This window comes from Cyprinodon tularosa, unplaced genomic scaffold, assembly GCF_016077235.1.
Source record: "Cyprinodon tularosa strain WSP-4 unplaced genomic scaffold, ASM1607723v1 ctg723, whole genome shotgun sequence".
NCBI lineage: Eukaryota > Metazoa > Chordata > Actinopteri > Cyprinodontiformes > Cyprinodontidae > Cyprinodon > Cyprinodon tularosa.
Window position 1 is genome coordinate 260,678 of NW_024039478.1, and position 252,064 is coordinate 512,741.

The 252,064-nt window shown below is 37.7% G+C and overlaps 10 protein-coding genes across 16 annotated transcripts; 8 read left to right on the forward strand and 2 right to left on the reverse strand.

The window, feature by feature from the left end:
* Nucleotides 1-43,581: 43,581 nt before the first annotated feature.
* nptx2a (neuronal pentraxin 2a) lies at nt 43,582-69,453 on the forward strand. Of its 2 annotated transcripts, none has more exons than XM_038269188.1 (5): nt 43,582-44,148; nt 51,447-51,693; nt 59,557-59,801; nt 65,922-66,101; nt 66,923-69,453. In XM_038269188.1, the coding sequence occupies exons 1-5, from the start codon at nt 43,699-43,701 to the stop codon at nt 67,148-67,150; spliced, it is 1,350 nt and encodes a 449-aa protein (XP_038125116.1). In that variant the 5' UTR covers nt 43,582-43,698; the 3' UTR covers nt 67,151-69,453. The 2 variants fall into 2 exon arrangements, with proteins under 2 accessions (XP_038125116.1, XP_038125117.1); XM_038269189.1 differs by having other exon boundaries at nt 51,450-51,693.
* Nucleotides 69,454-105,729: 36,276 nt separating this feature from the next.
* Nucleotides 105,730-148,874, forward strand: baiap2l1b (BAR/IMD domain containing adaptor protein 2 like 1b). Its single transcript, XM_038269201.1, has 14 exons — nt 105,730-106,066; nt 109,620-109,695; nt 109,879-109,965; nt 121,013-121,074; nt 124,130-124,201; nt 126,629-126,763; nt 131,051-131,203; nt 131,642-131,797; nt 133,021-133,138; nt 133,911-134,127; nt 140,325-140,387; nt 141,646-141,853; nt 147,902-147,948; nt 148,029-148,874. The coding sequence occupies exons 1-14, from the start codon at nt 106,016-106,018 to the stop codon at nt 148,099-148,101; spliced, it is 1,518 nt and encodes a 505-aa protein (XP_038125129.1). The 5' UTR covers nt 105,730-106,015; the 3' UTR covers nt 148,102-148,874.
* Nucleotides 148,875-151,143: 2,269 nt separating this feature from the next.
* On the reverse strand, nt 151,144-158,408 carry bri3 (brain protein I3). The gene is made up of 3 exons (XM_038269200.1): nt 157,829-158,408; nt 154,827-154,935; nt 151,144-152,230 (listed from the first exon to the last, which is right to left on the reverse strand). Exons 1-3 carry the CDS (start codon nt 157,977-157,979, stop codon nt 152,098-152,100), a joined length of 393 nt encoding a protein of 130 aa, XP_038125128.1. The 5' UTR covers nt 157,980-158,408; the 3' UTR covers nt 151,144-152,097.
* Nucleotides 158,409-160,304: 1,896 nt separating this feature from the next.
* On the forward strand, nt 160,305-177,996 carry tecpr1b (tectonin beta-propeller repeat containing 1b). 3 transcript variants are annotated; one of them, XM_038269197.1, is made up of 26 exons: nt 160,305-160,423; nt 160,665-160,764; nt 164,894-165,126; nt 165,226-165,405; nt 165,519-165,641; nt 166,464-166,586; nt 167,322-167,496; nt 167,686-167,786; nt 167,863-167,964; nt 170,025-170,152; nt 170,243-170,829; nt 173,098-173,210; nt 173,288-173,443; nt 173,547-173,696; nt 173,798-173,955; nt 174,086-174,213; nt 174,351-174,441; nt 174,553-174,649; nt 174,901-174,980; nt 175,077-175,133; nt 175,209-175,383; nt 175,494-175,629; nt 175,737-175,829; nt 175,906-176,012; nt 176,249-176,368; nt 177,089-177,996. In XM_038269197.1, exons 3-26 carry the CDS (start codon nt 164,902-164,904, stop codon nt 177,227-177,229), a joined length of 3,546 nt encoding a protein of 1,181 aa, XP_038125125.1. In that variant the 5' UTR covers nt 160,305-160,423; nt 160,665-160,764; nt 164,894-164,901; the 3' UTR covers nt 177,230-177,996. The 3 variants fall into 3 exon arrangements, with proteins under 3 accessions (XP_038125125.1, XP_038125127.1, XP_038125126.1); XM_038269198.1 differs by having other exon boundaries at nt 160,316-160,480; XM_038269199.1 differs by lacking the exons at nt 175,906-176,012; nt 176,249-176,368; nt 177,089-177,996 and having other exon boundaries at nt 175,717-175,829.
* Nucleotides 177,997-178,442: 446 nt separating this feature from the next.
* On the reverse strand, nt 178,443-206,437 carry lmtk2 (lemur tyrosine kinase 2). Its single transcript, XM_038269196.1, has 14 exons — nt 205,915-206,437; nt 198,056-198,189; nt 197,743-197,896; nt 197,429-197,505; nt 197,125-197,243; nt 194,828-194,915; nt 191,622-191,752; nt 189,072-189,156; nt 187,344-187,465; nt 184,879-185,028; nt 181,835-184,793; nt 181,208-181,340; nt 180,898-181,128; nt 178,443-180,257 (listed from the first exon to the last, which is right to left on the reverse strand). The coding sequence occupies exons 1-14, from the start codon at nt 206,018-206,020 to the stop codon at nt 180,229-180,231; spliced, it is 4,518 nt and encodes a 1,505-aa protein (XP_038125124.1). The 5' UTR covers nt 206,021-206,437; the 3' UTR covers nt 178,443-180,228.
* Nucleotides 206,438-208,778: 2,341 nt separating this feature from the next.
* Nucleotides 208,779-211,269, forward strand: pvalb5 (parvalbumin 5). Its single transcript, XM_038269205.1, has 5 exons — nt 208,779-208,936; nt 209,384-209,470; nt 210,417-210,549; nt 210,746-210,855; nt 211,005-211,269. The coding sequence occupies exons 2-5, from the start codon at nt 209,410-209,412 to the stop codon at nt 211,025-211,027; spliced, it is 327 nt and encodes a 108-aa protein (XP_038125133.1). The 5' UTR covers nt 208,779-208,936; nt 209,384-209,409; the 3' UTR covers nt 211,028-211,269.
* Nucleotides 211,270-214,684: 3,415 nt separating this feature from the next.
* Nucleotides 214,685-216,950, forward strand: LOC119772672 (parvalbumin beta-like). Its single transcript, XM_038269204.1, has 5 exons — nt 214,685-214,834; nt 215,529-215,595; nt 215,757-215,889; nt 216,131-216,240; nt 216,657-216,950. Exons 2-5 carry the CDS (start codon nt 215,538-215,540, stop codon nt 216,680-216,682), a joined length of 327 nt encoding a protein of 108 aa, XP_038125132.1. The 5' UTR covers nt 214,685-214,834; nt 215,529-215,537; the 3' UTR covers nt 216,683-216,950.
* A 1,503-nt stretch (nt 216,951-218,453) lies between these two features.
* LOC119772674 (parvalbumin beta-like) lies at nt 218,454-221,105 on the forward strand. Its single transcript, XM_038269207.1, has 5 exons — nt 218,454-218,611; nt 219,184-219,250; nt 219,371-219,497; nt 220,612-220,721; nt 220,819-221,105. Exons 2-5 carry the CDS (start codon nt 219,190-219,192, stop codon nt 220,842-220,844), a joined length of 324 nt encoding a protein of 107 aa, XP_038125135.1. The 5' UTR covers nt 218,454-218,611; nt 219,184-219,189; the 3' UTR covers nt 220,845-221,105.
* A 5,234-nt stretch (nt 221,106-226,339) lies between these two features.
* pvalb8 (parvalbumin 8) lies at nt 226,340-229,551 on the forward strand. Of its 2 annotated transcripts, none has more exons than XM_038269203.1 (5): nt 226,340-226,548; nt 226,826-226,911; nt 227,711-227,843; nt 228,255-228,364; nt 229,262-229,551. In XM_038269203.1, exons 2-5 carry the CDS (start codon nt 226,851-226,853, stop codon nt 229,285-229,287), a joined length of 330 nt encoding a protein of 109 aa, XP_038125131.1. In that variant the 5' UTR covers nt 226,340-226,548; nt 226,826-226,850; the 3' UTR covers nt 229,288-229,551. The 2 variants fall into 2 exon arrangements, with proteins under 2 accessions (XP_038125131.1, XP_038125130.1); XM_038269202.1 differs by having other exon boundaries at nt 226,360-226,548; nt 226,844-226,911.
* Nucleotides 229,552-241,327: 11,776 nt separating this feature from the next.
* Nucleotides 241,328-249,304, forward strand: aimp2 (aminoacyl tRNA synthetase complex interacting multifunctional protein 2). Of its 3 annotated transcripts, none has more exons than XM_038269190.1 (4): nt 241,328-241,580; nt 242,615-242,833; nt 243,041-243,275; nt 248,528-249,304. In XM_038269190.1, exons 1-4 carry the CDS (start codon nt 241,455-241,457, stop codon nt 248,914-248,916), a joined length of 969 nt encoding a protein of 322 aa, XP_038125118.1. In that variant the 5' UTR covers nt 241,328-241,454; the 3' UTR covers nt 248,917-249,304. The 3 variants fall into 3 exon arrangements, with proteins under 3 accessions (XP_038125118.1, XP_038125119.1, XP_038125120.1); XM_038269191.1 differs by having other exon boundaries at nt 241,328-241,574; nt 242,609-242,833; XM_038269192.1 differs by having other exon boundaries at nt 241,328-241,469.
* The last annotated feature ends 2,760 nt before the right edge of the window (nt 249,305-252,064 follow it).

The window sequence follows — 252,064 nt, forward strand, 5'->3', positions numbered from 1 at the left end:
CTGGACCTTCTCGTTAAGTTTTTATTTGCCTACAAAAATTAAAGGAGCAATAACTAAGAAAATTATTGTAACATTATCCAAAATCATTCTCATTTGGATGGAACTACCATTCCCTGTAAAAAAAAACTGGTCTTCTCCTTCATGTCAAGTCAAGTTTTTCTCCTTTCAAGCCAGAGGTTGATTAATATATGTAGGCCGGGACTGGTCATGGGGGAAAATAATGAGTTTGCAAGAAATACCTACTCTTTCCCATGAAATGCTAATTTGTGTTCACGGAATATTAATTTGTTCCCACTAAACATAAATTTGCGGGCAATGAGAACTTTTTTTTGCCATAATTGGATTGTATTGCTGTGTCAACTCCCAAATGTTTCACCAATAGAAACCAGCTAAGCCCAGAACTTTACGGGATGTAGGCCTGTAAGCTTCACCCTAACTGCCTATCGCTGGTGGGTTAAAGGCAGAGCAGAATGGAGTCTATATATGACTACAAAGCATCTGCTCACACAGAATGACTCTGCCTTTAGCATGCGTTTTGAGGCTTCCTGTGAAGTAACAGAGGCAAAATTATCTCTGGTCAGGGCAGAGCCAGAGATCGCTGACTGATGAAGATGAAAGTTATAAACTGTAACAGTACAGAGGAGTAAGAGAACAAAAACAAAATGATAAAAAACAGTAGCTGGATCAGTGTGATGAAGCAGCATAAAAAGCAGTGTGTGTGTAAAGTGCAGCTGCAGAAGGAAATAAACTCTGACCACTTGAGGTTTGATAAAACAGTTCCAGTTAATGATCTTGAAGTCATTTAGTGTTGTTTGAGTCTCCAAGTCATCTTAGGGGAAAGGTTATAGAGCAGCAGCCATTCAAAATGTTCCTTCCCAGTCAAACAACAGCTGAATGGCAGCCAATTTCCAGCCACTGCAGTGACCCCCTCTTGCATATTGTTGACATATTGTTGTCTCTGACTCCATCCTTTCACTAAATTACAGGGTCTGACCAGGAGATGCTGCTTCTCTTTAGCTCTTAATCCCCACATATCATGACAGAAAGAATATTTTAGTACAAACATTGATGTTTAAAAAAGGAATCTTAGGGGACCAGCCAAGGGCCCATCTAGGAAAGTTTGGAAATGTTGAATGGCTACTACTGTATAATTTTTCTGTCACTTTAAAGCTGTTCACTCTAAAATAGAAGACCTTTTTTCTTCTCTTTCTCCTCTGCCTGCATCTTTTTCACATACAGATCATATCTGCCACTGTTACAATTTGCTGCAACCTATAAGATGTGCATAATACTATGAGACTAGTATTTAATACACTCATTTGTTGCTTAATTGGATCACTCTGCACTTATAACATTAACATATTTACAACCTTTCCTCCTTCAAATAGACCTTGAGAGAAGGAATTTGTATTTCTTTCGCACAAAGAAGTACTTTGTGGTCACAAATGAATAGTGTCATGATGGGTGTCTCAGAGAGTAAGCCCAAGATGCAGAACACACACGGAGACTCGGGTAAAAGTCCAAAGAGTTTATTAAATGCACAAGCACAAGGGTAATAGTGGAAAACAGTTCAGGCAGGGTGCGGGTTCACAGGGGTCTGAGCAGGGAAAGGGAGATGGCTGGTAGCTGAGCTTCCAGCTAACAGCAGGGGGACAACAGGGGAAATCCTCATGGGAACCTCTTGGGAGAACTCCACAGTAGGTAGCATCCACGCAGGATTCTTGGGTTGGCTCACCAGGGCAGATTAGCTGGTTAGCTTTCCTAGGGCGTCAGGCTTGGAACTGGCTTCCTATGATGCAACTCTCCCAGAGCTGCAGGCCAGAGACAGGTTGCCAGAGAAACAGTCCTTCCAGAGCTTCACAGGGAAACAGGAGGTTAAGCTCATCCAGAGCTTTCACGAGGAGACAGGTGGTTAAGCTCATCCAGAGCTTTCACGAGGAGACAGGTGGTTAAGCTCATCCAGAGCCTTCACGAGGAGACAGGAGGTTAAGCTCATCCAGAGCCTTCACGAGGAGACAGGAGGTTAAGCTCATCCAGAGCTTTCACGAAGAGCCAGGAGGTTAAGCTCATCCAGAGCTTTCACGAGGACACAGGATTCCTGTGAGGCAGAGACAAGGAGGAATTAGAATCTGATCTCACAATTGAGATAACTAAGATTCATCTGTAACAGAGGTTCAGGAAGCTAACCAACTAAGTTCAACACTGCGGCGTGGGATCAAGGTCAGGCAGGAGCTTATAAAGGAGAGGTCTTCTAATGAGAGGATTAGGAACAGGTGTGCAGGAAAGTTCCAGCACCAGAAGACCCACAGCGCCTCCTGCTGGAGACAGAGGGTAATCTCCAGATCCCCACAGTAACTCCAAACCTAAGGGAAAAAACAAAGAGAGCAGAAGAGGATCCTCGGCGCCCTCTGGTGGGCAAGCCTGAGGATCCCAACAAATAGAGTATTTTGAGGGAACAAATAAAAATGTCATGCAAACGAATGGGAATATTTAGGACACATTTTATACATATATATATCCATAATTCCATAACTTCTTCTGTGAAGAATGCAGTCCATGTTAACTTCCTGGTCCTTGAGCAATGCAGCATTTGGTATTTTATTTTGGCGAAAAGAGCAGCAGTGTGTAAAACTTGGAAGTCAGCAACTGAAACAATCCAGAAATAATCTCAACTGCTGTGGCACTATAATGTATTGGCACAACAAATTACTGTGGCCTCTCACTGGTGGGGGCTGTCTGTTCTTTTTTTTTTTTTTTTTTTTTTGGTGCTTTGATTCTGTTAGGATGGTAAATAGCCAGGATTTGTATAGCCCATTTTCAAGTCAGAGGATTCAAAAGTGCTACATTTACACACTGATGGCGGTAAATTATATTGCATAGCCACAGCTGCCCTGGTAAATGACAGAAACAAGGCTTCTCTTTACACAAGCGCCCAAGGGCACTCTCAAGGACATGACAATTGAAACAAACAGAGCTTGGGTTTTGAACTAGCAAACTTGTGCCTCCTCACCCCATCATCTTAACAGCATTGTAGAAAAGTGATTTAAGCTGGTGAAAATTCTCAGTCATCCAGGTCATAGTCATTCCAAGAAGTAAAAAAAAACAATCCACTGGAGTGAATTCTTCAACCTTGGTAACAAATTTCAATGGACTGTTTTTTTTTACTTTTTTGAAAAGTTATTTAACTGAAAACATGATGTTTTGCTGATTTGTCTAATCACATTAATGGTTCTTTATGGATGGCTGGATGGTAAATGTTAGGAACAGTTTTATAATGTGACAAATCATTGTTCAATGTTGCATTCGCTGTGTATGCACTCAGAAAATCATGTTTAGTGCTACAGCTTCACATTCCTCAGCATTCCCTCCATCATTAGAAGTATTGGTAAAGTGAAAAAGCTTCGGGCAAAAGTCAATTAAAGCAATATTCTCAGTGAAACTTTCATGCACAAGACTGTGAAACTTTCCCTGCAGTTCGTCATTCACTGTTTATTCTCAATTTCTTCCGTTGCCATTCCTTCATCTAGCTGAATAAATGAAGCAAACATTTTTTAAGCCCCTTTTGATTAAAGTGTGGACATTACACATTACATTGCAGTGTTTTCCTATGCCCAGCCATTATATAACTAGTCAGATATTTTGCACCATTTCTTTTGAACCTTCTTATAAAAAAATCACTAAATCTAAAAAAAAATGTTTCACTGCTTTTTGCTAGAGTTTTAGATTGTTTCCTTCTGAAGAAAAGTTTATGAAGAGAGGTTAAAACATGCTTAACTCCTTCCTGTTGCGGTTTAGTTCTTTGTCTTTTTACACACTAATTTATCCTAGTTGGCATTCCCTGAATTGTTTAGATGAGTGGGAGTAAGTATCATATGAGTACCTTTTTATCTTGTCTTATTCCATATAGCAGTAGCAGTAGGGTGGCATGAATGCGGTAATTCATCCCTCCTTCACACTCTACAGTAAAATTTAAATGAGAGCTGCATGCTCAAATACATTTTATGGGACATTTTTGGATACAATGGAATCTATGAAAAAGATCTAAGTTACTCTGAACAGACACAATCCACAATAAGCCTTCTTGAAGACTTACTTGTGTTTGATGTCAGCATGCACACACACATAGAAACTTGGAAGAATAGACATCAGTGACCTGTCATACTGTAGTCCCTGCTGTCAGTCCACAGCAGAAGGGGATAAGTCTCTCTAGCAGCAGTCGAAGACAATGATACCTAGCCACCCTCTGAAAGAGCAAGAACATCAAATAAACATGTATGCATGCACACATGCTGAATACACACAAACAGAGCAAGTCATTGTGAAGTCAAAGGAGAACTTCTGTCTTTAAGTTCATTCGCCGCACTGCAAGATATACACATCGCTGCACCCAGATGGGAATACAGGAATAACACACACTGAAGACTACACAAGAGTTTGGCGAATAAGCTAAAAGTAAAGACAGCAACTGTGGCAGTGTTTTCCAACTTAATGATGAACTAAAGGAATAAAACTTTGTACAAAAGGGGTAAACTTTTGTTTTATGCAAAATAACCACCTTTTATTCACTTATATATATATATATATATATATATATATATATATATATATATATATATATATATATTTATAACCTAATTTATATATAAAACACATCCAGCAGATCCTTCTCTGTTACTGACTCATTATCTGCTGAATCATAACCCCCCAAAAATGAACTAATCCTCTCAATAATTTTTTTCGAGAGGATTAGTTGATGTAACCCCAACAGAGGATGTTTAAGTATGTGCTGTTAACCCTTTATAGGGCAAGTTAGCATTTCTGATCACTTGCATACCCCTTACAAATCGAGTCCCCCCATCCCCGAGTGAGGTTTAGAAGAACAAGCTCTATATCCAGCCATTCAGCAAAGATGCTGCTACATGGTTTTACATCTTATTTTGGCATTTGACCAATTATATTAGGCCTTGAAAGATATATTACCTACTGCAAATTAAGTTGGAAAAAAAGTTAAAAAGGCAAGAAAAAAAGGTAAAAAGCTCATTGAAAATTTAAAAGTAAAGTTAAAAAGTTAATCAGCCTAAAAATGTGCCAGTATCAGCATTAATGCCTCTAAGGTTTTGTACCCAAAAAAAAGTGTTTCTTTCACTCTCAGTGTGTTTTTAATGAATTTCTTATAGAAGCACTTTTGTTATTTTTCTAAATATAAGTTGGTGTTTCTTGTTATTACATTGACATACATTTTTGCCATTCAAAATATCCATTTTTTTTATGTTACAAAGTTAATAAGGTAGTGTCCTGGGTTCCAATAACACTATTCGCACGAAATTATGATTTTCAAAGTATTTCACTGAGTGCCCTCTAAAGGGTTACGTCTTTATTGTGTCTGTCTGCTTAGTTTGGAAGACACAGAGGCATAATGTGGGCGAGAAGAAGTGGATGATCAGCCAACAGTGGAGGTGGATCACAGAGCTGAATCAACTCTATCTGCACACACTTAATTTGCTGATACCAGCACTTAATAGGGGCAAACAGGGTGGTATTGCAAACACCTCAAAAGACCTTCACACTGTAAACACCACAGTTAAAGATAAAACTAATTTGTATCTTTTTATGAAAAATGATTCATGTCTACACAATAATTTGTTCACATATGTCAGGCATTGTGTCAATTTATTACAGTTTAGGAAAAAATGTCATAAGTGTGTTTTGTCCAATTTATTTGTTTTAGATCGCGAAACAGATGTTAAAATGGGACAAACATGATCTAATTAAATCTAAGTAAAGAAAAGCTTTTTTCTTGACATATGTAGTAGTCAAAGGGATTTAGTGATTGAAATGTAATATATTATACACAAATATGATAGTTATTATCATATATGAACTAAAAGTCTCAATCTTTATGTTAACTTATAGATTTGCTATTTAAAATTACAAAACAGTGGGTCTTGCATTTATGGAAGCAGAAATCTTTGCACCATAGTAGCCCAGAGCTGACAAACTAGTGACTGTAGAGATACCCAGTACGCTTGAATGTGACTACTTTATACTATAGCAGGTTATAGAGAAACACATAACTTAACTATATATATAGTGCTCAGAACTGTAAATGAAACATGTTGATTTAGGAATATTTCTCAGACCATGTAGATATACACCAAAACAGTTTTGTGGATACAATTCGGTTACTTCTGTCCGGCTCCATTGGAGATCTTCAGATCTTTCCTCCTCTGCCCCAGTTATCCCAGTAGCACCCCATCCCTCACCCTGTTCATCTCCCTAGTCCTCGTCCAATAATCCCTGTGCCACAGACTCAGTAAATGGGTAATTTATATGCTTCCAAACTACACGATTTTGCTATATAACTAAAGGACTACAATTACTTACTCTTCTTATATCACTATACTAAGGAGCTTATTAAAACATTATGCCAATATGAAACAAGTAATGGGTATATTCGCTATCTTGGGCCTTTAAAAACTAAATCTTTATCCTGCACAGACTAATAATATACTTTCAATGAAATTAACTATACAAACTTTGTCATTACTTGACAAGCTTGGTGATGTGAATGATGCGAAATGTTAGATGTTGCTGAAAATTACACACTGTACCTTTAATGTTCGTGTTAAAGTGCTAAAAAACAATATATATATATATATTTTTTTTAAATAAGACAAGAATTGGAATGAAAAAAAATACTATTTTGACCTATATGTGAAACACCTATTTTACCATGAACCTAATAATTCTACACCCTAATATGTGTCTAATACTGTAGGCATTATGTTTTGATGTCTGTCCCTTCCCATTTCTACCAGTCCTGTGTTTACCCATGCCTCGGTCTTCACGCTTTTGATTTTTATTAAACATTGTTGATTCACCTCCGTGTTTTCCTGCTATGATATCCTACTACAAACAAATCATGTTAACTTTATAAACCAACTACACTCACCGGCCACTTTATTAGGTACCCCATGCTAGTAACGGGTTGGACCCCCTTTTGCCTTCAGAACTGCCTCAATTCTTCGTGGCATGGATTCATCAAGGTGCTGGAAGCATTCCTCAGGGAGTTTGGTCCATATTGACATAATGGCATCACACAGTTGCCGCAGATTTGTCGGCTGCACATTTATGATGTGAATCTCCCGTTCCACCACATCCCAAAGATGCTCTATTGTATTGAGATCTGGTGACTGTGGAGGCCTTTTGAGTACAGTGAACTCATTGTCATGTTCAAGAAACCAGTCTGAGATGATTCCAGCTTTATGACATGGCACATTATCCTGCTGAAAGTAGCCATCAGAAGTTGGGTACATTGTGGTCATAAAGGGATGGACATGGTCAGCAACAATACTCAGGTAGGCTGTGGCGTTGCAACGATGCTCAATTGGTAACAAGGGGCCCAAAGAGTGCCAAGAAAATATTCCCCACACCATGACACCACCACCACCAGCCTGAACCATTAATACAAGGCAGGATGGATCCATGCTTTCATGTTGTAGACGCCAAATTCTGACCCTACCATCCGAATGTTGCAGCAGAAATCGAGACTCATCAGACCAGGCAACGTTTTTCCAATCTTCTATTGTCCAATTTCGATGAGCTTGTGCAAATTGTAGCCTCAGTTTCCTGTTCTTAGCTGAAAGGAGTGGCACCCGGTGTGGTCTTCTGCTGCTGTAGCCCATCTGCCTCAAAGTTCGACGTACTGTGTGTTCAGAGATGCTCTTCTGCCCACCTTGGTCGTAACGAGTGGTTATTTGAGTCACTGTTGCCCTTCTGTCAGCTCGAACCAGTCTGGCCATTCTCCTCTGACCACTGGCATCAACAAGGCATTTCCGCCCACAGAACTGCCGCTCACTGGATGTTTTTTCTTTTTCGGACCATTCTCTGTAAACCCTAGAGATGGCTGTGCGTGAAGTTCCCAGTAGATCAGCAGTTTCTGAAATACTCAGACCAGCCCTTCTGGCACCAACAATCATGCCACGTTCAAAGTCACTCAAATCACCTTTCTTCCCCATACTGATGCTCGGTTTGAACTGCAGGAGATTGTCTTGACCTAGTCTACATGCCTAAATGCACTGAGTTGCCGCCATGTGATTGGCTGCTTAGAAATTAAGTGTTAATGAGCAGTTGGACAGGTGTACCTAATAAAGTGGCCGGTGAGTGTATGCTCGTCAGCTACCTTTCTTCAAAGTTACAAGGTTCTTCTTCTTAAAATTGGTTATAATTGCTTTAATAGAGTTGACTGGGCTGCTTTTTTAGATCTATTTCATGTTGACAGACAGGTTCTGTTTAAGTAACTGATTTCATGTTATGATTATTGCAAGGATGGGGGGAGTGGTGACCTAGTGGTTAGGGTATAGAGCTAGGAATCCAAAGGTTCTGGGTCCGAGCCCCTCTCCCACAGACTGCCACTCTGGCTCCCTGAGCAAAGACCATTAACACCACACTGTTCCCCTTGCGCTCCATGTTGTCAGCCCACTGCTCCCCAAGGGGATGCAGAGTTAAATGCAGAGAATGAATTTCATTGCACTGTACTGGTGACAGTTTAATGACAATAAAAAATGCTGAAAAAAAAGAAATCTCAAACTATCTTTCACCTAAAGCTGGGTTGCCTTGGAGATACTTTTCCCTGAAATAAATGAAATCAGTATTTTTCACTTGTATTTTGTATGGTTTTCAAAATCAACTTGATAATTAAAAACACTTAAATAGAGTAATAAAAACAAAGAGAGGTATTTTTTCCACACTCCTTTGTGTTTGATTTTTATTTGAGCTTCATAATATGTGGAAGGAAATCCATTGAGATTGTTAATCTATTTTATGTGGATGTCCTGGCCAAGTAGTTTGCCAGGTGTAAACAAGCCAATGCATTTATAATAAAAAAAAAATATCAACAGTATTTCTAGAGCATTTATCAAAATAGCAAAAGCATAAAATACTAAAACAATGAAAATAAAACAGCAATAAGAAGCAATAAGTAATAATGACACCTAGAAATCCCACCTTCCTTTTCATAGAGTGTTGTGCAAGTTGCAGAAAAGAGAAATGAGGACATTGGGCAGCTAAATTAAAGATGAAGCGTGAAGACAAATCAGCACTAGTAAGTTTTATTGCAAATAATTTTAAAGGATAAAAAGGCTTCTTAGGTATTGTTGAGCTATCTCCGGTCCGCCTCTCTTTCTGGCTTCCTCGGAATTCTCATTCCCTCAGGGACCAGGAACTAAACAGGGGCAAGACACTAAAGTAGGTCTGCACTGTATGTGTACGGCTAAAAATACTGTAAATTGGTAGGAACACTTAAACCACTGTGGAAGGGTGTCACCGGTTGCCATAACACAGTTAGTACTGTCTGAATAGTGCTGAAAGAAAAAGCAATAGTCCTTTTAAATTTCAGTTTATTTAGCATCTGGACCTCCTGACATTTCCAGTGGCTAGATAAGATTTCCCACATTCTTTGTGTGACAGGACATATAGGCACAGCCCACCTCACAGAGTTTAACAAAAATATTTTTTTCTTCACTGTAGCTACTATGTTGGACAAAGGCAAGAGTGCACCTCATATGTTTTGGGCTTTATAATCAAGAGCTCCTGCGGTTTGACCAGCATTATTAATGTGCATGTCCATCACATTGTCATACAATGACATCCATAAGGATAAAGGATGAGAGGATTCAACACTGCAGCCCGGGGTTCCTTTTCTACCTTGGATACTGTTCTCACTGTGACCATGCAAAAGTTGAAGGGATAGGAGCTAGGAACAGGAGGTAGGAGCAACAATTTAAAGAGATCTGACTGAGCCTAGTTGACTAAGTTATTTTTTGATGGTTAGGATCAGTTGTTTAAAATGAGTGTTACGAACATTTGGAACATTTTTCAGGACATTTCTTACTTATTGCTCCTTTAAATGTTTATTTTTCTGTAAATAGATTATCAACAAAAACAACAAGGTATAAAAAGTAGAGATCATGTCAGTATTTTGGTTTCATGTCTTCACTTAAATACTGGCACAAGATTTAGCAAAAAATTAACTCTAGTATTCTTTTTTTTTAAACTGGTAAATGAAGAATAAGAGACTGCAAATAATTTAAAGATCATCCAAACCATGGGCAGAAATAAGACTTCCCGACTGTGTGCACAAAGTGTACCTGAAACCGCAGTCAGGTACTAGAACTGAAACTGTATGTGCAGCAAATTTATACCGAACAAGTGGGAGTAAACTTGAGTGCAATACTTGTGTAGCTCTTGTGAGCTCTACATTTTTCAGTGAATGAAGAAAACTGCTACCATAATACAAATAGGTTATAGCAAGAGGAAACACAATTTTTGCATTCATATTATAAATACAATGTAAAGTATATTTATAGAATTCAAAAGATTTCACCCTTGTTTCTATAAGCGGCCATACCAAAACAACCCCATGAATGCCCGAACAAACATTAATCAATCAGCAGCTATTCTAGCCAGAAGCTAGAACCATTACAAATCTAAAAAATGGTTTGTAATGGTGGACAGCAGTTTTAATGTTGCAGTATGAGGCTGCAAATTTGGAAAAAACTACATATGTCCCGCAGATGGGACATGAGAGCTAATAGGTTAAACTATTTTAGATCATGATGATCTTTCATGGGGTAGAGATGCAGTTAGGTCATGCTGGATGTCCCTTGTGTGCAAGGCAGGTTTTATTTTTTTAAATGAAATATTATACCTAAATTTGAAAGTCTGCTATGCTTGCTTTACAAGGATTCATAATGCTCCTGCCCTTGAAAAAGCAGGGATCTATTGGATAACTTTGGTGGCGTAGAAGAAACATCTGTTTTTTCACTATCAGGGATAGTTTGCATTGAAATCACCTGGAATGTTTTTTGGGTTTTTTTTTTATTGCCACGTCAATTGAAAGTATACAACATTTTGTTATTCAACAGCTGTAACAGCAACTAGCAAATTAATAAGTTTGAATTTTATTGGATCAATGATCCATTAAAATTTAAATCAGACATGCTGGGTCTATATAGCAGCAATGCTTTGGCATCTAGTTTCTCTATAATTTATTTATTCCACCCAAGGGTTTTGATAAAGTAATTACTTTACTAGAAAAAAGCTAAATAGGTAATTCTAATTCGGAAAATGTGCCCCAAAAGACTCAAGCACTTCAATAAATGAATGGTCTAAATTTCTGGCTGTTCAGAAATTCATTCCTGGGTTTTTAACCCAGATCTATCAGCTTTTATTGCACCAATTCACTCAATGTGCTTACTTGGTATTCACTTATTTTTCTGAAGATCATTATTGTTTAAACTTGAATCAGTCATTTTATTATCTGTTTTTTTTTTTTTTTCTGGGTATGTTCTGCATGCTCTGTTTCTTAGCTGGGACAGGTGGTTATTGGTTTCTGTCTGTAAAATTGCAGCAAATTATTCTTCAACTGGTTTTAGTGCAAAATAGAAAATAAAATATTGTAATTGATTTCCCTTGGTTAACTTGAATCGACATATCTTACATTATGTACAAACACAATATAAAGTATAGTATCTTTACCATTTTTTAGATATAATGGCAAACAAACATTCTAAGTGTCTTTTTTTTTTAAGACACACCGCTAGAGAGAGTGAGAGAGAGAGAGCAAGTTCAGGTAAGCATATGTAGAAGGTTTTGAAATGGTAAAATCATTCACTGCAGTAACTAAATATAGTGTCAGTAAAAACTTTTGGTAAATCTATTCAAATTTGAATTCCTGTAGGTAAGTCAAATGTTGTTTTTGAATTTCCTTTCACACAAAACTGGTAGTGAAAATAATTCCTTAATAAATGTACATGTGAAAGTATTTTTTACATGGCAATGACCATTGACACAGATGCCCATTCCTTTCAGCCACCAGCAGCAAACCTTGATAAAGAACTATTTTCCTCTTATTTGAGAGCAGTGGTTCCCAACCCTGATACTCAGGATTCTGCAGCACTTGATTGCAGAGGAGGAACCATAATGTGCATCAGGTGTGCTTGAACAGAGCTATATCTAAAACAGGTAGGGAAGGGGTCCCTGGGGACAAGGGTTGGGAACCACTGCTCTAGAGCACTGTGAACAGAATTGTAAGGGGAGCAAAACGTCCCTAAGCTCTCTGCTAAAGAACTTCAACAAGAAAATCGCAAAAGATTCTGTTTGTTTGGATTAATACCAGTAAAATGAAAAATAAGCCTCTATGATACTGTATAAAATGTAGCCTTAAATTCTACCCAGCTGGAACCTCAGATGACACTCAGATGCAGCCGTTCAGCAACCATTGCTACAGGTCTGTTTGATAACTAAGGATGAGTTTGTGGGAAAAAAACTTCAGTTAAGAATGAAGTCTATTGTCATTACTTAATCAGAACAGATTTTTTGAGACATTGGCTTAGAATGCACATATGATATGCAGACAAACATTAAAAACACTTAGAAAAACAACAAATATGTATTCCTAGGGGACACCCTTAAAAATATAAAATCAAAACCGAAAAATACCACAAAATATTATATTTCAAACACCCGTTTTAACTCTCTAGTGGAGAGTTAAAAAGTTTTCACCAAAATGAAAACTTTTGTTGACCGACTGTAGTCTGACAATAGTCTGACTGTTCTCAACCCCTCCACTGGGTGGCACAGCGAATCCTCCTCCTGAGATGAGCCACAGGCGTTCTTTATTCCAACTCTATAGGAGGGATTTAATAAAGAGGGTGCTTTCGTATTCATGGGCTGCATCCTCTGAAAGACAGAATCGTAGATCGATGACGTCATAGCGCAGCACCAAGGTCTAGTTGGATTCCAAGACTCCTCCTTATGCGGTATACAAATGCATCCTTCTTTTTGCCCGATTTTAAGGATGGGTCTGGTGTATCCTATCCATCCTTGGTTATCCCAGCATTCATTGCAAGACCAAGCAAGCCGGCTGCTCTGTGCTCAGAGGAAAAACGTATTTAGCACCGAAGAGTGGTGAATATTGGAAGTGCAGTTTAATATAATACAGGTATGTGAATAGTTCCATCTAAAATGAATGAAGATTGTTTTTAAATGGTTATTGAGTCAGATATTCTGCTTCATTCTATCTCTATTCTCCCACTCTGCACAATTTGTTAGTTTAATCCCTAACATATGCGCTAATGTATGCTCTGTCTGCTTTTTCTCATAATAGCTTCAACTGGTCTGTTCCTGTTTGACTAGGACACCATCCTGGAGAGAAATATTAGCTGTGCTGCTTCCATCAACACCCTTGTTTATAGATGCTGGAGGTCGGCCTGTTTTCCAGTGTAGTCCTGTTTCTCTGACTGGGACTGGCTGGATGTGCTCTCTTCATCCTCTGGCATGGGAGTTTGCTCGGACCTTGTCTGCCTGGCAGTGTGTTTGCTGGACGGGGACGCCTTTTACAGCTGCTTTTTGTATCTCTGCTTCTGTCTTCTTGAACCCCAGTCGGCCTCAGCAGATGGCCGCTCACACTGAGCCTGGTTTTGTTGGAGGTTTCTTCCTGTTAAAAGGGAGTTTTCCCTCTCCACTGTCTCTACAAGCATGCTTAGTGTGAGGGATTGCATTTGAGTCAATGAATCGATGCAATCAACTGGTTTTCCTTAGAGAGAAAACTTTGAATCAATTTGACTGTATGATTTGGTTGAATTGTAAAGTGCCTTGAGATGACATGTGTTGTGAATAGGCGCTATATAAATAAACTGAATTGAATTGAAATGAGATATGTGGCGGGTAATGTTTGATTTATCTAAAGGTTTCTATCTGTTACTGCGTAAATGGGTTTGGTTGTAATTAAAGGACAGAATCTAATATATCTGCAGTGTGAGGACTATAAATATGATATGATTTTTATCTTTTAATTGTTATTTTGCTCGCTTTGCTAAACTAAGTATTTTTTGTTGTTGAATATAAAAGATTTTGCAGATATATTTTCTATACATAGGCTAGACCTGTTTGAATTCACAGCCCAAACTCTTCCGATCTCCTTATTTTCACAGACTTTAAAGGACCACCCAGTCCAGGTAGACCGTGTGCTCGGAAAACGCATCCCAGGAATTCGAATGCACCCAGCACTAGCCAGTCCTTGTTTGCGCTTCCTATCTGAAAATGAATTCTGATGAGGAATTTCAGATCTCAATAATAGAATTGCCACTATTTATAATGAAAATTTCTGATATCCAAAATGAATATAACATTACAGATATCCAAAAATCAAATTCTTAACATCAGAAATATATTTCTGTTCGTAGAAATACAGACTACTTACTAACTAGTTAAATCTGAATTCCAGATATCTCAATTTTAATAATGCCTATCTAAAATGCAGTTTTAGATACTTGCAAAAGAATAACATTGGCAGGATGAATAGTCACATATTTGGTATATATTTTCAATTTCATATCCCCCACCCATTCATTTGGCTACCTGGGTCGTTAGAATATGACTTGTATATTGATGAAGGTACACATGCAAAAAAAGGTTTGAACCCACTGCCTGCTGAGTTGAATAAACACATCACTTTACACATTCTTTGAAAATCTGCTCTGCATGTGCAAACTAGTTTGGGTATGTTTTTATATGCACAACCCTTTTGAAGATCAGGGTCTAAGATGGCTTTAACATGGCAAGATGTATCTCTATCAGTGATGAAAATATCAACATGTCTTTCAATATAGCCTGCCCCGATGACTATACATTTATATTTCTTAGTTTTAAAAGAATAGATTAGATTTGATTCTTGTACTCAAATAGATGAAAGTCAAGGACAGATTGGTTTGTTCTGTGTTGTCTTTACATAAAAATCTGAATGTCACACAAACCATTACTCCTTGATCCAAACTACAGCTCAATTCTAGCAGATATAGCTTCAACAAATGGAAAGAATTTTATCTTTCTATTTGTGTCTGCCAAAAAATTAATGAGTTTAAAAATACATATATTTACGGGGCTGTCTCACATTGGAGTAATTAGCCGCCAGATGTGAGGTTAATTCTTCTTTTAAACCTATTAAGAAATCAATTTATTTTAGATTTCTTTAGGAAATCTAAAAGAAATTGTTCTAAAAATAATAATAATAATTAAGACAAGTATGAGGTATGTTGCCTTCCTGTGCCTCACCTATGTGTTTGCATAATTTGTGATGGATTGGAATGGAATGGACACCAGGAAAAATATGACTTACTTTTGGTAAAAAATTACAGGGATTATATGCATAAGTATGTATTTAAAATCATATTGCAGTTCATTTTTTGAAAGATAAGACATTTTGACAAACTTAAGCTAACAATGAGATGAAGCAGGAAAGACAGTCTACAGAATTGATGTTAAGCAGATGAATAAAAACTCATGTCCTGAGTTTGCAGCAGATGAGGTGAATTATGAGATATTTAGTATGATTGGCAATACCACTGCATAACCACTTGGCAAGCCATTTATAATAGATATATTACACGGACAGATACATTTTTTTTTTTTTGCAGGCCTTGAGCTTCTGGGCCTTGAGCTGGTGTGCCACGTGATTAGCCCGGGAAGTGATAATCCATCTATTGCTCTAGATACATTGATGATTCACACTCATTGGTAAAGTATATCTTAATTCCAGAGCTGTAGAAGCTATTACCAGTAGCACCTTCATAGAACCTTACTTTAAAAATCTAAGCTGCAGTACTCCTTTATGAGTTTAAAACATTTGGGTTCTAAGGACTAAAAAAAGGAGGCAGCTGTAAATATTTTTTCATGGTTTTATTGTGTCTTATTTCTCCAGGCATTGAGGCTGAATTAATAAAAAAAAAGAAGTACAAGGAAAGGAATCAATTTGCAGATGATAATCAGGCAGTTGGTCAAGGGCTGATTGATTGGGGCTCTGTGCAACATTATACATTCCTGGTTAGTGATGATCCAAATAATAAAATAAGACCCTAAGTGTATGCGGCTGAGTCAGGTAGGAAAAAATAATATTAACATAGAGAGGTTCAGACAGGTGAGAATGAAGCAGAAAAAGAAATTCAGCACAGTGGTGTATTGAAGTATGAATGCTGTGGTAAATGGAAAAAAACAAAGATTCAGAGGGCTTTGAGCTGCTCATGTGTGTGCTTTAGTCTCAGTGTGTGATGCTGTGGGTAAAATTAGGAATTAGAGCAGGGTGGAGAGGAGAGTTTCTATACACTCAGTGTGGGTCAGTACTCAGCACATAGCCTCCCTCCATTTTTCCCTCAGAGACCGCTGTAAAAGAATATCTGATGGTGATGCAGAGAGTGAGGGGTGAGGCTGAGAGGACAAAAGGAATGAGATATTACTGTGCCATTCAGAGCCAGTGGGTGTTATTTTATGCCAACAATCTCCACACTTTCTATTAAAGACATTTGGTTTAGTGCTGATGGGGGTAAAAGCAACAGAGTTAGAAAACGCAAGAAAGTATTTATGACTGAAATATAAAGATGGAAGTCTGTGATTTATGCAAAAATATATAGCAGTTTGTGCAGACAGGGGATACTTTGATTGTGAATATTCCAAGCTCTGCTTTCAGACTGGTAAACTTTCAATTTGATTAGTTTTGGCAAACAACATGACTACAGGTGTGCATTAACATATTAGTTTTGCTATGTGAAAGGGTAGTCTGACCTAAAATTGAAAGATAAATTGTTTTGAAAGATAAAATAGATAATTTGCATGGAAATGAGCATTAAGATAATTAAAAACGACAAAAACTAAAATTAACAGCATTTCTCATGATGGCAGTTTGCTTCCACTTTATTGGCAGGCTGTTACTTATCATTATTCAACCCTAAGGTGTAGCCAGAAGACAATCTCAAACTGTCTTCTGTCTCTTATGGGATTAAAATCCCATTAATATCTGCAAGCACAGGGTCTAGTTATGATTCAAAATGCATCATTTAGATGCTGAAATAAATTTCAGGGTAGACAGGCAACGTGTGGATGAGGGAAATCAGAAGTTTGATTAGTCACCCTATTTGGTGATGGCATTTAAGAGATTAAAAATGATAAGAGATGACAGGCATGGATTGATGGAGTTTTAATGCATTTTTGAAAGTTTGTACATATATAGTTCAATTATTAAACTGAAAGCTAAAATAAACCTCCAGTCAAAATGAGACAACAGTCAAAACAAAAAAGCTAAATTTCTTTGTTGTGTGAGAGGATTACAACTATGACTTGGGATTACCGAAACACTGAACATATAATGTAATGTAATAATAATGCATGTTTTTATGACATTTTATGTTTAAGACAACCACAATACTGTTTTAAGTTTAATTAAATTCTCCATGTAAATAATTTGCCTTGTTAATTGTTTTATGAAAGAACAATTTATAACTCATAATTTTCCCATAGCAAAACCACTTTTCAACTTTTGCTTCAAGGTGTTAAATGGACTTCATTTTATTTATCTCTTACCCCTAATAATTGTTGAGTTGTATTTGTTCTATCAAGTTTCATCAAAAGTTAATTACATTAAGAAATCCTTAGCATAAATGTAACTTGCTCTTTTTGAAAATTCACCTTTAAGTATTCTTAATAATTAGTGTTTCACTTATTCACTTTGCTACAGTAAGACCAACATAACTCAGTAGTAATCTAATTTTGTCATCTATGTGCAAAGGAAGGATTTGTCTAATCATGTGGGGTTTATCATAATCAAATATAAGCTTAAAAATCAGTCCCTTTACATGCCGTCAACAATATCATTCTAATGTAACAATCTGTACATTGTTTTCAGTTAAAAATGCTTCGAAACCCTCGGGCCCTATTTCTATTTTGATCGCCCCTGTGTGCACTCTGGAAACTGTGCTTCTCCTTCTGCCTCTCAGCGAAAACAAGCAGCTGTGTGTGTGTCAGGCATAATGTGTGTGTGTAGAAAATGTGTGTGTGTTGAGTTTCCGTTTGCCTCGGGACAGAACCCAGAACCATTTTGGACCTTACTGGGTGGGTGGAAGGAGGGAGGGGGGAGTTTACAGCACTTTTAGTACAAATTGATTTTTTAACCTTTAACATGTTAATTTCAAGACATAGTAAGATGTTAATGTATTAATCAATATATTTCTTATAAAATCGACCATAGTTTTTCACTTTTTATAAACATTTGAAAAAGAGGATCAACACTCTGCATAAATTTCAGCTCCTCTAACGGTTCAACTCCAGAAATCACAGCAACATCGATAGCATTTGCAAAACAACATAAACAAAATATAACTAAAACCAAACACTTTATAATAGAAAATGTCTAGACCAGATCCTATTTCTTGTGCTCATTATTTGTATTTTTTTTTTTTAGAAAGTTTTGTCATTGTTTGTATTGTAGTATTTTCTGATGACTTTGGTCCCACTCATTACTGAATTACTCAAAATGCATCCAAATAGAACGTGCAGAAATTCGACTTTTTTAGCAACAGGTTTCCTGCATACCTTTCTTATCATATGTCCGGACGTGGATGCATAGAGAGAATCCAGTTCTTCATGGGATTTTATGTTTATTGCCATATTAATCTATGTTTTAACATAACTGTAATCTAATTATCTGCTGTTTAATTATCCTATTGATCTGTTTATACTGAAACATAATAGAACTAATATTTTATACCCCAGACAGACATGTTGACATTGAACAAACAACATAGAACAGACAGACAGACAAAGAACATAAAGACAGACAGACAGACAGACACATGCCGGCTTCTAACATAGTTTCGTTTATAATAATATATATTCCTATTTAACAGATACAGAACGTCGTGGCGTTTTTAAGCTTCCAGCTTGGTGTGTGTGTGTGTCAGCGCACACACAGACAGGCTCATAGGAGGAGAGAGGAAAAGGGAGGGGGCTTGGAATGCAGGGGGGACTTTTGCTAAGAAAAACTTGTTTTGAAACTTTTAGATGTTGTCTTACAAATTTTTAAACTTTTCTTATATCCACTGTTTACGTAACATATTGTTCTGTAATAATTAACAACTTTTCGACCAAGTATGTTTAAACATTGGGCACAGTTAAGCCTTTTCTGTTAGAACAAACAACTGGACACCTATTTTTCATGCAGCTCAGTTATTAGAAAATGTGACGCAGTTACAATTAAAGTGAAAGCAGACGTCTTTTGCAGATATAAAGTGATCACTTTCTTTCTTTTGTTTAGTCTTTTATGCTTTTAGACTTATTTATGCAATTATTTTCACTTTTTATGTTTTGTTTCCCTTATTTAATGACTTTTATTTCCTCCTTTTGTTTTGACCTCTTATGTCCTCTGGGACACTTAGGAGAGGTTATTAAACATCTCTACATTTTGTAGGGACTAGATCTTACTTTACACTGTTTTCAGTCTGATTAAATTACAGTGATTAAGCTGATCTGATTACAGATTCTGGAAGGAGGTTTGAATTTAAACAGATGTTTTTAGTGTACACTTAGATTTCAAACACATACAGAATCACACAGAGTCACACGTTAATACAGAATCACACGGAGCTCCTTAGACATTCATACCATTAAATGCCATGGCAATAAATTATTTGTGCACATAATTCTTTAACTTCATAGACCCAAGCAGCCAATATAAACTAATTTGCATGCACTTTTAACTCTTTTTAACAACTTTTGGTCCAACATCATCAACACAGAGCTAAACTGCTCTCTGTTGCTTCTTTCTCCGGAGATAAACAACAGCAACATACGAGATCTCAATACAGTCCCTCTGGACTCAGGCCTATTTCAACAACAGCCCTTCAGGCTTCAGTCGAACTGCAACTCGGCGACATGTTCTAGGAAATAGAATTCCTCACTAGAATGAGATATACATATTAGTTGCATCATTCATAATGATACATCACTTATAATCCGTGACCGCCAGTTTCCACCAATTTCTATAAAGTTATGGTGCAATCTCGCTTCAGCAGATTACTATTAATCATCCGGAAAAAAAAAATCCGAGCCAGTTCTCGACAGCTACTATTTATCTCAAGATGCCAATTTATGCTGCAGCAAACATCCAGTGGCAAACAGATAATCGTCTGATACAGTTTAAATGTGTGTCCAGCTTCCAAACAGCTTAAGTGATCTGCTTTATATCAGTCATTAAAATAGGAGCAACTCACCGTTCTCCTCATAAAGTTTTTCTTCAGTGATTCTAAAGTTGTTCCCGGGTTCTTTTCTCAGCCAGGCCAATGCACCAAAATGTGGTGGTTTTCAATGGTCAAAAATCAGGACACCTTCAGTCGATCATCTGCTTGCCCCAGGACGGGAGAAGAAGCGTTTATTTTATAAATCAAATTGACATGCTGTCCTCAGTACACGTAACACAGCGCTGAACATTTCAACAGAACACATCTAGCTTTTCTCAACTCCTCATTCAAATCTGGGCGTTTATATAGTTTCAACATTGCACTGTGTGGATGTGTGTGCACGACTGGACGCTCTGATAACATTTCCTGGAAGTTCTTGGCTTGTGACCGGATTGCGTGCGAGTGGGCCTTTGAGTGGGCCTAATGATTTTGTTTTTCAAGACTTGTACTCGGCTTATCGCCTGTGAACACATTGTTACTGCCAAAACAATGTTACTGCCAAAATGTGTACGTGGCTCCCAGACTGCTTGCTCTGTGTTCTCAATTATTGTGAGCTTAAGGTCACGATGACCTGAGGCAACACAATTCGCTTCTACATTACTATATGTCATGATGGGTCTCTAGTGTTTAAACCCACATGCAGAACACCACAGGAAACGGAGTAAAAGTTTAACAGTTTATTATAAAGATGCACACAAGATAAATAATGAGCAGGTTCTGGTCCGGGACTGGAATCACTGAGTATCTGCAGAGATGGATAGTTTGGTTAGCCAGGCAGCGGTGATGACTTGTCAGGGGATTGATTCTGGTTTGTACCTTGATGAGGTTCAGACAGATCGATGAAGAGGGGGAACCGGTTGGGTCCAGAGAATGTGGGTTCAGCAGAGAGCTCAGCAGCAGCAGCGTCTAGCTTCAGGCTAATGAGGTTCAGACCTTGAGTTGATGTTCTAGCTCTCCCTTGAGAGCTGGCTGGGGAATTCAGACTGATTGTCTTCAGGTTTTGGCTTCCTTGGGCAGGCAGGCAGGTTTCCAAGCAAAGCTCCTCCAGAGCTACAGACTTCAGTCGGGCTTTCCTGTGAGCAGAGAAGACAGAGGCTGGTTAGAATCTAGTTACTCTCTAGAGCAGACAGAGATTCTCAAAGTAACAGAGGCTAACCAAAACTGGTCAACACTCCGGCGCCGAAGACAGGTCTGGCTGCTGCTTATGTAGGAGGTCTCCTGATGGGCTGATGATCCTCAGGTGTGCTGGAGGCTCCAGCCCAGGAGACCCACAGCGCTCTCTGCTGGAGACAGGTGGCAGATCTCCAGATCCCAACACTATAAAGATGACCCATTCCATGCATTGGACAGGACTCTCACCCTGTCCCTGGATCTGCTAGAGGCTTCTTCCTGTTAAAGGAATTCAAGTAAATATTTAGTTTCAGTGATTAGATTAGTTAATTTCCTACACGACCCTACTCAAGTAGGATAAAAATCCGACGTCCAAACTTTCACCCTTAATACACCCTTTAAAATAGTGCTATTTTTTACTTTTCTAGGCAGTTACATTATGCAGCAAACTTCTCAAAGTGATTTTTTAAATCACATTTCTCTTCTTTTCACTCTACCACAGTCTGGGAAAAAAAATTATTTTCCCTCAAAATCTAAGTGTTTTAGACCTTAATAATAACATCAATAGTGAAAGAAAGACTGTATTGGTTGCTGAAGTTTAATGTTTGCACCATGCAATCTGATCTGCAACTTAGAAGAGATTTAAAGCTATGTACATGATTAAATCGAGCTTTGAAATTTCATAAAAGCCAAATTATCCACAAGGCTAATCAAAACGGACAGTATCGATAATAGTACCTTTGTCCTTCAGCAAACTATTTAAAACACTTAGCAGGACCAATATTTTCTTTAGTGTTGATTGTGACTCTGTTTGCTGACTTATGGAGCCTAGGTGTAAGTTCAACTGAAGAAACTGATTTCTCTCCTACACCCACCTACAACACAGCCAATCAGCTTTGAACCAGCTTTGAACCACGAAAGCCAATCAGGATCCAAAGTTCATCTTATAAGGCCTCGGATCCGCAACTTGTCTGCTTCTGTGTGCAGGTGGTGGATGCGCTGTGTGACTTCATTCAGATGACCCCATTTCAACCCACCTCCCACCTCTCCTCCGCCATCGTAGCTAAAACTTCATCAGAGTGTCATTTCTCCCAGACTCTTCCTGCATTCCGTGTCTCATTTCAACTGGTCTGGCAGAAGACCACCATGATGGGCCTGGTTCTGCCAGAGATTACTTCCCAACAGGGAGTTTTTCCTCTCCATAGTAGCTTCATGCTTGCTCATCATGGATAGGCTCTCTCAACCTGTTGTGAATAAAGTTTTCTCTTTAAGGAGCATAGACTAATGCTGCCAAGGCTCAGAATAAGACGACCCACCCAGTTTTCGAGGAGACAGACAGTCAAAAACATTTATTTAGAAAACAGATCTTTACTGAACAGCGAGGGTGTCTAAGGCAGGAACATCTGCAGGTTAGGTGAGGACACAGGTTAGTGACCACGTCAGGCAGATGATGATAATGAACATGGGAGTCACTAAGCTGGTTCAGTCCGAGCCCAGGGAGTCATGTTTGTTCCAGCTGGTTGGGTGCCAACAAGACAAGGTGGGCACCAGCTAGAGAGTCCAAGACATTGAAGTCCCTGAGGTTGGAGAACAGGTCGGAGATCAAAACCGAGCAGATGAAAGTAGGCAGGATAATACAGAGGGTGAAGCCAAAGCCAGTGTCAAAGATGTGCTCGGTAGTTAGAGCCAGAGATAAGAGATCCAAAGAGGTGCCAATGGGAAATCCAGAGCGGACTCAGAAATCAGTTCCAGGTTCTGTACACAGGCAGAATCCAGCAGGAGTTGGAGGACAGGTCAGGCAATAAGATCACAGGTGGACTTAGAGGTACAGAGGCAGAACGGGACAGGATCAAGCAATCAAACCAAAGGCTTGAATAATCTGGCACTGATGAAGGCTGGATAATTATAGGCTGGAGCAGGTGGATCAGATTAACGGTAATGAGAAACTGGGCGGGGCTAGGCAGGTGAATGAAATGAGCAGTCAGGCAAATCATCAACACCAAGATCATGACAAATGCAGTAATGCATCTATTTCAACAGCTTTTGAGAGCTTTGAGACTTTAGATATTACCTATTTTTTTAATTTACTGTTTTCCATTTTTTGAGAAACAACTGAATCTGAAGGCTAAGCTGAGATTGTTATTAATTACCAGTTAATAAGAATTATTACACTTGTTTGTTCTTATATCAGTTTTTAGATTAGAAGATTTGCTTTAAAACAGTTTCTAAACATTTCAGTAATTGTTTTTAATTCAGTGCTGTGGAAATATTATTGTAATGAAAAGTGAAAAAATATGTTTCTAATTAGATTTCAAGGTTGTTGTTTTTTTATTCTCCCAAAGTGTAGAGCTGTATTAATGTAACCTTTATTTTTTTTTTTGTTATATAAAAGAAAGAAGATTGCATTAACCCGATTTAAAAGGACATTTACCTTTTTTCAAACCAACATACCTGAATCTCTCACTACAATTATTGGCTTAATTTAGTTATGTCTAAATAGAAGCTGTATCCATTTCTTCACATTTGAAATTTTAATTAACCAGTAACAAAAGTTCTGCAGAGGACCTTAGCAGAAACGTGCCCTGGCAAATTAGCAAGAGGTATCACATCTGTTTCACAGTGTTATCATAGAATTTCTGGGATAAATTCCGCTCTGTTTGGCTCACAGCTGTCTAAAATAACGTAGTTGCCAAAACCTTTGCCAGACAGCAAAACCCTGCATACACCGGATGGAGGGACAAACGTCTGTGCCTGTGTGAGGGCATGCATATAGTGAATGCGTGTGTGTGTGTGTGTGTGTGTGTGTGTGTGTGTGTGTGTGTGTGTGTGTGTGTGTGTGTGTGTGTGTGTGTGTGTGTGTGTGTGTGTGTGTGTGTGTGTGTGTGTGTGTGTGTGTGTGTGTGTGTGTGTGTGTGTGTGTGTGTGTGTGTGTGTGGGCAAAATAGCAGAGGAGCAGGAAGAAAAGAGGTTGAATCAGCAGCATGCAGGACACACAGAGGAGGTACACGGCCTTCTGGGAACGGAAGCATCTCTGACAACTTTCAGAGATGCTTCACACTAATGATGACCACAGAGTGAAATGTGAAGTACCAATTGTGGAAGAATGAAAGTAGAAGTCATGCTATGCTGCTTATTACATTTGTATTAGTTTTTATATATTTTTTTTTCTGTATTTATTTAGCTGCTGCCTCTAGTAGATTTGCACATTTCTTGTTTTTGGTCAAGTGTCCTCTTTTGAACTGTTTCTTACTGCCAAGTCTGAGCAGTCACCTACAGTACACAATGACAACTTCAGGAAATGCAGTCACAACAAAGGTGATATGAGCATCTGGAGAGGTGGGTATTCATCTGCAAAATGTTACAAAAGGGTCACAGTGAGATATCTCTGGTCAAACTTGCCATGAATTTCTTTTGTTTTGTTTATATGCAGTAAAATTTGTCATTAAAGAAAATCTGAGTACTTTCTATCATTGTAAATCTTTCAATTACTCTTGGTATAATAACACGTGTGCACAGACAATCTGGCCCACACATACAATTAAACATAAATAAACACCATACACACATCCACAGAAACAGATGCCATCCTCCTAAACACCAACCACAGAGGCTGCCAAGGAACACACAGGGCTTCAGGCCAGTGCACAGAGAAGGGCATCAATAATGTTAGCTCGATAAAATTCAAGCTGTTTATCAGTAAAAACACCACTTGCTCTTTCCACATCAGTGTGTTAACATTATAACTGTTAGTGAGTTTTAGCAAAGTAAATTAAAACCTCATGCCACCGTTTTTAAGCTCATCAGTCTACGTACCAACTTTGCTGACTTTGAGCAAAACCTGGCATGTTGCAATTGTAATACAAACATTTCTTTTTAGCAAAGCTCTGATCAGAGAAGCAAATACATCAGCTCCATTTGCATTTAGGATGTAGGGATATAAATTGGTTTTGAATTAGTTCTTGCAAAACAGCATTGATCACCTGATAAGCACAAGGTAGTTGTGAGATGAAACTCAAAAATAAAAATAATTGTTTTGATTGATCAGGAATAAAACATGATAGCAATCATTGGAAGACTTAGTTGCAGTTCAGCCCTTATGAAGTGATTGCTGACAGGAGTAAACCTCTCCTGGAACAGCTGATAGAAAAGTTCTTACATACAAAGGAGGTTAGCTAACAAACTCAATGAAAATGTGACACTAATGGACTTTCAGCAGCATTTATACAAAGTTAAAATCCAGTTTTATAGTAAGCAAATCTTAAAACTATGGGAAACCTAGAACTCTTGGATTTTGCAACAAATATTAAATGAATGATGTATAACATAAACTCTTAATTATTAAAAAGCATGCTGCTTACTCTACTTTAGAGAAATGTGACTTAATTTAAACAAGCATTAATTTAAGTAACTTAACTTGAAACATATATAGCTCTGCCTAGGATTACATGAAGATAAATATAACTTTATATTTCCTCAAATGTCCTTTCCTCAAAATTTAAAAGTGTAGGACCCACAATGCCGAATGCATCATAAAAAATGTGAGAAAAACGTACATACTTAATGTAACTATGCTTCTGATCTTAGCATGTGACAGCCACTAAATATTATGAAGTGTAGCATTTAGAATATCATATCCTGTCACACCTACAAAGGCTATGTCACTTTTAAACGTGCCATTGTTTTGTATAATATATGTCTTTAGATGTAAACCGTCAAAATCATAGTCTGCTTCTGTATTTGGAGAAATTATCTGACCAGCAGCACTTACAGTCTTTTCAGGAAAAGTATTACCCTGATTAATAGAATGAAAAGTTGGAGTGCAGAGCTGCTGGATTCATGTTAAACATTTGGAGTACAGAGGTGACAAAATCTCCATCAGTGTAGAGTATCTGCATGGCTTACAAAAAAAGTGAGTTGTTGTTTGCTTTGACCTTGGTGTGTGATTGTTTGACATTATCAGATGCATATTTACCAGAGCTGGACATAAAGATTAAATTATGTTTAGGCTACTCCACACTGAAAAAAAAAAAATTCAAGTGGATTAAAACTAAAAGAGCTAGAGTTCAGACATTTTGCAAACAACTTTTTTTTCCCACAATAAAAAATTGAGGCTGTATTTTGTCGCATATTAACTACCACAGGACATTATCATCATGTGCAGATTTAACAAGGATATTAAAGAGGGTTTTCTTTTCAGGTAAAAATATAGATGCAGGGTTAAAGGCAAATTGCTTCTTACATTAAAATCTACACTGAAAAATTAAATGCATTATTATTGCTGCAAAGGCACTTTGAATGCAATGATTTTCCTAATAAGGATGACTGGAGCTTTAGAAAGATTTAAAAATACTTCTAAATCCTAACCCGTTCTTGCTATTGGACCAAAAACGAATTAATTGATATTGTCTGTAAGGTCTGTAAATTTCCTGTAACAGTAAATAACCTGCAAAAAAGTTGCCACTAAGGTGCTTTAAATTTCCTGTCAATTACTGTAAAAAATAATTACAGGATATTATTGGATACTGTTTACATGTTCTGTCTGTAAATAAATTATGATGATGTATCATTAATCTATATTATAAAAAAGCATTAACTGTATTTTTACTTACAATATCATCTTGTATTCCATTCAGTTTACATTCATTACCTGTTAGTTCAATTTACCAGTCTATGGCTGTAAATGTGTTAAAGTTGAGGTGACCTCAATAAATGTACTATATTTTCCTTAGAAAACATTGAGTCTGAGTGACATGCACATATAGTATCTTTACCTATCTTTATCTTTACCTTCAGGGAAGTAGTAATGATTTTTGCAGTTGCACATATCCCTGCTTTTTAATGCAAGATCACACAGAATTGAATTTCTAGCTCCACTTTTTTCCTTTACTTTCAGCTTTTTTTTTTTTTTTTAGGATTAGCAACCTATGCACATCAGGTGGAAGTCTCTCTTGACAATACTACAGATTTCTTGAATGAAATCATTTGAACATATTTTTTTCTGAGAACATTTTACTTTTTTACTTATCTGTATTCTCATCACTTTCTCAAAACTGGCTTGTTACTTCTATACATATGAATAACCACATGATGAAAAAGGCCCAGGTTTTAAGTAGTAATTAATAGGACTGTATTACTCACAACTCCCACATCACTTAAGGTGGCAAAAAAGTAAAAAACAGCCAATTTTTTGTGGCGTTCTCTGTTTTCTTGTTATCAGTGATGTAATTTTTTTCTCCTTTTTTTATTCTGTTCTCTGAATGATTGAGACCAGCAGACTTAAAGGGTGGCCGCCATTCTACAGTTCCAATGATGCATTACATTTCCGTTTCCATTTTTTAAAACATGGAGTGTCTCAATCATGAAAAATTTGTTTTATTACAGTGATTTAACTGAGAATCTACTGGTTTTATTTATAAGTCACTCTGGAGTATAGTTGCACCCTCAGCCAAGAGAACTGCAAATTATTGTCTGAAAAATATGGTATGTTTTAAACAACCTCTAACAGGCAAAGACAGCAGAGAGATAAGACAGACTGCACAAAAACTACTTCAGCCAGTTATTGTACAGTAAATTATTCTACTGTAATGTGTAGTTACACAGTCAAATACCGTATGAGTAATGTACAAATCGTACTATATTTTAGAACTACTTCCGGTGATGAAATACATTGCCCTTTATTTTGCACAGGCTCAAAGACTTTTCATAGCCCATTGCTCTTCAAAGAAGTGCAGAAAAATGAGGGCTGGTCCTGCTGTTCTTCTTCTCATTTACCTTCTTGCTTCTTGATTGATCCACTTGATTGTTTCGGTGTCAGAGCTTTGGTTGATCCCAATAAAGCATCTGAGGTCACATGATTAGAGAAAATGACACTTAATGAAATACACTGTATTTGCCTGTAAGAGATAGTAGAAACCATCAAGTTGTGGAGACAAGCTCATCAGTTTTCCAAATACATAAAACTGCAAAATGATTTTTTTCTAAAAATGTAAAAAGAAAGATTTAAATCCCTTTTTGTTTTGTCTTTTTTCTGTCATGACACATTGATATGTAAACCCAATAGAGAATCATTGGAGGGGGCTCAAACTCCATGTTTCTCAGCGACAGCCCAGAAACCTGACTGATCTGAAGAAAATCTGAGTGGAGGAGTGGGTTAAAATCATATCCTGCAGTGTGAGCAAACAAGGTGGAAAACTACAAGAAACATTTGACCTCTGGAAATGCAAATTGCAGTTGTATTATACACATAAAAATTAAAAAATCATACATTTTGATTTCTGGATTTTTTTTAATTTTTTTTTTATTATGTCTCTCACAGTGGACATGCACCGCCAATGATAATTTCAGACCTCTCCATGATTTCTAAGTGGGATAACTTGCAAAATAGCAGGGTGTTCAAATATTTATTTCCCTGACTGTATATTTTTGTTTGTTTGTTCTTTAAGACTCTTTCAGTGTCTGAGGAGAAAATCAAAGAAATTTTACAGAAACTTACATCTATTATTCTCTTTGCAGTATGTGTAGTGTTAAACTCTCCATTGTTATGCCAGTGAGCACATTTGATAAAATCCCAAAAGACCTTCTCAAATCATCTTAATAAAGTGACCAATATTACAAAATTTCATGTGCCTCACATAGGAGAATAAAAATAACGATGCAAATTTGCACTCATACCAGACATCTTATATAAGTCTTCCCTGAAAGATGTCCTTTACCACTGAATTATCACATCAAAGTGAAATAATGTAGGCTAAATTGCTTTATTTTGCCCATGGCTTTACAATTTTTGGATTGGCTCTTTTAAAGTAATGTCTTCTGTAGTGATGACTAGTAGCAAATGACAAACTGAATCACTAACCTCAGTACAGATGTCACCGAAGCTCAGTTCGTGAGTGTGTTGAGTCTCCTCCCTTAAGGAGTGCTAAATGGTGAAAGCTCTGAAAAAAGCCCTTTGTTTGGATAAAGTATCTCCAGGCAAGGGCAATCCTAAGCAGATAATATGTCTCCTTATCTGGCCCATTCTTAAAGACAAAAAGAAAATCAAATCTGAATGATGAGATCATTAACCATAGTCAACAATAGGGCTAAAATACTAAAATAATGCCAGGACAGTAAAAGCCTTTAAAATAAACAAAAAAAAGTAATCTAATCTTAATGGAAGCATATTCCTATCCACTGTCTCCTGAGTACCCATCTGCAACCTCTCCCCTAACAATTGACGCAGAACTTGGTGCAGTTTGTGCACAAAGCACAAATCAAGCCAACTTATTAAAAGAACAGTGCAGCAAATTATAAAATATTTGTATAGCACCAATTCACAACACATCTCTTTAAGCACCTAACAGAGACAATTTAATCAGACCATACTGTCAGATTGGTCAAACGTTTTCTTTCTAGGGAAACCCTGCTGATTGCATTAGGTCATTGACTTTGCAGGATTAGTTCCTCCTAGATAAGCATATGGAAAAAGTAGATATTGGGCAGACATGGGCAATGTGGAGTCAACAAGTCATCTCCATGTCATGTATTTAATCTACCCAGCCAATTAACCAGGTGAGTCCAATCAGCACAGGTTAATTCACGGTGAAGATTGGACTCACCTGCTTCAGTGGCTGGGTAGAACAAATACATGACATGGAGATGACTTGTTGACTCCACATTGCCCATGTCTGATATTGGGTTTCATTGTATTGCTGTCTCTACATTTATCCTTCACGCCAAGAATGCATACTGCTACGGTGGAGAGGACAAACCCCCTTTGGACAGGGAGATACCTAGTAGAAAAAGGCCCAGATATGGATATACAAACACACATAAAAGCACAGATCTACAGATTTTGTCTGTCAAAATAGGTCACAGTTCACTAGCTCCACATATGGCTTTGTCTAGGGAAAGAACACAGTGACAGTGGAATTCTTTTTGATGAGCTCTGAGTCTTTTTTCATGCCAAAAGGAATAAAAGAATGGACATACAGTAAAGTTAGGCACAGTAAAAGCAGGCCCTATTGGTATGTCTTGGTGAGAAACATGACTAAGCACTGAAAAACAGACACAAACGTATGATCTATGATTGGAGGCGTTGATGGCAGCAGCCCAGCTGATTTTTTGTTGTCACAGCAAAACAGGACCGAACCAGATGAAACTGCTATGATGAGAAAAAGCAAAGAAAAAAAGTTTAGTGTTGAAGTAACAAATACTGCAGAATAAAAAAATAGAGACAGAATGAGGAAAAAAATTATACAAAAGTATTCCCTACATCATCCAGCAGCCTCTGCCTATACAGTAGCAGCATATCTCTAGAAATAATTCAGGATCACCTGAGCCTTTAACAATAAGCTTTATCAAAAAATAAGAAATGTTTCCTCACATCAGTTACTCAAACAGTGGCTTACGACAATCTGATGAGATATCTGTAGCTGAAAAGAACTTAAGTAGCAGCTGAAATAGTGAATGGCATGCATCTGATTGGCAGGTACAGGTGGGCTGAAGGAGTTTGACTGTCGATTGTGAATAATCATGAAAATGAGGGAGTTGAATGACAAATTCATTTAAATGTTTAGTTTTTTACACTGTTATACAAGCCGGAAAATTACTAAGTTATAATATATGAAAGTGCAATATCTTTAATGATGTCCTAATTGAACATGTAATAAAAGATGTATAAATATAAAACATGTGTATAAAGCTTTTTTAAATAAACTTACAGTATCATGAACAGCCTGATAATGTACAGCACACAAAAACACATCCATACATACAGTAAAGCTCCCCATAATAACTGCATTTTGTCAAGCATTTTCTGTCAGATGTTTATTTGGTTGAAACCATGAGTAAGTAAAACTCATATTAAAAAGCACAGAAATGCAAATTACAGAGAAGGAAGCTGATGAACTACAATAAAAAGATATGAACACAACAACAGAAGGTCTAAGTAAAGAATCTGCATGTCACATAAGCAGTATGATACGTTCTTTTCTCCACTGAGTGCAGGTACACCACATTGAACTCTATACAGTATGTACCTAAATAAAGAAGATTGTTACTTCTTGAAACTTCTTACCATAAAATGAACACATAGAAACTAAATGATGATATTCTTTGGTAAGATTGTGACCTTTTTCCCTGGGATCTGAGAACTCTGATCTAAGATCACAGACTCGCATCCTGTTTGACATGACGTGGCACTTACAGCCTCCTGTGACTACAAAGCTGTGAGGCAAGGATTGCACAATCTCTCGTCAGGCAAAGTTGAGAAGTCTTGCTTAGTTGTCACAGGATAAAACATTCTTCATGCATTCTTTGTAGTTTGTTGGGTTATACTGAACAGGATTAGCACCAAAAGTCAGTGAGCACAGCATGAAAAGTTAGTTCTGTGTAATTTGGGAAGGAAAAACTCAAATTTATTATGACTATAGTTGTTCATGCCGCAGCAATCCAAAGACTTAGAAATTGAGCAGCTGGTATTCCATGAATTGAAGCCTAATTGGAAGCTCAGACAAAGGAGAAGCTTCTGCCTTTCTCTCTCTCTCTCTCTCTCTCTCTCTTGCTCTTTTGATAAAGGGCTGCAACATCTCAGAGTCAGCCCATACAACATCTGGCAACCTCACACATCCAGAAGGCCCCATCTCAATCTCGTGTGTCCCCAAGGTGTGAACTCTGGCAGGGCCACTTCCGCTTCCATACGCCCTCTGTCCTGCGCATCCTACGCCCAGCTCCGACCTGCTGCTGCTGAACCTTGGCATGCTTGTTCCCCTGTGGCCATCTTCTAATCAAAAACAGCCCTGGCTGGCAGACAGCACCCGCAGTTAGGATTTTATGAGAACAGAAGCCGACCTTTTTGGATTCCCAAAAACATTATTTAGACTGGGCCTCAGAACTTTCCAGAGATAATTAAAGCATGAGTGAATCCTTTCACGGTCTCTAATGCCTTTTTACTTAAGGTTACTATAGATTGTTCTATCTCATTTAACTCATTTATAGTCAGCATGCACATGCATCTGCATTTACTAATCTCTATTGTTAATAAATCATAATGACATTTTTTTTTATTTTCGCAAAGGGCATAAGCAGTGGAAATGTAAGAGGACTTTCTACAGGTAAGAACCAAGGGAAGGACAAAGGGAGGAAAACACAAAATAGGATTCAGTGTGCAGTGACTTGAGACTAGGACTGCTGTGACAGTTCACCTTTCAGAACAACAGTTTCAAGCTGAGACTTAAACCCCAGGGAGAGTCTGGGGAGAGATCGGATGGACATGGCGCATGCCAGGCCTGACAGAAGCTGGGAGCATTAAGGGGAAAAGTTGGCTGGATCCCAGGGTGCAGAACTTGATGAGATTTACAGGGGGTCTTGATTTGACTTACATAAGTTTTTTTTTTTCTTTCTTTTTTACTTTAGCTATGTTTAAAAGTTTGCCTCTGGGTTTTATCTATTTTTCTTCATCAAAGAAGTCAAACAAAATATTTCATGTTAAGACAATGTAGATTCAGAAAACATAGAATATATATAATATTAAGTGCCTGGAAAATTTGAAATTTTATATATATATATATTTTTTGTACATATATATTTTTTAGAAAATAGGTCCTCCCATTAATGTATGCACACTTCTTAGATCCATGTCTAAGGCATGATAACTCCTGAAAGCATTTTGGAGTATGTCTCTCCCATCCTTACCTACTGTATATAGAGACTAAAAGCTCTGGAAAGTATCTGTGATGATGATGTTTCCATTCTTGAAACTCTTAAATAGCTTTAGTTCTGGGCTTTGACTAGGCCAGTTTAACACATGAACACAGTTTGATCTAAACAACTTTGTTGTGTAGGGTAGTTGCCCTCTAGAGAGTAAATGTCAACAATAGTCTCATGCTGTCTACAACTTTTCACAAATTTTTTTTTCTAGATTTCATCACCTCGTATTGGCTTCCCTGTCTCTGCTGACAAAATACCATCTAAAAACAAAGAAAAAAAATGCCATACCATGTTTTGTTGTTTCAATAGAGTGATGTACAGGACTGTGTTTATTTACCCCACAACCCAGCATTTTGCTTTTCAACAAAAAGGTGAATTTCTTTTATTTCATCTGACCAGATCCTCTTCTTCCACTTGATTGCTACATCCTTGGGCTTCTTCCTTCCAAACATGCTTTATAGACAGATTTTTGATTTTCATGTTTATCACTATCCTTTCAACTGCTTGTCCCACCTCAGCTATGGATGTCTGCTGCTCTTTCAACATTAATATAGGTCACTTGGCAAGTTTTAATTAATAATTATCTATTTAAGCCTGTGTGTTTTGATAAACAGCCATTTTTTGGTGGGCCTGCAGTTGTGCCATAGTCTATTTATTTTTAAGTTCTTTGATTGTTTTATAATCCACGTCTGCTCTAAACCTCTAGTTGTTTACATCACACCTGACTGGTCAAGTCCTTTGTCTTCATGATGCAGAGATTTATTTCTTAGTGGGGATTTTTTTTCGTAACACAGTGTTACATGCATGTAAAAGGAGCAAGTGTGCTTTTTCATATTCCAACTTCTTTATACCTGTATGAATGATATATCTATCATAATATATCTTACATCAAAAATTCTAATTATAGATACAGTAGATTCTCCTGTCAACATCCATATACTGCATCCCTTTAAGAAACTCAATTCTAAGCAGGTAGCTAGATCGTCATATAATATCCGACTTGTTTATTTGCGTGTCCTTCATCCTCCATATATTGGATACCTTTTTTTAAATACGTGTTTGTATTTTGATTAATCTCTTTATCATCTCTATACTGAGAATACATTGCATGCAAGTTATAAAAAATTACTAATGAGGTGAGCTGTGAAGGGATTTGATTTCACGTATTTTATTTAGAGGCATCTCAGTGCGTACTGCTGAATACCACCCTTTCCAGATTTGTATTTTTAAAACGCTTGGAACCTATTTGTGATTTTTTTCTCTATTTCTCGATCATGAGCTACATGACTTGCTTGTGAGATATAAATATGTGAAAAGGTCCAAGAAGTATGAATATATTAAGATTATAAATGTGTAAATCTCTAATTTTCCTGATTATTATCATAGTTTTACTTTGCAACATCCAAAATAAAGATAATTAAGAAAAAAAAATTAAAAAGAACATTTTAGGATTGCACCCTGACCTGGATACTGATTTGATTCACTACTAGAGTCTCTTTGAAGTACTTATCTGAGTTTATTTTAGGATCAGTCTTTCCACAATTTTGCAGCCACTGTCAGAAGTTTCTTCATTTAAAAGAAGAACATCTGATGATGTCATGTTGGACATAAGATAAAGAACATGACAACCTAAAATATTTACAAACAGCTCATTTCACATTTCTCTTTATCACCTTTGAATGAAAACTACCTTTATCCTGTTGCAGAAAAGAAGGTTTTTAGACTCCCGGGATGGACTGCTCTTGCTTTGAAGGTTAACTGATTTCCTGCAGACGGAGTTGTTTTTCTGATCATAAAGCTGCAAGACGAGGCCAACAGCTCTCCCAGGGTTGGGAAACAGATGCCTTGTGAATCCTTCTAAACTGTCCAGCTCAAAATAGATAGAGCTATGTTATTTTGCAGCTAACAATAATTATAGCTTGAAATATTGTGTTTTTTTATGCTTTAAAGATAAGCTGTAATCTTGATACAGGAGAGGCAGTCCATAGCAGAAAAAAAAATATAACATGTTTTTAAAAATCTTCAGAAAATGTGCAACAGACTCAAGGATACAGACAAAAGAGCATAAAGAAAACCACTGACTAAGGCTTATGACTTATTGGAAGGCGCCTATTTAGAAACACGTGGCATTTGTGGGCGGCCATTCCCTATGGTAGGATTCTGATTACATAATGGTAACCTGTGTGGGGCCTTAATAAACAGAGTCATTAGGAGCTGTCAAACTACAAATTATAACGGTTCCACAAGAGACAATGCCTAGAACTTTGACAGTGACACAGACTGTCGCTTAGTAAGAAGAGTTTATGCTTCTGATTAAACAAGTTAAATCAATGAACTATTTAAAAGCATCAACGTTTTTTTTTTGTTTTTTTTTACATAAAGCATGCAATGGTCTTATTTTTATGTAATGTGTTTCTGTCGTGAGCTCAAATAAGTTTATACACCTCAAATAACCTTCCCTGCTCTCCTTTTCCAAGGTAAGCACTTCAACAGTTTAATAGTATTCTCTAGACAGATAGGGATTAAGTTCTTTTCAATTTGAACTGGATGAATCTCTTCATCGCCTCTGTTCAATGCCACACTTCACATCAAAGGAAATGGCGGGCTCATGAGAAAGTCAATTAGTCCCTGCTACCTTTTTTTTTTCTAATTTTGAAGAAGAAATCTGCAACTCGTTCAGCAGCAGAACACAGAACAAAAGGCCAACAAAGATAAACATGAGCTGAAATAATTACCTGATTTCTCTTGGATGTTCTACACATGGCTGAATTAGCAGGGAGGAGAGATTAACGTGTTTGGGTTCCTTTTTTCTATGCCATATCCTCCTCCGCCATCTCCTTTAAAGAGCCTGTTCATGAGCTGGGTGCATGTCGGTGTTACAAAACCACATTTCAATAGAAAAAAAAAAACTGGATGTTGTAAGAGGTTTTCCCTTCTTTTGGTTTTTGCATTGGAAAAAAGAGGGATTGACTGCAAAATAGCAAACATATATTGTAGGTCAAATGTTTACATGCAGTCATCACCTACATGAACGCTATTATCTGATCACAACTCTGAAACACTTTCAATGAGAAATGCTAATTCTACTTCTTTTTTAAACAAAAAGGCAGATGTGGGACCTTACATTTACATGCTTTTTTAAATAAGCATAGGGTCAAAATAAAACATACATTTTTGGGTATAATCATATAAAGTTTTGTCTTTAATCCGCCAACAGAGAATCGTCCACAATATTCTTTCAAAAAAAAAAAGTATGCTTTTTTTTTATTTTCACAGAATAGCATGACCTCAATGGGACTTACAGTAATAGGACATTTATGCTGACATATTTCTATATATCCACTTAAAATCACCCTAAAATCATCAGGCAATAATTGTAAAGTATCAAACATGTAACATGCTTTAAGCAGAGATGGCAAAAGTACTCACTTTCCGTACTTGAGTAAAAGTACAGATACTTGTGTTAAAAAATACTCTGGTAAAAGTGGAAGTACTGATTAAACTTCTTTACTCAAGTAAAAGTAACAAAGTACAGGCTTGTAAATTTACTCAAAGTATAAAAGTAAAAGTAGAAACCACTTTTTTCATGCCGTTGCCTACATTTTAAATGGATGTCTGCCAATAGGACTAGATCTCCGTTTTGTTCATTTTCAATCATCTCGTCGTCCATGCTACTATGCTAACGCCACCGCCACCAAGCTGCAATGATTTGCCGCAAATGAAGACCGCCGAATCTGTCGATTCATCTTGTAGTGGTGCGTCAAATGCAACGTAGATTCCCATCCAATTAGATTGAATTTGGTATTGATGACGTGAAAAATAATAACGGTAACTCCATTGAAATGATTCAAAACTAAAGTAACGAGCCAATTTTTTAAAATGTAAGGAGTAGAAAGTACAGATATTTGTGTAAAAATGTAAGGAGTAGAAGTAAAAAGTCACCATAAAAATAAGTAGTAAAGTAAAGTAAAAAATTTCAGAAAAATCTACTTGAGTACAGTAATAAAGTATTTGTACTTCGTTACTTCCCATCTCTGGCTTTAAGCTACATTCAACTAGATCTGCTGCAACACATTGAAACAGCAACACATTGCAGAGTGTGAGTAAATATGATAAATCGGCCCACAATATCTTTGTTGAACTGGCATAAGCAAATGACAGCTGATGTATGTAATGAATGAAGTCATTAGATAAGTGAAGAGGCAGCAGGAAGCATGTGGGAAACATGATTATTCCCCTCCAAAGATATCCTCAAGCGACAATACTGTTGGCAGATGTGGCAGGTTATAAAATGCTACATAAGCTCTGGGAAATGTGCAAAGATTTAAAATTGGGTACTTACATTGTCACAGGTGCATTACCCTGATAAGTATAATGCATTATGTGTTTGCACTACAAGGTGTTATAATGTCAAGTTGTAATGCTGCTCCTCTGTTAACATATTATTACCTTATTTCCATATTAGCAAATTACAGTTCTCCATGTGACTTTATGTCTCAATTTGATTTATAACACAATAGATGAGGCTTGTTTCGCAAAATAATTTATAACCTCACTGATTATATTTTCCCTGTAGATTCCTCCTTTTTAATGTAAAGATCCTTGCTTGTGACCATGAATAAAGTAAGCGTCCTTGTTTGCTTAGGATCTCTAGAGGCAGCTGGCAGCTGTGATAGACTCTGATTCACATGAGTATTGGCTGCAGTCATGGTGCTGGAGGTAGCCAGCAGCAGGTGGCTCAGAATCAGGGAAAAGAGCTGGAAGGATGGAGGGAACAGAAGAAGAAAGGCTCATTGTTTTTGTTTTTTTTTCAACAATGTGATCGAATGATCCGACAGCCGTGGACTGTGTCATGCTGGATGAGTGTGACTCCCATGGGAGCCTCTACCTGCTCAGCATTCACTGCACTCTTGTCACACTCAACAGGTGCAACTAAAAGCAGCAAAGTATCACATGGTGAGCATGGAGCACACAGGATGAGTGAGGGGAATAAATAATGCTACTTTAAGTTTTTCAACAAGCAGGAAATGATGCTGGAAGCAACAAGTGGTGAGAGATGCATCTTGATGACAAAAACCTGCTTATGGTTGCACACCAGAGATCACATTTTACCAGGTATATTTGTTTAAGTGACAGAAATACCAGTTTAAAAGCATGCATGAAAAAAAATAAAAATGGTAAAACAAACCTTTTATTGAAAGAGTTTTGCACTACAAACAACATTGGTATATTTCAAGAGTGTAAAATATGAGAAGGCAGATGCACGGCTGTGTAAGAGAACATAAAGCATGTGTGTGGGTAGATTTTTGTGGGAAAGGCAGAATAACCAGCCAATGGAAATTTATAGCTTTATAAATAATCTATCTTTCTCAGACCTTGTACCAAACAGTCAAAGTCAAGCACATTCATTTCCATTGATCTTCATTCTCTCATGACACATGAATGATGGAAGGCAAGGGGAGGTCTAAAAGTCAGGGCACTCCTTTTAGGGAAATCTAACTGACTCACTAGAGCTTCAGGAAGGTTCAGCAGACTTTGAAATTAAGGTGCACTGTTGGAGATAAGGGATTTCATGGAAGAAATACTGCAAATCGTAAAATTGTAACCAGTGGCAAGGCAACTTTATGAAGTTAATGTAGCACATTTCAATAACAAGACTTGTTAAGGTGCCGTACAGAAAAAAAAGAAATGTAAGAAGGTATATTGATAACTGATTTCAGCTGTAAAAATGTTTTTGATATTAAAGAAAAGCTGGAAAAGTAGTTGTTATTCTAGGAAAATTGTAATTATAAGATATTACAATTCATTTGCATTGATCTTTTGTGCTTAAAAAACATAACCCTTTCATTTTATCAGATTCTTGGATTTTTTTTTATCTTTCTTTAGTCATTCCTTTTAATTCATGAAATTTTTCTTATGCTAAGTTGTCATGTTCTGAAAAAAATTAGACTTAGTTTTTTTGTTTTTGTTTTTTCATCTCTTTGTCAACAATGGGTGGTGAGGTTGCTTGAGGACCCAGATGCAGAGACGAGTGAAGCAGAGATGAGTTCTGAGAGGTTTAATGGCAGACCAGGCAGAAATCCAAAAATCCAACTTAAAATATCAAACAAACCAAAACCATGGAGACATCAGGGGAAAAACAAGTCTGAGGAGCCGGGGAGAGACGAGCAGAGTAGACAATACAGCAACGAGAAGGAACCAGCACTGAGTGACTGCAGAGGTGGAGTATTTAAGGAGAACCAAACAAAAGGATGGACTAACGAGCTGAATGGGGAGCAGGTGTGGACGGAACTGGCAAGAGGGAATCCAAGGGGAAAGAAAACAATCACAAGGGGGCAACAGAGAGTAACTAAAGAATGCTTGAAGATCATGGAAAATAAAAACAAAACAACTGATAACAGAAAACTGAAAACTCAGAGTCACAAAAAATAAGAACCATAACACTCTTACTCTTTTTTGGATTTATTTTTTATCCTTTACGGTTTGCAAACAACTCCAATTGGGACATGATCCACTGGTAAGCGTGTTGAACGTCCACTATTAGTGTGACTAATATTAAAATTGGAAAATCCTATAGAAAAAAATCTTCCCACATTTCTTTGTCTTTACTTCTGCCTGTGATGCAGACTAGTCAAAAGGTGTACACTGTAGCTCAATTCAAGCACCCCAACAGATGTTACTCGTTCAGGTAATGTCTCCACCTAGTATATATCATCTGGTTTCTTCTTTGTCATTTTCTCAGGGCTTTTAATTTGTCTGCAAGGTTAGGAGAAAAACAATTGACTATTTTTACGACAAAATATTGCCTATACGTCACAAGAAATGTTAGTGTGCAAATCTTGCAAGGTCCTTATAAGAATGCGACTCTGCAGCCAGCTTTACATTTTTGACCACTCACACACTGGCTGTAAGGATTATTACAAAATGATGTGTCTAGAAAAAGCTGCAGGATCTCCCAAACAAGGGCTGCAAAAGCAATTATTTGCCTGATTCCTTAAAAGAAAAAAAAAACTGACTGAGGAGAACAATATTTTCTATTCTTGCTGAAAATGTATTGACTGCTCCTGTTAATGTCCTCATGCCTCACTGGTTGCTCCTCATTGCCATTGTGCTTTAAGCATTTTTTCATTGTGCCTATAAATTTCTGTTTTCATTAAAAATCTGTTTATTATGCTCCTGCCTTTCTCCTTCCGGAGCCTGTGTTCCGCTTCACATCAAAACATGAAAAATAATTTCAAATGGACATTCTTCCTCCAATATTTTTTTAAAATCATGCTATTGAATCATTAAATTGAAAAAGTCCAAACAGCAATGAAACAGAGTGGAACGGTTAAATTGGATTTTAATGAAAAACTAACTTAAAGTTTTTCTGTTCGACAGTTGTGCAAGTAGTTAGAAAATGGATCACTTTCAGACCTCTTGGTAGAGCTGATTAAATTACAATACCTGAAATTTTGAATGCTTGTAGGTTCTAACCTTTCTCAACTTTTAGTAAATTTTGATGATGTTGTTGGAAATTAAAGATACAACATTTCATTTTGTTATAGTTTAATAAAATAGGTTTCATTTTTATGCACTGTGTAATATATAAATTGATATCTATTGAGTTCCACTATAATATTTCAGTTTTATTCTTATGAAAACTGTGGGAATCAAAACGAAAGCAGAAATCCTGATCACCTCGCGTAAAGCTGCAAGAAAACCAACCCCGTTTTGACACGTATTAATTTGGATGGTTGAAACTCAGCGTAGGATAAGAGTTCAATCCCTGCTGACATCCTAACCCTCCCCGAAGCGCTTAAGAAAGTAAAGTTCCTTCTCCCCACGCTCACCAGTTGCAACATGAAAGGAAATAACTTTATCCCATCAACTTTGAAGTGAAAGTTGTCATCTCTGCTCAGTCTTCAGCACGTCTCCTTTTTCACCTCTGCCAGTTACTTCCTCGCTGATGATGCTGGATTTAAGGGCAGCGGGAAAAGGGGGTGAGAGTGGGGTAAGGTTACCATGGTGAATATGTGCCCCCCATTCCCATGAGACCTGCCATATCCAAAGCTGCTTCCCTTCGTTGCGACTTCACTGGCCATTTCCTGTCTGGCTCTGTGTGCCCCATTGTACGCAGACTGTGTATTAATTCCAGTTGACATTTAGCTGTTAAGAATTTTTTAGGAGATTTTGAGGTGATGGGCCTTGATGGGCAGCGTGGTAATTCTTCAAAAAATGCCATGGGCTGTCAGAGTCCCATGGAGGAAGGTTTTAAGAGAATATACTGAGGAAATAAAGATTGATGAGGTAGTTATGGGAGGGAAAATCTCTCTAGATGACAGTCATGCTGAGTACAGATCCCTCACTGAATGAAGAGCAAGTCTTACTTTGAAGTTTTCCACATTCCACAGTTCTTGCAAGATTTCTGACAGACAGCTGCTGCCTTGTCTCAGTTTTAGGAAACATGACAGGAGTTCAAATCAAACGGTGCTGTGATGTGTCTCATTGTGAAAGAAGCTAATGGTTTCATCTGTCATTGTCAAATATTTTCTTACAGATTTATGAAATACATCATTAGGATGCCTTCTGATCATCATGTACATCGCATGCATTGTCACTACAGAGGGATTTCTCCTGGTGTGGAGAAAAAAATCCCAGTTTGAAAAGGATTTGAGACCTCGGTTTTCAGAGCGTCACACATTTACACATAAATGTAGCATATTGGAGAAAAAAAATGGATACAAAATGTCTGTAGCTGGCAGATTAAGCCACCTTTTTCACCACGATAAAGTTTACAGTTTGTGACAGAATAACAGATTAAAATAGACAAGAAAGGATTTTCCCAAATCTAGTTTCATCAAACTTTCAGATATTCTTCCTTTAGAAAAAAAATGACGTTTGCTGGTATTTCATTAAGAATAAATAGTTTTGAACCTACAATGGACTGGCAACCTGTCCAGGGTGTACCCCGCCTCTCATCCAATGACTGCTGGAGATAGGCACCAGCACCCCTCGAAACCTCACTCGAGATAAGCATGTTAGAAAATAGATGGATGGATAGTTTTGAACCTATTTTGGATCACTGCTGATCTTAAAAAAATGGCAAAAGGTAAGATAGAGTTTGTAAAAAAGGTAGGAGGTTTTTTGTATGTTTTTAGAAAAGAAAAGACCCCCTTTAACCCAAAATTGACACTAACAAAGAAATTAGGATTTGTGAACCTCTGTCTGAAAAAAATTAAGATTTAGCTTTAAATTGATAGCAGGATAAATCTCCTTCTCATTTTTAGTTCTTTTATGTTGGCAAAACAAGATCTTGGCTTAACTCACAGAATCAGCAGACTGAATCATGGGTTTGATAATGCACTGATCTATTCAGCAGCATTTTTCATATTGGGATTTAATGTAATAAACCAGCAGAAAGAAGCATATAACTGTGAAATTAAATAAAAGTATACGTAACTTTAATATCTTTCACAACCAAAAGTGGTAATTTGCATTCAACACCCAAAGTAATTACTTCGTAGGACCTCCTTTTAATGCAATCGGAACTGCAAATATTTTTCAGGCAGCCCGCCTACCAGTGTTGCAGTTCTAAGCAACCCTTCACATATACTGTAACTCAGGCTCAGACAGAATGTAGGGAGGAAGCTGTTCAGTTAAACCACCAAATGTTGTCAAAAAGGTTTTAAAATCTCTATACCGGGACTGAACATTGTAACACATGAATGCTATAAATCATTTCATTTCACCTCTGGCTGCATGTTTTGGGAGTCTTGCTGCTGGAATGTGATCCTCTCTCCCAGTCTTAAGTCTGTTCCCACCTCAAGCACCTTATCTCCCAATTTTACCAGATTCCTGTCTGAAATGAGAAAGGCCTCCCTGCAGGATGATGCTGCCATCACTAATGCATTTCCATCAGTGGGGATGCAAAAACGTGGTGAAGGGCACTGTTAGTTCTCCACAAACAGATGGAGGGAGGAAAAAGTGCTATAGCCTACTTGTATTTTGATAAATTATTCAAAAGGCTCTATGAAATGGTCAAACCCTATGGAATTGCTTTATAACCCATTACTAGGAAAGGTTGAAATACTAGCAATTAAAAGTGTAACATGCAAACTTAGCATTATTAAGGTGCTCAAAGAGAGAAAACAAAAAAATTTTCAGGGGCATGGCTGGAGGTGGGGTGGGGGGGGGGGGGGGGGGGGGGGTTATAGAGTCCTCTTTTTCTTTGACACTTGTCATTTCGGGATTCGGTGGATGACGCAGGCTGAGACTGAATAACCGGAGCGCACGAAGTGATGAGCGGAAGCGCCAGTGCGCACCTCCCCTATAATAATCTGCTGAGCGCCGTCGCTGTCTCTTCAGCACCGCTCACTGACAATCCAGCGAACCGGAGAGGAGAGGAGAGGAGAGGAGAGGAGAGACAGGCACAGCTGGGTTCTCTGTCAACCTTGGAGGATTGTATTGCTGGAGATAAAAAAAAAACACTGGCTTCAACTTTTCTTTTTCTTTTTTTTTTCCCACTTTAGAGAAATAAAATCAGGTTTATGTGAGATTTAAATGCTGGATGATTTGGTTGGGTTTTTTTTGTTTTTTTTTGTCTGGTGTCTATATTCTAAAGCGGACCGACCATGTGTTTGATGGACGACTAATACTATGGGTTTTTACTGCGGATTTTTTCTTCCATATCGTTTTTTACACTTAAGATTTTTTTTAACCCTCTAGCACTTGGATTTTTTTTTTTTTTTTTAACACACTTGTTCTGAAAGTTCATTACATAAATACTGGCGATTTCCAGTTAAGATTTTTGCTTTTCTATTTATAAAAGGATTAGTGATCAACCATTTTATCCAAGATGCTGGCTTTAGTTTTTGGACTTGTGTACCTGGTCAGTGGACGCACGGTGGGAAGCCAAGACGTAACAGGTAGCCGCTTTGTGTGTAACGCCCTCCCCCCGGGCGCAGAGCCCGGTTGCGGGTACGGCCCCGCAGGGAACCGCGTTCAGAGCAGTAGCCCAGTGGAGGACGAGCTGCGCAACACCATCATCCAACTTCGGGAGACTATCCTGCAGCAGAAGGAGACCATCGTGAGCCAACAGGGGACCATTAAAGAGCTCAACTCTAAGCTGGCGCGCTGCGAGGCAGCAGCCGATGAGATGTCTCAGAGTAAGCCTCGGGGTCAGGGCTCTAGACGCAAAGAGTACGGGAAGAACACCATGGGAGACCTGCCCCGGGACCCCAGTGACACTATAGACCAACTTGGCAAAACCATGCAGACCCTGAAGGGTCGGCTGGAAAATCTAGAGGTAAGATGGCACAGGCATGCAACAAGATGACATAAAAATCCACCATTTTATAAAAGAAATAAAAATTCTTAGGTTTGCCACAATAGATATCAATAAAATGTTGTTTTAGTACCCTAATCCTGTTTTTTTTTTATGAAATTAATACTTAATACCATGTATTTGGTGATTTTTTTTTTTTTTGCCCAAAAACCTTTTATTCAACAAAGTTAGGACAAGCGACCATTTTAATGCAGGATTTCGTTCATATGAATGTAATGGGCAGTCTGTGCCCTACATGACCGTGGGAAAGACTGGTGATTTGACAGTAGTCCAGCAGGCAGATAACAACCCCCAAAAAGAGGTAAGATATTAAAGATCCTTGCTTAAGAAGGTTTTTTTCTTTTCAAAGGATCAAGTATTATGACATATCAAATGGAAAGTTTAATGGAGGGAAAAAGTGTGTTAGAGGGTTGTGGAGTAAAGCTCACTGATACATTTAGAGGAGATTAAAAGCATGAATGAATGAATTAATTAATTAATGACATTGACGTTCAATTTTGGCCATTTCTGAACATCTTCGGTATCAAGCCTTGACTACAGAAAATAAAATTCTGCTCAGTGGCTCAAATTCATGCTTTTCTCTGGCTCCAACTGTGGATTTAAAGCTGATACAGCAGAAACAAGGGGTGTGGGATGGCCTGCAGATGGCCAGCATACAGCCTCTGCCTGTGTAGGATGTTTTGTCTATGGTACTTGGGGTTCAACACACCAAGAGGTGTGTTGAACTAGCTGGGGGCTACACTAAGGGATTACTGAAAAAAATAATGCAACCGTCCTTGGTGTCTACATAATCATATTTAGTTACTTTAACGCAATTGTTTTATGTCCTACCATGCTAATAGCAAAAACATGTGTTAATGGAATTGAATATGATTACAAAAAGGGTTGCATTGTTTTTTTCATTGAATGGGCATCTCTCCCTCATAAGCTCTCAGGAACTGGTCTCCCATGCTATTGAATATCATGATCTTTTCGAGTTTAGATAGCTGTGGCAAGCGTGTCTGGGGTTGTAAGGGGCAAACTACATTTTCTTGGTGTGTGGACTAGCTGCTGGGGTTCAGGACTGACCCTATGGCTGCCCTGAGGTAATGCTTTGGATCTGGCGGCCTTAGACTGCTGCTGTCTTCTACCTCCATGCTGCTGTAGGTGTTCCAGATGGCAGCCCCTTTACCTTTTCCCCACATTTGCAAACATATACCTCCAGGTTATAAAACTGCATTCACATCAACAAAAACACATGTATTTCTATACATATGTTCACCAATTCAGATACATATTCACACACATGCAACCTGACTCACAATCACTCCAACCTACATACAAAGATACTCTAACCTTGTTCTGCCTGGCCACTTCAATGTTGAATTGAATCTATTTTTTTATAAAGCTATCTAATTAGCATGCTTTCCTGAGATATCCTTTTTGTAGAGCAACTCTGCCCTGGCACATGTATAGGTAACCATCTGCCCCCTGTTGTGTACATAAAAAGCTATGACAGCATACAAAAAGATAACTTTTGCAAATAAAAATAAGTTCATATATTATTTAAAAATCAAGATCTCTGTGATCAGACCAAGGTTGCTAAGGTAAAGAGGCTAATTTGAAGAACTGTTTCATCTATTGGTCTTTTACACTGTGTTTTATCAAGTCTAGCACAGCCATCTATGTTGAGAGTTGGAAGAACTTCAAGCTTCCAACTATTAAGAAACATCATGTAGTTGGTGAATTTATTTTGTTTCTGCTATTTATGTAACTTATTGTTTCACAATACCTGCTTTCATAACCAAGGTATTGCTGTGCATAATTGACCAATAGGGGTAGGAACTTCTCACTGTTTCTTGATTAGATTAGATTCTGATTGCTGGGGCATTATCAGTCAGAATCATCAGTTCAGCAACAGTTATCTTCCATTCATCAGAAAAAAGCTGTAAAATAGCATTAATGTTTATGGTTGCATTGATTTCTGCATCATGTGAGATCCTAAAATACAGGATTCTGCCAGCCAGATATCAGTTATACAGGTAGCAGTGAATGTCTCAAAAGACTTGGTTGCTCTTGATGTCAGTGCTTCACATGTTCGTGAGGCTCTTGTCATTGGGGATAAGGATGGCCTGACAGACATTGGTTTCACTGTTACAGCAGACAGATTAGCCATTGCTCTTCAGCAAACTAAGTCTTTTGCGATGAAGCAGATACACCTGTTTTTTGCTTAGTTTTTTTGGTTTTGCCCAGAGTTATCAGAGAGTTTGTTGTAGGACTGTAATGTGTATTAGTTTTGTTCAAGTAGCTAACTTTGCTCCAAGTCCTTTAACTCTCTAAGCCTCTTTCCCACTGAAATTAGTGTGTTAACACAGATTTTTCAAACACCAGGTTGACCCACTAACAAGCGACACTTTGATCCCTTCCCATTGGCAAAAAAGGCTGGGTCTGGCCCCTGTTGGCAAGCTGCATGGCCTCTGTTCCCCCTCTGCTGGATTTCTGATGATGCCATCATTTGGGGTTAGTGTTGATGGTGTCACTAGTGTGACAGAAATTGGGAAAGTAAACATGGGAGAGCAACTTGGAAGGAAGCCAGGGCTCAGTAAATGTTCTTTGCTGTTTCTTTCTTTTGTCTGTCTGAATTCCTCTCACCAGTGCTCCCCCATGTTTATCGAATCTAAGCAGAGTAGTTTCCGCTTCTTAATCAGAGAGGGCTGGCACGGTGTGTTGACATCCAGATGTTGCGCTCAAATGTATCATGTAAATTAGTTGGTCAACCTGGGTCTGATGCTCCCACTGTATGCCAATCAGAGCCAAGCCATTTGAAGGCAATTTCAATCCAGGTTTCTTGCAGAGTCATATGACCCGGATCGATGCGGATTATTAAGCAGTTCCTGCTGTCACTAACAGCTGATGGTTCCTGGGTTAGAATAGGTTTTTCAACAGTACGAATGGACTATAAGTCAGTACTGTCCAACTCTAGGCATCGAGATCTACTACCCTGCAGGTACAGCTCTGCTTCAACAAACCTGAATCACATGAGTGTGTCATCATCAGGTCCTTAACAAACCTGATGCTATGCTGAGGAGATAATTAATAATTTTAATCAGTTGTGTTAAAGCAGGATCTTGAGGCCTGAGGCTCCTGCCACAAAGAGAGCTAAACCTAGTGGTTTCACTTCGAGTCTGTCAAGTAAAACCAATCACAATGGCAATCAGGATCAGTGGTACCACAAAGATTGTTATAGACTTGCTAACTCAATCCAGCTTTGACTGATAATGAATCTGTGGCATGCACGCATAAAGGAGTGGGGTTAAGGTAGCAGACTAATCACAATCATGAGTGCAGAAGGGAGAGTGTCGTATTTCTCCTGTGAGGACAAAAACTCATCTTACACAAATACAAAGAGGGAAAAACAAAGTCTAAATGAAAAGTCATACATGGTGGGGGAATAAAAAAAGATGCCAAATGACTAGACATCTAGGGCAAGTTACAGATCAGTGTCATTTAAAACAGTCATGCATCACAATGCCTGGACTGCACAGTAAAAGCATACCCCTCTGGAATGAAAAAAGATTTGGTAGCAGATTAAATTAAAACACTAACATAATTTAAACTGGTTAGTGGGACTTTTTAATTTAATAATACTCTATTTGAGCTACAATAAAGCTGGAAGCTGATGCCACGATTGCATCATATTAATACAGGAAGAGATCAGTCTGAGTGAAATAATCCTGATTTTTGAGCTTTTCAACGTTTTTCCACTTTTTTTTCAACTGCCGGTTTACCTTACCAGCAAACCAGACGATATACCCATCTCATTTTTCTATTACAGCAAACGAGAACAAGTATATATATGTATATATATGATTTTCGTAATGTAGTCAATATGAAATTTCACAGAAATCCTTGTTCAGCTAAAATCCTTGTTCAGCTTTTTAACTGCACTGGAAACTTGACTGACAGCCCAACAGACTGTCATTTTGTGATCTTCCCAGCATGCCCGGTGGTGTACATGAAGCTGCCTCTTGCGTAATATCGCATGGCCATACGTACAGTCTGTGATACAGTGAGGGCCACATTGCTGGGGGTCGCACAACCAACAAGCGGTTCCAGGACCTGGCATATATGCCAGTCAGGCCCATGGAAACCTGTGTCTCACATATAAGTAATTGTCATTGTGTACTTTCACTGTGATGTTGTGTTGTTTAAGTTCTTTTCCCCTCTTGAATTAAATCGAGTTTTCACTCAAAGAACACACCATTGTTTCTAAGCCAGCTTATTGGCTGCTGAGTCTAGCATTTTCTATTGTTCAGATCAATCTTGAAAGCTAGCCTGGAGCCCCGGAGCAGGTTTGCCGTTCAGGATAAGTTACTATGGTAACTACACTGGCAAGGATGAATCCAGCTTTGTGTTACCAGAAAGTCAGGGTTAGACCTGCAGTTGTGTCAGTTACCCAGTGATCCTGCTTCGTGGTACAGGCCGCTGGAGTTGGAGACCACTGCTCTACATTATGCTTGGTAATATGAGGCCTCACAGTTGTAGTTTTCCTGAAGTGCTTAATCTTCTTTCTGCAAACCTTGCAACATATTCTCATTATCAGTTCGTATGAAATCGTACAAAAAGTTATGCACACTATTTCGTACGTTTTGGACGTTTTTCCTCAAAAAAACAGATCAGTGGGCATGCGCAGGCAGACAGACACAAAAGCAGATCCGCGGACGGACGTAAAAATGGGAAAAACAGAGCAATAATTACTTCTTCATGTCTCTAAGTACGTTGCTTGCTGTTTTATACCTTAGGGTTAGGGTTAGGGTCAGCGTTAGGGTTAATTGTATGTTAAATTCGAAGTTATTAAATGGTGTGTAAGATGCGCATGCGCATATGACGAAAAAAACGTCCAAAACGTACGAAATTACGGTGCATAACTTTTCGTACGATTTCATATGAACTCATAATGAGAATACACTGAACCTTGCCGTGAAGCTAATGTCCAGTTTGGTCTTTTTTAGATAAGGATATTTGAAGTATCCTTATCTAGAATAGAGAAGTGTGACTGATCTAAGTTATTCAGTTAACTGGGTTGTCCTTGTTTAGCATGTTGAACTTTATCTTATTTTAGGTGTTAAATGTAAATTTCTTGTCTAATGAAAAAAAGTAAATACATGGACAAATGGATAACTTGTTTTGTCAAAGAACAAGCAAATAAGTATAAACCATAATATAACAATTGATGTTAAAAGCCCATAATGTAGTCTTTATTACTGTAATATAAGCTACTCAGTTTTGGCTCGTTCAACTTCTGATTCTAAGGCTCTTGGGGGCCCCTGTAGGTTTGGAAGTTCTAAGCAGCTACTTAAATTGGTCACATGCTATCACAGTGACAAGACTTTAGAGGATGCAGAAGGGTCAAGCAGATACATGTTGTGTGTGTTAGGTTACTATGCTTTTAGTAATCCAAAAACATTTCATACAAAAAATTAATCTGTGAGAAATTATTGAAAGAAAAAGAAATCTTGTCAAAGGTGAAATATTGCACACAGCGCAGGGATTTGCAGTGCAACCTTGAATAATGTATGACCCTTGCTTATATGGGATTCACACACTTATTATTTGCAGTTGTGTGACTAATTATTCATGGCAGATTATTAAATTAATGTCCCTAGATTTTAGTTGGTGTAGAGCAATAACATTTTTAAATCAAATAAAATCTTTGGTACTTTAGTTGCTGCACACCTGAGATTTTTGGACTGCTACCAGCTCTTTATTGCTTGTTTTACTGTTTCTAAATTTCTCCGGAAGGCTCAGGGATCACACTTAGCCACTAATGAGGCGACCTAGCATAGTATTTACACACAGGCGGAAGGCTTGTATGGGCTCTGAATTTATCATCATGAACAATATGTTCATCGTTGATGTGCCTCTCTGGTGCTTAAGCCCTTGTCTTTCTCAGTCATTTTCAGAATGTCTAATACCCTGCTAAAGTTAATGGTAAGCGTATACAGGGTGTGCATATTATGCATGTTTTGCATGAATACAACTCTTATAAACAGTCTTTGGATGAACTTTATTGTCACCATCCATGTGTAACTGGCACATGCTGGTTGCAGCACATCTGGAGATGGACATCTTTTGGAATTTATATAAAAAGAATTAACTTCAGCTCTAGGAAAATAGAGTGCATTTGTTCATTTTTTCAAGTCTTGCTACAAATTATCTTAGTTATCAACTGGTTTGGGTCTGGACATTGACATGGTCAGTAGTCATACTAACTTCTCATTTCAGATTTCCTTGTAATTAGTTCCCTACAACTTCCCATCAGCTCTAACCAGTTTACTTATGTTTCCAAAGACAGGTGGCACGTGCAGTGGATCCATTGGATTTTATGTAAAAAAAACAACAAAAAAAATGAGTGTATTTGTTGAGTTTTCTAGTATTGCTACAAATTATATTAGTTCCCACTGGTTTGGGTCTGGAGATTGACATGGACAGTCGTGTTACTGGCTTCTCATTTCCGATTTCCTTGCATTTAGTTTCCTACAACTTTCCATCACCTCTAACCAGTTTGCTTACCTTCTAAAGAAAGGTGGCACAGGCAGTGGATTCCATTGGATATTATGTAAATGCATTTCGAGTAAATGCACCAAACTTCTCAGATTGGTTTGGAAACATAAACTGTACAATTTCCTTTCACTTTGATAATGGGGTTTTGTTTGTTGATTGACTTTCATCTGTTTTTTTTTTATATCACAAATAAACCCAATAGTTTGATGAAAGTTGTGGATGTGACAAGATAAGGAAAAGTTCAAGGAATGCAGCATGTCTTTTTTTGCTGATTTTGTTTAGTTTTTCTTCAAGGCCCTATAAGACATCAACAGTTTCACAAAAATAGTTTCTGTAAAAACTAAGTCTGCAAATGACTGAGTGTTGCAGATTGAAAACAGGGTAATGTATGAAAGCACAGTTTTTAATAGCATGGACACATAAATTTTTTGTAAAATAAAAAAAAAAACTGGAAACAAAACATCAGTGTCAACTGAGGGAACATTTATCTTTTAATACCTTGGACACAGCCATGGGTGTTTGGCGGATCGTCTGTCTGAGTCTGCCACAGGGACATGCTGCATTTATTTAGAAATCAATGCATTAAAGACAATGCTGCCAAAAAAGATAGCAGCGCGGTCTGATAAATAATCTACTATGTTGATGGCTAACAGGATTTAATGTCTGTCTCTCTGTCTGTGTATCTCTAATCTCTCTGTCTGTTGTGTGCATCCCAGCAGCAAAGCCTGCGCCTCCCCAACACAAACTCATCAGCTGGGGCAGCCTCGGCCCTGACTCCCCTGCCACCGGAGCTGCGTGAGCTGCTGCGCCAGCGTCTGGGGGCGCTGGAAACCCAGCTCCTTCGGAAGGTGGCTGAGCTGGAGGAGGAGAAAAGCCAGCTCTACAATGAAACTGCTGCCCACCGCCAACGCACCGAGAGCGCACTCAACTCCCTCATGGAGAGGATCACGGAGCTTGAGAGAAGTAAGCGTGACGCATTTGGAGCTGTGAGATGTTGTAGAATTTTGAAGCCAAAGGGTTTTTATTTTTAAATTTTCCCTCATTAATTTATCAACAATATCTATGATAGTTCTGTTAACATAACATCTCAATAGGGCTAAGTGAGCAAAAGATTTCACAACAAGCTCTTCTGTTTTTTCTGTTGCTCTTAAAACAAAGATGCAGAAATATGAACAAACACATTTATAACTTGGGACATTTTAAGAGGTACAAACACACAGTTGTGAATTAGCATTTGGTAGTAAAATTATATGTTAATATGTTATAATATAAATTGCAACTACCATAACTGTGGGTACAATAGATTAGTTTTTTGTTCTTGAGGTCCTGTTCAATTATTTATACCATTATTATTATTAATGTTGATATTCAAGCTAAGCTGAGTAGAATTGGTATCACAGTAATTATTTTACTGCTATTGCTTTTTTGATATTTATTATGCCTTTCTACATGGAGTTTGCAGGTTCTCTCTGTGTATACATGGGTTATCTCTGGCTTCCTCACACGTTCCAAAAACAAAACTGTCCTTAGTTGTGGGTGTTTGTGTACATGGTTGTATGTCTCTGTACTGCCCTCAGATAGACTGGTCACTTATACTGGGTGAAGAATGCCTTTTGCTCATAAACGGCTGAGGATAGTCACAGTCTGTTTTACTCACAGATAAGCAAAAGAAAAAGGATAAATGGTTTTAATCTTTCCTTGGTTCTTCACCCCCTTCCATTTGCCTTTTAACATCTATTTACAGATGGATTACTATTATTATTACCTTATTATGACCTTTTGTTCTGTCATAAATTCAATTGCGTCAGTATGCACTATATGGAATTTTATTTCCCTATTTGTAGAATAAATCTGCAGCTTGGCACTACAATTAAACAAAATCCACCATTCTCCCCCAAGACAAGGCACAATTAAAAAGTAAAATGGAAGGTTGGAAAGCAGTGCAGAATAATCTTAATTAGAGTACAAAATATTAGGGTCCATCCTTCAGGGTTGTCTTTTATGGTGGATGTCAAAATAACAAAAATACCTACCTAAAGAAAAAAAAAGGCTTAAAAAGTGTATTTCAGCTATAACTGGACATTTCCTTTAGGTTAAACAGGGTTTACCAGAATCAGCTAGAGGCTGAAGTAAATTTTTTATCCCTGTCTCAGTTGCTCAGAATGTGCAATATCACGGTATCTTGATGCAAAAGCCTTTCATTAAAGAACCTATCTGTGCGTCTTATTTAGTTCATTTTTCAACCATCACATCCATGTCAGAGAGTTACAACAGGGGCATGGATTTGTTGGGTTGTCCTGACAGAAAGGTACGCATTTTCCCCACAAATAACACTGCTGCAATGGCTTTGTAGCTCAAATTTCTCTCCTCTCTGGACTTGCCCTGAGATGTGCAGAGATAGTGTATAGACTTTCCATCTGAAATATTGAGAGCAGCATTTTCAAAGAAGCTACATGATATGAATCTTGCACTCATTTTATATGCACATAATATTTCGGATTTTTTTTTTATTTGGTTGTGAGAAAATAATTGATCGACAAGCTGTAGTAAACAGAGTCAAAACCATGGTGTCTGGGTAGTTCACATTCATCCATTATGTACCTAAATATTTTAATATCTTTTAAATACTTTTGTTGATTTATTTAATATCTTCTATAATATGTAATACAACTTCAAGTGTCTCTAAATTTTAGAAACAGCGCTTTGGTCTCTGCTCATTGGGAGCTTTCACAAATCTACACAAAGTTAGAAGTATACAGGGAGGCAGAAATGGACCCACAGAATTATGTGATGAACGGTCAAATTCCCCTTTGCAAGTCAACATGGTGTCTGACAGCATTTCTTGAAAGAAGCTTGTTGTCAAGCTAAGAACAATAGGATCTGGTATTCGAGGCAGACAAACAGATTTCTCAAAACTTTATGGAGATATAGAGCCGCAGTAAGTAGCGCATGTGTCTAAGGCAGGACCCTCTGCAGCAGGAGACAACAGGTTTCTGACCACATCTTTCTGGAAGTGGACGATAACAAACGTGAGCCATTAATCTGGTCTTTCTTAATTCAGTCCGAGCCCAGAGGGTGATAATGGTTCCAAATGGTCGGCTGCCAATGCGATGCAGCGGTCGCTGCACAGAGAGTCCCAGACGCTGAAGTATTGGTGGTCGGAGGACAGGCAGGATAATCCAGAGGACATATTTGGTTTTCATAGCGAGGAGATCAGAGGTCCTAAGAGGTGCCAGAGGGGGAATCTACAGGTGCTGGTCATAAAATTAGAATATCATGAAAAAGTAGATTGATTTCAGTAATTCCATTTAAAAAGTGAAACTTGTATATTATATTCATACATTACATACAAACTCATATATTTCAGATGTTTATTTTGTTTAATTTTGATGATTACAAATGACAACAAATGAAAATCTCAAATTCATCATATCAGAAAATTAGAATATTGTGAAAAGGTTCAAAATTGATGGCCCCTGGTGCCACACTCTAATCAGCTAATTAACTCAAACCACCTGCAAAAGCCTTTAAATGGTCTTTCAGTCTAGTTCTATAGGCTACACAATCATGGGGAAGACTGCTGACTTGACAGTTGTCCAAAAGACGACCATCGACACCTTGCACAAGGAGGGCAAGACACAAAAGGTCATCGCTAAAGAGGCTGGCTGTTCACAGAGCTCAGTGTCCAAGCACATTAATAGAGAGGCGAAGGGAAGGAAAAGATGTGGTCGAAAAAAGTGTACAAGCAAGAGAGATAACCGCACCCTGGAGAGGATTGTGAAACAAAACCCATTCAAAAATGTGGGGGAGATTCACAAAGAGTGGACTGCAGCTGGAGTGAGTGCTTCAAGAACCACCACACACAGACGTATGAAAGACATGGGTTTCTGCTGTCGCATTCCTTGTGTCAAGCCACTCTTGAACCACAGACAGCGTCAGAAGCGTCTTTCCTGGGCTAAAGAGAAACAGGACTGGACTGCTGGTGAGTGGTCCAAAGTCATGTTCTCTGATGAAAGTAAATTTTGCATTTCCTTTGGAAATCAAGGTCCCAGAGTCTGGAGGAAAAGAAGAGAGGCACTTCATCCACGTTGCTTGAAGTCCAGTGTAAAGTTTCCACAGTCAGTGATGGTTTGGGGCGTCATGTCATCTGCTGGTGTTGGTCCATTGTGTTTTCTGAGGTCCAGGGTCAACGCAGCCACATACCAGGAAGTTTTAGAGCACTTCATGCTTCCTGCAGCTGACCAACTTTTTGGAGATGCAGATTTCATTTTCCAACAGGACTTGGCACCTGCACACAGTGCCAAAGCTACCAGTACCTGGTTGAAGGACCATGGTATCCCTGTTCTTAATTGGCCAGCAAACTCTCCTGACCTTAACCCCATAGAAAATCTATGGGGTATTGTGAAGAAGAATATGCAATACACCAGACCCAACAATTCAGAAGAGCTAAAAGCCACTATTAGAGCAACCTGGGCTATCATAACACCTGAGCAGTGCCACAGACTGATCGACTCCATGCCACGCCGCATTGCTGCAGTAATACAGGCCAAAGGAGGCCCAACTAAATACTGAGTGCTGTACATGCTCATACTTTTCATGTTCATACTTTTCAGTTGGCCAACATTTCTATAAATCCTTTGTTTTTATTGGTCTTCAGTAATATTCTAATTTTCTGATATGATGAATTTGAGATTTTCATTTGTTGTCATTTGTAATCATCAAAATTAAACAAAATAAACATCTGAAATATATGAGTTTGTATGTAATGTATGAATATAATATACAAGTTTCACTTTTTAAATGGAATTACTGAAATCAATCTACTTTTTCATGATATTCTAATTTTATGACCAGCACCTGTAGAATCAAGTAACAGTTCCAGGTTGGGTACACAAACAGGCAGAGAGTCCGAAGACAGAAAAGGCAAACGGATCAGAACGGGGACAGGCAGGCTCAGTTGTCGAGATTGCTCATATGCAGAACTTTGAATTGCCAAGCCCCTGTGAGGGGCTTTATAAATAAAAAAATAAAAAAAGTAACCTGCCGGCCTTAAGAGCTGGGGGTGTGTCCGGAGATCAACCAATTTAGAGAAACTTATTCATTTCTGATAATAAGAGTTTGCAAATACTGAGTCAGGATTATATCAGAAGCTGTTTTTTGGCCACAATTGTGAAATAGCTCTTAACACTTAATGATTTATTCTTAATTAAACTTGGACACCAACTCTTCTATAAAAGTGGATGTATGAAGAAGATATTTCAGATTTATCAAATCCTGCACACTCGTAAAAAAGATAATTTCCTTGATAATGCAGACCTGTGCACAAGTGTGCGCACAAGGCTCCATCTTATGTTTATCCCTCTACACTCACATTCAACCGTAAATAGTCAAACCAAAGCACTGCATGAAAATCAGTTTTGTATCTAAATGAGCCAGCTGATTAATCTAATTTTATGTTTACCAATGGCAATGTTTGGTAGCAACAGTAGTGGTGTAATAAATAAAGGAAAGTATTAAGAATGGAAACAGAGTTTGATAAGCTGGAGAAGCTGCTCACCGAGCTATATGATTTATTTATCATCATGTATTTATGATTTATTATGGACAAAAAACATCTGTTACATCAGCTTTTTTAATTTAGATGTTTCCTCAACTTTCTAGATATCTGTATTGTCTTGGTTCTTTACTAAACCACAATTTAATGCTACATCCATTCTTTTGTTTATCTTAAAAAATGTATCAATATAACTATAATTTTAAAATAAAGATAGATAAATATAATATATAGGAGAGTTAAATATATCATATAAATAAATATCTAATAACAATTATATAAAAATCTTATAAAATACAGGTTATCCATATGTATTTTTATTCCTTTAGAATCGTACATCCAGCTACCCTTCTGATTTTTCAGACATTAGATTTGTGTGCTGACCCTCTGATAAAAAGGGATGGCATAGGTCCAATGGGTCAGCCTCTTTAATACTGAATCCTGTTCAGCATATAGATCCAAGAGCAGTGCTTTAGGGAGTCTGACTGGCTGATAAACCAGCCATCATCATGGGTTTCCTCCAGCAAAGCACCATCTATCGTGCACATTTACTGTATGCACATGTGTCACAGAGGTATTACAATGTCTGCAGAAATCAGGGTAAAAGTCTAAAAACTTGGTAAATGTATGTAGTAATCTGTGGTACAACTCACCCGGTTGGGGAGAGGAATGTGATTGTTAGAACTCATTTACACATTACATGCACTTTGATTAAGAATTAGAGCTGCTCATCTACCATTTTTATTTGAATGGCCCTGGTGTAGATTTTACAAATGCAAGGTTGAGTTACACAATGATTATCATGTTCGATGCCTTATGATGACAACAATCTGTGATTAAGGTTTTGTGTGAAGTGATATTATACATTTGGAAGAACTTAAGCTAGCTTCAGTTCTGCATTTCACTTTCTGTGTGGCTGTTTTACTCCTTCCTCAAAATTGTGAACATGAGTCTAAGTTGACCTGAGGGACTGCACGTTTCCATGTCAAGTTTGTTTTAGATCACGACCTTTGCATTGAAAGTGACTGAGTTTAAGGCTTCACTTTCCACATAGACATGGTTTATTTATCTTACTGCTTTTCTTAAATCAATAGGTTGAAAGCACTGCTGATCCAAACCATACAAATGTTTTCTTTTTTTAGCCATAAAACATTGGTACGGTATGATCCCAAACGCTTTTAAAAACTACTGATACAAAAATCAGATCTTTATGTATCGTGCATATACAATTACTTCAGGCATAACCCCATTTCTGGTGCAGATATGATGTTATGCACAGAATTGGTGCAGGGGTAAATGTATGCAGCCCATGTACTATATGTAGGCCATGGTCCTCAATGCAGCCTTCATGATTGATAAGTCCTTGCTGGATGACCTCTGAGGCATATATTTTACCCTGTCTATCAATTCCATTTCCTATCAGAGGACTTTCAAATATAGACCAATACTGCACAAAAATCTAAAAAAAAATCAACACATCTGAGAAAAAAATCAAACAACTCATTCCTACAGCCAAATATGGTAGTTGTAGTGCAGCAGAGCAGCTCCATATTATCACCCTGCTCTGATTCTGTGGAGTCACCTTAAATAGACTGTTCATGGTTAAAAAAATCCTAACAGACTGACTGACTGCCAACACTCGATGGCAGTTGTTGCCAGCAAGGGGGGTTCAAACAGTTACTATGTTTAGAGTGCTAGTACTTTTTTACACAGAGCCATGTTGCCTTGGATAACTTTTCCCTTAATGAATAAAAGCATGATCTTTAAATAAAAGTACATTGTTTATTTCACATTGTTTATTTCACATTGTTTATTTCATCACGATTTTCATGAGAGTTTAAAAAAGCCGCAGCCAAAATTTATGAATAAGCAAGTACTTTTTCACAGTTGTGTAGGCATTGTAACACTGATATCAGAGGAGGACAAACCTGACGTGCATACACTGTGAAACTGATGCAGTGCTTTGAAAGACTTGCATTAATCTGTGTTTTAGTAATGGCAGGTTTTAAAACATAATGTTTAGGTTTGAAAAGGGGCTGAGAAAATAGTACTAACTTAATACATTATCATTTGAGTTGAAATACAAATACTGCATTGTTCAGGAATCAGAGGTTGAACTAAGTAGCCTATATTACAGTAATTAAATTATGGTCTTCCTTTTACAGTCAGTTGTTATACTATGGTTTATAATTTATTTGCTTGTTCTTTGACAAAACAAGCTTTCCATTTTTCCATGTATTTACTTTTTTCATCAGACAAGAAATTTACATTTAACAACACTTAAAATAAGTTCAAGTTAAAGATGCTAAACCCAGTTAAACAAATAACTTAGATGAGTCCTACTTCTCCATTTTAGATGAGAGTACTACAAGTACAATCATCTTATTTATATATCTTCACCTATTGGAATAGGATTCTGTGTTTCAAATATAGTATGACATAATCTAACAAATTGTGCGCTTTAAAATATACCTACTGCTTTGTCAAACAAGGTCTGTTTAGACCTCAGTTATTTATTTACTGAGGTGCGTTAATTGGGTTCAAAACTAACTTTGATTGGATGAGGTCACAGATTCACTGATACATCACATCCAAACATTTAAATCCCTCTATCATATTGGATATTGTTGATGAGTCTAACATCAGAAGGACACAAAAAGCAGAAGTGGACACAGCTGCAAAGAAAGAACAAAATGGTGTTGTCAGAAGAACCTTGCAGGCTGATTGCTGTCCACAGAAAAATCCTATTGACAACCCAGAGAGCAGAATTTTACTAATTTAGCCTAAAATAACTATTTGATTAAAAACAGACATAATATAGTTTCAGAAAACAAGTTACTGTATTGTGTAATGCAATGGTTGTACATCTAATAAAAAGGTGGTATTGGTAACAGCGTGGTTAAGGACTTTTTTTCCATTTAGGGATAATTATTTAACATATGAATTTCTTGAATAAGTCAAAATGTTTGATATTAGCAAATTAACAAATGATTCTGTACTAATAGATGAAAAATGCTCAATGAATTTGCATTGAGGATTTAAAGGGAGAAAAGTTAACAGATCACAAAGTTAAGGTTCTGTTCATAGTTATAATTTAACATTATTCTATTTTTTTATTATTCAGATACTGTTATTGGTGATTAAATTATGTTTCTAGAGGAACCACAGTCGGTTCTCCTTCGTGTAACCATCCATTGACATGTTGCATTTTAGTCTTCAGCATTAGGCACAGAATGTTTATGATTAATGGCATGATTTTCATCTGTCTACAGCGAATAACGCCTTCAAGTCTCCAGAGGACTTCAAGGTGTCTCTTCCTCTTCGAACCAACTATCTCTATGGACGCATCAAGAAGAGCCTCCCGGAGATGTATGCCTTCACTGTTTGCATGTGGCTCAAGTCAAGCGCCAGTCCAGGCATAGGAACCCCTTTCTCTTATGGTGTGCCAGGCCAAGCAAATGAGATAGTTCTCATTGAATGGGGGAACAACCCTATCGAGTTACTGGTCAATGACAAGGTAGGTCTATAAAATTACAAAAAAATCCCTACCTTTTTTCCATCCTTCCCTAAGTTTAACTGCAATAATGATCTATAAATGTAAATTGTCTTTTTCAATTGACAAAGTGTGTCACTTACCTCCTAAATTCAAGAACAAATGCATTTCTTTCAAGAAAAAGTGACTTATTAAGATTTCATTTTTTTTTTTTTTTTTTTTACGTTTTTCATATTAAGATAAATCCTGGAATTTTTATGTCCCGGAAAGGTTTAGATTTAAATTGCTTTCATTTCACAAATAAGTTTCTTTCCAAAATGAAATAGCACAAACATCTTCCCAAAAAAAAATCAAACAATGTAAGAGGATTGCTAATTTTGAAAAAAAAAAAGTTTTAGTTTTAGATAATTAAAAAAAAAAAATTGCAATAATATTAATACATATAATAATGCTATTTTTTCTTATCATTATTACTATTATTGATTTTATTCATTATGGGCATGATTTTAATTCCCCACTTTATCAAATAGCACCACTACATGTGGCTTCTGTCCTTTTTATCAGCCTTATTTAAACAGTCTGAATGTTTGGGAGTGGCTCAGTATTTAACCTGACCTGCTATTTGTAAAATATTTGAAATTTGTAATAAAACTATGTATAACCATTTAACTAACATAAGTTTGGTCACGCAAATTATTTCTAAGAAACATCTACCCTGCTTCAAGACAATCAAAAAATAATTAAGGTTGAATGGTCTCATCACTGACAAACATAAAATAGTTATAGTGGAAAAATCTTAAGGGGTAGTTTTTATCCTAAAATTTTATTTGACCAACTAACCTTAACACAAGAAAGAGGAATACAGAGGAGTCATTTCATTGATTTTAAACAAAGACAATGTTGAGCTTGTTAGTGACTCCTTAGGACCCAGAAGAACTGAGTCTCCCTAGTTTTTAACTTTATAATTTAAAATTAAACATGCTTAGGGAGAGTTCTTTTTTAGCTTTGATATGGCTATTTCTTTTTAAGAATTATTTTTTTTAAATATTCTCCAGGGGACACTGTAGGATAGGTAATACGTGGGAAGAATAATGCCAATATTGGAGTCTTTGCGATGTGAAACAAGCAGGTGGTTCATGACAGCTTAAATTGATAAGAAATCACTGACCATGAACTCTGAATATTACATTTTGTACCATATAAACATTTAATATGGCTGACCCACATTCCACACAAACCCACAGATAACTGTGTTCATTAGAGAATTAGAGCTGCTGTGCGTGCTCATTTGATGGCCTTATATTTGGATTTCATCCTCTACTCTAAGCTTACAGAGAGTGCAATTTCAATTAACACAGCACCAGCGACGGTTGAACAAAGGACATGCATAATTTCTGACATTTGGAGTTAAGTGCTTTCATTGTTTCAGTGATATAACTGCAACAATGAATTCAGTTGTATTCATGGTGGCTCAGTTGGAAACCCCAGACTCAGATTCATGGTTACATTTATACAAAATGGTGGTTTTCCTAACCTCTCTTGTTTACACTTGGTGTTATTGGCACAGGCAAGTCTCCCCACAGTTTTTTTCTCACTATGCATTATACATGCCTCCACGTCAGTTGGATCAGAGAGAGATGGTAGAAGGGATAAGCGTGTGATTGGAGAAAAGTAGAAAGGGATAAGAAACTGAGAAGCTGCAGTGCCTTGGAGGTTGATAGAGATGAAAAATATAAAATGAAATACAGACAAGAAGCTGCTGTATGTTAAAGCTTCATGTGGGTAAAAGGGGCAAAATAAGTTTTGTGCATATGATGACCGTATGAGCAGCAGCACGTCTATGCATTGAACTTACGCACTGTGGTAACATGGTCCAGCAGTGTGCATTGCTTATGCTGTTTGTGCAGCAGCATACTAAATAGGAAGAAGAAGTTGTCTTGTTAGATTTCCATCTGTTTCCTTTCAAGAAGGGAGACTGACTTTTTACACAGCCCCGTCTTTAAGTTTTTATTTCTCTTTGCAAAAAGGGATTGTTAATCTCCCTAATAATGCTTTTTACATACTTTAAATGTGCTGGGTTCCACCAGCCCTGCACGGAACAAACACTAACTTATTAACCCAAAACATGTTACACATTTTGCATGTCTAGACTGAAGCTAAAATCTCTATAATATATATATATATATATATGTGTGTGTGTGTGTTTTAATTGAACTGTATTGATGTTGATCCCATTGGGATGTAGTAGGGCTGCCATCATAGGGCGCCCAGGGAGCAATTGGGGTTAAAGGTCTGGAGTGGCAGTCCGTGGGAGTGGGATTCGAACTCAGAACCTCAGGATTCCACGCTCTATTCCATAACCACTAGTCCGCCACCTTGTTAAACTTGTATAACCTGTTTAACCTTGTTTTTTGTTTGTTTTTAGTTTTTTTTTTTCTGAAAATGTTTTCTAAAGTATAAAAATTAAAGAAAGCCTCCAGAAAATATAACGATTTTCAAAAATCTCTGTGGCTGATGCATACTGTTGACGTCACTGCTTGCAGTATATGACCTAGATTAAATCATTCTTCAACTTACTCAAAAATATTTTAAGATTGAGACAGAAATCGTTTGTTAATCAAACATCGAAACATTGAAACTCTGCTGCCTAACCCATTTTGTTATAGGGGTCTAACTTAATAGTCTTCTAAAACCTTTCATAAGATTGAAAGATCCAGAGAAAGGCATCTGTGGTCATGTCAATTTACTGGATTTTTCTATATTATCCAAATTGCTGTGGGTAGAGAGTCCAATATTCCAGATGCTCCGTGATACCACAATCCAAAATAAAAAACGGTTTCTGGGACTTTTAGAAGGGCCAAAACATTAAAGATCCTTCACTATGCATCAGAGAGGGCATGAGCTGTTTTTTTTTTGTTTTGTTTTTTTGCTTTAAGCTAAACCGACCCAGAGTGCCTGAAAACTCAACCTTATTTGACCAAATCACAAAGTTCATATTAAAGTCCAAGCAAACTGAACATTTTTATTGTCTCTGCAACAGAATTTACAGAAACATATTTACCAGGGGGGTTAAAAATTGTCTTGTCTTTATTTGTTTGTGCTACCCATCAGTCATATTCTAGCTCCGGTGTATGCAGTGGTTTTAGAAAGTAATGATTTGAAAACATTTTGCATCAGACCAAACAGTCATACTGACAGGATGACACAGAGTGGTAGGGTTTGTTCAATTTTACTATAAAACTGGCTGTCAGCTGTGGATCTTGGCCAAGTTACCATGTCTAGAAACTGCATGCCCATCATTGGTTTCTGTGTTGAGTTCCCCTGACCTGTTTTGCTTGTGAAAATTCAATTCAAAAATACTGTATTAATCCCAAAGGGAAAACAGAGAGACTCTCAAACTTCACTTTACATTGTCAAGCTTACCATGTATTTGTGTGGAAAGCGCTGAGTATCATTTGACTCTATTAACTTACCTGTCATACCCAGTTTGACCAATCTATGATTCACCAATGATTCCAATAGAAAATGTATCTTTTTTAACCTCCCATGCATTGGAGGGTGAGCATCACCAACAGAAATACCTAGTATATCCAGCGACATGTAAATGTTTTTGAAATGTACATTCAATAATCCCTTTGACAACAATTAGTTTCTTAAAAGTTGACCAAAATAAAAATGGTATTAATAACTTCAGAAATCATTTTATTTACTGAAGGCGGATTTTCTTTTTTTTTTTCTGTAAAGATGTAGCATTGTACAGATATTTTGTGCGATTTCCAGTAATATCTGCCATTTGGATAAAGAATAAATGTAACATTTTTTAGCAAAACCAACCAAAACAGGTGGGACACGACCCACAGCTGTTGGGAGCTGGATAAGTTCCACCTTTCTCCAGCAGAGTCCGCCGTGGATCCTTCTGAGTGAGCCTCCTGCACAGCTGCAGCCCATCAAGATCATCAGAGGATCCACTATATAAGCTGTCTTCAGACCTTGCCTCAACGCCGCAGTGTTGATCCAGTTGGTCAGCGCCTAAGCCTAGACTCTCAGTGTTACTTTGTGACTTTGAATCCAGCCAGGATTCTAACCGTTGTCTCTGTCTTCCAGGAAACCAGTGTCTCCTCTGTGAAGCTCAGGAAGAGCTAACCTGCCGAGCCGACCCTCTGAGCCAAACCCGAAGAACCATAGAGAACTTCCATGCAGCTCAGGACTAAGAGCTGGAGAACCCTAACCCAAGGTCTGTTCACAATTAGACGTGAGACGCTGAAGCAGCAAGCGGACTCTGCTGATCAACTCCTCTTCAGATCCAACAGTGACTCTCCCAAAGCTAACCTCAAGAACCCTCAAGGTACAATCTGTTATAATCTAGAAATCAAGCTCCTGCTTGCAACGCTAACTGAACTGTCTCTCACGCACACTCCGGTGAACCAGTATCCAGGCCCGAGCCAGAACCAGTACATTCAGTGTGCTTGTATCAAAATAAACTTGTTGAACTTTTATCCCTGTGTCCGTCAGTGGTGTTCTGCATACTTGGGTCGCTCTTTGAGAACCCATCATGACAACAGCTAAGACAAGAACATGATGTTTATAAGAAAACAATGGTCCCTTTGGTCACTTACACAACATTTTACGACAACGTCACACAATATTCACATGGAAAATATTAGCATGCAGGTCTTTACTGAGGATGAGGTCCCACCTGACTTTGTGGTCTCCCCTAGGGGTCTGATGCACTTCTTTAAAGCTAATTTGCAACTGCATTACATGCTAGCTTTGCAACTTGCGTTTCATAGGTGCAGCAGGTTTCATTTTGCCCCTGCTATTTTCTGTAAATGCAGTATTTTTATTTGTCAGTATTGTGTGTAGCATTAGATTTTAGAATAGAATAGAATATCAAATCCCTTAATTTTCCCACAATGGGTAAATTCTGGATTTTTTTGTGTATGTTAGGAGTGTACATCATTCGTGTTTTTCAATTGCGGCATTTTGCTTTTACATGTAGTTTTTGTGCTTTTCTGGCCATATGTGATGCTCTCAGTCATTTGCTGCAGTTTTTGCTCCAAACAGGCACAGTAGTGTTGTGCAAATGAAACAGAGTAAACAACATAAAAATACCTCAAAACTTAAAATGAGAATATAGAGGGACATAGAGGTTAAATGAACTTATAAGTTCCTCAAATATGGCAAATAGAGCTGATGCTAACTTCCCAAACATTCTCATTATTTAGATGTAGCCTATGGCCAATGTAATTGTTAAGGTTTCAACTACAAAATGTTGTAATAGAATGATAATATACAAATAGAAGTATTAACAAATTAATTCCCAAAAAATTATATATGTAGTATATCTTGAAAGTGCAACTACTTTTGCCACTTAACAAACATCAATGAGTCATAATATGTCCTTTGAAAGAAATGCATCATTGCAATGGTATTACAGTAATGTGAAATATTTGACTACAATTTATCTTCAAGTTTGGTATCCAAAATCTTAGCTTGTCTTGAACGACAGGCACTTTAAAACAACAATTTAAGAATTCCCCGTAGTCGCACTAACGAAAGAACACCACCTGGCGTCAATGTAATGAGGTCAGTTGGCTTTGTAATTGCAAGTGACTTGAATCCTATTTTCAATGGCTTCCATTTTCTCAGGCCTGTTTGCATTCAGAGCTACACATGCTGTGAGATATATGAGTGTGAATCAGTCCTTTAGGCCTATAATAAAAAAGCTAATGAGTTACAGTGCACACACACGATCTCGAGCTTGGTGCCGAATCCTCAAAGGAGAATGATGTCATTGGGAGGTAGAATAACAGGTTGTTTTTCTTTTATCTATGAACAAAGCAGAAACCCATAAGAGGACAGAGTTTTGCTGTTAGCAATCTGATTGCTTTGAAAGATGCTCTATCCCTTGATGTCACCTAGGTAATCTAAAATTTAAATATCTCTCTTGCTCAGAGAAGTCTCAGTAGAGAGCTGTCTCTTTGATGCTCTAACCCTTCTAATTGCTGTCCTTGTTTCTAACATGCCACGTTTTCACTACTGTCTTTTCTCGACCCATCCTGTTTCCTGTATCCTCCCCCAATCACCTTCTCTCTTTGACCTGTGATTTATCTCAGCCTTTATCTGCTTTTCACTTCCACACAGGTGGCCCAGCTCCCTCTCTCAGTGAGCGATGGGCGCTGGCACCACATCTGCATCACCTGGACAACCAGAGACGGCTTCTGGGAGGCTTATCAGGATGGCGAGCGACTCGGCACTGGAGACAACCTGGCCCCATGGCACCCAATTAAACCTGGTGGGGTAATCATCCTGGGCCAGGAACAGGTGAGGCTAAACGGATATACTGAAAATATCAAGTATATGTGTGTGAGTGTTGGGGGGGGTTTACCAGAGGCAAAGGGGAGGAGATACTGAGGCTCTTCTCACGCTATTGTGGCCTCAGAATAATATCATTCATCTACATGTAAGCTGCTCTTAAACCCATGGGAAATATCACAGCAAGCTGCCATTGAACTTCATGGACGCTCCATTCACGTCTTAAGGAAATTGAAAGAAATATGTCAATAAAGTCTATTAAGAGCTCTATATTTTATATAGCAACCATTTGAGAGAGTAAGGAGATGTATACTGCTTTCCTTTTTATAAACTCAATTGGGGTTTGCTGCAGATTGCTGAAGATTGGACATTTATCAACATTTAAAAATTTTATACCGAATACACTTCTTATGCAAACAAATTAGACTGACTTGAAAAAGTTCATTAAATATCATTGAAAATCATATTAGTTGTTTACTAAATCATGGTTAAAATCTACTCTTGAGCATAAAATATCTTTGCCTTTGGGGTCATCACATATGGCATAAGGAATTGGTCTGTGTTTTGTTTTTCTTTTTTATACCTCATTATTTATGTTGTTAATCAAATGTTAATCAACTCAAGGTGTTTCACCTGTACTCTGAATAGATCTAGCAGATATACTATACAGACCACACTGTAAAACAATTAATCACAGGGAGTTTGTCAAGAGAACTAGAAATGAAAAGATTTCACTAGAAAAGATATTCAATGGGGTTACAAATCTGAAGTTGTATGTAGGACATTTTCTTTTAAAAAGTAACAACATTATGTTCTGTCTTTCAAATAAGGACATCGTTGGAGGGCGTTTTGATGCAACCCAAGCCTTTGTGGGTGAGCTAAGCCAGTTTAACATGTGGGACAGAGTACTACGGCCTGTGGACATCATTGGTTTGGCTAATTGTTCTGCCTACATGCCCGGGAATGTGGTTCCTTGGATTGACGCCAATGTCGAAGTGTTTGGTGGAGCAAGTAAAGCAGCTCTCGAAATCTGTGAAGATCGGGCTTTTGATTCCTAAGGTACGCAATTTAAGGAGCCCTGCTTGGAAAAATATTTTTTTTGTCAAACCCTAAAGAAAAGGGTAGTATTGAAGTATCCACCATAGTCTATGAGGCTTGGTGTTTATTTGATTTAAAAGATTAAGTGTCTGTCAAGTTTGAACCCTGAATACATTCCAGGAGACTTCAATGGTTCTCTCTGAAGAGGAAGACACAATTTATTTAGTTTTTTTTTCAGCTTTGAAGGTATGACCTGCTGTATTCTTGTTTCTTTATTTTCCATTCACAAGCTTACTTGTCTTTTGACAAGTCTTTGAGGACATCTAATAGTGGTTCTATTTCTTATTTTTCCAACACTGCATTGTTTTCCTTGTTGAATTTGAGTTCAAAAACGCTTTGATGTGAGACAGAAAACTGTGGTTGAGCACCACATCCTCTGAGCTTTTTTAGCTGTTTGAGGAGCAACAAGACATGGAAGTAAGATGAGGTGGATGCTAATGAGTTTGAACGTGACAACTGTCCAAAATAATATGCATGAGTCTGAGCAGTGCATGCTTCCTGTCAACATGCACAGTGAGTAAGCTGCGTCAAAACAGGGCAATGCAGCGTGCTGCCAACATTATATAAGACCATGTGTTTGTATGTTCCTGTGCTTATGGCTTGTCTTGCGTGTAAAACAGACCAGAGGCTTATAAAAGAGAGAGGGAGGACATTTTCATTCTTGCAAATCTATGCTTAATACCTCATTGCCCTTTGAGCAGCTGCCATGCTCCCAAACAGCTTTCTGAAATGGCTGGTTCTGCCCAGGTTAACAGCAATGTTGGACAGCTGCCCAGTCCTGGCTAAACGACAGAGCTCTGGACCCCAGCTGAGTCCTCGGCGAGGGCAGGGACTTGGTCTGACCCTCAAGGACAATCCCTAACCCCTCATGTTGGATGTAATTATCCATGTTTATGAGTGAATGCAGCATTGAGTGTCCCTGATTTTCTGCTGTTTCTAAATGTGTTTCATTAATTAATTATAAAACACTGAAATGTAGAAGCAAAGTCATATGGGAACAGCCCTCTACAGACATTATGAATGTTATTAGAACATTGAGCCTGCTCCTAAATGTCTCACTCTGGACCGGTATAAAGTTTTTGATCCCTTATTATATATTTTTGAACAGTATGGAGTGTATTGGATGTATTTTGCCATTAATGATGATTAAAATGAATGGTTTTGCAGTCTAAAGTTTGTTAGTTTTCAAATGGACAGTCTTATAAGAACATTTTAATTCGTTTCCCAATGACTAACATCATCATAAAACTAGAGCTGCATCAGGCTTTTGACTGGGGTTTTGTTTGAGCTCTGACTCACCAATTTGATAAATCCTGGTTTTTATTTGAAGGATTTTAACAGAGAAGATTAAAAGGTGCCACATGTTTTTCTTTTCTTTTTTTTTTTTAAATCAAGGTTGTAGGTATAAATCAAATGAAAAATGAAGAAATTACTTGGATTGGTTTTGCAAAGAATATCAGAATAGACTGAATTTTTTAAAGTAAATCTAAAAAAGTGTCTTAAATGACACACTTCAACGTTTTATATAGGAAGATAATACTTAGAACTTAGTTTTGATGCATTCAACTAGGAGCAAAAGTTAATTTTATATACTGTAACACAAAGAAAATCAAATGTCCAGTTTCTGTAATGCTAAACACTAATTAAAGTTACAGAAAATAAGAATTAGCTCAATTTTGATCTCTGCCCAATAAATCAGTGCAGCTCCCAATGCAAACCAAAAAGAAAATTTTATTTTTATTTATGTTGGAGTTTACAGCTAAATATTAATTTAAAAGTTTTAGTCTGACTGTAAATTTCCAAAACGAAATGAAGCAGCAGTCAACTGGTTAGCACCAAACCCCAAATGTCTACTGCAATGATTCGACATTTTGTGAACACTGTCTTATGAATGTCTATGCTGGCAATGTTTTGTTGTAAAACTAAGAAATTTATGTCCTGTTTAAAAGTGTATTTTGTTGTTCTATCTCCACATAATTTTTAAGCTGCAAATTATACAAAGAAGCAAGAACACTCCAAAAGCTCTGTTTGACTGCCGAATGGCCTTTTGTGAGAACCATATGTGCTTTTTTTTTTGCAAGTGGACACTTCAGATTTTGTGTCAGCTTTTGTAGCACAACTTCTTGACAGTGGAGAAAAGCTCGAAATGTGTTTGTTTTCTGCAAACTTTACCCACTTTAAGTTTTGCAAATGTCTGTCATGAAAACTGATGTATTTTTGCACCCAATAAAAGAATCTGACAAGGCTTCAGAGTTGGATCTCAGATGCAGACTTGAGCTTTATTGCAGGAGCTTAAATGGGTTTCAAGAAAAGAATGGGCAGTGCTTCAGAAAGGGTTGTAAAAAACAAGGCAATGGTCCAAAATATATCAGATAACAAATCTCTGCGAGGCAGACAGAAGTTGAGATAAACTAGAAAGGATGGAGAGAATACCTGGGAAGAGCACAGACATGAGGGGGGAGCCAAAAGGAGTCTAAGATACAAGAAAAAAATGTATTTTTTTTTCTCCAGCATTCTATTGTAATTACACTGTCACAAGTACAGAGCAACGAAATTAACTCTCTGCATTTAACCCATCCCCTTGGGGAGCAGTGGGCTGCCATTGTGTGGTGCCCAGTGAGAAGTGTGTTGCTCAGGGACCCAGAGCGGCAGTCCGGCTTGAACGCGGAACCTCAGGAATTCCAAGCGCAATGTCCTAACCACTAGGCTGCCACTCCCCAAAGCAGGAATTAGTGTGAAGGATCTTGCCTAAGGTCCCACACTGGCAGCTCATTTGTCCCAGCTGGGATATGAACCCTGTTTGCAGGACGGGTGACTTACCACTTGAGCTAGCCAGCCACTAAATGATAAGTGATATGATATGAAAGAAGATAAAAAGATATGAAAGGATCAATACGTTCCAGGAAAGTTACATTTGGTATGGCAGCTTCAGAAAGAGACTTAATTACTTAACAGTGGAAAGTGTTCAAGCATCATTGACTATAGTTATGTCGGAGGGCTGGAGTTTGCAGGCTTTGGTTGGTACAGTGCCTGTTTTCAGTACTGATTGCATGAGAGGTGGAGTAAACCCTGGAAAGATCTCAGTCCATCACAGGAACTGAATCACTTAAACTAGTTTAATGAAATCATTTGTTCAAAAGATTTTTTCCCTTAATTATTCAGTTCATGCAATTACAGTTTGCTTTTAAAGGACAAATAGGCATAAAGTATGGCCTCACTCCCATTAAGATTCCAAATAAGTCAGTCAGTCAGGGACTGACCGACCTACCACTAATAGAACCCAGTACTAATCACTCACAGATTCATACAGAGAAGGTGGTTTAGTGCTGTTTCCTGTAGGCTTCATTTGGCGAATCACTCCACAGGAGCATTTCTCTGTACTTTCAGTATTCTAGCTTGGTAAAGCTAACACACAACATAAATACCATAGACATTATTGCATTAAATTGAAATTGAAAATATCACTACAATGGATGAAAACAGCTGTTGTGAAGTGCTCTGAAATAATAAAGGTTCACTACAAGATGACTGTTCTCGGTGAATTATAACTTTTTCCTCCTCACTGTCTGGCACTGTCAGTCATAAGTCCTTAAATATTTTTGCCAATCAGCATCTTGCAGCCAGTTTACAACCCATCCCTGATCCATAGACTACCTGGCTGTGTTCGTTTTTAGCTGCTGCATCTTTCATAGGACCCGCTTAACTGAATTTGGTCCTTCAAAGGACGTGACAATGAAGAGACAAGAGTTCAGCAATAGAATTGAACCTACCAGCCTTCTCCGGCTGTCCGACGGATCTGCGGCAGATCCAACACAGCCCCTAAGAGGTTGAGCCTCTCTGGGAGTGACGTTTTTTTGGTGTGTTATCCAATCAGGGCTCTACATTCTCGCTGCTTACCTAGACCGAGGTTCAAACCTAAACAAGGATTTCTTATAAAGGCTGACAGGCAACCTCCTGCTACTCCAGAATGGAGGGGAAATCAGAATAAATAGCTGAAATCCGGTGCATTTTACCCATATTTAATGCAGGTTAATGACTACATTTGTGAGGTTTGACAATGCACGATTTATCATATTTTTAGCCTCCCTTGTATTCAGTGAGAAATTTAATCTGATTGCAGTATATTTTGTTCTGTCGTATTTGTGTGTGTGTCTATACAGTGTATATATATATATATATATATATATATATATATATATATATATATATATATATAAAACTACAAGATAGAAATGTTGTAATTCCCCTGGAGAGAGTTTCAGTACAACACTCCCTGCACTTAAATTTATCACCACTAAGTCATACTCTACAGGCTTAGCACATACAGGGCATTCAGCTTTATTTTTTCTGTCTATATGAAAATAGCCCGGATTTTTTCATTATTTTACGATTTGAAACTTGCTTTCAAATCTGCTGTCTTAAGATAAAAAATCCTCTTGCAAAAGTTTGAACCATAACTTAGTTGTGTAAACATGGCATTTAAAATGCTCCCTTTTCACACTAGCGTTAGGAAGTAAAAAAGTTTACCTAAACTGTAAGGTTAGCTACTGTATATACCTTATCAGAGAATATGGCCTCTCTTCTGGACAATGTCATGTCAGTAGTGAAGAAATCCTTAGCACTGGCTGACGTCCAATTGGAAATGAAAAAAAAAATCTGCCCAGGCGGATAATGAAAGCTGCTGCAATATAGGACACCGTGAGCCTTCCCTCTTTATGATGTTGTGTGTTGAAGCTTTTACCAGAGAGTTGGTTTCGACTCACCAGGGGTTTCCTTCTTTCTCAGAACAATAATCTGAGACTTCAGAACAGACAACTTACAATGTGGAATGTGTTGATATACAATCCATGTTTTTTTTGTGTGTCTCCAGTTTATATTTTATAGCTGCTTCAGTCATGCAGACACTATTGTTCTAAAGTATTAAACACAACTTAATCACAAAAAACGTCAACTGGGTTTTTATCATGTAAAGACATAATAAAACACCCAAAGGACCTCAACAGTTACAGGCTAATAAGCACAAATATTTCAAGCTGGTCCTAAACTTTCTTAATCCCCTGGTTAGGTTATAATGCAGTTCTATAGGGGGGTATACTAGGGCCAAAGCTTGGACAGGGTGTAATTCCATCACAGGGCAACACTGAGGCAACCTGGAAAAACAATAGTGAAGCGCACAAATACAGCTAAAGGCAGTTTAGCTATGGTGTCATAGTGGACTATAATCTACTATTAATAGAAAATGATAACCATGTTGTGATTCATTTAGTTTGTAATTTGAAAAAAATAAAATAAACATCCTACTTATATAATACATAATACAGTTTTATGCCTTTCTTTCAATATTACATGCTATTATTCATTCCCATTATTTTCTTTTTTACTCCCTGTATAATCACTTTAAGGGTCATAGGTGGTGGAGGGTGGGTGGAGGAAGATACTGCTAGGGATGCTTATTATAGCTGGCTGCATGTCTGCCACAGAGCCAAGACAAAAAAAAAACATGGACAAATGTGTTTCATTTGGCTGAATGTTAACGAATGAGTCAGGTAAAGAACAAATGGAATTTGCCAATTTTTGGTCCAACAGTTAAACTTAAAATCATTCACACCCAATGTAGATTTAAATCAGAAATTACCTTCGCTCAGCTATAAAGTTGTTTGTAGAAATGTATTAGTAAATGAGACTGGTGTGCCTAAGTAGATAAAGAGTAGTAATCGGGGAAAAAAAAGATCTCTTTCTAATCCACAATTTATAAATAATTACCTGTAGGAAATTATCTGTATATTTCTCATTATTTTCATAAGCATTTTTTTCCTTTACAGCAATCAAAGCCTTTTTTACAGTTGTTGAGCAATTTGTAGCATGTTTTCACTTATATTTGAACAATTCATATTAGGTGATAAACTGCTACATACTGTAACTGTTAACCATGATGTCCCTCACACCAAGCATGCTTGTAGTGAAGTGGAGAGGAAAACTCCCTTTTAACAGGAAGAAACCTCCAGCAGAGCTAGACTCTGTGAGAGAGGCCATCTGCTGAGGCCAACTGGGGTTCAAGGAGACAAAAGCAGACATAGGAAAAGAAGCAGAGATGTAATCAGCTCCTCAGGCATACAACTTCTGAGCCAGCTCCTATGCCAGGGATTGAAAGAGAGCGTATATAGTTAGTCACCAGGGGCGTGCATACATAGACACTAGGTGGTGCTAAAGCACTAGGAAGTTTGCCCTTTATCAAAGAAAATGCCCTTTTGAAACTCGTTTTTTTTTATTTTTATTATTATTAATATTATTAAGATTTTACTGAGGTCGGTTTTGAAATGATCTTTTGAAAACCTGAGCCATTAAAAACGACTGAAACAATGCCCCGAAATGAGCCACCTCGTTACGCACACCCGACCAGCCTATCTCTCTTCCTTTGTCACGTGACCTCGCTCGGTCGCCCGCAGGGCATGCCAGATGCGCAGCATCATAGCAGTTCAGTAGCATCTTCAGATAGCAGGAGCGGTCGCTGACAGGCTGCTTCTCCCGTGCCCCATTAGCCAGGTAATATACAGATCAAGCAAATCATTTTGTTGTGCATTAAAATGTCTCACTCAGCAGCACCAAACAAGAATTTTTGCCGACTGGTCACCCGATAAACTAGTTGTCTCCTTGTAAGATGCTATTTTACTTTTTATATTTTATATCCATATTTTTATCTTAAGTGTATATATTAGTCTATTTTATTGCATGACGTATACCCACAGTTTTTAGATATTTTTATAATTTTATTTACCTATTCCATATTATATGTTTCATGTTGTACGATTGTACGATTGTACCACAAAAAATTCCTAGTTTGTGAACTCCTTCACTAACAATGGCAATAAACCTGATTCTGATTCTGAAAGTTTTATACTGTAGCCCAAGCCAATGACAGATAACGTGAGGACGACCACATAGGCTACAAATAATTTCGGTAGAGTTTGCAATTGCAAATCTACGGAAGAGGATTAGGGCCACTGAAAAAAAAAAAAAATAAGTTAACTGATTTTTAAATTTTATTTCAGTTTAGTATGGGAAAAAAGTCAGAATTCTGACTTTAATCTCAGAATTCTGACTTTTTTCTTATAATTCTGACTTTTTGCTGAGAATTCTGACTTTTTGCTCAGTATTCTGACTTTAATCTCAGAATTCTGACTGAATTCTGACAATAAAGTCAGAATTCTGAGAAAAAAGTCAGAATTCTGACTTTTTTCCCATGTTAAACTGAAATAAAATTTAAAAATCAGTTAACTTATTTTTTTTTTCAGTGGCCCTAATCCTCTTCCGTACAAATCTATGTGTTAAGACAAATGTTTTCTGTTGTATAGGTTTTGTTAGGCAACATAAATTAACACATTTTGGTCTCTTTATTGTCTTAATTGTATATTGATTTAGTAATTGCAGTACAATGCCAAGAAAGGAGGGTTAATCGTATTGAAAAATCTTAAAAGCTGTTCACATTTTATTTTTAAGTGGTTTGTGCAGCAGGTATTAAAATAGCTATTATTTTGTAGGCTACCATAAGTCATATCCACGTGACAAGACTTCCAGTCATGTTGCCCTAATAGCCCATTATTTAAACTAATGTGGCATATTTGTTAAAGCTATTATTATTATTATTATTATTATTATTATTATTATTGTTGTCATGATGGTTATTATTATATTGTAGCCAGTCACAGCAGGGAAGCTCTATACTATCAACATCTACCAGGACAGGAGATGAGGAAGAGTTCAGGGAAGACACAGAGACAGAAAAATACCAGGATGAGGGTGAACAGCAGGATGAGGGAGAGCAGATGGGTGAGGGAAAACAGGGAGATGAGCCAGATGAAAGAAGCATGCTTTAGTCTGTTATGTTGGTGATGTGACTTTTTTCCATTGAAAACTCACGTTTAGAGAACGTTACAAATAAAAGTCAAATTTCATTCAACATGCGTGTAAAAAGTGCCCTCCCCCCCTCCTGAGCACCTGCCCCCCAAAATGTCTGTGCACGCCTCTGTTAGTCACAGTCAGAGAAACAGGACTCCACTGAAAAACAGGCAAAATACCAACATCTATAAACAAAGGCGATGATGGCAGCAGCACAGCTGGTTTTCCTCTCCAGGATGATGTCACAGCCAAACAGGATCAGAGTAGATGAAGCTACCATGATCAGAAAAAGCAGCGAGACATAAAGTTAGAGATTGAACTAACAAATACTGCAGAATGACAGAATAGAGATAGAATGAAGCTTAGATGAGGATAATAGTTTTGCTACCTCTGAATGTTCAACTGGATCAAATCATTCTATACCAAGTTTAGATTCTATAGTTTCCTCAGATGCTGCCTCCCCTTTCAGAGATAAACCAATCATATTTAGAGGGATGCTAATTATCTTATTTTTAATACTGTAGAATCAATCTTGTTCACAAAAAATGATTATTGCTAAAAGCAGGGGCAATTTAACAGAGCTATGGCTATGGATGAGTTTGGCAACAGTATTATAAAGAAATCTAGGATTATTCTTATTCTCCTCTGTTAATGAGGAGAAATATGCTGCTCTTTACAAAGAGTTCTCTTGTAAAGAAGTAAACTGTTTTTCAAGACTAGGTAGAATTCCTTTATAGATATAGAGCGTCATTTTCTCTGCAGGTTCCTAGTATTTTACTTCAAAGTGTGCAGGTCTGCATTAAACCAGGGAGCCAGCTTTCTATTTTTAAAGGTTTTTTCAAGGGGGCTACTTTGTCTAAGGCAGTATGCAGAGAACTAGCAACCATATCAACAAAATAATCAACCTGTAAAGGGGAATAAACTAAACTTTTGCCCTCTGCAGCACTGCTTAGGGACACAGAGGAGAGAGAAGGTGAAACGATTCTTTAAAATGTATAACTGCACTATATGACAATGATCTGCTAAAGAAAAACTTTTGGAGGAGGAGAACTCTGTTAAAGTAATTCTGAAGGTAATCAAAAAGTGGTCAGAGAGGACAGGGTTGTGAGGAAATACCTTTATGTATTCACATTCAATGCCATATGTCAGCACAAGGTCCAAAGTATGAAGATGAGAATGTGAGGGACTAGTCACATTTTTAACAAAGTCTGTCAATTGTAAGACAACATTAACAGCTGCATTTAGGCTATCACCTTCAATGTCGGCATGGATGTTAAAATTCCCCACTATGATGACCCTGTCAGTATTCAAAACCAAATCAGATAGGAACTCTGAAAGCTCATCTAAAAAAATCAAAGTAAGGAGCAGGTGGACGATACAAAGTTACAAAAAGAAGACGTTTTCTTGCTTTGCAATTTGGATGAGTGAAATTATGGGTTAAATGTTCAAAAGAGTTGTAATTATTAACTGAATTTTGAGTAATCAGTAAATCATACTGAAAGAATATTGTTACTCCTTCTCCTCTTCTAGAGTTTCTTGGTATGTGAAAACTTAAATAACCAGAGGGAGTTGCCTCATTTATGCGCCCATAATCCTCTTTCTGCAGCTAAGTTTCTGTGAGGCAACATAAATTAATTTGATTACAAATTAACAAAGTTATTTTAATTTTAATTAGATGATTGTAATTTACTCCTTTATGATTCTTTTCTAATTTATTTGATTTTGGTCACAACCAAGACACTGTCTGGAAGGAGCAATGAATGGGTAACAGTAGAGAAAATGCAGAGAGGTTTGTTAAGCTACGACTCAGGTTTTTGGAGGACCAATCCAATTGGCCAGATTTCTAGAAAGAAGAGCTGCACCATCAAAAGTGGGTGCATGACATTTTTCTAATTCAGACCAGGTTTTCCCCGAAAGGTTTGTCAATTATTAGTGAAGACACAACCTAGAAGACCAGCAGATGAATGACGACATACGGCTAAACATGTCATCACTGGTCAGATCAAGAAGGGGGCCAGTGATGACATGAGAAGAACATGTAAGGAAAAACATGATTCCAAAACTATTTAAGAAAGTATTAAGATCTAAATCTGTTACAAAAATGCTAAAGAAAGGATAGAGTTGCATTTGTCTTTAAAAGCTTTTTTAGAAGATCTAAAACAAAATTTATTAGTCAATCGTTGGGTTTAGCTCAAAGATTGTTTAAACTTTCAAGCTTCACTTCACCTTTTTTGAGCTCCTGCCTGGTTGGAGACCTTTGACCTTGCCTTGCCCATATTCACCTATTAACGCACACATTCACGGTGGCAAGCTACATTGTAGCCACAGCTGCCCTTGGGCTCACTGATAGAAGCGAGGCTGCCGTACACTGGCGCCACCGGGCCCTCTGACCACCATCTGTAGACAATGCAGGTGAAGTGTCTTGCCCAAGGACACAACGACACTGAAAGTCGGAACCGGGGCTTGAACAGTTAATCCTTCGATTTCAGGGCAAACTCCTACATCCGACGCCGCTGTCGCACTATTGCACGTAATTTTAATCAGAGAAATTTGTCAGTCAACCTAACATTCTTTTTAACTGGAGGAGGCTGTCAGGCGACAACCAAACAAACTGAATACAAAAGAAACCCCAAAGATCCTACACAAAGACTTAAACTTATAACCCCAGTGCCGTGTTGCTAAACCCTTATACGGTGTCACGTCTCATTATTGTTCCTCTTCAAGTGTATTCAATTATTGTTGACCAGGCTATCAAACCAAAGTAAAATAATTTTTATTTTACCTCTTGCATATCTTTGAAAAGAAATAAACAATATTCTCAGATATGACTCTTGATGATTACAGTTACAGACATAGTTTTGTAACACAGAATTTCAGTGATAGAAGATATTAATACAGAAATATATTTAAAAACATCTTGCAGACACAAATTATTGTATGATAGAAAAGAAAAAATTAGTTTCGAAGATATAATCTGTGTCCCTAGCAGCAGGACAAACGTGTGTTTGTATGTCTGTGTATTCAGACTTGGTGCTGTAAGCTTTGTTTGTGTAGAGTCTAAGCAATGGAATTTGTTGTAGTTATTGAGTTTTCTCCCACTGTGGTGGCGTCTGAAAGGGAGATTTCTTTCTCTGCAAAATCCTTCAGGGTTTCTGAAGAAATGATCTTTACAGCTGCTGCAGATGTAATGATAACAGTACATCACCAGACACAAATTACCACGTTAGCAATGCTGCCAGCTTGTCCATTTATTTATTGCATTTGGCCAGATGGAGTGACAGTGAATAATTAGTTGACCTATTCCTCATTAGAGCTCTTCTTCACATCAATATGTTCTTTACTCACTGCTTTGGGTTGTCTAATTTCTGCAGAATTACCCAAGGTTGTTTGAGACTATGAGAACACAATTAAAATCAAATCAAACTGAGTGCATTTGATTGCCATTGTTTACATGAACATATCTGCAAGCTATGTGGGAGTTGAGTGAGGAATGGTACAGATTTAAAGTGTCTGTGTGCCCCAAGTGCTCTGCTTTTCACATACAACATTCCTTATGGACAGGGCCAACATAGATAACACTATAAGAAAAACTAGGTTTTTCTTTAATGAGTGTAGAGGAGAACTTTGACTTAGTAATTAAAGCTTGTGCAGAAAGCTGGGCTTTCTAAACCCTCTGGGATCTGCAGTTTTCTACAGTACGTTGTCACATATGACCCAGAAACACCCTTCAGCTTGTATCATTTTATTCAAGAAATATGTTACCAATCTTAAAGGTTTTACTCATCTATGGATTTGCTGGGCTTAAAAGCATTTTATGTGTTTGACTATTTAACCTTTCATAACTGATTTAATAACAGTATGTGGTAATGCATGGCAATAGTGAAACTGAAGATTTTTATTAAAGAACCATGAAAGCTTTGTTTGTGTGCTGAGTCTATGTGTATATATATATATATATATATATATATATATATATATATATATATATACATACCCATTTTGCAACCTACAATTCTAAGGTAAAATACTACAGATAGTGTTTGGACAACTTCATACCTCTTTATTAATTCGATTTTCTTAAATCGCTTTCCAGTCTTGCTTTAGAAACAGTCATAATCAAAAAGCCACACCAATTAGAATTCTTCATGATTTAGAAATTTCATTTTGACCACCATAAATTTTAGCTAGCTCCTTGATCTTAGTTCAAATTTTTATCACAGTTGACCATATAATGCTCCCCAAGCACCTTGACTATGTCTAAATGGTCATGTTTTAATTAAACTTTTTTTATTAAATAAAAATACAAATAAAATAATTTTGTCTTCCTATCTTATGGGCAAAATGCTCTGTTTTAGGGTAAATGTGGATAAGAGTGTTCCAAACAAAGCTTTTTGGGCCCCTTATATACACTAAGCAAGGCTCATTAACAGTTAATTACTCTGCAAATAAATCTAAACATTAATCTAATTATCTAAAATCCATCTGTAAAGGATTCTCATTTATATTATCAGTGAACATCATGGCATTTTGCTATTGTGGCAACACTAAGGTAGGAGTCTGATACCCTGCTGTGAGGAGCAGTGGAACTAGAAGTTGTCAACAACACCACCTTGGGAATTGCACCCAAAGAAATAGACTACCAGTAGGCTCGACGTTTGTGACCAAAGAGAACAAGACTTTTTCAAGAAAATTTGTTACATTTTATTGTTTTGTTTTTTTCTTTTAAAAACAGTTAAAACAAGGAAACACAATAGGAAGGGAGTGTACAGTACTGAGGCCTACCAGAAGGGGGAGGGCGGTCCAAATGGGAACTGGTTCCTAAAATAAATGTATAAATCCAAAATAAATCACCCCAAACACTTGTGGACAGGCATTAAATCGTGAATAAAACAAAATCCCAACAACGGCCCCTCGCACGACACACAGTTCCAGTCTCCCAGGAGGCCCCTCCCACTATTGTCAGCTCTCAGCCTGGAGACAAAAGGGTGTGGTTAAACAAGCAAACACAAAAAAACAAATAGTACCATTTAAACTTGGCCAAAGACTAAAATGAGGTTATCTCCAACATGACCAACTAAAATCATCAATGCTTTAATAGAATAGTCTAAAAGAACCCCTGGTTGCTACCTGCAACAAAGCTGGGGGCCAAACAAAACAATAGAATGTTCCAAAGGAAATATCAACCAATGAGCCAGATAAACTAAAAAAAAATGAAAGAAAACAGGGAGACAAAACAGTAGGGTCTCTAGTGAGCTGCAGCAGTGTCAGAGCTGGAATTTAATCAAAAGGTTAGTAGGTGATTTACAGAAGATGGAAGCCAGAGGAATCCATTGTCACCTACAAGAGCTGGATGACTTCATCTCAAATCAGAGGATCCTTTCTGGCCCACAGCAGGAGGATCAGCTTTCCAATATGTTCTATGTATAAATAACTTCTATTTTTATGGAGCTATGTGGGTGGAATAAAATAATACATACCCATTTTATGTGATCATTGCACTGGGGAGGGTGAATTGCAACCACACCCCGGTACAAAGCAGCAGACTTCCAGTGGTTTCTAGATTTAAATAAGTCAAATCAAACACTAAATTTATAGGTCTTATACAGAAGGAGAAACATTACTTATTGATGTTAGAGCTTAAGACCTGCATGCTTTCCAAGTGACCTTCTCAAAATGGTGACCAAATGCCAGTATTAGCAACCAGGTGAGAGAGTTTCCCTTTATACTCTCCAGCAATCATGAGGTAATTAGGGGGCCAGGTGTTCTGAATATTGGGGCAGGCTCCTTCCTGCTACAACCACCCCCCCACCCCCTAAAAGAATCGTCGCCCACACGACTAAGCCAAAAAACAGCTAACACCACGGTCTAAAATCAACTGTTACAGCATTTTACACTGGCTCAGGTAGGTTCCCTACCAGCTGTTCAGGACCCCCTACTGGTCTAGGGAGAGGATGCGCATTTGAGTGCTGCGCTGCAGTTGACCTCTGAGTTTGCTGCACACTTCCCATATCAGTGGCTGGTTGGGAGGATGATGGCAGCTCCATCTCCAAGGGGCCCTGCATCCTAGAAGGACCAGGCAGTTCTTGATCTTGTTGAACTGTAGCTAGTGGGTGAGGAGTTGGTTGGATCCCTGCAATATCCTGTACTGGGGGTGATGATAAAGGCCCTGCACTCACCCCCAAGAAATCATCCTCCTCTGACAGATCTTCCTATGATGGCGAGCGATCAGGTAAGGGCGAGCTAAGGACGTAACCAACTTGAGACCCAGTCCAAACCACTGGTTTCAACATGGTACGGTGAACATTTTTAACCTTTAACTCATCCTCTACTGGTGCAACAGTGTACACAGAGCCCCTTTCCTTAGGTGCCTTGAGAACCTTGTGCACTACAAAACCCCATATGTTGCGGATCTTGTGGCGCGCCCTTATGCTACGTTCAGACCGGATGCAGCAAAAGCAGCAAAATCGCGTCTGCTGCTTCCTTTTTGCTGCTTGTACCAGTTAGTTCTGACGCGCGGCTGAAGCAGCTTTGCTGCTCTGCCTGCGCTTTGCAAAAGTGGCTCTGACGCGCGTTGGGCGGAGCTACTCTATCCTTTCTCTGCCTTGCAGCTATATTTGCTGTGATCAGTGGGAATAAAGTAGTTTTAATATGTTTTTAAGTGAGAAAATACACCTGAAAACTTCATCAGTGCAGTCAGTTCATCCAGATTACAATCCTGCCTCCCAATGTTATTTCTGTCGGAGCCGCTCAGACCCCCACATACCAGCGGTGCACCGACAGAAGGAATCCCTTCAACAGCAGCCTCTGGCCGGGTTGCCTCCTCGCGGTTCACCACGGTGGCTGGTAGGTGTTTTTCATCTAAATAATCCGATCTGCAGGCACCAGAATAATAAAAGCGAACATATTCTGCCGGCAGATGTATGCATTTTAAGTTAGTTATGCGTTAATAAACTGTTTAAGAGGAGTGATCAGAGCGGTCTGTGTCATCAGCGCTGTGTCTCTCTCCCAGCCAGCTCCCAGATCAGCTTCTCTGATTGGCGCTGCTTCAGCTGCTCAGACGCGCTGCGCCTGCTGCTCAAAACGTGCCGCGGGACCTTTTACTGCGCCTTGAGGCGCGTCAACCATTGACTTTGCATGTAAACCCGCTGCTTCTTTCGCGCCAGCTGCGTGCGGTGTGAACGCAGCATTACACCAAGCTGTCGCAGTAATACTAACTGCCCCTCTCTCAATGGAGCATCTTTCACACACTGGTCATTCTTCTCCCTTCTACGCTCAGCAGTCTCCTTCACAAGTTCCCTAGCACCCTCAAAAGCAACCTGTAACCGGCTTTGGTGCTCCTGGATTCATTCATGGACACTGCAACCTACAGGATCCTGAACCCTCCCCAACAGGAAGTCAACTGGTAATCTCGGCTCCTGGCCAAACATCAAGAAAAATGGAGACTCTCCTGTGGCCTGATGAGGTGTGGTATTGTAAGAATATAAGAGTTGTGGTAAAAACAACACCAGTCCCATTTTCGGGACACCGGCAGGGTGTGCAACAAATTGTTTAGTGTTCGATTAAATCGTTCCCACTGCCTGTTACCGGCAGGATGGTATGGTGTGGTACGGGACTTCTCAATTCCATAGAGGCTACACAACTGTTGGATCAAGGTGCTCTCAAAGTTTCTTCCCTGATCTGAGTGAAAATGAGCTGGGACGCCAAACTTTGAGAACCACTCCATCACCAAAACATGTGCCACTGTGGATGCATGTTGGTCACGTGTGGGGACTGCTAATGTACACTCACCGGCCACTTTATTAGGTACACCTGTCCAATTGCTCGATAACACTTAATTATAAGCAGCCAATCACATGGCGGCAACTCAGTGCATTTAGGCATGTAGACATGGTCAAGACAATCTCCTGCAGTTCAAACCGAGATTCAGTATGGGGAAGAAAGGTGATTTGAGTTACTTTGAACGTGGCATGATTGTTGGTGCCAGAAGGGCTGGTCTAAGTATTTCAGAAACTGCTGATCTACTAGGATTTTCACGCACAACCATCTCTAGGGTTTACAGAGAATGGTCCGAAAAAGAAAAAACATCCAGTGAGCGGCAGTTCTGTGGGAGGAAATGCCTTGTTGATGCCAGAGGTCAGAGGAGAATGGCCAGACTGGTTCGAGCTGATAGAAGGGCAACAGTGACTCAAATAACCACCCGTTACAACCAAGGTGGGCAGAAGAGCATCTCTGAACGCACAGTACGTCGAACTTTGAGGCAGATGGGCTACAGCAGCAGAAGACCACACCGGGTGCCACTCCTTTCAGCTAAGAACAGGAAACTGAGGCTACAATTTGCACAAGCTCATCGAAATTGGACAATAGAAGATTGGAAAAACGTTGCCTGGTCTGATGGGTCTCGATTTCTGCTGCGACATTCGGATGGTAGGGTCAGAATTTGGCGTCTACAACATGAAAGCATGGATCCATCCTGACTTGTATCAACGGTTCAGGCTGGTGGTGGTGGTGTCATGGTGTGGGGAATATTTTCTTGGCACTCTTTGGGCCCCTTGGTACCAATTGAGTATCGTTGCAATGCCACAGCCTACCTGAGTATTGTTGCTGACCATGTCCATCCCTTTATGACCACAATGTACCCAACTTCTGATGGCTACTTTCAGCAGGATAATGCGCCATGTCATAAAGCTGGAATCATCTCAGACTGGTTTCTTGAACATGACAATGAGTTCACTGTACTCAAATGGCCTCCACAGTCACCAGATCTCAATCCAATAGAGCATCTTTGGGATGTGGTGGAACGGGAGATTCGCATCATGGATGTGCAGCCGACAAATCTGCGGCAACTGTGTGATGCCATCATGTCAATATGGACCAAACTCCCTGAGGAATGCTTCCAGCACCTTGTTGAATCTATGCCACGAAGAATGGAGGCAGTTCTGAAGGCAAAAGGGGGTCCAACCCGTTACTAGCATGGGGTACCTAATAAAGTGGCCGATGAGTGTATACTTGCTGAAAACATCTGTCATAACAAGAACATTCTCTAACTCAATTAAGGGGCCAGGTGTTCTGAATATTAAGGAAGGCTTCTTCCTGCTACACTATCATGCATATGCAGATGATACAGAGTTGTAAATATGTCTTTCCTGATAATAACAGGCTTTGTAAAAATGCCTATAAAGGTGTGATTGTTCAGCAACGTCTTAAGGCTCAAAAGTCAAAGCAACAACTTTTTCATCAAAACTTTATTTAAAGAAAACATACAGGGTGTCTGGAGTTGTACAGAATAAAAGTATTAATTTTAATAAAAAAGACTACATTCATTATCATTTTATAAATTTCAATGGGCCTAAAGCAGGGGTCTTCAATGTTTTCGAGGCCAAGGACCCCCAAACTGGTTGCGAGATGGAGCGGGGACCCCCTAATTATATATATTGTATGAAATTGTGTTATATCAAACTGGTCCTATAGTCACTCTATTACATATGGAGTCATGTAACGAAAATAATTTCTCCCTGGGATTATTAAAGTATTTCTGATTCTGATTCCTGGTTGATGGGACAGGTGTTGTGAGTGAAACGGTGCCCAGGTTTGAAAGAGCTCCTGTGTGTCGCTGAATGTGTGCATTGATGACTGAAAGACATCTTCTGCTTTCATTTATCTGTTTACTACATTGTGTTGAATTCATGTTAATGTGTATTTAAAGACATTTTAATTAGTGCAAAAAATTGCAGGAGGGAATATAAAAAAAAGTAATCAACCAAGACTTTCGCGACCCCCATGCAGTACCTCTGCGGACCCCCTAGGGGTCGCGGACCCCCTGTTGAAGACCTCTGGCCTAAAGCATATAAATCTCTATTTTAGTTGAGAATACCAACATTGCCAGGAAAGGACTACACCAGTAGGAATAGTGGGTTAAAGTCATATGAGATGGATCTCAGGCATTACCAGATCCAAGTAGCTCCATAATAGCGATGAGAAATGGTTTCTTCTAGATGTAAGATTTCTCAGATTCAAGCCAAAAAAAAAACAAGGGTGATATCAGTCAAAAGTGTAAAGAATTGGTGTCAGTTTAACGAAGTAACTGGACTCATAGGGCATGCATAAGTATTAACAGTATTGTCAATGTCTGGATTTTATCAAAGGAACAGGTCCCAATTTATAAATGTAATCCTTGTTAAAACCAGAGCTTGAAAAACTAAATCATAATTTTATATCTAGTGGGTTAGATGCTCTTTTTTTTAATGAAAAATCAAAACAATGTCTCAGTAAACTCCACCTGATCTAAAATGCTGGAACCAGGAAGCTCAAGCACATCACTCCTCTATTGAATTATCTTTACTGGTTTACCAATTAAAAAAACATGGTTTTAAAATTCTCTTCATTAAGTGGTTTGGCCCTTTCTTGTATTTTTACATGTTTATCAATTACATGCCAAAAAACGACATTATGGTATTTTACCAAGCATATTCTTGTTATAGCTAGGGTGTGTTATGGTTTAGGGGACATAATGTTGTAAAAGGGGTAGCTGTTAAAATTGCAAACAGAAAGAAATGTTTAACTTTTCAGTTCACATGAGGCAGTGAAGATTCAACATGGACTCAGCCTGAAACACCTGCTGACATGCACATCAATCAAGGTTCATCCAATCAACGAAGGACCGCATCCATGGCATGTATCTAGTAAATGTAGCTTTAAATTTGAATTTTCGCTGTTTTTCTTTCATTCTGTCATGTAAAAAATCAGTGTAAGATTAGCGTGTTTTGAATAGGCATTGCTCAGATTAAACACAGTACATTCTAGCTTTGAATGCTTGTTTTTCTTTTTTCCTCTGGAATGTAACATTTGATTTTCCTAACAAAATAAAGACGAACTGATGGCTGCATCCAGCATCAGTGAAGTCATTGGTTTGTTTTTGTTTTGTTTTTTTTAGATCAAAACATCATGCATCTTCTTTTTTTCCCCTATGTACTGATTCATTTGTATGTCCTTCCTAAATGTAATCCCTTCCTCTTCATTTTCCTCTAAAACCGTATTTCTGCCGTCAGAGCAGAAACTGAGGTAAAATAGATAAGAGTAAAGATCTAAAAATCTGGTGCTGTTTGTTCTCTCAGAATTAGAGTACAGAAAAAAATATGTCGAGTTGAAGCAGTCATGCTATCAATAAAAAGACACACAACCTTTTTATTCTCACTGTAAGACATGAAATGAAACTAAACATGTCCTGTTTTAGGCCAGAATAATAAAACCATTTTTGTTTCCTAAATGTCAGAGTAAAAAAAAGATTATGTTTGAGAGACATTTTTAGGAAAAACCTGTTTCTTTACACCGGAAATGTCACAATGTTTCCCCCTTAATGTTTTGATGAAATTCTGTTTCCTACAGTAGGTCTCTTTGAAATGACATTCTGAATCTTCCCACAAGCTTTTTCAGAACAGTTTGCTGGCATCTGTGGCCATTCCACTTGGGTCCATCTTGACTTCCAAAATATTTGTTTTTCTGTTGTTGTCATATTTTACTGGTCTTCTAATGCTACATACTGCAGAGCGACTCCTGAGTATAAGGTAGCTTTCCCTCAAAGATTTTTTCTCATGTTTTCAATGATTCAAAGAACTATTTTTTTCAGAGATGTTGTTTGAAAATGTAACAGCTCTCTGTAGAAATGACCAGGTTCAGATGGGGAAAACAGAGGGGGCTTGTCGATGTCTGCCGTTTCGGACCATGAGCTCCGCTCCCATCTGTCTAGCTGCTGGGGAAAAAAAGGAGCTGCTCAATCTCAGCATGTCAAACCAAACCTTCCATTGATTTGCAATACCCTGTTTCACTGGAAATTGTCTAAGTTAACACAAAGTGATCATGTCTTTTGAATAGCTGGTGTTAAAGCAACCAAAGGGCATCACAACCTCCTTGTTGGACCCTCTTCACTTTGCTCACCAACTATAAGCAGATTTGCAGATGATGCAGTTAGCTTAGGACAGCACTTCCTCCTGCATCATCTTGACTATCTATAAGAACAATCTGTTTTTGGAACTCAAACTTAAACCTTCACATCATCAATCCCTTTACTTGAAGCTCAACCATAGTGCCAGCCTATACCTAATAATCAGAGATGGCAAAAGTACTCACTTACCGTACTTGGGTAAAAGTACAGATACTTGTGTTAAAAAATACTCTGGGAAAAGTGGAAGTACTGATTAAACTTCTTTATTCAAGTAAAAGTAACAAAGTACAGGCTTGTAAATTGACTTCAAGTATAAAAGTAAAAGTAGAAACCACTTTTTTCATGCCGTTGCCTACATTTTAAATGGATGTCTGCCAATAGGTTAGATCTCCGTTGTGTTCATTTTCAATCATCTCGTCGTCCATACTACTATGCTAATGCCACCGCCACCAAGCTGCAATGATTTGCCGCCAATGAATACCGCCGAATCTGTCGATTCATCTTGTAGTGGTGCGTCAAATGCAACGTAGATTCCCATCCAATTAGATTGAATTTGGTATTGATGACATGAAAATTAAAAACGGTAACTCCATTGAAATGATTCAAAACTAAAGTAACGAGCCAATTTTTTTAAATGTAAGGAGTAGAAAGTACAGATATTTGTGTAAAAATGTAAGGAGTAGAAGTAAAAAGTCGCCATAAAAATAAGTAGTAAAGTAAAGTAAAAATATCAGAAAAATCTACTTGAGAACAGTAACGAAGTATTTGTACTTCGTTACTTCCCATCTCTGCTAATAATAACAGTATTCACAGTGTGATTTGTGTCACCCACAAGAAAGAAATCATGGAGAAATCAAAACTAATGGTTATAAATCTGAGGTCATGGGTCACACTGGGTTCCAGGACAGCTATTGCTAGCAGTGACCAAAAAGCAATGTGTGATAAAAACCTGAAGTATCAGATATCTACCTGTGTGACAACTGCTGCAACCTCTGTATACTAATCAGCAATTTATTATTATTTGTTCTATTTAACCAGATATAGAAATTCAGAAACCAGCAGTAACCAGAATAGACAGCTTATGGATGAGGGACGACTCCGAAATACTCTTCTTATATTACATTTCTCCTGACAAATTCTTATACTTCCCTCTGCAACAGTCCCATCAGACAAGGACGAAGAGCTAGTTTAGGCAAGAAGGCGAATACTTAGTGCAAACCTGAGTGCTTTGCACAGTGCATCAGGGAAACTCCATGTCCTACCAACTGGTTGGAGAGCAGTGTGTTTCTACCGGTGACACATATGGAGTGTTTTCATGTGAAGATATTTTGCTGCTTAGCAAAAAATTTGAGTCATTCATTTTACTGTGTGACACTGCTGTACATGTTCACAAAAATCAAGCTTTAACTGTAGACTTAGACTTAGATGTACAGTACTTCTCTATGTTGAGTCTACCACGACTATGTGAGAACATCTTCGGAGTCAAGTTCATCCTAATGAGCAGCACTCTGAGGTACTTTGTGACTTTAGTAAGGGGAAAAACACTTTGCCCCTACATGTCATCATTAGTCCGTTACATAACCAAGAAAAGCTATGTGTATACAGGGAACAGGAGCCATCTGAGCAGAAAGCGCTTGTCTTTGTAGCATGTGTTCATCCCTGTCACCTTCTCTTTTAGGGGCAGGACTCTTTTCTATGCCTTGAAATTTCAATACACAAATATCTGAAGCAGCTCTCATGAAATGTCTAGCAACTTGGAATTTCTAATCATTATTACAAATAACACTGTTGAGTTCAGATATCCTGATTTTTTTTTACTCTATTTTAGTTGTATCCATATTAACCAGACAAGGACATTTCATTTGATGCAGGAGGTTCTCTGTACAATGGGAATATTTTTTTCCAGGTGTGCGGTTCTAGGAAGGAACATGTTACATTTAAACAAATGTCTGCACTGAGGAGTTGGCTGCTACTTCCTGTCTACCTTCTCCTCCATCTTCTTTTATTCAGATCTGTTCTGTTGCACATCAGTTTTCCAAACACAAGGGCAGTTTTCGTCATTCTGTTTCTTAGTTTGACCTCACAGATAGAGTACCTGAATACATACAGCACATATTAATAAGTTGCTTCTTGCTATACTTCATAACCAATTTAGTAGCAAAAGCTAAATACACCATGTGTACATGTCAAACATTGTGTTTTGCCAAAATTATTATGTGGACTTTGACTGTGGACTTTGAGGAACATCTCGAAATGGCCTACCCTTACCATCATCAAAAGCATTGTTTCTAGTTTTTGATCACTTCTGGTTTGTAGAGACTACCCTTTTTGTGAGACCTGAGAGACTTTTTGCAGAAACTCACGATGAACAACCTTCTTGAGCTGTTAATCTGTACACTCGTTATATAGTCTGTCCTGTGCACCTCCATCTTTTTATGGTTTGGCTCATCTACAGTCAGATTACAGTAGTTTTAGTCCAAATGATGATGAAATCATATTCATCGTCATGTAGATTTTTTTTTTTGTTACATATATCTCCTGTTCAATATTTTTACATCATGGCTAAGTAATTTTAAGCAGTTTGGACATTGTCACTCCTGAATAAACACACAGAAAATAATTCATTTGTCATGCTGAAAGTTTATTATTATTTTTTTTTTATCTACAGCATTCAGCTGACATGCGAGAATGTTATTATATTTTTTGTGTTTTGATAAGACTCACTGATTACTAAGCAAATAATAGTTAATAAAATATTTGTTGTCCTGCTTCAGGCATGGGAATACATTGTTCTTACAGAGAGGATTTAAGAATAAATTTGATAGAAAATTGAACACTTAGGAATTCGGAACTACAACTACTTTACGTATGAAATGCATTTTAAAATTGAAACAATTTGTGACACATCAATTTATGTTTAACTTTTTCTGAAGAATTAAAATAAACTTAAGAACTGTATAGTTTAGTCTCTGATAAAATATTTTCTACTCCAGCCAACAACATCTTAGTGAGACTGATGCAGAATTAGTACTGCAAAGCTGAGTCACTTTAGAATATTAGCCAATAAACAAGTTTACAGTCAGATATCATTTTGTAAAGTAACCCATATGGGATGATTTTGTCAAAATCTTGGAACAATACAGAACAAAATGTATCCTACATTGCATACTGAGCTCCCCTCCAAGCTTCGCTCCAAAACCTCTAAGACTATAACCATAACTCTTGCACTATAAAGCACATATTCTGTTGTAATAGAGGAACACAGTGTAATCCAAGGAGCAGATGTGAAAATAGAAGTCATATTTTTTTAGCAGAAATGGAAACCAATTATCACTTTCTCAACTAGATATTTAGTACACTTAATACTATGTGATGTCCATTCATAAGATAAATTCCCACAGTTCGCCTAGTAATAAACTAGACATGTGACTCTTTATGATCCTTTTATCTGTGTGGAATCTAATCTCATGTTGGTGGCTTGCCTTCCCCCAGGAGGGTTGAGGATAAGTGCATTATCTAGATCATTCCACTGCTGCTAACAAAATCACCAGCAGCCAATGTTTCCTTACCCAAGAGATAAACCCATCCTGCCTGCAACTAGATGACAGAGTGTATGTGCGCATGCGTGTAGTCTCTCTGGTGAGATTAAAGCCTGCTTTCCTCTGACATTAGCAGATCATGTGGTTTTCATCAGGAAAAGGATTTTAGGACAAAAAAAAACGTAAACCTTTTTTTTCATGAGCATAAATCCGTGCAGCTTCTAAAAATAGAGCCTGGTTGTTTGCTTACTATTTTTGACTGTGATCTTTCTGCCCCTGCCGGCTAAACCTAAGCCCCTCCTGATTCTACACCAAACTCAAACTTTATTGCTTTACTTGGAGCAAAAAATACAGAATAGACACTGCAGGTTGGTAAGACAGATGGTAAACATGGCTGAGCATGATTCAGGGAGTAGTCAGAGGAAAAAAAAACACAATAGCTTGAGTTAGACGTATGAGCTTCTGGCAACCGAGGGAACCAGTGGGATCAGCAGATTCACCGTTAGCATGAAAAACACACCAGTGTTTCAGAGAGTTTTGTGAGGAGAATGTATATATTTCAATATATGTAAGTCAGGCTTGCTGTCTACATCCATCACATTCCCCACATGTCTCATGTGAGCTCTATAAGTTTTCAATGAGGAGATGAGAAATCGATTAAGGCATGAGTAAATCGTAAACTGTCAACAATCCTTAATGTATAAAAATGTTATTTACTGGCGACTAGTAAGGTAAATGTAATTTCCATAAGGCTATACTGTAGTTATACTGTGCCCCACATTACAGAACTAACACTGCCTGTGATATTAACAGAATTTGTCATGTAAGAACCTCAAATGTCTATAAACTGTTTGTATCATAACACAAAAGCCCAATAAAACAGAGAAATTGTATGACTGCTATTATCATTTCAAGGGGCATCAGTATGTACGTATTTGGATTTGTACTTTCTGCATTTTTTCCTCCTGAATGATAAAAACTGAAATAAAATCAGTAACTTAACAAATAATCAACTTCTTTATATATCCTGTTAGCAGAAAAATGAAATTCCATTGATATGCATAACAGGAGGATTCTTTGAGTTTGGCAGACACTTGGTGAAGGGTTGGTCTGCGCCCAAGAACCCATCCTTCACCTTAGTTACAGCAGCCATGACTGATTGCAGATAAAACCTTTGTGGGCGATTATGCTGATGTCCCACAAGAGTTTCAAGGTTGCTTACGTCTGGGGCCCTACATTTTGCATAATTAAGAACAATAAGTATAAACAAGCAGTTTCTCCAAAGGGTATGTCATCTACAACAACTTTCTTCCTATTACAATTTTCCTCAGTTGATGTATTTTATAAAGATATAAATATCAATATATATTTTAATCAACAGACAACATTACAAAAGGATTTTATGTACACTTCTCTGTTTTATCAGCGGAAGTTAAGCTGACTGATAATAATTTATTATTTTTTTTAATGGGATAATTTGACTTGGAAATTAATGACATGAATGATGCTGTAAATACTTATCAGGTAAAAAGTCTTTTCATCTCATATTAGGTAAATCAGTTCATTAGCATGCTGTTGTGTAGAGGGAAGATTAAAACAAGCAGTAGTTAAAATAATTTCAAAATAATCTGTGTTGGTTTAATTATATTAAATCAAACATCATAAGTTCTTATTATAAATTCCTAATCAATTACCTTACTAAGAGCAGTTCATTTTACAACTAAGTTCAAATAATTTCATTTATTAAATTACTGAAAAGGTAAGTCAGTCTACAGTATGAACTCATCTTATTGTGTGAAACATTATATAAACTGTTTACACATAGACTGATGCATTCAAGACCTTCATTTCTGTTAATTATATACATATTTTTCTTCTTACACCTAAAAGAAACTACATAAGCATTAGAATAGTACATCAGAAAAACTCTGTAATGTGGTCTTGAAAAAATTTTTGTTTTTCAAAATATACCTTTAATCTGACAAATAAGCCTCATTAGAAGGCATATTCAAATATTTTAAAAATAATTCATTAGAATTAACATTGTATGCCGTTTTACAAAACATGCAGATGAAACTCATCATTATCTAAAATCCAATTTTGCACAGATTCGGGTCTTATCGGTGCATTTCTTTTGAGCCCAGTCTAATCATGCAGCTGAATTCAAATCCAGTTACATAAACATGTTTTACTCCAAAAAATAAAATAAAATACCATGGAGTCAGATTCCAATGATCATAAAAAGAGGCCAGATGGTAAAGATCTAACTAAGGAACCCCAACTGACTACATCAAATTGCAGACTGCAGGAATGTCTTATTAAAAATAAGCAATTTGAGACAGTGGAAAGAAACCATTTTACTTTGACAGCAAAACTAGGATATTTACTGTATTTGGTGTGTGCCACAGCATACTGGGGTTAAAGAGAAAACAGGTAAAAATGAGTAAAAATAGCAACTTGAGGCAAAAATGTTATTAGTAGGTTCATCTAGAAGAGGGATGTGGTCTAAAATGGTGGTTCTCAAGTAGAAATACTTCTGACAGGAAATAAACAACAAGTAGAGTGAACACATGTAATGTTAGTGGTCTTATAAGTAAATAATCATAGGTAAAGACAGACATAAGGAGTATTTTCATTGAGGAAAACAAGGAACAGAGAATGGAGAGTTAATGTCAGCAGCAGCTTTTTCTATGGCTTATTGAAAAAAACAGATAAAACAAAAAGTCAAACATAAAAGGCAGCAATGAATGCTAAAACTTTAAAACTGGATGGGAAAAAAATCCAGCAAAGGTATTAGAAAGACACTTACCTTTGTAAACTAAAAATAAATGTTGTGCTGCCTTGAACATTGATGCCTTTTAGTGAAAGGGTTATAACCACAAAGCGTCAAGTTTGCCACTTCCTCACTTTTTTATTTCCTGATTAATTGATTTCTTTTTGTTAGCTTTTTTCTATGCTTTTTTTTTTTCGGTTTCTCCATGACAATTACATTTATTTTATAACCCATCCCATCACATGCAGCATCCCTCATGTAGTCTTATGGGATTTATGGATTATTGTCACATGGTTTCCAACTCAAAGGGCTCAAGCGCTTTGCGTTATCTCCTCTGCCTCTCACAGCGTTAAAGCATCGGTGAGAAAGATTTGTGTAAATATGTGCACATCCATTACAGGCCTCAGAAAATTCATAGTCATGCACAACCTTAAAAAATCCTTTACCTGGTAAACAAAACTCCTCACCATTCTTTATTCTGTTGTGGCTGATGTGGTTAAACATTAAATAAAAGAGGCTGACAAGACATAGCTTCACCTTTTTTGATTTCATCAAATTCTAGCAAATTATCAGGATGATTCCGTAACATCAAATATTAAAGGTTGCAGAGTGAATAACCTCTAACAACAGGAAGATTTATTTGAATTTAGCCACTGGTGTTGAGGTAACATTACAATAGTAGTTAAAATCTTCTCTCTTTTAGTGAAATGACAGATTCCAAATGAGCTGTGGATTCAGAGGGATTAGGAAGGTGTAATTAACCCAGACACAAACCTGGAGTATTTAGAGACGGCATCAATATAATACAGACAGCAATTAGCACAAGCGTGTGTATGTGTCAGTGCTGGGAGCTTGAAACACACTGAGCCAAAAGTCCCCCCTGTGAAGTGCTTTGTAGCTAAAAGTGACAGGTCTTGTCTCACTCAGACAAGAATCGTAGACGAGATGTCTCAGCTCCGCTTTACAAGCTTTCACAGCTTTGAGATGTTTGGTGCGATAAAAACTAAATTATACAAGGGGCTCTACATAAAAACAGTGATTACGGAATCAATGTGCATGCTAATGCCTGTTTGCCACAAGGCTTAGAGTTTCTAAAGGACAACTGTTTGTAACTTTGAATTATATCCCTGCTTTAGGCTGCAAGCAACTGTGAGGAGTGTGTCAAATTCTGGCACATCTTTTATTGTATGTGTGGCATTTTCTAAACTCAATTGATGTTTATACGGATTTGACAGAAGGTGATAAATTTGTCACTGGCACAATCAAGGTTACGTGGCCTGCTTACAGACATACTGTTTGGTATTAATCATTACTAATCAGGGCGTATCCTCTGTGACACTTACTGATTACATTTAGGGTCTGGATACAGAACTCTGATTCAAAGAAGCACCTAAATAAACCCACTGTACAAATGTAGAATCGTCTGAAATAAAGCAATTAAATCTGGCAAAACATAATTGATATTGCTGAGTATTTTTCCGTGCACTGAAGTAGAAAGTGCCCTGTATGACTGGGGTCTAAAGTTTCAAATAACTTGACATTTTTGCTGTTATTAAATTTTTACACACCGTTGATCACAATATTATCCACAGCATGAACCTGTTGCTATGTTACCCTCTGGATAAAAATCCTATTAAATCATGTTTTTGGTTTTTATATGCTTATTTCTGTGAAATCAACATTAGGCAGAGAAGCATAAACTTCAGGCTGTAATTTAGATACAAGTAATTTTTACAAGTGATTAAGTATTATTAAAAAAAATAGACAGTGGCATACCTTCTGGTACCCCAAAGATTAATTTAAAATAGTTTGACTAAAAGCATGTTTATGTTTTACATTTATAGGTTGATCAGACTTCCTGTTTGCTTGTGAAATAAATATGAGACAGAACACACATCATCAAGAAATATCTGTGTATCTACAGAAAGACAGATTTATAAAACTATTTCTTTATTCAACAGAGAATGTATCCCTGTTTTTTAAATTCTGGTGGTACTTGATTGATTGATTGATTGATTGATTGATTGATTGATTGATTGATTGATTCACTTTATTGATCTTACAGTGGAGAAATGTAGTCGTTATATCAGCTGAAATAGTCAAAAGAGAAGACAAAGGTGCCAAAGGAAGAAAAGAGGTGCGTAGGGTATACAGTATATATATATATATATATATATATATATATATATATATATATATATATATATATATATACATATATATATATATATATATGTATATATATATATATATATATATATATATATATATATACATATTTATAAAGTGCATATGACAGCTTTCTTTTTTATAGCAGGATTATAATATAGGGTTACATCGGTATTTATATAGATGAAACAGGTTATTCTCAACAGTTTGTCCAGTCTCTTTCTGTCCCGCTCTGTGCTGCCAGGGGCACAGCAGACAACAGTGTAGAGGAGGGCTGTTGCCAGCACAGGGTCGTAGAAGGTTTTAAGCAGGGGCCTTCTCACTCCAAAGGACCTCAGCCTCCTCAGGACGTGGAGGCGGCTATGGCGTTTCTTATACAAGGCGTCGGTGTTATGAGCCTAGTCCAGTTTTTTATTGACATGAACCCCCAGGTATTTGAAACTCTGCAGTTTCTATGTCCTGTCCCTGAATGACAAGGGGGAGTGAGGTGGGGGTCTTCTCTTGAAGTCGATCACCATCCCTTTGGTCTTACTGGTGTTAAGGCACAGGTGGTTCTTGGACCGATTGATATTCAAGCTTTTTCCCCTAAGAAACACAGCCTATAATGGCTGAGTTGTCTGAGATGCTTTTGCATAGTTTAGGGAATCATAAGAAAATATCTGATCATTTGCTGAAATCAGATCAACAGCAATATCTCCTTTAGCTATTCCCAAATTTCAGTCAGTATTTTTTAGAAAAATCTTCAAGTGTGACTGTTACTGCATCACTTGTGGGATTATTGCTTTCTTTTGCCAATTCATGATTGGCCATTAAGGTGATGAAGGCCAATGACTTATCTCCATTTTAGTTCAGCTTTAGATCTTAAGAGGGTAAACCAAACATGGCTAAAGAGGTGGTTGGTATTGATCCTATTCAAGTTCTTGAAAGAGCTTGAATTATAAAGTGGGGTACAATAGTATTGCATTTAGTCAGCCATTGATTGTGGAGGTTCCCCTACTCAGAAAGATGAGAGGGTTGTAAGCATCAAGTCTAACTGTGAGGGAGGACGCAACAAAATGCACTAATTTCTAAAAACCAAGTGAGCCAGACAGGAAGACAGGCACTGGGAGAGTAGAGCTGATCCACTGAACTTAAAACAAAACCTGATGCACTGACTGCTTTAGATTCCATACTCAACTATGGCAAAGACCAAAGATTTGTGGAAGGACACCAGGATACAGTAATAATCGTGGACCTGCACCTGCTTTGAAAGAGCGAAACTAGAGCATGTGGTTGTAAAAAAAAAAAAAATCAACTTTAGAAGCAGATGAAAGAAAATGAAGACATACAAGTTCATTGAACATCTCCCTTGACCAAAATACACAGTAAGAGTTAGGCAAACATGAAAGCAACCTTCCTCAATGTTGCAAGTTTGATATTCCTTTAGAAATTCAAAGCCAAAAAAGCTTGTGCAAAGCTATTGAAGTGGGTTATGAGTTAGTTATGTATTTACTGTCAGATAATTATAAAACTGATATTCAGGTTTTACATTTTTCACTTAATTTCCTCTGGTAGTCCGTGTCGATACCTCACGGAGCTAACAAAAAGTCATTAATTAACCTTGTTCATGTTGGTTTGGAAGAAGCTGAAAGAAACTGTGCATAAACAAATAAAATAGGCAAACTCTTCCCAGGATCTTTTTACTTTAAGAGAAGAGTGCCAACAGTGTAACCACCATGAAGCTCAGAAAGTATACCATGTAACAAAAAGCCCCAGTAACTAACTTGCTCCCTGAAGCATGCTCTGCATCAGATAATTTTCTGCAGCATCTATGTATAAAAGTGAAGGATACCTGGGCAGATGATTCAGCACTTTTGAGAAGCAGCGGCTTCTCATTGTGAGCATACAAATTTATACCTTACTTCCTGTCGGCTCAGAATAAAAATGAGTTCAGACACTTACCCCTGTCACAGCAGAATGAGGGAGTGAACATCCATTCTTTGTTGCCCTTTCATTTTGTACAGGCATTTTAAAAGTTTCATTTTAGTTTTAGATTGAATGATTTCAAGTTGTGGACCAAACTTTGGTTCCAGGTAACCTTTGAACAGTATACCTGAAGCAGGACTGACCATAACCTATATATATTTACTCATATGTATAAATATATGTCATATATTTATGTTTTCACCATCTGTATATTTTTTATTCTTTCTGTTCAGTTTCAAACTGCATACAAAGACTACAAGAAGTGTGTGCAAATATTGATGTAGAAAGCTTTAGTTGATTTAGCCTTGGGTTATTAAACCGTCACAGCTGACAGGGGCTAGACGTAGGATCTTACTTAAAAGAAAATGAGTTCCAACATGGCAACTCTTTGGAAACAGAAGTTATTTAGCACACCAGGTTCTGTTGTTGGTCATAACTGATCAGTATAATGAGTTTTTTTCTGCCTTTGTCCTTCACAGTTTCATTATGTCCTTATTCTATTTAAAGAACAGCATGACTGACGTCAATAACCCGAGAAAAATAGTTTCTGAGAATGAAGGCTGCAATAAAAACGTAGGTAGGGGTGATCACATTTGCTTTATTGTTATAGGTAAACTCATTTACCATCTTCAAGGGCAAAAAGCATTTTTTTATCATTCCCACTGTCTGTCTAACACTTCTCTGAGAGAGCTGCTGAGAATAATATGGCATGTGTGAAAAGAAGGTGGCCTTGCTGGCAGAGCATAAGCAGGCTCTGAATTGAATGTGTTCATGTACCTAGGTGCTCAGTCACAATAGATAGGGAGCTTTTCTTCAGAGCACATTCGCTATAGTGACTGTAAGTGATGGGTAGCATCAGAGGGGAGTACAGCATACAGACCGATACAAGTAAAAGCTGATAGAACATGACTGGAAAATGTATAGGAGCATTTTTAACAAAATTATCTTTAATAGTACACAAAGGAAGAAAAGAGATTGTCATCAACTGTTAAAAAGAACATACAAACAAGATACCAGCCAAAAAGATGCATTGTTCAAACCCATTTCTAGATAAAAACATTAAAAACAAGGGACAGGGAGGCTTATACTCGGCAGTTAAATACCAAAACGGACGACAATAACCTTGGAAAAGAGCTAGTAGGCAATTACTAACCTCTGGTGCTGCAAAATGGATCAGAGAATGACACCAAATTTACCTTAACTATATCCTAGACAAAGGGAAAAACTGGAATATGCTAATTGTGTGGTAGCCAACTAACTACTTTTGGTTATAAAAATCTACTTCTTTGTATTTTCTATATTCTTACAACAAAGCAGCATTATTATTTTGCATCTTTGCCTGTGTTTTAAACACAAAGAAGCCATGCTCAATATTAGGGATGGGAATGGTGAGAAACCTCTAATATTCCTACATGATATTTAAAACACTAAACTTTCACCACCATCACTCTGTCTGCAAAGTGTACAATGCATCTTTAACATTAAAGATAAGGTGGAGGATGTTCTTTTTCTGGGTGGATCATCAAAATAAGTGGTCCTTCTAATTGTCAGTCTTTCTGGTGATATGTTTAAATAAGGCAGTCCTCCTCGCCCCCATTTTCCCTTACCAGTGGTGACTCTGACATAGTGGAAAAATTGCAAATCTTCTTTTAGAAAGTAAGCTTGTATGAGCGATGCCAACAGCAACTTTAAAACAGAGGAGAGCATGAGGAGAAATGGGCTACGGAAGGCTTTTGCACACGTTTAATAAGCATTGCAGGGTTTTGAACGTGCATTTTATTCTTTTTAAAGTTGAGAGCACGGGTCTTTCAAAAAAATTTGCAAAAATCCTCCACTATACCTTAAATGACTCCATGAAAAAAGACTCAAAGAGGCATTACTATCAACAAGAAAACATAAAGTATACCTCTACAGAGAAAAAATATCATCATGGCTTATTGAAGATTGAGACATACATGTAATACCTTGAATATCTGGAATTTACAGCCAAGTGCTGGAAAGTATAGCCTTAGTGGTAGGTCAAGGGTTCTTCATCTCAAGGGAAAAAATAAGTGTACGATGCCTTATACAGTATCCATACCAATCCATCCATTGAACTAAAGCAAACATTTCATGGGTCTTGATTCTTTTTATGAAATATACCAACAAACAGCAATGTAAAGCCATTTTTTGTGGCTGTTTTTTTTACTGATTAAAGCCCCAATGAGTCATTAGTTTGTAGAACCACCTAATACTGCAATTACAGCTGCAAGGCTCGAGTGCTGTGCCATATTTTGCACATCTAGAGAAATACTTTTTGACCAATACTTCTTGCAAAACATCTCAAATCCAAATTGATTACATAAGGATCATCTGTGGACATCAATTTTTATGTCTTGCCGCATTATTGCAGTTCAGGAAAGGTCTGGACTTTGTCTTAACAATGACAGCATCTAAATATCTTTTTACCTAAATTACATCCTTGTCATCCTGACCCTATGCTTATGCTTCTATTCCCCTCTCACTGTTTCCCCCTACATGACTTTTGGCAAACTGTGAAAAGGACATCTTATGTTGTTTCCTCAACAATTACTTTCTTCCTGTCAATCTGTCAAACGCAACATATTTGGAGTTATTAGCCAGCTGTCTTTTTTGAAAACCAGTTCACAGTTGTGCACTGCTTTGTCACATGGGCGTAGGTTTGCATAGGGACCATAGGGACATGTCCCTACCAAAATTTTGAACCGACCTAATTGTCCCTACCAATAATTGGATGTGAGCAACATGTTTATAATTTACAGCAGTAGTTGTTGCAGCAGTGGCTTCTTTTCCTCTCGCAGCTCCTCTGCTTGCTCTCTCCTGTCCCTTTCATGTAGCAGCGCGTGGAACTGTGCTGCGCTGTTTAACTCAACTCTCATTGGTTGTTCTGCCTTAGGTTCCGCCTTCTCTCTCTCTGATTGGCTGTTTTCTTGTCTGCGTGTGCTTGGAGCACAAAATTGAACATTTATTCACACTAAAATGCCGTGGTTACTACAATTAATATTAGGCTACAAAACTAGTCCCAATAATAATAAAAAAAGGAATATTATGTACACTAAAAAACAAAAGCCTTTTTTTTTTCTGTTATAAAACGAAATATTCTGAGTCAGCCAGGAGTTCTGAAGACTGCTGGAAAAATGGGCAAATAAAGGCTGTAAGCCATCAACATTTCTGATTCTTAGCCACAGCCAACTAAAAAGGAAAATGTGAGGGTTTCCTTTTTGCCTATATCTAGTTGCTGTTACTGTTTTCATTTTTTGATGACTCTTTGAGGAAGTTCAGGTATAATTATTAGCAGGTGTTATTTCTCTTATAGAGTATAACAACAAGAAATGGTGCCTATACATCTGCTATTTTTGGTTTAAAAAGCATAATTAGGGTTCCACATAATAATAGTAATTTAATTGACTATTTATACTTCTAGAAATAGGATAAAGACAAGAACAAACAGAGGAAGAATATTAATATTGATTTTATCTTACATAGATTTCCACACATTCTATAAGTAAATTAGTACAAACATTAATGTCTGGTAAAAATGCTTGAATCTGACTGTTTATTTTGGATATTATTACATTCCAGATAAGATAGTGTTATAGTGTCTTTTATAATTGCTAAAAGTGATTTTATATTTGAATACACTCATTCTACGGCTAATTCTTAGTGTTGTGTTTGTAGACGATGCCACTAAAAAAGAAAATAGACATAAGGAGCTATTTAAACAGTCAGACAGTAAGCAATATAGGACAATGATAAAAGGTTGTGTTTCATTTAATGCTTTACTATTAAAAATGCACTTATACATTATATGATTATAGGAAACACAGATATCCAGTAATAATGATGCAGGGCAGCTTGTACAGTAGGTGAAGCAGCTGCCCTTCAGTGCTTTAGGTGATGTCTAAATAAACCAGGTGATACTAAAATATTTCCTCTTGGGGAATTCTGCATGGAGAATATTGACAGACAAAAATTTTTTTTTTTTTAAATCATATACACACATATATATATATATATACACATATATATATATATATATATATATATATATATATATATATATATATATATATATATATATATATATATATATATATATATATATATATATACAATATACAATACAATATATATATATATATATATATATATATAATATATATATATATATATATTTATTGTATTTTTACAATTTTGGTATAATTACTGATCTAAGTGGGTTGCTCTGTCGGGGAAAGGCACATTTTACATTTATATTACTGTATGTTTTAAAGTCTCTATACTCCAGTTAATGATAAATTACATACTAAATTAGTTGACAATTATTGAAATAATCAATTAATACATTTAATTTTTTTCAGCCCCAGATGAAATACATGAAATGGGCTATACAGAGTAACTACAGCCCAGATGTTCAACTTTTATAGTGAAGTTAATATTTTAATGAATGTATTATTTTGCTTGATACAGAGAGAGAATAGTAGGTACAAATATTAGAGTGGGGTTTAACTCTGCACTATTCTATATCTTCAAAAGAAAATCCTGTATTTACCTTCTCTCTTAGTCGTTCAAATGATTTTCAAAGTGGAAAAAAGTCCTAATTCATTAGAGCCGGTGATACCTCAAACATTGATAAACAGCATCTAAAGAGTGTAGTGCTTATACAATTTTTATTAATGTAGCAAAAGGATGCTTTTCTCTTTTAACAATGAATTCCTCTTATCAGTACGGATGCTCACATCGAGCTTAAAAAAGGGCATGAATATTGCATAGCACCAATGACACCAGACCAATAGTGTCCCCACCAAAGTTCAAATCAAACCTACGCCCTTGCTTTGTCATGATCTGTCACATAAAGTGAAGTGTAGGATTTCGTCAGAACTATGTGAAAAAGTCCAAAGGGTTGATAGTACTTTTCAAAGAAACCAAAACTAAATAACATTACCTCCAACTCTCATTATGTTTGGTAATAATTTTAGTGAGTTGCATCCCCTGGCATCTATTATACAGATGGAACAAATCAGGTTTAATGACAACATGGCTTGTAACACTGTGTAGATGTTTTTCTCTTTTTCACCTTGGGAGATGTAACTGGTTATAAATGACCCTTGTGTTGCTTTATTTAACTTTACATTCCTTTTGGATCGATTTACGCCCACCCACTGGGAGTTTGTCAAGACAGACATGTTGCAGAAGGTGCCAACTAGAGAGGAAGGAATACTTAGACCTAACACTCACAATGGAGCTTTAGAGACTAATTACTCTGTGTGTGCCACTTAACAGCATTTTGAAAGCTGGGAGAGCAGCACTAGACTTTCAGAGCCTTAGGGTAGAGTCTCATTTTGCATTCAGCTCCTTTAGCAACCCCCTCGATGGCAAGAGAGATTTTTTCCAAAGTTTTAAACAGAAATGACATTTACAAAGTAAGGCCTTGACATATTTGCTCTCACAGTTGCAGCACATGATATTTACAATGACTGCTGTTTGATTAGTTGGATGCTTGAATAGTCTGGGTGTATTTAGAATGGTCCAGCGAGGGATTAACTGAAACTGATGCCTTTATTGTGTCATAATGAGAAGTTTAACTGGATATTGGAAACAAATACAATATAAAACACGTGTTAGGTGTTGGTAAAAAGCAGAAGGTTATGAAACCTTTCTCGTCTTGCATGTGAGGGACATCTAGTGGTTGATAAGGATATTTAGATAGCAATTACACTGCAAAAACAACACACTTTGAATTTACATTGTAGAAAACACCTATTAATGATGCAGCTGGTAGTATATAAATGTAAATGTACCTCTGATATATTCACACAAATGTGTCAGATATCTGAGTATGAAGCACTGACAAGTCAATAAACATTACTGGGAAGACTGCAAAACTTGCTAGATAGGTCAAAGATAAGTAATGGAGAATTTGAAAGCCCAAGTTAATATTGACCTAGGAGCTAAACACACTCCATGACCAAAAACAGCTAATATTTAATTTGACCGATTTTCTTTTTAACTATGGCATGTATTAATCAAACCATTTTCTCAATAAGGTTCTGGAATGTCACACTTTTTTTTTGCTTGAATAATTTTTGCCAAGATCTTAAAGAGGTGAAGGGAGTGATAAACTGCTGAACATATTCTTTTCTAGCTCTTAAATCTGTAGTGGCCAATTTATAGTTAGAGTTTGAGCCCTCGGAATTCTGACAATTTAATTTAGGAATATCAGCCATTAGGAACATAGACGTTCCCTGATGGAATAGCCATGTCCCAACCCTTCAATCTCCCTTAGTATTATAAGAATGAACATGCTCTTACATTCACTACTGAGCACCATGACTTCTAATATTGTTTTATATGGTTTCATACATTCATTATTTAGGGTTAAAGTCTTAAAAGAAGTTGAGATTTTTATTATGACCACAGTTCCTCTGCAAAAAGGATGATTCCCCATAACGGTCCCAGTTTTAAATTATCTATTAGACAGTTTCACTTTTCAGAGACAACAGGATGTATATTTCAACACAGTTATTCCAGAAATTAGACACCACTCACTGTATCTAGGGACGACTTGGAATGAGCTTAAACCAATCATCCATGGGGTATTTATCCAATAATAGACTCATAACTAGTTTTGTTTTAAAATCAATGTGGTTCCTTTCCAAACATGCAATTTTGTTTGGCACAGTTTTTAGATTTGTACTTATAAAACAGTCTTTGTTGACTGGTGCCAGCAGAACCACTTCCTGATTACGCAGGGAAAATCAAGGAGCTGGTGGTGGACTTTCACAGAAGCAGATCCACTCTACTTACAGGGGGAAAATCCAGGGAACGGACATTGAGATGGTGGACTCTTATAAGTACCTGGATATACACCTGAACAATAAACTGGACAGCGCTCACAACTCTGAGGCTCTCTATAAGAAGGGTCAGAGCGGACTTTTCCTGAGTTCTTTTGCACTCTTAAAATCCTTCTGTGACTCTGTTATGGCATCAGCCATCTTTTGTGGAGCTGTCTGTTAGAGCAGTGGCTTATCTGTAGCTGAGAGAAAGCAGCTGGATAGGCTGATCAGGAAGGCCAGCTCTGTGATTGGATGCCCCCTGGACTAAGTGCAGGAGGTGGGAAAACAAAAGGAGCCTAACTAAATTAACATCTCTGTTGGATAAGTCTTCCACCCCATGCATGAAGCTGTTGCTGAACTAGATAGCTTCAGTGACAGACTGCTGCACTCTAAATGCACCAGGGAATGTTATCACAGATCCTTCCTCCCAGCAGCTGTAAGACTTTATACGCATCACTCTTCCCAACTACCTCAACAAGTTGTTACATTCATGCAGATTTTTGCACAGTTTCTCTCTTAGCCACTTAAATAACATGCTGCTGTCATTTTGCACATTTCTGGTGTTGCTGCTATTTTCACATATCAGTTACTGTAAAAATGTCCACAGCTGTATATTGATTATTTATCCTTCAGATGGCTGCATCATATTTATATTTGTAAAAACACTGTTCAGTACAGTATTTTTATTTATTTATTTATTTATTTATTTATTTATTTTTAGCTCTTCTTTTTTTAAGGTCAACATTTGTGTGACCAGTTTTTCCTGTAATGCTTTTATAACACCACAATTTCCCTATTGTGGGGAAATACAGGGATTTTCTATTCCAAATAATTTAAAGCATCAGACTTTACTTATTCTTTTAAGTTATGAGCTACTTTGGTATGGTATTTCACATAAAATTTTATTAGAGGCTGCAGGGGTTTGTACTTTTGAAGTCGTAAAATGTGAAAAGTTTTTAAATCAGATTATTCTAGTATCTACAAATTAACCTCTAGGGGGCACCCGTGTCCAGTAGTTTATTGTCTTTATTCAGTCTACCATATGGCTACAGGTGTATATCCAAATAATATAAACAAAAACATGATTTCTCATGAATCTAAGTATATTTAACATTAAAATCCTCCTCAAACACAGGAGTATGCAGTTTCTAGATGGAACAAAGGTATTGAAATCAAGGGAGATGCGTTCAAGTGTATGTTTCTTCAAGTTTACAATAAAATAAAAATAAAACAAACTCTTAAAGTGACATGTATGTTTGTCACATTAAAACAGGTAACTGTTTGTGATAATAAATAATCATTTTGAAGCTTCATCCGCCTTATAAGAACAGCTAAGGGTTAAAATAGGCTAATAATACCTCCCTCCACCGGTCTCCTCCCCTCCTGTGAACTAACCACCTACAACAAGTTTGACAGCTCAGGCTTTTAGTATCGAGCAACAGCGGCATCGATAGGAAAACACACTTTCTTTACTTCCAGTCGGATTTTGCCTTATTGTTGTCGCCATGTGTGCGTTTGGCGTTTCATGTTGGCTATGAGGGAATTTCTACATCTGTAGGTTTTTTTTACTTCTTCATCCTGGGATTCATACTTCCCTTTTTTCTAGCTTTCCTTGGCGTTGCGCCTGAGAAACTATTTCAAGGAAAACCTTTTTCCCCCCCATTTAATCGGGCTTTAAGAGGAGGATAAAGATGTCGAAAAAGGTGGAGGAGGCGAACAAGCTCGCCGAAAGTACATATAAGGTGGGTTTAGATGGGAAGACAACAGGTGCGACCATGAAGGTGGAGAAAATTCTCCCAATTCACGCGCAACAAAACTCAACAGGTGTTCTGATTAATTGCATGTTTTGTTATATATAAAAGTTCAATGGAGAGTTTTTTTGTTTTTTTTTTCCAACCCTGAATTTGACAGACCTGTAAAGTTATACAAGTGAAGATAAAGTACTTGGACTGTTAAGTACCAAAGTTGCAAACGTTTTTATATATTATTTTCTATTTCACTTGCCTGCTTTACCTGGCAATTTCAACCTGTCACTACTTAATACATCCCAGTTTTCCAGTTCAGAAAGCTGTTTTCTTTTTCTTGTTTTTTTTTTTCTTTTTTTTTTTTTTTTTTGAGAGTGAGAGAGAGATGTATTCCTGGTTTTGAGGAAAATAGCTCCACCCCAATTCTATTGTTTTCTTTAGGAAAGGCTGCTTATCTCAGGTAATGTATGGCAAAAAGAGTGGTTTATTTATATTTGATATAGACATTCATTGTAGTATCTATCTATCTATCTATCTATCTATCTATCTATCTATCTATCTATCTATCTATCTATCTATCTATCTATCTATCTATCTATCTATCTAAAGGGAGTTTTTCCTCCCCACTGTCACTACAAGCATGCTTAGTGTGAGGGATTGCATCCCAGTCAAAGAGTCAATGTAATCAACTGGTTTTCCTTGGATAGAAAACTTTGAATCAATTTGACTGGATGATTTGGTTGAACTGTAAAGTGCTTTGAGATGACAGGTGTTGTTAATTAGCGCTATAGAAATAAGCTGAATTGAATTGAACATATTGTTATGGCAAACATTCATGGAAAGGTTAAAAGTTTAGGGAAGATTCCTAAGGCTTGTGTTCTAGGTTGTGTTTCTACAGCTACCACACTATCCAGGATATTGGTTCTAAGGTTCATAATCAAAATTACCTGTGTAACATGTCTATATATATATATATATATATATATATATATATATATATATATATATATATATATATATTGTGTGTTTCAAAGTATGAAATTGGAGGTTTAATGAAAAAAAAAAAAACAACTCGTGACCTAAATGGGGTCCATACAGACCATAGATCTGTTGACAAAGTTACCAGTTTTAGACCTGGAAAACTGCTTCATAATGTGCCTAATTTCCTTTGTATTGTATTTTGTCAACACAGCTGAGTCATGTGAGGAACAGCCATTATGAACATAATCTATTGGACCCACCTTGGTTAAATGGGATTTAAGGTGCTTTGGTAGAAAAGGAATAAAAAATAAAAAAAATACTGAGAATTAGCTTTGCTACTATTAAGATTGACATTTCCAAAGTGAAATTTAATACTTTTACCATTTGCATTGTTACTACTGCATATTTTTGATTTTCCAAAGTAAAATATATGACAAAAGGTGTCTGATTGAAATCTCCTCAAAAAAACATTAGCGGTTGCCAAATCTTACACTCCTCCACAGGTAGCAGAGTGAAGGACTATAAAGTGTTAGAATGGGGGGGTGAAAAAAGAAGACTCAAGGCTTTTCTTTCAAGTCCCTTGTCTTTTTGAGCAGCTTTTATTTGCCTGGCCTCCTGTTAGGGCAGCCCCCGTAGCTCATTGAAGTGGTGAAATGCAGGAAAAAGACTCCAGGTTTAATAATTCAGGCGCCTGTGTGTTTTGTGCGGTAAGATTATACAGCGAGCTCCTCAGAAGCCGTCACCTAGTTCTAAAATTTAATGATAACAAAATGTTTGGAACAATCGTGGAAAGAGAATTGTTTTGCAGAGAAATTAAATGAAGTTTGGTACATGTCATAACATGTGTAGGTTTGATGGATTAACAGCTTTTGGCTATTGCAGGTGGATTAATAGATATTATGACATTGATAGCTGAGTTATATTGAGCTAATGCGTTATGAAGTAGTTTTTATTATTCGACACATCTTTCTTATCATTTGAGCTATTTAGCTTTAAATTTACTCACTGCCTTTTAAGGCATGAATACAAAATAGGTGATCATCACATGACTGATGGTGAAACATTGATTGCAATGGGTGACTTGGCTGTGCTTTACTGAGGTTTGATCATTTGCAGACATGGATGAACACCCAATCTTAAGGTTTTCCTTTGTAGTTACCCCACAGTTAGGCATTAGGTTGGATGCAGGCGCTTGTAGCTTTAAGTGACTGTCATTGGTACATGATTGTTCATAATTGTCCTTCCCTTTGCCAAGGAATGTTAGATATGAAAATTGCTTTTATTGTTTTTTTTTTTTCATTTACCTACTGTGGAAATAATATCTTAACACTCTTTGTGATTGTTTAATTGACCCTTTTAAGCTTTGTGCTCACTTGTCTTCAGCTGACTTGTATTTAATGGTAGGTCTAACTATTAGCAGTTTTGTGAAAATTTGTCTGTTATAATAAGTACCTTGACAAGGCATTTCACTCCTTAGAAATTCACTAAACTTTGCTGTGGAAAACTCTTTGCATCACTACATTGCAGAACAGTATATTTGCATATATTAGGGCTGCACAATACCAAGAAACATCTTATTGTTATTCTGTTGCTGATTATTGGAATGATTATGTAGGTTATGATTAACCTACAATGCTCTGGCTCTTTTCGTTATTTTTCTACATCACTATCTCCTGCCCACTGTGTAAGCTGTAGCTTTTCAGCTATGTATTATATAAATCTTTTTTTAGCATTGAGGAAATGTATAACTGGCAAGATGAATTTGCATTTCAATTATAATTGCATTCAAGCAGTCTGCTGTGTTTATAGCATAACGTGTATTGATTTGCAATGAGTGCTAAGCATTACACAGTACTGTGCACCTCTAATAAATGTAGATTAGTACATCCGTCAATAAATCTGTCCATCAATCTCTAAATAAATCTGTACTTTCTTTCATCCTTCCTCATGTCTGTCCACCCAGCCATAGATTCAGTCATCTGTCAGTCCATCCTTCAAGCTATAGATTTGTCCCCCCTTTCATTGGTTCAGCAATCTGTCCATGCAGCTTTAGATGCATGAATCCAATTTGATTCAATTTAGTTTATTTATATAGCGGCAATTCACAACACATGACTTTTCAAGACACTTTACAATTTAACCACATCATATGGTCAAATTGATTCAGTTTTCTATCCATCTATCCAAACTATTGTGAAAAACAGTTAATCCTACTGTCATATTGTACAGCTTGCATATTAATGAAGCTTCAAAAAATATGGTTTTAGTCTATATAAATTGTTCATACTTGTTAATTTAAAGAAAAGAAAAACTTGAATTTGGAACGCAATTAACGGACCAGGCCAGTGGAGTGAGTTGGGGTTATCCAAACCTCACTATGTTGAATACTGTTCGAAATTTGATGTAATCAGAAACAAAATAAAACTGCAAGAAATGATGATTTACTGCTTTGCCAAATAAAAACCTTGATCTGCTTTCAAAAACCCTTTTTTATTTCAACTGCTGCTGAACTTTTTATTTCCACACGTTATTCTTGTTTAATGAAACTTTTGCCTACTATCTTCTGCAGAATGTGATGGAACAGTTCAACCCAGGGCTTAGGAACCTGGTGAACCTTGGAAAGAGCTATGAGAAGTCCGTTAATGGTGAGCTGAGTATTTTAGTCTTTTTTTTTTTTTTTATTGATATAGTTTGTTTATTGCAATTCATGATGCACTTGTCAGTTTTAAGAAACGGACAGAATCTAAGACGGTATAGTTCACCTTAAGCTATTCTGTGGTCTTCGACCATTATGGACACCTCTCACAAACATTTTATCATTTTCCCAGCTATGTCCATGGCAGGAAAGTTGTATTTTGATGCACTGTCTAAGATTGGAGAGAATGCCGCTGGGTCTCCCGTCTCCAAAGAGTTGGGTAAGTTTCTATGCTCCTTTGTTCTCTGGCTCTCTCCTGGGATTAACAGGGAAAATCTGTAGACTATGAAGATGGCACTCTCTCTCCTGATGTAGGTCTGTTTTCCATGTATTTTAAGAGTCTTTGCAAGACTGTAGATCCAATGAAAGACATTGATTGACTTTTGTTTTGAAATGTTTTTTTTCCAAAGAACAAATCCCTTGGTTTTAACCAGCAACACTACTGATAGTGATTTTTGTTTTTGTTTTTTTGTTTAACGGAATGGTTTTAGACATGCTTGATGCAAGTGTTTCCGGTAGGTTAGTTGCAGCTATGCTTAATGTGGTGAAAGTGGCTGCATGAATGGCATCTTAGGTTTGGAACTGGTGTCGGTGTTCCTAAATCGCCCTTACCAAATATTCTCAAACATTTTCAGTTAAGATAGGCATAATTTTCATGTGGAAATGCCATGTAATCATTGCATAGGCAATGGCCCTTGTACAAGAAGCTGTGTGCTGCAACAGTTCATTTGGTCGCGGTTCGGTGGCCCTGCACAAACTGGGCTCAATTATTCAGTCGAAGGAAACAGCTGCCAAGGTCATGAGGGAGACTTGTCCGCTGTGTCCACAACATTGTCATGCTAAATCAGTTCTAGTGGATTTAAGATTTGTTGGGTGACAGTTTTTTCATGTTTGATCGGCTAATGAATAGCCTGTTTGTATTTTTTATTGAGTTACCAATACTTTAATTGATTTAGTTCATTTGCTGATAGTAAGCTTTTGATGAACAGTGTTCAAAATACATGCATATTATAATCTTAAATTTATCTAGCTGTTGAAGCTGGTAATAAATGAGAGTTTATAAGTAAACAGGCACAGAGTTTGTTTAGTCATCTGGTTGTTCCCGGCCAAATCCCCAAGCTGCACCTTCTTCCTGGCTAATATGCAGTCTGGAGATAACTGGGATCTGAGCTCTTTCTCAAGTGGCACACTTTGATTTAGCCACTGTTTGCCTCTCCTCTCCCCTGGGCATTGGGACCGAAAACGCTAATTAAATTCTGCAGCACATTTGAAAGGGCCACCTGTTGCTGTGCCGGCATCAGCTCACTTTGTACCACTTTCATTTGTTGACTGTTTTTTTCTGTAAAGTTATAACTTGTGCTAGCTTTATTAAAGATTTTTCATATAGTGTGGTAATATTTTTTGTATTTGCTTCTATTCTGATGCCTTTTGGACATATAATAGACTGTCTTGGATTAAATAGAAAAAATGTTAAAAAGGGATGCTAGTATCTGCAAGTAAAAAAACAGCAGAGGATTGCTTATATGGTTTGATGGAGTTAACACTGTTTGTGTATTTCGCATATTTTTATTTCCTTGGGTCGGCTTCTTTGGTTCGGCTGCTGTATTTTATCGGAAATGTCTAACTTCCCATAACAATTGTTGTCTCTAGCCGGTTAAGAAACAGATTTAATGTATCACCACGCCAGACTTTGGATTATCGTTGAACAAGCATTGCAGAGAAAGCTACAGTTAAAGATGGTGAAGGCTCCTTGCAGTGTTGTTCTCTACAGTTAGTCATTTCTACCAGAGTGCTATGCATTATGTGTGCCCTTTTTCTCAGCAGTAGCTAGTGTCACAAATGGATTTGGTAAAAATGGAGGCAGATCCATTTGAACACATAGATTTTATGCACCCATTCATTCAGATATTGGAGGGAGCAGCTGGAATGATTGTTCTTTAATTTTCAGCTCAATGGTTCTGATTAAAGGGACATAAAGTGCTCTATTTATTAATCAGATTTGCCATTTTATCATTTAAGTTTAGATTGAAAACCTCTGCGTAACGAAACCTCAGGACCTCTACTGCCCATCAGTGACAAGGATAAAGAAATATATATGATAGAATCATGATAAATCATTTCTGTCTGTGTCTTTATTTTCGATTGTTTAGAAAGATAGTAGATACATACGGAGTTGTACGTCTTCAATGATTGCTGACTGTAGAAACCTGGTGCTTTGTGATGTGGCTGTGACGTCTACACTCTCCCAAGACCAGTAATATATGTAAATAAGAGAGTGTCTACATTGTCATTAGGAACTTGCCTGTGGATGTAGAGCAGCTGCCCTGTCAGAAACCCGAGCTCCACTGACACATCGCCAGAAACCCAATACCCTGGAAAGAAATTGTAGGACCTCTGTACCTTATCCTTCTTTTTGCCTACTTATGATTCCTTTATCCTGAGGCCTCCCCAACCAGCCTCTAAAGATGTATCCAAATGCTCATGAAGCAGCAGAAAGTTGTCCTTTTTAATCCAGATGGAATGTAATTGAGAAATGGTTTCACCCAATCAATTTTTAGCAATTCACTATAAAAAAAAAATCCAGCACTTGTATGCAATTTGACTTTTCTGAAGTTTTAAAAGTCTTCCAGGAACCAACAACAACAAGAACAAAAAAATACTCCATTGAAGTTTTTGGTTCAATGTTTTCCATTCTTGTTATGCATGCAAAGCTGACATCAACACGCACTCCACTGCTCAGCTTCACTCCCTCATCTCTCATTTTATGCAAACATATTCTCCCTCGACAACTTATCATTTTTATATATATATATATATATATATATAAAATATAAAAAAAAAACAGGACACTTTGCAGTTTTAACACTTCTTCCCCTGAACACGCCATTTAAGGGTTGCAACAATTTTAATACTAGTGTAAATTTTTACGGTTTAATCTAGTAGAGCTTTCTGCTTTCACTGATGTTTTTAATACTTTCAGATCACCCCTTTAGCTTCTAAAATCAAACTTCATTTTAACACAATAGGTAGTTTCTAGTTTTATCTAGTGTTGATATGTTTGTTATAAGATCCTATATCTGTAGAAAAACGCACAGTGGACAATATCTAAATCGTATCTAGTACATTTGGAGCATTAATTGACTCTCACTGATGCAAGGATTATTTTATCTGCAGTCAAAAATCTATGAAACGGCTGGTTCCTTTGTTCAATCCTACTGGTCAAATGTAATTTAAATCTACTCAAATGAGTTTATTCACATCAAAAACTACTTAATTGCTAATTCTTTTTACCTTTAGGTGATTATCTGAGTTTTCACTTCTTTCTCTGAAAACCTTTTAAACAAATTTCAATCTTGCCATAGTCTGTTTTCTGGAGCGAGTTATATCAGTGTTGATCAATCAAGGACCATGGTGGCGTACGATATTCCTCGTCAGTGGAGGGGTTCACTTGGAATATAAATGTGTGTCTGTTCTAGCATGAAAAAAAGCAGGAAGAGAGGATGTGACGTACAACGAAAGTAAAGGAAAAGCAAATTAAGAGTGCAAATACAAAGATGAAAGGGTTTTAAAATGTCTCCTTGAGTTACTTGGTGTAATAAAATTGTGCAGGTCCACACCAAAGTAACAACAGAAACCCAGGGAGAAACACTTTATTCTTTGTTTTTCTCCCTCTCCATCAGTGCTGAACTGGAGAAATCCTGCACACAAAAAATCTACTTCTACAGCATGATGTTTGTTTTGGCCTAAAAAAATCTGTGTAAATGCAAAGTGGGCAAACTGAAGGTGTGAATTTTCTCACTTTACTATTCCAATGACCAGACCACCTGTATAAATGTGCTTTTAGATGGTGTCAAGTGTGCAATCAGTGAGGAGTACAAAGATAAATGTGTCTTGCCCACAGTCAAGTATGCTGGTTGGAGTATTATGGTTTAGGGCAGCATGTGTGCAGTTTGTTGTGGAGAGCTGCTGTTCACTGAGAGAACCATAGATATTGAAGTCTGCTGTGAAATACCAAAGATGAGCATGATCTTTGAAATTGGGCTGTATTTTTCAGACATAACGACCCCAAGCATACCTCTAAAGGCTGATTTAAACTCAGTAACCAGGTCGTCTGCATATGTGTCGCAGTGAATGCAAATGTGCCCCTGCCGCAGACTCTCTGCTGCACCTCTCCAAAATTGTCGGTGACCGCAGACAGGAGGCCTCTGATTGGTCAAATCTACATCCGCTCTACACTATGCGTATTTCCTGTTCGGTACCTTACCCGCTTGTTTTGATTGTTTGACCGCTATTGTGAAAAAAAGCACTCGTGAAGTTGGACCAGATAGAAGAGCGAGGTGTGCAAGAACGCTGGGACCATTTTTCCAACTGGATCGCCCTCATTGTCCCACCATTGTCACAAAAACTTGTCCCCTCTTCCTCTAATAAAAAAAGTTTTTGACTTCCTCTGAAACAAAACTCTCCTCCTCTTGCATGTTTCCACTGTCCATAGCGTTCCTTGACAGTGTCGTTGCTAAGTGCTACTTGGTCCCAACGTAATTTCCGGTTGCGAACCTACTAGTACTAAGTTGCTAACTTGTTAGCAAGATGCTTTCGAGACATACAACCAAACTTGCTTGCGAACCTTCCACCACAACAATCCAGCCCCCTTGATTATCGACCAATCACGTTCACTTTATTCATTTGTGTAAAGTTGGGCACCACTCCTGAGCCGTTTCCCTACGACTTTAAACTGTCTAGTTTAAAGTCGTAGGGAAACGGCTACTAGTTTACGTATCAAAGTGTTATACAGTTAGTGTTGTCTCATGATTGAATCTTTACAAAAATGTAAAGGATTTACTAAGGCTGGGCAATTAATTGCATTTGCAATATAATTTAAATTTAGAAAAATGCTATTTTACATTTTTTGTCACGACACATTTAACAAGACTAAGACACTGAATTTTTCCCTCCAGCCATTTAGGTGGCAATAATCCAATTAGAGTGGGTATGATATTGCACAGAAGGGAACAGAGAGTTGCAGCTACCATCTAGATCTATGCATTATAATAGAATATAGAACTTTTTCATGCAAATGTTACACTAAAGTCCTGCAACACTGGAATCTGGACAAACGGGCTTTCTAGGTCGTGAAAAACGAAAATCCTGGAGTAAAATATGGACATGATTGTGCTTAGTCCAAAAGAAAATTGCCATAAAATTGCAATTATAATATTGGTTGAAAATTATGGCAATTTGGATTTTTGGCAAAATCGTTCAGCCCTAGAATATTGTCACCTTTGTGAGATACTGTTGGTTTGAAGACGGACATGTGGGGATAGAGGAGAATTGGGCATTTAAGGTGGCATGTTGGTTGAACTACTCTCTCCATTTTGATTTTTGACACGTTTTTAGATCTTTATAAATTTTTTAGCACCAATGCATTTTCAGCTTCTTAGACAGTCTGTAAGGTTTTTAATGTCTACTGTTTCAAACTGTTTATGGTGCCAGTTACTCTTAACAAGGTAAAAGAAACGCTACAGTTACATTTATCATGTAGTTGTTTCTTTGGTTAGTGATAAGCTTGGTGCTGTTGGTTTAGCTGAAATAATTTATTCTTTCTTAGGGATTTTCCCTCTAGTAGAAAATTATAAATTTGCAACACTTTTGCAGCTTTATTTTGTTTTAAATAGCTCAGCTATTTTCATTTAACAAACCAGTCATTTAGTTCATTCATGAGCGGCTGCATTCTGTCATGTAGAGTCCAGCCCTGTTTTTACAGCCTGGGCAAACAACCGTTAAGGCACTCTGTCTGAGCTCTGTGGCTTTATCTCCCCCTGTTTTCCTATTTTCTGTTGGCTAATGGTGGTCGGTTTCTTTTGGCTTCTTATCATCATGACATGTTTGACTCTAGAAACTTGCTGACTTGTTCCCAATCCTTTTCCCTCAGTGGTTGGTGCCGATCAATGTTGAACAAATAAGTGGTAGACACTGGAATGAGTCTTTTGATGGCAGTGACATCACTGAACTAAGCCATTTTTCTATGCACTCAGTAATTTCAAACATCTTTCGACACATCATAACTCCCATTTACTGCTCATTACTTGGATAACACTCAATGTGCTGTACAAATAAACCTGTTTGTCTGGTATTTGACTCAAAACCACACCTGCTGACATTTTAGGAGTCTTCCTATGAAGATTATTTTAAGGTCAGGTGTATTAGCCATTAAGACCTTTAACTCCTGGTTTTACCGTGGGTTTTTTTTTTTTAGCCCTGCTTCATGTGGTATTATTGACCTTTGTGATTATTTGCAAACATTCAGCATGTTTTATTTCTGTAAAGTTTTTATTCACTACATTCAATGCTTAAACTCTGTTTTTGCTCCATTTCTCTCTGTCTTGGCCTTCCTATACACATTTTTTGGCATTATTCCTTTCACTCTCCTATGTTAACACAACACTTTGCATTCCTGTCAGCTCCTGTTCTTTTGAAGCCTTTTTTTCTAGCAGACTGTTTGAACTCTGACAGCAGTCTCACCGTAATGCAAGGTGGGGCAGGGGAGGCGTGGTGTGTCACCCAAGGGAAGGGTGCTGTTTACATACTGATGCATGTACAGCTCATAGTGACATATCCATCTGGCAGCACATTCAGTGCCTGTCAAGAATTGTGCAGTTGTTTCTGTTTGTGAGGGTAGGGGCTTTGCCCTTTGTCAGTTAAAATCAACATATCTTAATTATTTTACTGTCGATGTAATACCTTTTATCAAACCAAAAAAGCTGCCTTTGTGAGACGTTAACCTTACATTAGTTTGTATTCAGTTAACCTTTACTTCTATTTGCCTCATCAAAACTCAAGTTTTTTTTTTCCAACTCATTGATTTTTTTTTTTTTTGTTGTTGTAGGGGTGTCCTGATACAACTTGTTCACTTCCTATTCTATAGTAATATTGCAGCTTTGAGTACTGACCAATACCGATTTGGACCTAACACGATACCAGAATCAAGTAATGTTACTCAAACTGAAAGTAATATTCGGTAACAATGGGTATGAGAACAACTGACTTATTTGTTATCAACCAATGGGTTACATAAACTTTACAGAGAAGGCCAAGATTGTATCAGGCATTTTTCGACTGATATCAGACCAATTTTAGATATAAACATCTCTGTCTGCTTCTATTCATCCATCAATCCATTCTCCATCACTTTTATCACAAGCGGGGTCGCGAGGGGTGCTGGTGCCCATCTCCAGCTGTGGCGAGAGGCGGGGTACATCCTGGACAGGTCGCCTCTCCATTGCAATTAAGCCAATTAACATAACAATCATGTTTTTGGACTGTGGGAGGAAGCCGGAGTACCCGGAGAGAACCAATGCATGCTCAGGGAGAACTGAGCAGCATGCTACTATCAAGAAAGAGAAATTTCACTGGGTTGTGTTTCTTTTTCTTTTTTTTTTTTAGCTTTTTAAATCCCTTTTCTGACTTTTTTTTTGTGAACATGTGAACTTAGTTATTTAGTTGGAGGCATTATTTTGTTATTTGGTATAATCAATGATAGATTCGACTGAAGTTAATGTTATAAAAAAGCTGAAATGGAAACATGTATGTTCCACTTAAATGGCAGGTGATCCCTTTTTATTTTTCTCTGGAAAATCTGTCTTTCAGAAATGATGCTAAGGTCACAACCTCAACTGCAAATGCATACATTACAATAGACTTGTTGTTTCAAACTGCAAAGTAGTTGGTTTCCAAATGTGTTTGACAATGCTGAATTTCTCACATTTAGTTGTATTAGAACCACTCTTTTTTTATTTGTCCTTGCAAAACAACTCCAGCTCAGTCAGTTTGAAAGCGCTGCACCTTTCAACAGGATTTTTATGTCTTACACATACTCCCAGTTGGATTTCTAGATGATTATTTTAAAGGTTTTGTGAAGGATTTTTAAAAGACCGGCCCTCTCCACTTTAAAAAAAAAAATGCACATGCACAACCCTTTGCCCACTCCCAAGAGGGAACCCCTATTAAATCATGCGAGGGCATGCATGACCACATTTCTCCTCGTGCACGCTGTTTAAAAGTTGCTGTCCTCATAGCTCATACAAGCTTACTTTGTTCGAACATCCGCCCTAACCCCTAAATTCCTAAATCACTATATAGAGCGGGTACTATTTAGTGTACTTTACGGCGAACTCTGTTAACTGACTGTTTAGACAGATGATCACTACTTGTTGCTCCCCGTTGGTCACGTAACTCCTCCTCCACCGCACGGTGCCTGCGGCATCTTTGTTATTAGTCTGATGGGTAGCGACTGCCTATGGCAACAGCAGGCCTCTGTGACAGCAAATCCCAGAAGAGCTCTCTGCGCAAAGCATTCCGGGATGTACACTCACCAGCCACTTTATTAGGTACCCCATGCTAATAACAGGTTGGACCCCCTTTTGACTTCAGAACTGCCTCAATTCTTCGTGGCATAGATTCAACAAGGTGCTGGAAGCATTCCTCAGGGAGTTTGGTCCATATTGACATGATGGCATCATACAGTTGCCGCAGATTTGTCGGCTGCACATCCATGATGCAAATCTCCCGTTCCACCACATCCCAAAGATGCTCTATTGGATTGAGATCTGGTGACTGTGGAGGCCATTTGAGTACAGTGAACTCATTGTCATGTTCAAGAAACCAGTCTGAGATGATTCCAGCTTTATGACATGGCACATTATCCTGCTGAAAGTAGCCATCAGAAGTTGGGTACATTGTGGTCATAAAGGGATGGACAAGGTCAGCAACAATACTCAGGTAGGCTGTGGCGTTGCAACGATGCTTAATTGGTACCAAGGGGCCCAAAGAGTGCCAAGAAAATATTCCCCACACCATGACACCACCACCACCAGCCTGAACTGTTGATACAAGGCAGGATGGATCCATGCTTTCATGTTGTAGACGCCAAATTCTGACCCTACCATCCGAATGTCGCAGCAGAAATCGAGACTCATCAGACCAGGCAACGTTTTTCCAATCTTCTATTGTCCAATTTCTATGAGCTTGTGCAAATTGTAGCCTCAGTTTCCTGTTGTTAGCTGAAAGGAGTGGCACCCGGTGTGGTCTTCTGCTGCTGTAGCCCATCTGCCTCAAAGTTCGACTTACTGTGCGTTCAGAGATGCTCTTCTGCCCACCTTGGTTGTAACGGGTGGTTATTTGAGTCACTGTTGCCCTTCTATCAGCTCGAACCAGTCTGGCCATTCTCCTCTGACCTCTGGCATCAACAAGGCATTTCCGTCCACAGAACTGCCGCCTACTGGATGTTTTTTTCTTTTTCGGACCATTCTCTGTAAATCCTAGAGATGGTTGTGCGTGAAAATCCCAGTAGATCAGCAGTTTCTGAAATACTCAGACCAGCCCTTCTGGCACCAACAATCATGCCACGTTAAGTCACTCAAATCACCTTTCTTCCCTATACTGATGCTCGGTTTGAACTGCAGGAGATTGTCTTGACCAAGTCTACATGCCTAAATGCACTGAGTTGCCGCCATGTGATTGGCTGCTTAGAAATTAAATGTTAACGAGCAGTTGGACAGGTATACCTAATAAAGTGGCCGGTGAGTGTATCTGCCTTGTTTGAGGCTTATTTTTTGTCTTGTCATACACTTCATTGAAACTTTTTCTCTTACGAGCCTCTGCCATTTTCCAAGACAATAGTGAAAAATGTGAGCTTCAATGACTGTCTGAAACCATTGCTCACCACACATATACGCCTGAAAGTGCACATGTGCAGAAAAAGATAGCTAACTGGAGACAAGCTCGTAGGACGGCCTTATGTAAACATATCACCAGAATGGTTGACAATTAGGAGGACCACATATTTTGATGATCCACCAGGAAATAAAAGATCGTCCTCTATACCTTAAAGATACAGAATGACTGTGCTGTACATAGATCTATCCATCATCCGGTCAACTTTGATCAGCTTCCCTGTCCATCCTCACAGCATGATGCCCCAAAGTTAAGGGATGGTGTTTAGGCTGATGTGGAGTTCTAGTTTTACTCTGCATATAGAATTTTACATTTAGCACAGAAACCCCTGTTCATATGTTTTCTGTATCTCCAGCATGAAACTGACTCCGCTTTTAAGCCTTCCACCACTTTCCCGATCTTCTTGTTGTGTTCCTTGTTTTCTTTAGAATTATTATTTTTTTTTTTTTACACCAATATTCTCCTACCCACTTTAGAGGCATTCAGAAAACAGCTGTATTTATAGACGCAGACCCCTTTTTAAAATATGTTACTTGCAGGGAGTGCTATCAGAGTTAGGGAGGCTAGATACAAATGTATACTGCAGGTTAAGCCTTTTTTATGTTTAAAAATAAAAAAACTGTCTCACCATTATTATACATCTTTTGGGTGGCCTGTTGTATAAGAAAAAAAGATTGGAAAATTATGAAAAGCCCAAGGTGTGTGTATACCTCTTGGAAAAGCTACAAAATAGTCTTGTGGTAGCTCTCAATTTTATTCTGTATCTTTTAGACAGCAAGACCACAACCCGGACATGTACTTAAATCTACCAAAATAAGGAAACTCTGATGCTTTTCAGTCAGCAAGGATTATCTGCTTTAAAAGTATTGATTCAAAATTTGGCTTCAGCAACACGGAGATTCCTTGATTTGCAATACCAGCCGTTTAGATTAGGGGTAGCAAGCTCATGAAAAACACTCAAAGACATAGAATTTGAATTGGAGAAGAAAACAAATCCCAATGACTGAACTGTGAAAATCACAAACTTTACTAAATAGGCTAATTTTTTTTTTCTTCATATTTTTCTATTTACGATAAATGGTTCAGTGTGATCAATCAGAAGATTGATCTCCTGATTTCCCACGCTATCCTTTTTTAATTGCATTCCAAGTATACATGCAGCAATAGTTTGTAATTTGCTGCTACTTTTATTAAAGCTGTTTTTGATCACCTGAACAGCAGGTGGTTGAGTTTTTCCTGCTGAAGCCAATGTTTGCCTTTCCTTTGATGTCAAACATAAAGAACTTTATGACTTTAGTCTCATGAAAATGCTATTTTCACAACTACAGTGACTCATTTCATTGTTGTGCAGCTTATGCAGTACATACTGTGCATTGTACTATTTGCTAGGTACATTGTTCTGCTTGTATGGTGAGGTTAGAATTGCTTTCACTTATAGAGCTGGAAGGATTGAAGTAAAAAGCAAGCAGGAGGAAAGGTCTTCTCACATTAACCTGTGTATTTATTTCCCTCCCTTCTTTTTTCTTTCCATCTTCCAGGTGCAGTTCTGGTGGAAATCTCTGAGGTGCATAGGAGGGCTCATCTTGAGATGGAGGAAAATGTAAGTGCCACAGAGGTTTTTAGACTCTGTACAGATTGCCAGTTTAAATAGCTGTCGTCTGATCGCTCTGTGATTATGTTACCTAACCCTAATGCATTTTGTCAGACACATCCTCTCTGTAAACCTGTTGCTCAGTATATTTCCACAGCAACATGCTGTTTCTGACGCATTCAACTGGTAGGTCTTTCTTCTACACGCATAAATAGAAAACACCTCGCCTCCTTTCCCACCTACATGTACAGTAGCCACATGGGCAGCTGCAATGTAGAAGAGATTTAATGACAATGAAGGCTGTTTATTTTTCTTTTTTTTTTTTTTTTTTTTTCTATTTTACAAGGGCAAGTCTAAACAAGCCCTGGAAAAACATTGGCTGTAGCTGGTTAAGATTCATTAAACTTGCATCTGCACATGCACCGCTTCCCACTGCTTTATCTGAATGTGTCATGCTGGATTCTCCCCATGGGTTTTTTTCCCTAAGTTTTGTCTTCATTGTCATCCAGCTTGTTTGGACCTAGTAACACACATTGTTTTTTGAACACAATTAATCAGATTTGTTTGGCAATGTTTTTGTCCCTAGATCCATCACTCATCCATCTGCACACATTCTAGACTTTTTCATGACACAATATTTATTCAGGAAGGCCTAAGAAATAATAGGGAGGACTGCCGACTAGACAAAGTCGGGGTTCTTCCAGTTTTTTTTTATATCGGTGGGGGTTATTCTATGATACAGCCATATCAGCTTTCTGCTTTCCAACCATGTTGGATGTGAATGTTCATACCTCCCCTTTGTATGCAAACTACCAGATTATCCCAGATTTCACATTTCCACAGACCCTTTCCCACACATATTTGCAAATAAGTACCGTATGTAAATATAGCAAATATGTCTAAACACGCCATTAAGGCGTTAAGCTCATCAAAGGTCAGTGCATCGGCCTAATAACAGTGTCAGTTTGACAGCTTTCAGCATAACCAGGGTTTGTGATGTAATACTCTGGATGGGGGGGAAGCCAGATGTCTTTTAAAAGGTCTGATACACTCATAGAAACATGGGGTATTACCCTAATGTTTTGTGCTAAAATATCATTAATTAAGTTACCTATTTAGATTGCTGTACACAACCATGTTAATGGAAAGTTTAGTGCAAGAAAAAATAATGCTTTAGCAACAGTGTGAGAGGTGCGTTTAAGAGTTTTTGAAAGATTCACAAGGTGCTGAGTCTGGGTGGAATCGGAGCCTAAAGAAGCACCACACAAAGAGATACAGAACGCTGGACACATTAGTTTAGCCAAACACATAGGCCTTGAGTTATGTAGATGTTGATGATGCCAGAAGTGTCTTACACCCGTGCTGAGGGGAAAAGGGACTGGACTGGTACTGACCATAAACAGTCATTTTTAAACTTAAACTGGGTTCATAAATGGGGGGAAAAAAGGAAGAAAAAAGTGCTAACTAATATTAGCTAACACATTATGACAGAAAGGGAGAAATTGAAATTCAGTCGGCCCTTGTGAGGTGTTCGCGGGCAAATCCTGCTGTTGAAGCAGAGGTACCAACATCTACCAGCTTATTTACCAGAACCTCGAGCATTGCCCAAGTGCAAACAAGGGAGTTCTTCTTCGTCATCCTCTAGATTGACAAGTCCGACCAGCGCCATCTCTCGGTGCTGAGTCAGACATGTGGTTTTTGGATGTGCAGTGTGAGCAGGTAGATTGCATCACAGCGTCGGGCAGTACAGTGTGAGAACATGCATCGTGAGCTGCGGTTTTGTCATACGATTGAAAAAATCGCAAAGTGTATGCCCAGCTTAAGGAAATCATGACATAGTGAGGACATTTCTTATGCTTCTCGGGTCATTTTCTGCTGCATCTTGAACAAATACTTATAAACACCTTTGTGGCAGAATGTACATGCAAATAACTGTCGTAAATTCTAGGTCACTGCCTTTTTGTTTTTATAAATTCTCTTTAAGAAGAAATAAAGTTTCAGAATGGCTAAAAAAAAGGGAGAATTCAATCCCTATTGAAATTCTAAACTTATTGTGTATAGTTTCATTTAAAAACAAACAACAACAAACTACTAGATATTTAATAATTTTCTATCATGTTGTGTTTAGTATTGAGTATTCTTCAAAGATTTCCAATAGAACAGATGTGCATTAGTACTTTCTTAAGCAGTGACAGAAATTTCTTCTGGACTCCCTGGTGGCCAGGTTTTTAAGCTAGTGAGCTATTTTTTTTATTATATAATCTAAAGAATATGCTAAATTGAACTTTAAACCAGTTTAAAGATTCAATATATAGCCATGTGCTCTTTCTGCTGGAGACACTGTCCCAATGATGCTTTTGTTTGGGGAATTATTCTTTTCATTTTACCCTCTTTCAACTTATTTGGAGTTTAATGTGTTGGGACATTTATATTGTTGAAGAACTGTGGAAAAATTCATTAGAGGGAGACAATATTATTTTTATGTAATGACACATAATATTTTTTTCTGAAAAATGAACTGCACCAGTTTGAGAGTGTCTCATTAAAAATGAACTTGGAGGCAGAAGCGATGCGATGCAGTCCTCTGAGACAGTGTTGCCAGCAGAACCTGTGGGTGGGTTTTCTTCTTAATAAACTCCAGTTTGTGAGTTAAAGCCTCAGTTTAACTTGAGGAAAGCCTTTCTGGTGCTTTGATGCTCTGTGTTATGGTATATAAAGATAATCTTTCCCTGGGAGCTGTTGCTGCATCACAACAAGGCTTGGATGAACGCATTGACACCTACAGATAAATGAGAGCTGCAGAGGAGGGGAGGATGCGATGGAGGACCATGGGCATTCCCACGCTTTGTTTCTGACTCATTCATAAGCACAACCTTGGACTTAGCTCTCACCCCCGCAGACATTTGCCAATACCCTCTGTTATGATTACTTTCCTTTTTTTTTTATGAAATTTGACTAATTTTTCTTGTTGTTGTTGTCGGCAAAGCTAAAAAGCCAGTCCTTATGCCCCTATCATGTTTATAATCACCATTCTTTTTTTGTTCCTCCTCCTCTATATATGAAGTTTAAGAGGTTCCACAGGGAGGTAATAACCGAGCTCGAGAGGAAGACTGATATGGACGTCAAATACATGACAGTAAGTAGATTCTTTGTATGTCTAAAGCAGCTGCACCATAAGCCCTTCTTGCAACAAAACAGCCTTTCATTTAAATAGATTCTATTATGGTTTGCATATTGGCTCAGGGACTACAAGGAAGGATAGACGTGCATAAAATAGTGTGTGATGGAACAAAATTCTCATATATTTGATAATGGAGAACAAGGACAGGGTGAGCAGCTAAAGAGGATTAGTAAATGATGTGAAGCTTTTTTTTTTTTGTTTTTTGTATTTTCAACGCTGAAAAAGCCACTATAATCTGATCACATATTTCTGGCTATAATTATGACTGCAGGGATGATAATTAATTTAAAATGGGTTATCTCAGGCACACAACACTAAAGACAAATTAGGTTCCATTATCCAGCAGCCACAAACCCATGCAGTCTTTGCTGGATGATGTATTTGAGGCTTAATAAGAATAAGACATTTCTTGTCAAATTTACATTGCATGGCAGATGTAGAAAGCAAACATTAATTCTGCTACAGGATGTCAATTTTTGTTGAAATATTAGCAAGCTGTAATCATTTGAAATGTCTATGAGAATAAGCGTGATCAAAACCATAAACGAATGTGATCTATTTTATAAGGCAGGTTATTCTATGCTAGCGCTTGTAGCCATTTATAGATGTTTGGATGGGAGCAACTTTAAATTGCCCTTGATCTGCAGAAACCTCACATTATGTTTCTGGCATCTGATTAGTTATCTAAACCACAAATTTTCTAATTAAAAAATTTCGTTTTGAAACGTTGAAGTGTCTTGAAACAAGGGAAATGTTTTAGAAAGATATTGGAGATTTTTATTTTTTCATACATATCTGGAAGTCAAATGAATAACAGAAATTCCCCAAAAAAAGATATTATCTTTAATATTTGAAAGTTTGCCTAGGTCCGTTTTAATTCTGACATTTTATAATCCCCTAATCTGCAGAGTTTGGCTACAGTTGGCTGTTTATTCTCCTCTTAGACATGCTCGCTCTTGTAGATTGAATCAAACTTTTGTTTCAACACACAGGGATGGTTTCAGTGTTAATTCACTGATGTGTATTTCCCCCGTCATCTGAAGTACAGATTTTATTGATGGCTTGAACAGCATTTTTGGGAACTGACTCTAATTAAAACTGCCTTTAAACTACATTTAAAGTTTTGAAATCCATAGAAATTGTTTTAACCCAAGATTTTTTTAATATCCTGACAAACCTTGGTACTAACATAATGTTCTACATAATGAAAACAATTTATAGTTTTAAAAATTATTGAAGATAAACCTGTTCTCTTGATAAACTGGAAAAGTTCTGTAAAACAAAAAAAATTCAATAATTTTTAATACTTAATGTTCACCCAGTCTGACTTCTAAGTAAACATGATTGTGTCTGGCATTGGTAGATTAACAAGCATATATGTGTTAACTTGATTAATCACATGGATCATTTGGCTTCACAGCCAGCTTCCAGTTGGCTATTTGGTCTCCCAACAGAAATACTAGCGCTTGCAGATTTTCAAATGTTTAATTAAAAACAGTGCTACCTTAAAAGAGCAGCAGGTAAACCCCTGTGGAAATTTTGTAGGCAGTAAAAAACATGGCTGCCCTTTTAAAAGGGAGAAATCCTCCATGGTCCCTTCCTTACTTGGCTCATACAGAGTTCTAAGCTGTTTTTCTCTGAAAAAATAGTCCTGCAGCGACTTTTAGGGGTGCTAATAAAAACTCAGGGCTGCAGGTGAATAAGGCCTCTTAAACATTACCCAAATTAACAGAAATGGTTTGTTTAGTTTTGTTTTATTTATGACCCCTCCTTTTGGAGGTTTAAAAGTGAAAATGTCATGCAAATGTTAAAGCCTCCCGTGGTGATATCATACTTTTTTCCTTTTATATGAAATATTTAACATTTTGGCAGTAGAGGCAAAACCATTACATGCACTACCCATTGACACCATTTTTCAGTTGAATAATGTGAAGCAGCATGGTTGACCTTTTGTAGACCTACCTTTAAAATCTTTATATATTTGAAGTAATGGCTGCACACACATTTATTTGCTGCACAAAAGAGAACAAACTCAGTAAAAGTGTTTGATGCAGTTTTCTTAAATTTAAAGTGTGTGTAGGTGTTTACTAAGGCAAAAGAGACATAACAGCTTACACTAACACGTTGGGATAAAAGTGTTACCCTACATACTTACATTTGACCCAGAAATATCACTCATTCTTGCGTTTTAATAGAAATAAATCAAAGGATACAAACAAAAACTGAGGAAAAAAAAGTTTATGGATTTTGAAATACTTGTTAAGGTACTGTGCATCTTGAAACTGGCCTGTACCCATTTTAGAAGCAAAGCTTTCCTATTTTTGGTCAAATATCAACAGCTTGTTGTTCCAGTATTCACATGAGTCATTTCTCTGGTTTTAGGCCACATTTAAGAGGTACCAGATGGAGCACAAGATGAAGCAGGATTCTCTGGAGAGGTCCCAGGCAGACTTGAAAAAGCTGAGGAGGAAGAGCCAAGGCAAAAACGCCAACAAGTACGAACACAAGGAAAGCGAGGTGAGATGGACACAGAAACGCCCACACTCATGTCATACACAGAAAGTATTGTCAGGTACCGTATTACCTAGACTAAAAGCGGCTAATATTTTCCCCTCACTTTGAACCATGTGGCTTTTAAGAAGGTGCTTCTTCTCTGTGGATTTTTCCTAACTGCTAGAGGTTTGAAAGTTGAAAATGAAAGAATAAGCAGGTACGACAGAGAACAAATGTCCCGAATTCACACATTTTGCCATTTATTTGCCTAATTTAAGCTGCCAAACCTATAAAGAGACTGAGCTAAACTGCAGAGCTGAAATAAAGAGCTGATGAAGCCCTATCTTTCAGTAGAAGCTCTTATTGCTGCGAGCCAACAGGCTAACTGGAGCTAACATTATACTTTGTCCCTACTCTAGGGGTGATATGTAGACCTGCCCCTACAAGTTTGGTGGGAGACAGTTCAGTAGATATCAGCCATGGCCATGGCTTATAGTGAAGTGCACCTAGTAGTCCGGAAAATACGGTAATAAGGTTTGCAGGCTTTTTTATTTATTTTTTGCACAGCTCTGTGGAAATTCAGTTATAATCTGGTTAAGATCATGTCTTCTATTGAACCATTGGAATATCCAAATTCTTTTCCGTCTGTTGTAGATTTCATATTGTGTTTGAGATCCTTGTTTTGTGCCATGTTTTAGCTGATTGGCCCTTTATTTAAAGCCTTGCAAACTTTGAGTCCTGAAGCAGTCAACAGCAATAAAAACTTCTCTTTCAAAGAAATGAGACTCAGAAGCAACTACATGTTAATGTTTCTTTTTTCTAAGCCAAGCAAAGAAAGAGTTACAGACATCAGCGCTGAGGCTTTTTGCCCAATAACATAATGACAGAATGGGGGGGAAAAAGCGTTGAATCTTGAACACGTTAACCTTTTATATCTTGTATGAAAGATGCTTTTCATAGCAGCTGTGGCTCCTACCAGCCTGGTCTCAGATATTTTTATTCCTCTTATCAGGCCCAGTTAAAAACTGTCTCAGACATATTGTCTAAATTAACTGGTCAGTATCTCTTTATTCTAACCCTTTCCTTCAACACCTTTAACTAAACTTACCTAATACTAACCCTATGGAGGCAACAAAGTGAATGTTTTTCTTTTACTCTTTATTCTTTTTACTGTTCCTGTGGTGATTTGTAAAGAAAGATAAGCTTTGTTTTATCAGGATGATGATGGTTTGGAAAAATAAAATTCAGAATTGTACTATTTAACAGAAGCTTTGAAATTGACCCCCTATATACATTTTAGAGATACTCCTTTCTTATGTAGGTCATCTTTACATCCCTAAAAACAAAATAACTCCATTAAATGACTAGATCCCTCATGAATCTCAACATGGAACAACATTATCTTCTATTCGTCTTTACAGCACAACATGTTATAAAAGTAATTTGGAGAAAACTCTGGCTTCAAAAGGAATATAGAGGATGCATTGTGCGCTGTGCTAATATTAGTCTTGTTTTTAAAGATTTGCGTGTTTGCTGCTGATATTTGCCTCTGTTTGTTTGTTGGCGTGTTGCCTCAATCAGAAGTCTGTTCTCTCAGTGTTGGATTTCAACAGGGATATTGGCAGATCTAAACAGATGGATTCATGCAGGATTTTCTGGTACTGGACAGACTGATATTCACTGGAATAGGATGCTGTAGTCAAAGGTGTTATCCCCTGATCTAATACAGTGTGCTCTTTTTTTTTACTTCCTCTTATGAACAAAATTGGCACAAGTTTACCAGCAATATATGAATTATTGATCATCTACATTTTACAAATTATAATTTAATTATGTAATAATTAATATATTTTTTCTATTAGCATAGAACATACTAAAGTAGTCTTTTTTTGCACTCTATATAATTTTTCACATTTAATAGAAAACTGACATACATGTAAAAATACAAATTTGACTTTTCATTTTTGTTCATATTACTAAACGCTTTTTAGTAACCAGCACAAAATTGTGTGTAATTGTAATAAAATTATGCATATTTTATATTAAGTGACTAAAAATCTGAAAAGGGTGGCGACTATTTGTATTCAAACCGATCTTGTTAAGACCTCATTGAACTTTTGCTGTTCAAACAGCTGCAAGTCCATTGCATGCATCCATCTAATCTACAGATCTAGAAACTAGGATTGTTGCTCATCATTTGTCTTTTCAAAATATAGTCAAGCGCTGTCTGATTTGATGAAGTGTGTTTGTAAACTATAACAGATTTCTTATTGGATTTTAAGGTTTGGACTTAAATGGGCCATTGAAACACATACATTTTATCAGAACTTATCCACAGTAACTGAGGATGAATGTTTTGTTATTGTCTTGCTGAAATATGTGACACTTCTGCCTGTTTTGTCAGGTTATGCCTAACAATAACGAGTACTAAATTCAGTTGATAGACCTCTTTTCCCATGAAAACCCATTAAATTTGATGGTTTTAACACATTACAAGGTGAAAAGTCTTCCATAGGTATGGCTTTTTCCAAGTCTCAATTTTTCCATCAGCTGATTATTCCTGTTTAGGTTTCACACATTAGAAGCCGAAGAGGTCCTAACCCACCTCACCTTCCAAGTAAATGTCATCCCTTATCATTAAAGGAATTAGCAGAAGACTGCTGTTGTTCAACTGAACAGAACAGGGGTGTGTGTGCCTTAGCATTAGTAGTCGTTACAGGCGTGTCACCTGCAGCCAGTTGAATGAGATATGGATCTCCAAACTAACTATGTCAAGAAATCAGGGACAATCCTAACAGGCGGGTTCACTCAGAGTTCTATTTGACTGTGCTGTGGGACTCTTTTGCAGGAAAAACTGGTCAATTCTGTATAAGGTTATTTCTAAGGCTACAAATTCACTCTGGGTCTCCTTTAAATTATATGTTGTCATGAAAAAAACGATTCTCTATACTGTAAAAAAAATTGATTTAAGTAATTATAATCTAAAATGTAATATCATAGACTGAGACTGCAGGATTTGCTTTGACATGCATTTACACATTTAATCCTTTCAATGACCCCACCGACCTTTCATCAATCGCTGTCTGTCAGTGAAGATAACGCTGTCCCTCCGGTCATAGGTGCTGTTCTTTCTCCATGTTACTGCTGCTGTTCTTTTCTCTAAATATTACGCTCACAAGAGTCTGTCAATACAGGAAACTGTAAACTAACAATACCTGTTCCCCTGCATGGCAGAGATTAGGATTTTAAGAAAAGAGCCCTGCTGCTTTCATGTAATACACCCTTATTGGGCTTGTGTATGTATCAACAATGAAAAGGTTTTGGTGGCTGGAGACCATGTGCAATGCAAGATAAGAGAGTCCCCCTAAAGGAAACTATGTTTAACCCTTTGATGCAAAACCAGGTTCAAAAGTGACATGACTGTTTTTTTGTTCTGTATCTGTGCATTGAAATCATTTAATCTGTTGGTATTTCAGAAACCTTTTAAGTGTTTTCTTTCTTACATTATTAGCCAACCCAGGTTTTGTATTTTTTTTAAATAAGTTGACACCAATTGTTAAGAAGTGAGCCTCCTTCATTTACTGTTCCATGGAAGTGTCCTGCTATATTTTGCAATATGTGGACCAGAGGAAGGATGCCTAGAAGAAGAGATCCAGAGGAACCTTTGATAAAACATTGTAGTCCAGTTATACATTTGAATCAGAGTTGCTTTACTGAAGTTTCTTAGTGTTCATTTTATAAATCTTAACATTTTTCATGTATTACTTTTAATTCTTACTAGACTATTAGAATATAGCTGTTATAGTTTTAGACCCCTTGCTGTAAATATTTAGCAAGGGGTCAATAATGAGACTTTTAACATTTGGAATTAAAATTTTAGATCTACAGTTCTTTGAATTTTTTGGTCAAACTTGATCAGTTTAGCTACACCACTGATACACCACCTGGTTAACGGGCATGTTAACTTTGATTAGTCTTGTATTGGCGTAACAAAAGGACTAAATAAACAATTCTAAAATGGTCACTACTTAAGCTTTTCATTTACTTATTTGATCAGGTTACCTAATTTTGATATTTTATTATAAAAATAATAAGAGTCCAAAGGCTAAATGTAAATCTGTTTTTCCCATACTTGTATTCTAAAAGAGAGAGCCAAGAAACATAGAAATGATTATGGATGATTTCTGACCCATGTTGTAGATTATAAGGGAAGCTGATGTTTTGTGTATCAAAGGAAGCACTGAGCGTTAGTAAAATCATTCCACCTGGCATGCAGATTGAATCTCCTATGTTTTGTTTGCTTGTTATTAGATCCTGGAAGCTCTGACATCTCGACAGACAGAGATGCAGTTGTTCCTCGCAGATGGCTGCAAGGATGCTCTACTGGAGGAGAAGAGACGCTTCTGTTTTCTTGTTGACAAACACTGCATGCTAACCTATCAGTTTGCCTCTTACCATGACAAGGTAAAATACATGATTCAGGGTCTTTTTTTTTTTTTTTTTTTACATAAACCAGCTAGTTTGACACTACGTTGGTAAGCAGTCATTAGACGCCTTTAAAATCTACTGTTTGCAGGTATGTGTTTTACAGTAGATGTCTGAGAATTAGTTAAAGACACATGGCTTATGGACTCCATTTATTCTATGCCCACTTTTAAAACACTCTAAATTTGATGCACTTCTTTTACTATTTAAATTTGATGTACAAAAATTTCCTCACTCAGGTATTTAAAAACATAATCTTTATTGTTCTGAGGTAACTGATGCATGATAGAAGGTGCTGAAACAAATCCGCCTAGTGGTATATAATGTTACCATGGGGATGGAAATAGTTACGCTATTCCACTGCTTACTCATGATTTTTTTAAATGATCTTTTATCTTTTGCATGGCTGCTGGGTAGGCCAGAGACATACTGACAACCAAGCTAAGCAGCTGGCAGGACCAGTGCAACGACGCCACCAACATGCCTGACAGCGTTCTGTCCATGATTGACGAACTGCGCAAGCCAGTCACTATTACACCGATGCCTTCCCCCACCCCGTCACGACACAGCATGGTATGAAAGGAGGAACAAGACCACATCAAAGTGTTGAATTCCTGTGTGCAGTCTGAAGAAGAAGTAAAACAATAACTCATTAGTGCAGGATGAGAAAAAAATAATTACACCTCAGTGAGGTGATTGTAGCTTGTGTGGGTACATATCAGTGATAGAACAAGAGATATAAATAGCATTATGTATTGCATAAAACATGAATGACAAAACTTAATAATGGACTTTGCTCAGAGCAAGTTTCTCTAAAACAAAAATAAAAACTTGTTTAAAACGTATGCCGTTTAATTTAATGCAACTCATTTGATTGGATGAATCTTTATACTTGGGATAATTCAAATGAATTAGGAAAAAATAAAGTTTTAAAATTCTCAAAATATTCAAAAGTTTCAATGATATTAATGAAATTCATTTTGTGAAAATCATTTATTAAAGTTTCATCTTTTATCATAGTAATCTCTTATTTCAGTGTTTTACTTATTTTATGTTACTGTAGTTTCTGAAATAATTCAAATTCTGCATATAAACACAGCTGCAGCTCAAGGACATTGTCTAAGGCAGTGGTTCTTCTTTCTGTCCTACTTTGTGACTTTAAAGGGTTTTACTTTAACTAAATGCACAGAACTATTAAAATGTTTAATGAAATGATGACTGAACTATTTTACAACTTCATATATGTATGGATTAAATTTAAGTTACTGATTAAGGTAGATTAATCATTTACATTTCAAGATGTAGACAATTGAGATGTCTACAATTTTATTTATTTATTTATTTTAATTTGGGGAATTTGGGCTTCCATACAGTTTAGCTACATATTTGATTAATTTAACTTACTTTAAAGTGTGCATTTAGGGGATATTTTGCATTTCCTATTCACCAGACTTTTTCCCTGAACCTTTTTTTTTTATAAATCTCATAAATTGGGACAATGATCTTGGTATTTGGTAACCAGTGTAAAAGTTATACTGCATGTTCAAATGCCATAACCAGAATGTTAAACAATTATTCATAAAAATATTTAAGATCAATGATAAGTTTTACTTTCTTTACCTCTTAGTGGTCAAAATGATAAAGCTGAATGATGTACAGGTGTGTTTTGATTTGCCTCTTTTTAAAACCAATTTTATGATCAGTGTTTTACTTTTAACAAAGCTGTCTTTTCAATTTATTGTTGAGACAAATTTGCTGAAAGTAAGAATTGTTTGTTTCGCACTTTCCAATACCAGATTGCTCCCCCTGCTCCACCTATGAAATATAAATCCAGCCCTCTGGCTCACATTTTTGACCCCCAGGACAACGGCCCTAACAGTATGACTGCTCCTACTCCTACCAAAGAAAGCATAGGTAATACCACTTAACTTAAAACCGTTTAACATATATCTGTTCTTTGTTTTGTTTTTTTTATTCATAGTCCTTATCTTGCTCTGTAGCCCACAGCATGTGTTTTTCAGGGGGAGGTTTATAAGTGCTGCCGACTGCGATTTCAGTTTTTTGGTTTAGAGTGGGGGGTTGGGGGTTCTAGTATGCTTTCTCGTCTTTTTTTTTCAGTAATGGAAGCCTTGCACTTCAGGTTAAGGTTCCTTTATTAATACACCAATTACTTACTGGGCGATTAAAAATAAGGGACAGAATAACTCCTGTTTTAAACACACTATAAAAGCTAATGCATAGCAGACCACAGAAAAAATTTTCATGAAAAGTTCTCAGAGTACTCAAGCAAAGATGAATTAATTAGAATTACTACATCAGGGTAAGATAAATAAATGAAGATATGCTGCATTGTCCATAAAATGGGCAAAGTATCATATTCCTCAAGTCAATAATAGCTGCAGGGACAAAGCTGTTCTTGGAACATTGTGTTCTGCATTCTAAGACGAAGAATCTTTGTAGGATGCAGAGACTGAACTTTTACTGTTAAAATGATTGCCTGCAGGAAATTGTTTTTTTTTTGGGGGGGGTTGGGCACATTTACTATTTAAAGTAGATTCACAGCATCAGAGGATGAACTATGAGTTCTTTAATCAATAATAATAATTAGATACCTGCAAAATGTTTGTTTAATAACATTATTATATGCTCTCAATTTCCCACCGGTCACCCTCCTTTTCTCACATAGACCGTGAAAATGGTGAAGACAGTAATCTTGCCAGGTCTGTGTCCGTCGCCACCGGCCTCAACAGCATGGCGAGGAGGCCACGGGTGCGGACCATCTTCCCCCACAATGCTGGCAACAACAGCACCCTGCTCAGCTTTGATGAGGGGGACATCATCACCCTGCTCATCCCTGACGAGAGGGATGGCTGGATGTACGGGGAAATGGAAAAGAATGGAAAGTGAGTGTTCACTACATCTTGTCCTTTTGGCAGATATGAGTTCCCTAATGGAGTCAGTATAATTTAGAACAGTGTGTTGATTAAAAGAGTGTGACTGGACAGGGACACGCTGAACTGTTTTCAACAATTTTAAAGTGTCACTTTTCAAGTTATCTTTAAAGGTCTTTGCACCAGATATGGATACTGAACTTAAAGCATCTCTTTTTAAAAAATACCAACCAATAAGCTTTCCTTTCTTGACATTTTCCACTTCCAGCTTTTATATTTAGAGTAGTACCAATTCATAACACATGTAATCTCAAGGCAATTTCCTGACGGTTCAATCAATTCATACAAACTTATGAAGGTAAAAGTGTCTATCATAGGAAACCCAGAAGGTTGCATCGGGCCATTGGTTCGCAGCATTCACTGTTCCTGGATGAGCTTGCATTGCAGCTATCCCTCATTATGAACATGCATGTAGGGACAGTGGAGAGGAAAATTCACCTTTAACAAGAAGCCATCTTTTTTGTGTGAATCAGACACACAAAAACAACAGTCACTTATTAAGAGCTGAACGTAGAACTGAAAATTAATAGCAATGATAAGACAGCAAAACAGATGAGCTCTGAGCCAAGTGGGTAATCGATACAAGGAAAACATGGAGTTTCCACAAGCAGCAGTAGCTCACCTCATACCCCCCTTCCAGGATGGTATCACAGCTAAACCGAGCTCTAGGCAAGATGTAGCTACTATAAAGTAAAACAGAGCGAGAACATTAAAGTAAAAAAAAAAAGCTGAAATAACAACAGATAATGTAAAACTGGAGAGGAGAAGGGAAAAAAACATACAGAATATGGTTGTGGACTTCCTCCATATTAAGATCAAGGTTTCTTCATTTATAGCTGTGGCAAGGTTTGTTTTTCAGTGGTTTAAAACGCATACATACACACATGCTCTGTAAAAACGTCAAAATAACCCAGAATGATTGGCAGATGGGAAAGCTGAAGTGCTTGAAGCTAAACAAGTCAAAAAAAACAGCAGGGCACAGAAGAGGGAGAGACTTTTAAAATCAAAAGAAATGTTATTAAAAATGTACTGTAGAAATGGAAGAAAAAATGAAAACACGGCTGAAGAAAACATACTGGGCTGGGATTTCCACAAAAGAAATATAAAATCACTGAAAACCCATTCAGATCCTTTGAGAGTGTCTTTGTCATTTCAGCAATACCGGTAGGAATGAAGCTTTTAAAATGTCTTTGTCTACATTTAGGGGCTTAAGGCCTCAGTCAGGAGGGAACAAGCTTGAGCTGTTTGTGAAGTTGATAAAATTCATCTTTTAAAATAGAAGAGACTATCCGCTGTATCTGCCTGATGTAGAGGGATGCAGCCTAGAGTTGGCACTCTCCAATAAGTCTAGATGACAGTTTAACAATTTGCTGCAGGGAACACTTTTCTTTCAAGGTAGCTTTACAAAATCATTAAACTAAAGAAAAGTTAAAACCAACTCTATAAAAGCACAATAGAATAGTCATTAGGGTTTAGTCAAAGTAAAAAATGGCTGAGTATCCTTCAGTAGAGTTCTCCTCAAAGTGAAATTTTACATCTTAAATACTCCGAAGGTTACATATCTGCACACCCTCAATGGTTTGCCCTGTAATTAAAGGGACTTTGTGCACGTGAGCATATGTTTTATTTTACACGTGTTAAGGTGGAGGTAAAGGCTGATTTATACTTTGAAACTAGGTCGTCTGCGTAAGTGTCGCAGTGAACAAAAAGACGTCCCTGCCACCTTTCCCAAATTGTAGGTGACCGCAGACAGTGCCGCAGACAGGAGGCCTCTGATTGGTCAAATCTACATCCGCTTGCTGGCTTGTTTTGTTTTTATGATTGCAATTGCAGAAAACAACTTGTGAAGTTGGAGCAGCTTGAAGAGCGAGGTGCACGAGAACGCTGAGACCCTTTTTTTTCACCTGGATCCCTGCCGTTTTTCGCTCTCATGTCCCTCCATTGTCGGACAAACTCGCCCCCACTTCCTCACCACCTCGGCCGTATATAGACCCACAGCGTATAGCGTAGATCACGCTCAAAATTGAGCATAAATCAAAAATGTCTGCATCAAGCTCACTGCGACACACTGCTGCGGGGAGTATTACCAGCCCTTAAGACTCCTTACTCCATTGCACAAATTTGTTGGTCACCTGGCTGTGCTTGCTTAAAATCTCTTTAAGAAGGCTAACAATAACATAATCGTCTACATAATTTTAATGAACCTGATGTTATGTCTGCTCTGACAAGTCTATATGTATAGAATAAAAGTAGAGGTGACAGTACACAAGCTTGTAGAAGTATGTTTATATTCTGAGAGACTCTTTATTCTGTGTCCTGTTAGTTAAAAACATTAGAAAATCTAACCACCCAGATTGTCACTTAATATTAACTGTTTAATAGATTAATGGCAATGTTCCTGGTTAATTCTGTATAGTTGTGGTAATTTCAATTTGCTGTATTTTCCAGACTATAGGTGCACCTCACTATAAGCCACACCCACTAAGTTATATTTTTAAACTGGACATGGACGTTAACTTGAAATTTACTCATATGACCACCTGCCTCTTATAGATGTGTCAACATAAGCCGCCTCTCACCACCTGTCATCAATGAGGCACTCCTTTTCTTCTTCCACCCTTTTATGAGGAACATGTTCAGATCTAGTGCTAACCTGCATCCCAACTGATTTGGGTAAAAGGAAACTGAGTAAAGCCCAATGATTCACACCGAAAGTCAGAATTTTCCCTGAGTAATCAGATCTGTAACCTTCTTTATATGTTGAAATTACAAGTTGCCAAATCTCTCTGTTGCCAGTGCAGCTTAATTTTAATACAGTTAAATATTTATGTCAATTGGTCTTATATTTTGTTGCATGATCCGTTTATTTTTTTGTTTTTTGTTTTTTAGCTTATCAGAGGAGACTACGTTCAGTAAACACTAACTTATAAACAAGCCTCACAAAAAAGACATTTTTTTTTTATCCAGTTAACACCTCTATTGCTTGAAGGGGGATCAAATCCAGTCTGTGTGTGGTCTTTAAATGACAGATTGCATTAATCTTGCTAAACTAATGTAGATTAAAGGTGGTCTGAGAAGGAATCATCCTGAATGAGTCTACTCTCTTAGCTTAATTTCAAGCTGTCAGAGCAAGATCAGACCATTCAGGAGGAATCTTAGTGCCATTTTAACCTCATTTGCCCTCTTGTCTGATTATTATTTCAACCCAGGTTTATTTCCTCAAATGCTTGTTCTATGTTGGTGCTGACTGATCTGGAAGTTTGAAAGAAAAGGGAATAAGGTAAAGCTTGCTTTTAGGGTGGGATGACAGCAGGAGGCATGAGTGAGGCTGAGAAAGGAGTTCAGAACACCACCTGTTTTCCCACACAGAGTATAAACAACAAAAGCTTCTCTCCCTCTTTTCTGTGATGTCTGACGTTTAAACAAAGATTTGTTCTGAATCCCAGCAAAGTGGGCTTGAATTTTAATAATTCATTAGCTTTGATCCCTGGTGCTATCAAGGGAAATTACCTGACAATCCTTTCAGAGTTGCTCTCATATGTGAAGCTGCTGACTTTGTTCTGTTTGCTGTGAAGAGGCATACAGTAACCAAAACGCCCCAAGGCCTAAAAGTTGTTCCTTATTATCTTTATCAGAGCAATGTGTCGTAACGAGATGCATCATACCACACATGAGGTTTGATGGTGATATTTTTATTTTTTTGTGGTTGCTCTTATCCATTCAAAATAAATCAAAGCTTTAAAATGTTTCCTACCAGCTGTTCTGGAAAACCCTGAAACTACTCCGATAGAACAATGTTGCTGATGGACTCAAGAGTGTTGAATTCATTATAGAAACATTGCAGGTGACATGCATACATTTACATAGTTGTACAATCTGTATTATTGATGGACTAGTCATCCTTTTCTCAGTGTTTCCTTTCTTAGTTGCATTTATACTTGTAGCTCATAGTTCTTATTATTTTATATGCACAATCTAGATTCATATTTAAAAAAACATGAGAGAAAGGCAGGCATGATTGCAAACAAAAGTTTTCTTCAAAGTGGTGATGTGTGACATGTGGAACACCAATAATCTTGCACCAATAATTTATATAGTGCAAATAAAGCAGCGGAAAATCTCCTCTTTGTTAAACAGATCTTTCTGTACATTTTAAACTACTTCTAAAACAGAATTTCATGGACCGTATTTTCAAGTCCATCTCATTTGATTGATGGAATTACTAATACTTAGGATAAATGTGTTGATCATCATGTCTATGCCATGGAAATGTTTGCAGAGAACGATCACAGACTGGCCTAATAAAATGACCTTTTTCATTGATAAAGGACTCCTAAAAAACAAATTTTACATTTAAGAAACTTTATACCCACAAACAAACAAGTGTTTGATAGTCTGGTTTAGGGCTCCAACTAACAATAATTTTGCAAATTTATTAATCTGTTGATTATTTTTCAATTAATCGATTATTCATTTGAAAGCAAAAGGTTCTTTAAAGTAGACTTTTTACGAAATTAAACCAGGTGAAACTCAAGCTTTTCCACTTGAGCAAATTCTGCATAAAGCATATTGACAGACAAATGTGTTTGTTTGTTTTTTATCTTAAATGCAAAATGTTTGTGTATTTCTTTACAATCTTGGCATAATTACTGTAAGTGGGTCGCTCTGTCAGCTATAGGCATATTTTAGAGTCTCTAAGCTTCAGTTAACGATTGATTGATTACACAATTAGTTGACGATTATTTCAATAATCAATTAATCATGATTGATTGTTTCAGCCCAAAACTGGTTATTGACTGTGGAAGCTATGGGCTGTGATTGTCACATGAACCGTGTTGCGAACTCATCCAATGTCTGTGTTTTTCATCCATTCAGTCAATATTCTAACTAAAAGCAAAAGGTCTAAATAGCAGGAACTCACTGACTTTTATCAAGATCACCTACTTTTCTTACATAAAGCGAGTTTGCTTTATGCTTTATATATTTATATGTTATCAGCCTCTAAAATATGATTTAAAACAAACTTTGAATAAATTATATAATGTATTGGGTCTAATTATCCGAGCATTGTCAGTTTTATTGTAGTCATTTGTCCAGCATTAACCATTAGTTGGAACAGTGAGCTCTTTTCATTGAATTATGTAGTGGCAAATAGTAACAGATGTTTTGGAAGTGAATTTCTTTTCTTTGTTAACACTAGACCGTGAGTAAACATAAGCATTTATTCATGAGTCTGACTCAATTGACACTGAAAGAAAATGTCTGTTCTCCAGACCTCAAACTTAAATATTGACCTTCATCCACAGTTAGGGAGAGGCTCATTTACACACTGATCAAACACAATCTCGCACCATGGTAGCACAATCACAAACACACTTTAACTCTGACTGGCTTTGGGTCACTCATTCAAATACTTGAGTTGGTTCTGAGTTTTGTTTAATCTACACTCAGTTTCAACACTGCCACTTTATGGAGTTAGGAGCATTAATGTTTGGGGCTAAATAGGAGCTCTGATTTATATGCAGGTCCATGTTCTTAGTTCAGTTAAAAGAAAAAAGCTAAACATTAAAATGTTTTAGCTCCAGCTCTCTCTGTCTTTCCATCTGTGTTTACCTACCTGCCTGCTCCAAACTGATTGGATGACAGTGCTGTGGCTGCATTCAGTCTATAAACAGAAAACTGGAAGCACCCTACATCATTGGTATTTTGTCCCCTTTTTTACCTTTGAATGTCCATATTCAGATTTCCAAGCTCAAAGCTCACCATTCTGTCTTATTTTATTTACTTAATTACTTCAGTTGAAAAACTGAGGTTTATTTTGGTTTGTGTGAAGGAAGCAACAAATGGCTGCATAATTTTTCCAGAGGACACAGAAACTAGGCTAAGGAATTAACTCATTAGACCCACAGAGATTAAATCTACTTTCATACAAAGGAGTTTGAGTTTTAAAGGTTTATTTTTTCTCTATTTGAAATGAAACGGTCATATTTCTCTAGATCTTCTAATCTCTGGATATATATATTTTTTAACTGAGGACAATGGAGGAACCTCCTTAACAGTGATTCCGAGTAACATTTAGATGTAAACTGAGATGGGTATGACAAACATTGTTATCACTTTCTGAGTCGCCTTCCTTGTTTCTGTTTCAGGAGGGGCTGGTTCCCTTCGTCTTACTGCCGCGCTCTTACCGAGCAACTCGTGAATAACAACAGGTAAGGGGACTCTGCATTCCAGCTAGCACACATACCGGCAGGTTTCATGTTGCAGCCAGCTGTATTGTTGGCTGCGTTTCCTCTAGTTACTCCTATTGAGGTGATAACCTTTCTAATCCCACGGGCTCTCTCCTGTTGCTCAACTTTTGATTCCTGTTATCTTAAAGTCACATTCTGGGAAAAAGAATAAAAGAGAGCAAGAAAGAAAGTTGGTTTTAAGGAAGCTAATGCCTGACTGACTTGTTAGGCTCAAATTTCTTCTTAGTTAGCCAAACATTAGCGTTACAATATGAAGTTTTGGGTAGACACTTAATGTTGCTACAAAGACTTTGAGTTTCTAACCAACGTATATTTCAACATATTTCTTTTTCAGAATGAACTGTAAACACAACACTCAACTTTAATGAATTTGAAAAGCAGTAATTTAGTACACAACTTATAATCTAGTTGAATTCTGTCATATCCTTGCATCGTCAGAATCATATTTAGTGTGGAAAGTGAAATTTCTGTACATATACCCTCATATTATTTGAATAATTTTTCTTACTGGGTTACAGAATGTCATGTGTTTATTCTGTAACAATTTTATTTGGATTTTGGCCTTGTTGTGTTGAACTTTTAAATCTTTATCTTGTTGTTTTGGCGGTATACCACTGTGCTGATTGTTTTATATGCTTTGTGCATTTCACCGGTATGAATGTACCATAACCATATTTGAAAGAATAAAAGAGCACGAACCCATACAGTACCCCCTGACTCCACTAGAGGACGTTTCCCACTCTTTGCAGGCCTGTGGACTAGAGCATTGTTGGTTCCTGGGCTATTCCTGCTTACTGATATTAATATCCCTGCATCTATAGTGGACATTTTAGCTCAGGTTGTTGATAGCAGGCTAGAAATTAATGTTTTAACAGAACTAATAATCCCAACAGACATAAATACAGATTTGGGAATTAATATTGAGCTCCAACAATGATCTTCTGGAATTAACCTGACTTTATTCCTATTGGAAATTTTTGGGCTGTGCATAAATGTTTTTTTAATGCCAGGAAATCACCAAATTAGATTAAGTTTCTTATGCAAGATACTAAAGGCCGTATATCCAGCATTACAAGGGCTCCTCCCTATAATGATTGTATAGCTGCACCAGTCACCAGTCGTTATTCTGACCTGATCAGTTCAAAGGAAACCTACATATACTTCAACCCCTTGATAATAGAATTCTCCTCTCCTCCCCTTCCACCTTTTTCCTCCATAGTGAGACTGGCGGCCATCACCGCAGCAGAAGTGTAGTCAACCTGCACCATCAGGACTCAGAGACAGACGAAGCGACTATGGTGCTCCCACAGACGGACTACTTTGGCGTCAAGAGCAACGCGCTGTCGGCCGCAAGCGTCACTACAAATAACCACCAGCACTCCCCAACACCCTCAGCAGCGTCCTCCTTCTCCTCTGATCGGAACATGGTGAGTCAGCTGCAGGAGACTTGGTCATCCTGCCATTTCTTGGACATTTGCACAGGTTTTAAAGGAGTCCTTTCAAATGTCGACTACTAGAGTTTTGAGAATGTTACTGTGTACAGAACACTCTAATCTGCTGTGTTCTGACAAAGCTTTCTCCTGTTCTGGCCCAGTTGGCTTTGTAAAGTTTATGTCTCACTTGATATCCTCAGCACCGTGACTACAGTACCCTCAGCTGTACAGCCTTATCTTGACTGCTGATGAAGGTACATGTGTGTGTAGGTGGTGTCAGATGAGCTTTATGTGTCTGTCCAGGAAACCTGAACACAACATATTCTCAGTGTAGCATGACCATACACAGTCAGTTATTGGGATTCAGTTTGTTGCATACTGTATAGATACACTGTAACCCTGCAAATAGTGGATAATATCTATTTTTCTTTTTCTGTTTTTTTTAATTATTCTCACTTTATTTGTGTGATAAGACAACTTAACTGCTCATACTGTAGGTGTTAAACAATAAGAGGATAGAATCCAAATATATTTTGTCATACTTCAAGAAGTTCTCACCTTTTCTTTACAATAACACACAAGATGTGCAATACATATATTAAAAAAACTCTCACTTTCCTTAAATTGCATTAGTGTTGTGACTCATGTCAGTCTGTCGTACTTATTGTCATTGTGGTCATCAGTCTAGATTATTTACCAACAGTGCATTGCAAATTGATAATGCACCTGGAATTATTATTTTTGTCACATTACAACAACAAATACTATAAGTGATTTGGGGGAATTTCATGTTAGTAGACTAAGGCAAAGCATCTTCTTATGAAACAAAACAAAAACTTCAAATTAACATATAAATCATGAAGAAAAGCATTCCCTCAGACTGAGGCCGCCACTACCATGCATCAATATGGAAATTACATGATCATACATTGTTCATAAGCGAAAAACTTTAGTTTTTTTTAGAATCATTAGATTAGAGTACTTCCATCCATGTTTTCCTTGTGTCCACTTGATGCCTTGATGGAGAAAGAGCTTTGGGCTTATTAAGGCGGTCTTTTTGCCACTTTTCCATTAAGGCTAGATCTACAGACATCTTACCTCGTGACAGCTTCTCCTATCTGACCTGCGGGTCTTTTCAGTTCTTCCAGAATCTTCAGTTTAGGTTTCCCTAAAAAAAATAAAATAAAAACCAACAGGGAGCATGCTGCCTCTATTTTAAACAATTTACTTAAAATTCCTGTGTTTCATCAGTTCAAAAACTGAAAGAAGATTTACACTTTACATAAGTTGATTTACAAAATATTAAAGATTAATATTAATATATTATTTTCTAAAATAATTCAAATGCGTTTTTCTAAAAACATTTATTTAAAATACTGGAAACATCAGTGTCTCTTTCACAGCCATTTCCATTTCCATCACCTCCGTACAAATGACCTTTTATTTGCATGCAATGCAAAGTCTCAGGCAAAGCTGCGGTTTCTCGCTGCAGAAGCTTTATAGTTTTCATCAGCCAGATGAATGTAAATGTGTTTGCGGTACGGCGCTCCCAAATGACTTTTTATGATGTTTTACAAGCATGACATGGCATCATACAGACTGTTCAGACTACCTGTGGGACACTTTGTTTTTACATTCTGTGTCAATTACTCTATGCCCATAGAAGGCTCAGAAATGTGTAATATAAAACTTTTGATCATTATTTACCAGTCATCTGATTCACTACTATAGACAGACCTGCTGCAACGGGGACCAATGTTTTCAGAGCAGGTTCATTGGTCTATATCCGGCCCACGTATTTCTATCACTGGCTAGGATTTGTTTTGCACTTCCACTCAGATGAATCTGATACCCCTCTTCCATCTCTCTCCTTGTTCCTCTTTCAGTTTTTCTCACAGTCCTTTCAACATCTGACTCACTTGTTCATTCATCTTCATACTTCCATCCCTATTCAATCACAAACCTCACGCAGACTGATTGCAGAACAGACTCGTGTGGGAAAAGATCCCTTACAGTTGATTAGATTATAAAACCCTAATTTATGTTCCTCGTTCTCCTAGTGGGTGGCTGTTAAGTAGGTTGAAAACTAAATAAAGTTTCATCACTTTTATAAAGTATTGTTACTTTCAAACAATTCCGAATGTTTACATGTTTTTAACACCTGTAGGTGTTAAATAGCTTATTTTCTCTTAGTCAATAGACCAGTGTTTATTTCTACTGGGACAATAGATGAAAAACAGCCTCTTGGCTAATTCTGGTGCATTTGCAGCAATGCTAATTAATGCACACTGTCCCTGTTAACTAAATGAATAAAGATAAATTACTGAGGCATTAGAGGTGGAGAAGGTTTTTGTATATTTTTTATATGCCATAAAACATAAAACTGATTAAAAGCTGTATCAGTCGCTTTTTTTAACCTGATGATGCAGTTAATCCAGATGTGGTGAGAAGGGCGATAGGCCCAAGCAAAGTAGGTGTGGGGGTGGGGAGGTGGGGTTACCCTGGAATGCTCTTTCACCATGATAGAAAAATGCGCCCTCACTGGTTTTCATGTTTAGTGTGAAGGCAAAGATAACATCTAACAGGAATCAATAAACGGAGAGAGAAAGAGAAGTCCAAGCTAAGAAGGGAGAAAACTAGATGCAGATATTTGATAGTTAAACTAGAGAAATCGATGGAAACAAGCCTTTCTCTCTTACCTGCTAATAATAGATCTTCCATTATCTAGAGAAGAAATACTAAAATAGATTCCAGTGTCTAGAATTCAGATTTTCTCTAGATGTAGTGGATGAAAAATTGGGTTCTATAAATCTAGAGCAGCTGATGAACAGTCACAATCCTCAGCATAAAAATAAAAAAAAAACCCTCATTAATACTAACCTAAACAACCAGAGAACAAACTCTCTATTTACTCCTGCCATCTTGTGGACACTCATAGGTACTGCAGACTGGAAAGTTCTTGAAATAAAAAGCATTTTTTTAAGGGGAAAAGAGTGTTGATTTCACTTGCAGGTTATAGTTTCAAAATATTTTTGTAGAGAATTTTTTTTATCGGGAAAAAAAAGTGAAATTTTTTCTACTAAACAGACAAACTAAACATTAGAAGAGTATTATGTTTGCTATGAGCTGAAACAAAAACACTAACAATTTTACAGTTTCCAGAAGGGAAACATTTTGTTTAGCAGGATATCGGCTCAGTCATCCAGATGACAAAAACATGTGGAATTTTAACAGTCTTTAAACGTTGAAATTATATTATTTTTTTCTCAGGTAGAAAACATGTTTGTTTTGTTTTTTTTTTGTTTTTTTTAACTGGGGGCCCTGCCTCAGGAAAAAACAACAATCATCTTTCCACTTCAGATTTATCATTGACCAGACGAAACAGCTGGTCGGCTAACCTTGAACCTGCCTACACACTGTAAGAATAAATAACGTCATTTGTGTAGGCTGGAAAATAGAATGTAGTAGAAACAAGCAACATTTTATTTTCAGCTAACTTACAATGGTAATCACAAATGATGTAGGTGTTTTGGAGAGTCTGGTAAATATTAACATCTTTCTATCCCTTCTGATGGCTTCATTTATGGTTTTATTCTAACCTGCTGAAAATGATGATTATTTGGTTTCCCTTTTCTCTCTACACAAGTGCGTCACTGAGGCCAGCTAATAGAAATAAATACATGTTTTTAATAAAACAACCAAATGACTTGCTAAAACTGTAAAGGTTGTTTTTCCTGCTAATACCTTAAACTCTGACATGCTGACATCTTCTGTTAACTCCGCCTGTTCATGCAGACCGGCATAAATCCCAATTTATGACGGCTTGCGTGGCCCATTGTGGAACAGAGTTGAATTTCCAGAAGCTCCAGGTTACATGTGTCATCTCCTGATGACGCAAGTAAACGTGTTTTTGCACGCCAGCATCAAACCCATTCATCCATTATTCCATTCCTCTATAGTCCATGATTGTGTTTGCAATCAGAAACGTGTACAAGTAAAACGAAAGTTAATGACATCAGAGGTTTAGCAGTAAAGAAAGGTCTTCATAATCCACATAGATCTCCAGGCTTTAAAAGCTCAACATCCCAGGTGTTCATTCGTATTTTAGGTAATAGTCCAACACAAAGTAGCACATAATAGTCACATGGAAAGAAAGTGATGCATGGTGTTAAAATGTTCAAATAAAAATCAGAAAAGTAAGGTATTTATTTGTGTTTCACTTCCCAATTTAATGTGCTTTAGAACTTCATTTTATCTCTCTATTGGGTGTTTACCTCTATTGTTCCTTTAGTTCTGTCAGATTGAACATCTCTGAATGCAATTTTTTATGTTTTGCAACTGATTGAGTTGACCTGGACTTGGATTGGGCCACTTTATTGCCTTATATTTATTTTTGATGTAAAGTTATATCGTAGCTCTGGTTGTATATTTAAGGCTGTTAAATTCTGCCTCGGCTTCCAATCTTTTTCAACTTCTAACAGATTTCCTTCCTGGATTTCTCTTTATTTTGCTTCATTCATATTTGACCAGCTTCTGTATTCATAATGAAGCTGGCCACACTATGTGGCTTAAACCACTCTTTCTCAATGAGATGGTTTGTAGTGTTAGTTTTCCACCAACTAAAGCTGTTTGCATAATGCTGTTTGAACACTAATGTTCACAAACTAACCTCTGAGGCCTTCCAGAATGTCTCTACTCATGATAGCTCTATGTTGCAGTATCTCTGTGTTCATTTGGGCAAGACAGACAGCTCTTTGAGGATTATGTTCTCAGATTTCTCGAGTGTCAAATGTAATTTAGTCCCTGGATGCATCAAAGATGGACAAGAAGCTTCTGTAAGTACAGGGAGACGGTGAACCGCTTTGTGGCATGGTTTGGAAACAATGATCTGATCCTGAATGTGAACAAAAAAAGGGAGATGATTGTTGATTTAAAAACAAACAGGAACAAGTTAAATCCTTTTTACATCATGGGAAAAAAGAGGGGGCGGTGGAGGACTATAAATACCTCTTTGTTCACCTGGACAACAGACGATACTGGAGATCTCACTACCAGCAGGGACAGAGCAGATTGTACTTCCAGAGTTTAGGTCGTTTGGTATTTGCAGCAAGATGCTGCATATCTCATTGAAGTCTGTTTATGGAGAGTGTTGTCTCTTCTGACATCTTCTGGTGGGGTAATGACATCAAGCTGATAAGGAAGGCCGCTAAACCTGGAGGGGATTTTAACAAAGAAGAGTTCTTTATACAATGAAGAATATTATGGAAAAACTGTGAACATAACCTTAGTTAAACTGTTATACAACATAGTGTCTTCTGTCAGAGGCCTGTCTAGACCTTCTGTAACACAGGAGATCCTTCCTGCCTGCAGCCATCAGCATCTACAAACAACTGTTAAAGAAACTCTTAAGTTAAATAATTTGTTTTATTTTTAGGATCAATACAGTATTTTTGAACTCGATTGAATTCTTACGAATAGTTGCTTTTATCCTTGGGGTAGATTCCAAACTTTTTAGTTAAATTAGAGTAATTAATATATTGATCCACACTTTTTCATATTTTCATTTGAATTTCAAGTCATTTTATCATTTTCCCCTTCATCATTATGTTGCTCAGCATAAAATCTCATAAAAATACTCTGAAGCTTGAGGCTGTAATGTGATAGGAAGTTGGGAGGTTGTAGGTAGAAATACTTTTGCAGTGCACTGTTAAAACTTAACTAGTTACCAGAAACATTCGCATGGCTCATCTTGTAGCAGACTTGAATTTCTCGAAGTTCCAGGTTCCTCATGATTGCTTGTGACGTAGTAATGTTTTTTTCTTTGCACGCTGGTGTCAAACTCATTCATCCATTGTTCTGACCTGCTCAGTCTCTATCGATGTTTTGTATTGTAATCTTACACACGTTCGATCAGCAGTTATGGGTTGACCTGTGGATTTGTACCGTTTTTCATGGTTTTGTGACTCACTGTAACATTTTACATCAGCCTTGTCTGTAATGCAGATCTGACGAGTATTTTTATTTTTAATTTTTTCCCCACAGGCTGCACAGTCCAACGGCACCTCGAGACCTCCGCCTGCTTTCCTCGCGTAGGTTATCTAATATCAACATTTTGGCTTTTGTTACACTCAGACATGTGTTCATCACGCTTCTTGTCTGTTTTTCACAGCGGAGGGAATCCATTTGCAACAGTCAGGCTAAGACCAACTGTGACTAATGATCGCTCTGCACCCGTCATCTGATTTCCAACATTTCCATCCATCATCAGGCTCCTCAACTAATAGTTTGGCCTCTGCTCTCATGATCCAGCAGCCTTTTCTGGGTCAGGGCAGAGGAGAAAAAGGCCATTTAAATCTGCTACAAACTGATATAGTAAACTAAGTATTTTGGGACCATTTTAGTAACTAAAAGATGTTCATCTATTTATGATAGATATATATTTTCTATGTCTATATTTTAGTCGGTCTGTGTGTGGTGGTGAGATTTAAACGACCACATTCTCACTTGCACTTGAGACATGGACGAATTAAAAACTGGTCAAAGAGAATCTTGCATTGTATTTATGCTGTTGACGTTGCTTTGTCCGACTGTTAGAAATCATTCTGTGGTCCAAGGACAATAATGTGGAGGACTCCTACATTTCACCTTTAGGTCCTAATGTGTAGACTCGCTGTCGAAGGTCACAGAAATGTTATGAGGAGAAGGATGATGTAAAACAAGTCTGTCCTAAAAGGCACAAAGGGATTTTCTTTGCTTTTTTTGTATAGACATTTAATAGATTCTTTTTTGTCCATTGCCATCTAAATTAAGGGTTTGTTGTTTGTTTTTTTTGTAATGTGGACACTTGTGCCTTAATGCTCCATATATACTGTAAAGTATATTTACCTGTACTTTATCCCAGCTGTGCAATTCTGATATAACCATCTCAGATGGTGAAACCTTATGTATGCTTTTCCATCACTCATTACATCCTTCTTATAATTTGCTATGTAACAAATAAAGATTTATTTCTTCAGCTTGGTGTTTTAATGTATACATACAGAGGATTTCACCTTAATCTAAATCATTCCCAGTCCCTCCAAATTTAAAAATACTTAAGATTCTTCAATTCAGGGTCATTTTTTCTTTGTGGGTCATTTTCCTAGTTTGCCTTGTGGTCAAACCTTGGCCATCACTCAATGGGCTTAAAAATGATCATTGCTTGTTTCTGTTGAATTCACTGGAATTTTTTTTATTTTATTAACAAAAGATGAATTCTGAAATTCTAGGACAAGAGATGAAGCCAGACTCTTATCTACTGTGAGGAGAGCATCCTGGCTTCACCTGTTCCTTAAATGCTAAGCCAGACGATGCCAGACAGAATCAAGCTAAATGCAGGTCTGTAGTTTTCTTAAAGAAACCATGTTGTCGATCACAGATAAACTTACTACTAAGAAATAACCGAGTGACTAAATGCTTTAACATATTAAAATACACATCCCCTAACCACTTCTCTTAACTTATAAGGTCTTAATTTGAATAGTTATTTGGAATTTTCCTCAAATTAACAATTTCCTACTTTTTTTTTTCTTTCTTTCAGCACTTGGTTTATATGGTTTGTAGTGATTCAATGCTTTGCCTTCAAAGATGGTAACTGAGAATAGTGGGTACAGCATTAAAGTAATCTAGCTACAATTTTTTAATAAACATTGGATATAGTTTCTTTTTTACAATATTGTTATTCTGAGAATTCACATCAGAAAAAAATGAATGGAGAGCAATTTCAGAAGGGAGAATCAGGTTAGGAAGCAATAAGATTTTAGATAATGGAATTCACAATGTAGGTTTTTGGCAGTAAGCCTAACCATAACTCACCATTACCTGAATAAGGGGGAGTGTTGTCCTAGTGGTTAGAGCAGTGCGATTTTGCTCTGAGAAGGTTGCAAGTTCCCAGTTCAATCCCCACAACCTGCACTCTGGGTCCCTGAGCAAGAACCTTAACCCTGCTCCCCGGGCACCGCACAATGGCAGCCTACTGCTCCCCAAGGGGATGGGCTAAATGGACAGGTTTGATTATTATTATTATGACTCACTATTAACTGAACAGTGAGGATTTTCTGTTAAAAAAATGTGACCCAGAGAGGCCTTATATATTAAACTTATGCAGTCCATCGCAGCAGTAAAATTATAAATAATGACTGAGGTAGTTGAGTATCCAACTATATGTGCATATATATATATATATATATTTATTTATTTTTTTATGTTGGCTGATAAAATAGGGCTAAAACAATCATGATTAATCTATGGAAATAAACTAATTTAGTAATCAAATACTGATTAATTGTTAACTGGAGTATAGAAACTCTAAAACATTCCTTTAGCCTAAAGAGCAAGCTTTCCTTGAGCAGCAATTATAACCAAATTATGTAAATTAAATTATGTTAACAAAAATATGAAAACATTTTGCATTAAAATAAAAATCTTTCCCCTCTGTCCAGAACTCCTCAAATGGAAAAGTTTTAGTTTTACCAGCTTTCATTTTGCAAAAAGGCTTCTTTAAGGAACCTTTTGTTATTTGATTTTTAATCGAAAAAATAATTGACAGATTAATTGATTTGTTAGTTGCAGTCCTATGATAAACTATACAACCTACAGATGGGGTAATAGATTCACTGATAAAAATGTTGTTGGTTGTCGGTGGCATTGCTGATTGAGCAGATAAAACACCAGGATTAAATAAGTCTGGATGGAAGCCTGGTCAGGAGCAGACTAGCTACACAGAATACTCAAATTCACCATGGATACTGCTTTCACAAAGACAAGTTGAGGTTTAATTAGACCAGGATATACATAAAATCCTTAATCCTTAATAAAATCCCTTATCTTGGTTTTGTCCAAAAAGGCTCAGACTATGGAGTGCACAGCAGAGCATTTTTCTGTCAACTTCCACCTGTACTCTGATCAGCGCTCTCTTTTATGATCTGTTAATTAAGTGGGCACCCTCAATGTCTTGGTAGTTTTCATACTGAGCCATAACCTTCCATAGACCAATGCATATGTGCCATAAATTTCTTAAAAATGTTTAAAATTGCAAAACTATTTAGGAGACTTATGGAAAGCTGGTGGTTGCTCTGGATTTTATTCAGGGTAATTAAAGGAATAGACCTTAATTGTTTGCATCCAAATTAAACATTGAAGTTTCTGGTTCAGATGAAAAGAATTTCATCAGCTTAAGGGGTTTGAATAGTTTTGCAAAGTCATCCTGTTTTAGAAGCGGGAAAAAAAAAACCAAGAGACAGACATATGTTGCATTACTTTTTAATTACAGTAACTCATATAAAAAGTAAGAACCTCAATCATAAGAGCGTGCTTAGTGTGTTTCCTAACGCCAATTCTCTTTTACTCCCAACAATTAATTTCTTCTTCGTCATCAAATTGCTCACGATCCTGCAGTGGAGGAAGACGTAGACAGATACATCTGTCAATTGATTGTCAGGCTGGGAGGAAGGTGATTTGTCGCAGACAGAAACATGAAGGTTAAAATCTGAGGATATACCAGTTTTTAACTTTTATTCAGTCCTCCACGGGGTTAAAAGAGGAGGTTGCGCTTTAACAAAAACATTCCTCTCTAAGTAAATCCAATATGGTGAGGTTGTAAAAGTCGAGGGCATGTCAGATTGTGTGTACCTGAGATCTGCAGCGGCCCTGGAGAAGCACAACCCAGCAGATTCACCACTGGACAAACTGTCAGTGCAAAATATGGCCCCAAAAATGTATATCAACAAATAAAAATAAAAAATATCAGGCAAAATGCTTTATCAGGGATAAGTCCACTGTTCCGTCCGGAGCAGGATACATCTATAGATATTCCTTTTTACTATAATTCACAGCATTACTTCAATGCCTACGTGAACCACACATTTGACACAAAAAAGCTGAGTACAATGCTTACTAAAAGGTAGCGGCTGCAAGCAAATATAAAGAATTAAGACAAAAAAAAATAATTAATGGCCTCAGACTGTTAAAAAGAAAAAAATCTGCTCAGACCTGGGAAAATAAAAATGATGGAATCTGATCACCCGGCATGTAGCGAAGGCACTGACAACAGCTGGACTCTTGTGTGATAACATAGATACTAAACTTGCAGATGAAAAATAGATTTCATATACTGTAATTCACTTTGTAATCTTTATCATTTGTTATTTTGTATGCATGTGAATGAGAGAAGTGCATGAAAGGGCTGCGGTTTGGTCCCTCTAGCCGAAGGTGGCGCCACAGTTGGGACACCTTCTCTGACGCAGCGCGAAACAGAAGAGGATGCCCAAAGGGAAGAAGAAGATGGCGCACAGGATCCCCAGGCAGGTGAAGTCATCCTCGAGAACACCGACTCTGTGAAACAGAACAGAAAGATGGATTCTAGTTCTTTGAAAAGAAACTGTTTCACTGTTCTATGGAATCATCTGAAACAGGAAGTAGAAATATTCTGTTGGATATAAAGTTTCTCTAAAATGAACCAATAAAATATAATAAACTCTTATCAGTTTTGTTTTCTACTTTAATATTAATAAATTCACAAATTAAAAGTATTTTACAGTTCATTTTGACAAATAAAAAACAAAACAATTTCTGTCTATGTTTAGGGTTAAAAGGTTTCTTGACATTGATATTTATGGATATATATAGAAAAACAGCCCCATTTTCAACCAAAATGCAAAACAACAGCTATGCAACAACGAGCAAGAGTATCTTCAGTAATAAACAAAGCACTGACTGGGTCATATGACGGCAACATAACAACCAGTGTGGCCTGCAGCCTTTAGAAGATACAGGAAGTGAAAGGCTCTGCTTATAAACATCAGATTTAGAATTATTTTTAACATTATTATTAACAAGAACTTTAATTTGCTTCAAATTCATCTCGCTTTGCACATCTAAACTCAAAACATATGCTGATTCTAACTCAAGTTTATTCAGATTAGATAGAATAAGTGACAATCAAACTGAAACTCTTGCTACAGATTCTTAAATGGATTTATATCCAGGTTTTAACCAGCCCATTCCAAATTAACACATACATTTAAACCATCCCACAAAGGCTTTGATTGTATGTTTAGGCTACCTACAGGTTTTCCTCCCATTTACCCTCCTATCAGCTCATTAGTTTCCCCTTCTGTGCAGAAGAAGCATTTTCACAGCATCATTCTGCTAACACAATGTCTAACAGTGGCTATAGTATGTTAAGGCTTGTGTGCTGAGAAAGTTGTCATTTGGTCACAAGACTGCACCACAAGAAACCAGATGTCTTTGGAGAAAATCAACCCACAGCGAACAACAGAGGAAACTTCGATTTTAAAAAAAGTATAAATTTGAAACCTAATTTAAAGTAACACAGTAACTTTTCAACCAAGTTTCCACCTAATTTGTGATATTTTAACCGATTTTCAAAGTCAATATATGGTTCCTGCTGCAAATCGATGCTCTTTTCAAACACCAGCTATATGTAGCTTGAAAGGGTCCAATCCGTCACTGAATGGGTCAGACCCAGAACGCTGCTTTACATCAGGCGGAGCTTTGCTCAAAATCAGCAGCTAACTAAGCTAAAAGTTATTAGGTCACAAAACAGATATGATGCTTATTGGTTAGATGTATTTTTGGTTCTTTGATGTAGGATTTAATCCAGATGAGTGAATGTGGCCTTGTCTTTACAATGAGTTTTCAATCTGCTGGTCCGAAGTGAAGTGCTGTTTAATTTTGTGACAGTGCAGTGTTGCCAGTGGGGTTCAGGGGGGCTTAACATAAAGGTTAGAGGTCTAATGCTTCTAGAGGCTAAAACTTACACTGTGTCGCTTTAAGACTCTGCTTAAAGTCATTTAAAAAAAAAAAAAAGCATCCTACTTATGTTAGGATTTTAAAAAAAAGAGTGTAAGTTGGGTCCATCATTGCACCACTCTCGTTTCCTGCAATGCAATATTTTTAGGTGTTTGCAGATGATATCTGCAATGCTGATGGCAGGAAGAATTAAAAACATGCCCATGATGCAAGTGTGGACTAATAGTCTGCCAGCATTTCCACACACCACACATAAAAAAAAAAAAGGAATGCATTATCATTTATGCAGCTCCTCCAATATCAAAACGTTTAATTATCTTGAGTTTTTGGGTCATCTGAAATGTCATCAGCTACACTGTGTTCTGCCTTTTATTGATACAATGGTAAACTGCTGATAAGATTTTGCGCTGGCTTTATATATTTATATATTTATATAGTTTGACTACTTGCTCTTTCATAGTATCAGGGTTTCTGCTTACAAGAAGGGATGTTACTAAAGTGTTTTCTTCTTTTAGGGAAATGACAACATGTCGCCATGTTTAATCATGACAAATTTTCCTTCTTATTTTTGGTCATACTTTCACATAAAACTGTAGTTCTTCATTTTAAAAATATCAACTTGAGTCATTTGACTCATCTTACTGTAAATATGTGATTTCATGGGTTTCAAAGTCAGCCAGATAGGAGGTTATTGAGTAAAGTTCCTGTAAACGCTGCATGTTTACTTGAACAAAGTGATTATGTAGATGTAAACCATCTGAGGCAGCATTGATCCTTCACGAGGGACCAAAGAATTTAAATCACGACCTGTTCAGTTTGTTCCAGAACATGCAATCTCATTGTTCCATTTTACTTTCCCATCTTTGTGAGCCGTATCCCGCAGCAACCTTTGGTCCAATCACATGTCACTCAGCTGACTGACAGGACATTGACTCACCGCAATGAAACTAACAAGAAACTCCCAAAACTGAAAGTCACCCTCGCTTATCTTATCTTTTCCCTGATAGCTTCCTGATACGTGCAGCAGCAATGAAAATAAACACACATTGCTTACAGCCTATTCACAGTAAGCACATCACTCTCCAGATGTCTCCTTATGAAGAGTAACCCTGCTTAATTATGGGTTTCAGACATATTGGCATTTTTGCGTCCTCACCTGCAGGCTGGGCAGCCCCCCACCACCACTACAGAGGGCTGGATGATGGCGTAGGTGGATGTGTACGGCTGCTGGGAAACAGCGGGGCCCATCTGAGCCGGAGGAAATCCTGAAACATCCCCAAATATGAGGAACATTATGATTACCTCTTTCATTCTAATTTAACACAGATTTAAGTAGATTTAAATGAGAAAATCTGGAGTTTTGCAATAATTTAAGTAGACAGTAGCACATTGAAACATATACCATTTAGACAGAGCAAATTTTTCAAATTAATTCAATAGGCGACTTTATTTTCCCTCGTTAAAATTTTTTTATAGAGGTGTTAGTAGGGATTCAAACAAATTGAATAAATAACATGATTAATCCCAATTTTTTGCATCAAAGCTTAGACATTTAGCCCTTATATACTAAACATGGCGGGAATTCAAACTGATCAAACAAAGTTGATTTGATCTAACCACTAGCCATCCATTGGTGCAGTCCTATGTTTCAGTTCTTTACTTTTTTACCTTTACAATGAATTAATTCTCCATTTTAAACAGGTAGGAGCAAATATCAAATTTAGACCCAGTCTTTACATTTTGTCTGAGACCTGCAGTGGGGTTCAAAAGAATATAATTCATACCAAATTTATACTTGGGGTAATTTCTCCTGACTGGTAGAAGTATTGGCTTTGGCTGAGCTGGAGTCCTGACTCCATTTCTACTGAAATAAATATGTAGTTAAGATTAGGGTGATTGTGTGGAGGCCTACTGATGTTAAATGCTTTGAGTTAATATCAAAAGATGAGCAGTCCTAAATATATGGGCCAGAAAAAATTCAAAAGTCAGCAATTATAAGGAAGATTTTTCCATTGATTTAAAAAGAGCATTAATAATTGTTTACATCCAATTTTATTAAAATGTTAAAAAACTGTTAAAAATACATCGTTTTATTTTGTTTTAACATTGAGAGAGGCTGGTCTAATGTCATTAAAATTTGTTTGAATTAAGATAATTTGATATCTGAATTTGATAGAGGTGTTTTATTAAGATAAGATCTCTTGGGTCCTGGAGGCCCTGACTTAGTTTACTTTTGCTTTTGGCTAAATCTGTCTAAGGAAAAGCCATGTAGCTTTTTATGATCTTTAAATATTTAGTGTTTAGAATCATTAAAATTCTTAAATCAAACCCTAGATATGCCTTATTCCTCAGATCATCACTACTCTGTGATACAATATCTAATTCATTGTTAACATTCTAGAGGTGCAAAGCTTTATGTTTTCTGGATCTTTTAAAAAAAGTTTCACCTGCTAATTCTGATTTTTAAATACTAATGTTTATCATAACTGACAGACTCAATTTTACTTGTCAGAGATTTGCCGAAGTAGATGATAGATGATGGTTAAGATTAGTTTTAAATGTTAGTATCAGACAATTTCCAATCACATAAAATTAAGGAAATCTGGACTGATCGATTTGCACCCCATTTTCATTCTTTTCAATAAATGCATTCATATTCAACTATATTCGACTAATTGTTGAAAATACTTAAATAAATGAAGATATTCTTGTTTTCCTCGTTTGATGTTCGATTCAAACTCATCATCTTCCTGCACATCTATGGCCTGAGTCACATCTCCTCTTTTGAACAAAAAAGATCCTCTGTTTAAGTCAATTTAGGGAAAATAAAGTAACGCATGACAGAATTCCCAGGTTGTCCACTGTTTTTCCCCACTTGTTACACATCCGATTATGTAACATTTGGGGACTTTGACACTTTAATCAGAGTTCCAGCTGGACACACACCTGCTCTGTTAAAGGACAAGCTGAAACAGGTCTGGTTTGATCTACTCAGGGGAGGAGCTAGATGGGGGGCAAAGGGTGGACATGGCCACCCTTAGCCAATCATTGGCCACCCCTATGATTTATTTCCCTCTAATACAGACAGTGGCAGCAGTAATACTCTCAAGTGGAATATTCAAAACATTTTAATTTTCTATATATTAACAAATACTTGACAACAAAAACACTGTGGTTAATTATGCACATTAAAATACTAAAATTAAAGATTTCAAGCAGAAATAGATTTTGAGTTTTATGGGGTAAAGAGAATATGACGTGTCTCTGCAAGTCATCTAGGAATCTTCAGTGAAATCATAAATTACTATTAACAAATTAAATAATCAATTTATGTAGATATTAGTACTTGTAAATATCAATTTTATGCAGAATGATTACTGATAAAAGTAAGTAAGTAATGACAATTGAAAAGATGGTCGCCCCAGAACTCAAACCTGATTTTATCCACTATACCTTTTATCTAGAAAGCATGGATGTTTAAAAATATGTGTCTAGTTGTTAGCAAAGGCTGTAGAAAAGTATAGTTTGTCTTTATTTAGAAAAAAGGATGTTTTGCTCATTATTTTATCCTGTTGGAGCAGTGTAGATTGACCCTGAGGTTTTGGTGCCCCCCCTTAGTGTACATTGGTTATTGTCTGGCCACACTCATAAAACTTTTCTGGCTACTGGATCTACTAAAGTAAACATATCAGCAAAAATAGATATTTTATGTGGCTGAAGCGAACAATAACATGATGGCTTTTTTTTCTTTGTTTGTTTGTTTAACATTTAAGGCAGCCTTACTTCCTGTTTAAAAGCAGCTCTTATACAATCACGGTCAGGTGATGCTTCCTGACACACATTTATTTTAAAAAAAAAATGCACTACAAACATACAAAGTTTTTTGTTTTTTTTTTTGTTTTTTTTTTTTTAAGACCAAAAATGGTTAATGACATGAGTACATTTACTTATTATAGAATAGTTTGATTATATTTAATTTTTTTTTATTACAAATGGCATAACAATCATTTCTATTGGGACACTACGCATGCGAAACTTTGAAGCGCATAAGGACTAATAAAGCATTATAGAGAATTAAAAATAAATGTTTTCCAGTTAGAGCAAGCTGCATTTATAATAATTGTCTGCTCAGTGTATGAAACTAAGGGAGCAACTTGCCTGGGCCATCCGGGTAGTGGTAGGGCGGCGGGGCCGCAGCGGGGATGGCCCCGTACCCATGCTGCTGCTGCTGGGGGCCATACTCATGCGCACCCGGAACAGCGTTATAGGCGGGAGGTCTGTCCCGCAGGAGAGGTTTGTTGTCCACCATTTCACTCTCTTATCTTGTCTTGTCAGTGAAAGAAAAAACTCGAATAAAAAAAATATATATATATTCTGACTACTTGGTTTTTGTCACCCGACGCGCGGCGCGGTGAACCCCAAAGCTTAGTAGCGGAAAAAACAAAGAAAACACGCTGCGTAAAAATGAAACTTCGTCTCTCTCCATACGCCAACTTTGTCCCAAAGCGAAACAACAAATCTTCACCGAATGTCCTCCAGTTAGAACGGGAATGATCGCGGTTGTTATAGCAACGGCTAACTTAAATCCATTTCCCTGTTTGAAGTTGGTCCTTTTGTCCACAAACAGCAGCCAAACAGCATCGTAGCACCTAAAAAAAGTCAGCTGGAAGTCAGAAAGGCTTTTCCTTTCTGTCTGGATTGTCAGAAGAAAAGAGTCATGTGATGGGCTGCTGTTGCGCCCGCATTGAAAGGCTTCTTAAAGGGATAGCACACAAAAACAAAGCCGTTTAGCCCGCTATGGCAAAACATTTATATATGTAATGAAAGTCTTGAGAGCCAGATGACTAAAAAGTTGCTACTTTAGAATACGTATCCTTGTATTTGAATTTGAATTGTAGAATTAAAATTTTTTCTTATAGAATTTATACAGATAATACGTACAGATAAAACTCTTCTGAGTAGAGACAATAGAAATATGGTACCTAATGGCAAAGCATCTATATATATGTAGTCAAAGTCTTTGAGAACCAGATGACTAAAAGTTTCCACTTTAGAATATGTATCCCTGTATTTGAACTTGAATTGTAGTCTTAAAAAAATTTCTTATAGAAATTCTAGAAATAACACACACAGATAAAACACTTCTTATTAGAGACTATAGGAATATGGTACCTAATAAACTTTGATCTATCTTCTAGGTTTTAACAGGTCCACCTGTCAGTTTGAACATATTGCATATATTTGGCAAAATCACCGTAAATAATCTAACAGAGTTAGTGGAAGGTGGAGACCCACTTTTTTATTGCCACATCTCTCCCTCTGGAATTCAAAACACAATTTTAATGCGAGAAATAAGAATTCTTGATGAATAAGATGGATTTTACAGCTTTTTCATAACAACTAGAAGAAAATGCTACTTCTGTCAAAAAGTGTCTGTCATAGAGTAACTGGTCAACTCGTGCTGAGATTTACAATACTGAAAAAAATGTGCAACTACAACATCATTGAAAGGATGAGAGAGACAGAGTGTGTGTGTGTGAGAGAGATGGTGACCATTAGTAAAGATATTGACTAAATACTTAACTGCTTGCCATATTTTGCTGCATGAAGCGCACTGCAGCGCCAACCTATACCACAGACTACATCCTCCGCTATCGCCAGTTTGTTTAAATAACATAAATTATTTTTTGGACTGATAGGGAGTTTGGTTACTTAGAAAAATAAAATAAAAAATAAAATATTTGTATCTCGGTTTAAAAGGTCACTTTCAAAAACTCTTATGTGGAACACCTACCTAATTGGCCAACCTTTGACTGCCAAATATCCAGATACTGAAACAGAGTTTATAGAAGTTAATTGCAGTATTGCAATTAATACTTGCCTTAATTAATTTAATGGTTAAACCTACAAGTATTTTTTTCACTTTGAAGTTATACTTGCAAGTATTAGTTACAACCTTGATTGATTACCTTGATAACACACTTTATAGTCAAAAAATGTTTTGTCCCCTTAATTTGAACTTCCTATATTTAATTATTTCTTCTCAGGCATTTCCCAGCTGGAGATATAGAATAGCACCAATAAGCTTTATTTATAAGAGGACATTAAAAAAAAGGCAAGACAATGTTGATGCGGATATAAACAGCTTAGTTCTTAGTTCGTTTTCTTGCTTTATTAGAGGTTCCTAGAGGGGAAAAAGTTCTAATACTTCTGAAGCCATTCTATCCAACCTATTGCATGCACATAAAACGTTTTTGTTTTTTAGTTGTTTTTTTTTTCCAGGTAAATCTTCTTTCAGAACATTTCTTACTTGACAGGCACAAATAAAAGTAGAAATAAAGATTATTGTAATAAATAAAAGGTGGTTATTACACGAGCCATACAATCCCTATGCTGTTGATCAAAAGTTAGAGTAGCTGTGTTTGTTGGATCTGTTGTTTTATGGTGTTTTGTGACACCGAGGTGTCATCTGTCACTAAACTTTGAGCTTAAATAATTAATAAACCGCCGCTAAATAAATAATTTAAACAATCCCTCTGATCAGTAGCGGCAAAGGGGAAAAATACCGACCGATTTGGACCAATCAGAAGCAGGGATCCCTCACTCCTGCTTCGTTCTATCCAATCACAGCAGCGCTTCCTCCATTTCCTGTTGTGGGCTCGGAGTTGGACAGGACGGGACAATTCTCTGGTCCGCAATATTAAATAAATGCTGCTCTGTGGATGAACGCAGACGACGCCAGATTTTTTATTGGTATGTTTTATTCATTTATTTATTTTTGCGTCAAAGGTGGGTCATCCATGAGCATACGTGAGTAAAAGCTTAGTGCTTTAGGTCTATCCCTGCAGGTTAGGCCATCTGTCTGCAGCCACTGAAGATGTGAACTGCTTATAACCTTCTTTGCTGCATTTCTATCCTGACTGTACTTTTATGCATCTTAGCGTGACACCTCTCTGCTTGGTGCTGTTAGACATTACTACTGAATGTGTTGTAGGATGGGTGACAGAGATGGCAGCATCTGCTGTCGCACCTGATGACATGACGCTGTTGGTATTTCCCATGACAACCGTCTGTCGGATCTAGTGAATATACAGGTAGGCTTCTTTTTGACATCCCAGACTCTACTCTATATCCCTGCTACTGTAATGTACATATGTCTAAATTCAATTTAGACAAATGCAGTGCTGCTACAAAATTAACTATATTGATACTTTCAGATAAAGTTTAGTTGATGGCTTTAATAAAGTATGTTTCCTTTTTTCTTTTCTTTTTTTTAAATAGATAAATAAAGGTGCAATTGAACGCATAAGGCCAGCTTTGCTGTGCTGATTGTTACTGCCGTAGCGGATTAGTGTCAGTAGTCAAGCAACTGTCAAGAGCGCCAGTCAAAATAAAGGCAAAACTTCCGGTCATAAGTTTCAAAATAAAACAAAATTGTTTTGTCTGTTCACTTGGCTGAAAAACAAAAAAATAATAATAGTTATTATTATTATTATCATTAATATTATTATTGTTGTTAAGTTTTATTATTATTATCATCATTTAGTTACACTCAGAGGAAATAATTTAGACATTTTATTAATCGTTCAGGGTGGTGCAGTGGGTAGCATTGCCGCCTAGCAGCAAGAAGGTTCTGGGTTTGATTCCTGTCCAGGGTCTTTCTGCATGGAGTTTGCATGTTCTCCCTGAGCATGTGTAGGTTCTCTCCAGGTACTCCCGCTTCCTCCCACAGTCCAAAAACATGACTGTTAGGTTAATTGGCTTCTCTAAATTCTCCTCAGGTGTGAGTGTGTGTGTAAATGGTTGTTTGTCCTGTTTTTCTCTGTGTTGCCCTTTAATGGGCTGGCGACCTGTCCAGGGTGTACCCCGCCTCTCACCCGTAGACAGCTGGAGATGGTACCAGCAATCTCACAACCCTGCTTGGGATAAGCATGATGGAAAATGGATGGATGGATTTTCCGTCAATCATTTACAAGATCTTTTTAAAATGCTAGTTTTTCCCCAAGAAAGCCTCAATGTACTTAAAATAAAAGCCTGTCCTAAAGCTTGCTCTTTTTTCAAACACAGTGCTTTTAAAAGGCACTTATAGCATTGAAAGTTTTTCATTTGTTTTGTCTTGTTTTTTTATATTTTTACATTTTGCCCATTGTAACCAACAGTTGTAATGTTTTTCCTGTAACTTTTTAGCCTTACCAACACTTCAGATTTAGACAACTTTGATTGTCATTTTGTAACCACAGAGTGTATACAAAACTAAATGTTGTTTTGCTAAGCGTTCATGACATTTCCATTTCTTAAAATGAAGCAGTGATCAAATGTAAACAGTGTGGGAGAAAAAACGTGGTGCAAAAAACACATTGAAATGGAACTTCAGAGCATTAAATATATATAACGCAAATATGCAGTGTTTTGGGGACACGCAGCACTGAGATGAAATGTCTTTTATGGAGGGAAGAGGAGCCCCGATGATCTTCTCTGCTGTTCTCACCACTCTCCTCACGTTCTTCCAGTCTGCAGTGTTGCAGACTCCACACCACACAGCTGGTCAGAACACTCTCTATGGTGCTTCTGTAGGAGGTTGTGAGGATGGCTGGGGGCAGGTGGGCTCTCTCATGGCTTTTGTTCCCTTTTTTTTATAGGATGATAGTGTTGATAGCTGAGCTGAAGTCCAGGAACAGCATCCGCACGTTGGTGTTCTTCTCCTCTAGGTGTGCCAGGCACAGGTGAAGAGCAGCAGACATGGCATCCTCAGTGGAGAGGTAGCAAGGATGTGTTCTTTAACCAGCCTTCTGAAGCAGTTCATCATGATAGGAGTCAGTGCAACAGGCCGGTAGTCATTGAGTAAGGTGAGCTGAGGCCCCTTTGGGACCGGAATGATGGCGGCAGATTTAAAGCATGTCCAGCGAGGTGTTAACAATGTCACCAGCCAGCTGACCTGTACACTCCTACACGCCCAGGTATGTTATCAGGGCCTGGGGCCTTTCTTGGGTTGACTCTCCTCAGAGTTTACCTCACTTTAGCTTTGTCATGGTTGAGTGCCTCCTCTCCCTGGAGTTGAACCGCATTCACTGCTGGAGTGCTGTCTAGTGCCTCAAACCTTCCAAAGAAGTTGTTTAGTTTATTTAAGAAGTCATTTGCTACATCTACTGGGGGGGGGGGGGGGGGGGGGGGGAGATGTACTCTGTATGCCTTGGCACATCCTCCTGATGTCGCTGGCATCATGGAGAGATCCTGGATTTTCTGGCTGTGGTTCTGCTTTGCTGATTTGATGGCCTATTCAAATTGGCATGTGCTGTCCTCGGTGCCTCTTTATCACCAGACTTGAAAGCTGAGTTCCGTGTTTTTAGCGATTTCTGAACCTCCCCATTCAGCCAGGGTCATTGGTTTGCCCGGGTGGTGATGTTTTTTTATATGCTGACATCTACAATGCATTTGTTGATGTAGACTAATAGAGTCATGAGATACTCATCTATAATTATTTTGTCATCATAGGTTGCTGCAACTTTGAACATGTTCCAGTCAGAGCATTCAAAACAATCCTGAAGTTTCCTCATGGCCCCCTCAGACCACACTCTGACTTCTTTAACTGTTGGTTTAGCCCTGATTAGCTGAGGACTGTATGCAGGAATTAGCATGACAGAAAAGTGATCTTTAGACTTAGACTTAGACAGACTTTATTTGATGACCCGAGGTGGGGGCGAGGAGCTGCTCTGAATGCACTTCCAGGTGGAAGCACAATTATGCAATGTTTAATGCACTCTGAGCTGTCACATTAATTGTTGTTCGCCTCCCATTAATCTGACTAATAAAATCCAGTGTCATTCAATCTCAGTATTGTTCGAGACTAATACAGCAGACTGGTTGGGTATGAAGGTGTGGAGAATGAAGATTAAAGCAGGTTTATTTAAAAAAACAAAACAAAAAACAACCAGGCTTTAAGCAATACATCGCAGAACAACTGCCAACCTACTTAGACATTTAACCAAAACTAACAGCAGATCAGCAGCTCAGATGGATAAACCTTTTTATTGGACAACAGCTTTAGAACTGACAAATCTGTCCTATGGAAGAACAGCTGGAAGGCAACTGTAAGAAGTCCATTTTGCACACATAAATACACATGGTGGAAGGTTTATTAAAAAAAAAGAAAAAATCACAAAATGCAAGTTAATGTTTTTGTTTAGAAGTGTTCATGGGATGGGAAAAAAAACTAAAGGCCTAGATAGATGGTTGGAGGCAGCAAGAATGTGGATAAATGGAAGATTGTTAACCTTTCAGCAGCACAGCAAGGCTAACTATATAGCTGGAGCCTCAATGAAGTGGTTTCAAGGGAAGCATAAAGTATGCATGGATTAGACTTATGCAGCAAAGTCTGCAAGACCTAACCCCATTAAAGAATCTGTGGGCAAACATGGAAAATGTCAAAAGCCTTGTTTACTTTACAAAATCGTAGGAACAGGAGTTTTCGTCTCTAAAGCTGAAAAAGACAGGAACAAAGTCAATTTTTTTTGTTTAAAGTTTTCAGTTTTTTCCACTGCAAGAAGGCCTTTATATCTGTGTCAGCATTTTGTGACGTTATTAAACAAACATTAAGATGCTTCCAGAACATCAGTCTCAGGATAAAGTCAGCATTTTTTTTATCAATCTGCATGAGTTGGTGCAGAGCATGTAAAATAGTGTTTTGCTGAACACATCAACCAAGTTTAGAGAACCTAGAGTCGCTCCATGGGTAGATGAAGGCAGGCTATTTTAAGAAAGGTAGTAAAAAGGTTTGCTGCTTTAATTCAGTATGTAACACTGTGGAAGCTAAATTATGCTACTGAACGTGCAACTTTCTACTTTTTGTTCTGGATGTATTTATATATTAAATTGAAAATGAAAGGATAGCACTTCTACAGTAAACAAGGTTTAAATTTATTAAAATGTAATGCAATTTCAGTAAACTATAGGTAGCTGCTCTGTACTGCATATAAAACAAAGAGGTAATCCATTAATGTCAAGCACTCTTAAAAAAAAAGCAAGAGAAATTGCCACTGTAGGTGAAATTTAAAGATCTTGCTCACATCATATTTCCAGTTTTTGCGGACAAGTTTTAATTAAACAGTTCTAGGTGAATGTGTACCTCACAGCCACCCCTTTTTGTCACCAAATCATCAAGCTTTAATTACGCAGCCCTATAATATGTAGCGGATAGAGATGAATCCTGTCCTCTGTCTCTGTTAGGAGTCACCATGCCTATAACACTGCTGTGGGCTGTGGATGTGTATGGCAGAGTGTACAGCCTCTCCACAGCCGGGCAGCGCTGGGTCCGCGCTGATGACATGCTGCTGGAGCTGAAGCGCGTCACTGCAGGCAAGGAGCGCTGCTGGGGCATCGGCTGTGATCACCACATCTATCTGAACATAATGCCCAGTGAGACTTCCATCCGCTACCGGGAGGAGACCTATGAGAACCAGGTCAGATAAAAACAAAACTCCGATTCTGTACTGAGCAGGTTTGTTTAAACAGAATAATGATAATTTTTACAATATTCCTTTGTTTGTTTTTATGGTCAGCGGTGGAACCCAGTGGATGGTTTCACTGACGTGCTGCTTCCCACCGACCGCTGGCCCTGGAGCGACGTCACAGGGATGAACCCGCAGCCGCTCAACAGCTTCCAGCTGCCGTCTCGAAGCTGGGAGTGGGAAGGTGACTGGTATGTGGATCAGAGCTGTGGAGAACCTGGTCAGACAGGGGTGAGAACTACATCAGGCCCTGCATCATCATTTCATTTTCTCACACCATTTATTCAGTTTCTTTCCTTTAAAGAATTTTCAGCACCAAGCACTTTATTCCTCTTGTTCTGTAGGGCTGGGAGTATGCTGTCGACTTCCCAGCAAACTTCTCACCAGACAAGAAGTGGAACTCCTGTGTCCGTCGTAGACGATGGATCCGTTACAGAAGATACACAGCACAAGGAACTTGGGCAAAGGTTTGGCAAGCCCTACTGACTTTCTATTTCTGTATTGTACAGCTCCCAAGAATATCAGATGAAATAATTTATTTTCAACCCCAAAACACAGTTAATAATCTTTTTGACATTACAAATATCACTTAACCTGACTAAGCAGTTTCAAACCTAAAAGATAGAATCTAAGATTCCCAAGCTTCGATCTTCCCTATTTTATTTAATAGACCCGCACATTGCAGTGTAATTATGCAAAGAAAAATGGTTTACGGTTTTGATACCTTTGTGTTCATCTCCCACTTGAATCAGTACTCAGAAGAAGCACATTCCAGTGGAATTAAATCTGCGTCTTTTAGAAGGACTTTTTCATACTTTCAAACGTTTAGAAATGAAATTTTGGCCTAGTCTCCTGCTAATATAGTGAAAAGGTCCACAGCGTGTTTTGGACCAGCTAAGAGTTCAACATTCACCCATATTTAGAGTCATTTGCAGCCTTGAAAGCCTTGTAACATTAGGATCTCCCAAATAGTGAATCTTTGCAGTTAATGACCTTTTGGTTTTTTCTCTGATTAAGGCTGTCAACTAACAATAAAATGCATAGATGTTTTTGTTGTAGGATGACAAAATGAAAAAGGCAAGTGAGATTATATGCCGATTGTAGCTATTGCCAGTGCGTAAACATCATTATTGAAAACTTAACAGCATCAGTTTCCAGAGTGTCACCATAGTACTTACCTAATGATAGATGATTCTTTTTGCTCTCTGTATCCTAGGACAAAATCTCCATGGTGATCCTAACTCAAAGTTCTTTTGAGGTGTAAAACAGTAGCTGCTTTGTCCTTGCAGATCCCGCTGGATAATCCCAGGAAGCCCCCCCTGCCGCTCTGTGACATCAGCTGTGGTGGCTGGGAGATGAGCGACCAATCAGGGAGGTATCCATACCTCTGGGGTGTGACCCAGCAGGGGCAGGTTAGTCAGAAAGTCAGAACAAATCTTTGATCTTTCTGGTACAAACCGATACTTTCTCTCAAATTTAAGGGCAGCAATTGGGATTTCTATAAAGCGTATAATATACACATTGCATCCACATCACATCCTCCACGGGAAACCCATATCCACGCTGGTAACTTTTTGTTATTTACTATGATTTGCAATATTTTCTCAGTTATCTCTGCCAAGGAGGTTATGTTCTCAACTGTGTTTGTTTTTCTGTCTGTTATCTCTTTTCGAAATAACTAAAAAACAATTTTCAGTATAACAGTAAATGCTTGCTATACACAATTAATATACTGTAAAAGCTTCTCTAAATAAAAAAGATTCCGTGTATACAGGTATTAACTTGAGGTGGAGGTCAATATGTGAGCTACTCCATGGAGGGTTGCACTTTCTAAAGACTTTTCTGGTTTTTATATCAGCACATCCAGTTTTAAGTGAATTAAATCACTTTTATGAACATCTATGTCCACTAGATGGCAGCACAGCTTTATAAAATACAACAAACAAAACTGAAAGGTTTTCTGACCCAGTTATTAAGATAGTTTAAGAGCTTAATGTATCGATTTAGTTTAATTAAAAACTTAATATTCTATAATGCAAGCCACATTTGTTTTTAGAGTTATAACCTGAGATTATACTGTTATGTGTGAATACTGCTTTTTAAATGATGAATGGACATCATGTTCATCTAATCTTTTTGCTGTACAGGTTTGGTTCAGGGAGGGGATCCATCCCCGTGTGCCGGAGGGCACCAGCTGGGAGGAGGTGGAAGTACCCAAAGAGGTGGCACAGTTATCAGCCGGCCCCGGGGATCTACTGTGGGCTTTACTGTGGGATGGAAACCTGTTGGTTCGTACAGGCCTCAGTCTGGACAGCCCAACAGGTCAGCATCACTGTGCCACACTGTCCATCCCTAGCTCTTATCTTTTCCCCCTGTGTTTCCACATTACTGTCCTATCATCTTAGAAATATTAATTTCAGCTGTTAAATTTATGAAATATGTAGCTTATTCTTTTAAATTTATGTTGACCCAGAACGTTTCAGATTATTACGGAGCATTTTTTTTATCCAGGTACCTCTTGGTTGGAGGTAGACTCACCCTCAAAGGAGGTGGAGGCTCTTCATGTGGCAGTTGGAGTCAATGTTGTGTGGGTGGTAACAAAAGACTATAAGGTAAACCTGATTACATGAATGTTAGTAGCTCACCTGTTTGCTACATGTCAGGACCTGATGGCCTGCGTGTGTCCAGGTGTGGTTCAGGCGCGGCGTAAACTCCCACAACCCTTGTGGGTCTGGCTGGATCAGTATCGGGGGGGAGATGATGATGGTGGATGTGGGACTCAATGATCAGGTCAGAGGTGATTTATATGCAGTTGTCACACATGTTGTCATATTATAACCAAAAACCTGAGGGTATGTCATTAGACTTAGACAGATTTAGTTGGTAATTTTGTATGTATACGAGTGTAAACAAAAAGAAATTTTGTTTAAAAAAGCTCTGGACAATTACTTTTTTTAAAGTGCAACCTTGAAAACAGTAATAAATACATTTAAAAAAGTAATATAAACATATGACTGTATATTTATAGTTCTAACATTATTATTTTTTATTTTTTTATAAATAAAAAATTAGAAGTTAATGTGTGAGACAAATGCAAAAACACAAATATATCTTTTTTTTTTACAAATAAAAAATTATTTCCCCTTTTTCTATTATTAAATAAGATAACAGCTGTTTTATTCTCAGAGGAACACACCAGAATTGGTTGACGAAGCTGAAAATCAAGGCTAACACACGTGCTTTACAGCTGAAGGACATCAACTTTATAAAAGAAGAAAGAGTTGGAGCTCACTGATCAGTCTTCCTCAAAAGCTTAAGCTGAGCAGGGGTCAGAGGGGTTCTGATTAAACTAAATATACTATTATGATCTATATAAAAAAGATCTATTTGTGGCTAACGAGGCCCATGAGCTTGAACAAGCTATACCCTCAGTAAAACAGGGAGTTGGCAGTATCAGGCTGTGGGGATGCAGCTCTTTGCAGGGAAGGGTTGATGGGTTTTTTCCCCCCTAGCATTTTATTGTCATTACACTGTCACAAGTACAAGTACAGTACAGTTTACTCTCTGCTTGTAACCCATCCCCTTGGGGAGCAGTGGGCTGCCATTTGCGCCCAGGGAACAGTGTGTCTTCACTCAGGGTGGCAGTCTGTGGGAGCCTCAGGATACTGAGCTCCGTGCCCTAACCACTAGGCCACCACTCCCCCAGCAGTGATGGGGACATGGATGGAGCTCAAGGTTTAAGAAGTCTGCTAGAAAAGCTGCTTTAGTATTGTGCCGCATTTTCACCATCTTTTTTCAAACTCAGAGACTCTCTTTTGCAAAGAAGAATGGCAAAATTCATGCAAAACTCTATTTTTGGATGTAGATAGGAGAGTCCAATAACAGAAGACGTCTGTGGCTTCTAATTGCAGCGAAATATGGTTCTAAAGAATAAAAACACATGAGCCAAAATTAAGTCTTATATGAACATTTTGGAAACATTTTTCCTTTTTACTATCATTTATAATTATGACCCACTTTGTGTTTATCTGCCAAATTAAACCCTAACTGACTAAACGGAGGTTTTTGATTAACATATGAAACCAAACTTTGTTGCAGCTCTTGTGTGTCTGTTCTTTATGGCTCCAGGGCTAGTACAGAGGATGAATCTGTCTATGAAATTATATACATATATAATGTAACCCTGTAGGTTTATTAAAACCTGTCCATTTCCAAACTAAACTGTGTTTTGAGCTGCTGTCTGCTGCCTGATCAATCTCGCCCTTTGCATGGATCTGGTTTCAGGACAGATCAGGAGCAGAAACTGTTCGCTCCATGTCTCACTGCTGAAGACTTTGCTTGCGCTGCAAACCCGTACCTCACACCTCCTCCTCCCAGCTCTGTCTGCCCTCCTCCTGCCTACCCTCATTCCAACCCCCTCTGTCCCCCGGCCTGTCAGCAGAGCTGTAACACGAGTACAGCCTCCCGCTCTGCCCAGTGTCCCCTCCAGCAGTTGCACCTCAGGGTCCAGCCTTAAATATCTCCCGACTGTATTCCCACTGGCCTTTCATATGGGAGACTCCCTAATTAGAAGCTGGCCAAGGCATCGTCATCATATCCCATATTTCATGTTCCAGGGTTGCAGTTATGGGAGCTGCTTTAGGAGCAAGAGTTACTGTATACAGCCTTATAAAGTAACAGCTGCTCTGATTGGTCTTTAAAGAACAAAATGTAGCTTTAATGGATTGCATATTTCGGGATTACTCGGGGTAAATTACATGAAAAGTTTAATAAATGCACAAAGCTACTTCCCCACCCTGGCTGTTCACCAATGTTCTTCCACATAGATTTCTCCTTGTCTCTGTCTGTAGGTGTGGGCCGTTGGTGAGGATCGCGGGGTGTATTTTAGGATGGGTGTGACGCAGTCTGAGCCAAGTGGAAATGGCTGGATCCCTGTTTCAGCCCAGTGGGGGAGCAATAAAGACCTTATTCCACCCAGGTCTGTAGAGAAACATCAGCCAAGTCTTGAATAACTCCTACCTGACTTAAATCAACCATTTTATTACCATCTTTGTGCTTTTTTAATAAGGGATGAGTGTGAAATAAGTGGCCAGCTGACTGAGGCCTCACAAGGCTCTGCCCTAAGTGGAACAGATTCAGACTCAGAGTTGGGTCCTACTAATTCAGAGCACAGTGCTACTCCTATACTGGAGGCAGCAGCTCCCTCTATTGTTCCTTTGGGGGGAACCGAGTCATCTGCTCCTCCTCAGGAGCTGAAAGAAGCCTCCTCGAACCCTCAACAAGATGCTCCGAAAGCCTTCATCCCAGCCAGCGACAGCTTCATCAACAGCTTGGTCTCTGACCGAGACAGAACATCCACCATGCAGCCATCCATCACAGAGATGTTGCAGGAAGAGAGTGTGGAACAGCCGCCAGCTCCGCTCCTCCCCACCCTTCCAACCAGAGGGCACGATGTCCCCTTTATGAACGTGGATCTAGAAGGGGCAGAAGCAGCTCGGGGTGCACAGACAGCAGGGCGTCTGCTGAACGATGTCCTTGGAAGTCTGGAGAACTCGCAGGGCATCGGGGAGGAGGACGGACCAGTGTGGACATGGGTTTCCGGTGGAGGATGTGATGTGGATGCAAATTCACACATCAGCTGGCTCAGTCCTACAGGTATATGGACAGCCAGTGTCTGAAGCTGTGTAACGGAGGGGTGCTAACGGAAATTATTTTTGTCTGATATGATGAAATTTTCACAAATAAGCAAAACAGGAAATATACACACATTCAAACATCCCCCCAAATTAAAATGCTTTAGAAAACATTCTCGTAACTTTTCCAGAACTTTAAACCTCACAGTGGGATTTTATGCCATAGAAAGTGAAACAACTGAAGGATAAATTAAAAAAGGAACATTTTCAGCTCTTCAACTTTCATTTTAATGCCTCTATATACATTCCAAATCAACCAAAAACTTAGTAAAACCTTGTTTTAAGTAAAATATAGTGAGGAAAAGTAATAACACTGTGCTATTTTGCAAGTTCTCCCACCCAAATCATGGAGGAGTCCGAAATTGTCATTGTATGCATCTCCACTGTGAGACAATCTAAAAAAAAAATCCAGAAATCACAATGTATGATGAATAGTTCCGTAACTATTTATTTGTATGATATAGCTGCAAATAAGTATTTGAACACCTGAGGTAATCAAAGTAAATATTTGCAATTACAGAGGTAAAATATTTCCTTTAATCTTTCGCCAGGTTTGCACTCACTGCAGGAGGGATTTTGGCCCACTCTTCCACACAGATCTTCTCTAGATCAGTCAGGTTTCTGGGCTGCCGCTGAGAAACATGGAGTTTGAGCTCCCTCCAAAGATTTTCTAGTAGGTTTAGGTCTGGAGACTGGCTAGGCCACACCAGAACCTTGATATTCTCCTTTCAGAGCCAGAGCCAGGTAATTGTCATGTTGGAAGATCCAGCCTCAACCCATCTCTAATGCTCTAACTGAGGGAAGGAGGTTGTTCCCCAAAATCTCACAATACATGGCCCCGGTCATCTTCTCCTTACTACAGTGCAGTCACCCTGTCCCATGTGCAGAAAAACACCCCAAAGGGTGATGCTACCACCTCCATGCTTCACAGTAGGGATGGTGTTCTTGGGATGGTACTCATCATTCTTCTTCCTTCAAACATGTTTAGTGGAATTATGACCAAAAAGTTCTATTTTAATCTCATCTGACCACATTACTTTCTCCCATGACTCCTCTGGATCATCTAAATGGTCAATGACAAACTTAAGAAGGGCCTTGACATGTGCTGGTTTAAGCAGGGGAACCTTCTGTGCTATGCATGATTTCAAACCATGACTTCTTAGTGTACTAGTAACCTTGGAAACGGTGGTCCGAGCTTTTTTCAGGTCATTGACCAGCTCCTCGCGTGTAGTTCTGGGCTGATTTCTTACCTTTCTTAGGATCATAGAGACCCCACGCAGTGAGATCTTGCATGGAGTCCCAGTCCGAGGGAGATTGACTGTCATGTTTAGCCTTTCCCATTTTCTGATAATTGCTCCAACAGGGGACCTTTTTTTTCAGAAAGCTGCTTGGCAATTTCCCTGTAGCCCTTTACAGCCTTGTGGAGGTGTAAGATTTTGTCTCTAGTGTCTATGGACAGCTGTTTGGTATTGACCATGTTAGTAGTTGGATTCTTACTGGTTGTATTGGGGGGGGGGGGGGGGGGGGGGGGTTAGGTGTCTTTATGCAGCTAAATACCTCAAACAGATGCATCTAATTTAGGATAATAAATGGAGCGGAGATGGACATGTTGAAGGCAGGCAGACTAACAGGTCATTGAGGGTCAGAATTCTAGCTGATAGGTGTTCAAATACTTATTTGCAGCTGTATAAATAGTTTTAAAAAATCATATATCGTGATTACAGGATTTATTTTTAGATTATATCTCTCACAGTGGACATGCCCCTATGATGACAATTTCAGACAATTTCATGGTTTCTAAGTGGGAGAACTTGCAAAAGAGCAGGGTGTTCAAATACTTATTTTCCTTACTGTAAAAAGAAAAAAAATGAAACCATATTTTTGTTGTTCAAATACAACAATAACAAAAACAGTTTGTTTGCAGAACATGTTGTTTCGTTCTTGACTGAAGATTTATAGGTCAGAGCTTAGAGACTTAAAAAAACACACACACTGATCTGAAATTGGAATAGACAGTAAAAGATGATAGAAAACATAGTCGGTGATATAAAAAGATATTTGAAAGACCTTCGAATTGTTCGAAAAACTAGAGATTAAGACCGGTTTTGAAGTTTTATAGGGACGTCTGCCTGTCTGGAAGGAAGAGAGAAAGAAATAGGAGATGACTAAACAGTGGTATTGTTTAAGGAAGCTTTATTTGAGTCTTCATACCTTTATGTTTGTGTGCCAGGTCCTCTCTCCAGTTCCCTGTCTCTGACTCCGGTCCAATCAGCAGCCTGGAGCGAGCAGCCCCAGCAGCAGGAACATCAAGAGATCACCAGGAAACCTTTGGAGAGGAGCAATGTTAGTAAAATCAAACTTGTCCTCAATTCTACCCGACGGTGAAAAGCATCTAATTTTTTGTCCCCTTTCCTGACCAGTCTGTGTGGGTACGTAAAGGTGCGTTGCGCTGGTGGAGAGACTGGAAGCCCCAGCGTTGGGTGGATGTAGGCGTTGCTCTTGAGCAATCCACCAGGTTGGATGGGAGGAAGGACAGCATCTTCTTTGTCTATTACACTCAATATGATGAGAAAAAGGTTGGTTTGCATGTCCTGAATTTGGATATTTGGAAAAGCAGCAAAACAAAAAAAGACAAGAAGTACTAAATATGTAAATACTGACAAATTGTTGCGTGTTTAGCACCTTCAGGTGTTCATAAATGAAGTGACGGCGCTGGTACCGGTTCTGCAGGATTGCAACTACACTTTTGCAGTTTACACGGCTGAAAGAACCAAACAAAGATGGCCGCTGGTCTTGGCAGCACCATCAGAGAAGGAAATGAATGACTGGGTAAGAGTTTTGCCTTCATTCATGAATTGGTGTAGAAAATAGGATGTTTTCGCTAATGCAACGTATCTCTGGTCTACCACCTTTCTTTTATGGAACAACAGCTTGAACTGTTGTCAGAGTGTTGCTGCAAGTGCAGAGGTATTGCTGGGGCTCCATCCACGCAGGCGCTGTGGTCCATCACCTCTAAGGGAGACATCATGGTGCATGAGCCGTCCCTGTCCCTGGAGGCTTCGGCTCACGCTATGGCCTGCGACCTAATGTGAGCCTGATAACAAAGATGGAATTTTAATGCTCTTGCTTTGCCTCCTGAATTGTATTTTAATTTTTTGTCTCTTGTATGCTAAATCCTGTGACTAACACTGGGTGCTTCCACATGTACGCTGCTGCAGGTTTTGGCGGCAGATCCCGGGCCACTTGCGCTGCATAGAGTCGAACAGTCTGGGGCTGGTGTGGGGCATCGGGTGGGATGGCACTGCTTGGGTCTACAGCGGGAGCTTTGGACAGCATACCAGTCAGGGTAACACATGTCCTGCATGCAGAATGGGCTTCTTCTGTCCTCTTAATGGGGATTGCTGTAGCATGGTGTGGTTCCAGCTTCAGTGGATGTAATAAGACTAAAGCATCCTTAACATGTCATCTGGGTTTTTGTTTTAGTCAACCATGAGATGAACTTGCAGACTGATGTCAGGAGTATACATGTGTATGAGAATCAGCGTTGGAACCCAATGACTGGTTATACTGACAAGTAGGCCTCCCACATTTTACACACAATTATGGTCATTTACCTGTTAGATTACACACCAATGGATTTCAAAGAACACAAAGAAATATTGTGGAATCTTTTGTGATCCAACAGAGGACTTCCTACAGATCGCCCCATGTGGAGTGATGAGACCGGGCTGATGGAGTGCACCAAAGGCAATACGCACCCCCCCTCCCCTCAGTGGTCCTGGGTAAGAAGTCTCCTGAAATAAGGGTCCCTTTCTGGGAAAGGCTTAAGAGCTTTGGGATTTAATAAAGTATTTTCCATCTCAGGGCAGGTATGGAATTCTGAGTACTGTGGAAATATGTCATAAATTCCCACTGAATATTTGTTTGGATTCTTGCATTGGAAAATTTGCCGTAAAGCAACAGGAACTACACGGTACACTACCCGTGTAGTGAATGAATGCTTTTTGTCTCCTGTTGTGAACTGCTTTTTTAGGTGTCAGAGTGGGCTGTGGATTTTAGTGTTCCTGGAGGAACAGACAAAGAAGGCTGGCAGTACGCTGCAGACTTTCCAACGTATGAAGAATCTGCTTCTTCAAATGTTTTTTTTTTCTGTGTGTGTTTAATGAAAAAGTTATCGACCCATTTGTCTGATTTGTTTCTTCCCTACAGGACATTTCATGGCCACAAAACAATGAAAGACTTTGTGAGGCGCCGAAGATGGACGAGGTAAACTCACCTCCCCTCCTCCAGCTTGTAGCCCTGTTTCCACTAAAGCATTAACAGAGACCTGTTCTAATACAGGAGGTGCAAAATAACAGTGAGGGGTCCATGGAAGATGGTGCCACCGATCCATCTAAGCGACATCTCTCTGATGCCGTGTCTGGCCCAGAGCAAAATGGAGCATGTCCCTGTGTGGGCCCTCAATGACAAGGGAGATGTCCTGTGTCGCCTGGGAGTGAGCCCCCAGAACCCTGCGGTGAGAAATCTGTATTTTTAGATCATGCCCCTGAAAAAAATATCCTCTATAAAGAAAAGATTGTGGGTCAAAAATCTTGGGCACCATTTGAAAGTATTTGTATCCCACAGGGTAGCTCCTGGCTCCATGTTGGCACAGATCAGCCCTTTAAGTCCATCTCCATTGGAGGAGCTAATCAGGTGTGGGCCATCACTAGGGATGGGGCTGTGTTCTACAGAGGATCTGTGTCTCCACAAAACCCTGCAGGTCAGCATTTGGAAGTTAGCCTGTTGGTTAAGATGACACCACATTAAAAGAAACAGAATGACAATTTATTTAAATCATCTATTTCAGAAGCTTTTATTTCTCTGTAGGGGAATGCTGGTACCACATCCCCTCTCCTCCCAGGCAGAACCTCAGACAGCTCTCAGTTGGCCGCACATCTGTCTTTGCTGTAGATGAAAGCAGTGAGTTTCATTAAGTTTTCTTTCCTTTGTGTCCTTAAAGTAAAAATCAAATGTAATTGAACCTGATTTCTTTCAGGTAATCTGTGGTACAGACAGGGCCTCACGCCCAGCTATCCTCAGGGCTCTGCATGGGAGCTCATCTCCAACAACGTCAGCAAGGTGTCTGTAGGGCCGCTGGACCAGGTAGGTGTTAGTACCTAGTTTGGCCAAAAAACTGATAGTGAAAACGTCCTGAAGATCATTATTTACATTTTAATTATAATGCCAGTTTGCGTCCTGTTTTGCACATGCTCAAACTGAGATAAACAGTTTCTGCTACATTTTAAATATTTAGAATATATATTACCTACAGGATGTCAACAACAGCTTAATCCTGGTCCAACGGCAACAGTTTGATATTTCACTTCTTTTTCTTTTAGGTTTGGATCATTGCAGACAGAGTTCCAGGATTTCCTACTGAACCCCCCGGGGCCGTCTGCCACAGGATGGGTGTTGGACCAATGCAGCCCAAGGGCCTTTCCTGGGACTATGGGATAGGAGTGAGTTGAGCTTTTTTTTTTTTTTTACCCTCATATTTGAAATCAAACTTTTATTTTTTACTTTCTTGTAAAAGTATTTCACATGTTTTTCTTGTCACCATTCTAAATAATTTGTACTAAACAGATTTATTCTAAGGGATATAACAACACACAATATGTCATAATCTATTATATAGCTTTTACTTGGATACCCCAAAATAAAGTAGTATATCACAGGACTGCTGGTCTGGATCTTTAGAAACATTTATGGAAGAGAGACAAGAAAGAAGCAAAAATACATTCTTTTTGTAGTTTTCCAAATGCCAATTCGTTAAAAGAAAAGCCCTCTGGTTGAATCAGTTTCTAAACCTTGTTGATCCGTGTGTAAAGTGCTGTGTTTGGATAAAAAATATAACAATGAATAGACTATCCCCATGGTGAATCATGGTGGTGGCAGCATCATGCTGGACAGATGGAGGGACAGGAACAATTGCTAGAGTTGGTGAAAATATGGAGGGAAACCTGTTAGAAGCTGCAACAAACTGTAGATACAGCAGGGGAGAGAGGGGATTGAGGTAGTTATTTGTAAAAGATTAATACCATTTACCTTGTTAAAGTTGGTCTGTCAATAAGGAACTCAATAAAAACATTGACATCTGCTGTTGTCAAGAAGTATGCAAACAAGAAAGAAATTAAGATTGGTAGAATGGTTCGTAAAATAATCCAGTCTTTGTCTTCCAGGGAGGATGGGAGCACATCAGTGTGAGAGGAAACTCAGCAGAGCCCCTTCGGGTCCCTCACCTTCCTCCTAGCGGCCCCCCGCGCAGCCCGGCCCTCCAACACCCTGCGACCCAAGTGAACGGGAGTGCTGTGTGTGTGTAGCGTTCCCACTGTCCCTCCTAAGAGCCCCCAGCCCCCTTTGTGCCTGGAGATGCAGTCGTTTCCTCGGACCTATATGGCATTCCTTTTACGTAAAGGGGAAGCACAACCGTAAAAACTGACTATTTTAACAAAGTATTTTGACTGGATTTGATCGATGGATGAATGTTACAGCAGGGCTGATTTGCACAGATAGAAAACATCTCAGTATTTAGTGAGGATAGAGGAGAGAAAGCAAAAAACTAAGACAAAGTATGGCTTTCCTAATGTCCTATAATACTTTTTTCACTTTCAAAACAAAAGTAAATGCATGTTTGACCTTTGATCATGTTTTGACCACTGCAGTGAAGAAAAAGCTTGTATGGGTATTTACATCTTGCTGTGGGAAAAGAGGGAGATATTTTAATTAAGGGCTATGCTTTGGTTTCTCTGAACAGTGTCATTTAAATGGACTGGGTTTTAGTTATTTTCTTATTTTTGTTGATTCATTTAAAGTCATTCCAAATACACTGTTAAAATGGGTTTCTTTCTGTCCTGCCCTTTGCTGTTGCAGTGTTACAACTTGCTTACAGAGCTTTTTTACTAGAGTGAAACATCTTTGTCTTTTCCACCCGGGGACACCTCAGTCCTTTTTGCAATAAATAAATTCATGCACTCCACCCCCCCTGCAGAGACGGTTGACACCACAGCAGGTGTTGGCATCATAACATGACCAGATGTGTTATAAAGAGTATTGAAATGTGAAATAAAGACAAAGTACTGTTCCATTATCCAATGTGCCTCACAGTGACAAAACAGCTGGATTTGTGCGGTTTTCCTGATTTTATGCTGATAATTTTGTTTGTTTCTTCCATGTTGCATTTTTTAACGTAATATATAAATTAAATTAGGAGGATTGGGAATATCAGAACATAAAATCTGATGCAATTCTTGTCAGGTATAATGAAGGATCTTCTTTGTCCGGGTGGATCATCAAAATAAGTGGTCCTCTTAAATATCAATCATTGTGGTGATATGTTGACGTAAGGACATCCTACGTGCTCGTCCCCATTTTCACTTAATCCAAAATTCGCATAAATCCTCCTCTATACCTTTAAGTTAGACAAGATAAGCTGTAAACTCACCAGGTAAATCCAGTCAAACATCACCTACACGTGGAAATGATTCTGCACTCTTCCTTTACTGACGCAAAAAAATATGCACCACAAAAGCCTTATTTAGAAGTCCATTTGCATTTATTTTCATATTAAACAGTGTAATTATAAACATTTCATTCAATTACACTAAGCATGATCAATATGAAGTAAAAATATTTAAAATCTACAGGTTTAAAGGACAGAATGAATTCACATCTGCTTCCGCGTCTTAATTTAACCGCTTTTAGTGGACGACTGATATGTTCCTCTGATTTTACTCAGCTTTAAGTTACAAAATGAAACTCCCTACCGATCAACTCGGTTATTACAGCTTTTTTTTTTTTTTTTACCCGCCCCAATTTACAAACAGAAAAATAACACAGAATCCATATATACACATTAGAACATCTCAACATTAAGTTACATTTTTCAAATGTGCAAGATTAAGCAAATGTATACTGTGGTCAAATAAAATTTCCTTAAATAGGTGTTCAAGTTTAACTGAGGAGCAGGCTGCTGTTTTTAGTGGTCGATATGGTGTCAACAGAGAGGTGGGGGATCTACAACAGGTGAAGTATAGCCAGTGAGAAGTTCTTTAAGTGGTTTTATCATCCAAAGAAAGCTCATTACAGCAGAAGATGATTAGTTAGTATTGAGCTATGCAATACAGGAAGTGATATACAAAATATGGTCGGCAAAGAAGGCTTTTAAAAGTTTCCATATTTGATACAACAAATAAAAAAAAAAGGCATGACACCTTCCATAACAACTTACAACAGCAGCCATAAATATTTGTAGTGTTTTTTTTTTATGTTTGTTCTAATAGTGTTCCCTACACGTCACATAACCATGACCACCGGACCTTCCAATCAACACGATGAAAATTCATTGCACATTTGTTTACAAACAACTTACTTCATTGCCTTTTTCAAAATAGAGATTTCTTGCTTATCCAAAATTTTTTTTTTTAACAATTTGAAATATCTGTAGTGACAGTTACAGGTAGGAAGGAGGATCGCTGGATCAACAGGCACCATGATTAGACCCAGGGATGAATAATCAAGAAAAGTTCCTGCAGGTTTCAATTAAAATAAAGCTTTACAAAGATAAATAATCAGGGATACGTTTCAACTGTTTGACAGCTGAACCCTGACCTCGTTAGGTCTGAGAATCAATAAAAACAATGACAACCTCAGCTTACTGCAAGTGTTCCTTACATACAGTGCGTCACCTCTACAGGTTGTTTGGTACATCTGCATTCCTCGTCCTTTTCATTCAAATACTGCTACGCAAGGATTCAACAGAATTTCATCTCCAAATAGGAGAATCACTCAACTCCAACGGAAGATAGATGAAACGAAGAAAAGGCAACCACTGTAATAATTGCACAACATGAAGGAGAGAACAACAACAACAAAAAGCACTGATGAATATAAAATGTTAGGTGTTTAATTGTAGTGCTGCTGAGATCAAAGAGCTTATTCTGGTTTGGTTGCAGTGATTATTGGCCAGCTCAGAATGAATTCATTGATCCAAAATATTTTCTTTTTTTTCTTTACAGAGAGCAGGCAAGGAAAGGAAGCTGACACACACCTGGAATGTGCATGATAAGTCTATAAAGCAGCAGATTTGTCTTTTTAATTGCACTGGACTAAAAATTACACCAATACATGTGGCTCAGAGAGGGACTGGGGTTCATCCGTCTTAATATTGGGTGAAAGTCTGTTTTTAGTCTAAACGCCAATTCTTCTGAGAACGGTTCTGCCTGAGGGGAGCACTTCAAAAACCGTGTCCTCATTCCAACGTTCCAATAAAAGGACTGCTTCCTCAGTAGAGTTACCAATAATGGTTCCTTCGCTCCATGCTTTAGTCTTTTTCTCCATCCTCGCTGCTTCCTGTTGGAAAGAAAAGAGGGAAAAAAATCAACCTTTCAAGAAGCATCTTGTTGTGATCATATATTAAATCTATGACTAACACCATTACTTCATTCATAGCCTTGGATAAGCTTCCACATAATTCCCAAATCTTTTTTTTTTGTGGTTGTTGTCTTCTAGGAGAAAAATATAATATTTTGAAGAAATTTCAAAATCAGGGAATTAAAAAAAAAAAAAAAAAAAAAAAAAGGTAGAACCCACCACAAAACAAGAAAAGGATGAAAGTGAAATGGCGGTGGAAGCAAAAAGCCAAATTGACACCGACTGCTCTATATACTGCTCTATAAAGCTTTAAAGAAAGAAAAAAGATAAAGTTTATGTAAATAAAAACACAATATAGATTTAAATGCAGTTTGAATCGATGGCTCTAATGTGATGATGAGTTTTGTAGGCAGGAAAGGGACAGGGATGCAAAGAATGTACCTATTTACAGCATCAAATAGCTGAGGTATCTATATCATTTATTTTAAAAATATCACTTTAGCCTTTAAGTTTTATAAATTAGTTTTACTTTACCCCTGTTGCCCTTCTCCGTACATATAAAACATAACCCTGAGAAATGAGCAGCGGAATGATTCCTGAAACTGGAAGCTCCACTTGCCTCCTTGTTCGATGTCAGAGTCTGTGAGATGTGTAAGGGAGAAACTGGCAATATTTGCCGGTGAGATGGAGAAACGGGAATAGGAAGAGGAGTTGCTCCAGGTCGGCTGAAGCGCGCGTCCTGCTGATGGGGGAGTAGAGGGCACAGCACCAGAGACGGGGTCTTTTTCAATCTTGGACAGGAAGGCAGGCCCAGGCGAGGAGAAGTCATCATCCCACTCAAAACCACCACCTGTGAGAATTAACCCAGCATGTCAGGACTTAAGTTTATCCATAACAATTAAAACTCTAAAGGGGCTTCTAACACTTACCCTCCTCATCGGTTGAGCTTTCAGAGTTGGGAAAGCGGTTAAGGTAGCTGGCTGTGGAAACAGGACTGCCGAGCTCTGGGGACTGACTGCTCAAGCCAGACGAGTGGTCTCCCAGTTCCTTTGTTGGAGTCTCCTACAAGGTAACGTGAATACAACAATTAGCACACATTAAAAAAAGGCCTACACATTTGTTGATTCTTCTGTAAAGGGTAAAAAAAAAAAAAAAAAAACAATTGAATCATATTTGTTTTTAGCATCACAGCTAAAATGAGTTTGTACAACCCCTCCCTATTACCCACATGAAAGCTTTATTAATCTTACACAATGCCGAAGTATAAAAAGGGTATGCTGTTCAACCAACAAGCAGCATTTCTTTCCCGAACTATTATCCAGCAAATAAGGATCCTATTCCCAGTGGTTAGAAGAAACAGGATTCTATAGCTCATCGTATCAAACCAGGAAAACAAAGTTGTAGATAACAGATCATTTTAAAAAGTGCTTTAGTTTTAATTAGATGTTTAAGGCTAGGAATAAAAATTGGCCAACTGGTACCATAAGTAAAAAGGGTTACTATTAATTATTAAAAATGAATTGAAATAGAAAGGTAGGGGAGAAAGAAATCATTACCTGGTCAAACAGGTAGACTGTGACATCATCGAAGAAGGACACAGCTCTCCTGGAGTTTTCTGCATTGTACCTCCCAGCAAATGGGGAAGACGACGCATCGATGCTCAGGTGTGTTGGTTTTAATAAGCTCTTCAGGTTTTTGCCGGTGACGTCTTCCGACACAATGATCGGCACCACGTGCACCGTGTCATCCTCGCTGTCGGAACTGGAGCTGTGCAACGTGTACGGACGCATGTCGTCGTCAGAGTCCTCACTGTTCTCGTCCTCCTCGTCAGCATCCCCGCCATCTTCCTGTCCCTCCGATCCTGGACCATCCCGCCTGCCGAGGTAACGGCCCTCCACGTCGGGCTCTTTGATTTTATGGCCGTCGTGGGCATAGGTTCTGGTCAGTTTAGCATGAACGTTACCCTCTAGTGTTGCGTTTGAGGAGGTATCAACAGGCAGAGGGGATATTTCTATATCTGGTAACTGGCTGGATGTTTCAGGAAAGGAGTCTTTGATCGTCTGTTTTTCAGGTTCTCTTCCATTGTGGTGAACTGAAGCATCTGCCACCCCACTTTTTAGTTCCTCTTTAATATGTGAAGTCGTCACTGGATGAAGGTCCTGGTCATCAGTTTCTACAGTTTCAGTTTCTTGCTGGCTAAATAATGCATCAATATCCTTTTCCTTGTAATCTCTCAGAGTCGGACCCTCAGGGTTCCTCGTCCATGTGTCGTCTGTAGCACTTCCTGCAGTCAACTCGTCCCCCTTCTTCTCTGGTTCAGATTCATTGTCGGAAAAGTAGGCGGAGTCTCTGTAGCTGCTGCCAGCAGGAGGTTCTTCTGCAGGGGCTACAGGCTCAGGCTGGTGATCCTCACTCCGAGTTTCTGGCACACCCTCAACCTCGGAGATGACGATTTTTGGAGGAGCCAAATTTGTGGCGACAGCATGCGCGTTTGACTCGTCGCCGTTGGAAATGCTGGTGTCAGTTTTCACAGGAGAGCAGTCTGTGACATTTGGCTGAGAATTCCATTCAGGTGACTCCAGGTTCTCCGTCTCATAGCCGCTGTCTGATATCTTGTAAGGAGGCTGAAGCTTGTTTTGGGGTATCTGAGTGCTCAGGTCCTCCACCTGCTCCGCCAACCGATGAATGTCTAGAGAGTCGAGAGAATCCGGCGTTTCGGCTGAATTGTCGATGGTTGGGACAGTGGTGGACATGCTGTCTTCTAGCAAACTGTCCTGGCTTATCTGATCCAAAGACGGACCTGAAACAAGGAGAGATCTAACAAGTGGATGTCCATTAGTTTCCAAGAAAGACTCCTCCTGATCAGACAGATTCGTTTCCAGGTCTAGATCCGTGTCTTCAATCAGTTCACTCAGGGGATCGTTACTTGTTAGGTCCCCATTCGGTTCATTTTCAAAGCTAACTACATTATCTTGAAGGTTTTCAGGCATTTTAGTTCCTACGGCTTTTGAGACTTCAGGGTCATCTTCAAGGCTGGAGATTTTGGCATCTGTGGAAAAAGAGTCTATAGTGGCACTGTCAGAGAAAAACGGGATATGGCCGCCCATTTTGTTAGTAGTGGGCTCAAACCTCTCTGAGGTAGAATTGAAACCGGAGTCTACAGCCCTGTCTGAGGATTGCAGTAGAGTGAGGTCTTCAGAGGAAGAACCATTTCTAACTGGCTTCTGGCTCTCTGTGTTATCATCTGCAACCACTGTAATGGAAGGCACGAGAATTTCATGTTCTAACAAAAATTGCCCCAAGTCAGTGCTTGGAGAATCTAAAACATCCTCCCTAGAGGCTGTGCTACTTGTTGCAGGTTTGAAATGCATATCGGTCGTGTTTAAGCTGCCTGAAGTCTCCAAGGTATCCCAAGAATTCATTTTGAACGCATCTTCCGGTTCATGGACAACACCGGGTACGAGAAAGCTCTGCTGTGGATTAGAAAAACTGTAGTTCTCTTTCATCAGGTTCTGTTCTCTGAGAAACACAAAGTTATCAGCCAGTTTTTCAGTGCTGTTAGGCCTCTTCACATCCGTGTTCTCTCGCTCTTCCTTTATAGGAAACTGATAAGAATCCTCCTCCAAAAAATAGCTTGGATTTGGTTTCACTTCTTCGCCTTCCAGAGCGCCATCAAGGAAAGGGTTCCCACTGCGATCTGGGAGCTCTAGGAAATTTCGCCTCCAGGAGGGAGAGTCTTCATGCTTTGAACCTTCTTCAGTGAAAATGTTAGTGTGGTATGGACTGTCGTTTTCCAGAGATGACCAGATGTGGCTGTCTGGTAAATAAGAATCCTTTGAGTCAATGCTCTGGTGAAAAAAGTCAGCATCTGTGCTTGACTCATCAAGGTGGACATCTTGTAATAAAACAAAGTCTTTCTGACCAGAAGTAAAGCCTGTGTCCTGTTCTCCATTCCCAACATCCCTGTCAGCGCTCTCACCTGGTTCCTCAAGCTGTATATAATATTCATTCCCATTAGATGACTTCTGTGAATCAAACACTGGGACAATACCAGGTATTCCTATTGCAGAGTTACTACTTCCAGCTGTTCCGGTGACGGGTAGAGGATCAGGGAAATGAGCCTGGATGTCCTCCCTGGAAACGGGGAAGAACATGCTCTGGTAGTTCAGCGTAGTGTCCATACTGGATCGTCCGAGGGCGCCGTCATAGTGGTCCTGTTTGGCTGCCTCCCAAACATACTCAAAGCTGAGACCTTTGCTTGTTTCCGTAATGGTCAAAACTTCGTCTATCTCTTGTCGCAACGCATCATCAGCGAACTGATCCAGGATCGGGAAAGATGAGTGACTAACAGTCTGTCTTGTGGTTGGGTTAGGCTTCAGTGCATCCCAGCGTTGCTCGAAATCTTCCTCCATGTCCTTCTGCCCTTGCATTCGCAGATAGATGAGCAAACGATGCACTTCTTCTGCCGTAGCTCTCTTCTCAGGAGACAGCCAACAGAACTGCAGCACCTCATACCTGCAAGTAAGCACAGCAAATTCTTGTTTCAAATCTACCTTCTTAATGAAAATACAATTTTCTGATAAAGGCTGAATTCACTCACCATCTGTCAGAATAAGGAAGCTCTAACTGTGGTTTAAATAGCTTGACTTGTTGCTCCTTGATTACATGATGCAGGACCTCACGGTCGGACAGGTGTGGATACGGCTGAGTGGCATTCTCAAAAAGCTCCCACAATGTGACCCCCAAGGCCCTAAAATGAGACAATAAGTGGCTGCTATGGTTAATCTCTTTAAACATCTTTGCTACTCAGCCAACTACTGCTAATTAAAACAAAATAAAACAGTAATGCATTTCCTTTTCTACAGGGAAAAAAAGATAAAAAAAAAAAAAAACATGCATGAGGCTGATAGATGTGGGGAACATCTCTAATTGTCAAACACTAGTTATGTTCTGCTTGTTACAGAATGGTGCAAGATGGGTCTGCATCAGTTAAGCTAAAGGTGACAACTGGACTGGTGGCAGCTCTGTGTTTACACTGTTTACATTTGATCACTGCTGCACTTTGTGTGGGAGGAAAAAAAAAAACATGATGCAAAAACGCATTAATATGGAAATTAAGAGCATTAAATTTATATGGTGCAAACGTGCAGTAATTTGGTTTGCCGTTATCGGTGTGATGCAGAGACTGTAGTATGAGTTTTTTAATCAAAAGGTCAGCTGTCTGTTGGCAGTGTGGAAGAAGCCGTTTTGTAATCTGCTGGACCTGCATCGGATGCTGTGAAGTATCTTCCCAGAGGGCAGCAGGGAGAACAGTCCATGGTGGGGATGTGAGGGGTCATTTATAATGTTACAGGCTCAGGACATGCAGCACTGGGATGAAATGTCTTTAATGGGAGAAGAGGAGCCCTGATCATCCTCTCTGCTGTTCTCACTACTCTCCTCACTTTATTCCAGTCTGAGGCGCTCCAGCCTCCGGACCACACAGTGAGACAGCTGGTCAGAACGCTCTCTATGGTGCTTCTGTAGAAGGTGGTGAGGATGGGTGGGGGCAGGTGGGTTCTCCTCATCCTCCACAGGAAGTACATATGCTTTTTTGCCCTTTTGACCAGTGAGGTGGTCTTTACAGTCCAGGAGAGGGTGTCTGATGTGCACCCCCAGGAATTTGGTACTGCTGACCACCTCTACAGCTGAGCTGTTCAGCAGTGGAGCGAGGTTGGGCCAATTCTTCCTGAAGTCAACAATGATCTCCTTCAGGATCAGGCTGTTTTCTTTGCACCAGCCCGCTAGCTGTTCCATTTCCTCTATATAGTCCTGGTAGTTGTCGTCTCTGATGAGGCCCACCACCATAGTGTCGTCTACAAACTTCACGATGTGATTGGTGGAGAATCTGGGGACGCAGTCATGTGTCATCAGGGTGAACAGCACGAGACTGAGGTGGGTGTGGAAGTCTAGCAGCCAATTGCAGAGGGGTGTATTGAAGCCCAGCTATTTCAGTTTTCCTATCAGATGCTGTGGGATGATGGTGTTGAAAGCTGAACTGAAGTCCAGGAACAGCATCTGCATGTGGGTGTTCTTCTCCTCCAGGTGTGTCAGGCTCAGGTGAAGAGCAGAGGAGATGGCGTCCTCAGTAGAGCTGTTCACCCATCATCTAGGAAGCTGTGAGCAGCCTCACCAAATAGCAACCAGAGAGCAGTCTGGGGTTTAAGGGTCTTGCTCCGGGCTGCAGAGCAACTGCCTGAGGTCTGAACCGGTGATCTTAAAGGCTCTTCAACATCTAATGTACTGCTCTAAGCTCTAGGCAATAAAATGCTCCTATGATGATATCAGAAGGAATATGTTCCTATTTTCACCTTTCCTCTCTTTCTCATGAGGAAGTTATTCAGTCTTTGATTAGCGTGTTAAATTTGGGAAACTTGAGGACTTCAGTCTGATTATTACATAGCCACATTACTACTGTGTAATAGGCCATCATTTCAAAGAGGTCAACAAGAAACCGTATGTTTTATAAAATTTTAATGAAAAATAGCAGCACTGAAATTTTTTTAATTAACTTTAACATTAGTGGAACATTTCCCTGCATAATTAAAAATGATATTGTGAGCATATACTTCATCAGCTGGGTATTTCAGCTGCTATTTTTGAAAGGGGGAGTTGTTAGGTGAAGGATGATTATATTTGATCAATATATATATGTTTAGAGACATTAACAATATCACTGGTACTAGTAAAGCAGGAACTTAGACAGCTGGAATTTAAAACTCACTCTATAGAGGCCAGTTCTAAGAGTTAATTACTGTTAACGCTATGCAAAAAAAAAAAAAGGAGAAAAAGAAAGTTATTTCTAAAAAAAAAAATGTTTGAACTTAATTTCTGCAGGCAAAAAACATCTAAAAATATTTTAGGTGTTGACCCAAGCTGTAAACAACACAAAACATTCTCCTGTGTTCTTCTAATTCACAGGACATTGTTATTGTTTCCTCTATACTCCAGCGGGACTTCATCAGCAGCAAACGGGTGACTAACTCATTATGAGGCGACTAGCAGAGCAAACATATGTGTACCTACCACACATTTCCGGCCTTGGTCTGCTCCATCGTAATCACCCCCCCATGGCGCTCTGCCACCAGCTCGGGAGCCAGCCACCGGAGGGGTGCGAACACATCATCCTCTGTGATGATGTAATCCTCCTGCAGAAACAGGATTGTTTTAAACGTGGTGTCATACTCTGAATGGATTTGGACAAACCCAGCAAAAACCTTGACAAAGAGGAGAAATTCAGCAGCTGTCGATGCAGCAAATCTATGACATTGGTTCCGTTTTCTTACAGAAATAGATTTGTTGGGTGACCTTCCCTCCTAAGTATTAAATTCAGACAGCATAACTGCCGGCTCAGCAGTATTTCAGGAATGTAGCAGATCCAAATGCTGTAGACATATGCAGCAAATCAAGTTACAGAGAGGACAATCTGAATTCTGCGATGAAATGTGCCCTATGTCTGATCAAAGGCAACATTTGTTTCGGCTCAGATGGAGCACATCTAATCTGTGCAGTTGCTAAGTTAAAATAGCGTCGATTGATATAATTCTTAACTGTGAGAATGAGCTGAGTTTTAATTTACCATAGACAGAAAACCTTAAATACATATTTTGCCAGAAATAAATAAAAAAAGACAGATTAAAAATAAGTCATAGGGAAGAAGATCCAAAAGGGGGAGTAGAGCCTTAGCTGTGATTATTGGACCATCCGGTGTTTTTTTTTTTCACAGACTAAACATCTATCATTTCAGATCAAGAAATAACATTAGTAAGTAACTTAAATATATCTGGCTGTAAAATCCAACTATCAAATATTCTACAGATGTTATATGTTGATCACCGCATGACTCTAGATAACTGGGAACATTTCATCTTTCCAATGACACGGTGAGAAAGACTGTATTAGCTGCAACTTTCTCCAGAGTTGGAGGAACATGTTGACATTAATGGGCAGTAAAGATAAGGGACAAAATATTGTGTCACTGTTGAGGAAAACACACCTCCAGGTCCTGAAAATCTATGGCGAGTGAGAGCAGCCCGGTGATAATATGAATGTAGACAATACTAATTAACTCTACATGCATTGAATGGTTTTAATGTGCTTTAATGTATGGTTGATATCTCCAGATTAACAGTAGCTACAATTGCATGTGTAAAATGTTCTCGATCCAACATAAATTTTGGTTGTTCGGAAATCCTAAATCTCTGTTTAAATGGACTCTAAATAAAATTATCAAACCATGGCTTGTGTGTACATGCAGCAAGCATTCCATCAGAATCGGATTAGAATCGCCAGCCTGATATGTTTACATTTTTGATCCTGTTATTTGTGTCAATGTAAACGTAGTTAGTGATGAAACATTTTGAACAGAAATTTAGAAAAGAGCTTTAAATGAAAATCAGCTCAACTACTTTGGAGCTTGATAAAAGAAAAAAACAACATTTAGTTATCAGATAGCTTTTTATTCTCTGACTTAGTTGTTTAATTTTCAACATGTTGGAGTTAACTAAGCAGGTTCACTTCTACCTTTTCACATTTTCCTTATTTCAGACTTAACGAATAAGTACGTCACTGAATCTAAACTGCAGATAAAGATTATTTGCACATAACTGTATTTTAAAACCCAGGATCTTTGATTGTTAGTGTGAGAAGGAATGTTGTTACTTATTGTCAGATAAAGTAATTATGCAGCTTATTACAAGAATGACATAACCATCCAATTACTGCACAGAGGGAAACAAACCAAAATGTCCTTACTTTATATCTATAGGGTCCAATCCCATAGTCTCCCACTTTAACTATAAGATCTGCAGTCAGGTAGCAGTTCCTTAGAGCCAAATCACTGCAAGAACACAGAAAAACAAGATTAGACATCTGAAGAGGCTCAATGATTAATCCCCTTTGTGCAAGTGTTTTCTTTATGCTTAATTTATCTCCATGCAAGAAAAGGCCAAAAAATAGTTCTAAAGATAGAAGTCTGAAGAATTACATATGATTAATGAACCAGAAGCCTCGTCATTTTTCATATTAAAACAAATCTCTTACAGAAGATATATGTTTGCTAAGATACACATCATCAGATATATCGGGAAGAGAAGCAGACTTAAAGATCCTTATGTCTGTCTGCCAGCAGAGGGCATAACACGCTCTAAAGCTCTGCATGTAAATAAGACATGGTGGTTAATTCACAGGGAATCCAGGCTTGTGTTACTCTATTCCCCACCAGCATTCTCACTACAGAGTCCTTTTTAAAACACCCAATGACAAACGCTGTAGACACCTATATCCTTGTGCGTTCATGCATGGCTTAGCCAACCGTCAGCCATACTAGAACCTCTGAAAAGAAAAATGAAGATGTATTTTAAAACGCTCCCATGTCCTCTGCTGTTGGTTAACGTGTCAACATGTAACTAACACAGCAAGGAGGGAAGCATGTTCCACATTTTAGCCCTACAAGGTCATTATATGGCCAGAGGCTTAAATACCTATTAGGTATCTGTGGACTCAATGCAAACCCTTCTACTCTGATATTCAGTCATACTGAGGTCACTATTAATATCTTCAAAAACAACATTCAAAATTGTCAGATTTTAAAATCTACTCAAAAAGGTCTGTTTTAAAAAAAATGTAAAAGTGTCACAATTTGTCACAAAAGTTTAAACCTTTAAAGAAATGTCTGTTTATATGAAAAACTTTTTATATATTAAAACAGAGTAAAGAAAATATGAAATAAACTGCAATTAAACAAAAATCATACATTAATTCCTTATTTGTAATTTGATTGCATTGGGTTGAACAGATGCGTCTTTTCTTATTTAAAAAAAAAATATATATTAAAAGAAATTATGAGTTTTTAACATATTTAAAACCTTTCATACTATAAACAAAAACAAATAATATTCCTACTGGATGCAGATTTCATTTTTAAGTAATGACTTAATTGGAATCATAAAAACACTAACCTATTCAAGAATTTTTATACTTTTTAAGTTCTGGAGGTAATTTATAAAACATTTTACTTTAAGTTTCCCAAAAAGGACTCCAATGATCCTACCAATAACTATTATTCACACAAACCTAAAAGAAACCATAATCTTAAACTTCAAAGATGAACTTTTAAAGGATGACGCACAAAAAAAAGAAAAGAAGAATGAGTTTTTAAAAAGCAGCTGTATAACGAAGCAGGTGACAATGTGAACCTTCTTTTTTGTATAAATGAGAAATGTTTCAAGGCAGGAGAAAACATATTCAGCACTAGATAAAGACTCCTACAAAATAACGTAAAGTTATTTCATAACAGAAAAAAAAACACTTAACAAAGAAGATGTGCTGTTTTAAGGTTTCTAAATACTAATTTATTCAACTGGCATGCTGTTGATTGAGTCTTGCTCTTTGGCACCTTCATTCTTACCCTTGCATAGCACAGCTGAGATTTCAGCCTGGGACATCAGCCCACACAGCATTTCCCTGAGGGTTTTTTTTTGTCTGTGTTGCTGCGATGTGCCCTCCCCTCTTACGTAGCTTCACAGAGCAGTACACCCTGTCCTTTTACACTTTACATCATGATTTTAAAACATTTTTTAAGCATTCGGAGTTGAACTCAACAAAGAACCTTGATAATGAGGAAATCCTGTAGACCTCACTGAGTTGTAACAAGGATTAAAACAACGCCCAATATGAGGGTATCCCTTTACATACGAAGAGCAGAATCATCATATCCCTCTGGCAGGGGACAGCTGACACTGTGGCAATGCATTGGAGCTGTGTAATTGGAACCCTTTAAGCTTATTCTGAGCATGCAAAATAGAGCTGATGAACTGAGCATCATATGTTAGCCCCACCTCAACCTGCAAGCACAGAGTTCTTAACGTCTCCCTGCCGCTCTGCTTGTAGGGGGCAGACAGCCAACCAGTGCTGGCTGTGGTAAAAATGAAAACGAAACGCAGCCTCTCTGCTGTACAAACCTTTTTTGGAAAACACTGGTAATCTTGAGACTAGTTGGACAGACAGCGTGCAAGTCAAATACTACCGTTGACCTACACCTTCACATCATTTATGACATCCTATATGATAGTTAAATACCTTGTAAATAACTTTGTTTACAAATCAAAGCCTGATTTAACCATTAGGCTGATGTCGTTGACGTTTTGATTTGCGTAATCATGAAAAAAAAAAAAATACTCTGTTCATGTATATACATCTAGTGTCACCGACAGCCTTAAACAGCAGCCGCCCAAAACATAATGCTTAGCTCAGTAGATCAAAAGTGTGTGAGCTTAATTAGATGTTGCAGTTCTGAAGTGCTACCTGTGCAGGAAGTTGTGTTTGTGAAGGTGAGTGACACCAGCAGCAATTTCACAGGCCATCCTCTGCAGCTGCAGCAACTCAGCGTTTCTGACTGTCCAATCCTGCTGAGACAGATAGCTTCGCAAATCCCCCTGCAGAGTCAAGCAAAGATACACTTAGAGCTGTTAACCCATTCAAAACAAACATAAAAAAAGGAGAAAAAAAAGAAATTCCTTCTGTAAGAGATAAAAAGAGGGATTGTATTAATATGCAGTGTGCAGGCATTACCACTAAGGGGCAGTAGACTACCCCTCCTTCTTGTCTTTTCAGCACTTTATGTGAGAGCGAGCCAAATAAGGGTAACACTATTCAATGGTCCTCAGTGCTGTGTCACAGAGATTTATAAATAAGAGCGTCTAGGTCAGACCAAGGAAGTACCCTGTAACCGTGACTTCTGGGAAGCTATTTACAATCAATACAATAAAACAGTCATATGAAAACTTAAAATAATAAATAAAACCCATTCAGAAATATTATCACTGGGAGTTGACCAGAGCAGCATGACAACAGAGCAGTGAGACGTCAATCATGAGGTGCAATGGGAACAAATAGTTAACCCCTGGGCGGTATGCCAAAGAGACAGTAAATTTGACTTTCAACAACATCTCAGCCGAAGCTTTATAACACACCTGTGTCCATCAGTCACTGAAACACAACAGATTGTTTGTGCATTATTGTATAACAAATTTTGAAGGGAATTTCCTGCAATGTGCTAATCATTCAAATCCATTTTTATTAGGGTTTACATAAAAATAAATACAATGAATCAATTTTTCCACAAGCTGATTTGTATGCAGGCTCCTTTAAACGCTCTTTATCTCAGTGCCACCTGGCAAGTCCATCCTCACAGATAACGGACAGTATATGACAGCTACGCCATCTCGGAAAAACCCCTTTAACTATAAAACCACTTTAAGAAATCTTGTGCAACCAACTGCACTCTCATGTCATCTACTAAGCACATACACTCCACTTGCATGTCATTTTAAGCACAGAAACTGTTCTACAAAGGCCTCAGGTTTTTTTGCCCATCTGTATTGTTAATGTTTAGGAGTAGGTAATTAAATGTAGTTTCCAGAAAATTTGTTGTTATAAAAAAAGCTAAAACAAAAACAAACAATAATGTACAAAGTTCAGGTTTAGCCCAGCTGCTTCAGTATCAAGTTATAAATAATCACTAAAAGGATTTTTTTCCCCCATAAGTAGCCTAGTATACCGTTCGGAAGACATTAAGCTATTTTAGTGATTACCGTTAGTCTATTTACAGCCTAAAGTCAAATAAATAAACCAAGGAAAGCTACCAGGAAATGTAAATCACACACCTGACTGAGATGATTGCAGTTAAGCAACTTTTACACATCCATTTATGGAAACCAGGTGAGTTGAACAGAGATTAATAGGTTAAGTAAGAATCTATATCTAAATAAACTAAAATGAGCGACCGCTGTCTTAAGTAAATATAGTTCTGATTAAAAAGAAATAGCTTTTTAAAGAGTAAAAAAAATGTTTTCCTTCTTTAAATTATTGTGACATTGTTCATTGTTTAAAGCTGAATTACGAGTTTCCATGTCTGGAAAATGTTTCAGTCCCTGGATTAAAATCCAAGCAAGTCAAAAAAATAAAATCCAGGTTAGGAAATTGGCCAAAAATGTTAACTGTAATGGTTACATAGACCTTTATGTAAAACCATGTAGAACTTTACCAATTATTTATTTTAATGAGGATAAAATTTATGTAATAAATTGCCTGATGTAAACTTGTGTCGACAAGTTTAAAGGGCCCAAGTCAGGCTATGTCTGAATTTCAATCAAACGTCCGGACTACATCCGTGTCCAAATGTTCCAAATCAATGTGACCCAGTTACTGTACAGAACTAAAAAAAAAACAAAAAAAACCACACCATTAATCATAAGTCAGAAAGAGGAAACATTACACTCGATTATTTTGTTCCAGGATTCAAATTGTTCACGTGGCAGCCGTAGGGTTAAATTTCAGGTTTGCACATCTAGATGATGACTGAGACGACCTAAAGTAGTGAGAGGACACCTTTCAACTTCTGCTCCTGTTGCCCAATTCAGAGAAAGAAAACACATGTTCATCCGGCTTCCTTTTAAAGCACTTTAAAATCTTTACCCAGCTAGGGATAACGAGCATACACATCACTCAATTGTGCTTCCCCTTACACATTATCACCTACAACATACAAGACCTGCTCGTTCATCACACGCTCCTCTCCCTAATGACTTGTGGCAAGTCATTCACCTTGACTTATTTCTGTGTGCTGTCAGAGGGATTACTAGAGCTGGCTGAGAAAGACCACAATGCCAGAAGCTCTGCCAAGTGTGGGCAGCTGACAATACCCCAAACCAACAGGATGATGCAACCCCAGGCTAGACTAATTCCACTGGACTCTGCTGAACACGATAAATGGTTTAGAGAAACGGGCAGCAAGGTAGAAGTTCACCAAGGCTAGAAGTATGCTAAAAAGGCCAGGTTACAGTCTACACAACCAAAATGATACAAAAGTCTTAAAGCAGCTTAGTGAGATGTTAATCTACAGAACAAACATAAAGCCAAAGTTTGTAACAAGAAATGGAAACAAACTCAAGAGTTATTCAACGGTTACTGTAAGTTTCTTTAGCTACAGCTTCGTCTTCTGAGGAATCCATTCAACAGCTGCCAATGACCAGAACGGGTTGCCCATAAAAAAGCACAAACACAGCAACTGGTAGAGCTGACACCAGAGGAGTGTAAATGGAGCCTGTTCCTTTACTGGGCGAGGGGGGAATGTGAGAAGTCCTGGGCTTACTGTAAATATGTAACTGGCTGAAGAAGGGAAGAGGCGATGGAGGGAGAGGGAGCTCCCCTAAGTTAAAGCACAGCACTGCTTCAACCAAGTGAAAAAACATCAACAATCACTGAGCATGACGACCAATAAGTGAATTTGATGCACATGGGAGGAATTTCTATGTTAATCCTTTAGTCAAAATTGCCCAAAACATGAGTCACTTTTACATTTTCTAATCTGATGCAGTGCTGCATTGAAGTCCAAAGAGCTATTTCAACTCAACAATTCTGGATATCGATACAAATATGATCTTTGCAGCTGTTTTTGTCCATTATTAAATGATTGAATCGTTGAAATCTGAAAATGTGTCTTCACTCACCATTTCACAATACTCAAACACCAGCAGGAAGGGAATGGCCTCGACACACTGTCCGAGGCACTGGAGGATATTTGGATGCTGCAGCACTCTGAGAACAAATAAAAAAATTTAATTAAATGTCACATCAGTTAGGTAAAACAAAAAAAAAAAGCTTAACCTTTTCATTCTGCATTTTTTTTTCAAAAGAGAATAAAATGTGATAAAAAGAAAAGAAAAACCGAGCGAACAGCTAACAGTAATTGAATAGTTTTCGCAGTATTTTCACTAAAATTATTCAGCTGTGGAAAAAATTATGTTTGGTAAAAAAAAAGATATAATAATTTGTCACAATTATTGAGTTTAAAACTTTCTTCTATTTATATTTCTCTGAATTTCATGTTTTTCTGCCCACACAGTACTATCTCATGATATCTAAATTATTTCTAAAATTCAATGGGCTCTATGCACAACTCCACTACTTCCTGAACTTAAGCCAATTCCTCTGCTCCCAGTTTGTCATTACCCAATGAAGTGATTAATCCAGTGTCTGTCATTGTAGTCATTGTTACTGAGGTCAGGCACACCTAGATCATTTCTCAATATGCGTTCTTAAGCGTGTTCGTGTACTCGTGACATGTCATCAGCCTCAGCCCGAGTGCTGTTACAATTGCCGAGAACGCCAGATCGAGAATGCACCAAATCCCCGGATGTTGTTCTCGCCCTGCCCTCTTTATAGAGTATGCATCAGAGCAGACTTGTCCTTGCCAAGACCGAACTTCACGAGAACGCGAGTCCGTACCCGCGTTCTCGTGAATTCAGAAACGGCCCTCAATTAATCAGTTCATCCAGTAGAGAAAGACAGGAAACAAAGGAGCTGCCTTAATTTAAGAGGCCTATTTCACAAAGCAAGTTTAACAAACTTAGACTATACTCCAAATTAATGTAGCGTAAGACTGGAAACTAACAACAGCTCCTTTAAGTTCATTTAATCTTTGAGAAGGTCCACTCAAAGTTTTGCAAGAGCCTAACAACGATGAAAAGCCATTATCAGTGGAGGCCCGATTCGATGAGTCACCATGAGAACAGGAGACAGAATGTACCTATTGTACCACACTGGAACTAAAGATTTTAGTGTAGAAAAAGAAAATAAAAAAACAACCTGGAGAATGTATTTAAAACAGCACTACAGCTGCAAGGAGAGGAAGACGGCGAAGGAGAAGATTGCTGCTAGAGTTAATGTGCAAGTTTATATGAAGTGGAGTATGAAGTGGAGTACGGCAGAATATTTTAACATTTATTAAAGGACTCTCCTCTTTGTTGTTCCATTTTCAGATCACTGAAATAAGATTATTTCTGGTCTAAACAACATTCCTATTCAGAACTGTAATAACCTATTTTCTTAAGTATATTTTGGCAGCAGAAACTGAATTTCAAAAAATAAAAAAAATTGTCCTATTTATAATTACATTTAATACAACTAGAAATGTTTATACATTTTAAGTGGCCGTTTTGACATTGATCAGCTTGACTTAATATATATTTATGATATCTAAAATACATTTCTTCCTAATCAACATAATCACGAAAACTAGTTTACCGGTTGAATGATAATGGACCACTGTATAATATTTCAGTGCATCTCACAGGAGAAAAGTATAAAAAAGTTGCTCTAACGGGTAGGCCTGTGCTATCATCTCATGGGGTACTTCACATTTGGATTCAATCTTCCATTTCACAGTAAACAATAAGTTGCGTTCTGACTGTGCAGTGGTTTTCTATAATGCTGTCATCACACACATCAGTGTCCTCTCACCGATATCAGGTTCCGTTAAGTAGCTGTTAAAGAAGTCGGTGTAATGCTGCTAATGTGAGGACAGAAAAGGTCATTGATGTATGTGATGGATTGTGAGGTGAAACGGTAGCACCAATAAAGATTTCTGAATGTAAAAGGTCATCAATATGTGCTCTGATGACACTTTTCCAATAGTCTTTAATTCTCTGCAAATTAATGCAAATTTTACTTATTAAAAAATGTATATCTCCACATAAAAAATTAACAATTTAAAACACATTTTCCAAATGGATTTGTTGTATTAAAATGCAACATGTGAGTTTTAAAACAGAATTCACAATGTAGAAAATATAATTGACGTAAAGGCAGGTGAAATATATATATATTTATTTTATTTCATTTATGATCATTTGGGGCAAAATTTACAAATTAACAACCACTGGCACAGAACTTGGCACCATAGTACACATAAGAACCAAGACATCTATAATGCCCTTTGTTTGAAATGACTACTGTGTTTTCTTACCTGTATGGATCGCCCTGCTGCAGAAAGTCATTCTGCTCTTTGGCGCTGGCATTAGCTTTCAGCTCCTTTACCACCACTCTGGCTCCTCCGGGGTCTGTGTATATTTCACTTAACAGGACCTGAGAGTAAATAAACACAAGCTAAAGTATTAGGAGACTCCTGAACTAAAAATACATTACCAGAGCAAATTTTAATTATATCTGTTTTACTAGCTGACCTATGTGTCTTCAAAATACATTAATCAACAATCACAATAAAAAAAAATACATGTAGCATGCACATAAAAACAAAAAAAACAACTTACCTGCCCAAACCAGCCATTGCCAATCTCCTGGATGTAACTCAAACTATGGCGCCCTATTTTGAAACCGCTTGACGTTTCTGGAACACAAACATGAACCAAATAAAATCAGGACATCTCTAACTGTTAACACTTTTTGCTTGGGTCATTTTAAAAATCCAATTTACAAACAACCATCAAAATCTAATGAATATAATTAGAAATGTTGTTTTTTTTATGTTTAACAAAGGTTTATAGGCACAGTGTCTGGAGTTTCAGCCTCCTTTACCAGTCCTGCTGTGGTTTAAACTTCTTATTGAATTGCTTAAATATTATACCTGTAATGCTGGCTAGAGGTTGAAGATGTGGGGGCCCTGGCAGTGGAACAGGGGACACAGCGAGGGTGTAAACCTCTGCTGGAGACTGCATAGAAGGCGTGTCCTCTGCAGGCGGAGTGAAGTCGATCTCATCATCAAAATGGTCCTCGAACTCCTGCATCAGCAACAATAAATTGTAGGATATTTAATACCTGAGGTTTGATCAATGCAACACAGTAACAGTCAATACTTTTTTGCAAATAACCCAAATTTATAACGAAAAAAAGAAGTCATATCAGGAGCTCCTGTAACAAGCTGACAGCACGACTCTCACCTTGAAGTTGATCTCTCTTTCCTTGCAGCAGGTCAAACAGTTCACTAGGACGACCACCAGTGCCACCAGAACAATTAATGACACGGTCAAGGGCAGGTAGAGAGCGACAGGCAGAGTGCCCCCTGTGTGTGCATCTGGAATGAAAAAAATACAAAAAAGAAGTGTTAAAGAAAAAAAAGTCTGACCAAAACATAAAAGAGAGCAACTGACAGGCATTTTCTTTTGAATCTAACCACGAAAAAGGTTCATTTCAGACAACTGTGTACCAACCATGCACCCCACTGCAGGTTTAAAAAGCAGTGTTATGCTGAGCTCCTAGCCCTGACCCAGCTTCTAGTTCAGAGACAGCGATTAGGGCGTCCGCGGGCCCATTAGTGGCTGATGGTGCAGCTGCAGGGACAGCAGGTGTGAGGTTTCTCGACCGAGGATGCTGCTGGCTTAGCAAATCGAGCAGCAGTTTTAACAACAGCCTTTCAGTCCACCCACTGCCCCTCTCAGCTTCTAGACTGAAGCCAACCCACATCACAAGATAACTTTTAGGTATATCTATAAACAATGGGGGCAAAAAAATTAAACCCAAAGCTTATTTCATGATAACAGCTTAGAGAGAAGGAGCTGATGTTGCAGACAATGACAGGGGTTTGTACACCTCAGTTTCCTTCGAAGCATTTTCAGATTTCCCAAGACTGATTTCCTCAAATTCAAGTGCGGCAGGATTTACCTCCTGCTACCACTAGAAGTATCATCTGAAACCACATTGGACCAACACTCTTATACACAATAAATGAACATGTTCAGTGATGGCGAGATTAGGATTTGCTGGGGTCTTTAAGCTCTTCAGGAAATGTGTATGCAAGCCTAAAATGGTCTCCAACAAGTGACAATATGCTAAATGTTCATTTTTTTGGCTTGTTTAAACCATGCATCCTAAAATTTACATTTTCCAGGCGGGGTATTGCTTTCCAACTTGATTACTAACGCAATCTTACAGATGGACCATGAGAGATTGAAAGCAGAGATGCATGTCTTGTTATGCATAGAAAACACTGAAATCCAGCAGTTTCCAAAAAAAAAAAAAAAAGGTCAAATTAACAGCAGTCGTATGTGTGAAATTTAAACCATAAAAAAAAACTGCCATTCAAGGTCTTTCAAGGATGGGTTTCGTTATGACAGTCATTGAAAGTCTTTTCTTTAAATACTATTGATGGGTTTAAAGACCCCTAAGAAGCTGGTAATTTGCAGTTTCAATTTCTACCCAAATCTCAGACTAAAGAAATTATATATTTAGAGTTTTTTTTTTTTTTTGCGATAGCTAATTAGGAAGTTGCACAGGGATGAAGGAAATAAAAAAAAAAAAGGAAATTTAAAAAAAAAAAAAAGACTAATATATATATATATATATATATATATATATATATATATATTAGTCTTTTTTTTTTTTTTTATACATATGTGAAAAGTGTATATGATGATCACCTGTGGACATCCATGGTTGAGTCTTTTCAAAATGGTCTTAAAGGGTAACACTGTTTTTTTTTTTACATTGGCCCCTTGATTTTACATTATTACATCATGTTCTACTCACCCATATTAGTTTTGTCATGTGGAGCTGTTCTGAAGATATTTGGTTTTGTTATATCCAAGTAACGTCTTCCTTTGGGCAACGAGTTGAAGGCACAAACTAAACTGTTCATAATTAATTCTTTATGGTATGGCAGCATTCATAAAATGTAGACGAATCAGTGTCACCCAGACATCTGCAGTTATATTTTTTATATTTATATTTTTTTTAAACAAAGCGGGGTGTGTATGACATCATCTGCGCGCCGGACTGGAGCTGTGACCCCTACCCCTTATATTAATTCGGCTAGCTAATCTGAATCGTTCAATTCCATTTGGAGAGCAAGATCATCTGTGGTAGTAGCACTAGACATCTTCCAGGCATGTGAATAAAACTAGCAGCAGTTCAGCGGACAGGATGAATGAATGGTAGCCGGCGCACGCAGATGACGTCATACACACCTTGCTTTGTTTATTTTTTATACATCACTTCATTAGTTTAGCAGGGAGATAACTGTAGTAAATCAGTCTACTTTGCTTTTACAAGGAATTATTTTGTTGTTTGTTTTTTTTTTTTTCAAAAATTTGTATAAATACAGGGATTCTCTATAAAGATCTGAAATCAAAACTCAAATTGAAGAGGTAAATGGACATATGTGGTTTGCTCTACACAAAAATTTTTAATCTTAGATTTTTCTTAATTGGTATTACATTATTGAAATGATCAACAGTGTAAATAAAACCTCCTCTCCAGAGTCCTTCCTGCAAGATGCTGGTCTGAATGGATTTCAGACTAATTTGACTCTGATCTGGAATATAAAACCAGTGCACACGTCTTCTGTTTAACACTGGAAACTTAATATGACCTTAATTTAATCTAAAAAAAAAAACCCAGCAGTATATGAAAGGACACATGGTTCATAATGAGGGGTTTATGTTTGTGTGTTTAGTGCACAACTGTGATCTGAAAGAGACAACCAATTTCAGCCCCAGTCACACCTTATGAGCCTCTGCTAAAATCCTAAATGACCTCTACTGTACAGTCCTCTAAAAGTAGCTCAGGCACCTTTGTTACTTGCAGTATTTCTCTACCAATGACCTTTCCATTAACATGTTTGTATATAGCACTCTGAAAACCCAGCTGCTTTACCCATGACCTTTTGTAGCCAACCCTGTTTATGGAAGTTGTCAATGACAAACATCACGTCAGCAGTCTCCCCTCTAATTGTGAAGGTTGTAACATGGGTATATAATTTCATAACCAAACATTTTTTTTATTGGTCCTAAATTACCAAGATGCCATAACCATAATGAAGAGCAAACAAATGCATGAAATGCATTCCTGTCTTTAATGAATCTATTCATTTTTACCTATGTATGGTACAATTTCACTTTTGAAACTAAATTATTACAACAAATTACATTTTCAATAATTACGATTATATACTGTATACCCCAATGTTCACTTAACTCAAAAATGTAAACCAGCTGAAAAGTCTAACTAAAGACCCTCGTACTAGCAAGCATAGGAAAAGGAATTAATTTTTGAACAGTCGGTAAATCTACAAAATGCCAGTGGAATTTTGCAGGCACTAACACACACCTACAATTGTAAAATCCTGCTAACAATAATAGGGTTGAATTTCAAAACAACCTTGTGAAAAATCCTCTAAATATAGGAAGCATTCAGTGCAAATACCCTGCTGTCTCTTCAAGTATAACAAGTGAGAAGGAAGTTCAGGACCCCCAGAGATGCTCCTGCAGCAGTCAGATGGAGCCAACAGGAGCCTGGTCACAGCCCTTATGCATGGGATCAGTTTTTCTATATTAGGTTTCATTTGAGTCATAGAATCGCATTGTGACTTGGCAGAGTTCTCAAACAGACTATCCTGCTCTTCCAGGACCAACACAGTAGGAAGAAGTCATGTCATATTTAAGCTGTGCTGCATATTTCAGCAGTTATTTTCACAGAGGAGAAGCTGACCCATTTGTAGAGAACAGAAAACTGCATTGTCTAGATGGTTCAGGATTTGTCTGTCTTTGATCATCTTCAACATTCAGTAACATAAAGTTAGGTCTCCCATGGGTGGGGGGGTTCAGGTCTCCACTAATGTCATGTATTTCATGAAACTACAGATAGTATTTTACCAATATCCACCTTTGTCTTTTTTTCTTTTGACTCATAATGAAGTTAGGTGAAGCAATAATTGATCACAAAGAAAAGGAAGACAACTGAAATTGCTTTTACATTAAGTTATGAAATCTAATGTCCTTTCTATGAATATTGCATGCTTTTAATTAAGACACAACTGTACTTTTAAATGCCTCTTTCATGACATCTGGAAATATTTGTAAAAACTTGTCATGTATTCAATGTACCACCACTCTAACTAGCATAGGGATGGAGCTAACGATTCTGTAGATTATTTTTCCAATTAATCGCTTAATAATCGGGTAAACCCTGTGCAAATTACCCCCTTGTTACCATGAGAAAGAGTAATAATTTTCTAAGGAAAAATTAAGAGTTGTGTTTATTTACTTTTACAAATATTTTTTCGGTTTGTTTTGTAATGAAAAAAAAAAAAAAAAAAAAAAAAATCAAAAGACTATGACACTTTTCCGGAATTTGGAAAACATCAACATCTATTTTTCTCTGTACCATACAAATACAATTTGTTATCCCTGGCAGCTTTATAACAGATAATTATGCCTGTAGTGTGATGACCTTTCCTGACTGACTGGTATACAAACAGCAAAACAACAGCGCTGTAATGGGTTACAGCCACTGTTCCCTAGGGTAAATATGCCACCATGAACTGGCTTTAAAACACATAAATAATGGCAGGAAAATTTAGAAATGTACATCTGACTTTAATTGACGATAACCAACCTGAAATCAATAGCTAACGTGATATAATTTGAAAACTTTTGAGTGTCTTTCTGTTATTTAGCAAAAATGGACATCCACTCTACTATTTATGCACTGCTTAATGTAGGCCAAACAGGAGTGGCAAGGAAAGGGTGGTGGGGTGATAAAACCATAAAAAATGGGTTCATGCATTACTTTCCTGTAATGCTACATTGCAACTGAGCAACCACACTGTTACTAATCATTTACAGGATCTGATAAGATTAGAAAATCTACTGGTTAAACATTACTGACTAACAATTTACCTTTTTACCTTTAGCTTTAGACATTTTTAATGCTGTATTCTTAATAGGCTGAAGAGAGGGACCCTAATAAAGGAAATCTAGAAAGACAGACACACTACTTCCTGAACTAGGCTTGTTAGATTTGGACATATCTGTGGATGTAAATCAGTTTGACATAATTCTTTAAGTTAATTGCAATGTCATAGTAACTAAAATCTTTATTTCAGGTCATTTCATATAGAATATACCCTGAAGGAGATGCCTGGATCTAAGAAAATTAGCACATGAAACGATTGATTGATAACAGCAATATAATCTCACTCGTGAGAGGTCCCGTGATGTAGGTAAAACAATTAAGTGCTATAAACATTAAAGAGCTTATTCTTTAGGCTTTTGAGACAATTCTGTCATGCTCATAATGCAATGATTAACTTTACTCTGCAATACCCTTAACTATTTTGGTGAACAAATGTTAAAAGAAGAAGGAGAATTTAGACATTTCTCCATATGAGATGAGACGGTTAAATGGAAAATGACCTTTACTTGTTCAACACTTCACATACTGATGGTGGTAAGCTGCATTGTCGCCACAGCTGCCATTGGTCAGACTGACAGATACAAGGCTGTCAAACAATCAGCATCAAAGAGTCTTCTGACCAACTATAAGCAAGGTGGGTGAAGTCAAGTAATTTCTGTCTCTATTGATAACCCAAGGTTACAAGACAAAGCTTTGAACCACCTACATTACTCTGTAGTGTATAAAATATCCAACCCATATTTCTAGCATGCATTCACAATAACTGATATCTAAACTTAGGAAAATGTTTAAGAATTGTAAATTTTCAGAACCCTTTTAGGGTTAATTAATATAAACACACAGAAAAATGTTATTATTATGTTGTTTACGTCCAACAAGTTTAAAGACAATATATGCCGTCAAAGACTAGTGTTCCTTTATTTTGATGCCATGACTGACATTTGCTAAAGCTGATGTTAGTATAGGGGCCTTTCTGCCCTTAGTTTTCTTTTCAGGATGTGAAATGTAAAATATATATTTTAAATATATATTAGGATCAGTAATCGTGGAAAATTCAATTTCTTCAATCTACAAAATAACAACCAGACGTTCCCAGTAGAGCTGGGCAATCAATTTCATTTGCAATATAATCACAACACTACAAAACGCAATTCTCAATTCGCAGAGCCACTCAATTTTCAGTTATTACATTTAACAAGAGTAAGACAATGACTTTCTCAGTCCAGCCCTTTGGGTGGCAGTAATATGTTAAAAGAAAGGAATAGATGCAGCTAGCACACAGATCCATGCATGCGAGTAGAAGTAAGCATTTTTCCAAACAACAATAAAGTTCTGCGACAATGAACTATGGACAAACAAGCTTTCAAGGTAATGAAAACAACAAAACTGAAGTGAAACATCCACATGTGGTTAGTGTAAAGGGAAAGAAAACTAAAAACCCAATTTAGACTTTCTTTCATTAAAATATTATGTGAAGAAACCTTTTATGCAATATAGAATTTTTGCTAAATTGTTCAGCCACATCTCCCAGTATGCTTAGCTTCCCATTATTCAGCCATACAGTAGCAACCAGTAGTCCAATTGACGGGTTTATATCTTCATACAGATTTTAAATTGAATTCACATCAAATCACTAAAATTACTCCCACCCTTCATGGTCAAGAACAGGTTTTTTATCATTTAAAACTGGGAATCATACCCAAGAATCATAGCTGCCCATGCTCTCTGTAATTTTGGCAAAGCTTTGCGGTTTAACATAATAATTGAAGTTAACGTAATCAAAATCATCCATTATATTTTTGTTCCTGTTCACAACACTGCAGGACTGACTATACCATAGGTGACCCTTTAAACAATTAAACTGTTAATGTTTTGAAGACGCTATTCATGAAAAGCAACTGATCTGATGCATCAATATGTTCTCTACTAGCTGAAAAAAAGGTTTCGAATCAGACAGGGCTCCGATACTGCACTAAAATGGTGGTATCAGTCATCGGCGAGTACTGAAAAAAAGCGCACCGATACCATTTTGAGAGCCAAAAGTTTATTCAACTATTGTCACCCATTCCAGGTAGGCAATAAAATGTTCTACTGGATTCACTTTGTATTAGTGTTTTTCCTGCTTCACAAAGGTAAGCAGCATCTTGACAAAGCAATGATGGCAATTATTTTACATCCAAGTAGTATTCAGTTATTCATATATACACACACGCACATCAATTTCAAACAGATGGTATCGGTATGGTATCGGCCGATACTACACAGCCAGGTAGCGAGTATCAGGGCCAAAAAATGGCATCGGCACAGCACTAATAAATAGATATAAATATTTGACATTTGATATTATATTAAATTTATAAAAATATTCAATCGGGATGTAATTTTTGGTTTAATACAGATAGTTCTCTGCTACCATTTTAAAAATCAGGATAATAATACAACATATTTAGATAGATTAATGAACTATTACAAGTCAACTAACCACCAAGAAGGACTGAGATTAACTAAACATGTAAATGTCATTTTATATGATAACCCAACAGATTTCAACAACTGACTTTTTTGTTATTTAGATGTTCTTTTAATGCTCCCATGTGAACTCTTGATAAACCACAGTGGGATATTTATCTGAAACACCTCCTGAAAGTTAAAATTTACTCTTTATAAAATTTACAGCACAATACATTACAGGCATAATAAAGTGATTTCCCGTTAGATAGGAAGCAGATAAACTATAACATAAACGATTTTCTCTTAGAGGCAGATTCAAGCAAAGTTTGTTTATGATTAGCTTGTCGAGTTATCAATTAGCTAGGTCGTGACTTTCACTCACTTGTGTTGCTTTTCTCATAATTGTTCTAAAATATTTACAGATTCATTCAAGACACAAGTAATATAACGTCATTTTGAAACTTATGAGCAAAGTTTTACCCAAACAGTGAATAATAAATATTCATAATTCAGCAGGAAACACTGTTATGCTGGCGTTAGCTTTCTAGCTGCTTGTTAGCATCAGACAGCAAATGCTAGCTAACATGAATGTTTACGTATAAATTCATTAACCATGAATTATTTGGATTTTTTTTTTAAATTAATTCAGCATCCTTACCTGTTTTGCGAGCTTCGCGAAGAGGGAAAGCATCAGAGAACCAACATCCAGACAGAAAAATCCCGGTAACCAGGAATAACACAAATCCATGGCGTCTCTCCATCATCTAAGTTTAGCCAACGATATGTTAGCACACTGAAACTATCCTAAATATACGTCCGACACTGTACCAAATTGCGTGGTCTCATTGATTGCTAGCTTACTGTCAGTGTAAGCATCTTACGGGACCATATTTTGGACTGTTTTGGACAGTTGCTACCCACCGGGCTAACTAGCTTGAGCTAGCATGTTGAGGCTAAGGAGTTTCAGCTGACGACAGCAAACGCCACTCGGACATGGAGCGTTTCGTTGTCTATGTAGACAAAAGACAGCGTCCTCCTTTCGCGAGCTGTCATGTTCAAGCAATACACCTAGCCGTTATTTAAATAAACGTAAGAAAAAAAATCAAACAACCCACTGGTATCATGAAACACCTCTCATCCAAAGCGCCATGTTCCTGTACATCATGGGATAAGGGCGTATAATTCCCTATGACCGAAAGTCACATAAACCAATCAAGGCTCAGAAAGCCTGCACGACACACTGGCATAGCCAATCAACACGTAGTTTTCTTATCGGTCAAGTGAATTCAGTGATTTGTATCAAAGCCGAGGAAAGCCTTTTACTCCCAAGCACTTGGCTGACGTGATTGTTACGCAACGGAAGACTGTGTACCTGCATAAAATGTTTATTTCGGGATTTACGACCACCCATAAATAAATATCTGGTTTTATTTACCGGGAGAGAAATATGATTGGTGGACAAATGGGGGCTCGTTTGATTTCAACCTTTTTGCAGATTCTCACATCAGACGCTTTGAACAGGGGCGGAGCTAGATGGGGGGCCACCTTAGCCATACCATTTTTCCCCCCTTTAATACAGATGGTGGCAACAGTAATACTCTCAAGAGGAATATTCAAAACATTTATTTTTTTTGTGGTTAAATATACACATCAATATACTAACATCAAAGATGATAAGTACATAATTCATGCTCTTTTCAGAACTAGATTTTGTGTTATATGGGACAAAGAGAAAAATATGTGTCTCTGAAAGTCATCTAGGAGATAAATAACAATATCAATAAAAACTTATCAAATAATCAATTTATTTAGATATTAGTGCTTGTAAATATAAATTTTATGCAGAATGTTTATTGATACAAGTACGTAAGTAATGACAATGGAAAAGATTTACGCCCAAGAACTCAAAACTGAGTTTTATTCACTATACCTTTTATCTAGAAATTACAGATGTTTAAATATATGCGTCTATTTGTTAGCAAAGACTGTAGGAAAGTATAGTTAGTCTTTATTCAGAATATATGGATGTTTTGTTCGTTATTTTTCCTGTTGGAACAGTGTAGATTGACAGTGAGGTTCTGGTGCCCATCTACTTTCGGCCACCCCTCAGTGTACATTGGTTATGGCCTGGCCACCCTTATAAATAATTTCTGGCTACGGCTCTGGCTCTGAATGGTACAGATTCATTTATCTCTGCTTACATATAACTGCTACAGAGAGCTCTAACAGATGTCATTCAGAAAATAAAGCACTGATATGTGAAAACACACCCCAGATAGGTTTTATAGTTGTGGTAGAAGTTTAAGGGATAATTACTTCACTGAACAACATGCTTAACATGTATGTTGGACATTCCACAGTTATTCAACCCCTCATATTATTATGGTAAAAAATATGACTCAGCTGTAAAACCACAAAGAGATGTTCATCTGTCCAAATTTACAGGCAAGGCAAAAGAGCATTGATTCAAAACCAGTTGAGGTCCATAGTCACTCTTGAGTAGCTGCATATAGCCAGAGCTCAGTTGGAATAATCTATTATGAGGACAAGTATCATTTAGTTTGATTTTATTTAGTTCTTTTTTAACTTAAAGAAGAACACAACGTTTTAGTAGATTATAAATGTCATCAAAAAGTGGACAGTGTTAGTTGTGGGCAGGAATGATCTTCTATAGGGGTCTGCCTTATAGTGTAGCAGAAGAGGCATCTGATTGAAGCCAGGTTTGTTGTATGAGAGCCTCTTAAAGAAGAGACTTCCTGATGATCAATTTTTATCAGCTGCATTACTGGCTTAATCAGAAAACATCTGGAATAAATCCTCTTTATTTTTTTCAGCCAACATAAAACATTATTGTGTTTAAAAACTAACACTATATATCACTGTTAAGACATCCTTCATATGCTGGCCAGAGTTGATGAGAAAAAGGATCGATCTAAGTACAATGCAATCTTGGGGAAAAAAACAGCCTAAAACAAATACAGACAAAATTTTTAAGATGTTTAGGTGCAAAAAACTTTCAATGTCATGCATATTATTCCCAGTAATACTATATAATATGGCCTATTATCATATAAAATCTAAATAACATTTGATAGTGTGATTAAAATGGAAAAAATAAATTAAACTGAAAATGATACTTGGCATCAAATAATACCCATATGATTTTCTATGGCCTTTTCTTTTTTAGAAGACAATGTTTTATATGAAACTCTATGATTAGATGCATATTTTTGCATGCTTTTTCAAACAAAAGTTGAAGTGAATTGATTACGAGTTAAAAAAATAAAATTTCTATCTGCAACATTTCATAAGTATGCTTTATAGGCTTCTTTATATCACTTTTAGAGATCACCAGCTATTTGAAATATGGTACAGTAAAAAAATTAACATTTGTCTTAATCAGATTTTTTTATTATAAAGCGTTTCTGATATGACTGAGAGTTTGCAAAACTGTAGGGCTATGAATGACAGAATTATCTGCTCTGATTAACTGATGAAGGAGGAGGAGGCAATGCGTGGCATGGAGGAAATCTCTCTGGGATTGAGGACTGATACGTCAGGTTGCTTCTTACTCTCTAGATCACGAATCTGCAACAGAGTGTCTGTGACTCGGGTGCATAGCAAACGAGGCAGAGATCCACAACATCATCTGCTCCGAGAGTGAAAGCATCACCCGCACGGTGAGTGCCCTTTTTTCTCCCAAATCCTTTGCTGACAAATCTGTTTCACTGTAGGAGGTATTTGTTTGTATCTTATCTGTAAAAAAAAAATCTGTTCTTTTTTTTTCTTTTTCTTTTTACCAATTTAACGCTATTTACAATTAATTTTTCTTTTATCAATTTTCTATACTCAACTAACATTTTCTGAAGATTTAGGCTAATTTCTTCTTCTGCCCAGCAAAGTTTTCTAAAATATTAATATTTTAGACTGCAGTCATCTTACTTGTAAAGACTACATACTTAGTGCTAATTGGTGCCTTTTCTTAACAGTTTCCATGTCTTCATAGAAACCCAGGGAGTAATCAATCAGTATACAGCTCTTATTTCTCACAGAAACTGCTATCATATATAAAAAGAGCATGTTTCCACTTCTGTCACTTTGTGTTTCTTCCATGCATTTTTTTTAAGTCTCCCTAAGGTAGCCCCTGAGGAAAATGGCATTCGCTGGGATGTTGAGTGATGAGGACATCAATGCTGCAGTCCAAGCTTGTCAAGGTGAGTCAGACAAGATGCGAAAACTTGCATGCAAGAAGACATACTTAAAAAAAAAAAAAAAAAATTGAAGCAACAAAACTATTCACTATGACACACACAGCATATATGTGCAAGAAGACAGTGACAACTCTCTCAGGGGAAGAAACCTCGCACAGTGTTTTTTCACAAGGGGTTTAAGGCAGGGATTGTGCTGGTTACCAGGCAAACATAAGGCAGGAGACTAGTTACCAACATGATACCAAAGAGTTTCCATCAGACATCATTTGCATAGCTGACCCAAACACGCAAGCTATAAACCTCCTCACATGCAGAGACATTTAATTATTTATCTTTAGCAATTATGTCTGCATGGCAAGGCATGCAAAGCTCAATAGCTTGCTCCATAGAAAAGAAAATGTCAGTGCTTTTTATGCCCTTTATTCACCCAAACCTGCCTGTTAGGGATGTTTAAGGCATGTGAGAACATTTTTTTAAGCATTTCTATACTTCTAATGTCATTAAAAGTTGATATATTTTAAATAAAGGTGGTTATAGAATAGTTTCATTAGAGTTTGTAAATCTGTGAATTGATTGATTTATTTTGCACATGTATTACACTGAATCCTTTGAGCTATCTGAATCTTATAAAAAGCTCCTCCACCAGCTAAGAGCTTTTGGCATCTAAGTCTGTATTAATACTTGAGGCAATATTCCTTTTCCTTGTGCAATTTGAGCAGGATAGGAGCAAAGTCCATGAAGTGCTTTAGGGTGTGTATTGGTAAATGTCATTGGCTGAAGAAAGAAAGTCAGCTGAGCGAAAGAGTAAAAGCGACATCTCTATTCAGGCTCCCACTATTCTTTCTTTCATGTCATTCAGCAATTGACCACTCACTCAGGCATGTGTCTGTTTCTTCTGGTTGCTCCATTTTATGCCCCCCTCCCTCTCTCCCTGACCAATATACTGTAGCTCCGGGCACATTTGACTTCAAGTTGTTCTTCACACAAGTTGGACTGACTGGCTTGTCTGAGACAGACAGGAAAAAAGTGTTTACAGTCCTGGATCAAGACAAGAGCGGATTCATTGAGGAGGAGGAGCTGAAGTAAGGGCAACTGTGCCACATAAATCACATTTGCCCTCCCCAAAGACAAGTTAAATCACAGATATTTAGGGCATATCATGTTTTTCTGATAAACATAAGGTTTAGGTAGAAACGCCACACATTTAAATCCCTTTAAAGATATGAAATTCCCACTAAACGTTTATATATTGATGCTTATTGTTTGGTCCTCTTTTAGATTGTTCCTTCAGAACTTCTGCCCAGCTGCCAGGGAGCTGACAGTGGCCGAAACAAAGACGCTGATGGCAGCAGGGGATAAAGACAGTGATGGCAAAATTGGAATAGACGGTATTTTGCTGTAGAGAATTGGAAGAAAAGCGATGCAAAAAAACTAACATATGCACAGGAGAATAATCCTACAGCAGCCAAAATGATAAATGCTTTTGGAAAATTCTTCTGCAGAAACTAACTTCTGTCTGTTTTTCTCCTTCCTGCAGAGTTCTGTGATCTTTTAAACTGAAGAAATAAATTCACAAGACCAGATCCCTGTGCTCCTTTTCTGATTCCCAGTGGGATTATTTTCCCTCCACAATGAATAATGGAAAAAAAAATGTCCCTAAACTTCTGTACCTGCCTGCTTGTTTCCCATTTGATGTGTTAACACCTAGAAACATTTAACAGACAAAGGGCCCAAACTGGATATGTGTGTTCAAATCCAGCTGGTTCTCTGAATGGAATAATAAATGGATTTCAGGTGTTAGACCACTGTCTCCTGACTTTTCCTTTGTCTGTTTGAGTTCATTCATAGACATAGCCACATTTTCTTAGGCCCTCTTAGAGGTATTCAAAGGTGCAGATCTAGTGAACTAAAAATTATGGAGAAAATTATTCTTGTGTTTATATTAAACACTCTTATAACTGAAAACCTGAAATAAAACCCAGTCAAGTTAAAATCTTTCAGAAATCACCTAATCAGAAAATAGGATTTACTTGTGCATAACTTAATGTGTGTATATCCAGCTGTTTTGTGAAGACCCCAGACATTTATCTGAGAATATTTCAGGAGGAACGGCATCAAGACCAAGGATCAGGAACCATGTTGGGCACAGTAACACAATATATAGAAATGCTATGGAAGAAATGAAACTAGCACTGCACCCTGATCACACCATCTCAAGCTTTAAACCTAGTGGTGGCTGTATTACCTTGGATTGCTCCTCATCAATACAGATAGAGAAGCTGTTCAGACTTATAGGAAAAATAGATGCAGCCAAAAACCAGACAATATTGGAGGAAAACCTTTTGTCTTCAGGATACTTGGAAATTGGGTTTTCAAGTATTTAGATAAAAGCATATTCATTTGCTAGAATGGTTTAGTTAAAGCCCAGACATAAATCCAACGGTGAATCTGTTATAATTCAATCTGATATCATTTAGAAAATAAAACTCAGCAGTCAATTTACCTGAACTTGAGTAATTGATCAAAGAAAAACTAGCAAAAGAAAAAAGTTAGTTCAACATGATCTTGACGTAGAAAGGTTGAAGGTGCACACCACATTACTAAGATGTCATTTGCTTTTGGATTTGAATCTGGGTGCTCTCTACCCGGGCTGTGAATGTTCTTTCTATGCATGCATAGGTTCTCTTGAGATATTCCAGCTTCCTCCCACATCCCCGAAAACAACAACAAACCAAAATCTATATGATCATTGGGTTGACTGCTCTCTATAAATTACTCTTCAGGAGTGTATGTGGATCAAATAGCTTTACCCCATGTGTATGTTGTCCTGTCTTTGAACGGCTGACCACCTCTGTACAGTGGAGTGAACCAAAGTGTAAAAATGTCTTCTTGTATCTAGATATCTGTTTTATGTTTTACACCAGACAAATATTTAAAGCTGTCCTTCTGCTGCAAGCATGAAGGATCGAGAGATGGGCTGCAGCACCACAAGATCATATCCCAGACCTGTCTTGAGTTTCACGTCCATAAACTCTCCTTTGCACTTATTTAGGACAAATAATCAATATAATCTAAGGGTATTGAAGAAATTTTTTTTCTTTATTTCAAGATAGGCAAACACATTAACATGATACACACAAGCTCAACAATAGAGCAGATCATGTACATGAATGTTTTTGATATACTGTATGTACCTGGATATACTGTATATATATTGTTTATTCTTAATGCACCTTTTTCTCCTTGTTTGCACCTTCTTTAATTACTATGCCAATATGTGACCAGTGAATTTCTCCGCTGTGAGATCAATAAAGCTCATCTAATCTAATCTAATCTAATTGCATTGGATTTCTCACTAAGCTCTGGATAAAAATTGTTCAGCTTAGGGGAAATTATTCTGCCAAAGTGGCTCTTCTTTAGTTTGATGATAAAATATTTCTGTTCTTATTTCTGTTCTTCAATATTCAATGTTCCATATTTAGGATATCAGTACCTCTCAGATACGTATTTTTTTATTATAAAAGTAATAACAAACAACACACAACTGGTAAATTATTTTAAAAATGGCTCTTAAGTAGATCTAGGCAAGCTCTAGCACAACACTCTACTGAATACTTCACTCTCAGGGTTTGGTTATCAATTTAGTAGAGAGGTGCCAAATTATGGAATACATACTCAGATGTACCCAAGAAAAACTATAGTTTTAAAGTGTTAAAGGTGGATTGGGTTATTTGATTTTCAATCTTGTGGATTCCTAAGATAAATATATCCAAATTTTTTTCTCTTTTTATGTGCTTTTGTAACTGTTCTCTTTACATTTATTTATTTTGCACATCTGTTTATAACTCACTTGTATATGTATGTTTCTTTTTGTATAGTATGTAATTGGTAACCACATGTGGAGGCAGTTTCTTAGTTATTTTCCTCTTTCGGTGTTGTCATTTATTTTGACTGTATAATTCATATGCATTTCAACATTGTTCAAATAATTATCGTATGTCATATTACAGCATACATAATGACATGATTGATGTATAATGCTAATAACAGCAAAAATAAAACTCTAATTTAAATTATTCCAAGTCCAATTTTACCAATGTTTTGGAATTAATCCTAAGATCACCTTTACTGAAATCTATTGATTTACAAAAATAAAGTACCCAGATTTCCTTATTAGGATTTGTTCATCTTTCTGGAGAGTGACTGTCAAATTACAGGGGAGTCTGGTTGAAATATTAACTGCCATTAGAAATATCTAATCTTTATATTTATTGGGCCCAAATGCCTGACAACTAAATAAGCAAACGAAATGAAAATAAGATTTGTCATCAAATTGTCAACCAGCTACACAAAAATTACTTTGGGATGCAAAAAATAGTCTAGATGATTGGCAGATTGCCTACTAAGGACAGATATCTGGTAGTAGAGACCTCAAAGTCCTGTTCCGGTTTAGACGTGCTGGTACATCTGAAATGTGACCCTGCCTGTGGAGGTTCCCTGAAACTCATGTAAAGATACTGTATCCTATGCTTTGCACAGAGGATAATCTACCTATAGGCAGAGGTCAATGGAGTCTAAAGCTCTATTACTTAATTTGAAAGATGAAAAATGAAAATAATAGTTGTGATTTATACAGTTTATAATAACCAAAAAGCAAGTGATTGAATACTATGTGCATGTTTAGATGTATTCAGATTTCAAGAACTCATTGCATTATTTTCTTGCTTGTCAATATAAATTCATAAAGCAGTAAAGAATAATCTGCCTGGTGCAAAGATAGAAAAAAGCTCACAAATCACAGCTGATCATCCCAGCAACATTTTTATAAAGGGTAACATTTCAACAATCCTTTCAGGAGATCTAGAGCACATGGCAGCAAGTTGTGCCTATGGCCTTAAAGAATTATTTTGTCTCTATAGTAATCGGGAAATCAAACACCAAGAAGCTGCTTGTCCTTAGTGTTGACTTCTCATCATGTCCCAGGATAAAGTGTCTGCCGATGCCTTGCACACTCACATATACAAATTTATGGTCTTCAACATCAAAACCAACATTTTAGATTTTGGTTGTAAATCATCATATGATTGCAACATGTGCAATGAAGCCGAGGAGTCTCGGAGCTGCTCAGGTTTCCACATGTCTAGCTATAGGCCTATGCACACATGGTAGCATCCTCATTTGTTCACCTAAAAATAGATCTAGGCTACTAGACACATTTTTTCGAAACCCATGCATCTCGGTACCTGATACTGAGACTCAAACGTCTGTAAATGGTGTTGCTCAAGGATATATAAGAGAGGGGGAAAGAGGCTTTTGGCAATCACTCCAGTCCGCCTTGGTTTTCACTCGCCTCAACGCAGAGCAAAGGTGAGTGGGACGGGAACCTTCTAAATGCTACCCCGACTCCTGCAGATCACACTCCGGGGTGAAAAGGATTCAGAGGAAGGGTATCCTTGTGGACTACCAGCTGTAGGGAGAAATGGAGCCAACATAGACAGCAAACACACGGACCTCAGGACATTTCAGTTAACGAAAAGAGACGGCCTTTTGGTTTCAGAGGATCAGTGTTTTTGGAAGAATAATGTTTTTTGCAGCGATTAATATGTTCTGCTGCCATCTGATTTTTTTCTCTATGTACGGCAGATACTAATGTTTGTGTGATTTGGTCTACTGGGGAAAGCATCACTTACTAAGTGCCATCACAGCTTAACACTTTGGGATGAACAGTCAGTAAAGGGCTGCGAGGAAATACTCTGAGGCGAAAGGAAGATTTTTAGCTCAGGGGAAGCATGGATATTTACCATGGGAGATTGTACAGTAAAAGATGAGATAACTCTTACCTAAAGCTAGAGCAGAGAAAAGACTATTTTATATTCAGGGCTTAGCTACTGTTGTGCGACTTTATACATTCAGAACAGAACCGATCACAGGCAGTGTTTCCATGTTCATTTGTGTTGATGCATATAAATGAATATGCAAAGTTAAACTGTTTGCATTATGACCACATGACAACTTCTTAATATTTAGAATACTAATTTTCACCTTTTCTTTTCCTTCCAAGAATAAAAAAATGGCCTTCGCTGGTCTCAATGATGCTGATGTCAAAGCTGCCCTGGATGGCTGCGCAGGTGATAACTCACTTTCTTCTTTTATTGGCACATTGCAATATTTACACTGAAAAGTAGGTGTAAACAGAGAGGCAGAGCCTCAGAAACTCCCAGATGCAGTTACCTTACGATCAGCTCTCTTACCTATCCTGCACTAACGACGTTGCAATGTGCTCTTTCAGCTGCTGACTCCTTCGACTACAAGAAATTCTTCAAGGCATGTGGTCTGGCTGGCAAGTCTGCCGATGATGTCAAGAAGGCCTTCGCCACCATTGACCAGGACAACAGTGGCTTCATAGAGGAGGAGGAGCTGAAGTAAGAAAATACTTGAAGACTTAAAGCTGTTAAAGACAAAGCCTATTGGCCTTAGGATTTCAGAAAACCTGACATTACAATACAGTGTTGTTTCATCAGTACATTTAAAAAGGCCTCATTTAAGGCAAACTGATTATCTTCTGACTTACTTGTACATATATTACAAGAACAAAACACATTTAAAGAATTCATTAAAGCTTTTTTGCCATTAATTAAACTCACTGTTTTTTCTACTTGTTAGGCTGTTCCTGCAGAACTTCTCTGCCAGTGCCAGAGCACTCACCGACAAGGAGACCAAGGCTTTCCTTGCCGCTGGTGACAGTGATGGTGATGGCAAGATCGGAGTTGATGGTAAGGGTTCTTCACATAAACTTTGATGAAGTACCTGAAAAAACCTCAAAATCTTTATAGATATCGCTGAGCACTCTGACTGCCAAAGGGCGACATCTCCAATGTTAAAAATGGCGGATGTCCTTCCAGAGAATTTTGTAGTAGTTTATTTTTCTATAAGGCACATTTTTTGTTACAAGGCAGGGCAGTATTTCCTTGCAAACAGACTGGGAAAAACATCCTTACTTGTTCTTTTTATGTAAAGTTACATCTACCAATCCGAAAACCATACCAATTGAGAGTTTTTCCCTTTGGTCCCTAAGTTGTAGAAATCGTAATTTTTTTATGAGAATTGGCTCAATTAGTATTATCTTAGTATATTTTTGCAAATATTTTCTTCTTTCTTGAACTAACAGAGTTTTTCTCTACCTTTGCAGAGTTTGCTGCCCTCGTAAAGGCATAAATCTCCACTGACCAACATCCACTTCTTTTCATGGAACCGCAAACTCCTCAAAGATTCATTAATCAACAGCTGAAAGAATATTTTTTATACCTTATTTATGAGCTGCCTGCGAACTGTTTCTCAACATAGAAGACATATTTTGCTGTTAATGTTACTCAAACTGTGTTATGTGTTCATAAATGATGACTTGTGCAAACTGTACAACGCCATCTGCACTTTTGAGGAAGAGTGAAAAACCAGGAATAAATACTCTTTTGGTGTGAAGCCACCTTGTTCAGGTCAGTCTTTGGCTGAGTGTGCTGCATTTCCTAACTGAAATCATTTCAACACAATGGACTCACTAGACACAGCCAGTGTCAAGTGAGTGCTCACTTGCCACGGTTCTTGAATGCTCAAGAGGTGCTAACTGATGGGCTAGATGACTCGCCTGGCACTTGTTCTCATAATTGGTTAATGGGAAGGGGAGCGTGGCTGGACATTGGCCAGGGCATTGGAAATGTGCTGGGAATTGCCCTGGGGCTTTGCTCACATGCATCTTTAGATCCAGAGAGTTCTGCAATAGACAGCTGCCAGACTTCATGTAATTAGATAACCAAGTCCAAGATCTATTTCTTTAACAAGTACTGCATAATCAGTTAAACGATTTGCTGTGGCAATAGGACGGCTATTAACAGCCGCTGCCTCAGCAACTAGGCTGTATTCTGGCTCAAATCCACTGCAAAGGGTTACAATGGCTTTTAACAAATTACCAACTTTATCTTCTTCAATTGCAAGCCCACTGCAGAAACAGTTTCAGCAGTGGGCTTGCTATTAGTTCAAACAGCTAATTTTTATTGCAGGGCCAAGTTACAATACAAATGGGTTTTTAATTTCCAGGGCACTGCTGGTCATCAAAATGTTAACCCTCATCCCTATCAGATGATATCCTCACCTAGTTACAGTCAGGCAGTGGTCAAAACAGAAAGAGGTGACTGCAAATCACCCCACAGCATGGTGCTGCCACCTATGGGTCAAAACTCTACTGCTTTACCCTCTTCAAAGGTTCTCAATTGTTGTTCTATGTTTTAATATAAAATGAACAAAAACAAAAAACAAACAACCCCCCCCAAAAAAAACAAAAAACAAAAACAAAACAGGCCTCTTACAAAACAGAGCAGTATGTACAGAATGTTATCTGCCCTCTAGAATAAATATTTTTTCCATAGCCCATAGCATAGATCAGGATAAGGTAGATAAAATAGGACTGACTAAGATTTGTTTAGCCATTTGTAAACATTATTCACCATTAAAACAGAAAAATATAAATGGTCTAAGAAAAAAATGAAATATTTATTCAAAGGAGGATCACATACACCCATTTAAGACAAATCACACAATCACAAATCACAAAATGAATTTATAATGCATTCCACACAGTATACAAACAATACCTTAGTAACAAAAAATATGGTCTACTCAAAATTAAACCTAAGACCCAAAATAAAACAAAAACAGATTATAACATATTGTGCAACTTGTAAGTGATAAAAGTAGTAAAACAATCAGTTTATCCAACTTACTCCAGTTGTAATGCATGCATTTTCAGTATCCTCATGAATATGGTTGTGGGTTGCCAACAGCCCTTCCAATTCGCCCACCTCAGCAGTGCGCTGGCCTATTCTTAGCAGCTAGGGACATTAAAGACTTTTTCAAACGCACCTTTTAAGCGTCTTCAATTTTGAAACTTAAAATAGATCTGTCTGCAGTACGAGGCCCTCCTTTTTCTTCCCCTACTCCTCCTCCTCAGCACGGTGTCAGTTATCTTATGCTTCAGATTTCCACAGCCTGAGAGTATATAAAAGGTCATAAGGAGCACTGGGATGGTCACTGCAGTCGACTCCAGTCTTGTCTGTGTCATCTGTACCCTACAAAGCAAAAGATACAACTAAGGTGAGTCTGAATGAAGAAAGGAAAGAGAAGAGAAAATATGGATTTTGCATCAAGCCTTGCATCTTTGAGAAAACCTTTTTAATTATTCTTTCTACACTGGGGTTTACTGAGGACTTCCCACTGCAATGCAGCATCTAAAGAAATAGACTAAGTTGCAACCTTTGGGAGCATCAGTTGTAAAGAAAAAAAAAAGAGAGAGATGGGGGAGACATGGATTATTGGTCAAACCTCAGCATCTTGCAATAGTTGCACATGTAAGGCTCAGCTCCTTGGAAGGAATCAAGAAATGCCAAACGTACACTTCAGAGAGAATTGGACTGACTTATTTAAAACCTGGACCCTCTCTAGTCTTGTTTAATCTCTTAAAGATAACACAAGACAGAACATTATATTCTTTTTGTGTATGCAGCACATGTTGTTAACTTTATGTGGTTCACCTAAAATTTCTTTAGATTGTTTGATTTTTTTCTATCAGGGGACCAATAACCATGTCCTTTATATAAATATAACATTCACTTTAAGGTGAACTGTTTTTAAGAAAGTTTGTGGTAATCAATATTTTATCCTTGCAGATCAAAATGGCTTTCGCAGGTGTACTGAATGATGCTGACATTACTAAAGCCCTGGATGAGTCCAAAGGTATTTCATTCAATGCTTTCTATCTGTGCTTTTTAAGTACCATGAACTTTATTTATCTCTACTGCTTTTTTTTATTTTGGTCTTTAGCAGGATAATAAGCTCTTCTGATTTCATGTGCAGATGCATTCGACTACAAGAAATTCTTCAAGACTTGCGGTCTAGCTGGAAAGAGTGCTGATGATGTCAAGAAGGCCTTTTACATCATTGACCAGGACAAGAGTGGCTTCATTGAGGAGGATGAGCTGAAGTAAGAAAATAATTGAATGCTTAAAGCTGTTCAAGTTAAAGCCTATTGGCCTAATTTCACCATATATTAGGAATGAAACATTATAGTGATAGGCAGCGCTGACTGACAAAGAATAGTAAAGTGGGGAATAATTTGTTTTACATACACATGTCACACATTTAAGAGCGGGTTGATAATTTTATATTAAAAATGCAATGAAATACAATTCCGTAGCAGTGAGTGGTGTCAGAAAAAGCAATAACTATCCTATAGATCTAGTGGAGCCCCATCCAAACATCCATCTATCCATCCATTTTCTGTCATGCTTCATCCCTGGTGGGGTTGCGAGGGGTGCTGGTATCTCCAGCTGTCTATGGGCGAGAGGCAGGGTACACCCTGTACAGGTCGCCAGCCATCGCAGTGCAACACAGAGACAAAGAGGACAAACCACCATTCACGCACATACTCATACCTAAAGAGGATTTGGAGAAGCGAAGACACCAGGCTAGGAATTGAATCCGGAAACTTTTTGCTGCAAGGCAGCAGTGCTACCCTCTGAGAAGCCCCCCATCCAAACAGTCTTCAATATTTAACAGTGTTTATGAATATTCATTTATTTACTTTAATGTTTCAATATGTTGTAAGATAATACATAAAGATTTTTACTTCTGTCCTTGATAGCAGCCTACCCACTGCTTTACTTATACACCTAATCAAATAGCAGCATTACATTTTCTGTTGTTGCTTTTTAAATCCCATCTGGTGGCTCCTTTCAAAATACTCTGAACTTGACCCCTTCAAAGCCAAGCCAAAATGTGTTGACATAAGAGGGACGTTGACAGTAAGACATATTATAGTGGCTAAATGTGGCTGAAAAGTTTTTAGGGTTGTTCAAATGCGCCATACTATATGGACTTTTAATGTCTTCTAGGTCTTAGATAAAATCAGCTAATAAAGACAAGGACTAGTTGACCTTGCATAGCGCAAAATAAAGATGTCCATAGATCTCTAGTGTTCTAAGGGCTATGTTTGCCTCTGCATTGATTTAACACTTATGGAAAACTGCCTGACTTGGTCTATTTGAAGTGTGTTCTGTTCAATTCTGGTGAGTAAACATTATCTTTGTTTATTACAGGCTGTTCCTGCAGAACTTCAAGGCAGGTGCCCGCGCACTAACCGATGCTGAGACCAAGGCTTTCCTCAAGGCTGGTGACGTTGATGGTGATGGCAAGATCGGTGCTGACGGTACGTTCACCACAGAAAGTTTATAACACTCATTAGACATCCTTCATTAAAAAAAAACTAAAGTTCAACTTTGTTTGTTTCTCTGTCCACCCTGCAGAATTCTCTACCTTGGTTAAGGCATAAAGACAACATGACCAACAACACATGCTCTGATGGAACAACAATGCCCACATCGACCTCCCCCCATTTCATCTGAATATAAACAATTTTTATACATTTGCTTAAGGGACGTTTCCTCATATATACAACACACTGTCCAAAAGATGATGATTTTGAATGTTGCTCGGTTGTGTTCATGTCTTAAATATGAATTTTGCTAACTGTAAAATCTATGCACTTTCCAGGAACTAAAGATAAAAGGACAATAAAATAATTATTTCTTTGTTTTGTGTTATTTCATCTATAAAACCGATTATAAACTGATTATTTGTTTAGAGAAAAGGAAACAAATTTCTTAACCCAAAAACATATACCTCGAGTTCAGAGGGTCAAAACCACAGATTTTTTGCATATATTGTTCTAAACATCCAGATTTAAAAAGTGATTTATCTAGTCTTTGCCCTTGCCCACACGTAAAGTCATTTCAGTTTCTAAATAATATCTGGATAGGATTAGGTAGAAAGTAGCTAACTAAAGAGCCATTTGTGGCACATAACCAGAGGTCGCTCCATACCAAAACACACTCATTTGAGCATTTCATCTATAATATACTTTCATTTATCCTTTGCCATTATGCAGCTGTGTGCTTGATCGTTTCTCATTATCCTTGACTTAAGTTATAGAGACCAAAGCTTTAACTAAGGAATTAATTAAATGTTTACAAAGATTTACAAAGCATACCTTGCCATTTGCTGGTATATCAGTAAGCACAGAAACTCACATTTCAAATGAGGTCAGAAAGAATCATGTGTTCTTCTATGTAGCTCCTTCCTTTAGCCACTAGATGGAAGTATTGAGATACTTCTAAGGTACACTTTAACCATCTCAAAGCATTGGAAAAAGACATCAGTCAAGGGATTTTTTTTCTTTTGCCCATTTTTAAGTAGATTCCTTCATATTCATTTTACTCTATTTTATTTTGTTCGTGTAGTTTTTGTTTTGTTGCATTATTATTGTTATTTATTTTTTACTAAAGTAATACAAGTATTTGTCTTGTGCTTTGCACTTTTTTTTTATTTTGTCATGTTGCAATCAAATACTGTACATCACAGATTTGATTTCAGTGGGAAAGAAATGACAGTTGATTTACATTATGTTTTTTTTTATTTGAACAGTGGGCCTTCGCTGTATGGTAGCTTACAAACTTACATTACCTTACATTTTCATACCTATTTTATTATATTATATTATATTGAAATAAATTTTTTTAACCTGATCACATCAAGGAGCTGGGAATTATTAAAAACTGCATGCAACATAGAACCATGAGGCTCCCACTAACATGCCTGAGTCTAAGACAGACAAACTTGTCTTTCTACTTCCAATGTAAGTTTAACTTGTCTCATCAGACCACAGGACACAGGGCACGAATCCAATAATCCAAAAACTTAGTCTGCCTGTCTTCAGCCAACAGGTTTCCCTGTGCTTCATCTTTAGCCCTATTTCTGGGATGACAGCTATTCAGACTGTTTTGATGTAGTGTTTGCATGTGCATTTATCTTTTGTTTTGGTTGACCTGATGGCAAGAACTGATGGAACTGAAACCTGTCGTGATAAACCACAATATGGTCTTGAAGTTTACAACCTTTTTAAGAGTGATTCATCAAATTTCACAAACCTGCTCTCCATTCAAACTAACAAATCCCATTCCCTTTTATTAAAACCCAAGACTGTTGAAAGTGAAAAAAGACATAAATGCCTCCTGGTTGAGTATTTTCCTGTGAAAAGATGCGATAAAATGTCTTTATGAAAACGCATTTTACAATTACTCACATTTGCAATTACTTTTAGGACTTTTTGAGTATGACTTTACCAGCTTTGCACTTCTGTCAGACTGGATAGTGAACAGCAATGTAAAGCAAGAAGGTATTTTGACTGGGGCTAAACCTTTGTCGCAGAATTTTGGCCGCCTCTAACCCGCTTCCCTTCAGGATTGCCCTGTACTATGTTCCATCCATCTTTCCATGAACTAACCAGCTTTTCTGCATCTGCTGGCAAGGACATCTCCAAAGCATGATGCTGCATGTTTTAACTGAGGGTATTTTTGTCGACGAGTCATTGCATTTTGAAAGGAAATGAAAAAGTCCACTTTTGGTCATTTGACCAGTGCACCCCTCTACAGGACTTATGGAAAACTACTCAAAATCCTTTGGCGTTATTTCAACAGGAACTTCTTCGTGCCACTTTTCAGTTAATGATAGGATGGTCAAGTGAAAACTAACAATTTTCTTTGGACAAATGTTCCCACCTGAGCTCAGGATCTTTGCACGTACGCCAAGGACTTCTTGGCTGCTCCTCTAATCAGCGTACATGTCCATGTTCTAGTATTTTTCCAGTTTGTAGAGTTTTTCTCCATTGCTGGATGACTGCTCAGAGCTAACTTCATGATGATTCTGTTTTTTTTCCAAAAACCTCTAGAGTAGCCGTGTTTCACTGAATTTTATTTTGAGATATCATGAGATAAGGGAAGAAAGACATGTACACTTCAGATTTTGGAAAACAAACAAGAATAGAAGATTGAAACTTTATTGTCATTACTGTCACAAGTACGAAGCAAGGAAATTAACTCTCTGCATTTAACCCATCCCCTTGGGGAGCAGGGGGCTGCCATTGTGTGGCACCCAGGGAGTGGTGTGGAGTTAAAGGTCTTGCTCAGAGTGGCAATCCATGGGAGTGGGGTTTGAACTAAGACCCTCTGGGAACAAGTGCAATGCCCTAACCACTAGGCCACCACTCCTCAGCTTTGTTTTGTTTTTTATTGCAAGCTTTAAATAAAAAGCTTATCTTCAAAGTAACTATTAGTTTATTATCATGGTGTGGTAAACAAAGAACCATTTAATGAAATACTTTCTTTTAATGTAACGCAGAGACAGAAACAGCATGTCTAACAATGACTTGGTTTTCTCTCACTGATCTGTCAGACTCCTTTGCCCAGACAGGTGAGAAAACACATCGTCCTGTCTCTCTGTCCTCACTCTTACAGAGCACTAGCAGATGTAGATAAATAAATGATTGTCCTGTAACAGTATAGTTAAGGTGCTATCAAAGGAGGGCATGACATCATGCACCTGTTCTAGGTAAAGTTGCATCACTCTTCTCCAACCTGTGTCCTTGGTCTCTTTTTCACTCACAGTCACAGTAATATGATTGAGTTTCCATTTACCTTCTCAGTTTGGTCCACTTCACCAGCACGGCTCAGACACCGACTGTTGGGTTGAGAGGCCTCACTAACAAGATGGTCGTCATGTAGGACTGAAGAGAAAGAGGAGGGAAAAGCCTTAAATTAATAAGATTCACTACATTATCATAGTTTAAGCTTAAGCCAAGGTGGCCGCAGATTTTGAATAGCACAAAAATAAAGCTGAATCGAGTCTCACTCCCTTGCACATCAGTTACTTTAACAAAATTGTTGCATGTTAGCAGGGTAGGAAATAAAACAATTGTGTTAAAGTAACTATATATGATGAATTAAATGGCAAAAGCAGTTGCTTTATTTTTTTCAGTGTAGCTATCCAGGGTGGGGGGGTCACCATAATTTCTGCAAAAGTTGTCAAATTTATGGTCTGTAAAATTAATGAACTACCTTACAGAAAAAGTATTTTTGTCCTTGTACATTCACATGTTTTATTCTGACTTGGGGACATTGGACACTTCCTCAAAAATCACAATTTTACCACAAAAATCGAATTTTGTAAGTACTTTTTAAAATTTTGGGGTGAATTTTCTCCCCAAAAAATATCTAGCTGTAAATTCTACTCATATTTATTGATTCAGAGGTACTCTTAGAAAAGCATGGGAACTGACCTGTTAAAATTGAAGTTTTGGGTTTTGCAGTGCATAACGATAGGAAGTCTACTTCATGCTGATTACAGTGGAAAAACAGAATATAAAAGTATATTATTTGCGACCTAAAATTCTGATATCCTACCCATAATTATTAACATTGCTCTATCGTGTATGGGATGTGCGGGTGTTATTTTTTTAGACCAACCAGTGTGTAAGAACTGTGCCATTTATTGACCGAGGCACACGAGAGCGCACCACTACAAAGATTGTTCTTAACTTTGATTTTGTGAATTGTACATGAAGTGCGAGCTTCTGTAATCCAAATGATTCAAACATTCAATTAGACGTACACAAATAAAAATAAAGGACAAAGCAACATTAAACAGCACTGTTGAGCACATTTGCTCGTTGCGCAGTCTCACATTCCCCTTCAGAGAATAAATATTCTTCATCATCCGCCAATGGGACAACTACGGAAGAGGATTAGGGCCACTGAAGAAAAAAAGTAAACTGATTTTTGAATTTTATTTCAGTATATTATGAGAAAAAAGTCAGAATTCTGCCTTTAATCTCAGAATTTTGACTTTTTTCCTCAGAATTCTGACTTTAATCTCAGAATTCTGACAGCTAACAAACATGTTAGCATCAAGCAGTAGCCATGTCTGTTTTAGAGACTAAACTAGCTCTCTTGTTTTAATCACCTTCTGCTCTTCCATTAATGAAATAGCATCTCCTGGGGCCCTCGGGCACATAAAAAGTCGCCTAATTCCTTCATTTTTCACCAGTGTGTTACTGGCCCTCACAAACAACTCACATCTTTGTCAGTGAAGCTGAGTGCTCCCACATCTCTTCCTTCATGGTGCCCTTCTACATTACTAAGATCCACAATTCTGAGAATAAAGTCAGAATTCTGAGAAAAAAGTCAGAATTCTGAGGAAAAAAGACAGAACTCTGAGATTAAAGTCAGAATTGTGAGGGGGGAAAAAAAATCAGAATTCTTAGATTAAAGTCAGAATTGTGAGAAAAAAGTCAGAATTGTGAGAAAAAAAGTCAGAATTCTGAGATTAAAGTCAGAACTTTGTGAAAAAAAAGTCAGAATTGTGAGAAAAAGACAGATATCTGAGATTAAAGTCAGAATTGTGACTTTTTTTCTCATATTATACTGAAATATAATTTTAAAATCTGTTAACTTTTTTTTTTTTTTTCCAGTGGCCCTAATCCCATTCAGTAAACAATAAATCATTACCAGCAATAAAACAGTTTTAAGAGCGCTATGCCACTTGTCAATGAGGACACTACAAAGCACGGGTCATGTTTTTATGGTGATATTTGATCTTTTATAAACAAGTTTTTGTGGGATCGCGCACTTTTTTTTCACATAAGTCAAGATACTTTTTAGGTCTATTAAAAATATTTATTTCCCTTGTTTTTCTCTTCCTGTTAAATGTCTAAATGAAAAGGTGATGGTAGTAGACACCGGAGGAGGACAAGGGAGAGAGAGACAGTGGCTTCATCCTGTCCTGTTTCCTGGAATTAAACTGGGTAGGATTGGATGATGGAGGGGAGGCGGAGGTAGAGAAAAAGGAAACTTTCCTCGCAGAATGGTTGTTATTTATTTATTTATTTTGCACAAAGGGCATTCCGGAAGTCCATATTCCGATCTCTGCGCTCCTGTGCGTTATAAATAGTAAAGGTTAATTAGTTAGCTGGGAAATCGGATCAGGGGCGGGCAGTCAGAATTTGATCCATAGTCAGGTAACTCAAGCAAACCCTATTGTCACTGCAATCAGACCTATATAAATCGACCTTGACGGACAGCAGTCACCACACAGCTTCACCTCTCAGCTGCATCACCGACCGACCAGGCAGAAATCCCAACGCGGTAAGTTGCAGAGGACGCACCGGAGTTCCCTTCTTTCTTTTGCAATTTCATTTTAAACTATTTTACATTTTAACGCAGATTTTAGTCTGACACAATTTACGGATTCAGATTTTTTTTTTTTTTTAGGTAAAATAAATACAAACATTACTAAAAGTTCCCTATAAAGTTTCTATCTTTTTTTTTTTTTTTTTAAGTCTCTTTCGTCGCCTTTAAAGATTTTGTTGTTGTTTTTGCATAGTAGGCTACCTGTCTAAAGTTGTAGCTAAATAATTCACAGAGGCTGTTCTTCCGACAGGAATAAAATGTCGATCTCATCTGTCCTTTCTGCTGATGCCGTTGACAATGCCATCAAGGACTGCCAAGGTATCCCTTTTCACTATTATATCTTTGTACCTAGGTTCCATGCAGCCCACTGATAATAGTTTAGAAATAAGCTCTTATTAAAAGTGCTTATAGTTGTTTGTATTTTACTATCATTTCTACTTTGGGACATTTTCCTGGTTATATGGAGATCAGGTGGGATTTTTTTTCTTCCAGCATTGTATGTGAAAAGGTAAATACAACATGCCAAACTCAGTCAGAGAACATATGGTCATATATTTGAAATATGCAGTCATATAAAACATTTTTTTGTGAGGGCATCTGTTTTATTGTGGTAATAAAGACACAACTCAGGAAATATTAGTTAAAAAATAAATAAATAAAGGAGGTACTTAAAATACACAAAGACTTAGATCACTAAACTTTAATTAAAACAGTAGCAGGGAGGAAAGTTATGCCAAAAGCATAAAGATTTCGACAAACATATTCAAGAATCCTTTAAAAACATGGGGTTGCAGGATGTAAAGTATATGGCTGAACTTTCAGTTAAACTTTTTAATTATAGATTTGCGCAAAATTACAGGCACGACATTAAAATATACAATATGAGCACAACTTTTTCTACCCTAAACTTTGTCATGTATGTAAATAGTCAGAATTTGAATGCATTCTCAATAGTTAGTCTTACGTTTGTTATATTTTTACATTTTGAACAGGAATAACCCCCCCCCCCCCCCCCCCCCCCCCAAAAAAAAAAGAGAAAGCTTTTCTATACAACTATTTTGTGATTATTTTTACAACCCAGCAGGACTTTTACTAATCTGTATGCCTTGTCTTGCAGCTCCGGACTCTTTCTCCCCAAAGAAGTTCTTCCAGTTGTGTGGCCTCGCCAAGAAGAGCCCACAGGATGTGAATAAGGTTTTTGGGATTCTGGACAATGATGCCAGTGGGTTTATTGAGGAGGAAGAGCTGAAGTGAGTCCTTTGGCAAACTGCAATTTTTGCTTTAGTAATTCTACAAAACATAAACCTTAAAGCAATCAATGGCTGGTTCAGTCATCCTTTGGAATGTTACATCAGAATTACACAATAGTTAATCAAATTCTTTAAACACTTGGAATCTTGCAACTATTCAATTGATTTTTATCTGGCAGTGAGGGATTAAGACACTATCCATATTTTGGGAAAATGTTCTCTCTTACTACATTAAATGAAACCACAATCAGAAAAACTCATTATCAAGAAGGTCCGGTGTTTAATGTGACTATGCCTATTCTTTCTTGTCGGAAAATGTTTGCTTCAGAATATCAGATGTCAGTTTTATTTCCCAAGTTTTCTTGGAGAAAGATTTCTCTGGCTTTATACATCTTCATTTGCTCCCATCAGGTTTTTCCTCCAGAGGTTCTGCCCTGGGGCTCGGGTCCTGACGGACAAGGAGACCAAAGCCTTCCTGAAAGCTGCTGATGGGGATAGCGATGGCCGAATTGGAGCCCAAGGTAAGAATAACTGAGTTTATGCAATTTCCCATTCTAGAATGCAAATAAATATCATTTTGTACTTAAAACAGACGACTACATAGCTAAATCCTTTATGTACCAGTCTCATGTAGATTTTACTTAGTCTTTAGGGAAAAAGTCAGGCTTTCGCTTCAAATGAGATCCCTGAATGGGACTTTGTTGACAAAATACAGGGTGTGTTTGCAACACCAGTTACAATGTAAATCTGTTTATCTTATAAAGTTTGTCATTTAGGGTCATAGGGGGGTGTTGCCTATTTCCAGCAGTCTTTGAACAAAAGGCAAGTTGCACCATAACAGGTTGCCAGTACATCGCTGCACAAAAAAGAAACATACAAACATTTATAAATAGAGTAACACGTTAAGAGTCATGAAACGACCTAACAGTCATGATTTTTGGTCTGGGGGGGGCATGTACAAAGACCATAGGCTGGGATTCAAACCCAGGCAACAGTGATACAAACTGCGTCACTATGCAGCCCATATGTCTCAAATATCTGATATTAGAAAGAAAGATTTGCAACAGATCTCAGAATCGTCTGATGGTTCTCAGTCATATATGTAAATAAAATGGGGCCAAAATCTAATCTCTCTAAAATCTCATTTAAGTGTTTAAACCATTTCAAACCTACAAGGAGCCGCATATAAAAGTTGACTGGGACTGAGTACAGTTTGATAGATTAGAAATGAATAGAGAAAGAATATGTTTAAATCATTGGATGATTTTGTCTTTAATACACTGTTATTTCATTATTTAAACGTTGCTGCTGTAATTTGCATTATTTTTTTTTACAAGTTTTCCTCTTGCAAATTTCATTGATAGGTACCGGAAAATAAATTATTGGGTTTATAAAATATATTTTATTTTTTCTCACAGAGTTTCAGGCTTTGGTCTTGTCCTAAACTGGCGGAAACCCCTTCATCTACATCTGACCTCTATCGACCGCCGCCAGATGACACTTAAAGGGCTCCTACTGTATTCATTTTTATTGTAGTTAAACAAAACCACTTTCCAATGTCATGATTTCACAAAAGTGTTGTCAACTAACCCTTCCTTGCCTGTCATGCATTAGCTTTTTTGTTCTTTATATCTATCAGTTCCATCATAAATATGAGTTGCTAAAACTAATAAGCACTTAACTGCTAAAATAAAAGGATAAAACCTAATTTTAATGGCTTGTTTTTCTCGTATTTATAAGAGCAGCATATTTAAATTGACTGCAAGTGTTTCAGACACAAAAAATGATAGAAAATGCTGTTATTTCCATTTTAAAAGATGCATTGTTCTTTTCCATTCTAGAAGTGTCCTTAGATAAGCAGTTCTGCTTTTCTCCCACACAGTATCAGTGTGTTTTGTACGTTAGTTGGCAGTGAATGTACAGTAAAGATATGAGTGTGTATAGATGGCAAACATTTCATAGATCTGTGTAGCTGTGGGACCAGGGGAAAAGCAGCAGGAGGGGTGACCTTGCTGACCACCTGAGTGTCACTGTGGTCAGATCGAGTAACTCCTGACCTCAGCTTTGTAAATGAACTCCAGCTGGGAAACAAAACACAGACGCACAAAAAAACCTTTGCATTTGCAAAAATCAAATATGAATTTAGATATAGACAGCCAACCATGCAAAAAGTATCCCGTCACAGATGTAAATATGCACATTCTGTGGTAAGTCAAATGGAAACGAGTAAGTGAGCAATAGCACAGTCCCATTCAGGAACATCAGTTTATTTTATCAGCTACTCTGAAGTTCCTCCTTTGACCACACGTTCAAATGATCTCTCAACTGTATTTTTACTCTCTACTTACAGGATTCAAGGAATTAAAATTAACAAGTACCTCACTCTTCTCCCACCCATCGAAATATAGAGTAGCGTTTCTTTAGAGCTCCCACTTGAATGTTGTTACAATTATCCCTAGATTGCAGGGGTGAACCTGACTATTACAGCACACACCTTATACTCACAGCTACCCCATGGGATATACCCTGGTATTAGCATGAGGTCACAGTCACTAATGCAGATACTACAGTCATATCTTTTGCAGCTCAATTTAAGGTAGTTTCAATGACAAATGTATATTGTAATAGAAATATATATTTGCAAAACAGAAGCATTACTTATTTCATTATGTTATTAAATCCAAAATATGTTTGCTTGCTTCTTTTTTTGTGACCATTTTACATTAAAATAGCTTACATCATAGCCTTAAAAATATCCAAGGGTGAAATTAAAGATAGATACATTATCTGAATGACTTGGAATCTTTAAAAGGAGTTTCCTAAAACTATCAAACTTTAAAAAGTGAACACCTTAAAAACACTTTGACACAAACAACATAGTTAGGATTTAAATGTGATGTGAAACACATTTATAAACATGACTTAAACCTTGTTCAATCACAAACAAGTTAATACCATATAATTCTGTTGTCTGAATTACAACTTTAAGCATTTATAATGTAGAATGTCTTGCAAAGATATTAAACTATTAAACATGTTGTTGCACCAGACCAGTTCTATTCAAATCAAACTTAACTGATCCAAAAGGAAAATTAAATGTTGTAGTGACTCAGAGGGCTTTTTTCCCCCAGGTGCTGTTGTGGATGTTAATAGGAAGGATCTTCTGTAGCCGTTGGTCTTTCACCCAATTTGGAGAAGCTTTTGACTGAAGACTCTACTCTGTTGTTTAACAGTCTTCTGAAGAAGATGCACATAGTTGTACATATTTATCGGAAAAACAATCTTTGTGAAATCAGAAAGCCTGTCAGAGAGAGACACTGAAGTTGGGGATATGACCTTGCAGCCATGTTTCAGTAAAACATGGCTGCAGAATCTCTCTTCTTGCTCCTGCTCTGCATCCAACTTCAGACAAGCTTCCAGTATAATAAGACTGTGTCAGCAACAGTCATTAATCTTTAAGTTTCAAAGAAACATGGATTATTATAGCCACAGAAACACTTTTTTAATGAATTTGATTATGTTTTTTTGGCTTTTGCTGTATTTTAAAAATATATTTATATATAATATCAGTGCTGCTATAATTCAGGATTATTTAGGGGTCTAAAATCACTTTGATATGAATTGGCTGGTTGCTTACAGCCATATTCCTATTAGAAGTTGAACCTCAACTAAACTTGCAACGTTTTCCAGCTTCTAATAGTTTTCTGTCTGAATAAAGAGCACTTTGACATTAAGATGCTACCTTAGGTTTCACAGTGCGGATGGAGTGTTCAGGCTGCCCCACATAGCATTTTGCATGTTGGCCAAAGGGTTTTAGTCAGAAAGCGTATTTTGATCTAATTTAAACAAGTAATCTTCTTACATATGTTTGTAGTATGCTCTATATAGCTTTTGTCAAACCTTATACTCCTGTATAGATTTTATTGGATTTCTCTTAGCAGTGTTTTATTTTCTGCAACTCCAGGCCAGACTTGTGGATTGCATGACTAAGTCATGTTGAGTTGACTAGTTACCCTAACTGAGCGGTTGATTTTTGCAGCCTAGAGTTATCGTGGGCCTCACAGCTTCAGCTCTTTGTTGGAAAGCATGCTTTTGATTTTTATTATTCTACTCACCTATTTAGATTCTTTCACAAATCTCAGTGGCATTCATAGCCATATTCAAAATGAGACTGATATAAACCCAGATTAACAGTATATACTGGGTTGTAAAGGCGATAGAATGTGTTTATTTATTAATTTTTTGTGGTATTATAACTCAATACAAAAGCAAACCAAATTATTTTCTTCCATTTTGCAAGTATGCACTCCTTTATATAGGTATATGCCATAAAATTTGAAAAGAAAGTACATTGCAGTTAGTTCAGTATAAAAGCTAAACATAGACAGGCATAGCACAGTACAGTAGTGAGATTGATGCATGTTTATCTAACAAATATATCATAAAAAGCCCTTACTGCTTACTGAGAAAGTTAATTAAATTATCAGACATCTATATCTGCCGTTATCGGCTTCTGATTCTAATCTCTGCAGTTAGGTGGAGGTAGGGGTGGATGCAGCGAGGCTGGGGAAGCCAAAAGGTAACCCAACCCAAGCAACACACAGTAGATCTGTGACCCTTGCGTTTCACGAGCTGGGAGTGATAAACAGGAAGGAAACGTGAGCCAACGAATGAACACTGACAGAGGGATATGCTGGTGTGGGAAAGCAGTGTGCAGTGATGTGGCAAGCAGCTTACCTGGACTCAAGGACAGTGAGAGGCAGAGCAGAAGACAGTATGGATTTGTTTCTGTGGAGAAGATAATTTGAGGGGAAAAAAGACAAACAGCAGCAGTTTAAGCACTGAAGAAGGTTTCGTTTTCAGTTATCGTTTGTAAAGCTCTTGATTTGCGCCACCCTGCTCACTTATGTACACTCTGATAAATGTCTTAAATAAAGCCCTTTATTTATTTTTATATATTAAAACTAAACATGAAAAAAATATTATTCAATTTTATTTAATTTATTCATTAAAAACATGAAAATAACTGTCTAATTTTTATTTGGTTTGCTTTTAAAATAACACAGCACAATTATTGGGTATCAGACCAATTGAAAGGAATGGATTTCTTTTTCTTTTAGTTTTGTTTACAGTATATTAAGTCAGAGTGTCTTTATTTCTGATAATCAATTCCCATTTACCCGTTTCTAAACTTTTCATAGCTGCCGGCAGTGTTGTGGAGGATCCACATACATTATGGTCAGTAGAACGGTAGTGGAGGTAAAAAACAAAAAAAGAACAAGACATCCAATGCCAATCTCAGTGGTCACTAAGTATCCATAACAAGTTGTTATCTCTACATCACCCCAAGGAGTGTTTCTGTGACCCAGTCCCAATACAACCCCTACTTTCAACCACTAACCTTCATCCAATCCCCACGCACCCTGGAATTGAACAACAGGGCTTCGTAATCTTCTGTAGGAATTGGGACACCCCTCCCTGCATATGAAGTATGCAGCAAGTATAAATCAGAAATATAAAATCGATTTGGAAGTCCAGTTCCAGGGTCCGGTTTCGGACCACAGAGCCCCCAGGACTTGGTTGATTATTTCTCATGATAAGGCCCCTACAATGCAGCTGCTAGAGTTTAAAACTCAAAGGGAAAGTTTGTAACTTACTGGTTTTAAATTCCCCATATTACTGAAAGTGTCAGAAATTGACTCAGTATTTCTGAATGTCGGTTTGAATGCAGAGATAAATTGGTCAAAGGGATTTTGGAATTGAAACTCACCCCCAAACCTTGCTTCAGCCCACTGCAGGGCTGTCTATAAACTGATCACAAATGAGATTTTATCCTTTTTAAACAAAAAAGACCTACGGGATTGACTGAAAAATTGTTAACATTGTAACAAGAATCCCCAACTCCTTCCAGTTTCACCTGCTCGACGTTCAGAGCCAGGGCTCAAGCGAGATTCTGCTGGATCAGACTGGCCTGATGATTCTGTCATGTCGGTTTATTGCATTTTACTCACATGCAACATCACACGGAAAACAAGTTAACTTCAACATTTAATATACAAAAGCAACAAGTATCTGGAAATGGAGAACTGCAGGATGTCAAACTTTCTGGCTGGTCCGAGGGGAGGAAGCAGTTTGATTAGGAAAGAGTTGGTTGGTGATGACTGATTGATTTGCTTACTTGACAGATTAAGGGGAGGTAGCATGGATCTGTTGGAGTTTTATTCAGCGGGATTTTAGACTTTGCAGTAAGATCGAGAGGACTGGTACTTCCAAGAGATGTGCTGGAGAGCGGGCAGGCAGGTGAATAAGATTGAGAACTGCTAAATACAGGTAAGACCTTTTCCATGAAAGTTGGAGACAAACTGAGGTTCACTGGTTGTGTGTAACAATAACAATGTTAACATTAAAAGAGATTAACAAGAAGACAACTTTCAACAAGAAGGATATTCCAGATTTAGGTCTTTGGCTGGACTAATAGGGGTAATCATCCGGCACAGTGAGATGATCCTTCACCTCCTCATATTCACGCTAGTCTTCTTGATTGAGTAATGTTCTCAGGAACACGGGTCGGCCCAGCCACCAGCTAACATCCCCTGTGACAGGAAGCTCACTCAAAACTGGAAATACATAAAACCTTAGAGACGCTAATAATAAAAGAACACAATTTTGACAAAGGATGAAATATGGAATCTTCTTAAGAGGTTTTTAGCTTTTTATTTTTAATTTAGGCCTAGAAGGACTGTTTGGGCTCCTACCTCCTACCTTTTCTCCCTGCTAGTGGGCTTTCTACTGGCAGGCTGGGCTGATCATCTGCGCTACTCCTTATATCTCCCGCAGTTAGCCTAGAGCCAAGCTCAGGCCAGCCATAGCCTCTCCTCACTCTGTCTCCACGGCAGACATCTTCCATGTACTAATGTCCTACTCACGGCCAGCCGTAGCCCCTCTCTCCTCACCCTGCAGCATTCCCGAGTCAGCAGCAGCAAGTGGCTGCCTGCCCTCCCTGCTCTGGTTCTCCCCAGCAGGCTCCTCCGATCTCCTGCTGTGGTCTCTTAGCTCCAGAGAAGGGAAGGTCTGGCAGCCTCTTTCCGTATTTTTTGGTGATCTCTCTGCTGGTGTTATTCCAAGAAATACCTGCCTGCCAAGAGAAAATGGATTGAAATATCAATGAAAAGGGAAACTTTTAAACATATTCTTAATGCTTTTCGTCAGGAATTATATAGAATGGTGTTGATACCAAAAGTGGGAAATTACATCCACTGAGCAAAGAATTTTTTGTGGGACACTGACTGTAGCACATCGACTAAAACATGTCTCCATAAAAGTAAAAATCGTATTCATTCAAATTTATCTGTCCAAAACTCTCAATTTTAGGGCATCCATTCATAAGAAATATGAAAACATTAAGAATATGTTTAAAATTTCCCTTTTCATTAATAGTTCAATCCATTGTGCAAAAGGGCAGGTATTTCTCAGCATAACATTGGTGTTGTCGCTCTGATTTCCTGCTGCTACTGCCCGAGCTCCAAAACACCATCTAACCTATCCCTTTTTGTCTGGCAGAATCAGGTAAGCCAAGAACTCCTACACCAAAGGCTTTGATTTGCTTTTAAAAGGGAAAGAAAAAACAAAAAAGAAAAGGAAAAAGAAAACTGCAAGTTGCCAAGCAAAATCCCAGCTCTCCATGTTTTCAAAGACATTGTCTCTAGCCTTTCCTCATGAAGTCACCACCTAAAATTCCACGTTACCCCCCTATCCCTTGTTATGTCCACTACTTCTACGTGCAAATTGGGACACCACTACCCTTATGGGAATGTGCAAAATGTTGGGGGAAAGGCTTAAAAGTAGCGCTAGAGGTGTACTGGGATTGGGCTTGTGTGTGTCTGTATGACTAACAATCTGTCGAGGGTGTACCCTGCATCTCGACCAGTGAATGCTAGAGAAAGGCCCTTATAACCATGGCATCTCTACGGGAACTAATTATTCATCCATTTTGACCAGGGGTTCTCCAACATTTCAGCCTATGACGCTGAAAATAAGAGTGATAAAGCCTTGCGACACCTAGCAATAAAGGGTTTAAAAATGTTTAATTATCTAATTCACTATATAAAATGTAGTTTTGATTATTGAATGTAACAATGTGTGTGATATAATATTCGAATCATGTATCAGATAGATAAATGTTACATCGATTTATTTTATGATATATTTTAACCACCTAGAACAGAGTTATTTGTCTTTCTGCAAAAGGAGGATGTACAACATGTTGGTCAACCTTAAAACAGAGAAAATTCACCAACAAAAATGTGTATCTTTCATGGACATCTCAGACATAAGTCCTGTTGGTTAATACGTTCATTATAAAGCCCTGTTTATAGGCAGCACATCATTACATAGTGCTTTGCAGAGATGGAAAAATACATTAAGAATAAGTGTACATAAAGTGTAAAGACAAAAGTATCTGAGTCTGAAGAGGTGGAGGTGTAAAAGTGGACCCAAGACTGGCAACTTCCAATGTTTCTGAAAGTTATGGGCTAGACATAGTTTTTATAGCTTTTGTAAAAGAGGTTTGAAAAAATATCAGTACATCAGTGCAAGACTTTGACAACACTTGACTTCTTTTTGATGTTCTTAATGGTCAAAAATATTTTGGATGTATTGGATGTATTCCGCTTTATTGAAAAATGTTTAAAACATTTATCTTTTCAATACATATATTTTTGTCATATAGACTTAGATTAATATTTGTAATGTTTCTCAACTCAGGATAGTTTTGAAAAAATTAACAACAAAAATCCTCCAAAAGCTCCTTACAAGACGAATAGATTGTTTTCACAAAGCTAAAAACAGTAAATACTCGTTAAATAAAAGTATCTTGTAAGTACGCTTTTTTCTCATGTATTCTGTAAAGAAAAGCTATTAAAATTTAGAACTTTTTTTTTTTTTTTTTTTACAATTGCAGGGCTTTTTTCAGTTTATTCAAACATTTCATGCAACTGTTAATAATATAGAGTGCTTTTTCTCTGGATTAGCCTTTTGGATTCTCACAACTGTGCTGATTGACACAAATGCCTATCCTGATTGTCTGTGTCGTACCTCAATTATTGATGGCCTAGTTTCATTGTCACTAAAAACTCATATCAAGAAAGGAGTGTCCGGCTCATCTTACTGATTAAGTTTGCCTGAAACTTTAATGCACCTCCCATCTTTAACTGGTAACAAGCGGATGTGTTCATGCAAACCAGGAAGGCTGAAAAATACGAAGCATTTTCACTCTTTTCCACCAAACTATCAGCGATAATGCTACCTGATACTGTGTGCACAGTGAAACAGTGTAAAACATTTCACCGCCATGCTATGACGCCTGAATGGGGCTCTTAATAGGAACTCTATCCATAATGCAGAGGATGACAGCTCTGCCTCTCCTCTCATTCAAGCTGAGCCTCTTCTTATGATGTATGCGTGTAGATTCCCTTCATTATTTATGAATGATGGATCACAAGTGTATCACTGACCATTCTTCAAAACACACAGGACATTCGTGGAAGGTGATTTCTTAAAATGTATTTTGCGCTGAGTCAGTTGTTTTTCGTGGAAGCAAATGATCAGTTGTCTAATGTGATTCAAGAGGTGTCTGTTAGATAGACTGCTGCATGTTTGCAACATGAACTTATACGCCACACCCTGTTTAAAGCCCTGAGCAGCTGTTACATGTGCTGACGCATCCTCAGACTCGGTAATGGCTGTCATGAAGCAGGAGACCGGTACTTTGCAGACTTTTCCAAATGAGAAGGCACAAATAGGACAAGGTGGCAATCGTCTTCCATGACAAACTTATTCTGCCTTACTTACTGAAAAATGGAGGCAATCTGTCTGGTTGGAGAGATTTGCTCATGGTTTACTCATGGACAATATAGTCATGAGTGTTAGTTCATCCAAACATGCCTATGATTAAAAAGAGTCTGCGACTGAAAACCGGAGTATAGCTTAAAGCATTTTGACATTTTCATTAACAAATATTACAAAAAATGATATTAGAATTCTTCTTGTGTATACAATGAAAAAACAATATTGATATTGCTAGGAGCAGGTTTAGCCTTCATCGCTGCAGCAAGGTGTCTATTTTAACATGACACATCACACAACTTTAGCAGATTTATTATCTGCATATCCAGGATGTAAATCTCCAGTACATTTAAATACCGAGGTTGTTCGGTTGTACTGAAATTTGGTGAGGGTGGAGGTCATTTTAGTACAATGAAATAAATGTTTCTCCAAGGAACCAGTTTAAGAGGTTTTAAGCTTTGGATAATTGTAGAAAAATTTGCCATTCAATGATGGCTATATAGTAGAGAGATGGAAAGTGGTTGGACACCCAGCACCGATACTCCGTTACACTGCTGTGTATGAACAGCGCTCAGTTGAAAACATCCAAAATTACACAAGACTATCATCTACATATACCTAAGGGAGAGGGGGTACATTCTTTAAGGTGTGCAACAAATTATGCCCCAACCTTTTGAGTGTTGCAGTGTTGAGTTTGCATAATGTAATGATTAGTTATATGTTGATTCTTGTCTTTTTAAACCTACTATATTCAGCAAGGTTTTTTTTTTTGTCTTTCCCACTGGATTATTTCTGTTTTTAGGGAATATTTTCTGTAAAACCCTGGAGATTGATATTTGCAAAACCCCAAGTGGCTATTTCATTAAACTCTATTTCATAGCTTTACCATCTGTTAAAAAATCTATGTTATGATTTTTAGCACACCTAGATAACTTGGTTGATTTAATAATTATTAGGTATTGTCGATGGTGTGTCTAATCAAAGTCTTTCTCTGTCCTTTTGTGCTGGTTGACCCTCTGGAAATCATCGCTGCTCTACAAAATGTAAATGTAAGCTAAGAAAACCACAAACTCCTGCAAACACGTGGCAAACTCAGTTGAATGTGAATAATTTAGAGTTAACAAGCTAGTGCAACGTTAGACCTAATCATGGACATTTCTACTAGCCTCCTCAGATCTCAGGTGCAGAGGAGCAAGATGGGGCACAGAAGTTTACCAATATAACTCCTCTATCACATATTTACTCTCTATGCATTTATTTGCTGGCTCAAATATCATACATGTATGTATAAGATTTGCAGCAGCACTGAGCATAACATTTTAATTAGTAGCTTCTTCTTTTCCTTTATTGACAGATTGGAAATAGCTTTAAGGTGCATACTGCCACCTATTGTACATATTGTATGTAACTCCACAACTGCCACTAAATTCATTTTTTTTGTTTTTTGCATTCTACAGACATGGGAATAATGCTTTTCTTTCATTTTTTAATTCTTCTTTGTCTGCATTTCTCCCATGATACCTTTCATTCTCCATTTTAATCCTGTTTTTTTTTTTAAGTTTTCTTTAGCATCTCCGTTTCATCGAAATATGCCACATATTTAATTGGTGTATGTTCTACATTACATTTTTTTCCACAACCTCAGACATTTCATTTGTATTTTCCTGCAATATATAAAGAAGATTGTTATGAAACGTATGATTTGCCTGTAATATCATCACTTTTTCTCTAATGTTCTTTGTCATTACTAATAAAGATTTTTTTTTGTTATAAACTTTTTCTTTCGTGTCTTAATTACACCTTTCATGCTATACTTCTACTCCTTTTTTTTTTGAATATTGATTTACTTTCACTTTTCCCAAATGGAACATGTAATGTTTAATTTCCAAAAACCAACAAATCTGTATATCCATTTTAATCCACTAAATGGAAACAAACTGAGAAATTTCTAATAAAAGTTTTTTTTTGCTCTCAACTCTATTTGTCAGTAAAGCAATTAGAAAATTATTTCAATGTCTACTTGATGAAAACCTATAGTGTCAAATTCCATTTGTACAATTATTTGTAGCTATATTGTTTGCTGTTTTTATAAAATTAATGCAATATAAAAAAGGAACAACAAAAATTGAGAAAAAGAATCTAAATCTAAGCAGTATTCAAGTACTTCCTTAAAAGAAACAATTTCATATCTTAAAAATATGCAATAAATAATATGCAACAACTAAAGGCTTAATGGAAACATTTGTCCAGAATTAAATTTAATTTCTTGCACAGATTACTGCTGTAAGATGTGAATTAAATGTAAAATGTAAATACAACTCTCCAGATACAAAGATTTCTACATCGTATCACATATCTTGCCCTGAGACTAGAAATAACCAAACTAACTAACAAAACAGATTTTTTTTTTATTGCTAATACTGAACTCTGACCATCCAAAAGTAAAGTCAGGTCAGTTTTCCATACAACATAAGATAAGAGATTTTAAAATACCCTAATTTTTCTAAACATTATATTTAATGGATATGGGTGGCCAATAATGGGAATAACTGGAGTACATGCAGTGAAACCTCACCTTCACAGTTTATAGCTTATTAAACTCATTTCAACAGAAATCCTTATTTTAGCAGAATAAATTAATTTGTTTTTTACTTAATTACCCACTTAAATTGGTAGGTTAGTATTATAATTTCATAAACTTATGGAACTACTATGTTTTAAGCAAAATTTGTTAAATGTTCAAATAATTGTACATAATTATCTGTCGCTGTAAAACCTCAACACTGCTGGGAGGAAAAAACTTAAATAATAGAATGGCGCCCTCTTGTGTTTGTTTTACTGATGTCATGATTCAGCGGTATTAGTTAGTAAAGGTGCTTCGTATTATTCAGGAATAATTTACATCTATAGCAGGCTTCAAAATATTTACGTGGCAAAAAAGAGATTCTTTCTTATATCTTTTTTTTTGTAAACTTTTCTTAGATTTTTTTTTCATACAAGAATTTGCATAGTAACATTTTGTCTGATCACATCATAAATCAGGCAATTGGAACAAACACTATCTGAGCAATTAAGAAGGAATTGATTATTATTATTATTTTACCTCAATTATTTTAATATTTTTTGATTAGGCCTGCTTCTTTTATTGACTATATTGGAATAAGCATTAGCTATTTCACTTAGTTAAGTAGATTATCTTATGAATCTCAAGTTCACTTGAAAGTAATATTTCTATGAGAAAAAAACAAAACAAAACATATGAACCAGGGTAAATATTAATTCAATCCAAATTCTTGTTTCACAACCCCACCAAATTCTTTTTTTTTTTATTTTAATAGAGAGATATTCGCTTAGAAATGTACATTTAATATTCATTTGAACAAGAGTGTATTTAAAATAAAATACCGAATTTTACAAAGTATTTTAATAGTAAAACTAATTTAATAAATTATAGCATGTATCATTTAGATTAAAAAATATAAATATTACCTACCATTACCATATACATTTACTACAATACTGCAAAATGTATTAAGACGTTTTTAACGAATTAAAATATTAAATTAAATTAATTAAATTAATTAATAAAATACGTTTTTAAGAAGTTTTTATTCACCGGACGTGACGTCAAAGGGGCCTCTATTTCCGGTCTAGCTTTTAGCAGCAGCAGCAGCATTAGCTGCCTGTCAACACCACACCTCTTTAGAGGATATTTGTGTTTTATGTTTTAACTGTTTGTCCTCGGCACTGCTCCGGTTGTCCTCCGCCATGTCCATGTACCAGGTAAAGACCCTCTGTCCGGAAATAAAGATTGATTTGCCCACCTGCGTGTACAAGTTGCCGAATATCCACACGAGGCTGGAGAACAGCTGCAGCCCGGACCACGCGCTCCAGGTAACCGCTGGTTTAGTTTCAGTCAGGATCTATTGCCTCCTCTGTGACCCCTGGCTGTTACATATTTTTATTTTAGTTCTGTTATGTTCCGATTAATGTTAGCGTTATGTTCATCAAAGTTAGCTACCAGTTTAGGGGACTGGATGTCATAATAAATGTCATATTAAACAACAAATTGCAGAGATTTATTGAAAAATAACATAGAAATGAAATTGTGATTAAAAAGGAGCATGTTATTATCATATGATTGATCCTCCTTTTATATATTTTAAGTCAACTTCATGACTGTTTCATACATACATTATATTTAACAAAGCAGACAAGGAAAGAGTCACCTGCTGCTAAAAAGTAACTAACTGATAAAATGAGCAGCCTGTCGTTTCCCAAATTAACTGCAACAAGCAGATATGATACTGTTTAAGTTTGTTCAGCTTGATGTTTGCTGTGTTCATGACTGATATCAGGGTTTGCATAAATCCATCCTGCCATATTTAAAAGGGAAAGGAAGAATTTATGAAAATATGTTTTTTTTCCCCTGAGACACTGAGGAAAAAGCTTTTTATGAACACAGGAATAGATGGATCAAAATTTGCTTTATTTTTTCCTATAAAATCTTGATTTATTGCACACTCCTATAGACCAGGATTAATGTGCAGCATCTAAAGCTTCCCTTTAATGATGCTTCCTGTGATATACACTTAAAAATTATTATTTTCTAATAGTCCTCAAAACATCATCTGTTTTTTTTCTCTTATATGTAAGCAAATGTTAAGAATAATTTTGTTTTGATTTCTGGAACCGTCTTAATTGGTTGTTTGTCCCCTGATGCTGAATATTAATCTGCTCCAAATTTCCTGGGTATAAAGCTTTTCTGAAACTTCAAAGCTAATAAGAAGTTAATTTTAAACTTAAGATTTTTTTTTTCTTTTTCTCCCCCCACAGCTATTATAGGATGTGGGTGTGCACTTACACTTAGTCTGACTGTCTTTCTCAGTGTCTTCAGTTTTGCATTGTGCCTTTTTACATCTTTCCAGAACGGGGACGTGGACCCAGCTGTCAAGGCTCTGGAGGCCCGTCAGGATGAGATCTTAAGAAAGCTGTATGAGTTAAAGGCAGCCGTGGAAGGCCTCGCCAAGACCGTGATGACCCCAGACGCAGATCTGGATGTAACGGTTGGCAACACTCTTTCCTCACAAAGCTCCAGCTGTGACATCTTTAAAGGAAGTCCAAATTTAGACACACTTTTGGGGAAGGTAAGGAATTAATGCATGTTTGTCCATGTTGGCATATTTACTGCAATAGCCTCAAATTAATGTAATGACAAAATTTTCAGCTAACATAACTGTACCTTTTATTTCATTTTCTCAAGAATTTGTAAAGTCTCTAAGTAGCTTAATCTTTATTATATTGAAGTAGTGTTGGTATAGAACTACACACTAACTTTTTTTTTCTGCAATTAGGACCTGGGTGCTCTACGTGACATTGTCATAAATGCAAACCCTGCGCAGCCACCCCTCACCCTGCTGGTGCTTCATAGCCTGCTGTGCCAGCGCTACCGGGTGCTCTCCACTGTCCATGTCCACTCTTCAGTAAGCAGTGTGCCACCGCAGCTCCTGTCCTGCCTCGGTCCGAAACACGCAGGCAGCTATGCACGTCATATGTTCCAGCTGGGCTTCACCCTCATATGGAAGGATGGTAAGGAACCTCTAATACGTGTACATGATGGCAACTTTAACCTAAGTTCTCTTGTTTTTGGCTCGAGATCAGGGCTGCACAATATCAATTGGGTTAATACCGCTTATGATTGCAGATAATTAATCAGTTGAAATGAACCCACGTTTTTTTTTTGAGTCTTAGATTCTCAACCACTGGAAGTAAAGGTCATCTGGATTTAAAGTCAGCAAATTTGTCTACAAGGCTATAGACTACACTATATATAATCTTAAGAAATACTGCATCCTTTGGATTCACCAATTTTGCAGATGTTATACTTTAATTTTTTTAGTTACAATTGTCATTATGTTATGATGCAGGTTTTTCAGACATTGAGGTTTTGTTTTATTCCTCTTTAAGAGCTGTCTAGTGGTGAATGTTCCCAGTTTAACTTTTAAGTTGATCACAATATACATGTTAGAGTAAAACAAAGCAATAATGTTTCTAGAACAAGCAGCAGAGTTAACCAGCTTGGTATCACTTCAAATTTCTTGCATTGATGTATTGGTGTTTTCACTGATTGAAGAAATTTCCCCTCTGGTCAATTGCTCCTGTTAAGGTCTCCTAACAGCTGTAGCCTCTGACTTGTGAGTTTTTTTTTTTTTTTTTTTTTTTATCAACTTCAATTCTTTTGAACATAAGTTTTTCTCATTGTTACATCTTCATCCAAGTAGCTCCTTGTGTTTTAATCTGCTTTTGTTGACATGCGTTTATACTCCTGAGGCTGTTATAGTCATGCACATATAAAAAAGGCTTTTGGGCTCCGAGCAGAAATTGCGTTTTTCACTCTCCACCATGCTGTCTGTATATTTGTTTGCTATAGTATTCTTTTCATTTCTTGATTCTTATTAGCTGCTTCTGCTCCCGACCTCTAAGTAAACAACCTGCACCAACTCTATTATATTTAGCATGCTAGATATTGGGTCAGGGACTGCAACACTTCAAATCAAGGCTTTATAGCTTCACCTATAATTTGTCGGCAGCTAGTAACACTTGTCCTCTAATGGAATCTTAGAATATTTATATTGCCCTTCTGAAGTATTCTCACTAAACTTTGTAGTTTCTCAGAAGTACAAACTTCATTGTGTTGCATTGTGATCTTATGTCATAGACCAATGCAAGTGTTAAATCATCGTGAGGTGAAGTTGATCAAATTCAGTGAAGCCTAAATTCTTTCTGTTACATTCCATCTATTTGGCAATATTCAGTACATAAATATCAAAGCTAAGAACTCTTAACATAAATCAAAATAATTATCTTTTCATGGAATTGGAATTTCTTATGGGGCTTTCTTTTTAAAAAACCTATTAAAAACACATTAACACCTATGTACCATCTAATGCTGCCGTTACTTATGTCCTATAAGACAAATTTATAATTTTATTTACCTGATTCTGACTGCAGTGCGATGATGGGATGAGTGTCTGAGCTGAAGAAAAAAGCAGTGCAGCTGAAAAGCATCCTGACTAAATTTATTTCCCCAGCATCGTTTACTGCATCTCAGCTCCACTTAACCGGATGTGGAAGTAGAGATGTTTGACTTTAGTGGATGCAGGCATGATCAGATTTCATACTCTGTCATTTTGTTTAGTTTTATTACGGTATATAAAACGGATCCCAAATGTACTAAAGTAAACAACAGATGAAGTTATGCTTGGAACTATTCATAGGTTTGGCACATCTTGTTTAGAAGTGCTTAACATTGTATTCAGAAGGTGTAGAAAATCTAGTAGGTAATCTGTTAATGGTGGACATGCACTGTACGAGTTTTTACTCCTTTTCGGGCCGATTCTGCAGTCATGTAAGAATTTTTTGGATCAGGGCGATTTTCAGCCTCATCATGCTTCCTATGTCGTATGTTATACAGGGTATAACACGGGGTGATTGGCCTCTCCATACCACTTCCGGACCAGGAATCATAAGGTTGTAAAAAAATCAATCAAGTTTGTGAGGTGTTCGTGGTCAAGTCCTGCTGTTCAAGCAGAGCTACAAACCGATTTACTAGAACCTCATGCAGGTGCAAACAGGCGTTTTCCTACCAGCGCCATCTGTTTTTTGGACATACAGTGTGAGCAGGTAGATCGCATCAGAATGTCAGGCCGTACAGTGAACGAACATGCATCATGAGCTGTGAAGTTTTAAACCCTGCTATTTCGTTGTGCAGTTTGCGCTGTAACTGAGTACAAGGATTGAAAATATACAGGGTATGCTCATCTTAAAACGTAAAGTAAAAGGAAGAAAATATGAAGGCTTTGCTCTCCATACAGAAGGTGTGCTATGAAGTAAGAAGAGGAACAAATTCCCACAGGAAATCTACCTTGTTTTAGTGGGTCAAAGAAGACACCTTCATCCTGAGTCCAGCAGTGTTTACGCATGTCAGACTTGTGCCATTCTTTAAGCAATATGCAAAGGATATAGGTAACCAACCGGTTGTTTCTTTAATAAACATTAAGCCACTCTTTTAAATGCTGCTGCCCAGACAGATGGTTGTGCACACACTCCTGCAGATTTTTCTTTGCTGATTTTACGCAGCGAACTGGGCAAGGAAACTAGGAATCAAAAATGTAAGATTTCAAAGATTTAGGGGGGAATTGAAATGTTAGAACCGGTTCTGATCGATTCTCAAAGTCCAGCCTTAATTCTGAGGGATTGAAACCCGCATATATGTTCTGTGAAGACCTCATAGGTCTGATAAAGAACATCCGTGAAAAGCATCGTAAGACTAGAAATGCACCTCGCGAATAAAACTAAGAGATAAAAATTAAAAGAAAGGTTGGTTTTAAAATGGTATCATGGGCTTTGACCATCTAGACCTAACCTACCAAGGCATGAGTGTTCTCCTGCTCATAGGTTGGGCAAGAAGAATACTACACAAAGAGGCAGCTTGGAGGTGTCGGGTATGGAGGAGCTGCAGCCATCTACAGCCTAGATTGGAGAATCTATTGACAGGACAATTAAATACGCCTACTTCTCAGATCTGACCCTTTTTTAAATGGTGTCAAGAAAAAGCCACAGTGCAGTATTATATCAAACGTTATTCATGCATGGAAGTTTATTTACTTGCTTCTTTATTTTTACACAGTCCATCTACTATGCGTTAAAATTATGGGTTGTATTGGATCTTATGAAAGCATCTAAAGGTTTTAAATATTTTTTTGAAGTCACTCCAATTCTACAATAATGTACAAAGTGTCCTCTAAAAAGTGTTACCATACCACACATCTCTGCTGAACAGCGCAGGCTTATTACACAGCGACTCTGTTAAATTTGGATGTAATTTCTTCTGAAAGCATGTGGGCAGATTGCTGCACGGCTTGTCCGATATTATTATAAAACCTAATTACCATGCTATTAAACAGGTCAAAGTAATTACAAGAAACAAAAAGACATGAGCTTTGAAGTAGGTGTTCAGCTGCTTTTCAGAGGCGGAGCTGTATTTGATCGATGGTTGTAATTATCAGGAACAAGGCTACCTGAAAGCAGCAGAATGAGGGAAAAACAGAATATTTAATGTGATTTCACATAGTTTTTATAGCCTGTAATGTTTGGTTAGGTTCAGATTTATGAAACTGCTTTTGGGGTTTTTATTTCAAACTGTTAGAAGCAGAATCTGACTTGATTACTGTGCATTTTACTTACTTAATCTATCCTCAAAAGTACATTTTGTGCAGTACATCAGTTCAGACTACAGTAATTCCTCATTGATATGTTTTAAGTATCATATCACAGCTTATTTTAAAGATTATTGTTGATAAAAACCAAATTTGGTTTCTCAGATAATGGTGGTATTATGGAAGATTTGAAGATTGATGACTTCGTTCATCCAGCAGGCAGTTAAGGATGTTTTTCATATAAAGGGTCAAATAGCAAGGGGCATTGTTAAAAAGGCTGAGCTTTGTCTGATCATTTTAATGAAACACTGAGCGAAATGAAAAAGTGCGGTTATAAAAGGTGGGTAGGTTTTGTACAGTGGGGTTCATTAACCTTTTATAGGGAGCTACAGACCTATTGCCTCCATGCTGTGCCCCACTGATGCTGCGAAATCATGGATATGGACATCAGGGCTGAAACAATTAATTGGATTAACCCTGATAAATCGAACGTTGAAATAATTATCAACTAATTTAGTAATCGATTAATTGTTAACTGGAGTATAGAGACTGTGAGAGAGTAACTCACTTAGAGCAGTCATTATACCGAGATTGTAGAAAAAAATATGTAAACATTTTGCATTTAAGCTAAAAGAAAATTGTCTGTCAATATGCTCTGTCCAGATTTCCTCAAGTGGAAAAGTTTGATTTTCACCATGTTTAATTGCGTAAAAAGTTTGGCTATCCAATTATAAATTACAAAAAATAATTGACAGATTAATGGATTTGCAAAATAATAATTTGCTCCAGCCCTAATAGACTTTCCACTTGATAAACTCTCAATATGAAAAAATATTTTTTACTGTGTTCATTTAGTATCCAAATTTCCTAAGAAACTGAATTTTGGATTTTAATTAAGTCGATTCTCTTCTTCAGTTATAACTCTTGTATTATATCACTCTGTGAAAGCAGTCTGGTAACAGGGGCGGCAAAAGTTAGCTGCTCTTTATGGAGAATTTTATTTTGAGAAATATTTTCCAATCTCCAAACACTTCCTCCATTCCACCTCTTTCCAGCAAAGACTGTCTCTAAGTAATTCTAAAAGAGCAATTTCAGAATTGCAGTAAAAGCGCAGTAAAACTATCTTAAAAGTAAATTTTGTTTATAAAGCTACTCAAGTAAATGCAAGGGAGGACAAGGTTAAAAGAAAGCAGAGAGGAGCAGAGAACATGTTAACCAAAATGGAGGGATCTGTGTATTTTTTAAGAAAGAAATAAACTTGTCTGTTCGTCATGCCTATCGCTGTCACATTCTTAGAGTTCAAATCTACAGCTTGGGCTGTAGACGAAGAAGAAGCACTGAACTCAGTCAGGATCCTGAAGAAATTTTCTACATTAAGCTTTTTTATTAAAGGATCAGTTATGAAATAAGATGATTAAATTTAAATTTTTAAATGTTAAGGTTTTTGTCATATTTTATTTGTTAAAAATGTGCGGCTCTTTGAACTGCTGTCGGAATGTATTTGGCCACCCCTGGTCTACGTTTTTCTCTTTTTTTAATTAGTTTACTGAAATTAATAAACTTCTTGTTGGTGATCAGATTTATTGAATTGTACTTTTATATTTTTCTCTTGCTTGTTTCCAGTTCCCAAACTGGAAATGAAGTTCAGCGTCCGTAACATGTGTCCCATCGAGGGTGAGGCCAACGTGGCACGCTTCCTCTTCAAGCTGCTTGCACCCTATCCCAGTGACCCTGTTCTGGCCACGTTGGTGGACGGCTGGGTGGACACTGCTTTCTTCCAGCTGGCAGACGGCAGCACTAAAGAGAGAGCTGCTGTCCTGCGGGCCCTCAACTCCGCTCTGGGTCGTGGCCCCTGGCTGTCGGGACCAGAGTTCTCCCTGGCTGACATCGCTTGCTACTGCTGTGTGATGCAGACAGGCTCCGCGTCCTCCGCTGCTACTAACGTTCAACGCTGGATCAAGTCCTGCGAGAACCTAGTTCACTTTGGCCCTGCTAAGGTCCTCCTAAAGTGACCAGGACTGTCAGATGCAGGGTGACAGACGGGGCATTAGGATAAAAAAATTATCTCAGCTATGTCTTGAACTCCTTCTAATTCTTCCCCACCTTATTGTAGTTTAACTCTGTACTGACAGACAACAGTATTTATTTCTGCCATGCTGCTTTTATGAAATAGGGGGGAAAGAAAAAGAGGATTACATAGACGTGTGCTTGGTGACGGATTACTGGGAATTTACTAAGGGAAGTTATAGGAAAAAACACAGAATAAACCATGTTAACCCTTCAACTTTGTGCCTAACATGATCTAGTTCTATGTGTGGTATGGGGTGGTACGGGTCTTTTCACAAGTAATACTTTATACCATCAGTTTTTTCTTAAAACATTAAAAGGTTTAAACTTGGATTTGTATTGTTTCATTAATATATGTATATAAAAACTGTGCTAAATGTTGACAATTTTATCCACTTTATGATCATGTTCAGCTGAAAAACAATCAGTGAGTGAAGTAAAAGGTAAGGAACCACTAAACAGTGACCCACTAGCCTCTCTAATGTATTTTCAGTTAGATTTTCTTAAACATTTGTTAAACTTTCGTAATTCAGTAAATTCCTATAAGCGGTCTTCTGTACACTACTTTAGGGGCCTTTTCTTGCAGGGATGGGTGCATTAGCGTGGTGTAGAGCTAGTTCAGGTATGTTTGCTGGTCAATCAGACTCAGCATTAAACTATATTTGGGCATTTTTAGCTTGGTTGACAGGTGGCAAGGGCTGCTGAAAAAGCTTTTTAGAAGGAAGCATGAAGTGTTCATAAATTAAAGGGTTAGGGTCACTGTGGAAACTTTCCATTTGTCAGTTCTTTGTGAGACTAATCCTTCCGTAAGGCTGTGGTACAAGGATTCCCTAAAATAAATGCAGTTTAAATGCAAAGTATACTCTAAGGAAATCTATTTGGTCCACTGAACCCCGTTCTAGTCTTCTTTAGAGCAGGTTGAAATATTGTGTTTTGGGATTTGCTTAACTCAATGATTCGAACGGTGGTAACTTCTGTCCTGTAAAAGCCTGAAATGTTTCCAGATTTGGCCACAGCCCATGCTCTTTCAATCAACTTTAAATTATTCTGCTTGGATATTGCATAATAGCCAACATCTTTGTCGGGGACCTTGGCTTATCCTCTTAGTGAAAAATTTAAATGACTCCAATAGAATAGTCTAAACATATGTTATGACTTAGGGACATAAATACTGCACTTAATTTAGGATCTAGTGCTGTAGAGAGGGATGCATTCTGTGCATGGCGATTTTGAAAAAGGGCAGGGTTTAATAATTCAGGCTAAAATAAAATAAAATCCAGTCAGAAAACGATCGTTCATTATTATTAGTTGAATTTCATTAATGATGCTTAAAAATGTTGAATGCAAAAGCTAAACAAAAAACTAAATCGGTGACGTTAAACAGTTTATATTTGTTACCTTGAACGGTAACAGAAACTTCCAGCTCAAAAACATAAAACTTACAATATTTTTTGGAACAAGGAAAAACTTAAATTTTTTTTCTAACCCTGTGGACCAAGATTTATTTTCTTAAGCATTAAACTTGTGGTGTAGAAAATTTTATTTTTCGCCACAAGTTCTCTTCTGTTTGCTTCTTATCTGATGTGTGCAGTCAAATCCCAACTCTGTTAGCCGTGAAGTTTCTCGGCAGGCCACAGCTAGGTCTGTATAATCCTCTGTGGCTGCTATAGGCAAACTGTCAAAAACCTCTTCAGAATTTGCATACCTTAACATTCATACACGCAGTAATGCTGAAAGAATCAACCTTATCCTATGATTTCTCATTCTCTCTGTGGAATGGGTTGGCATTCTCCCCAGAGTTGTGTTTCTGACAGTTTCCTTCTGTGCCCGGCCTGCGCTCAATTCGGTTGGTATTCTCTGACAGGCTCCCGTTGGTCTCCAGGCAGCTGTCTGACAAGACGAAAGCTCTTAGCTGACATCTGGGCGTGTGGCTTAGAATACGCTTGAGACTCTGCAGCAGTGGAGTTTTTTTTTGCTGTTGGGTGTTTAAATATCTTATGAATTGAGACACCTATTTTATGAACACCAGTCATCATGTGCTATTAATGGATTTACAGGAATGACCATATAAGCACCATGACCACAATAGTCATTAAGTTTCAGCTTTATGTATTACATGTTTTATGCCTGTAAATAAATTTAACTAGCATGAGACATTTAAAGTCAAATACATCACTACAAGTATATTTAAGGTCTCTCAACCAGAATCTTTCAGAAATTCAAAAGGTTCTTGGGGGATTTTGACTGAACATGTGATCAGTCTTGGAAAAACTGATGAAGTAAATTTATAAAGGGGACATTTCTGTAGGCAAATGTGGCCTCGACCCTCAATTCAATACTCATGCTTGTCTGAGTTGCTATTGGATACCGTTTTAATGTTTGGCTATTGTGCACATACAGTTGGTAGCACAACATGATGCTGCCAAAGCAGTTCAACTTTAAGTTTCTCCGACAGCCTTTTTAAACCAAAGCCTCGGGTTCCTAAACAGTTTTTCTATGGAACACAAATATTTTGTCTACAAATTTTTCATTTTTAAAATGCTAAACCAAAATTCCCTGTAAATTTATATACATTTCTACAATAGGACGCCTTTAGATACAAAACCCACAACAGAGAACATGAGGACCAAAAAGAAAATAGGGCACAAGATAGGGGTGGAAAGAGAGAATTAAAGAAATAAAGAGTAGAAGAAAAGCACAAAGGAAAAGTAAGGAAATAAGGAGGCAAGGATGAAGGAGAATTTATCATTTAAAAGGAGGAGGATGGGGGGAAAAAAGTTTAATAAGGAATGATAGTAGAAAAGGACAAAACAGGATACAAGGGAGTAGGACAAGATGATAGGAAGAAGAAAGCATCTAAACAAATGAATAATGGACAGTAAGACAAAGGAAGGAATGACAACAAAAAGACACCAACAAAGGAGGTAGAAGATACGGAGCGAGGTCCTCACTTCCTTCCTTGAGTCCCATCTCTTTTGAGATGGGACTCAAGGAAGGAAGTGAAGACTTGATGGATAAAAGACAGATGTTGCGACATAGAATGTAGACTAATGGACAGGGAGTATGAAAAATGCAATTATAGTTTATTCTTCT

What these genes read in the sequence shown, in the direction of transcription:
- nptx2a (XM_038269188.1), top strand. Translation starts at nt 43,699, where the DNA reads ATGCTGGCTTTAGTTTTTGGACTTGTGTACCTGGTCAGTGGACGCACG. An exon ending in GTCGGCTGGAAAATCTAGAG is followed by an intron (nt 44,149 to 51,446) that starts GTAAGATGGCAC and finishes TGTGCATCCCAG; the next exon opens with CAGCAAAGCCTGCGCCTCCC. An exon ending in TCATCCTGGGCCAGGAACAG is followed by an intron (nt 66,102 to 66,922) that starts GTGAGGCTAAAC and finishes CTTTCAAATAAG; the next exon opens with GACATCGTTGGAGGGCGTTT.
- baiap2l1b (XM_038269201.1), top strand. Translation starts at nt 106,016, where the DNA reads ATGTCGAAAAAGGTGGAGGAGGCGAACAAGCTCGCCGAAAGTACATAT. An exon ending in TGGACGTCAAATACATGACA is followed by an intron (nt 124,202 to 126,628) that starts GTAAGTAGATTC and finishes CTCTGGTTTTAG; the next exon opens with GCCACATTTAAGAGGTACCA. An exon ending in ACGAACACAAGGAAAGCGAG is followed by an intron (nt 126,764 to 131,050) that starts GTGAGATGGACA and finishes GCTTGTTATTAG; the next exon opens with ATCCTGGAAGCTCTGACATC.
- bri3 (XM_038269200.1), bottom strand. Translation starts at nt 157,979, where the DNA reads ATGGTGGACAACAAACCTCTCCTGCGGGACAGACCTCCCGCCTATAAC. An exon ending in CCACTACCCGGATGGCCCAG is followed by an intron (nt 154,936 to 157,828) that starts GCAAGTTGCTCC and finishes GGGATGTTTCAG; the next exon opens with GATTTCCTCCGGCTCAGATG. An exon ending in GGGGGCTGCCCAGCCTGCAG is followed by an intron (nt 152,231 to 154,826) that starts GTGAGGACGCAA and finishes TCTGTTTCACAG; the next exon opens with AGTCGGTGTTCTCGAGGATG.
- tecpr1b (XM_038269197.1), top strand. Translation starts at nt 164,902, where the DNA reads ATGCCTATAACACTGCTGTGGGCTGTGGATGTGTATGGCAGAGTGTAC. An exon ending in GTGTGACCCAGCAGGGGCAG is followed by an intron (nt 166,587 to 167,321) that starts GTTAGTCAGAAA and finishes TTTGCTGTACAG; the next exon opens with GTTTGGTTCAGGGAGGGGAT. An exon ending in TGAGCCCCCAGAACCCTGCG is followed by an intron (nt 175,384 to 175,493) that starts GTGAGAAATCTG and finishes TGTATCCCACAG; the next exon opens with GGTAGCTCCTGGCTCCATGT.
- lmtk2 (XM_038269196.1), bottom strand. Translation starts at nt 206,020, where the DNA reads ATGATGGAGAGACGCCATGGATTTGTGTTATTCCTGGTTACCGGGATT. An exon ending in AAACACAACTTCCTGCACAG is followed by an intron (nt 189,157 to 191,621) that starts GTAGCACTTCAG and finishes GTGTTCTTGCAG; the next exon opens with TGATTTGGCTCTAAGGAACT. An exon ending in ACCAAGGCCGGAAATGTGTG is followed by an intron (nt 185,029 to 187,343) that starts GTAGGTACACAT and finishes GTCTCATTTTAG; the next exon opens with GGCCTTGGGGGTCACATTGT.
- pvalb5 (XM_038269205.1), top strand. Translation starts at nt 209,410, where the DNA reads ATGGCATTCGCTGGGATGTTGAGTGATGAGGACATCAATGCTGCAGTC. An exon ending in TGCAGTCCAAGCTTGTCAAG is followed by an intron (nt 209,471 to 210,416) that starts GTGAGTCAGACA and finishes AATATACTGTAG; the next exon opens with CTCCGGGCACATTTGACTTC. An exon ending in TGGCAAAATTGGAATAGACG is followed by an intron (nt 210,856 to 211,004) that starts GTATTTTGCTGT and finishes TCCTTCCTGCAG; the next exon opens with AGTTCTGTGATCTTTTAAAC.
- LOC119772672 (XM_038269204.1), top strand. Translation starts at nt 215,538, where the DNA reads ATGGCCTTCGCTGGTCTCAATGATGCTGATGTCAAAGCTGCCCTGGAT. An exon ending in ATAGAGGAGGAGGAGCTGAA is followed by an intron (nt 215,890 to 216,130) that starts GTAAGAAAATAC and finishes TCTACTTGTTAG; the next exon opens with GCTGTTCCTGCAGAACTTCT. An exon ending in TGGCAAGATCGGAGTTGATG is followed by an intron (nt 216,241 to 216,656) that starts GTAAGGGTTCTT and finishes CTACCTTTGCAG; the next exon opens with AGTTTGCTGCCCTCGTAAAG.
- LOC119772674 (XM_038269207.1), top strand. Translation starts at nt 219,190, where the DNA reads ATGGCTTTCGCAGGTGTACTGAATGATGCTGACATTACTAAAGCCCTG. An exon ending in AGCCCTGGATGAGTCCAAAG is followed by an intron (nt 219,251 to 219,370) that starts GTATTTCATTCA and finishes TTTCATGTGCAG; the next exon opens with ATGCATTCGACTACAAGAAA. An exon ending in ATTGAGGAGGATGAGCTGAA is followed by an intron (nt 219,498 to 220,611) that starts GTAAGAAAATAA and finishes TGTTTATTACAG; the next exon opens with GCTGTTCCTGCAGAACTTCA.
- pvalb8 (XM_038269203.1), top strand. Translation starts at nt 226,851, where the DNA reads ATGTCGATCTCATCTGTCCTTTCTGCTGATGCCGTTGACAATGCCATC. An exon ending in ATTGAGGAGGAAGAGCTGAA is followed by an intron (nt 227,844 to 228,254) that starts GTGAGTCCTTTG and finishes TGCTCCCATCAG; the next exon opens with GTTTTTCCTCCAGAGGTTCT. An exon ending in TGGCCGAATTGGAGCCCAAG is followed by an intron (nt 228,365 to 229,261) that starts GTAAGAATAACT and finishes TTTTTCTCACAG; the next exon opens with AGTTTCAGGCTTTGGTCTTG.
- aimp2 (XM_038269190.1), top strand. Translation starts at nt 241,455, where the DNA reads ATGTCCATGTACCAGGTAAAGACCCTCTGTCCGGAAATAAAGATTGAT. An exon ending in TAGACACACTTTTGGGGAAG is followed by an intron (nt 242,834 to 243,040) that starts GTAAGGAATTAA and finishes TTCTGCAATTAG; the next exon opens with GACCTGGGTGCTCTACGTGA. An exon ending in CACCCTCATATGGAAGGATG is followed by an intron (nt 243,276 to 248,527) that starts GTAAGGAACCTC and finishes GCTTGTTTCCAG; the next exon opens with TTCCCAAACTGGAAATGAAG.